This window comes from Canis aureus, chromosome 27, assembly GCF_053574225.1.
Source record: "Canis aureus isolate CA01 chromosome 27, VMU_Caureus_v.1.0, whole genome shotgun sequence".
Lineage (NCBI taxonomy): Eukaryota > Metazoa > Chordata > Mammalia > Carnivora > Canidae > Canis > Canis aureus.
Window position 1 is genome coordinate 21,921,378 of NC_135637.1, and position 287,708 is coordinate 22,209,085.

Sequence of the window (287,708 nt, forward strand, 5' to 3'; positions counted from 1 at the left end):
GGTGAAAACCCTGCCTTCCTTATCTTTGTTTGCACATCTGCTTTTGGCACTAGCCTCTACTGTCTTGAAGTTTGATTTCTCCCTACTTCATCCAGAGAAGATGGGGGATTGGCTCTCCCTTCTAGAACTCAGGGAGGGGTTTTGCACTTGGGGCTTAGAATGTTCTCTTTTAGGTTTTGGAAGGAATTAAGATTTGAGGGCAGCTGGGAAGAGACCAGTGTTCCAGCCCCCAGCTTTGTGGCTTTTTTTGCTGGTTCACCTTGGGCAAGTCACTTCCCTCTCTGGGCCTCAGTTTTCCCATCTGTCAAATGAGGTACCAGAGAAACATTCACCTCTGGGGATGCTTTTGACATTTTGGAGTGGGACGATTTTTCACTATGTGGGACTGGGCAAGCCATGGTACATTTGTTTTTAGCATCGCTGGTCCTTTGGCATCAGATGCCAATCACTGCTCACTAACAAATACCTCCACACACTTCCTAACACCTCTGTAGCGAACACAATCAGTGTCCTGCCCATATGCCCGGCCCCCTTTACTGTGTTCACACGCACGGTCTCCCCTACAACCAGCACCTGCGTCTCTGTGTTGGAGTTTCGCCCTCAGATTGCCCGAATCATTTTGCTGGGAATGTATGTTCCCTACCCCGCGGGCAGCTCTTCCCCGATGACTGAGGGGTGAGGACAGGCTCAACTCTAAGTCAGCACCTGCGCACGCGGAAACGGAATAGATCCAAAAACCATTATGCGGATTAAACCAAACACATCTGCAGGCTGGATCTTGCCAGAAGCTGCTGGTTTACGACCTCCAATTATAATGGTACTGATGGTGAGGATAGCAACTGTTAGCACAGGACTTTGTGTGTGAGGGACTGTTCTAAGTGCTTTATGTGTATCAACTCATTGAATCCTCAAGACCACCCTCCAAGGCTAACATTAGCCTCCTTACTTTGCTGATGGGGGCACTGAGGCACAGGGAGGTGAATTACTTGCCTCAAGTCTCGAAGCTAGTGAGTGTGGAGTCAAAATCCACATCCTGGTAGTCTGGCTCCAGAGCCTACACTCTGACGCCTCTCCTACACTGTACTTATTCTATATATGGGATGGCCCTATTTTTGTTTAAACACATGCACACATTCTGGCTGGAGATACCCCAATATGTTGACTGCTTATTTTATCTTTGGGTGATCTTTAAAAAAAAAATCTGCCTTGAAACTTTTTTTTTTTTTTTTTGTACACTGAATATATATGTATGTATAAATTGTGTAACAATAAAATAGGAATGATCAAAGAAAGCCACTGTATCAGGACCCGGGACAGAAAACCAGCCTTGTTGTAGGGCAGGCATCTTCAAGGGAACCTGGTCTTGGGTTGGGTTTCTGGGAAGACGACCTTCTGAGAGAAGGGCTTCTATGTCCCAGGGGAGACGAATAAGGGGACAGGAGAGGCAGGACAGGGAAAGGGAGGGAGCCAAACAGGTATGATTTTGGCAAAGTCCTGTGGTGGGTGTCCTCAGCTTGATCCCATGGGAGTGCCCTGGGGGTACCCTGGGGAGTGAGTGACACCCCAGAATTAGCCCATGCCTGGGGAGGGAGTGGGGATTTTTGGCCCCAGGCACCTGATGGTCCTCGGGTAAGGGCTGCCTGGGAGAAAAGCTCAGGTGCTTCTGACCTTCTGCAAGTGTCAGCAGAGAGCCCCCAGCAGCCAGTGGCCGTGCTCCAAGAAGGGTCTCAGGGACTGGCTGGTGGAGGTGAGTGCACCCAGAGGGTGGGCCAGATGGTGGCACACACAGGAAAGGAGCAGAAGGGATCTGAGTGGATTTGGGCTGAGCACCAATATTGTCCAGGGCAGACGAGATGCTGGGCTGTATCGGAAAGAGTGATTGACTTGGTGTTCTTCTCTCACTGTTGACACTGGGCAAGTCCTTCAGCTTCTCTGACTACCAGTCTTCTCATCTGAAAAATGGAGGCAATCATTTGCTCCCTCCACGCCCCCCCAACTGCCCTAGGGCTTTGTAAATAGAATACCGCACCTTTGGAGATTTATTTATGTTGTATTTTTGTTCTGTGTTTTAAATGGGATGGGATTGTGTATTGTATTAGCTGGGCTGCCATAACAAAGTACCAGAGACTGACTGGCTTAAACCACAGAAATGTATTTGTCACTGTTCCAGAGTCTGGAAGTCCAAGATCAAGGGGTCAACAGGGTTGGTTTCTGGTGAGGCCTCTCTCCTTGGTTTGCAGATAGCTCTTTCCTCTCTTTGCTTGTGTGTATGTTGAGGGTGGGGTGGAGAGGGAGAGAAAGAGGGAAGGAGAGAGAGAGGAGGAAATGAAGAGGGGGGAGGTATATGGAGGGGGAAGGGGAGGAATATCAAGAGATCTCTTCCTCTTAGAAGGACACCAGCCCTATAGGATCAGGGCCCCCACCTTATAACCTAATTTAACCTTAATTACTTCCTTAAAAGCCTCATTTCCCAATGCAGTCATTTTGGGGGCTAAGGCTTCAATATAGGAGTTTACTGGGCAGCAGTGGGTGGGTCCTTCAGTCCATAGAGTGTGTAGAATGCTTGCATGGTGTGTGTAAATGTTCATTTCTTTCCCCTTCCTTCCCCCTTCTCCCCGTCCTTCCTTCTAACCAGTGCTGCATTCCAGGTAGTGTTCTGGGCTGGGGAACAGAGTGGTAAACAAGACACAGTTCTGCCTTCATTCCTCTAAAATCATCTGACCTCTCACCAATGTGAAGCAAAATCAATAAGCTCAAGTTTGAACCCAAGATCCTTAGAACACAGAGTTTGAAATGAGAGCCGGCACGCCCAGGCCTAACAATCGGGTGTGCTTCGCGGCTATTTGGGGGGAGGGGGGGTGTCCCAGAATATATTTATAATTTTAAAAAATAGTAGTTAAATTTGAAAATATGATTTTGCTTACAAATGCCTATTTCCAGCTTCTCTTGAAATAATTAGATAAGCTGGCAGCCCTCGGTTGGCATTCTTATGAGGCTTTTATTGGCTTCAGCCACATACTTGCCACCCTTGGGGAAGCAGGTGGGGTGGTTTCCAGTCACTCTGGTCCCTGCCTGGTCTGGCTCAGTAATTATCCTGCCTGTCCCTGTAGTTATTAACATTTTCAACAGCTGGTTTAAATAAATATGACTAATTGAAGAGCCTGGCTTTGGGGCCTTATATTTCCCATATGGAGAATGGGGACAGTAGAAGCTCGTCTTCTATTCTCTCTTCCATGGGCTCAAGATCACAGAATGTGGGGTGTGGTTTGGGGCGAGCATTGCTAGGAATTGGGTATCATTATTGTGGTGGGCTGGTGGCTCTGATTGTCCCAGTTAGCGTCCTCCCTGTATCCAGGCCATGTGTCTAACTCCTAGTTTCCTCCTGTTCTGCCTCTGGGCTTGACCATGTGACTTTGTTTGGCCAGGGAGATACTAACAACAGAACATAAGCAGAGGCGGAGAAAAGTGCTTGCATATCTCCACTGGCTCTCCTGGACTCCTGCAAGCACCTAGAGAATGGGCCTGAGCTGGCCAGAAAACACGTCCAGCCCAGAGCATGAAACATGAAAGATACACACACGTGAGGCACGCGTGGGAGAGAACCCACTTGTCCCAACTGAGGCCATCAGCCAACGCCTGCCAACCGCCAGACAAGTGGGTGAGCTTGGCCGAGGCTGGAAGAACGGCCACCCAATCTGCACACTCACTAGCAGTCATAAAACTAGTAGTTGTTTTAAGCCATCGAGTTTTAAGGTAGTTTGTTACGTGGCATTATTGTCACAGTAAATAACTGATACCTTTATGTTTCATATAGACTCTGGTCCTCCTTCCCTCCTAAACCCCCTCCCTCCTTTTAAAATTTGAATTTATTGAGCATTTGCTCTGTGCCAGGGTATACTGGTGACCAAAGCTAGATATGTTCTTGTCCTTGGGATGTTTATAATCCAGCTCCTATTTCTGTCACCTGCCTTGCAAGGCTGAACCTCAATACGGAGGTGACTTATTTCATGGTTAGGGCAGCACATGCCCCTCTAGGCTGATCTGGGATGGGTTTCTTCCCCACCCAACACTTTGGTACGACTTCTATCGTTCCCATTTTAATTGTTCTCTTGGTCACTGCAAAGATCAGCTCTTTCCAGTCATGGAGATCCTTTCAACATGATGTGTACAGCTGGGAGGTTCTTAAATAATTTATATAAAGAGCGAGCAAATCCTTGTATGTTTTTATAAGGTAGGGAGAGTTTTATGTTCTGTAAAGTTTGATGTATTGTGATAAATTATGCTCTGGTCTGAAGTCTATGCAGAAAAGCACGGCATTTCTCTGAGTTCTGGGAAATATACTGTAAATAAAGTTGTGGTTTATTTCTTGGCTGGGCATTTTCTCTAATAATGTAAAGAGATGTCAACACCCATTTCTTAAGGGCAAAATATGAGATTCTCTCTTCTCACTACAGAGAAAGAGTGACTAGAGTTTGCTGTGTTCTTTAGACTCTTAAAGGAAGGAGGACTTGATCTAGAGCATGTGTCCTGCTCCGATCGCCGTCCTCATGCTCCCAGCTGGTCTGTGTCAGTTCCGGCAAATTAGGGAAGTCAGCACCATCTGACCTTGGGCTCTACCTGCTTCTTCCCCTCGGGTGTCATTCCCAAAGATGTGTCTGCTCTGCCTCCAGATCTTCCTGTGAAAATGGAAGTGGAAGGCCGGTCATTGTCCTGTTCCTAACCTCAGTTTTCCTCATCTAGTAGGATTATCAGTAGTAACCCACTGATAATCCACAACCTCCCTAGCTGTATCACTCCAGCAATCAGCCTAGTGGAATTCCTTCCCCGGATAAATGCATCCTGGAGACAGAAGACAAGGAGGGAATGGATCCCTAATGGATGGCAATGTGACAGGGAGTAGGAAGTCATTTTGATCTGGTGATATGATTGATTTGGTCATTTGTGTTTGGGAGATGTTGTGTTGTGCTCCTCAAGGGATGTTACGTGGCTGGACGCCTTTGTTGCCTACTTGTAAAGGGAGAAACTCTGAACCGGATGTGAGTCCTGCTTGGATCCCTGAATTGTGTGGCTTTGGGAAAGTCAAGTCCGCTCTCTTGGCCTCCGTTTCTTCCTCTGTACAGTGAAGTGACTCTAACAGCTCTGACATTCTGAAATTTATTGATGCCAATAACACCCTTGCCAACATGCCTGAGTGTGAGAGGGAGTTTTCTTCCAATTCCCTGCTTTCATCTTGGGGATAGAATCCAGAGTGTCTGAATCAGTATTCTTTTGATTGAATGCCTTAGAAACACAGTTTACATTGGCTGAAGCAAGGTAATAGGCTGACTCAACAGACTGAAAAATCCAGAACTCTGGCTTCAGGCTTGACTGGATCCAGGTGTCCTTCAGAAGGCCTTTGCAGATAGTTATGTGCTGTAGGATGCTGTTGGTCAGGAAGGTCTTCCTCAAACCCAACCTCCCTCCTTCCTGCTGCTATGTGCATGCCATCCTTCCCACCATCACCACTGGTGGTGTGTGAGGGGGCCAGGGGTCCTGACTCGAATTCAGTTCCTGGGGCTATTATGACCTGCGTGACCCAAAAAATTTCCTTTCTGGGCTTTTTCTCTTCCATTAAACAGAGATAGCAATTCTTGCTTTGCTCTTCTCATAGACCCAATGTGAGGATCAAGTTAGATCAAGGACATACATGGCTGTGTGATGAAAAGCCAAAGCCTTCTATAAATCCATGGCCATGTTCCTTTACCCGGTAATGTGTGTGAAGTCGCCTCTGAGAGTTTTCTTTCTCTTTTCTTCTCTGCACTGGACTCATCAGCAAACTGACTGGGTGACTGTCATTGTTATTGATATGGCCTAAAAGAGCACAGGCCATTAAGAAGAGCTTTGCCGAACATTAATTACAATGCCCACATCACATCTAGTGCCGGCTGAATGTGGCTTCTTCCTGGGTCCAGGGACCATTTCTGGGAAGCAGAAGCCACATGGTGTTTTATCAAACATTTATGGCTTTTGGTTTAGGGGGGGTGAGTTTACAAGGCTGAGCAGTGGGAAATTAAATTTCTTGCATTTTGACTCAGTCCCTAATCATGCCACCAGCCAGGGGATTTATGAGGCTGTAAAGGCTTAAGTACATTGTAGCCTGGAGCCCTTGCTTATGGCTTCTGGCCTATGTCCTTGACAAGAAGCATCCTCCAGGAACTTGGGGCTCAACAGTCTGTTTGTTCAACACACACACACACACACACACACACACACACACACACACACACACCAGGCACCCACTGTCCGTCAGGTGCTGGGATCTGCCTTCCTGTTGCCTGCAGCTTCCTAAAACTATAGGCATTGCTAAATGATTGAACAATTACAGAATTTCCAACTATGGTTAGGTGCGTGAGAGGAGGTTTAAGAAGATGTGAGGAGGGATCCCTGGGTGGCGCAACGGTTTAGCGCCTGCCTTTGGCCCAGGGCGCGATCCTGGAGACCCGGGATCGAATCCCATGTCGGGCTCCCTGCATGGAGCCTGCTTCTCCCTCTGCCTATGTCTCTGCCTCTCTCTCTCTCTGTGTGACTATCATAAATAAATAAAAATAAAAATAAAAAAAGAAGATGTGAGGAGGTCAAGTGGGTTGAATGGTAGTCTCCAAAAAGATATGTCTGTGTCCTAACCTCTGGAACCTGGGAACATGACCTTATTTGGAAATAAAGGGTCTTTGCAGATGTAATTAAATGATGGATCTCGAGATAAGATTATCCTGGATTATCCAGCTGAGCCCCAAATCAATGACAAGTGTCCTTATAAGAGAGAAGAGGAGAAGGCCATGTGAGACAGTTGGAGTCACCAGCAGCTGGAAGACTCAAGGAAGGGTTCTTTCTTAGAACATCCAGAGGGATCAGGTTTCTACTGACACCTTAATTTGAGACTTCTGACTTTTAGAACTGTGAGAAAGTGAATTTATGTTATTTGAAGCAGCCAAATTTGTGGAAGTTTGATACAGCAGCCCCAGGAAATGAGTACAGGTGTAATAACAAATTTTGACCTCATCTGGGAACTCACAAGGATCTGTGAGGAAGTGACATTTGAGCTGGCAAATGTAGTAGGATAAGTAGCAGTTAACGCTGGCCAAAGGGGCTGGGCTGGAGGTGAGGGTGGGGACAGGGAGGAGAGGAGTGTTTCATGAAGAAACAGTATTTGCAGAGGCCCTGAGGTGGGAGGAACTGACCTTGCTCCATCCACAGCCGCTTTCAATGTTTTGGGAGCATCAAGCTCTATCCTACCTCAGGACCTTTGTTTCCTTAGTCTGAGATGACCCTTCCTCCAGCTATTCCACATGCCTGGCTCCTTCTCATCTTCCAAGTCTCAGCTAAAATGAGAGTTTTGGCACAGCTTTTTATTACCACCCTAACTAAATATATTCCCTCTCTCATTATCCCTTCACCCATTTGTTCTCTTCATAACATTGAAAATGACAGTAGCCAAGACTGAGCCCTCAGTATTATCCTAGGTACTGGGCCAACTGCTTTACATATCTTATTTAATCCTCACAACAATCCCACAGAATGTATGCTATATTCTTGTTGTTTTTAAATCCCATCTTACAGATGGGAAAACTGAGGCATAGAGAGGTTAGGTCACATGGTAGCAAGGGATGGAGCTGGGATTTAAACCCAAGCAGTTTGGCACATGTTCAGCAAATACTTGGTGGCTGTCTCCTGCCTTCTAGACCTTGCTAGAGCTTTGAGCCCTCCCAGGAGCACTATATCCCAACAGCCCACAGTGCTGGGTCCTGGGCCCCTAGGAGGAAAACATTAGTCCTTGATTCTAATTCTTGCCTGACCCAGAGTCTTCAAGGGAAGGGTACCTGAGAGCCCCTCTCAGCCTCTGTCCACTCCTTCCCTGCAGGTGGAGGGAAGGGGACCCCAATGCAATGTTGCTGAGATGCACAGGGGTCACTGCTACCTGAGAAACCTCCTCCTACCACACTAGGTGGGCCTAGGTTCTGAGGGGCTGCAGGATTGGATCCTAGAGCCAATGCCTACTGCTCCATTTCCTGGGAGCTGAGGCCAGTTTGAACAGTCAGACCAAAGGCCCCTGTCCTCCAGGAATCCAAGGTGTGCCTCCACAGGTGTCTAGAAGCACTAGTTAGCAATACCCACAACAGTGCATGAGCAATCGCCCTGAAGCACAGTGGTTTACCACGTTACAGCTCATCTGTGTTCAGTTGGAGCTGGGCTTGGCTGGGCTGGGCTCCAGGCTGCAGAGTAGGCTTAGGACTCCTCCATGCCTTTGCCTTCGGCCTCTTGGGACTGGGGGGCTATCCAGGGCATTATCTTCTGGGGCCACTGTCTGGAACACAAGATGCCAGCCGACTGCAGAAGGATATTTAGGACTTTGCACTTGCTATGTCCAATAGCACACTATTGGTGCAAGTCCACATCACATGACCGATCTCAGTGGAGCAGACACACTGCCTCCAGTGGGAGACACGTGGCAGAGGGTGTGGATGCAGGAGCAGGTGGAGGGTGGGCGCCCATCTGCAATCCCCCTCTGGTGCTCTCTGTTGACAGTTGGGGGCTCTTAGACTGGGACTTTCTCAGCCAATCCTGCTTCTGGATGGGGGCTTGGAGGAGGCTGGGAGAGTATTTAGGGGAAAGGTGCCAGAGCTTCATTCTGTCCCTTGCTTGTAGCTCTGTAGTCATGACTGGCTGCTCTGTGAGTGATAATATCCAGCGTTAAAGCAGAGGATGGTGTAGTTCACAAGGGGGTGAAATTGTTAGTAGTATGGAACTGATGGAGAGGCAGGAAAAGGAGATCACCTTAACCATTCTGGTCCTTTCCTTTTTATTATTATTTTTTTATTTAAAGGAGTATGCTTTGGATTTATTTATAAAGAAAATCCTCTGATATTATTGCAGGGGAAGGAACATGTTCACCAGAGCATATAGATCTCAACATACTAATCACCATCAACTGCAGTCAAAGAGCTGGTGTGACTTAAAAAATATCTATCTATCATCTTTTTTACTGAGCTATAATCCACCTCATAAAATTCACCCTTTTTAAGGTATAAAATTCAGTGGATTTAGTATACTGACTAGGTTGTACAACCATAGCCACTATTTAATTCCAGAACGTGTCAACCAGCCCAAACAGAAGCCCACTTCCCATTAGTGACACCACCCCACTCGCACACCGGGCCATTCCCCCAGCCCCTGGAAACCACTAATCTGTTTTTTTTTGTTTTTTTTTTTTGTCTTACAGACTTGCCTGTTCTTGGCAGCTCGTATGTAAGATATTGTACACTATGTGGCCTTTCGTATCTGGCTTTTTTCAGTCAGCAGTGTTTCTGAGGTCCAGTCACCTTGTAACATGGGCAGTGCCTGATTTCCTCTCCATTGTCTCCATTTCTGGGGTGATTGTCTGCAAGGCTGTCTCCTGGTCTGCGACATCTCTTCCTGCCAGCCACGCTTGGTTTGTAATTCCCATTCCCTAGATACGGGGGAGGTAGGAGAAGCCCACTTATTCACTCACGCATTGACTTGCTGGTAATTGCGTCCCTATTGTTGTGCCAGGCGGCTGTCCTAGGTCCCTGAGGCATGGCAAGGAACAAGGCAGGCAAAGCCCCTGCCCTTAAGGAGGTGAGGACCAAGTGGAGGAGAAGAGGGCAGCAGTGCGCAAAGTGATGGAGAGGAGGATGGATGTTTTGAAAGCAGAGCAGCTTATGGGATGGAGTCTGGAAAATTCACAAGGGCAGAGAGCTCAGCCTGGCTGGAGTGGGGTGGCAAAGGTATGGGGGGGTGAGCATCAGTGCTAATGACTTATTCATTATCTCTTGGGGTCCCTTGAAAAGTTTTTACCTGGGCAGGGGCAGGGCCTAATTTGCACTTAAAAGTTCCTTCAAAGGGTGCTCTGAGGACTGAACCAGTGGGAGAGGGAGCGCAGGGAATGGTACTGAACTATGCGTCCTACCCCTGCTGGATTCAGCAAAACATATGAAGAAATCAGGGCAGTTTCCAGCTTATGGTCTAGGTGGGGAGATGAGAGTTACCCAGAGTTTACAGTTGAGGCCTAAACAGCATGCAGATTCTGAGGGTGCCAAGATCGTCATCGGCCAAGGAAGCCCAATCAAGGAGGGCTTCCCAGCAGAGGCCCTGAACGAAGGCCCGTGGTCAGCTTGTAGAGACATGGGGAAGAGGCACATCAGGAGCCAAAGCAACCCCAAAATGTCAAAACTCTCATAATGTCGAGCACCTGCTATATGCAAGGGATTTTGCTTTCTGCCCTGCAATCCTCAAGCCGCCTTATTAGTATCCCCATTTTATAGAGAGGGAGACTGAGGCTCACCACACACAGATGTAAATTGGCAGAACTAGGATTACTGCCCACACGAGTCACCCTCGCCCCCTGGCTTCCCCCCCCCGCCCTCCTCTTCCCTCACCAGAGAGGATCTCAGGAGTTCCAGGCTCCAGCTTTGGCTCAGGGTGCTTTAAAAAAAAAAAAAAATAGAGCCCTCTCTTTAATCTGTTTCTTCCTGGTCAGGAAAATTGCCCAAGATGGGGTTAAAGAGGCCCTGGCCAGGCCAGGAAGATTCCTCCTCCCTGTTTATCAGATGATTCTGCTACCGGTGTGAAATCTTCATGTCAACAATAACAAAGATCAGGGTGGCCTATCCATAAACACCGCCTTTCCATAATCCTAACAACTCTAAAGTATCAATCAGGGCTTGGGACTCCCTGTTTTGCCATTCTTGGCGTGCATGCCCCAGGGAAGAAGGAGTAGACCGTGTGCTAAATCCGGGAGGGAATGTCCCTGTGTATGTTTCTTCCTGACATAAAACTGTTTAAATGCAATTGACGGAAGTGGTGATTTGTCCCCTTAGAGATCTTGCAGCCTCCTGACTTCTGGCACAGCCTGGCCTAAGAGCAGATGAGGCCAAAGGGGAGGACATGACAGCAGGTGGCCGTGTGTAGGGAGCCTGGGGAGCAAGAGGTGGCTGTTGCACTGCCAGGAGCAACCATCGGTGTTTGTCGTGGGGGTGGCATCCTGCAGGTGGGGACTTGGAGCCGATGTCCTAGCCGAACGCAATGTGAGCAACAAGGGAACTCTGATTGTTCCAAGTAACTAACTTTCAGGGATTGATTGTCACTGCCTCATGACTGGGCCTGTCCTGGCCACCAGTAGGTACTCTGTCTGGGTGCGGTGAGAGAGGGAGTTGTCGGGGGCAGAAGGTGATTTCAGTCCTCCAGGTGAGAGGGGCTGCTGCTGGCTGGGCTGGAGTTCTGCTGCGCACATGGGGAGAAAGGGAGGGAAACCCTGACATGCAGGGTGCCAGAGACCAGGGCTAGAGAATGAAGGGAGGAGAGAAAGCATCACTTCTGCTGCACTTGTTGGAAGAGCTTTCAGACCACCAGCGTTCCTCCCACCATCTCCTATTAGAGAATAACTGCTCTGGAGAAATGGGTCTCTGTTTCCACTCCTCCTAAAGGCAACAGAAAGTTCACTCCAGAGAAGTGAGGGCCCCAGGCCTGCCTGTCCCACGGCAGAGGTGAATCTGTCCCGTGGTGGAGATGAGGTCTGTCCCACGGCAGAGGCAAGGTCTGTCCCACAGTGGAGGTGAGGTCTGTCCCACGGTGGAGGCAAGGTCTGTCCCATGGTGGAGGTGAGTCTGTCCCACGGTGGAGGTGAGGTCTGTCCCACGGTGGAGGTGAGGTCTGTCCCACGGTGGAGGTGAGGTCTGTCTGTGGTGGAGATGAGTCTGTCCCATGGTGGAGATGAGGTCTGTCCCACAGCGGAGGCGAGGTCTGTCCCACGGGGGAGGTGAGTCTGTCCCACGGCGGAGGTGAGGTCTGTCCCACGGTGGAGGTGAGGTCTGTCTGTGATGGAGATGAGTCTGTCCCATGGTGAGATGAGGTCTGTCCCACGGCGGAGGCAAGGTCTGTACCATGGCGGAGGTGAGTCTGTCCCACGGCAGAGGTGAGGTCTTTTGGCAACATTGTCAGCAAGCGGCTGTGGCAGGTGCTGGTCCTCTGACCTCCTGGCGGGTGGTAGAGGAATTGTCTTTGGCTTGATTATATCACCTGGCTGCCCCCAAAGAGGTGAGAAAATAGACCTAAATCCCTCTGGCTTTCTGCCTCACGCTCCCCTGTCCCTTGCCTAAGTCACAGCTCAATCAGAAGATGGCTTTTTAGCACAGCTGCTGCGAAAATGGGCTAGCAGGGGAAAATCTTATTAGAAGGGGAATTGTGTCAGGAGGCAAGAGAGCGAGAGATGCAATTTAGCACGATTTGGTCTCATGAAAATTCGTGTGCATCTCTGTAAAGGAACAGCACTGTTTAGACAGGACAAAGGAGAGAGAAACCCCGCAGGTGATCCTGGGGACCCAAGGAGAGGCGTCACGTAGCTTTGGATGTGTGGTTTGCTGCTCCCACTGCTGCCTTTCTCCGGGGAGCTTGGAAGCTGGGTGCTGGTGCCCATTCCAGCGGGATGTGCCCTAGCGTTTGTCCCAGCATGTAGAGCTGCTCCATCCAGTATGGAAGCTACTAGCCATGTGTGGCTGTTTGCATTCATATTAATTAAAATGAAGTAAAATGAAAACTTGAGTCCCTCAGTTGCATTCATCAGGTTTTAAGTACTCAGTAGCCACATGCAACTAGTGGCTACCAGATTGGACAGTACAGATAAAGAACACTCCTCATATGGGGGAAAATTCTGTTGGCCATTACTGGTGCCCCCTGCCAGGAAGACCTAAAACAGAAGATGTTCAAAGAACAAAAAGGCGGGGGACCTTCACTAGCTCTAACTTAAGGAGCCTGTACACCTCTCAGTTCCGTCTCCCACTGAGTCGTAGAACTGGGGTTAGAACCCAGCTCTCATTTAATTTCAGAGCAAGCGCCCCCGTCTTTAACCTCTATATAGCACAGACTGCCCCAGGTTGCTATGAAGTGGCTCATTTTGCTAAATTCTCCCCAAGCTAGGGAGCTGTAGTATTTATTCACTAACTCTGACAACTCATCAACTGAGGGATGCTCTCCCCAGGGGCGTAGGTGGCATTGATTCCAGACACTGCTGACCTGCCCTGGGCAGCCAGAGAAAGCCCAAGGCAAGGAGCTGGACCTGGCACGGCAGTTGGAAGTTGGGTTAGGGTGCCAGACGCGGTAAGCGTGCAAGAATATGGGAGGGCACCCAGAGCGCTAGAGAATGAGGTCAGACATATCTTGGTGGGGGGCCAGGGAACATGGGCTCTGACACTTCCTAGCTCTCTGGCCCCTACATTTTCTCTTTTTGCCCCATCTAATCTCTCTCCACAATCAGGGAGTTCCTTTAAGATATGAATCAGATCCTGTCACTCCCCTGCATAAATCATGTCCATGATTTCCCATTGATTTAGAATCTGATCCAAATTCTGTAAGGGCGCTCATGATCTGGCTCATCATCTTTTGCTCCCCAATGTTATCTTTCTTCACACCTCTTCTCGGTACTTTCACGGCCCTTGTCACCCCCTGGAACTGTTTCCTTGTTTCCTTTCCCAGTTATTGCCAACAGCCCTCCTAGACTGGAGGCTTCACAAAGGTAGGGCAGGCTTATTTGATTCCTCACTATATGTACCAGTGCCTGGCACACCCAGAGACTCCATGAATACTTGTAGAATGAAAGAAGTAAGAGTCTTGTGCTTGATGCTTAGCCTCTGTGACCTTCCGTTTCTTCACCTGTAAAATGGGAAGGAACCCAGAAATAACTTGTAAGATTATTTGTAAGGTAGAAACAGAGAGATGAAAAGTGCACAGCAATGCTAGGCACTCCAATTGGGAGTTATGATTATTACAGAAAAGCTGTAAGTTCAATACAAGTAACTTTTTCCCCCAGAGCCATTTGAAAGAAAGCTGCCAACCTGATAACCCATCACCCCTGAATATAGTAGAATTTATTTCCCTAATACAAGAAGCTTCCCAGATAATCACAATAAAACTATTAGGATCAGGATGTTAACCCTGATACCTTACTAACCTCTAATCCTCAGACCATGTTTCAGTTTTGCTGTTTGTCTCGATAATGTCTTTTGTTGTAGAAGGGTCCAGTTTGGGATTGTCCATTGCCTGTAGGTGTCCCATCTCTTGAGTCTCCTTCAGTCTGGAGCATTCTTCATTCTTAAATCTTTTGAAGGGCACAGGTCCATTATTTAGTAGACTGTCCCTCAGTTTGGCTTTGTCTGATATTCCTTAAGATTAGCTTCAGGTCATGGGGCACCTGGCTGGCTTGGTCCATTAAGCATCCATCCGGCTCTTGGTTTCTGCTCAGATCATGATCTCATGGGTCATGAGTTTGAGCTTTGCCTTGGGGTCCAGGCTCAGCAGGGAGTTGGCTTAAGATCCTTTCCTTTTGGGCCCCCTCACCCCTGCCCCTCCCCCTCTGCCCCGTGACCTCTCTCTCAAATAAATAAATGAATCTTAAAAAAAAATAGGTTATCTTCGGGTTGTGCATCTTTGGCAGGAACAGCGCAGGAGCGATGCTGTGTCCTCATTGAATCCTGCCAGGTGGCATGTAAGTTCTATTTTTTCTGTTACTGATGTGTTGCTCACTTTGGTCATGTGACCAAGGTGGTTTCTGCCGAGGTTCTTTGCTGTGAAGTTACTCTTTTCCTCTATCTTAGAATTTTTGTGGGGAAGTTTTTTGAAACTGTGTACATACTGTCACCAAATACTTCATGCATTCATTCATTCATTCATTTATATCAGTAAGAACTCATTCTTTGCTATTTTACTTAGTGGATTTAATACATTACTATCATCATTTGTTTTAGAGCTTCAACTGCCTCATTTTTGGCCAGTGAGAATCTGTTCAAGCTGCCTTCTGTGTCACTTGGTATGGCCTCCATTTTACTCTGGGTTCTGCTTTGCTTTTTGGCACCGCAAGGTGTTCTAGGCTCACCCTGTATTTTCTCTGAGCCAGCCCTGGAATCAACAATTTCTCAGGGGGGCCCTGGTTCAATTTAGTGGAGAATATTTAGAAGTAAAGATTTTGGTGTTGGTGTGTGTATTGCTGTTGGGGCATCACAGTTCCAAGGGCCTCTCCATGGACAAAGCTAGGGGATGTTTATGTGTGTACACATACATGTTTACATCTATATTTGTTTCTAGATTTTTTTCTATATATTGAAAACCATCAAGTCACATTGATCCTTCTTATTCTAATCTGTCACCTTAGAGTTCATTCTGATTTTTTTCTCCCTTCTATAACTCTCTTCTGATGTAATTCTGGTGATTAGAAACTGGCTGCCATTATCCTCAATATATTTAATTGTCTGACCGATGAAACAGTTGTCCTGTTAAGGTTGCCACCTCTGCCTTTCGTAGACTTCCTTTCACCCTGCCTGTTCTCACCCCACAGGCAGATGCTCTCTTCATCCCACTTGGGCTTTGATGATGATCATTACTGTTACTGTTGTAATTGTTGCTGTTGTTACTAACCATGGCAGGTTAGTGGGACTGAGGAATAGATAGGATTCTCATTTAGATAGTCTGCTTTCATTTAGCCAAAGAAGCCACTTCTGGAGGCTTGTGGATATGTGTATTTTTTATATTCATAAGATGCTTCTTCCTAGCCCCCTCAAAGAGGTCAAAGCAATTAAAAATCCTTAATAATTACCCAACATTCAGAAATTGATGGCTGATTTCAAGTGCCGTGCCTTTTATTCTTTCACCTCCCCCACAGAAATCTAAGGGAAGAAAAGTAAGTAGCAGCTGAAATGATCCCCCACTCACTTTTCTATAAAGAGGAAAATTAGCTGCTCTAATAATCATGAATATTAATGTATAGCCAATTGCACTCAATTAAAATGATGATCTATAATTTTGCCTCAGAGCTTTATGGAGGCCATTTCAATGACTACTGAGTGGAATTGGGTGCTTTTCAGAGTTTGTGGGTTTGGCTTAACTCTCTCATCCCCATCACTGACTTCCATGTGGGATGGACCCCAGGTTCTTCCCTGGTCGTATTGCTCAGTCCTTGGAGTGCACATTGTCTCTGTTTTTAGGGTCCAGGATGTGTCATTGTCATGGCAAGTTTATGAGATTCTGCACAGCTCACACTGATTCCCTTATTCCTGAAAATGATTCCTCCATTGCTCCTCTGATACTTGAGTTTCTCATAATTGGTCAGTGGAGTTCCCCTCTCAGGTGCCTTGGTGGCTCAGTTGGGTAATCATCTGCCTTCTGCTCAGGTCATGATCCCAGGGTCCTGTGATCGAGCCCCACATGGGGCTCCCTGCTCAGCCAGGAGTCTACTTCTCCCTCTCCCTCTCCCTCTGCCCTTCCCCCTACTCATGCTTTCTCTTTGTCTCTCTCTCAAATAAATAAAATAAACCTTTAAAAAGAATAGAATTCCATGCTCCCTGTCCAGAGCTGACTGGCCAAAAGTAGAAAACCCTAGCCCCAAATAGGCCAAGTGGAACCTCTTCCCTGGGAACTTGAGATTTGGACTAAGAAGATTTAGTGTCAAAAGGATGCTTTTGAGCTAAAGTATAAAACTTGGGAGCTGTAGGCAGCTACCTTATCTCTTGTCACCTAAATTGGACAACCCATGTTTGGGGAGAGACACAGGCTGAAGGGCAGAGGTAGAGAGGAGACGGGCATCCTGAGTGCCTTCTCCTGCTCATTCAGGTCTCTCCTGAGCCCTGACAGGTCTCCACCCTGGGTTCTTTGTAATACTCCATACCTTTACATGTCCCCTTTTATTACTAATGTTAGATTTAGAAAGCTTCTGATACCTGTCTCCAGAGAGTCCCAGCTGACAGTTGTCCATGGACAGGCCTCTGTTCTTTCTGAGCCCTGAGCGGGCATTCCTGCCAGTCCTCACTGTTCACAGCAGTGCTGTCTTAAACAGAAGAAAGGCCCAGGCTAACCCAGGGAATGGAGCATTGGTCATAGCTTCCAGCTCTCAGGTTCTATTTCTATCTATGCATCAACAATTCTGTTAAAAGAGAGAAAAATAAGACAACATAAGATCGGTTCAGTGGAAAAAAAATCCCTGAGAAGGTTTGGTGGTTCTGATCTAAACAGTGGGTTGCCTAACATGTTATTTTTTAGCTAATTGTTTGGGGTTCTTGCAGACTCAGCTGCCGTGTGCCAGTGGCTCTCTTATGCTGTTTCCCTACATGCCCTGGCACTCTCCATCCCCTTTGCCCTGCTGTATTTCTTCTTAGCACTCATCATTGCCTGATATCACAGTGCCTATGCTAGCTTTTTGTGTGTCGTCTCTCTCAACTAAACAGAGACCTTGTCTGTATTGTTCACTACTGTGCACCAGTACCTAGAACAGGGCCTGGCATGTATTAGGTGGCCAATGAACATTTGCAGAATGAAGAAATGAATGGGTGGATGCATGGATAAATTTAACCTCTCTTTAGTAGGCCCCAATCAGAGGCTCTAGCTAATGACCAAACACATCACAGGGGCTTGGATGGCCTTTTGCTTAACCTTCTTCCCAGTATGCAGAGGCTATTCATAAGGACAAGTGGCTTTTCCTGGTGTGTCCAGAAAATGTGGCTCAGCCTTTGGACTCAGTATACCTGGGTTTGAATCCCAGCTCTGCCACACCTGTGTGTCCCTTGGGTAAATTACTAAACTTCTCCAAGCTGTATTTCTTCATCTTTGGATTGAGGATGGTAATAGTTCCTATCTCATCGAGTTGTTGTGCAAACTCAATGGGCCTTTGAATGTTGATTTCTTAGCCTTGTAGCTAGCCATATAATGCTTGCTCAATAAGTGTGCATTTTTATTATAGCTGCACTAAAGAGACATCCCACCCCATTGTTGAGCAGTTCATTCATCCGTTAGTACACAAATCGATTAGTTAGCTCAGCCAATATGTACTGAGCATCTGTGTGTGCATTAGGTTCCAGGTATATGAATATGGTGGTAAGACAATTCACATTTCCCAGGGAGAATTTGTATCATAGAAGAGAACTGTCAGAGAGATTACCTAAGGCATTATTATCTCATGTGCTTGCTGGAGCCATCAGCATAGGTACTTAGGGTAGGGTTTTGAGATAGGACCCAGGATGGTTTAGAGAAATATTGGTAATTACGACACATGGATTCTGGTTTCAACTTGCTCTTTGAACTGGGGAAATGTACTTCACTTTGACTATACCATTTTCCCACCTGAAATAAATGAGTGTGGCACCAGATCACTTAGCCTCAAGCCTTGATGTACATCAGAGTTATTTGAGGCAATGTGTTAAAATGCACAATCCAGGGCTCTACCCTGCAGAGAATGATTCAGATGTCAGAAGGAGCAGTGTTCTAGGCTATTCTGGTGCCTGGGCCCTCGGAACACACTTTGAGGAACTGTGAACTGAATGATACTTCACACTTCCCCTCTGTGGTTCTGGCACTCTTAAACACAGCACAGTCTCCAGCTTTAATACTCAGCCTTCTGTAGAAGTCAGAATATGGTGTAGCCTCCTCATTCAACCTTTAGGTCTTAGGGAGCTTTCCATGGTTCTGAAGTCAGTTCCTGGGCTCTGTGGGTGAGCAGCTCTGGGTGGCACCTTCTGGGTGGCTGTTCCTTCACAAAGGGAGATCAAATCAACTGTAAGGTCTCTGCCTCCTGTGCTGAAGTTGTCTCAGCCTTCCCTCTGCTTGGTGAAAGAAGAAAGCTGCGTTCTTGTTTCCGTGCCAAGTTGCCAGTGCCCTGGTTTCCATGACAGCAGAGAGGAATGGAAGCCAGGCTCTCACCTCAAAGGAATTAAAGCCCACCCTCTTGGAGAACAAACAATGATTCCAAGAGAGTTCTGGAAATTGGAGAGTATTTGTTTTGATTCATCCAGCTGCACAGTATGGGGCTCTAGGAAGGAGAAGGTATGAGGAGCACTGAAGGGAGGGGTGGTTTTATAAGAGCATTTGTGGGTAGGGTAATCATAATGGTTATGGCAATAGCAGTGAAAACAAGTCCACCACACTTTAAAATTTGTGGCAGCCACTTTAGGCTCTCAAAGCATCCTATGGCTTTTACGCAGGAAGAAATGGAGACCTCAAGTGGAGATGTGATTCATACACTACTTTCATGCTGTCTCTTTAGTGCTTGGGGCTTCTTATCACTTGACCAGGACTTCCCCAGCAATGCCCAAGCATGGGCTCTCCTCATCATCAAAATCCACTAGTCCCTTGTCTCATTGTCTCTCATTTGCAGTAGCAATGACACACCTGAGAAGCCAGTCTTAGCTAGAGAGCAATAATGAGTCAAAGGGCTATCTTCTCAGGTCAAGTTTATTTCTAGAGGCAATATCTTAATTCCAATTTATGACTCTAATGGCAAAAGTACTGACACTTTGCCAGAGTAGGGAGGAAAAGGATTTTTGAATACAATGTATTTCCCTATTCTGCTTATGTGAAGGGCTATTCTGATTCACTTAAGCTTAGAGAACTAGTTTCGTGTTCATGTTTCCTCAGGACAACCCTATGGTAGGTACTGTTATGGTCCACATTTGACAGATGAGGAACATGAGGCCTGGAGATGCTAAGTAACTTGTCAAAGTTCAACACTGCTAGGACATTACCAGATTAGAGATTGAACCTAGGTCACTGGTACTTCAGTTAGATATGAGTGACCAATTCACCTAGATAAAGAGCCAGGATAAACCCTTAAGGCACCCAGCTTGCTTGAAGCCAAAGAGCACTTCACAGGAGTCTTCTGTGGTTAATTTCAAAGTGATTTCCTTAATTGGGAAGGTCTTGATCACAGAAAGGCATCTGGAGAGAAGGGGTTTGGATTGGGTTGGGAACAGCTGCCCCTCACAGGGTGACAATGCAGTTGGCTGAATTCTGAGGTGGGTAGTAAATACAAAAGGCTTGTGGTCATAGCAACAAAACAAAACAAAGCAAAACAAACCCCTGAGTTTCATGCTTTACCATTCTGGGACAGCCTGACAGTATCTTTAGACTTATCCCCTAACACTCTTGAGGGTTGGGTGGCAATATCAGGAGAAGATTTCATCTATGTAGAAATTCCAGTGGTATGACTGGGGAAAGAATTAGGGCCATGCAATCATAAGAATTTAGGATCTTCATGTCTTGAAGGTGAATAGGACTTTGGAAATAGCCAGGTCCAGTACATCAAAACGTATTTTTTTATTTCTTACCAGTTCTATATAAGATGACTTATGTGTTGTATTAGTCAGGATAGGCCCACTAATGCTGCAGTAACAAGCAAACCCAGAAATCTCTGTGGCTTCACACAACAAAGCTTTATTTCTCCTGTGTGAATTCTGGTGACGGTCAGTCGACTCTCTAGGTGGTGGTCCTTCATGCAATGACTTAAGGACTCAGGCTGCTTTGATATTTTCTGATGCTACCATCTCGTTATGTAGCATCCAGGTCATGAGGCAGAGGAGGAGAGAATTGAAGGGCTGCACATGTTGAAAGAAAAAGAAAAAACTACAGACCCACGATTTTACAATCTTTGTCCTAAATCAGAACTGACTCACAGGAGGGAACGAAGAGGGTATTCACCAACTAGGGGCTTGAGACCAGCCATCTCATTTTCTTGACATATCACAATCACAGATTTCCATTTTTCCCTGAATATAATCCAAGACCACCTCCAAGGTGTGCTCTGTGGTCAGCATGGGAGAAGGTGCCTCAACATTCAGGAAGGGAAGCTGAGGCTTCATGATTTGCAGTAGAGGAGGGGAACATAGACCTTGTAGCAAATCCCCAAAAGGGCATTTGAAAGGGATACTGATAGCATGTATTCGAAAGGTGTAGCCAAAGAGAAACACAAATGCATACGTGCACACAATACACAAATGCACCGAGGCTATTACAAAAAGACACACAATTCACACACATATCTGAGCAAACACTGGCACACTCACAGCCACAGCGATACACTGACACTCGCCTCTTCTCTGTGATTAATCTCCCCAAGGCTAGGAGGAGAGGCCAAGAGGTCCCTGAGGTCCCGTGGGGACAGTGAACTAGGCCTGGAGTGTATAAATCTGGAGTTGGCAGAAGAATGGACTCAACCACCCACATTTCTCTCCTGCTGGTGCCCCATAAATCTCTCCTGGCCCCTAACTACTCCCCCCTGCAGCAATCCTGGCTGCCACCTCTCCCCGGTTTACTAGATTTAGGTGCTGGAGTGGTTTGTTTTCTCCCCACTCTGGCAGAGCTTGCCTGACAGGGGCAAATTTACCATCCCCAGAGCCTACAGAATCAATATTGCTTTCTTCTTGCCGGAGAGAGAAATTGGGACTTGGGGGGAATCATCCATGGTTGGTTTGACATGGGCTTCTGGTCCTTGCAGAGCAAAGGGAAGGGATTTCCAAGACAGGGAGGGATGGATCCTCTCCCCAGCTCAGTGTGGACCCCTTCTCCCCTGTACCAAGCTTGTGATATGGGCACGGGTGTACCCCAGGACCTCAGGTCAGGGCTGGATGCTGGAAGGTGGAACTCTACAGGTGTTGGCTATTTTTCACAGACCTATTAGAGCATCCTATAATGTTAATAATAAAGACAAGAGCCATAAACCTGACTCAGAGAGAAGCGTTCTCAGTGATGTTGCAAGCTTTGGCTGCTGAGTCTCTGCTCACTTCATTAGTAGAGGTCCCAGCTTTTCTGAACAGCCGTGACTGGACTCATGGGGGCTCATGCCAAGTGACAAACAATCCTGGATGTGGTGGTGTTGATGGAGGGTAGGGATGGCTCTGGGCCTGCTGCCCTGCTTAGCTGACTCTTACTTGAGTGTTTGGAGCTGCAGCATGCATGTGGGCGTGGGGAGCCCAGACAGGTCTCCCGTTCTCTCTGTCCCTCCCTCCTGCCCTCCCCCACCCTCCCTTTCTTCTCAGGTATTTACTGAGCACCTATTGTGTATTGGATGCTTGAGCAAAATAGGCCTGGGCCCTGCCCTGGTAGCATTTGTGTGGTGGTCTGGGAAGACAGACAATCAACAAATAGACAGGTGAACAAGGTGGTTGCAGATGGTGAGAAATTCTTTGAAGGCATGACGCAGCTGATGAGATGGGAATGACTCCAGGGGGGTCGGGGATTTTACAGGGACTCAGGGAGGGCCTCTAGGAGGAGGTGACATCTGAGTTGCCACCTGAAGGGGGAGAAAGAACTAGCTGTGCAGACACCTAGCAGCTGAGAGTTCCAGAGATAGGGACCAGCAAGGGCAAAGGCCAGGGGATGGGGTGGAGGGAGAGCTGGGGGGCTTTCCAGGAACAGAGAGGACAGGGTCCGTGGGGACAATGCTGTAGCAGACGAGGTCACAGGAGCAGACAGACCGTGCTCTGCCTCCTAGACCAGGGTGAGAAATGGATGTTTTATTTTTTTATTTTTATTTTTTTTTATTGGTGTTCAATTTACTAACATACAGAATAATACCCAGTGCCCGTCACCCATTCACTCCCACCCCCCGCCCTCCTCCCCTTCTACCACCCCTAGTTCGTTTCCCAGAGTTAGCAGTCTTTACGTTCTGTCTCCCTTTCTGATATTTCCCACACATTTCTTCTCCCTTCCCTTATTTTCCCTTTCACTATTATTTATATTCCCCAAATGAATGAGAACATATAATGTTTGTCCTTCTCCGACTGACTTACTTCACTCAGCATAATACCCTCCAGTTCCATCCACGTTGAAGCAAATGGTGGGTATTTGTCATTTCTAATAGCTGAGTAATATTCCATTGTATACATAAACCACATCTTCTTTATCCATTCATCTGCACCCCGATGTTTCTAGCAGCAATGGCCACTATAGCCAAACTGTGGAAGGAGCCTCGGTGTCCAACGAAAGATGAATGGATAAAGAAGATGTGGTTTATGGATGTTTTATTTTAAGTGCCACCAGAGACACATGATCCAATCGGTATTTTCAAGAGAGGACTCTGGCTGCTACGTGTGTGACCAGCCTGCGGGGGAGCAAGTGTGCAAGCGGGGAGCTCGCCGAGGCTGAGGCAGCAGAAATCCTGGTGCCTTGGCCTCACGTGGCCTCAGTTAAAAGGAGGAACTGGATCCCCACTATATTTTGAAGGAAGAGCCAACAAAACTTGCTGACAGGTTGATAGGACTGGGGGTAAAGGTGAAAGATTTGAACTTGTCTGTCTTAATTTGGGTGCGATGCTATTGTAATATTAACCTTCCCTTGATGATTATGGTTCCTGCACCTCAGATTTCCGGGAGGGCAGGAGGGATGGGCTGTAGTGGAGGCTGAGTGAAGTGATGTCAGAGATCACAGAGATGGACTCATTCGGGGATGTTGGCTAAATCACGCCCCCACGCCCCATCCTCCGCCTCAGGTGTGGGTGATCACAGTGTCTTAGCAGAAGGAGGCTTTGAGGGTCACTTGGATGCAGGCACCGGGAACATGCAGAGTGCAGGAAGCACAGAGCAGAGGTGTGCCTGGTAGGATTACATCAGGAAGGATCCACCTCTTTGCTGGCGGGCCCTTCCTCCCCTCTGCTCTCCTGCTGGGGTGCTGAGGACCCCCTTCTCTGTCAGATGGTACCAAACAGGACAATGGATGAAAACATACAGTGAGAGAGAGAGAGAGAGAGAGAGATGGGTGAGTGAGTCGTTTGGGTGCTGTGGTGACATTCAGCTCTGGCAGCTGTGACAGAGGACAGTGATGTCACTCCAGACGTTGCTTCTGAAAACTGGGGCCCAGCCATTCACGACTGAGAAAACCTCCCACAAATAGGTGTCCTTTTCCTCGGAGCAAACAGGTTGTTCATTAGTCTGCTAATTAGCACTGACCTCGCTTCCAGAATAACCCTCAGGACAGGAGTCCTCCCTCCTCCCCCCAGCCTCCCAGCAAGGCTAGCCACGTCATTCCCACTCGGCCACGCTGGTGTCCACTCCTCCGGCCGTTCCCTCTCTGTCCTTGGCTTGCTGAGCCAGGGAGGACCTCTCTGCTCTCCAGAGCAACAGTTTGTTTCTCGATCCCCTCGTTCACATTCCCACCTCACCGCGTGAACCCTCACAGAGGCCAGTGTGCTATTCCTCTTCCGTATTTTAACAGGAGCCTCCATGAACACAGTGTTTAATCATATGAGTGACTCTAATGGAGAACATTCTGGCAATCTGATAGACTGATGGATAGAATACCTTAGGGCTAGGCAGCCATTCCGGGTGTTCGATAACATTTCCCCTGTATTCATAAAAGCTGTGTGTGCTCAGTGTGTGACTCTTGGAAAACACAGAAGGGCACAAAGAAAATGAAATAACAGAATCCTTTATAATTCCTCCAGTCACAAATTACCACCAGCAACACACACACACACACACACACACACAATATATATATAACCAAAAATAGCACATTGCATATCCTTCTGTAGTCAGTGGTTTTCACGTGGCACTATATTGTGAGCACACACTCACAATGATACTCTTCTAAACCATGATTTTTTTTTTCCCCACACAGGAAAGTTTCAAATAATGCAAAACATAAAAGGAAAACAAAAAGGTCTGCTGTCTTCACAAACCTCAGAATAACCATTATTACTTAAAAATATTTTGTAGGCTCCAACCCCCCACCATGTGTATGTCCCCTGGAATGTAATCCCTGCAAAGTCTTGGCTTGTTTTTCCCACTTCTGTGTCCTCAGCACCCAGACTGATGTTTGACATGTAGAAGTGCTCAGTAGATATGGTTGAAGGAATGAAAAATATAAATGTATATTTAATAGGATTCTTGGAGTAGAATCAACTTGCACATTTTGGGGAAATGCTTGGGAAAACCCTAATTTATTTATTTTTTAAAAAAGATTTTATTTATTTGAGAGAGAGAATGAGAAAAGAGCATGAGATGGGTGAAGGACAGAGGAAGAAGCAGACTTCCCTCTAAGCAGGGAGCCCGACGCAGGGCTCAATCTTGGGACTGCAGGATCATGACCTGAGCCGAAGGCAGATGCTTAACCAGCTGAGCCACCCGGGCACCCCAGAAAACTCATATTTAAAACATTACATGCATTTCCTACTTTCTGGGAGGGAGACTGGAATTTCTGTTTGAGAAGGAATATCCCTTGATTCTGTGTGTGAGCACTCAGTGAGCAGAAAAGAAAAATATCTATCTACAGTTCTTGAGGGAGACCCTGAAAACCCAAATGCTGAAACCAGAGACAGGGCTGTTAAGTGTTCTCAGAAGAATGTAATGCAAACCGTGTGTGTGCGTGTGTGTGCACGTGTGTGTGCTAGCAGATGTGCCCCTGCAGTGTTGGAGAAAAATCTGTTTCTGAACTTGGAAGTGGGCTGCTTCAGGCCTGAATGTGCCTGTTTGCTTGTGGGAAATGGGGTGTATATTCTCCCCTAAGCATTTGCTCACTGATGGTGGGGATGAGAGCCAGATGGTGGCAGGAGGGATGTGCACATTTGATCTGGCGAGGAGGACTCAGGCCTCCAGCATTGGTCTCCTTTCCGGTGGTGATGTATAAGACCCAACAGACAGACTTGGAACTATCCTACAGGCAATGTGGTTGTCTTCTTTGGGCCACGAGATTCACTGCATGTGACACTAGGACTTCTCCATGGGGGAGCAGTTCCCCTGGTTCATGAGGAGGTATTGTTGGTCTATTGGCAAGAAGTCTTCTTCCTCATTTTTCTTGGCCCAGAAGGAGCTGGGTGGGAACTTGGAGGAGTGGATACCACCCCCCACTCCCCCCAAAAAAACATCATAAGTGCTAAGTGAGCAAGCTCCTTGCCATGGAGCTTGGATGTGGTGTCCGCTCTTCAGGATTGAAAGAGAGGAAACTTTCTTAACAATGGTTCAAAAGTAATCTTCATGTTACTATGTCTCTTCTCTTATCTTGCCAACTGTAGTAATTTCAAAGTCTGAGGACCTGTCAATATTTGGAATGCAAATATCCTTTGGTCCACAAATGCCACCTCTAGGAATCTCATCTAAATACTAGTGTGATGGACATGTATTGGCATTCTTTGCAGCATCAAACCAAAAGGGTTGTTTGCAATAGCATAAAACAGAATAAACTAGGTGTCCATCTCATGGGGATTATTAGACAAACCATGGTGTGTCCCCACTAAAGTGAGGCAGATCCATACTTGTGGATGTGGATGTTTCTCTGATACACAATGCTAAGGAGCAATTCATAGAGAGTGATCCCATTCATTCAAAAAGCAAAAAGCCAGTGCAGAACTATGTTTCTCTGTGTATGTAAGTGCATACAGAGAGAACACTCTGCAAAGGTGCCTGCTTACACAATAAGGGGGGGGGGTGACTTCTAAGGAGGGCAGTGGGATTCTGTGTAGGGTCTATATAGACACTAATGATGGCAATTAAAATATCAGGCAACATGGCTGAGTGCTTGTTCTGGGCCACACATTGTTGAGGGGCTTTATTTGAATGAGTTAACCTGTCCAATCCTAATAATGACCCTATGGATTAAGATTAGGATCCTTATTATGATGCAGAAACAAAGGCACACCTCCAGGGGGCGCTATATACATAGAAAACAATAGGAACTGTGGCCTTGAATTTGTGATGGGCAGGGGCACATCAAGAAAGGAGTCAACAGTGCCCACTTAAGAGGTGGAGTCAGGATTTGAACCACTATGCGCTGCTGCCTCTACTACCTACCCCATCCCCCACTTAAAACTAATTTTTAGAATGGGATTTTCGTGTATTATACATGTGTAAAAACAAGCCAACCCTACAGCCTGGTTTCACTTGGATATTTTCGAGGTCTGTGTGGGGAATTTGGATGGCGGAACAGCATCTTGCCTCCTGGGCCAGAGGTGGGAGTCATACCTGCAGAACACAGAGATGGGGTGGCAGGAGGCCAAAGTCAAAAGGACATGTGGACTCATTCCTGAACTCAGTAGGTTCTTGAGGAACCCTTAGAAAAAGAAAGGACTGGGCAGCCCGGGTGGCTCAGTGGTTTAATGTCTCCTTCGGCCCAGGGCGTGATCCTGGAGACCCGGGATCGAGTGCCATGTTGGGCTCCCTGCATGGAGCCTGTTTCTCCCTCTGCCTGTGTCTCTGCCTCTCTCTCTCTCTCTTTCTCTCTCTCTCTCTCTCTCGTATCTCATGAATAAATAAATAAAATCTTAAAAAAAAAAGGAAAAAGAAAGGACTAATTCTAAGCAATTAGGCTGCTGTGGGCTTGTGCCTTGATAATTTAGGAGTAAAGGGAACTCTCTTTAAGGAATAGAAGACTTTATTTTATATTTACAGGTTGGTGACTCCTGGGGCATGAGGGATTACATAATAATACCACCTATAAAACAAAAATGGGATGGCATAGTACATGCTAACTGCTTTTTCATTCAATGTGTCATGAAATGATACTGGGCCTCCTTTGAAAAAAGATAAGGTAGCTGTGTACTCTGTATTACTGTCTATAATTTGGGGGTGGACTATAATTTGCTTCCTAATTCCCTGGAGAGTACTGATGTCACTGTCTATACAGTGCTGCAGGAACATCCTGGGGCTGCAGTGACTTTGACAAATGTATATCTAACTTACTCAGGAAGCTTATAAAAAATGCAGATTTCTGGGCTCACTCTGTAGAATAACTATCTACTGCTATGTAACAAATTACCATGAAACATAACAGCTTAAAACAACAGTGAATTTGTGCCTCACATAGCTTTTGAGGGTCAGGAATCAGATAGCATCTTAGCTGGTTGGTTTTGGCAGGTGGTCTCATGAGGTTGCCGTCAGATTGTGAACTGGAGCTGGGCTGCGGCTGGGGCTCTCTCACATGGCTGTCAGCAGAACTCAGGTCCTCAGCGTATGGAAGCCTCCGTAAGGCTGATTGAGCATCTTCATGACATGGCGGCTGACTTCCCCAGAACAAGTGATTCAAGAGAGAACAAGGTAGACAATGTGATGTTGTTTATGACCTGGCTGCAGAAGTCAGCTCCCACAATATCCTACTGGTTACTGAGTGTTTGTCCATGTGTTAAAAACCTAATCCCCAATGGGATGGTTTAAGAAGTGGGGCCTTTGGGAGGTAATTAGGTCATGAAGGTCTTCATGAATGGGATATTTATAAAAGGGACCACAGAGATTTCCCTTGCCCCTTTCTCCCAGGTGAGGACATAGCAAAAAGATGGTGATCTTTGAACCAGGAAGTGAGCTCTGGCACTTTGATCTTTAACTTTACAAGTCTAGAACTTGTAAAATAGTTTATTGTTTACATCAACCCCATCATTTGGCATTTTTGTTATAGCAGCTGGAGCTAAGACAATAGGGCAGGCCTAGTCAAGGATGAGGGACTGGACACAAGATGCAAATACTAGAGATTCACTGGGAGGCAGGAATCACTGGGGACCATCCTGGAAGCTGGATGCCACTGTCTGAGAGAGTCTGATTTCACAGGTGTGTGGGGTAGAGCTTAGGAAGTAACTGTTTTAAACAAGCACCCAGGTGACTGCTGCATTAACCCAACAAAGAATTACTGGCTCAGTGATCAGTTCCCCTTCCAGGTGGCTGCAAAATAGGCACCTGAAATTTGATTTTCCTGGGTTGTGAGCAAGGGATGAGGAATGCTATTTGGTTGCTTTGATTGATACATATAGTAGAAGAATTTGGATATTCCTGAAAATGACCCCTGGGCCTGTAAATGGACCTCGGTAGAAAAGACAGTGCGTAGATGTGCTGAGTGATGTAAGGGTCCCCACTCTGGAGACAGAGTGACTGAGAATTTGGGTTTTTCTTGACCCTTTCTTCATCTATAAAATAAAAGTAATTATTACAGTGAGTGTGTTTCACTTTGAGATTTAAAAAAGAGTAAAAGACCCACATGATCATTTTGGGGGTCGTAGGGCCCCGTGAGAATTACATGATAGCTGTGGATCCTGCAGGGACACCAGTTATGCATTCCTGCCTGGCGCACCTTTCTCCCCTCCTGGTAACATCACTCTGATTTATAGTGAGGAGCCATCTCTTCTTTGATTAGTCCCATTCTAGGCTACCTGCATAGGCAAGGTGAGGCCTGACCAATCAGAGCACCTACCCATCCCCCAGCACAGTGACTGGCTCACGTAAGGCACATGACTGCAGAGCTGGTCCAATGCTTTCCAGGACTAAGGCAAGAGATACTAGGAGCCCGATCTTCTTTTTCTGCTGGAATGTCTCTCTGGCTGGTGGCATGTAAGCAAGGACCTGTGTCAGTCATTGTTATGCTGGAGGACACACCAACCTGAGAATGAAGCCAACACACAGATACAAAATAGAAAAGAACCAAGTATTGATGCTGTCTTGTGAGTGCCTGGATTAAGCCACACTTAAACTTCCAGGTTACACCAGGCAGTAAATTCTCCCTTTAGGCTTAATAACTTTGAGTTGAGTTTCTGACACTTGTGAAGTCTTGCATAATACAGCAACTGAAGTGAGACCATTTTGAAATGCTAAAAGCCCCAAATAGATGCAAATTATCTGTATTAAATTTTCATGCATTTGCTACCTTTGATGGTGAGGAGGCAAGGTGATATTTTCCTGGATCACTCTCCCATCCCTTTGGGAAAAGTAATTGTTTTGTTTTGAGAAGCAGACATTTGGCCACTACCAGAGAAATAACACAATTCTGTTTCTCAGAGTGTGAACATGTCTCCAGAATGGCATATTTGCTGTGCTAGACTGAACACGTATTGAGCACTTGCTGAAGACTAGGCATTCTCCTTTACCAAAATTAACTTGTTTCAGATTCACAGAAAAAAAACCTCAACCAAACTATGAATAAATAGAATTTACAGTTTTGACGTTTTCTTTCCCCACTAGATGATTGGCTCTTGCTACTGGCTTATATTAGAATTTGGTATGAGATGGTAGTTGACTTAGCACAAAGTTTTATAAGGCAGGATAATTCATTGAGATATTAATTTGTGTTTTGTTTTTCTACAGGAAAAGAATCAGAATGCAGGGGAGTTGTTTGTCAATTCTCCTCTGTACTAGATACTGCTAGTAAAGGGGAAAAGCGGATGGACACGAGGTAGACAGGATGTGCCATGTCTGCTACTATGGTACTCAATAAATGTTTGTTTCCTTCTCTCTTTCCTTTTCCATCTTGTTACACATTGTGACAAACTGGACAAGTAGTCATCTGCAGGCACAAATGTCCCAGGGGGAGTTGAAAGCTACTCTATAGCCAATGACCTACTTACAAAGCCCGTGAATTCACATCAGGCAGAGGACTGGGTTAATGAGAGCTTTCAGGGATGCTGTAGGAGAGTGAAGGGCTCTGATTCCACTGCCTGTCACAGAACATCTCCATTCATAGCTCGATGATGATGTGCAGCCTAGATGATGCTGGTCTTAGGTCTCAAAGGGAGAGACAGGGAGACAAGTACCTTTGAGGAATAGGGGAATATCAGATACAGTGGGAGTGGAGGGAAGGAGACTCCTCAACACCAGAAGGGGATTGGTTGGCTCTCTACAGATGCTGTGATGCTCTGTAGGGTCCTGAGGGGATGGCTGGAACCCCACTGGTGGTTGGGATGGGGTGGTGTGGAAGGACTGGGATACTCCAAAGGAAGATGGGCCCTGATTACTGGGGCTTTCAGTCTGCACAAAGATTTCTGTGGCCAAATTTACACAATTCTGTAGAGCTGGATGATAGCCCATCAGCCACACATAGGGAACTGAAGACCAGAAGCCTAGCCTTTGTTTCCTGAGCCCCACATTAAGCCTCTCAGATTCCAGTGCCACCTTAGAAAGGTGGGAGAACCACCTCCAAAATATGGAGATTGAATTTCTCACTAACGCCATAGGTAGGAGAGGGGAGGTTTGTCAGGGTTGATTTTTAAAAAAAATGAGCATGGCATTCATTGTGTATTTGATTGTGCAACCTGGGTCTTATAGACAGAGCTGCCATTGAATGTGTACTTACGCCAGGCACTGTGCTGACTCTTATTATTATAACTTATGGTATTGCCTTTACTCTTCAAAGCAAGCCCATGATAGTAGGTATTATTACATTTTATAGATAAGGAAACAGGGAGTTTAGATTGCTTGTTGTAGTGTATGCTATTGGTGCCCCTCTGCACTTACTCTGTTAGGTCTTACCATTTCATGGTTCTAATTGCCAGCATGTGCAGCTTTTTTCCCCCCAAGGGATCTCATTGACCACCAGAGTCCCCATGCATAGCAGGCCAGAAGTGGCAGGGATTTAATGCCCCCAGGGGCAGCCCTTGAATAATGACTTATAGGAGGAGTTGGTGTATAAATACCCCAGCTCCCTTGTTCCTTGGATGAGTTACCACTGAGGCAGTGTTCAGCACTGGCTCCCAGGGGTCTCCAGAAGAATTCAATTCCAGTTGCACATCTTGGTAGCTACCTTAATATACACCCTGCATGACCCCTGTCCCCTGCTGGTACTTCAAGAGGTCACCTTCTAAATAAACTACTTGTACTCCAATTCTTGTCCCAGAGGAAATTTCTGAGTGATCCCAAATGGAGACATTTGCCCATGAGAGTGAGTTGAGGAGCTGAGATTTGAACCCTATTCTGAATCTCTCTGATGCCTGTGCACTTAGGCACTGCTCTAGAGCACTCTTTTAAGCTCAATATACCAGCATTTCAAATATCTGCAAGGACATCATTATGTATAAGTTCTCTGCCACTCAACAAACATGCAAACAGTGATCTCACTGGATGTATGTATATAGGATGAGCATATTTTTCACAGATGCCCAGTCTTTTTTCACAAGTGGAATGGCAGGAGGGTGGATTCCAGAGGCCAGTTGCAGAGTGGAGTTCTGTGCTTTGTTGGGAAGGAGGAAGGAGGGGTCTGGTACTCAAGAAAGAGCCCATGTGCTAATGCTGGCTCTAGTTAGCATGCTGCCTGAGTACCTCTTCTCCAAGCTGGCCATCTCTCAGCTGGGCGATAAAGTAATTTAACTAGGGCTGTCTTTCAGGCTAGAGTTTCTGGAGATTGCTCCTCATTTATCACAGAGGAAAAATTGGGATCTGCAGCCCGTGGGCTGCCAGCATCATCTAGGCTGCGTCATTGATCTTTGAGTGGTGAAGTTCTGCAATGGGTAATGGAGTCAGAGCCTATATGCTCCAGCAGCCATGAAAGCTCGTCTCGACCCAGTCCTCTGCCTTATGTGAATTCTGTGGCTTCATGTTTAGTCATTGCCAATGGGGTGGAAGTTGATGGACCCTAGAAAGATCCTCTGCCTACACATGCCTGCTCTGCTGGTTTGTCATGATGTCTCTCAAAAGAGAAGGGAGAGGGAAGTGAAGGAAATTTTTTTTGAGTACTATTGCAATAGAAATTCTATTATTTGCCTATCTGCAGGGGTCTGCAAACTTTTTCTGAAAAGGGCCTGAGAGTAAATATTTTAGACTTTTTGAGCTGCATGGTCTCTGTGGCAATTGCTCAACCTGCTGTTCTAATACAAAAGCAGCCAAAGACAATGAAGAACAATGCATGTGGCTGTGTTCCAATAAAACTGTATTAAAGATAAAAACAGGCTGTGGGCTTGATTTGGCCAGCAAGTCAACACTGGCATACAGCACCCATTCTCTCTTACCCTCTTTTCAAATAGTATCTGGTTTTTTATTCCACCTCTCTCCACCTGTCCTATGTGCTCCTGGAAGACTGACTCTACCCCAGCCATCAGGGTAGATTTTGATTGGCTTAAGGCAATCAGTACAATCCATTTCCCTGGACATTGATTGATTCAGAGTTGGCCATGTGGCCTAAGTCAGTCCAATCAGGGTTAATGGCAGGACTCTTGCTTGTGATGTTCAGAGGAAGACATTCTGTGTGTGTGTGTGTGTGTGTGTGTGTGTGTGTGTTGTGTGGGTTTCAAACATGAGACATGGAGCTGCTGCAGCTATTTTCCTTTTATGAGGAAATCCTGCTTATGGAGGAAGTCAACCACAGTGAAGAAGTAACAACCAAGAGAATTAGAAATGAAGAGTGGGCCCTGAGACTTTCCAATTATATATTACTTTTTAAAAATGCCAGTTTGAGATAAGTTTTATAGACTTGTAGCAGTATGGATCTTAATAGACCTTCATGTGGCTGAATGTTGTGCTTTACAGATATCACCTACTTTATTTATTTATTCATTTTAATTAATTAAAAATATTTTTGTATTATTTTTTTATTGGAGTTTGATTTGCCAACATATAATGTAACACCCAATGCTCATCCCATCCAGTGCCCCCTCAGCGCCTGTCAATCAGTCACCCTATCCCCCCGCTCACCTCCCCTTCTACTACCCCTTGTTTGTTTCCCAGAGTTAGGAGTCTCTCATGATATCACCCAATTTAATAGTTGTAGCAACTCTATACAGAAGGCCTTCTCATTCCTATTTAAGAGATGTTGAAACTAAGACATAAAATGACTAAGCGGCTCCCCTAAAGTCACACAACATAGGCATGATCATGTATGACCATGTGGACCCCTCCTCCATTTTCTTATTGTGGCACCAGATTCTGCCCCTGACCACTGCGATGTATGACTCTTGAGAGGGACATGTGATGTAAGCTAAGCCAATTAGAACACTTCTCTGGGATTTTTCTCTCTGGAGCTGGAGGAGAAGAATTCTTTCTTTTCTGATTGTGCAGCTTCTTTTTCTAGAAATTTCTTTTCTATCCATATCCACACGATTGTAGATGGAATAGCCATGTTACAACATGATCCTGCCTCTGGACACAGTTGATTGGTTCAAGGGTGAAAACTTGACCCAAGAAAGACTAATAAACTCTGTAATGGTTTCAATATATATATATCCACAAGTTCTCTGATACTCTTTCTTTCAAACAGTGAAGCCTAATTTCCTTTTCCTTGAATATGGGCTGGATGCCTTCATCTTAATGAATAGAATGATGATACGTGATTTACAAGGCTGTTCATAAAAAGGATCTGTCCTGGATCACTCATGGGCATTCTAAAGAGAGGCCCACATGGTGCAGAGCTGTAACAACCAGAACTAACTTCCCAGCCAGGTGCACGAGCTATTTTGGAAATGGATTCTATCACCCTGGTCTAGCCTCCAGATGATTTCTGGCATATGAGAGACCCTGAGTCATGACCCATGGAAACTATGTGAGATAATAAATGTGGTTGCTCTTTTAAGCTGCTTAGCTTTGGGATAATTTGTTATGCAGCAGCAGATAACTGATACAAGACCTTCACTGAAATTTTTTGGGCTTGGGATTGAGAGTCAGGCTAGGTGGATTTAGGATCTGTTGGCAGCCATATCTCCTACCATAGAGATCAGTGTCAGGAAAAAGCCAGTTTTCAGAGACACACACACACACACACACACACACACACACAGAGAGAGAGAGAGAGAGAGAGAGAGAGAGAAATGTGGAAGGAGATGACCTATAGTGGATGTGTGTTGTTTCTCCCTATCTAGCATCTCTTCTATCTTTTTTGGTGGCAATACACTGATTTGCCATGGCATGAACCACCTTTTCCTCATTGAAAGTTCATGTGAGTTGAGTAGGACTGATTCTACACTCTCTTCCAAAATGAGCATGTAATTGACACAGTTTTAGCACCTAAATGAAGGAGTTCCTGAAGCCACAGTTATATAAGCCAATAAGTGGCTTCCCCCCAAACTTTTTTGCTAAAGCTGGTTTGACATGGATTTCAAATATGAGTCAGAGGCCAGCCTGAAACGGGACCAGAGATGAGCAATGGAGGGAGATGAAATTTCTAATGGCACACCAGTTCCTGTTTCCAGCTGTTCCTGAAACCCAGCCAAGTCCTGTCTTTAATAATAGCAGAGGCAACAGCAACAACAAACATTTACTCAAGGCTTATAATAAATTCCACCTTTTGCTAATTTAGTTTCTCTTACTTGCAACCCCAAAAGTCTTAAAAAACACAATATCCATTGCAAAAATATCTGGAAGGGGAGAGAATGTGCTAAGGGAATGTGCTAAGGGAATGAAATTTAAATCAAGGTTTACAAAAAGACACAAGTGGGAAATCATGCAAGACTGTAATTGCGTCATGCGTAAATTTTGCCTAGACCTTCTCTGTGCTTAGGGCCCCTTGTGTGGGAGCATAGTCCCACAGGGAGACCTTCATGGATTGGATGCCAAGCAGATTCAGGCAAGGGGAGCGGGCAGAGAATTCAAAGCAAGGCATATGTCTGAAAGCCTTCTGAATATTTAAAAGTAGGACCTAAATCTATCTTCTCATAAAGAATGGCAGGGATGGGAAATGGTATGGGAAGGTGAGGTTTTTCTACTGATCACCCATCACCTCCCTTATTTCTGTATTTTTTTTCTTAGATCTTTTTTTCTTTTTTGTATAGGATGGAAAGCACAAGTCCTCTCCCTCCTCTCTCCAGAAGTATCCACTTTTTGAAAATGTTTTCATATTTATTTTATTTTTGAAATAAACTTTATTTTTAAGAGCAATTTTAGGTTCATGTTAAAACCGAGAAGAAGGTACAGAGATTTCTCATGTATGCCATGCCCCTACACATGCACAGGCTCCCCCACTACCAACATCCTGTACCAGAGTGGAACATTTGTTACAATTGATGAGCTTACACTTAACACGTCATTATCACCCTGAGTCCATAGCTTCATATTCAGGCTTGCTCTTGGTAGTGTATGTTCTATGGGTTTGGACAAATTTATAATGACACGTATCCAGCATTACAATATCATACAGAGTAGTTTCCCACCCTAAAAATTCTCTGAGCTCTACTCATCCCTCAGTATCTACTTTTTAACCATGTGGATTTTAACCTTGCAGGATTTTTCCTATGCATTTGCACACCTTGTTACCCAGAACTGGGTTCCCTTTTTGGTGATTGTCAAGCCAAAGGACACAACCTAGCCAAAGAATAGAAGCAGCCACTCTGGAAAACTGTGTGGATGTTCCTCAAAGAGTTAAAAATAGACCTGCCCTACGACCCAGCAATTGCACTGTTGGGGATTTACCCCAAAGATACAGATGCAATGAAACACCGGGACACATGCACCCCGATGTTTATAGCAGCAATGTCCACAATAGCCAAACTGTGGAAAGAGCCTCGTGTCCATCGAAAGATGAATGGATAAAGAAGATGTGGTTTATGTATACAATGGAATATTACTCAGCCATTAGAAATGACAAATACCCACCATTTGCTTCAACATGGATGGAACTGGAGGGTATTATGCTGAGTGAAATGAGTCAATCTGAGAAGGACAAACATTATATGTTCTCATTCATTTGGGGAATATAAATAATAGTGAAAGGGAATAGAAGGGAAGGGAGAAGAAATGGGTAGGAAATAGCAGAAAGGGAGACAGAACATAAAGACTCCTAACTCTAGGAAACGAACTAGGGGTGGTGGAAGGGAGGGGGGCGGGGGGTAGGGGTGAATGGGTGACGGGCACTGAGGGGGGCACTTGATGGGATGAGCACTGGGTGTTATTCTGTATGTTGGCAAATTGAACAGCAATAAAAAATAAATTTATTATAAAAAAAACAGAATAGGAGGAAAAGAAAGGGTTTTACTTGGAAGGAGAAAGGAGAACACCTGGGATATTACCCAAAGCAAGGTCCCCTCAATCAACAAAACTGGGGAAGTTTCAAGCTAAGAGCGCATACATATTTATGAAGGGGCCTCAGCATGGAATGGGGGCAAAAGTCATCTTAAGGTGACAGAGTCCAGGTAGAAGTCAACATTACCAATTCTCTGTCTTTAGTTGGTCTGGCATCTGAGTGCTCAGAGGTTTAGATCCTGCAGAGATAACTCAAGAATGTACCTCAGGTCAATCTTTACTTTTGAACCAGCACTGGTAGGGACAAACAGGGCTAGGCAGGACTAGGTAGGGGGCCATGGAAGCAGGCTAACAAAAATTCCAAAAATGCTGAGGTGTAAGGAAACTAGAGATAAAGGAACAAGCCAGACCACCCTGCCCTAAGGTGTGGGCGAGGAGGGTGTCTTGTTATAATAGCTACTTGTGACCAGCAAAGAATAACCTACCAGACCCCAAAGAAGAAGTAAACCATTAAAGATGTTATCAATGTTGATGTCAATAGATAATGTTAAAAGGATTTAGGTTCCCTGATTAGGCTTCCAATAAAAGACCAACCCTACAAGTCCTCAGTGGCAACCCTGTCGGGTCCCCTCTCACTTCTGAGGACTTTCTCTGTATCTTAATAAACTTTCGTCACTTTCCTCACTCTCCTGTGTCTGCAAGATCCATTCTTCAACTCCATGAGACAAGAACCAAGCTCTCCTGCATCATTTTGATGCCGAAACCTGGGATCAGTCCCAGCAAAGGGTGAGTAAATGGGGACTCTCATTTCTTTCCTGGGAGACTTCTTTCCCTTGGATAGCCTCTTCTCGTAACAAACATCAAAACCGGGTACCTGTCAGCCACTTAAAGGCAAATAACAGCCAGAGTGATCATTGTCCCATTCCCTAACAGCAGCTTGGGTTACTATTCCAGGGGGAGGAAGGAGTTAGGGACAAACAGGGGTAGGCAGGGCTAGGAAGGGGGCCATGGAAGCAGGCTAACAAAAATCCCCAAAATGCTGAGGTGTAAGGAAACCAGAGATAAAAGAACAAGCCAGACCACCCTGCCTAGGTGTGGGCAGGGAGGGCAGCTTTTTATGACAGTCATCTGCGACCAACAAAGAATAACCAGACCCCAAAGAAGTAAGCCATTAAATATGTCATCAATAGTCCTTACTCAATGGTGGTATCAATAGATAATGTTAAGAGGATTTAGGTTCCCTGATTAGGCTTCTGATTAAAGATCAACCCTACAAGCCTTCAGTGGCAACCGTGTCGAGACCTCTCACTCCTGAGAGCTTTCTCTGTATCTTTACTTAATAAATTTCTGTCCCTTTCCTCACTCTCCTGTGTCCACGAGATCCATTCTTCGACTCCGTGAGACCAAGAACCACGCTCTCCCGTATCAGTTTCACCTCTGATTTATTGTCTTGATGTTAGGCTATCTCCTGGCTTGACAGTGTCTGCTTGTTCTTACATTTTTATGTAAGAACTCTTACCCACCCATTTCCCTATCTCCCTACGCCCCCCTTAAAAGCATTATCTGTGGGGTCTATTCTGCAATTTCAACATACCCCAGGAAATTCTGCAAGAAATGCTCTTTGGGCAAGTAGATCACAAGATGGCAGGGACCTAAAATGGCTTTTCTTATGTCACAAAGCTATCCCTCATCTTTCTTTCTCCTAAGACCCCTAACTTGTTCTGCTTATAACCTGTGTATATGCCTAAATGTAGTTTTGCGTTTCTCTTCTAATGATACTTTTCATATAATACTTACAGGTCTGGGACTTGCTTTTTGTCACTTAGAAATAAGTCTTGTGAGTACAAGATCTTTTTTTTTTTGAGAGAGAGTCGCACATGCATATCCGTGTGAGTGGGGGAGGGGCAGATAGAGAGGGAGAGACGGAATCCCAAGTAGTCTCTGCACCAAGCACAGAGCCCAACATAGGACTCCATCCCACAACCCCAAGATCATGACCTGAGCTGTAACCAAGAGTCAGCCACTCAAACCAATTGAGCCATCCACATGCCCCAAGAACAACTTCATTTTTAAAAGATACTTAACTCTCCAATGAAATATTCCGATGGAATATGTATGCTTCATGTTCCTGTTGATAGTCATTTAATTATTTCCAGCTTTTTCTGTGTTTCATGCACAATCTTGTCCATAATATTTGTGCATGTGTTTTTGTAGAAAACATGCATCTGATAGCTGGGAGGGTAAAGGTTGTGCAAGTTTGGAACTCTGATGGGAGTGGGCTGTTGCTATGGGATATGTTGTGCTAGTTTACATGTTCATCACAGTGGCTTCCAACTCTACTCCATCAATGGCACTGGAAGGCAATTTCTAGCACTTTGTTTTTGCTGATCTGATTAGCAAAAAGGATATCCTTTTGCTGTTTTAATTTGAATTTCCTTTATTTTTTCAACTCGCAAACAACTTCCTTTTTCTGGAGTCTACTCACCATCCCACTCCCTCCCACTGTCCCATACCACCATTCCTTTTTCTGGAAGAACCTGGTTGACTGTAATTCCTTTCCTGCTCCAAGTCCTCAGGCCAGGGTTGTTAGCATAACCTAAACTGTGGCTTTGAGCTACTCACTGGATTCCTTTTAGAGCTGTACTCATGGTGAGGAGGAAGATGGCTTTCTGGAGGGCGAGTGGTGTTCTTTGGCCTTTCACCTTCAAGATTTCCCCCGGGGACTTGGCTGCCCATGGGTTTGTTTTTTGTTGTTGTTGTTTTTAAGATTTTATTTATTTATTCATGAGAGAGAGGGCAGAGACACAGGCAAAGGGAGAAGCAGGCTCCATGCCGGGAGCCTGATGCGGGACTCGATCCTGGGACTCCAGGATCACACCCTGGACCAAAGGCAGGCACTAAACCGCTGAGCCACCCAGGGATCCCCCTGCCTGTGGGTTTGATAGAGCAAATGGATAAGAGCTTTGAGAGCCCAGAGACATTCTGAATTGATGGTGGTTTTGCAATCAGAAGCAGAGGAAAAGTGTGTGGGTCAGGATTATGGGTGTGGGTACCACTGCCTTGGAATGAGTGGGAGAGAAATGGGGATGAAAACATGGTGGAATAAATAAAAAATAATCATTTTATATTATGAAACGCACATGTGTCAGGCACAACACTAAGGACCTGAGATGCGTCACCTCCCTTAATCCCCACTATAACCCTATGAACTTGGTACTAGTGTCACTCCACTTATAAATGTGAAAACCAAGGCTTAAGGGATGAACTGCTTTGATGAAGACTACGTAGCTGGCAGGTGGCTGGGCTAAGACTCCACCTGCTGTCATCTCGTTCCTTCCTAACCATTACAAACTGCCCGCTCTTAAGGTTAACCTTTGACTAGCCCTATGTATCCTAATGATGAACTTGGATCTGTATTACTTCATTTCACACAGACCTTGTCCTCATCTTACACCAGAGGAAACTGAGACTCAGAAAGCTAAATATAGGAATTGGGACTTGAACCCAGACTTTTAATTCTCAGCTCAGTTATTTTGACCTCACATCTGAATAAACCAAAGTCCCTAAGGTCAATATTTTTGTTGCTGAATATTTGGCCTAGCCTTTTGGATAACCACCTACTGCTTACCAGCCAGTGCTGTCACACATTGGTAGATAAATTAAGGGAAAAAAGGAAAAAATTCCTTAAAAAAAGATTTTACTTATTTATTTGAAAGAGAGAGAAGAAAGAAACAGCATGAACTGGAGGGGCAGAGGGTGAGGGAAAGAGACTCTTAAGCAGACTCTACACTGAGTGTGGAGCCCGATGTGGGGCTCCATCCTATAACCCTGAGATCATGACCTGAGCTGAAACCAAGAGTCATCTGCTTAACCGACTGTGCCACCCATGTGTTCCCAGGAAAAAAGATTTTTAAAGAAATAAAATAGCTAGTTTTTTTATTATTAAAGAAATAATACATGTCCATCGCTGGAAAGTCATAAAATAGGAAGAACCAAAAAATACACTAAAATGATCCATGATCCTACTATCCAGAGTGAAGATAATTTTTTTTTGGCTTTTTGATATATATTATTCTAGTCTTTTTCTATATGTATACCCCACCACTACTTTTTAATAGCACATAATGAGTACACACACACATATATATTTAAGATTTTACTTATTCATGAGAGACACACAGAGGGAGAGAGGCAGAGACATAGGCAGAGGGAGAAGTAGGCTCCCCAAAGGTGTGGGACTTGATCCCAGAACCCCGGGATCACAACCTGAGCCAAAGGCAGATGCTCAATCACTGAACCACGCAGGTGCCTCTATATTTTTTAATCTTAAGTGGGCTCCATGTCCAGTGTGGGGTTTGAACTCACGACTCTGAGATTAAGAGTCTAATGTTCTAGAATTGAGCTAGCCAGGTGCCCTGGCAAACATATGATTATATTTTGATAACTAGCATTCTTTTCAATTTGTCAGGAACAAATTAATTTACATGTTGAAGCCTGTGTATTGTTGAGTCCTAAAAACTTCAGGTGCTGAACACAAGAGGGACCTGCCCCATGGTGCTTATAGTCTAGCTAGACAAAAACTATTTAAACAAGCAATTACACAAAAATCACTTATAGTAGTTTCCTGTTAACCATGGGGGATACATTCTAAGACACCCTGCCCCTTGTGCCTGAAGCCACAGATAAGCCTGAACCCTATATATACTATGTTTGTTCATATATATTGTAAAAACCAAAATTCAACTGAGTAACTTTGAAGATCTCATTGCTTTTATTAAGTGATTCATGAATCAGGCAGCAACCTGTCTAGCAAGTAGAGGAGAGCTCCTAGGAGTTGTACAAACTGGAAGACCTTTAGAGAGAGGAGGGTGGGTAAGGATATTATTAGCAAAAGAAAAGAAAGGTTTGGTCCAGGCAAGGTCACCTTACCTTAGGGAGAAGGGCAGTGAGTCTTATCAGGTGGATCATCTCTTCCTTTAAGGAATGGAGAGGGCCCATGTGACAGATGATCTCTTTAGTGTGGATCAGAAAATTCCTGACTGACCAGGACTGAATTTAGACCTGATGACTAAATTTCTAGGGGAGATTGGAGTGCAGTTAAGTTAGATATTAAGTCCTGATTTGGTCACTTGGCCTAAGTAGTTTTCTTTTTAATAACATACACACCTATGACAAAGTTTAATTTATAAATTAGGCACAGAAATAGATTAACAACGACTAATACAAAAATAGAACAATTATAACAATATACTTTAATAAAAGTTCCATGAATGTCATCTCTCTCAAAATATCTTATTGTACTGAACTCACCCTTTTTGTGATGACGTGAGATGATAACATGCCTCTGTGATGGGATGAAGTGAGGTGAGTGACATAGGCATTGTGACTTAGTGTTAGGCTACTATGAGCCTTCTGACCATGTATCAGAAGGAGGATCGTCTACTTCTGGGTTGCATTGCACCGTGGGTAGCTGAAACAGAATAAGGGTGGGGGGGACTACTGTATTTACACTTGTGATAAGTGTTATAAAAGCAAGAAAAGGGGGGAGTCTTCAACAATATATAATAGAGTCAAACCTAGCTTTGTGGGGTGAGGGGAGGGGTTGTCTGAGGAGGAGACAATGAAACAGCCTCAAGGGATGAATAAGTAGAAGTGTGGGAGGAAGGGGCTGTCCAAGAAATAGAAAGGTAGCCAGTGTAGCTACAGTGCAGGGAGCAAGGTTAGGGGTGGGAGTAGGGATGGAACAACATGAGGCAGGAAAGATGGGCAGGGACCAGATCTTTCTTTATAAAGTATCAAGAATTTGTCCTTAATCCAAAATCAATGGGAAATGATCAAAGGGTTTTAATACACAGGCATGTGACATAATCAGACATGAGTTTTAGGAAGATCCTTTGGGCAGGGATGGGGATGGGGGATTTAGCAGGGGGCAGTTGTAGTGACATATGAAAGATCTGTCTGGCATGGCACAGAGTGGTGGTAATGGAGATGGGGAGAGATGGATGGAACCCAGAAATATTTAGGAAGGAGAGTAGACATGGGGACTGGGCTGTGGAGTGGATGTAGTGGGGTGGGGGTGGGGTGGCAGGCAGAACTGTTCAACCCCATGGATAAGTGGAGTTTCCATTTTGTGAGTGAAGTGTAGGGGGAGACTCAAAGTGGGGATGCAGATGGTCGGTGCAGGTTTGTGCAGGTTGTGTTCTAAGCATCTCTGAAACATCCAAACATCTAGTTGTCACCATCAACTGACAGATTATTTCTCTCCCTGCAGGGTGGGTAATTTACATTAACTGATTTTGATTTTCTTACCACAATCAGGAAGCAAATGGTAGGGAGAAAACAACCCTAGCTGCATTGTGGGCACTCAACATAAATTTCATTCAACTCTTATAGCCATGGTAGAGAATTATTAGGCAAGAGGAGTGTGCATGGGAACAGAGAGAAGGGGGTTCTCTTTTATTCTGTTTTTTTTTCTTTCTTCTTTTTTTTTTTTTTAAGATCTTATTTATTTGACAGAAAGAGACAGGAGACAGAGAGCACGCAAGCAGGGGAGCAGCAGGCAGAGGGAGAAGTAGACTCCCCACTGAGCAGGGAGCCTGATGCAGGGCTCACTCCTATGATCCTGGAATCATGACCTGACTGAGCCACCCAGGTGCCCCTATTCCAGTTCTTTAAAGACTGTAGGGTAATGGTCACTAGTTCAGTGCAATTCAACTGAAATCCCCAATACTTTTTTTTTTAAGATTTTATTATTTATTCATGGAGACAGAGAGAGCGAGAGAGAGAGAGAGCATGGCAGAGACACACAGGCAGAGGGAGAAGCAGGCTCCATGCAGGGAGCCCAACATGGGACTCGATCCCGGGTCTCCAGGATCATGCCCTGGGCTGAAGGTGGTGCTAAACCACTAAGCCTCCAGGACTGCCCCCCAACACTTTTTTTTTAAAGATCTTATTTATTTATTTATTTGAGAGAAAGAGCATGAGCAGAGGGGAGGGGAGGGGCAGAGGGAGAAGGAGAAGCAGATTCCCCACTGAGCATGGAGCCCAATGTGGCACTCAATCCCAGTATCCTGGGATCATGACTTGAGCTGAAGGCAGACGCTCAACTGACTGAGCCATCCAGGCGCCCCTGCAACACTTACTGAGTACCTATTATCTTGCATACTTATGGTGAACCGGCTCTCAGTGCCTCCCTGGAGAAGACTCAGAAACCATCCCTACATGGTCTGGAGTGGAGAGACCTTATGTTTGCATAGAGTAAAAGACAAAAAGCCCCACCAAACCTAATCAGGACAAGTAATCAAAACTAAATTAAATCCACCTGCTAAGGAGGAGCTCCACTGGCTCCGCCAAGTGATTAGGATTGAATAGAAATATCTGTTTTCTTTTGCCCCCTCTTCAACCTTTCACCAGTGTTGTTTTTTTCCCCTCTGAAAGTAAAGAGAAGTCTTAACAAGCGCCTCGGTGAATGATGTGGAGTTCTCTTAGAGTTTTCAATTTGGCTGTATTGATTTATAAGGTCTTTTCAATTACTGAATTCTTCTTGCTGGCAGTCATAGGGCCCAGTACGTGAGAATCATGCTCTATTGATCCCAGGTACTTAGAAAGAGGGCATGTATGTGTCCGCTTTAGATTGATGAAGTTGCAAATAATGAAGCTTCCCACACAACATTTATTAAATGAAAATCTAGAATTCATTAACACAAGAACTTGTCTTGTATTAGAAAGGAAGTGGGGGGGGTGTTGAGAAAAAATAGGGACTAGAGTAGTTACCATGAACATAATATATGAAGCAATTTGAATTCAAGGGAAGGCAATTTGGAATCTTATTAAATTTTCTTCTCTCCTTTTATTGTGCAAGCATGGTTGGGTGGCTTCTGGGGAGTCATCGATCAAAACACAGGTACATGGGGAGGTGGTGACTAGAAAGAGACCGGTTACCAAATCCTTGCCTTAGTTAAAATGGGGTTGCTATTCAGTGCCTAGTACCTGGGCCAAATCAAGAGCTCAATAAATACAAATGGTAAACAATGAACGAATGAATAGATCAGTATTGGGAGAGACTGTTGAACATTAACTGTGGTTGCCAGAGAGCCTGGCATAGTTGTTTAGCTATAATCCCTGTCAGACTCTGTTTCCAATTCATTTCACTCATTCTCTCACACTCATTCGACAAACATTTATCGAGAATTGACCATGGGCAAGGTACTATGTTAGCACTGTATTAGTTTCCTAGGGCTGTCCTAACAAATTACTCCAAACTAGGTGGTTTGAAACTATAGAAATTTATTTTCTTACAGTTCTGGAGGCCAGAAATCTAAAACTGAGGTTGATAGGCCCACAGTCCCCTCTGAAGGCTCTGAGGGGAGGGTCCTTCCTTGCCTCTTCCAGCTTCTGGTGGCACTGGTGCTCCTTGGTTTGATGACCGCATCCCTTCAGTCTCAACCTCTGTCTTCCCACAGCTGTCTCTCCTGTCCATTTGTGTCCCTACATCTCCCTTTCCTTATAAAGATATCAATTGTTGGATTTGGAGTCCACTGTAACCTAGTGTGACCTCATCTTAACTCGGCCACATCTGCAAAGACCCCATGTCCAAATAAGGTCACACATTCACAGGTGCTGGGTGAGCACAAAATTTGGGGGGACATTATTCAACCCAATACAAGCACTGTGAGGAAACCACTCTGAGGATTGGTGCCTCGCCTCCCACTTTACAGCATATCTGGCTGGTGAGCTGATGTATCCCCTTGGATCCTCCCTCCAAATTGCTGAAATAGGGAGTATGGTGCTCATCTCTAGAGACAAGAAAGCGGAGGGTCAGAAAGCTGAAGTTGCGCGGCTGGTAAATGGTGCAATCAGGTTTGGTTGGTTCCTTTTACACGCTTACTGTGGAGATGTAAGAATTTGCAGTGTAAAGAAGAAAAATTTAGAATCCAACAACACATAGGCAAACATTGTTAAGTTTTGGTGAATAATAAGCCTTCTGGAATTTTCAGGTTTTTTGTTTGTTTGTTTGTTTTGTCTGCCACATGATACCATTCCTATCTTCCCATCCATGTTGCTCCATGGCAAGTTTCTAAAGCTCTGGCTGGGCAGCATGACCCCAATCCTGGCTGTGATTGATTAAGTTAGGCATGGGCACCTGATGCACACGAGTTGACTAAGAACTTGGAATGGAGGCCAAGCAGTTGTAGCCTCAAACTTGCCAATCCCTAAAGTGGATTGGGTGAGTATCTGGGATGGGCAAAACTGCAGTGTCATGTAGGCTTGGAAGCTGAGGAGAGTGGTCTGCAGTGAGAGAGAAGAGGAGATAACTCCCATAATCCAGCCATATTGTGACTTTGAGTTCTCTAACTGTCCTGATGACAAACCTCCCTTTTTCAGAGTTTGAAAGGGTTTCTGTTACTTGCAGCCAAGAATCCTGCAGCAAGAGGCAGAAAAGAAAAACATCCCAAACATCTAACAGTAGCTTAAAACATAAAGACCTTTATTTACCAAGAGGGCTGAGGGAATGTAATTTTGGGGTGGTTCAATGTCATGAAAGGCATGAAAGATGCAGGTGTTTACCATATTTTTTTCCTGCCTTCCCTGGAGTATGAGCAGTAACTCCCCTCATGGTTACAAAATGGCTGCTGCAGCTACAAGAATCACATCTTCAGAGGATTGTGTCCTAAACCAGGACAAGAATACAACTTGAGCAGGAAAGGAATTTTCTCTGCATGTACCTCTCTTACTGAGAGGCAGAGGGAGGGTTACTTCCTGAAAGCCTCTCAGTAGATTTCCCTTATGTCTACTTGGTCAGATCTGGGCTACCTGCCCACTTCCAGGCCAATCACTGGAAGAGGGGGAATGGGTATGCTGTGATTGGTTTAAACAAATCTTATTCTCGGGGCTGAACATATCTGTTTAATAGTGCAAAATCAGAGTAAGGAAGGAGGGGATGGATGGAGTGGTACCAGGAAGGTCACCGATAAACTACTCCATGAGTCCTAGCTAATAAACTATCCACAATGTTTCTTCAACATATGATATTCCCTTAAAATATTGCAACCATCTTTCTCTTTTAATAAGTATACAAAGTGCATGATTTCCCCCATTACACTATAGAACAGTGATTCTCAACATAGGTGGTACAGCCAGGGATTTCTGTGATACCCTACTTCTCGGGTGTTGCCCTGGCAACAGCCCATCCTCCAAGCTAGATGTCAAGGACAATTGTGCCTCTGTCTTCCTTTTCCCACTTCTTTGTTAGAGACAATTTTGCTTGCTCAAATAAGACTCAAGTTTCCAGAGAGAATCATTTGCTTCCTCCCTCCTCATAACACCCCTCCTACTCATCTCTGAGGCCCCGGAGGAGGGAAGTCAACACCAACATCTTGGCCAGAGGAATCAGGGACCATGGAGAGGGAGGATGCACAGGGCTTTAGGGTGGAAACCTAAACCCAGTGACACTGATCAGGGAATCCTTAGCCTTAAAGGGACTTAGTTAAGTGCCTAGCACAAGCTGACCAAGGCATGATGCCTGTGAATTTCGTGTTCCTTCTGGCCTTGGAGAGGGAAGGCAGAGGAAGGATGACATCATGGTTGAGCACAGACTGGACTTGGGATGACCTGGGTTTGAATCCTTTCCTGCATGTAGAAGCAGGTTGCTTAAACTCAGTTTCCTCACTTGTAGAATGGATGTGATAATGTCTATATAAAGGGTGTAGTGGAGATTGGAGATAACCTGTGTAAAGTGATTGGTAGAGAGGCTGGCACATGGAAGGTGCCCAAGAAATGCTGCTGCTACTGTTGTAAGTGTTAAAACATAAAGACATTTCCACCGACTGGTTCCTCTCCTCACCCCCAATTCTCTGTGTGGGAGAAGGATGATATACAACTGCCCCTTAATTTCCTTGTCTGTAAAGAGGAAAAATAAATGCACAGGATAGCATATGTGAAACATCCTGCACGTTGTAAGTACTTGATAAATATGAGCAATTATAATTAGTATTACCACTACCTATACTAGTCTGATGTTTTTCTTTTCTTTTAAGATTTTATTTATTTAAAGAGTGCACATATGGGAGTCAGAGGAGGAGTACACAGAAGGTGAGAGAGACTCTCAAGCTGACTCTGTGCTGAGAGCAGAGACAGATGCCAGGCTCAATCTCATGACCTGAGCCAGAGTTAAGAGTTGGATGTTTAACTGACTAAACCACCCAGGCATCCCCTAGTCTGATGTTTCTTTATGCAATTATTTGTTTAATGCCTCCTGGGAGCCTCACCCCATGCTTAGTTCTGAGGGTTTAGCAGTAACCCCAACAGGCCACAGGGATGTGCTACCCCAGCTAGGGGCTGAGACATTCACTTTTGACTAGGGTATAGACATCTGTGTGTCAGGCCTTTAAAATGGAGTTCTTCCTTCAGCACCTCCTGGAATTGTGGAGATGGGAAGGGAGCAAGAATTGAGATTTTTTTTTAGTTAATTTTTTTTATTGGAGTTCAATTTGCCAACATATAGCATAACACCCAGTGCTCATCCTATCAAGTGCCCCCCTCAGTGCCCATCACCCAATCACCCCCATCCTCTGCCCACCTCCCTTTCCACCACCCCTGCTCGTTTCCCAGAGTTAGGAGTCTCTCATGTTCTGTCTCCCTTTTTGATATTTCCCACTCATTTTCTCTCCTTCCCCCTTTATTCTCTTTCACTATTTTTTATATTCCCCAAATTAATGAGATCATATAATGCTTGTCCTTCTCCGATTGACTTATTTCACTCAACATAATACCCTCTGGTCCATCCACGTCGAAGCAAATGGTGGGTCTTTGTCGTTTCTCATGGCTGAGTAATATTCCATTGTATACATAGACCACATCTTCTTTATCCATTCATGTTTCAGTGGACACCGAGGCTCCTTCCACAGTTTGGCTATTGTGGACATTACTGCTATAAACATTGGGGTGCAGGTGTCCTGGCATTTCACTGCATCTGTATCTTTGGGGTAAATCCCTAGCAGTGCAATTGCTGGGTCCTAGGGCAGGTCTATTTTTAACTCTTTGAGGAACCTCCACAGTTTTCCAGAGTGGCTGCACCAGTTCACATTCCCACCTACAGTGCAAGAGGGTCCCCTTTCTCCACATCCTCTCCAACATTTGTTGTTTCCTGTATTGTTAATTTTCCCCATTCTCAGTGGTGTGAGGTGGTATCTCATTGTGGTTTGGATTTGTATTTCCCTGATGGCAAGTGATGCGGAGCATGTTCTCATGTGCTTGTTGGCCACGTCTGTGTCTTCCTCTGTGAGATTTCTGTTTGTGTCTTTTGCCCATTTCATGATTGGATTGTTTGTTTCTTTGCTGTTGAGTTTAAGAAGTTCTTTACAGATCTTGGATACTAGTCCTTTATCTGATACGTCATTTGCAAATATCTTCTCCCATTCTATAGGTTGTCTTTTAGTTTTGTTGACTGTTTGTTGTGCAAAAGCTTCTTATTTTGATGATGTCCCAATAGTTCATTTTTGCTTTTGTTTCTCTTGCCTTCATGGATGTATCTTGCAAGAAGTTACTGTGACTAAGTTGAAAAAGGGTGTTGCCTGTGTTCTCTAGGATTTGGATGGATTGTTGTCTCACATTTAGATCTTTCATCCCTTTTGAGTTTATCTTTGTGTGTGGTGTAAGAGAATGGTCCAGTTTCATTCAGCAAGGATTGAGATTGAGGAATAATGATTCCTACTCAGGAAGGAAGAAGTGAGAACCACCAAATGCAAAGGGACGTTGGAATGTTGAGTTCCCACTGTTTCAGTGGTGGCTAGGGGCAGAAGCTCTTTCAGGCAAGACTTACATAGCCCCAAGTGATGGCTAAATGCATCCAGTTCAGTAGGCAAAATCAGCCCCGGCCTGTACTTCTGAGAAGGTGGCTCTTTGGGCCAGGATTCATGAGTGGTATTCAGAGATCTCTGGGAGCCAGGACCCACTGGAGTCTCCCTGGCTGCTGCACTTGACCAAAATAGGCAGGCTTGGCTGGAAGGATGCTGGGGAAATTATTAAGCCTTCCATAGTGGTGTTATTACATAGTCTATTCTTCATTCAATAAACACTGAAAGATCTTGACTCCAAACCTCATACTCCATTGTTTGCATTCATTCAATAAACACTGAAAGATCTTGACTCCAAACCTCATACTCCATGTGAATGAATCAGTAGAAATGGGGACTATCGGGAATTAGAAGTATGCTTGTCCATCAAGTGGTGAAGATGCAGGTAAGAATCCCTGCTATTGATTGAGCCCTGCTTATGTGCTAGACAATGCACCAAATGTTACATGCATTCCCATGAGATGCTCAAAGTCACCCTATGAATGAATGTGATTATTTACTACTGTTTCATAGATGGATAAACTGAGCCTAGTAAAGGTTAAAGAACTTGCCCAAGTTCATCCATCTGGTGGTACACAGAGCTAGAATTCCCACTGGCCTCGTTTGACACCAAAGTCTGAGCACCTGGCTACCCCACATTGACAAGAGAAGGTGAATGCCTCATCCAAGGTCACATAGCAAGCAGTGGTGCACTAAAGGCAGGACTAGGACTCAGGCTGCCTTCCCTTAGTCCTGCCTTCTCTGCCGCTCAGCCCTCCCTTGTGCAGACTGAAGGCCATCTCACTGTGCCTGGAATCCCTTCAAAGCCCCAGGGAAGGACAAAAGGAGGAGTCGGGGTGGGGGTTTCAGCTGTTCCCTTCAGACCCCCGCTGTGGTCGAGTAATTTTCCAGATTGGATCCAATTTCCAGTCAGAGCTGAAATGTGTCAGGCATTCAGCAGCAACAAGCCAAGCCTGACTGCGTGTGGCGGGAATGGAGGGGGCTAATGATTTGCCAGTGGCGTCCGATTACCAGCAAATTGTCAGAACATGCCAGCTTTGCAAGATGGTGTCAGTGATGGCCCCATGTCCAGGCCAGATATCTGGAATGGAATGGGGGAGGCATTTCTCTGAAGCCCCTTCGATTGTCCCAAGAAGAGACTGGCATGCTTTTCCATCTCAGACACAGAAGGCAGCAAGAGAAATGGGAAAAAAGGTGCATTTGGTGTCTCTGTGGGCTTGTGGCCCATGGGATCCTGGAATAGAATGATCATATGTATATAGGAGGCAGGGACAAGGTCATGGTTAGGAGCAGGGCTCTGGAGGCGGAGCTGGGTTGACATAGCTGGGTGACTTGAGATTATTTATAAAATAAGAATTTGTTTTTTTTATGTATAGAATAATAACAATAATGCTCACCTTTCTTGTAGACTTGTCAGGTAATCCTAATGAGTGAGTGCTGATGACAGCCTTAGAAATGTGCCCAGCACTTCGTAAATGCTTAAAACACAGCAGCCATGGGAACCTGCTTCTGCCCTCTGCCTCATTCCCCTCTTGCTCATCACTGACCCATTCCCCCTCTGCCTCCCACCAGTCCTGGCCACTCAACAGATACTTAACTGAACAATTTCAACAAGATGGCTATTTAGTTCAGACTCCCAACAGAAGCTCTTTGAATTGCTGAATTGTAACAGAGCTTTGTTGCTTGGCTAACTGAGTCCTTATGCTCTTCCCATGTTTTTAAGAGCAGTGTAGGGTGGTGAATTCATCTTCCACCACTTATAAGCTGCATGTGATCTTGGGCAGGTGACTATACCACACTTGCCTCAGTTTACTCAAAGGTGACTATAATGCCTCTCTCTAAGGGCTGCCGCAAAGTTTATTTATTTTGAAAGATTTACCCATTTATTTGAGAGAGAGAGAGAGAGAGCGCGCATGTGTGCATGCTGGGGGAGGGGTAGAGGGAAAAGAAAAGAGAATCTCAAGTAGACTCTCCACTGAGAGTGGAGCCTGACTCAGGGCTTGATCTCATGACCCTGGGATCATGACCTGAGCTGAAATCAAGAGTCAGGCACTTAACTGAGCCACCCAGGGACCCCTGCTGTGAAGTTTAAATGAAGTTTAAGCTGATTTAACTGTGCGTGTGTGTACATGTATATGTGCACATACATATATATTCATGGGTACATACATGTGTCCATGTTTATGTGCATGGTATATAAGCACATGCAAAAACAGTGCATGGCAAATAGTTCCAACCTAGTGTGGGCTGCCATTATTACACCAGGCCAAAATCTGCTTCCCTGATTTTCTCATCCATTGGGCTGCCCTTGGAGCCTGGATAGAATGAGCATTCATTTATTCTACAGTCGACATCTAACAATAGTCACTGAGTAGCTATTGTGTGCTAGACATCGTGCAGGCTTTCTGTGGTGGCTACAGAGGCTCCCCGCTCAGACCTCCCCCTGAGGGAGCTTCGTTGACCAACAGCTTTCCACTGCTGCATCTGTGGGTTCACCATGATGTTCATGCCAGGCTGTGCTTCTCCCAAATGCTCCCAGCCAAAGACTGAGCATATGGGGCAATAGAGCCCAGCCAGTTCTGCTCAACACAGAATGCTCTGCATTCATTTCCTGAAGCTTCCATAACAAATTGCCACAAACTTGTGGCTTAAAACAACTGAAATGTATTGCCTCACAATTCTGGAGGTCAGAAGTCCAAAGTTGAGGTTTTGGCTATACATCCTAAGGAGGTTCTAGGGAGAAGACTTTCTTATCTCTCTGCCTTCTGATGGCTGTCAGCATTCCTTGCTGACATGACTCCATGCTCTGCCCACGTGTACACATCACCATCTCTTCTTTCAGTTTTTACTCCTGTCTGCCTCAAACCTCCGTCTCCGTCTATCTTTCTTTTATAAGGACACTTGTCATTGGATTTAGGGCCTACCTAGAAATCCAGGATAAGAACCCTGTCTCAATATCCTTAATCACATTTCCAAAGACCCCTTTTCCAAGTAAGATAATGTTCACAGATTCCAGGGATTCGATGTGGACATTTTCACGGGGCTGTTTTTCAGTTTCCTACACCCACAACAGGCAACTTTTGCTCAAGGACTCTCCATTTTTTCTGGCTGAGAATGTTTCAGCACAAGCATCTACTGATGAGTCCTGCCTCCTCTGACAGGCATCAGACGTGGAGTTTGGCCAGAAGTCTCTCCTATCTGCCTTGCTTTCCCTTCCCTCAGCCTTGACAGGCACAACCTTCAATAATTGCTCATCAAACCCTTTCTTGGCATCTGCTTCTTGGAAGACCCAAAGCTGAGTGCTTTCTCTTCCATCTCTCAGGGGTCCTGGGACCTCCTGCCTAGAGAGAGCATGATCACTAGGATGGCAGCCTATCTTGTTGGCTCATTGATTTGGTGACCAGGTAGGATATAGTCAAGATCAGAGGTTTGAAACCCAACTGGGTATGTTAACTTTGGTTCTTTGGCCATGGTGTCTGCACCCACTTGTAGTGGACATTTATTCTTTTGTCTGACTAGTATTCTTTTTCCCCAGACAGAGCTTTCTGGGGAGTTCTTTTCTTCTTCTTTCTCCCTGACTCCATCCACTGACATGGAGTTAACAAGGGGGAGGTCATGTTCTTCCATCCTCAGCTGACGATTGGCCTGGGAGTGGGCACATGACCCAAGCCAGTGAATCAGAGCTCTTCCCTTGGAACTGGTGTAGGAGCAGGAAATATGAGAAGAAAGTCTTCCATGGTTCATAGCGACAGGGGCTGTGCACCCAGATGGCCTGCTGTGAACGTGATGGAGACAACTAGCCTGAGAGAATTCAGCCATCAGTGCAGAAGCAATCAGCTATGAAAGGTGGAGGAAGAGAGTAATAGAGACTGGAGCACTGAGCCCCTTATGTTGCTTTTCAGTCAGCATCATGAAGCCTTACCCCTGCCCTTCTTCCACATATGGGTCAATTAATTCTCTTTTAGCTTACACTGGTTTTGTTACTTGCTACCGGAGGAGACCCTGACCAGTATAATTTCCTTAGGAATTCCTGTCTTTAACTCCTCAACGCAGGGGGTGAGAGTGTGGGTATTTCAAGATATATTGAGGTATAATCGATATACAATTAATTGCTCACATTTAAGGTGTACGATTTCATGAATTTGGACACATTTACACCCATGAATCCATCATTATAACCAAGATAGTGAGCATGTATCCATCATCCCCTAAAAGTGTCTTTGTGTCTCCTTTGTCCTCTCTTTTTGCCCTCCCCAAGAAAGGTTCCCCACTTCCTCCCAAGGAACCACTGGATTGCTTTTTACCACTATTGACTGATTTGCATTTTCTAGAATGCTATGTAAATAGAATGATATAGTATGTGCCTCTTTTGTTTGCCTTCTTTCACCCCACAGAATTATTTGATATTCATCCATGCTGGTGTGTGTAATAATGCCAACACTCTTTCATAGAGTTTATATTTGTGAGGCTCAAATGAAGTAATAGGCATAAGAATATTTTTTAAGTAAGAAAGAAACATAGTTGCTATACAGGATAATTCTTGAGCTACGTTCTGCCTAAAATATCTATTCCCTTTCCCACTTCCTTGCCTGGTGAACCCCTTTCATCACCTCCTGCAGTATGCTCATCCCCAATTGCTGTGAGTGTTAGCAGTTGATGCTTCACAGCTGCCCCATACTCCACTGAATTGCCTATGTGGACAAGGACTGCCTCCCCTGGGAGGTTAGCCTCTCCCACAGAGGCAGCTGACAGGCAATGACTAACTGATCAACGTGGGACAAAGGCTGTGGTTCAACTGATGCTCTCAGGCTTCCCATGGGATTAGTGTGAAGCTAGACCCCAGCTAAGACCACACCTTTGCTTAACTTCCCCTCACCCTGCCCTATTCTGCCTCCTTCACTCCCTTTACCTCCTTAACAAATAAATCCCTTGCACAAATGCCTGGCTCAGGCTCTGCTTCTAAAGAATACACCCTGGGACAATTAGGACTAGAAGTAGCCCTAGGAAACCAATTCTAAGCATGGGATTCTGGACTTGGAGCACTTGCTGCCTTAAGGGAAAAGAAGAGCCCATGACTGGGGGTAAGTGGAGTATTGATGGTTTCTGGTTGGTGTGTAGCAGGATAGTTGCTAAGACACACTGTGGTGACCTGGGACACATTAAGGCAGGAGGAGATGCAGTAACTTGTGAAGTATCTCTGGCATTTGAAAGACATAGGAGAGGGGTGCCCAGCTGGCTCAGTTGGTAGAACATGTGACTCTTGATCTCAGGATTGTGGTTTCGAGCCCTATGTTGGGTGTAGGGATTACTCAAAAATAAAGTCTTAAAGACATGGGGAAAATAATAACTGTGAGGAATTATAAAGGTGAGTATCTGTTAATTAGTTCTCTTGAATCATTAGATTCATGAAACAGAGAAAAAAACAGGCTCCGATCTATTCATTGTAATTTAAAGCCCAGTGTAGAGTCAGAGAAGCTCCTTGGGAACATTGAAACGGACCTAGTTGAAGACCAGGCAAAAGACTCACTTGTGAAAGTTACTGACCTCAGAGAAAGATGACCTCTCAGCATTGACAGAACTGCTATGTCAAAGTCAGTGCCTGATAGGGAGGGTGGAAGACCCTGGGATCTGGAGAAGATGCACTGGAGAGCCTCAAATCCCCTGATTTTCCTGAGCCCTCTGAGCCTCCAGAAGCAGCACCTCCCTTTGTTAGAAGACATCAGCTTCCCTTTGCTTGAAAATTATGTAGAGCTCAAACAAGACAGCTAATTATAGGTTAATGCTTTCCCTTCCCAGCATATACCTCTCCTCCCCATTTGGAAATCAGAGCTGTAAGAAGGGTAAAGTACCAGCATAGCTTCATCCACAAAAGTGCTGGATCTGCTAAAGGTAGGAGAGATAATAAACTCCAAAGGAATTGCAGAACCTGGAATTGGGAGAGTATGGGTTGGAGTGGCTTCTGAGGATGCTAGATCAAGGGAGCAAGATAGAAAGAGAGTTTGTTTAGTATGGGGCATTCTCCCCAGCTTGTTAAATAAAATCTCACTTCCTATTAAGTGCCTCAGGTGCCAGTCCTGATTCACTGCTGGGAGGCTTAGAAAACTGGCTTATGTTGAATGAAGTAGAGATAGCAGACTAGAGGAAGGGATCAAGAAACTTAGAAAAGTGGAAATGCTAGAGAGGATCTATTAAGACCAGAAAATCATCAGCTAACTAGATTCCTTAGAAAGGTCTGGTGGACGCTCCTTTTATCAAGGCCATAAGGAATATGCTGATGAGAGAGCACTAGTGTCATTGGGAAGCTCTGCGGTGGTGGTGTCCTCTGAGAATGGGCTGGCAGAGATGCTGCCTCAGAACTGGTATCTGAAAGCAATGGGAATGATGGGATTTGGTGTGACGAGGCCACATGGCAGCACTTAATCATCGAAGCAAGGAGGGCACAACGACTGTCATGAGTAGCAAGTCAGAATGGCAGCTGAGGTGGCTTGACCTATTGGAATCTATGGAGATGGCTGATAGAGCATGGTGTTCCTGGTCAGGACAGATAGGTAGCCAACAAGTGTGTTGCTATGTATTTATGATCAAAGAAGATCAAGAATAGATGAGCAGAAGACTTAAGTCAGTTATCCCAAAGGAAAAACATGTTTGTCATTTCCATGCTTGAAACTGGTTCCCAAACTAATTCCCACAGACTGAGACAGAAGACAGAGTCTCTATGAGAAAGGACATTGCAGCATCATGGCAGTTTGTACAGTAGTGATTAATCTAGTTCTTCCCCAGAAGAATGACCTGTGGCCATTTACTCAGATATCTGTATACTGGGATGGTAAGCAGAATAATGGTCTCCCCCTGCTCCAAGATGTCCATGCCATAATCCTTGGATCCTAGGAATACATTACATTACATTACATTAAAAAAGAGACTTTGAAGATGTATTTAAGATTCCAGATTTTAAGATAGGGAGATTATCCTGGATTATCCAAGTGGGTCAAAACTAATCACATAAACCCTTGAAAGGTGAGGGTTTCTCTAGCTGGAGGCAGGAAAGAAGGAAGAAGGAAATGTCAGAGAGATTCAAAGCATGTGGCCCCCTTGTGCCATTCCAAGAAAGGGGCCACATGAAAGCATGAGAAAAAAATGTAGGTGGCCTCAGGGGTGATGACCGACATCCAGCAAGTAAATAGGACATCAATCGTACAACCATAAGGAACAGAATTTGGTCAAAAACTTGAATCAGCTTGGAAGCAGATTCATTCCCAGAGCCACCAGAAAGAAATCCAGCCTAGCCAACACCTTGATTTCACACTTACGAGACTCTAAGCAGAGGATATGTTGAGTCATACCATACCCAGACTTCTGACCCACACAACTGTGAGAAATAAGTAGATGTCATTCCAAGCCATCAAGTTTGTAGTAATTTGTTATGGCAGTGTTTAATACATAACATTAATACAGGGCCATTGAGGGTTGTTGGATATTGGATATGAATTGATGCTGATATGCAAAGACCCCAAACACTGCTGTGCCTCCCATGTTAAAGTAGTGGCATATGAAGGCCAGGTAATACATGGAGTCCTCTACCCGGGTCATCTCCTAGAGTTTACATGGACCAATGTGATGTCTTACAGACCATTGTTGGTCATTCCTATTTCCAAAATACCATTGGAAATGAATGTACTTAATTTTTGGCATGACTCTGACATTCATGTTGGTTTTTTGACTATTGAAATAAGAGGTATCATGGTAGAAAAGACCAGGTGGAAGCGCCTGAATCTGCTCTCTCTCAGCCAAAGGAGTAAATAAAAAATATTCCATCCTACGGGGGAGGTAAAGATAAATACTTACCCCACACAATTACAGAAGGCACAAGTGTTAGTCTCATCAATTCTTTTCTAATTAATTAGCCTGGCCTGGCTGGCCCCTTCAAAGACCAGGCAGTCATGGCAGATAACAGTGGATAATCTCAAATGCAATCAAGTAGTAGCCCTGATCTAACTGCTGTGCTAGTTGTAGGATCTTTGCTGGAGGACAGTAGCCCAGCCTCTGCTGTGGAGATGTGCAGCTAATGATCTGGTGAATGCCTTCTTTTCAATACACCTCAGGAATGAGGATTAAAGCAGTCTCCACTGATGTGGGACAGATAGCAGATGAATTCCTTTCCCTGGGGCTACATGAAGTCTCCAATTCTCTGCTACGATATAGTCCAAAGGGACTTGGGACCCCTAGAAATTCTGCAGAACATCACATTGGTCTACTACATTGATGACTTTGTGTTAGTTTATCTGATCTGATGAACAGAAAGTGGTAAAAAGATGCCTTGGAAAGACAAATTTGCTTCAGAAAGTGGGAAAGAAAAGCCTATTAAAATTCAGGAGTTTGCCATACCAGTGAAGCTTTCAGGGGTCCAGTGATCCAAGACAGGTCAATACATTCCCTCATAAGTTGAGGACAAGCTATTTCACTTTGTACCTTCTACCACTGAAAAAGGAGCACAATGCTTGGTGGGCCCCTTTGGGTATTTGAAGACAGGATATTTTGCAGTTGAGAATAATTCTCCAGCACATTTATTGCATGACATAAAAGGCTGCTAGTTTTTTAGTAGAGCCCAGGGCAAGAAAGGGCTCTGAAGTTGGTCCAAGCTGCTGTTTGAGCCATATGATATGGAGTTGGGCCTTGGCATAGGTAGTGGGTTGAATTGGACCACTGCAAAAGGAATGCTGCAGTCCTAACCCCTGGTACCTGTGAATGTGACCTTATTTGAAAATATGAACTTCTCCTATGTAATCAGGTTAAAATGAGGTTGTATAAGACTAGGGGACACCTTAAATCTAATGACTTGTGTCTATAAGGAGAGGCATATTTGGAGGCACATTTACAAACTCACAGGGAGAGAATACCAAGTGAGGACAGAGGCAGAGATTGGAGGGATGCATCTATAAGCCCAGGAATACCAAGGACTGATAGCAAACACCAGAAACTAGGAGACACACAGGGATGGTTTTTCCCTCAGAGCTCCCAGAAAGAACCAACTGTACTGACACCTTGATTTTGCATTCCTAGCTTCCAGAATAGTGAGAGAATAAATTTCTGCTGTCTTAAGCATCCAGTTTGTGGTACTTTGTTATGGAAGCCCTTGGAAACAAATACACCATCTAAAATATAAAATTGTATTGTATCTAAAAATTTATTGTATCTAAAATTGTATCTAAAACATGGAAATGTACACCATTTGCAACACAGTACATAGCTTGCTGCTGGGCTCTGGTGACAACTGAGTGTCTGGCCATGTGATATCAAATAGCCATGCAGTCAGAAGCTGCTAGTCTCATCGTGAACTGGGTACTGTCAGACCCACAAGTGAAGGTCGTACATACTGGATTGGGCTCACACAGGTCCGGGGAACATAAGTTGCATGGGCTTGGGGCCAGGACTCCCATTAATCCACTACTGTTGTACCAGCATCTGTCCCTCAGCTCTCATCTGTGACCACATGAAGAGCTCCAACTGATGGAAGATGAATAGGCTTAGTTCACAAATCAGTTTACCTAGTCTCTGTGTGCCAACCAAAAATGGACAATTGGCAGCATTATAGCCATTTTCAGGGTTGGTTCTAAAAGACTGGTGAGAGGAAATCCTCCCAGTGGATATAGTCTTCAGGTATGCACCACGGCATTGACTCTGTGTGGAGACAGAAATGGCCAAGCAGAGAATATACACAGGACCATAGAAAATGATGAATAATTTGGTTGATTGGTCAAGGACTCAGGAGGAGAAATTTTGGAAAATGGAGTAAAGAGTGTTATGAATAGTGTAGATAGAGGTGTGAGAGTGGGCACAAGGCATGTGAGTTCTTATAATGTATGCTAATGTCAACTGTTGCAAAAGAGACACTAAAAAACCATATGGACAGGACTCAGTCAGTACATATCAGCCCCTCTTGTTAAAATTTCCTCCAAATTGTGACCAACCAGAGTTCTGTAGAGGCTATGCCTACGTGGAGTGAGCTTAATGTGTAAAGCAATGAATCAGAGCAGTTTAAAGGGGTGGACTGTTACAGGCAGAGCTGCTGTCCATCTCAGATCCTTTTAATGGGTGTGCTGGCAGTGGCCCCATCTGCCTCCTTAAAGAGCTCATAGTCTGAGACAGGCTCGAGAATGGACTTTGGGTCAGGGCCTGGAGGAAGAAGGCAAAGGGCAAGGGAACCTGGTCAAACATCATGGCAGCCCTTGGAGCTATGTGGGGAGCAGAGTTCACCTCTGGCATCATCCTCATCCATACCCAGCATGCTGGTGGACCCATCTTCCAGATGCCGTGAGTGCTGGCTGTGTGGCTCATGGCCACCTCATTCTCTGGTCAGTTGACTCCAGCCAATAGGAATCCCTTTGTCATCTGGGAACAGCTGACATCTTATGATAGACTGACATAGGGGAATAAAATCCAGGATGCTTGCCTGGATGGAGGCAACCAGAAATGGTGGGACCATTTCTATGACATAATTCATGTTCAGAGCACCCTGTGCAATCAGACCATTAGATGATGGCTAGCCTTATAGCTGAGACCACATCCTTGTTTAGTTTTTATCCCTGCCCTGCCTCCCTCACCCCCTTCTCCTAAGAGTACCCACTCAAAAAGCCACTTGTATGAGAATAGCACCAAGAAGCAAACAAGGGGCACCTGGGTGGCTCAGTTGGTTAAGCAACTGACTCTTGATTTCAGTTCAGGTTGTTATCTCAGGGTCATGGGATTGAGCCCTATGTCAGGCTCCAAGCTGAGTGTGGATCCTGCTTGGGATTCTCTCTTTCCTTTTCCCTCTGCCCCTCTCTGCTTATTTTCTTTCTCTCCCCCCGCCCCCCCCCCACTCCTTCTCAAAACAAAAAAAGGCAAAAGAAATCTAGGAATTAATCTAACCAGAGACATGAAATATCATGATCACATCAGGTAATTTTTTAGTATTAAAGAATTCCTTATCTCCTATAACTTCTTCAAATCATCAAATAGCCAATCCATGTGAAAAATTTCCCAAGAATTATAATTTTAATATATAGTTTATTTGTTTGGGTCTGTATTAGTTTTTGTATTGATGTTATAACAAATCACCATAAAGTTGGTGGTTTAATAGTATAAATTAATTATCTCAAGGTTCCAGAAGTCAGAAATCAGACATGGATTTCACAAGGCTAAAATCAAGACTGTACTCCTTTCTAGAGGCTCTAGGGGTGAATCTGTTTCCTTGCCTATTTCTATGACCTTTTTCCTGTTGTCACATCTCATTCTGACTATAGCCCCGAAAAACTCCACTTTCAAAGGTTCATGATTAGATTGGACCTACCTGGATAATCCAGAATACTGTCTCCCTCTCAAAGGCTTTAGCCTTAATCCCATCTGCAAAGTCTTTTTTTTTTAAAGATTTTATTTATTTATTCATGAGAGACACACAGAGAGAGAGAGAGAGAGAGGCAGAGACACAGGCAGAGGGGGAGAAGCAGGCTCCACGCAGGGAGCCCGACATGGGACTTGATCCTGGGGCTCCAGGATCAGGCCCTGGGCTGAAGGCGGCGCTAAACCGCTGAGCCACCTGGGCTGCCCTGCAAAGTCTTTATTTGCTGTATAAGGTAACATATTCACAGGTCATAGGGATCAGGAAATGGACATCTTTGGAGGCCATTATTTTGCCATGGCAGAGTCCGAGTAAAATCCATATATTGTGTTTGGATGATATATCTCTTAAGTCATTTTAAATCCATGGATCCCTCTGCTTTAACTTTTTTTTTTTTTTTGGCCTTGCAGTTTATTATTAAAGAAACTCAGTTCCTTTTCCTATGGGGTTCTCCCAGTCTTGATTTTGCTGTACTCTTATGGTTTCTTTAAAGTATCCTTCTGCTCTCTGTTTTCTCTGTGCATTGGTGGTTGGATCTAGAGGCTTTATCAGATTTATGTTCATTGCTTTTTGTAAGACTACTTCATGGCAGTTTGTGTGTGTGTGTGTGTGTGTGTGTGGAAAAAGAAAGAAAGAGAGAGAGTAGTAGTTACTGGTGCTTAATACCTAAATACATTAATTCCATATGAGTTGCAAAAGGGTGAAATTCTAATTCTATGTTGATTTATTATCTGGAATATATCTACAGAATATCATTTGCTATTTGGCTAGCTTGAGGTGCTATTTATTTATTTATTTATTTAGGAGAGGCAGGATAGATGGTTACTTCTTTCTCTTTATTGTCTGTTTCCACAACGGATAGTTCATCAGTATTTTCCATCCATGACCACTGAGTTTCCTTTTGAATATCATTATGAAGTCAAGAATTTAGGTATATTCAATTTCAAAGCTAGATCTACATTCTGGTTTTAGAACAGTATTACCCAAGTTTCCTGTCAGTAAGAATCTTGCTACTTCATCCTCAAATATTTTGCTCACTAAATCCACTGCACACAATAAGAGCTAATTAGTTGCCCAAATTTTAACAAATTAAGGCCATAAGCAAGAGTCAAATAAGGTTATGATCAGACAGTGAGTGCCAATGTAAGTCTTTTCGGATTGCCAGCATTCCAGCCCAAACGAGATTCATTTGTCAACCTCTTTTTATCCCATACTGTTAGCTTCTCTATATTGAGAATAGCTTGGATACTCTTGCTCTCACTGTTTGCCACAAGAATTCCTTGTTTAAAACCATCCACTTCATCTTAGCAGCCAGCAGTATTGAGTTCTTACTATGGGATAGATAGTGTGCTAAGTACTCTGATGTATTGACTCTTTAATTTTTAAAATCACCTGAAGAAGTAGACATTATTCCAATCATCTCCATTTTGTGGATGAGAAAATTGAGTCACAGAAAAGTTAGGTGACTAAACTGAGGTTACACAGCCAAGAGAGGATGAAGCGGAGACTGACAGCCCCAGGCCCAGACCCCTCAGGGGCAATTATTGGCCAAGTAGTAGTTGCCTCCTCCAGAGGAAGCGTGGACCCTTTGGTTCACCACAGTACCGCTTGGCAGTCCTCATCCAGTGCTATTACTTGCCTGGCCTCTGCTGGCATTTGAGTCTGAGATCTCTGACATGCCTCAGCGCCCCTACACAAATCTTGTGATGCTAATTGAGTGGCTAATAAGAATGGATGCCTCATCTGAACCTGTCCAGGGAATAGAGTTTTATTTGTCCTGGATCCCATGCTGGGGTGGATTTATAAACGCAGAATCCCAATGCCAAATTTAACAGAGTGAATTATTTTGTTTCCCAAATGTAGGCCACAGCATCTAATTTAAGCTGTAGCTTAGTAACTTGTGTGTACAATTACCCAGTAAGGTGATGGGTGATGGACACATTCAAGATGGGATCTGGAAGCATTGGACCAAGTAATTTCTTCTTTTCTTTCTCCTGCCACAAGAAACAATTTTCTGTTTGTTGACTATTGACTGTCTTGGTGTTTTCAGTACTTTCTTCAGTCCCTAGAGATAACATTGGAGGTGTGGCTCAAAGACCAGCCAGCTGGCAAGAGACCATGAAATGCAAGCCCTGCACCACGGCCCTTTGCTGTGTGAGGTGGGGTTATTTCTTGAGGTTCTCTGGGCCTGTTTTCTTAGTAACATACAGAACCAGAGGTGTTTCCCTTGTCAAAGACCTTTGGTTCTATGAAATAAGTGGTGGCTCTGGGGCTAGGTAGACTTCATTTCCATACACGTTATGGTGACTGCCTTTAATCGTGACTCACTGTGCAAAGCATCGTCCGTATATTATCTCATTTAGAACATACCACGATATAACACACACACTGAGGCTCAGAGGAGTTAAGTGGTTTGTCTGAAATCACACAGCCGCTAAGCAGCAGAGCTGGTCAAAACCCATGAAAGCAGACTCATCAGGAGGCAGGGGACTTCCCAGTAGAAAGCTGGACAATGACTTGGCAGAGACTACAGGATTAATCTAGCCAGGAGGGAGCTGGTCGGTAAAATCTCCTTTCCTCATGTGCTATGAGTTCAAAGTCCTGGGACAACGGAAGGAAAGCCTTGTTGGCTACTCTGTTGCTTTGTTAGTGGATTCTGGCTTATGAAATACTAGACACGGTATCATTGAGCTCCTGGCCAGCTTGGGCAAAAACTGATGGATAGGAAGAACTCATAGAACTAAGCAATAGGTGAGCAACAGTTTCCAGGAATGCAAAGAGCTTTGATGGGGCACCTGGGTGGCTCAGTCGGTTCAGTGTCTGACTTGGTTTAGGCTCAGATCATGATCTCAGGCTCATGAGATGGAACCCCACATTGGGGTCTGCACTCAGTGGGCAGTCTGCTCCTCTCCCTCTCCCTATGCTCCTCTCCCCACTCGAGCGCACACACACTCATATACATATATGTATATATTTATATCTAAATATACATATATTTAGAGAAAGAGAATGTGAGAGAAAGAGTGCGCTTTGGCTTTCAGGGGATCCAAGCAGCATTAGAAACCAATCCAGGGCTTGGTGGTGATGATCTATCAGCTCCACTTTCTTCCCATGTGCCTTCACTTTGCTTAAGATTCAGATCTCTAGGAGAGAGCTGACTGGTCCAGACTTGGGTCACATGCCTGACCCTCAAGCAAAAGAAGATAGAGCACTTTGATGTACAGCTCCCAAAGGACTATGGATGGGGGCAGGGGCAGGAAGAGATCCCTGCATCAAAATGAAGATGGAGGGGTGCCTGGGTGGCTCAGTTGGTTAAGTGTCTGGCTTTTAATTTCAGTTCAGGTCATGATCCCAGGGTGATGAGATTAAGGCCCTAGTTGGGTTCCATGCTACCTGTGGAGTCTGCTTGAGATTCTTTCTCTTCCTCTGCCTCTCCCCTCCACCCACTCTCTCTCTCTCTCTCTCAAAATAAATAAATAAAACCTTAAAAAGTAAATGAAGATGCTGTAGCAGATGAAGAAGAAAGGTGCTAGCTGGGCAAAATGCAGCAGAGGTCCACCATAGAGGCCTTCCTGGGGATGGGCAGGATGCCCTGGGGGTCTAGGGCAGCTATTTTAGGAGCTTGGATAGTGATTGCTGGTTCTCCCCATCTGCAGAATGATCACATTATAATACACAGACTCTAAGGGTCTCTGTCCCATCTCCCACTCCTGCAACTAAGGCCCTTTGAATCCTTCCCTGAATGCTCAGCACCCCACCTAGGAGTGCTGGTTTCCTAGACTTCTGCCCAGGTACAGTCGTGGGAAACATGACTGCAGCTGTCACCTAGGACTTCCCCTCTCCTTTTGTTTCTTAAACATCTTGATGAGATGCAGGAAGAGGATTTTTAACATTAGACATTTAGTGACAATAATTATGCACCCATAGCAAGCCTCTTCCCACCTTCCCTCCATTATCCCCATCCCCATCTTTATCCTCGTCAGGCTCCATTATGCACGGATAATAAAGAGATGTTGGGATTTTACAATGATGATGTTGATGAACCCGGGAGAGTGGCTTCTGGAATCAAGCTGGGTTGGCAACTGCTTTTTTGGCCTCATCATACCTCTCTCATGTTGGCTTCTTCTCTGCTGGGTCCTTTGGCCCTTTGTACCTTCCCCCTTAGCAGTTAGAGCTCAGGCTATAAGCCAATGATGATCTTCCTTGGCTGCGAATTGGAAATGCTTTGGGGTGCTTTAAAATACTGAGATCTGGGGTCCCTCCCTGAGAGATTCCAATTTAATTGGTCTGTGGTGGACTTGGGGCATTGATATGTTTAAAAGTCTCTTCAAGTAATTCTAGTGTGCAGCCAGGAATGAAACCCCTGACAGGTTATGGGTTAGCACTTTAGGCTACTGGGTAGCCTGCACATAGTAATATGAAGATTCTAGGGGAAAAGCCTTGTCATGGTCCTTTGGAAGTCCTTCACAGTGGTGTTTGCATATAGAGCTCTGAGACAGCCTAGGGTTCAAATCCCGGATCTTCCTTTCACTAGCTGTGTGCTTTTGGGCAAATGTCTTAAACTCCCCAAGGTATAGCTTCTTTGTCTATAAAGTCAGGTTAATAATAGAACATCCTTTATAAGGATGCCATTAGGATTAAAGCGGCCAGGGACTATAAAGCACTTGGCGTGATGCCCGGTACAGAATAAGCCCTCAATAAATGTTAGTTGTGGCCGATGTTATTATTAATATTATTCAGCATTTCCAATTTTTTATCTGAATATTTAGATCTTTGGTGCATCACTATGAACAAGATAACCTCATGGGGGAAACGGGATTTATGATACACAGCAAAATCTCTCAGTCCTCTCTCCCTGAAGGATGGTCTGTGCAACAGCAGCATCTGAAATTGTCAGAAATTCAGAATCTCCGGCCCCCCCTCAGGCCTGTAAACCCAAATCTGCATTTTAACACGATCCCCAGGTAACCTGCGCATGCTTTAAAGTTTGAGAAGCCTTAGACTAGGCAATTCTGTGGCTAGGGCCCTCGGTGAGGGTGATTGTCCTCTGTAGCCTTAAACCAGGGCATTTAGTGGTAACATTTTAGGTACTGAGACAGGGAGATATTTCTGATCAAAGGAGCTTTAAAAATCATTCTGTAGGATGGCGGGGATGCTCATGTTGACTTTTCTCTTTGGGACTACACCCATTGCCATATTTAAAGCCTCAAAACATCTCTGTGTGATAGGTATTGTTATTACCTTCACTGACCATGAAAGAAATTGAGACTCATAGAAGTGAAGGAACTTGCCTGAGGTCCCACAGATTTTACAGGGCAGTCTTATGAAGCCTGGTCCAGGGCTCCGGCAGGCTCTTCTCTGCTTTCAGCTTACTTAGAACCAGAAAGTAGCCTCCCATTCTCATTCTAGGGGAAGGGTAATATGGCTACTCTGCATTCCCTCCTTCCTTCTACACTCTTTCCAGCTGGAGTGGGAACATGCCAATTAGAGGCACTCCCAGCAGTTGTCGCTCCAATGTTGTACAGAAATGGCTTGATTATGATGATATTCTCTCCTCCCACAAAGCTAATAGACATTCACATCCATTCACGCTTGATCCTCATGAGCATGCAGGCTGAGTGGGTGTGAGACCTGACAAGAGCACGGCAGAGATGGAACTGGAGTGCTCCCCAAAGCCTGAGCGTGGTCATGTTTCACAAATCTTTGAGCAAAGAATAAAAACCTCAGGCCATTTCAGCAGCAGGGCTAAAGAGTCATTTAAAGTACAAGGAGTATATATAGTGGGTGGTCCCAGCTCCTTCCAAGGAGGCTAACATTGTAAGCAGAACACATACCAGATGAAAATGGTAGAAGAGACTGAAAAAAAACTATGCCAGGTGGTAGAAGGACTTGTGGGCCATGAGAAGCAGTGCCCCGGCCCCTGCTGTTAGGGGAAAAGCAGGCATGATCCCGAGCCACAGGTGGCTTTTAAATTTAGGATTATATTAACTAAAATTAAAATTAAGTTGTGCAATTACACTAGTCACATTTCAAGTTTTCAATAGCCACATGTGGCTAGTGGCTACCACATTGGACAGTGAAGAAGTAGAATATTCTCATCATCGTAGAACATTCTATTAGATAGTGCAGCTTTAGACCCTGTCCACTCAAAGGGAAGACCATCAGTATCAACTAGGAGAAATTTTCTGTTAGAAAGAGGGAATCTCAGCTCTTTCTATAGCTCTACTGAATCATCTATTTGGGAAGATTTGGGACATTATTTTGTCAAATTATATATATTTTTTCTGCCTTAATCTCTCTTTTCCTTCTGAGATTCCAGTTCCTCTTATTTTAGATCTTTTCATATTGTTCCACAGGCCTCTGAAGCTCTATTCATTTTCTTTGTATCTTACCCCCCTTTTTAAGAATGGATAATTTTAGGGTACTTGGGCGGCTTAGTTGGTTAAGTGTCTGCCTTAGGCTCAGGTCATGATCCAGGGTCCTGGAATTGAGCCCCATGGCAGGCTCCCTGCTCAGCTGGGAGTTTGCTTCTCCCTCCCCCTGCTCATGTGTGCGCTCTCTCTCCCTCTCAAATAAATAAATAAAATATTTTTTAAAAAAGAAAAAAATGGATAATTTCCATTTATCGATCTTCAAATTCACTGACTCTTTTTCATGTATTCCAGTTTTTAAATTTCCTTTTGGTTCTTTCTCATATTTTCTACATTTCTACTCAGATTCCCCCATCCTTCATCTCTTCATTCATTATGAGCAGATTTTTCTTTATACAAGAGTATATATTTATAATAATTGCTTCAAGTTCTTGTCATGTAGTTTCAACATGTGGGTCATCTCAGAGCTGCTTTTTATTGACTGTCTCTTTCATTGAAAATGGGTCACATCTTCCTGATTCTCTGTATGTCGAATCATTTTGGATTTTATCCTGCATATTGTGAATGTTTTGTCATAGAGTTTATGACTTCTATTACTGCTTCAAAGAGTGTTGCTGTTTTTGTTTTAGCAGATAATTAAACATGTTACACTACAAACTGTCTTACCTGTGTGGGCAGCAGTTAAAAATCTCAGTTGAGGTCTTTAATATTTAGCTATAGGCTGCTTTAAGTTTCTCTTGTACATGCATGGTCTAGGGGTCAGCTAGAGATTTGGACTGAGCCTATGCTCAGAACTTGGAGTCCCCCTTCTCTGATTTCTCCATTCTAGGATTATCCTTCCTTATGACTATGGTTGCTTTGTGCTGTATCTGCTGGTTCCTCAGGTTGGAAAGTTGTCAAGATTTCTATGAGTGTTTTAGCTGCCCTGCACTGGACCACAGCTCTGACCTGCCCTTGTAGCAAAGATGAGAAACTCCTCCAAGGCTATCACCCTTTTCCCAAGATTTGACTTCCCTCTGAAATCTACCTGCTTTCCCACCCCCCCCCCCCCACTCTCTAGAGACCTAAGGTAATTGCTCTTTGTATTTTTCTCAGAGTTTATAGTTGTTATTTGTGGCATGGTTAGTCTCTTACGATATAACTCTTACATATCAGAAGTTACAACTCTTATATATCTGGCCTTATTGAACCAGAATCTTCATGTTTAGCAAGATCCCCAAATGATTCAGGTGCAGTTGAGAAACACCATTCTACACCCTAGGGGGAGAAGGACTTCTCTTATTTTCATTTTACAGATGAGAAAACTGAGGCTTTAGAAAGTTTCTTAAAATGGCTAAGGCCACAGAGTGGATGAGGAGAGATGGGACTCAAACCCATCAGGAGTCTGACTCCAGAGCTTGCCCACATGTCGTAGACCTTCTCCTCCTCTAGATATAGGTGGGCTTCATACTACTTTGAAGTGTGATGGGAATTGAGAGATCAAAGAGGCAAAAACAAGGAGGTTATACGTTACTGGGAAACAGAGGACTCATCACAAAATTGGAATGAGACCTATCTCATTCACTCATCAATCTTTGCTTGGTCCTGGATTATTGGGATTTGGTATTTTTGAGTCACAAAATCTGGCAGAAGGTGATATCAATCCTGGGATCTTGAAAACTTCAAGTTGGAGATCTATGTCATTTATTAGTTGATACAAGTGATTTGCTCACAAAATAAAACATTAAGCATTAATTGAACTGAATTAGCCTGCATTCTCTTCATTTCAAGGAGCTCTAAACTGATCCATGCCTTCCAAGCTAAGAGGACTTTTGTATTCTAGATGATTCCCCTCTTCTTTTGCATTCCACATCCTAACTAGCAGACTTAAAGAGGGCTTGTTGTTTGCAGTTTTCTGTGTAGTGGGCCAATCCATCAGCCAAAGAAATGTTTTGAAGGCATGAAATATGTCAGCAGTCATGTTATCATCTCTTTTTTTCCAGCCCTACTCAAAGTTTCTGTCCTCGACAGAAGGGCAATATTTACAGTCCATCTGCAACAGTATTTAAGTAACATCTATGATCTATGGAAAAAGACAAGTTATAGAACTGGACTGGCAATGACTTTATAAAGTATCTGCTCTAGTGCCATCTCAATTTGTAGATGAGGAATGGAGGCCAAGAGAAGGTAAATGTCTTCATTCAGATCACACAGCTATTAATGGGTGGAGCCAGATGTTTAATCCCAGTCCTGATCCAACCAACAAAAATTGGATGAACTAGAGCTTAGAAGAAGATGTGGTGTTTTGGGTGTGGGTCAGAAATAATTCTTGATGTTGGCAGGAAGACTCCATTGCTAGGGGTTTTAGAGCAGATGACATAGCAGGCGGGTAGGAAATGGGCATCTGTGTGGTATTACAGCAGCAGAGGAAAAAGTTGGGAGCATCTGGAGAAAATTGGAAATGATCTTCCCCCTAGAGAGCTCCACGACACAAACCTGGCAGTATGGATAATGCTAGGGATCATTGGGACCATAAAGAACAGATGGACATTTGGTTTGGAGGCTGCTCTTAAAACAGATCAAGACCCCTAATGTCAGTGGCTCCTTGTATTTATGTTTGTGGCAAATGTATCCTCTGGGTGGAGCTTTCTTTAGGGGCTCAGATATCCCAGGGACTCAAGGGGCTTCAGCTCTTCTTAGTCTCCTCTTTGATGGTGCTGATCTATAGCCTGGGGCTTCCTCTTCACATTTCCCTTGGTGTCTTATAAAGCACTAAACTGTGTGCAAATTTCTCAATCTCTTCTGGAAGGTCAGAATTGTGCATTCCAAGTTTTCTCAAACATATGTTCTCATGTACTTCGCAGTAGTTATGTTCTGTAAGTCATTATGAACACTCAGACACTGAACCATTGCTCCTGGGGGAAATACAGGATTAGGTTCCTGCAAGCCCCTGGTCACAACATTTTCATCAATCAATTAGGACCTAATCTTTTATGTGTGTTTCTGTTTAATGATACCTTATTTAATGTATGCTGGTGATTTCATTCACATTGGACTCATGGCCAACAACACTATAAGTCACACCTGAATGATGCTTGTCCAACACATGTGTTTTCTTCCTGCGGTACATCCCAGCCTTCTTGCACTGAGTCACCCGGCACAGCACTTCAACACTACACTTTTTGCCATTTAGAACAGCAAAAACACCAACAAAAAGCACAATGCAAAAACGTCACAGTAAACAGACTGTGTAAAGGATACTTGTTTATGGCATGAGAACTGAAACAAGAAGGCGGACTGTCACCTTGTTCAACTCAACTGGGAACATGCATGTTGGGTGACTTAAATTTTTTGCTACTCCATGCATGCCCACAGAAGCACTGCAAATATTGATTTTGGGGTTACAAATACATTTTTTTTTACAAATACATTTTAACAAGTAGGCAAATTCTCAAATACAGAATCTATGAATAATGAGGATCAACTATGATAGTGCTTGGCATAATTAAGTAATCATAAAGGTTTTCAAAAATTATTAACAGCTGGAAAATAGATGGCTCATGGGGCTCATGAACAAGTGTTGCTATGGGAAAAGAAAAGGCAAAGTGGAGAAAACTTCACCCTGGACTTCCCAACACCCTGAGGGAGGGGTTCCTCCATGGCTTTTACTGGAGTTACCCTATATATTTAACCTCCAGAAATTCAACTCTTTGTGTGGGAAAGCTATGCATCTTGATTGCAAGACAGAAGTTGACTTTTGTTACCTTAAACAAGAAAAAAAAATTTATTGGAAGGACATTGGGTTGCTCCCTGAATTGGTGGAAAGGTTGCAGGTCCAGACAAGGAGACAAAGCAGCCAAAGATCAGCCATGGAGATGATGTGTTTGGGGGGGGGGGCACACATGGGACAAATACCGTGGATACACAATGCAACCAATGGGCTCTTGACCCAACTGCCGCTTGGGACAGTTGTGCCTCTCTCCCAAGATTCAAAACCAGGCAAGGCCGAATGATCAGCCAAGCTAAGTGCCTCAGTCCTGATGTAGGTATGTGCCAGTTGGAGAGGAACTATCCTCCATCTTTAAGTTTTTGTAGTGGGAGGTGTGGCTCAGCCACCATATCTTGGTGTTTCTTCAAAGGAGTAGTACCTAGATGCTGCTGCTCCCCCCTGCTCTCTCTCCTTCTTCTTTTTCTCCTTTTGATGGCAAGTGTTCATTAGGTGTTGATTGGAGTGAGGCGGGAGAGAGAAAGGGAGGGAGGGAGAGAGGCACAGACAGAAAGAGAGAGAGAAAGAGATTGAAATCCACTCATAGCAAGTGCTTCATGGCAAGGAAGGAATGGAGATAGGGCATGGCTACTCCTTCAGGCTCTGTGATACTCTCAGAGTAACATCTCACCTTGTGAGCAGATAATTAAATTCACACTCCAACCAGTTGCCTTATTGGACTTCATGCCCTGGGGTCACCATGCACCTGCACCAATCATGCCAGAACCAGGTACCAGACAACTAGCGACAGACTCTATGCCCCAGAGCCCACAAAATTATTTATATCAGACAACCCATAGGGAGTCTGGAAACTAACTACCTTCAACCCTCCTTGCTACATGTAAGCTCCTATAGCTCCAGCTTGTTGTTACCCTGCCTCTGGGTTGCAATTTCCCACATGGCCCTGTATAATGGCCTCTCCCTGTTTGGTGATGTAATAACATACACTTCTGCCTTTCATCTATCCGACTGTCAATGTGTTATGTCTCTTCCTCCACACACCCAATCAAAAGGACCTTTAAATCTTAGAAAACAGTGACATACTCCACCCTCCAATTCTCTGGTTACTGGAGTGACCACAGTCTAAACAGAGTGATCAGAGATAGGTTATCAATTGAAGAATGTCCCCTCTAGCCCATGGGTGGCACACAGGGGTGCAGTGTCTGTCCTCAGCACCATTGTTCACCTAGCACCCAGGGGAGCACCTGCTCTATAAATACCAGTTTAATTGAATTGCCTTCAGTGAGTATTTGCTGTCTACCTGGGGCTGTGTTAGATGCATAGATGCTGTCGCTGATATGGCTGAGCTGACAATACCATGAGACAATAGCCCATGTATAAGAACCATAAAGACATGAGGGGTGCCTGGGTGGGTTGGTCAGTTAAGCCTCTAGCTCTTGATTTCAGCTTAGGTCATGATCTCAAGGTTGTGAGATCGAGCCCCACGTTGGGCTCTGTGCTCAGCAGGGAGGGAGTCTGCGTAAATTGTCTCTCTCCTCTCCCTCTGCTGCTCCCTCCCTGCTCTCTCTCCTTCTAAAATAAATAAATAGATCTTAAAAAAAAAGAACCATAAAGACATGAGAGCAGCACTCAGCATTACCCATGCATTCCCATGCATCTGGCTTTTCTTGACCTCGGGATTCACTCTATAGTAACTTCAGGTCCATGGCAACTTGTCATCACTATGTTTTGTGACAAATTCCACATGCTCTTCTATCCAAAATCCCCAAAGGTTAATATTTTCCCATATAGGCTTTCTCTCTCAGGTTATACGTGTATAAGTAAATATACACATATGTACAGTATTACTTTCCTTTTTTTTTTTTTTTTGAGTAGGCTCTACACCCAGCACAGAGCCCAACATGAGGCTTGAACTCACAACCCTGAGATCAAAACCTGAGCTGAGATCAAGAGTTGGGTGCTTCACTAAGAAAGCCACCCAGGCATCCCTATGTATAGTATTACTTTCCTGATGCTTCTTTGGGCTCTTTCAGCCTGGTACAGTTTCTCAGTTTTTTCCTTGTCTTTCATGACCTTGATATTTTGGAAGACTTCAGGCCAGTTGCTTTACAAAATGTCTCTCTGTGTAGATTTGTCTGTTGTTTTCTTGTGATTAGATTCAAATTGTTGTACGTTTGGGGGAAATATCATGGAATGACATTATATCCTTCTCAGCACATCTTATGAAGATGTGCATGATGCTGACCTGTCCTTGAATTAGTTTTGAGCACTTGGTGTCTGCCAAGTACACAGGAACTGTAGGTGCTGTTTTTGCAACTGTTTTGTATGTCTAAAATTATTTTCTCAAAAAACTTAAAACAGTAATATAATAATCAAAATACTGAGTCATGGCCAGACATTTCCTTTGTAAAAGCTGTCCTTTTTTTTTTTTTTTTTAATTCTTATTACCTTCTAGGCCCTGGGCCAGCCAGCACTTTCTGTACCTCTTCTTCATTTCTCACAGAAGCTCCTTGAGGTGAGTACTGTTGTCCCATTTTACAGACAAAGAGACTAAGGACCAAAGACTTAAAGAACTTGCCTGGAGTCATTCAGCTAGTGGGTAGCAGATCTAGGATTCCACTTGGCATCTCGGGGTTGAGAGGTGGAGGCCAGTCTCTTCCAGATGCAGAGGGAAGGTGGGGTCAGCGGCAGCAAGTTAGAATAGTGATTCCCAAAATGTGGTTCCTGGACCAGCAGCAGCACCAGCACCACCTGGAAACTGGTTTGAAAGGTGACTTTTTGAGTGTTACCCTAAGTTGTCTGAATAGACACTCTGAAGGTGTCATTGTAATAAGCTCTATGGGCGATTCCCACACTCAAATTTGAGATCCCCTGCTCAGAAGGGCCAGGACTTGCTGTCCCGTGGCAAACATCAACTCTGCTTGTCATATTCTGCATTATTTATGAGGTTTTATTAATATGCAAATGTCTGCCAGTTGATTGGCTTGCCTGGTACACTTCGTGCATCTCATAAATCAGAGGCTGCTGTGCTTTCTTGTTTAGTAGCTGCAATAAGATCTCTGTAGCCGCAATAAGATCAATAAACCCTCCACTCAGAGGGAAATGAGCCAAGCTGGCTCACATATGCCCAGAATTCCTGCTGCCTTGAAGCTCCTCTGGGGCCCATGGAATTGCAAAGGGGCCCTGTAAAGTTGGGCTCTGGAGTCAGTGGATTGAGGTTTGCATTTCAGCTTTGCCAATTCCTGGTTGAATGAAGAGAACAAGTCATGTGACCTCCAGCCCAGTTCTTCATTTGTGAGATGGAGGTGGTATCGTCTTAAGAATTAATAGGATAAACGTGTTTGGTTCTTGCTTTCTCCCAATCTTGGCCTCCGAGAGGTTTGGTGACATGACCAAGGTCACACAAGTCTTTGTGTTGGATCAGGCTAGAAGCCAGGTGTCCCGGATTCTTATCCAGCTTTCATTCTCCCATACAAGGGCTTCTGGCCCTTCATTAATCCATCAGTGGCTGGTGCTGTGTGGTGTGTGGAACAATTCAATTTGTTTTGCCAATTCATTTGTTTTGGCATTGCTGCTGCCTGTTGGGGGAGAGGGGTCAGTTTTACAATTTTGGACACATGGCCACTAGTGTGGCCCTCTTTGGAGACTGAAGGACGGGGCAGGCAGGAGACAAAGCTAGTTGATGAAGGTAGCTACTGCCCCCACCTTGAAATACAAGCCCTGGTCATCTGCCTTGTTCTCAGCTTGTCTACAAATCACCTACTTGGAGGGGGCAGTCAAAACCCCTCTTTTTTCCTCCCTGTTTTGTCTAGGGAGATGTTTCTGAGCTGGTGAATTGGCGGTTAAAGAGCACACACGTTGAAGTCAGGCAGAGGAGAGTCATAGGTGTCTTTGTGTGTGCTTGGGGAAATTGCTTAATGTCTCTGAGACTCAGCTTCCTCCTCTGGAAAGTGGGACTGATGATAGTACCCACCTCACACACAGGGTGGTAGTGAGAACAGACAAAGGCAGGATATACCCACTGGTGGGAGGAGTGGAGTTACGCAAGAAAATATTCGGTTACACAGAGTATCTGTCAGGGTTCATCCAGAGAAACAGCCAGTGGGAGATCTACAAAGAAGAGCTTTATTGCAAGGAACTGGTCATATGATTGTGGGGACTGGCTAGGTGAGTCTGAACTCCTTAGAGTGGGCCATTGGAAAGAGTAGGCTGGAACTCTCCAGAAGGAGCTGAAACTGCGGTCCATGGGTAGAATTTCTTCTTCTGGGAAACCTCAGTTCTCTTCTGGAAGCCTTTCTGTTAATTGAGTCAGGACTATGTAGGATAATCCCTTTTACTTAAAATCAACTGATTATCACATAATCACATATGACACATCAGTGACATCTACAAAATACCTTCATAGAAACAGGCTGAGCTCGGGACACCTGCCAGCCTGGCACTAGGGAGGGAGAGGGTCTCTTGATTGATAGGCTCCCCAAAGGACGTGAAATGGGGAGAGCCATCTTGAAAAACAAAGGCCAACACAGGAATCCCACATTAGATTAAATTTGGAGCAACAAACAAACAAAAAAGAGTTCTACTACTAAAAGACAAAAGAAATTATTCTCAGAGCCCTTATTTTATTATGGATACATAGACAAAAGAGAAAATGAAACAAGCAAATGCCTTCACAATAGCACCTAGATTGCTGCCAGATTTGGTTTTGAATAACGAGGTAGTGTAGCCTGGCCAAACTGACACATAAAACTGCTCTCGAACGTCATATATTGTATATGTATAGATTATGTGCACACACATACGTGATGGATTTACACTATTGTCAGACAACTTGCCTTTTTTTTTTTTCTTAAATCAACTGTGCAGTTTGGCGGTATCTCCTTATTCTTTGCCAGCACCACCTTATTCTTTCTACATCAGGGTCATCTTCCATGAGAAAGTGACCTGTCCTCACTGAGCCTCGGTATTCTAATCCGCAAAATGACGGGTAATGACGGGTCCTGTCTAAAAGTTTTGCTGTGATCTTGCTATTGTTACTGCTATTCCAGTGTGGGGATGCATACCAACGTGGTTATAAGTCCCCCGTGAGCAGATTTCTAGGTTATCTCTACTCTTGGCCAGTGCAGGTCTACATCCGTTATCCAAACTGCCTGGGGCTAGCCGTCTTTTGGGCCTCAGGAGTTTTGGATTTGAGATAGGTTATAGGGTACATATAGCACACACCACATGATACCCCTAGGGGGGGCTCAGGTGGCACCTTATAATCAAACCTACTAAGAAATTCTTCAGTGAAACCCATAAACATTCCCACTAAGGGGGATAAAATGAGCACCATAAATAACCTCCTGTGAGGTGAGGATGGGGTTTTGCTGTCAAGCGAGTGTTGGCTCCAGACTTAGGAAACATGTTCGGTTTCCAAAGCCTCTTGGATTTTTGAGTTACAGATAAACACCTGATGACACAAGGGCAAATATTTTTGTAAGAGACATTTCTAGAAAAGGTGCTACTGGGATGAGGAGCTTGTACATTTCTAAACTTTTTATAATTATTTATCAATTCCTGTCCCCAAATGTCCTCTGAGCACCATCAGTTCTGAACTGGGTCTACATATAAAGTGGAGGCCATGGCTCCTAGATCCCTGCGTGGATGGAGGTCTGCTGGTGGGGGTGGGGGTGGGGGACAGGGGTAGCAGTGGGGCCTTGTCCACCTCTTGAAGTCCTTGGAGAAAGAGCTGAGTGGAGTCCTCTCCAGGGAGAGGTGCTGCCAGAGAGATGGTGCTGTGCCAGCAGAAGGAGGAGCTGGGCTTGGAGCAACCAGAGCTCAAGGAAATGAAATCTGAGCTCCCATGGCCTGCAGAGAGGCAGGAAAAGTCTCCGGGGAGCTGGCCTTGGAACCTGGAGCCCAAGTGAGGCAGCTGGTGTCGAAATTAGCTCTGGCGCTCCTCCCATCCCAGAGCCATGAGCCCTGGGGTAGGGGCTGGGCTGTGTTTCCTTCCAAGTCTCTCCATCTGTTTTCATCAGAGGGAAAAATGATCCTGAGTGGAGACGGAAGGCCTGCTGTGGCCACAGCTGTTGGAGCGGGTGGCACGGGGCTGGTGTTAGGTGGGAGTCCTGGGTGAGTTTGGCAGGTACAGGGTACCCCCTGAATTTGGGGCATAATGCAGGGATGTGAAAGCAGCAGGTGATGCTCAGTAATCTTCCTCCAGTGTTGGGACTGGAACCAGTATAGCGCCTAGTGCTTAGTGGGGATTTTATATGGCATTAGATTGGAGGAAGAACACACAAAAAAGAAACAGCCAAGTGATATTAGCAGGTCAGAGCTAAAATGGTCTTTGATGATCACCCTATGTCCCCATTTTACAGATGGGGAAGTAGAGGCCCAGAGGGGTCAAGGAGCTTGCCCAAGGTTACCCAGTCGATGTGCCCTTCTAGATCCTCCCATCTTATTCTGTTGAGGCACCCTATCTCTCTGACCTCAGATTCCTCATCTGTCAAATGTGTGTTCTGCTTCTGACCTCCTGTTGCTGCTGGGTGGGTAAGAATCAAAGTTGGTTACATCCCTCCCTTGCTGAAAACCCTTCTGTGGCTCCCTACTGCCCTTAAAATAAAGACATATGTCCCTGCCTGACACGACTCACACATCCATTGGGGTCTGGCCCTAACTTCCACCTGCCCTCCTCCAGGCATCAGCTTGTATCCTCCTCCTCCCCCCGTCTCTGCCATCCAGTTCCCTTGCCTCTTGGCAGTTCCTCTAATACTTACCCTCCTTCCCACCACAGGACCTTTGTACAACCCTCTGCCTGGTGGCAGTGAGGCATCTGGATGCTAGAGCCGGAGCACCTGATTCAAATCCCAGCTCTGCTACTTCCCTTCCAGGTCACCTTGAGAAAGTCACTTCCTCTCTCTGGGCCTCAATTTCCTCATCTGCAAAATAGAACTGCCAAGAATAAAACCTTCCACGTGGGGGTTGTTGTAATGATTAAATGAGTTAAAATGTGTGCCTAATAGTCACTCGGTCAGTGTTGGTTCTTACTTACCACACTCCTCACAGCCCTGGGAATCTCCCTTGCTGCTTGGCCATGATTATTTCATCTCATGTGCGATCATTTGGCTGTGACATGTTAATCTGCTAGAATGTAATCTCTAGGAGGGCAGGGACAAGTCCATCTTATTCATAGCCGTGTCCCCCGTGCTGGGCAGTGTCTGGCCTGTAGTGGGAGCTCTGGAGAGACTCAGTAGATCTTAGTGAATTATGGCATGACTTTGTAATTGTGTCCATGGAAATCTGATTTCTCCAGGTTGCATATGTCCAACAAGCCCCAGCCACACTACCCCTGGCCCCATCTCTTTCAAGAAAGACCATTATCTTGGCAGAGATTGCTTTGACTCCTGCCTGGGTCCCTAGGCATCCAGCCGTGGCCTTGGTCTGCTGGGCCAGTCCATTTAGCACAATTGCTGCTTGTCTAATTAGATCCATTGAGATGAAAACAGAGCAGCAGCTCATCCCGTGTGCTCTCAATTAACTCAGGAGTACCCCCAGCGCTGCGGCTGCCCTGCCTCCGTGTCTTCCTCATCTGGGTCGGCTACCTTGGGGAGCAGGCAAATGCAATTATTTCCTGGCCGTGTGGCTTGAGGGAGTTGGGTGACCCAGGCCAACCTGTCCCCAGGGCTCTCTAGGCATAGGGAGGAGAGGGAACACAAGAAAACGGACATAAGGCAAAGTCCTCAATTCCAACCTTCCTATTGCTTATGCTTTCGTTTATAAAAACAATTATGACCAGGAATTTGATTGATTCTCCCTCTATGGCTGTTGAAGTTGGGATCCTCTGTCCACCTTGCTATATCCCTCAAGCCATTCACCATTCCAAGCTAACCACCTTTACCTGCTCATGCTCTCTGTACTGTTGCTCCCTTGCAACCATGTTCCATGCTGTCACCAGAGTGAACTTCCTAAGATGCACATTTATCTCTCCTCCGTTTATTCTCTTCCATGGCTCCCCACTGCCCTGGATAAAGCCCAGACTTCTGCTAAAGCTCTATGAGGCCCTTTAGGATCTGGCCCCTCCTCTCTACCTCTGTGCAGCCCCTTATGCGGGCATACAGAGCGTCTTCAGTTTGACTAACATTTGCTCACTGTCACCTCGAGATTTTTGCACATGCTATTCCCTCTGCCAGGAATAGTGTTAATGATTTGATGAGTGAGTGCAAGCATGAATAAATGATAAATCAGGCGGAAGGGGGTGACTGTTACATAGCAGTAGATAGCTTAGTAACACTTTCTCCTAGGGTAACACAGAAATTAGATAATGTATGTAGTCAACTGGGTAAGGATAAGGAGCTTTTCAGATAGAATGTTGCAGATGAAACCTGTTTCTTCTTGATGTGTATAGCAATATGCAAGAGGAGGATGATAAGTTGTATTATTCAAGGGCAAATCCCCTTTCTATTACCTTTCTATTAATAATAACATTGGGCATTTGGTTTATTAAGCCTTAGTTTGTTCTAAGGAATGGGTTACATGCTTTGGGAAATTTGTATTAGTTCTCTACTGCCGCTCAATAAATCATCCCAAAACTTAGCCTTAAAATGACAATGGATGTTTATTCTCTCACAGCTTCCATAGGTTGGAAATTTAGGAGTTTAGCTGAGTGGTTCCTGGATTGGTGTCTCTCATGAGGTTGCAGTCATGATGTCAGCTGAGGTTGGTAGTCCTCTAAAGGCTTGACCAGCGTGGGAGGATTTAGTTTCAAAATGGGTCATTTGTGTCACTGGCACATTGGTTATGGGTATTGGCAGAAGACTTCAGTTCCTTGCCATCAGTACTTTTCCACAGGATTGCTTCAGGACCCTCACCACAGAGTAGCTTGCCTTCCAAGAGTGGACGAGAAGAGAGCAAGATGGAAACTGCAATTTTTTAAATGACATAACCTTAGAACTCACACAATGTCATTTTTGTAATATCCTAGTGGTTACACAGGTCAGCATAGAAGAGGACTACACAGGACCCATCTTGGAGAGTGGCTAGCACAGTTTGCCCTCTGGTCCCAGTGGCTCATATTCCTCCAATGTATAAAATACATTCCTTACCCCCCTCACTTGCCCCTGCCTCCCCACCAACAGCCCCTAAGAGTTACATCCCATTATAGCATCAGCTCAAAGTCAGAATCTCATCATCAACTCAAGTGTAGGTCTGGATGAAGATCCTCAGATGTGGTGTCTTTGGTAGAGCTCCTTAATTATTGCTCCTCTCTCTCTGAGACCTGTGAACAAAGTTATCTGGATTCCTATATACACATGCATAGAGGAAAGCAGGGGACAAAAGCTATAGACACTCCTGTTTAAAAGTAAGGACGAGGCAGATAAAAGAGGCACACAGGTTACTGGTCCATTACAATTCTTAAATACAGCAGGCACAAGTTGGCAGTTTTTAAAATTGGAACTCAAAGTCTGGGAATAAATCTCTATGGCTCCTGGTTTCACCCTCTGATTCATCTTTCCGCATGAAACACAGGAAGTCTGTGTTTGCAGATGAGCTATTTTCTCATCCTACTTTCCCTCTGTAGAGGTGTGAGAGTCCAAAAGGCCCCTTTTTAATCCCTGTAATTCTTGTCTCTTTCAATCTAAGCTGGCCGTGTTGTTGCCAATACATTTCTATTAAAATTTTTGTGATCTTATTACAGGTTCATTCCATTAAAAAAAAAAAAAAAGGCCTCCACACCTGTGAATGTCATTGAGATAAATTCTTGTCTTCCTTGAGCATCTGCTGAAAAATCCCAAGGCAGCTGAGGCACAGTACTCTTAAATTTACTAAATCTGTGTGGTTCGACTGATTGGTTATTTGCAGCACTAGCTTAGGTCTTTTGGGGGCATTAATAAGGGATTTTACAGTCATACCCCAACTTCATCTTTATCCCCTACTTCCTGACAGTGCCCTGGATTTGATCTCTGTCTGGAAACATGTAGTTTTAACATTTACCATCTGGAGATATGGGCAACTTCCAAAACTATCAAGGTCTGTCTCCTTTTTGTTTGATGGTCATTTCTTTAATTTATCTCTCTCCTCTTGCATATTACTATAAGCATCTAGAAGAAACGGGCAGAAAGAAAAGAAAAATAAAAGAAAGAAAAGAAAAGAGAAGAAAAGAAAAGAAAAGAAAAGAAAAGAAAAGAAAAGAAAAGAAAAGAAAAGAAAAGAAAAGAAGAACAGGTGTCATCCACAACATTCTTCCTGGAGATCTTTTTATCTAGATCACCCACTAGATTATATACATTATCCAATTTCCATATCACTCCAGGGAGAAGTGTTATTAAACTCTCTGCTATTATGTAACAAGCATCCCTTCTCTCTGGTTTATTATTTTTTGACCCAGGCACTCACCCATCATCAAATCATTAACTTAACTAATATGTATATATAAAAGATATGTGGGTATAATACCAACACAATTTCAGGACCCTACCATGTTTGCATTCTTGTGACGCTTACATTTTATTTGAATCTTATTTTGTTCCTTGCCCTTCTGGAACCCTACGAAATAGGTATTATTATTAATTCCATTTTGCCTATGAGGAAACTGAAGTTCAGAAGGGTAAAGTCAATTGCCTCGGGTCTCACAGCTAATAAGTGGGGGAGGTGGGTTTTAAACCCACCTCTGTTTGATTCCAGAGCTCCAGTGCATGGATGTTGCCATTATAATTCCCTTTCCTGAGATTTAATTTTGTCTCTTCCCCCATGTGTCCTTCAAAAGTCAATGATTTCAGCACTTTAAGAACAACCTCCTCCTACCCTCCCAAGGGGACACTCAGGACATCTCCAACTTTCCTGTTTATGGAGCACTGGGGGATAGTGAGGTCTTCTGAGGAGTTCCCAAAGCCCACATATGAAAAAGAAATCCTAGCCATCTGCCCTCTCCTAAATGCACATCTGTGTTCACCACTGCCTAGAAAAAAAATATGTATGGAAAAGTCAATGCTTGATTCCCAGTGAATCTCAAGGAAGAAATGGACGTAGCCTCAGACTTTGACAAAGGCAATGAAAATTAATGGACACTGATGGACACTTAGGTTGTTTCCACGTCTTGGCTCTTGTAAATAAAGCTGCAATGAACATGGGGGTGTATATGTCTTTTCAAGTTAATGTTTTCACTTTCTTTGGATAAATACCCAGAAGTGGAATTTCTGGGTCATATGGTAGCTCTTTTTAATTTTGAGGACCCTCCATACTGTTTTCCACAGTGGCTGTACTAGTTTGCATTCCACCAACAGCATACCAGGATTCCCTTGTCTAGCGCACATGTTCTCGCATTATCTTCTGATCACATCCCTCTGTTTTTTTCATGGCACTTATTACAGTCTTTATTTTATTTACTTATTTTACTTGTTTGCCTGTTTTTTAACCCACTTAGTCCTTCCTACCAGAATAAAGAAGAGGGCTCCTTAAGTCCTATTTGAAGCAGTTTGAAGGTTGGGCTGTGAGAGTAATCTCATAGATGTATATAGACGTACACTCTACAACTCCAGAAAGTGCTATTCACTTAGGTCTGTAGTTCTCAAGTAGGAATGAGTTTGTCCCCTTGAGGACATTGGGCAATGGCTATTTTTTTTATCGGGGGTGGAGTGAGTAGAGTCCAAGGATGTTTCTAAACACCCTATAATGCATAGGAGAGCCCTCCACAATTATCTGGCCCAAAATGTCAATAGCGCCAGGGTTGGGAAACCCTGATTTAGACCACAATGTGAATGTTACTATCATATGTACCTTTGTCTTCACACAGATTCAAGCAATTTCCCCCCAGAGAAGCGCTGCTGCGTGGTGCTGTCTGTGGTGCTGAAGTGGACCTGTCCTCCTAGCTCGGCCCTTATAGCCTGTCCAAATCTCAGCCTCTCTCGATCCCACTTTGATCCCTGTTCCTGATTTCACCTCAGACTATTGTACTTAGCATTATGCAACATCAGAGTGGGAATATCAAACCGAGGCCTCAAGAGCTCAGGTTTAGCATTGCAATAAAAGAATACCTTGCAATAGAACATCATTACTTGCAGCTTATGAAGTGCAGGTATCATTTACCTTGGGCCCTCCCTGCCCAGGACAACATGGCCAATGACATTTTGCCATCTGAGGATTGTTAATGGAGTTGCCCCCTGATTGAGAAGCTCCGTGACGCATCTTGTCCTTAATCATGTGGACACTAGAAAGAAAAGGACTTAGAAGATTTGCTTCTGTGTCGCTCAGGGCAGCTGGGGTGAGCAAGCCCTCACTGGGTGCCCTGGGGTTAGATGGCCTGTCTGCCAAGAAGTTAATTGATTCTTTAGGTTAATACTATTTTGTGTGCACAGACAAATCTGGGCATCCATTCTGCTTAATGTGATGCTGAGAGTTTCCTGTGAGTTCTACAGATCCTGGCTCTAACTTATGACTTCATGGAACTCTGCTCTGTGAAGCCACTGATTTCTTTGTGAAACCATTGATTTAAAAAAAATGAATTCAAGGAGGCTGTTTTGCTGCAGTGGTCTACATTGAAAGCAAAAATAATAGATTATTTTTAATCTATTGTGGGGGGTGCAGGCATGTGGGTGGCTCAGTCCAGTTGAATGTCCAACTCTTGATTTTGTTGCAGATCATGATCTCAGAGTTGTGAGATCAAGCCCCTCATTGGGCTCTACACTCAGCATGGAGCCTACTTAGGATTCTCTCTCTCTCTTTTCCTTTGCACTTCCCCTCCCCACTTACTCTCTCTCTCTCTCTCTCGATATATATATATATATATATATCTTGAAGGAATTGTCACCTGGGGGTGTTATATTGAGGGCCTATGAAGTGTCAGTGTTTATTGTCTCTGATCTTAACCCTGTCAAGATGAAGAAACTGAGTCTCAGAGAGGCCAAGTAGATTGTGTAAGGTCACACTGCCAGGATATGGCAAGGCTACAATTTTAACTCCATTTTCCCCATCTTTCATCCAGACTTGTTCTCAAAGTGTGGTCACCAGGGCAACCGCAGCAGTATTTGTAGGAAATTGTTGGAAATGCACATTTCCAGGTGCTTCCCCACACTTACTGAATGAGAAACTTTGAGGTGTACCTGGCAATCTGTGTTTTAAAAAGCCCTCCCTGTTGATTCTGATGTTAATTCAAGTTTGAGAACCACTGATGCAGAGATTCTTTCCTTTTACTCCTCATCAGAACTTTCTGCTAGGGAAGTAAGGAGCTGGTAATGAGGAATTATCTGGTATTTCCTGAGGCAGGAGGGTTTGATCATTCTGGACCCTTTCTTCCCAGAAGATTATTGGGAATCAGCCTTCTCCACCTTGCCCTGAGAGAGAAGCCTTAGAGCTACTGAGCTGCCTTGGTTTCCCCAAAGTGATTAACTTCTTTTTTTAAAAAAAGATTTACTTACTTATTTTATTTTAGAGAAAGAAAGCACAAATAGGGGGAGGAGTAGAGGGAGAGGGACAAGCAGAGTCCTCGCTAAGTGCAGAGATAGACGCAGGGCTCAGTCTCAGGACCCTGAGATCATGACCTGAGCTGAAATCAAGAGTCAGATGCTTAACTGACTGAGCCACCCAGGTGTCCCAAAGTGATTAGCTTCTGAAGAAAAGGAGCCCATGCCTGAGCTCCCTGGTGCCTGGGAACTTCCTGGTCTGACTTGTCCACTACTGGATGTTGCTCACCCTCAAAGTTCAATAAGTAGCTAACAGATACAGGGAACCCCTGGGGACTCAAGGGGCTGCAACCACAAGAATATTTGTTCCCTATAAAAATGGTTTCTGACTCAGAAATCCTGAAAGTGCCACCCATGTGACACATTGCCAGGACTGGGTAAGCATTTCTCAGGCCCTTGAAATGTTGCATAAATCAAGGAGTTGCCCACTGTTTTCCTTCTCCAAAGAGCCCAGAGGGTTTGTGGTGGCAGCTCATCCCTTCCTGGAGGTCACAAATCTTTCCTAGATTGGGGATAAGGGAGCTGGGCAGACCTTCCTATTTTTCAGTCCAGCCCCTAATCTTCTAAGATCCTTTGCAAAAATGATGGTGGCAGACATGAACTTCTAGGACCAATGTTAATGGCACCCTTTATTCAGGTGCCTGGCCCCGGGCCAGGGGCACAAAGTAAGCACCATGTAAGTGATTTGCTTAAGACCACACAGCTGAGAAGTGGCTCACCCAGATCTAAAATCTTGAGACTCCAGTATCTGCTCTTTCTGTCCACTGTTTAGACGCCCTCATTTGACAGTGCCCCTGCTTTGGGTCCATTGTCCTGCCCCAGACATCAGGGTGGAATACCCCAGGTCTATGGCTTTGGCTCATCCTCTCTAGATCCATGGAAGTCCCATGCCCACTCTCTGAGCCTCCAGGGGCATGCTCCAGGGGCATGAAAATAAACTGCAGAGCCTGAGAAATAAATAAAAAATTAGCTTCATGCTCCTAGTGTCCAGAGGCTGTGGCGGGTGTTGAATTATTCAGGCTGTTTGGGTGTGAGCTGTTAGTTTTCTGCTGCTCTTGCCTTGACGGCCGCCGTGACAGATTGATGGATGAGCCAGTAAAACACTCAGAGGCCAGGAGGAAAATTCTTAATCATAAGTCAGTGACGGGAGCGAGTGTGTTTTCTGCACTGGCAGCTCCAAAGCCTCAGCCTGTCCTGAGCCCTCCCTTACCTTTCCCTAATGAGGCTGGAGACCCCAACTGCAGTCATCCTCAGTAACCAGCTAAGGGTTTGGAGCAGAACTTTTAAGAATGGAACTCCTCATTTATTATATTTTGTACTTTTAAAAATAAAGGTGTATGCTTTACATAAAAGACACAAAATCAAAAGTGTATGAATTTTTACATTTGAGAGCATGGTATGACCAATCACTAAGATCAAGATATGAAGCAGTCTTATTCTGGAAGTTTCCCTCATCTCCCTTTCCAGCCAGTACCATCTCTGCTCCCAGACAATGCCCATTCTGACCACCAGCATCATAGATTGGTTGTATCTTCCCTAGTGGGAAGATTCCACATAATTCCTTATGTGAATTATGTTCCCATTCACATAAATGGAATCATATAGCTGGTACCTGGCTTCTTCCATGAACATTTTAAATTTTGAGATTCATCCCTGTTATTGCATACATTAAAAATTTGTTCATTTTTATGGTTGAGTAATGTTCCATTGAATATGAATATGTCACCATTTCTTTATCCATTCATCTGCTGATAGATATCTGGAATGTCTCCAGTCTTTGTTTAGTATAAACAGAGCACTAAAAACATTTGCATACCAGTCTTTGTGTGGACATATGCTTTTATGTTTCTTGAGTATGTACCTAGGAGAGTGATGGTTGCACCTTCGAGGAAGTGCTTGTTTAGTTTGATAAGAAACAGATATTTACACAAAGTGGTTGTATCATTTTTATAATTGCCACTGGGAGTGGATAAGAGTTCCGGTTGTCCTACATCTTCACTCATACTTGTTATTATCAGCCTGTTCAGCTTTAGCCATTCTGGTGGGTGGGTGGTGTTATCTCATTGTGGTTTTATTGTGTGGCTAATGCTGTTGAGCATCTTTCATGTGCTCGTTGGTCACTTGTCCATCTTCTTTCATGCAGTGTCTTTTCCATTCCACTTCCAGCACATTTAACTCTACTTCTCTGAATGAGGTCTTTCTTCTGGACTTGGGAGCTTGCAGGTATAGTCTGGAGGTATGAGACAGTTAACACCCCAGAGCCAGCCCTCAGACAAGGGAGATAGAATTAAGTAAATGACATAGCTTCTCATTCCTCCAGTGGGTTGACTCTGAGGTATGTTTCCCAAGGAAACATCCCTTTTTAGAAGGACTTCACTTTGGGAGAGAGTCCAAGACGGCAGAGGAGTAGGAGACCTTAGTTTTATCTGGTCCCAGGAATTCAGCTTGATAGCTATCAAATCATTCTGAACACCTGTGAACTCAACCAGAGATCTAAGAAAAGACTAGCTGCAACTCTATAAATAGAAAAGTGACCACTTTCTGAAATAATGACAAGATGGAAAAACTCACCTTAAAAAAAGAGAACAGGAGGCAGTACTGACTGCCAGGGACCTAATCAGTATGGACATATGTAAGATGTTGGAACTAGAGTTCAGAATGATTATAAAGATACTAGCTGGGCTTGAAAGAAAGCATAGAAGACATTAGAGAATCCTTTTTGGAGATATAGAAGAACAAAAATCTAATCAAGTTGAAATTAAAAAGGCTATTAATGAGATGCAATAAAAAGTGGAGGCTCTAACTGCTAGGATAAATGAGGCAGAAGAGAGAATTAGTGATATAAAAGACAAAATGATGGAGAATAAAGAAGCTGAGAAAGAGAAATAAATAACTACTGGATTAGGAGGGGAGAATTTGAGAGATAAGTGATACAATAAAGCAAAAAAAATATTAGAATAATTGGGATCCCAGAAGAAGAGGAAAAGGGGGGAGGGCAGAAGATATATTGGGGCAAATTTTAGCAGGGAACTTCCCTAATCTGGGGAAGGAAACAGGCATCAAGTCCAGGAGGCAGAGAGAACCCTCCTCAAAATCAATAAAATAGGTCAACACCCCAACATATAAAAGTGAAACTGGCAAATCTCAGAGACAGAGAAAATTCTGAAAGCAGCTTGAGACAAGAGGTCCATAACCTACAAGGGTAGAAACATTAGCCTGGTAGTGGGCCTACCCACAGAGACCTGGCAGGCCAGAAAAGATGGCATGATATATTCAGGATGCTAAATGAAAAAGCAAGGAATACTTTATCCAGAAGGGATGTCTTTCAAAATAGAAAGAAAGATAAAAAGCTTCCAAGACAAACAAACTACAAGAATAAGTGATCAAACCAGCCCTTTAAGAAATATTAAAAGGGATCCTTTAAGCTAAGAGAGAACCCAAAAATAACATAGACCAGAAAGGAACAGGGACAATATACAGAAACAGTGACTTTACAGGTAATACAACGGCACCAAATTAAGATCTTTCAATAGTTACTCTGAATGTAAATGGACTAAATGCCCCAATCAAAAGACACAGAGTATCAGATTGGATAAAAAAGCAAGATCCATCAATATGCAGTCCGCAAGAGACTTGTTTTAGACCCAAAGACATATCCATATTGAAAATGAGGGGGGTGGAAAACCATTTATCATACTAATGGACATCAAAAGAAAGTGGAGGTGGAAATTCTTGTATTAGACAAATTAGATTTTAAATCAAAGACTGTAATAAGACATGAGAAGGACATTATATCATAATTAAAGGGTCTATCCAGCAAGATCTAACAATTGTAAAAGTTTATGCCCCTAACATGGGAGCAACCAATTATATAAGCCAATTAATAACAAAATTAAAGAAACACATCCATAATAATACAATAATAGTAGGGGACTTTAATTACCCCACTCACTGCAATGGACAGATCACTCAAGCAGAAGATCAACAAGGAAACAAAGGCTTTAAGTGACACACTGGACCAAATGGACTTCACAGATATATTCAGAACATTCCATTCTAAAGCAACAAAATACACATTCTTTTCAAGTGCACATGGAACATTCTCCAGAATAGATCACATACTGGGCCACAAATCAAGTCTTAACTGGTACCAAAAGACTGGGATCATTCCCTGCACATTTTTGGACCACAATGTTTTGAAATTGGAACTCAATCACAGGAGGATTTTGGAAAGAACTAAAATACACGGAGGCTAAAGAGCATCCTACTAAAGGAAGAATGAGTCAACCAGAAAAAGAAGAATTTAAAAAATTTATGGAAACAAATGAAAATGAAAATGAAAACACAACTGTTCAAAACCTTTGGGTTCCAGCTAAGGCAGCCCTAAGAGGGAAGTACATAGCAATACAAGCCTTTCTTAAGAAACAAGAAAGGTCTCAAATATATAACCTTACCTCACACCTAAAGGAGCTGGAGAAAGAAGAGCAAATAAAGCCTAAACCCAGCAGGAGGAGAGAAATAATAAAGATTAGAGCAGAAATCAATGAACTAGAAACCAAAAGAATAGTATAACAGATCAACAAAATTAAGAGCTGGTTCTTTGAAAGAATTAATAAGATTGATAAACCCCTGGCTAGACTTATCAAAAAGAAAAGAGAAAGGACCCAAATAAATCAAATTATGAATGAAAGAGGAGAGACCACAACGAACACCAAAGAAATGCAAACTATTTTAAGAATGTATTATGAGCCAACAAACTAAACAATCTGGAAGAAATGGTTGCATTCCTAGAGATGTATAATCTACCAAAACTGAAACAGGAAGAAAAAGAAAACCTGAACAGACCCATAACCAGCAGGGAAATTGAAGCAGTAATAAAAAAAATCTCCCAAAAACAAGAATCCAGGGCCAGATGGCATCCTAGGGGAATTCCACCAAACATTTAAAGAAGAATTAATACCTATTCTTCTGAAGCTGTTTCAAAGAATAGGAATGGAAGGAAAACTTCCAAACTCATTCTATGAGGTCAGGATTACCTTGATCCCCAAAGCAAAGACCCCACAGAAAAGGAGAATTACAGACCAATATCCCTGATGAACATAGATGCAAAATTTTTCACCAAAATACTAGCCAATAGGATCCAAAAGTACATTAAAGAGATTATTCAACATCACCAAGTGGGATTTATTACTGGGCTGCAAGGATGGTTTCCACATCCACAAATCAATCAATGTGATACACCACATTAATTAATAAAAGGACAAGAACCGTATGATCCTCTCAGTAGATGCAGAAAAAGCATTTGACAAAGTATAGCATCCTTCCTTGATTAAAACTCTCCACGGTGTAGGGATAGAGGGAACATACTTCAATATCATAAAAGCCATCTACAAAAAGTCCACAATGAATATCATTCTTAACAGGGAAAAACTAAGAGCTTTTCCCCTAAGGTCAGGAATACAGCAGGGATATCTACTCTCATACTGCCGTTCAACATAGTAGAAGTCCTAGACTCTGCAATCAGACAACAAAAAGAAATAAGAGGCATCCTAATTGGCAAAAAAGAAGTCAAACTCTCACTCTGCAGATTACATTATACTTTATGTGGAAAACCCAAAAGACTCCACCTCAAAATTGCTAGAGGTCATACAGCAATTCAGCAAAGTGGCAGGATATAAAACAATACACAGAAATCAGTTGCATTTCTATACACAAATAATGAGGCAGAAGAAAGAAATTAAGTAGTCAATCCCATTTATAATTGCACTCAAAACCATAAGATATCTAGGAATAAACCTAAGCAAAGAGGTAAGGATCTGTATTCAGAAAACAATAGAACACTCATGAAAGAAATTGAGGAAGACACAAAGAAATGGAAAAATGTTCCATGCTTTTGGATTGGGAAGAACAAATATTGTTAAAATGTCTATGCTACCTGGAGCAATCTATACATTCAATGTAATCGCTATCAAAATATCATCAACTTATTTCACAGAGTTGGAACAAATAATCCTAAAATTTGCATAGAACCAGAGAAGACCTCCATAGCCAAAGCAATGTTGGAAAAGAAAGCCAAAACTGATGGTATCACAATTCTGCACTTCAAGCTCTATTACAAAGCTGTAATAATCAAGACAGTATTGTAATGGCACAAAAATAGACATTTAGATCAATGGAACAGAATAGAGAACCCGGAAATGGACCCTCAACTCTACAGTCAACTAATCTTCAAAGCAGAAAAGAATATTCAATAGAAAAAACACACTCACTTCAACAAATGGTTTTGGGAAAATTGGACAGCCACATGCAGAATGAGATTGGACCACTTCCTCACACCATACACAAAAATAGACTCAAAATGGATGAAAGACTTAAATGTGAGACAGGAATCCATCAAAATCCTAGAGGAGAACACAAGCAGCATCCTCTGACCTTGGCTGCAGCAACTTCTTACTAGACACATCTCCAAAGACAAGGCAAACAAAGGCAAAAAATGAACTATTGGGACTTCATCAAGATAAAAAGCTTCTGCACAGCAAAGGAAATAGTTGACAAAACCAAAAGACAACTGACAGAATGGGAGAAGGTATTTGCAAATGCCTTATCAGATTAAGGACTAGTACCCAAAATCTATAAAGAACTTATCAAACTGAACAGCAAAGACAAATAATCCAATCATGAAATGGGCAGAAGAGGGTGAATGGGTGACGGGCACTGAGGGGGGCACTTAATGGGATAAGCACTGGGTGTTATTCTGTATGTTGGTAAATTGAACACCAATAAAAAATAAATTTATTTAAAAAAAAAGAAATGGGTAGAAGACATGAACAGACATTTCTCCAGAGAAGACATACACATGGCCAACAGACACATGAAAAAATGCTTAATATCACTTGGCATCAGGGAAACACAAATCAAAAGCACAATGAGATACAACCTCACACCAGTCAGAATGGCTAAAATTAACAAGTCAGGAAATGACAGATGTTGGTGAGAATGTGCAGAAAGGGGAACCCTCATACACTGTTCGTGGGAATGCAGCCACTCTGGAAAACAGTGTGGAGGTTTCTTAAAAAGTTGAAAATAGAGCTACCCTATGACCTAGCAATTGCACTACTGGGGATTTACCCCAAAGACACAAATATAATGATCTGAAGGAGCACCTGCACCCCAATGTTTATAGCAGCAATGCCCACAATAGCCAAACTATGGAAAGAGCCCAGGTGTTCATTGACAGATGAATGGATAAAGAAGATGTGATAAGTAGATATATATGCACAATGGAATACTACTCAGCCATCAAAAATGAAATCTTGCCATTTGCAACAACATGGATGGAACTAGAAGATAATACGCTAAGTGAAATAAGTCAGAGAAAGATAATTATATGATCTCACTGATATGTGGAATTTAAGAAATGAAACAGGATCATAGGGGAAGGGAGGGAAATATAAAACAAGATGAAATCAGAGAGAGAGACAAACCATAAGAGACTCTTAATCATAGGAAACAATCTGAGGGCGACTGGGGGTGGGGGATGGAGAAACTGGGTGATGGGCATTAGGAAGGCACATCATGTAATTAGCATTGGGTGTTATATAAAACTGATGAGTCATTGACCTCTATCTCTGAAAACAATAATACATTATATGTTAATTAATTGAATTTAAATTAAAACATTAAAAAAACCCAACAAGCTCTCCAGTGGGACTGAGCCCATTTGCCCATGGAAGTGGCCAGCTCATTCACACACCCTTCCTTAGCTTATATCCCTTCCCCATCTCACTTCCCCACTCCCTCCCTGACTTGTTTTCCGGCACCACTTCCCAAATAAACTGCATGCACCCCAGTCTTTGTTTCAGGATCCGCTTTGAGGGTACTGCAAACTAAGACAAGAGGCATGTCAGAGATTAGCAAGAGTGGGAAGCTGCTACCTCCCCCAGGGCTGGAGAAACATAGGGAGGGGGTGGTGCCATTGGCACCCAGGGCCTGGGGCCACCTGGTATAAGTTGGAATTACAGGGGAAACTGATGCCACCAACGAGTCCAGCACTGTCAGACTCACACCCATATCAGAGAAGGATGGGGGAGAAATGTCCTGGGTCCTCCCTTTCCCATGTCCTCAAATCTGCCCAAGCTCTCACTGGTGGAATCTAGACAGAATCCAGTGGACCCAGGAGCCTGGGAAACAGCCCCTGAGACACAGAGAGCTGAGCCAGGGAAGGAAGAGGCACTGTTAGGAGGGAAGACAGGTCCAGGGGAAGCAAGACAGCAGGTGGTTCTTCCTGGACACCAAGGGATGACCCACTCTCCTTCCCCATTGGGCAAACAGATTGATCTAGGAGCTGCCCTCTCTGCTTCTGCTCCCCCCACCCCAGAGGCTCTGTGTAGGATGCTCTGTCTCTCAGTCACTGGATCCTGAGCATGACAGCTGCCCCTTTGTGCCTAGGCACAGAGCACAGCCCTCAGCCCCTTCTTCCTGGGCCACTTTGAGGTTTTGCTTTCCCCCAGGGTGGTGGGATGCTTAGATATCTGTTGTCTGTGAGATTAAAACCCACCCAGGTGGAAAATGGCAGGTGGAATGCCAAGCAAAAGGATTTCTTCCCACTGCAGCGGGAAGGCAGCCCTTTGAGTTGGTGCCAGGGATGCCAGATGCCTCTTGCTGGCAAGCCCCCTCTTGGCAGATGGAATTTACAGACCTCCGTGCCCTGCAAGGGAACAGTTAGACACAGGATGAAGACACCCAGACTGGGGCCTGCATGCTCATTCCAGCCCATCCACTAACAGGTCAAGTGACCCCGGACAAATTGTCTCCAACTTCCCCAGCCTCTGCTTTACCATCTGTAAAATGGGATAATGGTTCTGTTTTTACTTTTTTTTTTTTATTGGCGTATTGAGTAGATTCATATACAAAGAAAGAACATGTTAGCAGGACAAAGGTAGAGAACTTAAAGATTTGCCCCTTAAATGTTCCCCTACTTGGAAAAGGTGACACTGAGGAGGTATACCAGAAAGTCCAGTTTGTCTTCAGGACAGTCCCATGGGGGGCAAACTCTAAGGTGGCCTCCAATGATTATTGACTAATTAAGTAGGTGCTTAATAAATGTTAAATGCATGATTACAGCAATACCACCTCCTTACCACTTATTAAATCATTTATAAATTAATATTTGGTAATTGAAACTCTTATGTCCTCTCCCAGCCATGCTTACCTAACCACATTTCCCACTGCTCCCCAAGATGCAACTCACTGTCTACAGATGATATCTGTCTTCTCATTGTCCTGCTGGGGGTGGCTTGGACTGTTTCACAGTCTGCTCTGAGTTCTGCCACCCGTTCCCCCACGCCCCCACTTCTTCAGGTCTTGCCCAGGCCAACTCACGCCTCTGATCCACTTTATCCCATCCTTGGTGCCTGATCATTGGGTGGGATTTGGTGAAGTGGAAGGATTGAAGGAAGTGGTATTCTGAAAAGGAGGCATAAGCATGAGCAAGGGCCCAGAGGTGGGAAATTTAGGGTAGGCTGAGGTATGTTCCTGAGCACCTGTTCAATGCCAGACAACATGCCAAGCTCATTGCCCATGCTCCATTTAAGCTGCTCATGTGATTATGATGGCTCTCAAGCTATAGCGGCTAAGATCCCAGGCTCTGGAGTCAAACAGCCTGGGCTCAGATCACAGCTCCTTTGCATCCTGGGAGAGTGACCTCTTGAGAATTTAATCTCGTTGTGCCTCAGTATCTCGAGAGGGAAAAAAGGTGATATAGTACCCACTCGTGGGGTTCCTACTCAAACTAGGAATTTACATGGGATGTGCTTAGGATATTGCCTGCCACATAGTCATTGCTCCATGGATGTTAGTCATCAGAGTCTCTAGACTTGTGCTCTCAAATATGGCAGCTAGCTCTCCACGTGTAGCTACTTAAATGAGCTAACATCCAGTAGTACCCAGAATTTAGTACCTCATCCCATTAACCACATTTCAAGTGCTCGGTAGCCAGGGTTTTAGAGAGCACAGGTGTGGAAAGTCTCCATCATTGGACTTTCTGTTTGGCCTGCTGGAGAAGGATGTGTAAGAAACTGGTAATAGCGATTATGTCTGGGGAGGAGAACGTGGAAGATGGCCAGGACAGGGCTTTGAGAAAGACTTTCCTCTCCTGTATGTTTGGAACTTTTTTTTTTTTCATGAACATCTATGACTTAGCAGAACATGCAAACAAGCACACCTCACTTGACATTTTTTTTTTTCACTTGACATTTTTATACAGGAGAAACTGAGGCTCAGAGAAGATCCAAGGCCACAGGGCTGGAAAGTGGGGGCCTGAGGCTGGGACCTCCTGCTTGACCTGGAGCTTGAGGTCTCCACCACTGGGCAGCTGAGACAGGACTCGAACAGGAATGGGGGGCCCTAAAAGCAGGGGATGTTTCAAAGGGTTCAGGCCCTGGAGACTCCCAAGACCTATTTCCCTCATTTAGTCCCGACTAGGGACTACCTTGTACCCTAGGGAAGGGTCAGTCAGGTTCATGGAGCCTATTATGTGGATTCTGGTGAAGAGTTCAGGCTCTGGTGTCAGACAGTGCTGGCCCAAGTCTGGGCTCCTCCACTAAATTGCTATGTGATCTTGTGCCTCAGGCTTTCTCGTCTGCAAAATGGGAATAATAACCATTCCATGCTCACGGCGCTGATGCCAAGACGAAGTGAGATGATATGAAGGGCTTGGCTCAAAGGGAGCCATAACCCAATATGGGAGCTCATAACCCAATATGAGCAAGTTAATGTATTATTATTATTATTATTATTATTATTATTATTATTATTAAATCTTGAAAGCTGGTCACTGAAGAAATTGACCTGTGGCCCCACCTGAAGCATCTTCTCTTCCCACATCCCTGGGAAGGACAAATGGAGAGGAAAGGAGGGAGGAGGCCTAAAATTCCTCTCACCTATGCATTCGTGGCCTGTCCCCCTTGGCCTTGCAAAGCATGGGCAAGAAAACACTGCATTCTGATAACAAAAAGCGTAGCAAAAGGCAGGATTGACATCGAGGAATATGTATAGGGCTGTCACACAGGTGTCTCCAGATTTCCCTGACTGTCCCAAGGTGAAGAAGCAATTTTGTTTCTGCCATTAATCTAGCAAATAAATGCACAAAATGGCCACAGCTAGGAGATCTTATTGTGGCCTCAGAAGTGAGTTCAGAGCTCATTTGGCAGGGTTGGGAACACGGACCCACTGTGCTCATTTTGTGGTGGTGGCGATCAGGTGGTGCATGCAGTCCCGGATTGTTGGGTGATGCTTGGGGCTCCCCACTGGCACCTGGATTTGCATCCAGAACCCCAAGGGGAGCAAGAAGGAGTTTTAGGGTTGGAGAAGGGCAGGCTGTGGAGGACCCATTATGGCTCCAACACCTGAATGATCTTGGGGCCATACTTGTACTTGGGGGACAGGGTTCAAGTCTGGACCCCTCACCCTCCACCTGTTGAAACTTGGGTCACTGCCCCTCCCTGAGTCTCAGGTTCCTCATCTTTGAAATGGAGATTATAGTGATGCTTAGTACTGTAGTTTACTGTGAAGGTTACATGATCTATGCCATTATCTTTATATCAAAGCTGCTCATGGAATGTAACCACCAGGTCCTAGAAGAATCTTTCCTTCCAACCCCAATGCCATCTGCTGTAGGATGGCTGAAATACTCCCATGAATGAGCCTTCTCTCTCAAAAAAAAAAAAAAAAAAAGACACTGAGCTGTTTTCCATCATCAACACCCCAGGGTAGTAAAGGACCAAAGAGCAGGTTTGCTTGGCGGAAAGGGTGGAAGGAAGCAGGGGGCACTGGGAACCCTGGGAGGCACAAGCGGGCTCAGCTACTCGCCTCCCAGGTCAAGAAGTGGACAAACCCGCCCTGGCAACAGCAACTTTGCTACTTTTACTGAGGTCTGTGAGTGGATCTCACTCTTCCCTCTTCAGGCCATCTGCTTCGTGCCCCTTCCAACAGATGTGCACCTCACATCTCAGAGCCTTTACCAAAGCACTACTGTATGCAACTACTCACTCATTTGTTCAACCAGACAATTAAGAAACAATGAACCATGTAATCGACTAGGTAGCCATTGAGTGAACCCACCATCCAACTAGTCAACTAACTACTCTATCAAGTAACTGAACACCAACTAGCCATGAACCAACAGACTAACCAACTAATCGTCCAAATAGCCAGCTAATCTACTACCCAATCAGCCAACTAACTATTCAACCATTCAGTGAGCAACTAATAAATCACCCAACCAAAACACAGACCAACTAACCAATCAAATAACCACTAATCAACAAAGCAGCTGAAATATGTATGAGTTTGGGGCAAATCCACAAAGCAGATTTTGACTTAGCTAAGGGAAAGGGTTTGTCTGCTTCCTATTTGGGCTTTCAGCAGCCCTCCTGGAAGGGCCTCACCCTTGCACTATGTCCCTATATAACCCTGGCCACGCATTTTCCCTTCTGGGCCCATTTCCCCATTAGATTAAGCCCTGGTTTTCAAACTGGGTTCCTTAGGACCCAGGGTTCTGGGGAAGGGCCTCGGGGCTGGCTTGGAAGGCAGGAGGCAGAAGGGTGGGTGGGGACTGAGAGAGCCATCAATGGTGTTCTCCTTTTACCTGTTCTGCATAATTGGGATTTTGAGTAATACTTTGTTTGAAGAAAGGCTCTGATGTCTCAAAACCCATTTTTGAATATTGAAAACCCATTGCACTGGGTCATCTTTTTAGCTCTAAGGACCAATGATTTTGCCTTTGTGGGGAGACATGAAGGAAACCCTGGGCTCTGGGCAGAGTGTTGTGAAAAGTCCTGAGATGGCCATCTGTGTATCCTAGGACATGGGACCCCTGAGTTCTGAGGCAGAGCAGTTGGGAGCCTAATATGCTTAGAAGCTGTCAGAGACCCCATGTGAGTGAGAGGTCCAATATAAGTAGCCCCTAACTGCAATTCGTCACCTATTTCCAAGCAGAGCCTGCTTCCCATGACCCAGGGTCAGCTAGAATTTCCAAACAGTTCCTGGCAGGGCATGGGATGTCCTTGGACACGTACCCACTAGAAACTGATTTCAACTGCACCTGGGGTTGCCCATCTGCCTGTTTATTGGAGTCTCCAAAGGGGATGGAATGCAAAGCCTGGGGGTATGTAGGAAGACACTGTCCCACTGCCCCTGGTCCTCAGAGGGGCAGCTGGGCTCTCCTTGTGGGTTTCAGCTCCCCTGAATGGAAAGGCAGCCAGATAGGACCCAGAGTTCCCACTGCAGGAAAGAAGGCACAGTGTTGGGGGGTAAGGCCTTGGGTTGAACCACTATTCTCTACAAGACCTTGGGCAAGTCACTTCACCATTCTGAGCCTGTTTCCTTTTCTGTGTAAGAAAAGGCCAGTCCATGATTACCACCAAAAAGTGCAAGGTCAAGAGTAGGACATGTTGGGATGCCTGGTTGGCTCAGTCGGATAAGTATCTGACTCTTGACCTCAGCTCTGGTCTTGATCTCAGGGTCATGAGTTCAAGCCCTGCACTGGGAAAAAAAAAAAAAAACAAAATTGAGTAGGAAATGTCTCCATTTACTGGGATCCCCATTTTATACATTGGAAAACTGGCCAAGCAGGGGATTTTCAAATGAGCAGGGATTCTAATTGAGGTTTCTGAGGTGACATCTCTTTCTTTCACTCTGGGACATCTTTTCTTCCCTCTCTCTGGGGGATGTTCTCCTTTCATGCAAAATAGAGCCAGCCCCGACTGGGAAGGCTAAGGTCTGGTTCTGCCCAAACACCCAGGAGTTACTCCAGTGGCTTCTTGACCTCCCCACACTCCCTGTCTCCCCACCTGAGCAGGATGCGGGTTTAAATCTCTCCCGAGACACCGTAAACATCCCCAGCCCACCTTCCTACCTATTTAAGGGACTACCATTTATTCAGAAGTATCACTGAGAGCTTCTGATTTATTGGTGATGGGTCAGCTATGTTCTCTAGGTAGCTTATGGTCATGCCACTAAATTTACAGAGATTAGAGCAAGATGGGGAAGGTGAATGGAGTGACCCTGGGGATCCTGGGAGAGCAGCTCCTGGGAAGTGCCCCCTATCCTTCCATGCTCACCTGACAAGAAGCAAGTTTCTTTCTGCTGCATGATGGAAAGCATCCCAGAAAGGAGATTTGCACCCAGAATGGGAGGATGTCCGTTCCTGGAGTCACAGGCTATCCTTATGCTGGAATCATAGAATATGTCACACAGAGTTAGACGGGTTTTTGAAATCCTGCCGAGCAGTCATCTCAATCTCCCAACCAAGAAATCAGTCCCAGAGAAATGACCAATTCAGGGGCACTCAGCCAGAAGGGTGCATCCTGACTCTATCCAGTGTTCCTTTTGTGGCACCAGCATTTTTTTCAGCTAGAGGTGGGGATTAGGACTTTGCAGGGGATCTTGCATCTTCATAAGCACCCCCACTTTACAGAAAAAGAGGCTGAGATTCAGAGAGGACACCTGACCTCCTGATGATCTCACAGGGACCACCTCAGTTTTGTGCTGCTTCTCTGGCATCTGTGTCAGTGTTTAGAATATAACAGGGGCAAAAAAAAAAAAAAAAAAATATATATATATATATATATATATATATATATATATATATAACAGGGGCAATACATACAATACATATTTGTCGAATGAATGAATGGACAAATGAATGATTGTTTATCAGCAGATCTGGAACGAGAACCATGTGATTTAAAGCCTGCTTTTGGGCTCAGCCACCAGTTTCTGCTGTTACCAAAACTGGCCACAGAGTCTGTCCCATTTCATGTACTTCCCCCACAGTAACAAGCTGCAGGTGGGAACTGGAATTCCCACAGGTGAAAGCTCTGTCTCCCAGACAGTGGGAAATTTCTTCTAGGGGCTTTAAAAGTCCCAAGGCAGGGAAGGGTTAAACAGCCCCCTGCAGTGCTTAGCTTTGGGGAGCTAACCCTGCCCTCCCCTTTCAGGAAGGCATGAAGATGTTCCCCTGAGGGTTGCAATACTAAGACAGGCAGATTCTGGGGAGACATCGGAAATAGGTCCCAGGAGGGAGGCATGAGCCCGAGAGCTGGAAAAGGACAGAAGGCAACCAGACAGACAGAAGCCGGAGGTTGCAGAGTCCTGGAAGGAAAGGCCCAGGGGCTGGGGGCTCCTTGTCTTTGCCGACAGTATCTGGGTGATTTAGTGCTGAACATGATGATGAGGACATTACCTGGGTGAGGACCCAGCCCCAGCAGAAACCATGAGCCAGTTCTTGACATAGCACACAAAATTGGTTGAAACAATAGTGTCAAATTCTAGTGGATCTAATTTATGTAGACATTCTTTCAACAGAGCAGATATTTCCTGAGCACCTACCCTGTGCTGAGCTCCGTGAAAGGCATTGTGGGAGTTAAGAGGGATAGGGCTGCATGCCATTAGGAGAATGCATTCTGGAGCCAGACTGCCCAGGTCGGTTTCCTCATCTGTAAAGTGGGGTAATAGGGTTGTTGCGAGGATTAAGTGAGTTAATACACATAAAGCACTTAGCACGGTACTGGCATATAGTATGTGCTCAATAAGTATTGTTGCTATTACCATGTAACTGGAGTGAATGTCTCTGGCATTATACACACGGGGCTGCAGGGACACTCTTGCCCTAGTTACAATGGAGCAAGAGTTACAGTGTCCCTACTTGCAGGCCCTACTTCCCCTTAAATATCTCCCCCTGGGATTTCTGGAGGTCTTCGGGACACCTCCCTTGTGTTCAGAAGGTTGTCTACCCACATTTTCCTCCTCTGAGCTCCCCGAGGAAGTTGCTGCCCACAGGCCATCTAATTTTCCAGATAATTCCTACAGACCAGTCTCTACTCCAGACCTCACATATGGGCAGCCTGCACTGCGTATGTGGTTCTCAGACATATTTTGATGGACAGCATGGTGTTTCAAAACAATTTCAGCTGACTTCTATAAGCCAGGAGATTTCATATTTAAAGAAATATTTTCAAGATTTATGTATTTATTTTGAGAAAGAGAGCACACAAACAGGGGGTGGGGGCAGAGGGCGAGGGAGAGAGAATCTCAAGCAGACTCCCTGCTGTGCACAGAGCCCAACAAGGGGCTCAATCTCAAAACTCTGAGATCACGACCTGAGCCAAAACCAAGAGTCAGATGCCCAATGAGCTGTGCCACTCAGGTGCCCCATTTCCTGGCATTTTCAAAAACAAAAAGGAAGATCTGGCCAATCTTCCAGAAATGCAGAAATAGGCCTGCATCTCTGCCGGACAGTAAGGGACGAGGACTGAGAGCGTGCCAGTGGGTCAGGGCACATGGTCTCCACTTGGCCCCAGTCCCCAGGGCTTCCTCTACTAACCCCCAGCCCATGCATCAGTTCCTGTGACTGGCCTGGCCTCTGCAAGCATTCATGCCTCCTCATCTGTTCATTCCTGGCCCTGCTGAATGGGTCAGGGCTAACCTCAGTGTCCCCTCCCCAAGAACTCACTGCCCTGAGTATCAGTTCCAAAGACTTCCTTGCTTCCAACTTCCATCCTATCCCTTACCCTTGGAGCACAGATTTTAAAACAGGCACAATTGATTTGCCAAGGACGAGTGATTAATTAGAAGCGAAGACTCACTGCAAGAAAAGCCTCAGAGGCCGTTTTGATCTCCGATGCCTCTTGAATTTTGCTGTCTTTGTTCTGGCCCCAGATGGGGGACTCCTTAGGCAGCGGGGGCGTGCAGATGGTTTGCTATTTATGACAACCACCTACCCAGCACCCCGTCTTCCATCCCAGCCCCTGCTCTTTCTTCCTGTGATCTGCTCCATGCTCTACGGGTGTGTGTAGGGTAGGAATGGGGTGCTGTCCTGGGGCTATGGAGCCCGGAGGAGACGCAGGTGCACACCTGGCTGGCTGCCAGTGTGCATTTTGTTCTTTCCTTACACTTTGTTATCACCTCCAGGCGATGCTCAGGACTGTCAGAGGGGTGGAGAAATGGTGAGAAGCAGCAGCCCTAGTCTGAAAGATTTCCTGGAGAACCTTGCCATCCACATGCAATTCTTGGCTGCTCATTGACACTTGGGGAACTCGTTAGACATGCAGGCTCTTTGCACAGCAACCCAGACCTGCTGAGATTTCCCCAGGCGATTTGTGGGACCAAGACACTTTTCATCTTTACCTGGGCTCCGGTACATTTATTGGTAGTGAGTGCAGCCTTCTGTAAATGACCATGGGATCTTATGTTCACCACCCCTGCCCCCAGCCTGCTGCCTGGTGCAGAGCAGGTGCTCAGTGTTTTGTTTTTTTTTTTTTTAAGATTTTATTTATTTATTCATGAAAGACACAGAGAAATAGAGAGGCAGAGACACAGACAAAGGGAGAAGCAGGCTCCCCACAGGGAGCTCAATGTGGGACTCGATCCCAGGACTCCGGGATCACGCCCTGAGCCAGATGCTCAACCGCTGAGCCACCCAGGCGTCCCTCAGTAAGTTTTTGTAGACTTGAATCTTCCACCAGGGTTAGAGACCCTGTGTAGTTGTCAGCCCCGGCCATACACTGCACTCCTCTGGGGAGCTTTAGACATTCCTAGTGACCGGCCCCACCTCCAGAGAGCCTAACTCAGTGGTTGGTTGTGGTCTTGGTGAAGCCTGGACATTGAGGCTTGGAAGCTCCCCAGAGTCCTAAGCGTGGTCCCTGGCTGAGGATCTCTGTGTTGGTGCCTACGACAGAAGCTCATGGTCAAAATCAGTCTTTGAAATCCCAGGGGAGGCCGATGTTGGAGACTTACCCACCATCTCCATCTTCCCTCAGTGTTGGGATCAGATAACTGAAGAACTGACACCGGTGCTGGCTTGCATCGAGGGACCAAGACATATGAATGAGTGCAGTTTTGAATGCAAAGGTCACACTCAGGTGATGGCACAAGGGTGAGACGCTCCTTTAGGAGAGGCGCACAGGACAGGAGAGCCCATCCACTTAGGCGGATGCACCTGCCTTTCTACCTCCTTCTCCTGTCTCACGTCCTCTGGTTATTACCATCACTTCTTTAGCTCTCAAACATAATGGCCACTTCCTCCAGGAAGCCTTCTCTGACCACCCCCAGGGTAGGCAGGTTGCTTTGTTAGGAGTTTGCAAAGAATGGGGCTCTTTTCAGAGCCTTGTGGTGAGGTTGGGCATGATGTCTGGCGCCCCTTTCTGGACCAGAGGCTCGATGGAGTTCATTGTATTTCCAGTGCACATGATAAAATAAAAATCATGGTCAATGACTGAATGGGTGAAAGATGAATGTATGCAATCCTGCATTCACACGTGGTCGGAGGTGCGACAGTTGGGGAAAGGTTCTTCCTTTCCACACATCTTCTGTGTAGACGTGGTTTATCCAATTATTGCGAGGTGTTCTTTCAACCCTGTAGTGTGCAGTGAGGCATAGCTCTATTTCTTAGGTCTATAATTTTCCAATAATTAGACCTTCAGGCACGTATGTCTTGCAGTGCAAATATGATTCAGTTATATCTCTGTTGCTAAAGTAACCACATACGTAAACCCTCAAAAATGTGCTTTAACAGTGATGGGCTACTGTGAATGTGCGCTATTTAGGTAACTTGCAATATACTTCCAGGACAATATAATTACATGGCTGGGTTATTTTTAATTTCATCGGGCAGCATTTCTCAAGGCTGGGTCATTCCAGCGCCACTTTTTTTTTTTTTTTTAATCTGTGCCCTGCTTCTCTGCCACCTCTATGTTGTTATGAATTTAATATTTTTTCTTTAAAATTTACTCATTAAAAATTCCAGTGAATGTATTCCTTAAATATCAGTAAATATAGCTCAAAAGGGAAATTCACATGACCACCGTAAATGGAAAATCAGTTTTCACTTTCTTCAAATAGAATATACCCACTAAACATCATGCCCAATAAACAATGAAAATAAATGTTATTAAATATTAGCCAGATACTGTTAGCTAGATACCAAGGCTCTGAGCCTGATGCTTGCTCTTTCTTTGTTATAAAGGAAGATCTGCAAGTATTGGAGAAGGTGGTAAAGATTTGTCAGCACCAAATCAAGACCTTTTTCTGTGTGTAATCAGAAGGATGGGGGGGGGGATTAAAAGAGAATGATTTTCTCACATTGTGACTTCTACCTATTTAGTGTATTGTCCATATTAAAGGGATATGTTTTATCATATACATTCGTTTGTATGAGCTCATAGTTTGCTCTTAAAAAGTCAACGCAAGTTTGATGTCTCAGTATCAAGTTTACAACAACTAATAATGTTTTTCTCTAGTTCTTTCCTACAGCCAAATCAAAAAGGGTAGAAATTGGGTGGGTCTTGAGGTCTTTTGTTCCGCCTCGACTAGAAAGTTAAGAACCACAGACAAATCATAGGTGACTTGGAGGAGTCACTGATGAGGGGTTGGAATCCTGATTTTACCACTTGTTTGCTCTGTGACCTTGGGCACTTCTCTTAGTCTACAATTTCTTGGCTGTAAAACGTGAATAGTGCCATTAGCCTCAAAGTACTCATGTGTGGCTTATAAACAAGTAGTGTAGGTGTGCCTGGGTGGCTCAGTCAATTGAGCTGTCTGCCTTTAGCTTGGGTCGTGATCCCGGGGTCCTGGGATCAAGCCCTGCATTGGGGTACTTGCTAAATGGGAAGTCTGCTCCCCCTGCTTATATTCTCTCACTCACTCTCTCAAATAAATAAAATCTTAAAATTAAAAACTAATATATGTGAATTCCACTGTCAAACTAAGTTTCAAAAAAGCAGGACAGTGGCTTACTTGTGCCACAGCATGAGTGGTTGGTCCCTGGTCAATGTTTAGTAAATATCCTCACGCTTGACCAGGTTCAGGGGTGCAGAGGGTGGGGAATGCTGTTTGCTCACTCTGCCTTCTTCAGAAAGTCTCCGATTAGGTGGGTTGAAAAGTGTCACATGTCAATTTAGAGATTACTTTTGGGGGCAGATTGGCTCTTGAGATTCCTGGGGTCAGGGCTGTGCTGGGCAGTCACTATGATGAGCTACAAACTGTTACGGGGATGGTGGAAACAAAGGCAGTAGATGTGAGATCACAGAATCATAAACCATCAGAAGTAGAAGAACTGAGTGCCCCCATTTCAGAGGGGAATCTAAGGCCTGAGAAAGGAGGTGGTTTGACTAAGGTCATCCTGCTGGCTGGAAGCAAAGCCCAGGCTTGAGCGCATGTCTCCTGATGCTCACCCAGTCCAGAGCCCTATCCCCCACATCATATCCAGTCCTTATTCGCTGTTGTCATATAGTGATGATCTGCTTGTCTTCCTGGAACTTTGCAAAACCTCTGGCCTCATCTCCCCTCTGGGAATAAATCTACATTCCCCGCCCGCACCCGCAGAAAGCAGGGGATGCTGGGAGCCTCCATGTGTGCACATGTCATTCCTTGTAGGGCCCAGCTGTGATCCCAAGGGCATGAGCACACTCACACCACAGGCAGGGCCATGCTAAATCATCTCCAGAAAAACATCGCCTGATGTCTTCCCTCCTGGGTCTTCTCTGTTGGACTAAAAAATGTTTATTCCTTAATATTATGCAACATTCTTTGAAAATATGGAAAAGGAAAAAAAGTATCAAGAAGTTAAAAAAAAATCACAATCCCACAACCTAAAGATAACTCCTGATAGTCTCTTGACATATAAACTTTTAGTCTTTTTGCTCTGCGTACATATGTAATTTCTTCCTTTCCTCCACCCCATGGTAGACTCATCCTACAAACAGCTTATGCCTGCTTCTCATTATGTTATGTCCACTTACTATCATGTTATGGCCATTTCCCCAAGTTGGTAAATATTTTTCTTTTCTCCTAGAGCATCAATTTAATTCCTGGATTTGGAGAAAACTAATTTTTTATATTATAATTAACATGATCATACTTTGAAACGGAAGGCAAAATGTGCCTGAATTTTGTAACTGACACGTGAAGATTCAAAGAAAAATGTCGCTCATGGCTTAGGCTCTACCCCAGACCCTTGGAGTTACGCATTCATTCAGTCTTTGCCATTTGGTGGGTAACTATGAGAAGTATTAGTCTATTCTGAGGGATTTTTAAAATATAATACTCATTGAGCATCATTTACTATATATATGACATATATGACAATGTATATACACAATATATATAACATGTTACACACATATATACTTAATATATACACATATAATGTATTTACATATATCTTAATATATAACATTTATTTTATAATAATATATATAAGATAGCTTTATTGACATATACTTTACACTATACAATTTACCCATTTCAAGTGTACATTTCCCTGGCTCCTATTTTATTTATTTATTTGTTTGTTTGTTTGTTCTAAAAGAGTTTATTTATTTGTTTGTTTGAGAGAGAGAGAGAGAGCACAAGCAGGGGGAGGGGCAGAGGGAGATGTTCACAAAAGTGTGCAACTATTACCACAACCAATTGTACAGCATCTTCATTGCCACAAAAATAAAATCTTGGGCAGCCCGCATGGCTCAGCAGTTTAGCACCGCCTTTAGCCCAGGGCCTGACCCTGGAGACCTGGGATAGAGTCCCACTTCGGGCTCCCTGCATGGAGCCTGCTTCTCCCTCTGTCTGTCTCTCTCATTCTCTCTCTGTCATGAATAAGTGAATAAAATAAAATTAAAAAAAAGAAAAGAAATAAAAAATAAATCCTTTATGCATTAGCAGCCATTCTTCATTTCCCTCCAACCCCGGACAACCACTAATCTAGTTTCTGTCTCTGTAGATTTGCTGCTTCTTGATATTTCATATAAGTGGAAGTATGCTATATGGTCTTTCGTGTCTGGCTTCTTCCACATAGCATCATATTTTCAAGGTTCATCCTTGTCGTAGTATGTGACGGTACGTCTTTTCTGTTCTATAGCCGAATAATTTGTTACACGACTACCAAGTTTCGTTTATTCTACTTCTTGGCCATTATGAGTAACAGTGCTATGAACATTTGTGTATACATTTTTGCGTGGATGTATATTTTCATTTCTCTTGGGTGTGTTCTGAGAGTGGAATGCTGGGTCATATGGTAACTCTGTTTTCTTCTTTTGAGGAACTGCCAGACTGGCTTTCCAGAGTGGCTGCGTCATTTTGCATTCCCACCGGCAGCCTAAGAAGGCTCCCATTGCTCCACATCCTCTCTAGCACTTGTTATTACAGCCATCCTAGTGGGTGTGAAGTGGTATTTCACTGTGGTTTTGATTTGCATTTCCCTAATGACTAATGATGTTAAGCATCTTTCCATGTGCTTATTGGCCATTTGTATATCTTTTTTGGAGAGATGTCTGCTTAGATCAGTTGCCTGCTTTTTAAAATTTTTTTAAAAAATATCTATTTATCTGAGAGAGAGAGAGCACAAGCTAAGGGAGGGGCAGAAGGAGAGGGAGAGAATCCTCAAGCTCCATTCAGCACAGAGCTCAACATGGGGCTTGATCCCAGGACCCTAAGATCATGACGTAAGCTGAAATCAAGAGTCAGATGCAACTGAGCCACCCAGGCACCCTTCATTTGCCCACTTTTAAATGAGTTATTGAATTGTTTTTTTTATATTGAGTTACCAAATTCTTTTATATTCTAGATACAAGCCCCTTATCAGACATACAACTTGCAAATCTTTTCTCCCATTCTGTGGATGGTCTTTTCACTTTCTTGATGATACCCTTTGAAGCACAGAATTTTTATTTTTTTTATTTTTATTTTATTTTATTTTTTTGAAGCACAGAATTTTTAAATGTTTATGAAGTTTCAAGAAGATTTTCAAGAAATGGTTTTATGATACAATTTAAGTTTCATACAAGTGTGCCATGATTTCCTTACCAGGTTCAACCTGTCATTGAACCCTCAAATTGTTTTCAGCTTCTTTGCTATTATCCATCATGTTAAGTTATATATCTGTAGGAATAAATCTTTGTGCACAATTCTTACGGTCTCCTTAGGACAGACTTTTAGAAGTGTAACTACCCTGCACAAGGGTGTGAATTCTTTTACGACTCTTGGCCAGTTGCCTTTCCAAAAAGCTCCTGTCCCCATGTGCCCTCCTCTGCCCACCACCCTCCCCTACCATGCATTTAAGTGCCTGTTCATTGTGTCCTCTGGTCCTATTATTTATGAAGGAGACCCCTTTACTGCATTCACTGAATTTCACTGAATTATAAGATGTATGTGTTTTCTAGCCGGTCTGGGCTCAGCTGCGCTTGTTTGGGGGGAGAATTTTAAGGTCCACAAGAGGTAAGTAAGTCCAGGGAGAAGGGATGGCTAATTCAATCTCAGAATATCTTCAGGAGAAGCAGTTTCAGTATTTGTGTGCAGACAACAGCTGTCTGGGAGAAGAAAACATCTATCTCCTTTGTGCAGTTCCTCAGGGAAGCTGCTTCAGTGCATACGGTGGGAAAGGCAATTCTGAGAACACGGCTGGCTAGCGGTGGACACCCTTGAGTGTCAGTGGCCACTCTTTCTGTCCTATACCATTCATTTACTTCTCCCTTCCTGGTAATAAAAAAAGAAACTGTTCAAGTTATCCGCAAATTCCAGCTTAGTGGGGGTCTGACCATCCAGGAAATCTGATCATCAGGCAGTCTGGCAGTCTGTAGCTTCAAAGAGTTATTCGGTGATCGATTAATCCAGAAACCTCGAGAACCTATCATGCCCCCGCCATTGTACTAGGCATTAGGGACATAGATATGGATCAGATTTGCGGTCTCATGTTTATAACCATTTGAGGTTCTGGAGGTCTTTGGAAAATGAAAATGTCGGATGCCCTCCTAAGAACACCTTGTACGCTCACACATATAATCTTGTGTGTATAGCCCACCTCACAGATCATCCGTGGATTCCTTGGTGTGGGTGTGGGTGCTCAGAACCATTATTATCTTCTAATAAATGAAGGAAAGATGCCATTCTCATGTTTGTGTCATTACAATTATGTAATACCTTGAAGCTCGCCTCCCAAGAGGATTTCCTTCCTCTTGCTACAGGATTGATTTGTAGACTTTGACGTTGGTTTCTATGTGTGGGCTATTTGAAGATTTGCAGTTTCAGCAGAAAGTCCCACAGGCCTGGTCCCAGTCCTCACGGAACTTGCAATCCAAGGAGGAACTCCTGTCCTTACTTGATCTGGCCTACCATGGGGACATTTGCCCAATCTCAGCACGGCATTCGTCCTCTGGCTCTCCCTGACAGCGTGTCGGGAAGAAATAAGAGTGGACAAGCTGAAGAGACAGGCAGGTGGCGGTGGCATCAGGGTGCCTGGATGTCGCCAGTCTTGGTGACCCCCAGTCAAGATAGGGACTGTGGGGGGCTGAGTCCAGCCCATTCATTAGATGACGTCAAGGCCCAATTAGGGTTTTGGGAACAAGTACTCCTGGTATAGTGGAAGCCAGGGCAGACATCTGTGGGCATGGAATGAAGAAACCAAGGGGTGTGGCCACCAAGATCCTCAGGATTTGGGAGGTCCGTAAATCCCTTTTTATGCTGTTTTCCATACCACCCAACCAAAACCCCACCAGGCCAAGGAGGAAGGAGGGAGAGGACCAGACCATAAGACATCTTTCTTTCTGGGGTGAATAATTCACAGGTGTCCTTTGCTGAATTCCAGATGCTAAAGCAGCACAGAGAGAAATCTCATCAAGGAACCCCCAATGTCTCAGTGCCCTGGAGTGGGACTGTCCAAGAACAGGCAAGCCTGGGAAAACAGAGGAGGGCTTTGATTTGGATGCAGGCCAACTCCTGCAATGTTTCTGCTCCTATGACTGTGGACGTCTCATGAGTCCTCGGTACCTCTGAGAAGCCAAGGGAAGCTATGGACCCTCTCTCTGTACACTATTGCAAATCACTTGAAGAAGCTTTGGAACCATTAGAGTTCAAATGTGGGTTGCAAGGGGTTCCTGGAAAGCGCATCTTAACTTGGGTGGTCCACCGAGAGAGATGAAAAGTCTCTGTACTGCAATCATTGCCTTTAAGGTCATAATGATAAAAATCAGGCAAATTGTTTCTTAAAGGGCCAGATAGTCAATATTTTAGGCTTCACGAGCCTTACAGTGACTCATCATCATCAAAACTACTCAGCTCTGCCAATTGTCGCAAGATGTAAATGAATTGGCGTGGCTGTGTTCCAATAAGACTTTATTTACAAAAACAAGCAGTGGGCCAAATTTGTCTCATGGGCTATAGTTTTCTGAGCCCTGATAGTAATAATAATAGCCAGTGCTTAGGAATACTTAACCACGAGCCAGGAGCTGAGCTATGTGTTTGTATTATTACCCCCATTTTACAGATGAGAAATCAATGTTAGGGACATTTTATAACTTGCTCAAGGTCACTCAGCTGGTAACTGATGGAGCCTGGATTCCGATTTCATTGCTTTGATTGTGTAAGACGGTCACAAAAGTGTTACGAAGGATTGGGGACAGGAGATGATGATAGACCTTTATTGAGATTCTGCTTTATGCCAGGTGCTATGCTAAGTGCCTCATATGGGTTAACACCAGTTACGCCCACCACAACTCACTGTGACTAATATTAGCTATGAGAGGGAACTGAGGCACAGAGAGGTTGAGCCGCTTGCCTTAGGTCACACAGCTGGTAATTGGCGGCAGGGGGATGGGGTGGGGCAGGATTCAAACCCATGCTGTGCTCTCAAAACCACCCTCACCACAGTCACCTCTGGTTGCTATGTTGAAGCTCTCAGGCTGCAATAATATTCCCTCCAGCATCTGGTAGGACATCCCCAATGAGAAAACAGTCCTGGGTCAGATTTCTGGGCCCCCTACTTGTCAGTTGTTACCTCATTAGCCCCAGTTGATGGTGGCAGCATTGTCTTAGGAGACTCTTGTTTAGCTAGGATTTACCAGCTGCTCAGATATTTGCAGAGCTGTTACCGTCAAGGCCCAATTAGGGTTGTGGGTCCCCAGCTGTGGCCCTACAAGGTGGGGCTGCTCTGAAGAGGCACGTTGGGTGGGAGTAGGTGGATGAGCACAGACTGGGTAGCCTGTAGGGGAAACGCCAGGGGCCCCAGGGTGCCTGGAAGACCTGTCAGTTGAGGGGGATCTGAAGCCTGGGACTGCTGGGCATCACCCACCCATGCCTGGGGCCACAGCCCCCACGCCTCCTGTCTCTCCTCAGAGGCGGCTGGCTGAGTTCTGGGCTTGCCTCTGAGTCAGAGGCCCAGGCAGGAAAATAAACTTTCTGTACTAAGGAGAGGAGGGAGCAGCTCACTTTTCAAAAATAGGAGAGGCAGCTCTGTTGCTATGACGAATTTCTTGTGTTGCTCCATGTTTTTGAAATTTTTACATTTTTTTTTATGACCCACATAAAAAGGTACATACAGCCTCCTTATAAAAATACATGGGAAAATCTCCATCTTATGCCTGATCTGAGCGAGATTCAAGGAGCTTTGGGGCCAGGAGACCTTGTTGTAAAGGCTTTGAAGGCTTCTGGATCTCTGACATTTGGGGGAACCCCACCCCACATCATGGCAAACCTCAAAATGTCCCTACGGATCCCATTACACATATGCATTTCTTATAAAAAATACTTGAAAAGGCTTTAAAAGAATTCATACAATAGGATTTTCCTCTTTTTTTAAAGAATAAATTATTCAGTGTGTTCTTGTGATTTGGGCTTTTCTATTTCTAAAGACACAGGCGCTGTGGACTAGCAGCACTCACTAGCGTATGGTAGATACTTCAGCAGACATCTATTTGGAATTTTCAGCTGCCTTTCAGGACTCTGGAATCAGTGCGTTTGCAGTTTCAGGTTCCAAATATCTCCGGAGGCCCTCGACAAGCTCATGGACTTCTACTTCTAGGCCTTATACGAAATGGGAGCAGTTCAGGAGGAGACGTGCAGAAAGGGGTCGGGGAGGGAGAGGATGATAGAGCAAATGGGACAAAACAGCAGTAATCAGTGACTTTGGGTGATGGTATAAGGGAGTTCCTTGTACTACTTACTGTTGCTTCCTTTCTGTGATTTTAAAATGATATAAAAATTAAAAATGAAAACGTCTGGGGGCACCTGGGTGGCTCAGATGGTCAAGTGTCTGCCTTCAGCTCAGGTCATCATCCTGGGGTCCTGGGATTGAGCCCTGAGTCAGGCTTCCTGCTCAATGGAGAGCCTGCTTCTCCCTCTGCCTCTACCCCTCCCCCTGCTTGTGCTCTCTCTGTCTCTCTCTCTCAAATAAATAAATAAATAAATAAATAAATACATAAATCTTAAAAAAAAGGAAAAGTGTGCCCCCCACCCCCACCCAGCCCTGCTTAGGTGGTGGCAGTGGGTGAGGGATCAACAGATTAAGGCAAAGCTTTCCAACTGGCTCAGATAGAGTCCAGGAGGGGCAGCAGGGGCTTGAGGAGTGTGGCTCCATGTTCCCCATCCCCTCCAGCTGAGCAGGTGCTTTTTTATGTCTTTATATTTTAGGGGATCCCTATCAAGCCTTCTGGAAAAAAGGGGTCTTCTGTAAAGGAAGCTGAGGGATGCCTGGGTGGCTCAGTGGTTGAGCGTCTGTCTTTGCCTAGGGTCATGATCCGGGGGTCAGGTCATGATCCTGGGGTCCTGGGATCAAGTCCCGCATTGGGCTCCCTGCAGGGAGCCTGCTTCTCCCTCTACCTACGTCTCTGCCTCTCTCTGTGTCTCTCATGAATAAATAAATAAATCTTTAAAAATAAAAAATAAAAAGGAAGCTGAAGACCTGTGGCCGTGGAAGTACTGGAGGACAAAGGCAGGTCTAAGGACCTAAAGAATCTGAGTCCATTGATGCTGGAGGCCTTGGGTTTTTCTCTTTTTGGGTTTTTCCTTCCTTCTTTTCTTTCTTTCTTTCTTTCTTTCTTTCTTTCTTTCTTTCTTTCTTCTTTCTTTCTTCCTTCCTTCCTTTCTTTTTCTTTCTTTCTTTCTTTCTTTCTTTCTTTCTTTCTTTCTTTCTTTCTTTCTTTCTTTCTTTCTTTCTTTCTTTCTTTCGATTTCATTCATTGATTTGAGAGAGAAAGAAAAAACATGCGTAGAGTAAGGGGCAGAGAGAGAAGGAGAAACAGACTCCTTAATGAGCCAGGAGCATGATGACAATGACTCTGACTCGGGGCTCCATATCCGGACCCCAGAATCATGACCCAAACTGAAGGCAGACACTTAACCCACTGAGCCATCCTCTGCCTTGGGCTTTTCTAACAGTGAAGGCAAAAGAGGCCAGGTCTCTGGTTGTAAATTGGTGGGTGAGGAGGAAGGGGGAGGTGGGCAGTGGGAGGGAAATGGGGGGCGAGGGAGAAGAAGTGGCCCAGATGGCAAATTAAACTCTTACTACTGCTACCTCACAAGCCAGCACTCAGCACTTGCCAGCTGTTGCTCTAGGAGCTTTACAAGCACTAACGCTAATCTTACAATACCCTGCCAGGCAGGTACTGTTACTGTCTGCATGTTACAGAGAAAGAAACCGAGACTCAGAGAGGTGAAGTCACTCTCTCAAGGTCACGCAGCCAGGGAGTGGCAGAGCTAGGATGCACACCTGGACACCTGGTTAGTGTGGCTTTACTTCCTCCGTGTTAACAACACAGCTGGAACAGGGACTTTGGTGAATGATGCAGGGCCAGAGTCAGGAGCGAGGGCGGAAGGAGATGGGCTTTTAGAAATGACCCACGGAGTTATGGCAACACCATATAATAAGCACTTACTCTGAGCCTTCTCCCATACACACTACATGCATCATCTCAGAGGATCCTCCAATGCAGCTCTGCAAGGGTGGAATTACCATTTTCCATTTTGAAGAAAGAGTAAGTGAAGCCCAGAGAGGGCCAGTATCTTACTCAAGTTCACATAGCAAGTGGCAGAGCTGGGATTCAAATCCATTGTTTTCTGACCTGAAAAGTCAGTATTCTCTCTCTTTTTCTCTCTCTCTCTCTAAAGATTTTATTTATTTGTTAGAGAGAGAGAGAGTATGAGCTGGGGAAAATGGGCAAAGGGAGAGCAGGGAGCCTGATGCAGGGCTTGATCCCAGGACGCTAGGATCATGACCTGAGCCAAAGGTAGACACAGTCTCATTGTGAGTGTATAGAAATGCCACTGATTTCTGGGCATTGATTTTGTATCCTGCCACATTGATGATTGCTGTAGGAGTTCTAGCAACCTTGGGGTGGAGTCTTTTGGGTCTTCTTTTTAAATTTTATTTATTTATTCATAGAGACACAGAGAGAGTGAGGCAGAGACACAGGCAGAAGGAGAAGCAGGCTCCATGCAGGAAACCCGACACGGGACTCGATCCCGGGTCCCCAGGACCACACCCCGGGCTGCAGGCGGCACTAAACCGCTGCGCCACCGGGGCTGCCCTCTTTTGGGTTTTCTATGTACAGTATCATGTCATCTGCGAAGAGGGAGAGTTTGACTTCTTTTTTGCCAATTTGAATGCCTTTTATTTATTTATTTTTTGCCTGATTGCTGAGGCTAGGACTTCTAGTACTATGTTGAATAGCAGTGGTGAGAGTGGACATCTCTGTCATGTCCCTAATCTTAGGCAATTCCATTTACAATTGCACCCAAAAGCATAAGGTACCTAGGAATAAACCGAACCAAAGAGGTGAAGGATCTATACCCTAAAAACTACAGAACACTTCAAACTAATTTGAAACACTTCAAACTACAGAACACTTCAAAGAAATTGAGGAAGACACAAAGAGATGGAAAGATATTCCATGCTCATGGATTGGAAGAATTAATATTATGAAAATGTTTATGCTACCCAGGGCAATTTACACATTTCATGCAATCCCTATCAAAATACCATGGACTTTCTTCAGAAAGTTGGAACAAATAATCTTAAGATTTGTGTGGAATCAGAAAAGACCCTGAATAGCCAGGGAATATTGAAAAAGAAAACCAGAGCTGGGGGCATCACAATGCCAGATTTCAAGTTGTACTACAAAGCTGTGGCCATCAAGACAGTGTGGTAGTGGCACAAAGACAGACACCTAGATCAATGGAACAGAATAGAGAACCCAGAAATGGGCCCTCAACTCTATGGTCAACTAATATTTGACAAAGCAGGAAAGACTATCCACTGGAAAAAGGACAGTCTCTTCAATAAATGGTGCTGGGAAAATTGGACATCCACATGCAGAAGAAGGAAACGAGACCATTCTCTGACACCACACACAACGATAAACTCAAAATGGATGAAAGATCTAAATGTGAGACAAGATTCCATCAGAATCCTAGAGGCGAACACAGGCAACACCCTTTTTCAACTTGGCCACAGCAACTTCGTGCAAGATACATCTATGAAGGCAAGGGAAACAAAAGCAAAAATGAACTATTAGGACTTCATCAAGATCAAAGCTTCTGCACAGCAAAAGAAACAGTCAACAAAACTAAAAGACAACCTACAGAATGGGAGAAGATACTTGCAAATGACATATCAGTAGTATCACGGTCTATAAATAACTTATTCAACTCAACAGCAAAGAAACAATCAATCCAATCATGAAATGGGCAAAAGATATGAACAAATCTCACAGAGGAAGACACAGACATGGCCAACAAGCACATGAGAACATGCCCCGCATCACTGGCCATCAGGGAACTACAGATCCAAACCACCATGAGATACCACCTCACACCAGTGAGAATGGGGAAAATTAACAAAACAGGAAACCACAAATGTTGGAGAGGATGTGGACAAACGGGATCCCTCTTGCACTGTAAGTGGGAATGTGAACTGGTGCAGCCACTCTGGAAAACTGTGTGGAGGTTCCTCAAAGAGTTAAAAATAGAGCTACCCTATGACCCAGCAATTGCACTGCTGGGAATTTACCCCAAAGATAGAGATGTAGTGAAAAGCTGAGATACCTGCACCCCAATGTTTATAGCAGCAATGTCCACAATAGCCAAACTGTGGAAGGAGCCTTGGGGTCCATCGAAAGATGACTGGATAAAGAAGATGTGGTCTATGTATACAATGGAATACTTCTCAGCCATTAGACACGACAAATACCCACCATTTGCTTCGACGTGGATAGAACTGGAGGGAATTATGTTGAGTGAAGTAAGTCAATTGGAGAAGGACAAACATATGGTTTCACTCATATGGGGAATATAAAAAATAGTGAAAGGGATCATAGGGGAAAGGAGAGAAAATGAGTGGGGAAAATCAGAGAGAGTGACAAAACATGAGAGACTCCTAACTCTGGGAAATGAACAAGGGGTAGTGGAAGGGGAAGTGGGCGGGGGGACAAGGTGACTGGGTGATGGGGACTGAGGGGGGCACTTGATGGGATGAGCACTGGGTGTTATACTATATGTTGGCAAATTGAACTCCAATAAAAAATATGCATATTAAAAAAATATGCATATTAAAAAAATAAAAAGAAAACAACAATAAAAACCAAAACAAACAAACAAAAAAACAAAGGCAGATGCAAAAGTCTGTGCTCCTGACCACCAGGCTGAACCACGAAAATGCAATGGCTTTGGTGCTTCTGATCTGTTTCCAGTAGTTCATGGAAAGCTGGCCCTGGGGAGGGAGATGCAGGCATGGAGGCTGGCTTAGTTCATCAAACATTTCCAGTGCTGGGTCAGGTCCAGTGCCGGTAATTGGGACGACCAGCAGTCCAGGGGTGGAGACAGATGTGTACATGACAAAATGAAAAGGCAGTGTGATTTGAGAAAGGATGAATGTTAGCCAAGTACAGACTCCCCTGGCAGAAGGGGTGATCAATCTTCTCATGTAGGTGGGAAGGGGAGAGGCAACCCTGGAAGGCTGGGGAGAGGACATCAGCAGTTGGCTTTGAAAGATGACCAGGTTACTGGGCAGCCGGATACAGGATGGTGGGATAGGGTGTTTCTGGCAGAAGGGGCAGCTTGAGCACAGGTGTAGAGATTTGGAGCTGCATGGTGGGGTCAGAGTAGAAGGAGGGGAAGGGGTGGCCATGAAGCTGGAGAGATGGGCAGGGCAAGGCTACAGAATACGTGTGTGTATGTGTGTGTGTGTGTGTAGCAGAAGTGGAGAAGTTCTCTGGGAACTGGGAGGATTGGTTGCTCGGGACTTGCTGTGTAGCTTCGAGCAGCTGCTAACCCTCTCTGGGCCTCTGTTCTACCCCCTGGAAAATGGAAGCTTTCCCAGACCTGGGGAACTGGCCAGCTTGGGTTTGAGAAGGGGTCTCAAGCCAGCTCTAAGCTCCTCCCATCCCCATCCTGGAGCAACCTATTGGTGCCCCCACTCCTCCCAGGCATCCAGGGTGGTCTCCCCCAACTCCTGCAAATCTCTGTTCCAGTAGGACGACCTGGGCTGGGTGGGCAGGGTCCTGCATACAGGGGAGTAATGGGCCTTATCCACTTCCCCCCCCACCCCCAGCTAGGGCATCCTTCCCCCTGGTCTCACACCCGCCCCCCAACTCCCTCTCAATGATGTTAACCCTTCCCAGCCTGGACAGAAGCCCAGGGGCCTGGATTCTTGCCAAGCAGGCAAAATCAACTGGGCTGCCAGCATCCTCCTACCCCTTCCTCCTTCTCAGTTCCTAAAAGTCAACTTCCTACTTCTGTGCTCCTTCCCTCCACCTCAGACAACCTCCAGGCTGTGGGAGGAACCCTCCTTCCCCTTCCCTCCCTGAGCCTGGTATGCAGGACAGGAGCGTTAAGTCTCATCATTACCTGAACACATACTGCACAGACACACATCCTGTTTCCAATAACATTTTTGGCTGAGGGCTTTACAAATGTCTGATGGCACTTGGCACAGTGTTCAATTCTCCCATCTTGGTAACCCTGCAGGCCTCTCAGTGGTACGGAGCCAGAACTTGGCCGTCAAGAGGAAGTCTTTGGGAACATGGCCCAGATGGTCCAAGGAGGTTGGTCATCCATCTGTTCATTCATTTAACAAATGTTTATTGACTGGGTACTAGGTGCCTAACACCAGTCCTGGCCCCCGTGGAGCTTTATGTGTGGATACGGAGACGGATGGTATATTCACAATATGAATGATTGTTGCATCACAATTGAGGTTGCTGCTATAGTGCAGGAAAGGTGCTACAGGGATGAATGACAGGGGCACTGACCTATCTTGGAAGTCCAGAGAAAGTGACATTTCAATCAACATTTGAAGGTTTGGGCCTTCAAGCCATCTTTCAGCTTTGCCATCCCTTTAATTTTCTCCTTCCTGGGAGATGAGGTTATGTACTGGGGAGCCATGGAATGTTACTGAGCAGGGGTGTGATCTTGAACAAAATGGAACGGCAGGAAAGTGGTTCTGGTAGTGCCTCAGGGATGATTAGAGGGCCTGCATTTGGGAATGTCAGTCTTTCTTAGGACAGGAAAATGCTCCAACATTCACTGAGCGCTGCGTGCCAGACTCTGTTCTGAACATGCGTGTATCAGCTCTTTTCATCTTTCCAGCAATGGTCTGAGATAGGTCTTTTATTACTCCCATGTGCAGATGTGAAAGAAAGTCTTCCTCTCTGATGCAGAGAGGATAGGAGATTGTGCAAGGTCACACAGCTAGCAGGTGGAGTAGGGGCTCAAACCTTCATCTGTCTGCCACCAAGGTCAGTGCTCTGAGTCTCTTGCAATCATTTCCTTTACTGCTGCTCCACAAATTACCACAAATCTTGTGGTTTAAAACAATATATATTTATACTCCTACAGTTCTGGAGGTTAGAATTTCAGAATGAGTCTGAAGGGGCTACAATCAAGATGTGATGTCGGCAAGGCTGATTCCTGCTGGAGGCTGCAGGGAGAATCCACTCCTTGCACCTTCCAGGGTGGAGGCTGCTTGTATTCCTTGGCTTGTGGCCACATCACTGAGACAACTGCTTCCTGCCTCATCCTACTGCCTTCTCCCTCCTCTGACTACCTGCCTTCCCCCCTTGATTACCCTGGGCTCACCTGGACAACCGAGGATAATCTCCCCATCTCAAAGGGCACAATTTCCTCACATCCACGACTTAATCACATGAGCATCGAATGAACCAGAGATGATAAATGACTTGCCCAAGGCCACAGAGCCAGTCATCGGTTGAAATGGAGCTCATTCCAGTGTGGTCTGTCCACAATTTAAGTAAAGTCCAAAGTAGGCACACTTTGGGTTTACAGGGAATCTTTCATGTCACAGAAAGTATCCTCCCAGGCTTTCTGTGGTTTGAGAGCCTCTCTGGTGAACCTCGTTTCACAACTGATAATAAAGGAGAACGAGGAAACTGTTTGCTTTAAACTAGAGTGTTGGGAATCTGTGAACACTAAAAACCAGAGATACCAAGGGGTGTGGGAGCTAAGACAAGTTTATCTACACTAGGGTTGGCCAATACATGGGACAGGATGAAGCAGAGCTGACATGCTGACATGGGCCCCCTAGTCTCCTAGGCCAATGGGATGGGCTTTTATTGGAGGACAGAGTGGGATGAAACAGGCAAAGCCCCTCCTTTGGGTACAAGGCAGGCCTTGCTAATGGGTCACTGTGCTCTTTCCAGCCAGATCTGGATGTGGTCTCACATTCCCTTTAGCACAGAGCTCCAGGATTCTAGAACCAACCAACTAGATTTGAGTATAAGCTAAAGCTTGATCTGCCATCTTGGAGCTACACGGAGTTTCCAAGGAAATAAACACAGGCTTCTTGGCCACCACCTCCCTCAGAGGTCCCAGTGTCCCAGTGCTAGGCCTCAGATTTCAGAATCCTATTTGAAAAAAATAACAACTCCCCCCACCCCACCTGCAACCCTTTCTATACCAAGGAAGAAAAAGCCAAACTTCTCAGCTATGTTCAGAACAGTGGCCAAAGAAAGACCTGTCACCGACTTCTGACTGGCCGGGGCAGCTGGTCTCTTCTGTTCCTTACCGGGGACCGGGTAGGGCTGGGTGCTCTGCCCTCTACCTTGGGCACCCAGGGGCCCCTCCGCTGCCCTGGAGCCCCGAGGCCTCACACTGTCAGATCTATGTCAGAGGATAAAACCCAAACCTCATTACAGCCTTGGGTGGGCTTTGGAGGCTGCGCAGGGGAGGGGGCGGGCTGTGGGAGACCTACCCCAAGAGGGAGGAAGGGGAGATTCCCAGAAATCCATCTAGACCTGGGTTCACCCCGCTAGGCTCCCCTGCCAGGATATCCTGAGTGTGTGAGATCTTCCTCAGATGTTACCTCCCTGTCTCCTCTGCCTCCTCCTCCCCTCATTTTTCTCTCCTCCCCCCCCACTCCTCCTCTCCCCTCTTCCTTTTTCTTTTTCCTCCTCCTCCATCCCTTCCTCCTCTTTCCATCTCTTCTCCCTCCTCCCCTTTTCCCCCCTCCTCCCCTCCTCGTCCCTTTCCTCCATCTTCCTCCTTTTTCTCTTCCCCCTCCTCCATCCCTTCCTCCTCCCCTTGTCCTCTTCCCATCTCTTCTCCCTCCTCATTTTCCCCCCCTCCTCCCCTCCTCCATCTCCTCCTCTCCTCCTCCTCTTTCTCATCCCCTCCCCCTTCATTCCCTCCTCCTCCCCTCCTCTCCTCCCTCCTACACTTCCTCCTCCCCTCCCCCTCCTCCCTCACTCCTCCCCCCTTCTCTTCCCCCTCCCCACTCAATCCTCCTCAATCTCCAGCAGATAAGGAAACTGGCTCAGAGAGGCCAGAGGACTTGCCCCGGCCACCCAGCTCACAGTAGTGGAAACAGGCATTGGGTCCACTCTGCTCTGGTTTCCGAGCCCCTGCCCCTGATGGCTACTCCATGGACTGACAGGGTTACATGTTCTGGATTCAGGATTTACTCCTAATGGATATGTCTGTATCAGTGGTTTCTAAACTTGAGCAAGCATCAGAATCCCCTGGCAACTTTTGAACACACAGCTCACTGGGCCTGCCTGCAGAGGTCTGGTTCCCAAGGTCTGTGGACAGACCTGGCTTGAGAGCTTGAATTTGTAACCCCCTCCCCAGCAAGGGGCAGCAGCGGGCCCAGAACCCATGCTTTGAGAGCCACCTGGCCCTATTAATGACACACCTTTAGATGGTGGTGTACACGGTGCACAGGGCCTCTATCGCATTGTGGAAATATCCTCATCTTTGGACCAGGACACTCTGGGGCTGCTGCCCTGCTGCTAACTGCTGCGTGACCTGGGATGTGTCCCTTGCCTTCTCTGGGTCCAGTGTTCCCATCTGTACAGGAAGGGTGGGATGAGATGCTCTTGGTCCCCTGGGCAAGTCTGGCAGAGCAGGGATGGGAGGGGTCTAGAGTCAGGCTGGGTCTGACTTCGGTCTCTAGGGAGCTGTGTGACCTTGGACAGTGACTTAACCTCTCTGTGCTTCCACTTAGTATCCAGAAAATGAAAGAGATGATAGTTTCTGAGTGTCAATGTCACTGAACTAACAGCTGAGGATGGTGGGGAGAGGAAGGAGAGGTTCTAAGACTGGTCAGGGTGGTGAAGGACATATTCCCACACCTGCCCAAGCCTAGAGGTCTAAAGAGCAATCCCCCCATCCTGTCTCCATCTTCCCTTCTCCCTTCCTTCCCCCCTCTCTTTCTCTTTCCTAGTCCTTCTCTCCCTCTCCCTCCCTCTCCTCTCTCTCTCTCTCACCTTCTCCCCTCCCTTCCCTCCTCCCCTTCTTCTTTTCCATCCTACACAAGTTATTTTTGGCAGCCTTAGCTTTTGAATGAGACAGACCTGGGTTCAGCCAGGCTCTGTCTCTGTAGCCCCATCTGGGTGCCCTTGGCAAAACAGCTTCTCCCCCACGGCTCCAGCATTCTCATCAGTAAAACAGGTGAACCACATCTCCTTAGTGTCGTTGGGGGCTCACGTGACTTATTCCGTGGAAAGCCCCTGGCACAGGGCCATGCACACAGTGGGTACTTGCTGTTACTTCTTTCGTCTGGAGGCCGAGGGCTGGGCCCTGGAGCAAGACAGTCTGGGTGGAATCACAGCTCTCCCACCTAATGGCTGTGTGGCTTAGGGCAACTGACTTAACCTTTCTGTGTCCCAACTTCGTCATTGGTAAAATGAGGGCAGAAATGGTACCAACTTCTCAGGGTCACCCTGAGAATTAAGGAGCAAGGAGCCAGCACACTGTCTGGGTGTCAGCTCTTGTGTTTATTCTGCTGCTGATGCAATCATGCGGACAGCGAGCCAGGCACCAGGCTTCGTGCTGGGGCCAGAGCGGGGGGACAGTTCCCTTCCCAACAGAGTTTCCAGTGCAAGGGAGAGAGATGCTCTAACAGGAGGGGACACTCCTGTGGCTGTGATAGAGCCCCAGGGGCCGAGAGCAGAACCCCCAGCGGTGGGGAAGGCTTCTGGGGAGGTGGTCCCCAAACTGAGATTTGAAAAGGTAGCAGGAGACCCTCTGAATAATAAATATATATTCATAGGAATTTTGCATAAGAAAATAATTGGACAAGTGTGCTATGGGGTGTATCTTATAGTTAAAAAGATGAAGTGAAACTAACCAATCACCAGGAAAGTGCGGATTCAATAATCCAGAGCTTGCTGCCTATGTAAGTGATAAATTGTCTGTATCCATTTGGGAAACAAAAATTAAATAAACAAACAAACCAGTGCATCGATTCATTGAAATCATGAGCAGCTGTTAAAACAGGGTAAGGCGTGTCCGCGTGCGCGCGCACACACACACACACACACACACACACACACCTATCACTGAATGAAAAAGCAGGTTACACTATGGTACACGAAGTATGACTGTGCTATTTTCCATTTATATATAGAATGTGTGTGTGTGTTCATACCAAAGTGTTAATGATATTTCCCTCCGGGGAGCAGAGTTTGGGAAGAAAGCAGGATTTATATTTAAACAACACAGGGTCTGAATGTAGTTAAAGGTTTTGATGTATGTTGTCAGACAGCTCTCCAGAAACGGTCTATCAATGTATATTCCAATTATGCATAAGATTTTTGCTTCCCGGTGACATTTACTAAAACCAAACGTTATGAGACGTTTTAATCTTTGTTCATTTGATACTTCAAGAAAAATAAATCTCATTGCTGTTTTAATTTGCAAAGAAAGGAAGAAGGGAGCAGGAGGTCACGGAGCCGCACCTAGGCGGCCAGGAAGGGCATCCCAGCGGGCGGCGGAGAGAGAGGTGGTGGCCCAGGGTGCTGGGACATCCGGCTGCTCCGGAGGCCCTGGCAGGGAGCGGCCACTTCCCACAGCTGCCTGGGGCTCGCATGTGCTCCTGGTTTGCGCCCGGATGGTGGGCAAGGCTCCCAGCTGGGCTCTGCCGCCAGAGGGGCGGGTCGTCCTCAGCAGGCCCTGCCACCAGGCACCAGCCACCAGCCACCAGCCACCACCCACACGCCCGGCCCGGCTGGCAGGCAGGGGCAGCCTCCCCCGCGGCCCCCACTCCACGCAGCTGGCCGCCCCCAGCCTCGGCCAACCCAGTTTCCTGCCCCGCCCTCCCTCTCTCTCCTCCCTCCAGCTGTTTCTCTGGCAGAGTCCTGTCCCATTCAGGACAGCGGCTGCGCTCGCTGGAGGAGCTCAGGACAGCACGAGGTCTCCCGCAGAGCCCCCGCTGAGTGAGGGTTGAGGGGGTTCTAGGGGAGGCTGCAACTTGGTGGGGAGAGGGGGGTTCCAGGGCATCTTGAATGAATGGACACATTGCCTTCTGGACAGACAGCCGCAGCCAAAGAACGGTGTGACCGTGACCTCGAGAAAGAAGTCGGGCAACGGGGGGCCCCCTGCACAGCCTCCAGTGGCCTGAAGTCCAGGGGAACCCCTGGGAAGACCTAGGCGGAGACCAGCCACAAGGTATCACGCTCGGCTTTGACATCGCCCGGAGGGGCCAGGAACGGGGGATACCAGTAGGGAGAGGAGGCCCGGAGTTCTGCTTCACAGTTAATGTTTGTCAAGATGAAAACATCATTTGCAGGTTTCCGAAGTCGTGCATGCTAATTGTAAGAAACAGCAGGGCCGCCCTACTGTTAAAAGCTCGGTGTTTTCCTTCTCCGAGGCAGGTGCTTCCATCTTACAGGTGTCCTCATTTTACAGGTGAGCGAAGCGGGCTCAGAGAGGGGGAGGCACTGGCCCAGAGCTGCAGAGACCACAAACTGGGTCGGCGGGGGAGGTGGCAAGACTGGCATGAAGCCAGCGGCAGCGCAGCCCGCCGCCCTTGCCCCTGGGCTGCAGCTCAGTACAGAGAGGTCCCCTCCCCGAGGTGGCCTTTCGGGCGGCCCTCTCCAGCGCTCACACGCTCGCTCGCTCACTGATTTTCTCTGATGTTTGTTGAGTGCCTACTAGATGTGGCAGGCGTGTAGAAGTATGTAGGTGTGGACTCACGCACAGGTTGCTAACGTCTTGTTGGCACCCCCACCTCGTCCTTCCCCGCAGACTGGGAACTTCCATCTATATTCCTCCAGGACACATTTTAACGGCTGCACAGAAAGGCTCTCCTGGGGTTTATTTAACCCTTCCTCACTGTGGTGGTTTCCTTCTTACTTTTTTCCTTTTTTCCCCATGACTACAAACAGTGCTATGATGACCGCTCTTGTACCTCATCTTTGCACGTCTGGCCTATGGATACCTTACCAAAGGCTAAATCACTGAGTCGGAACACTGAGTGCTGTTCTTAAGGTTTGTGAGGCTTCTGGCTGTTTCTCTCGACATTTCTTTATTACTGCTGATTATCCCTTGTAATCTTACTGTTCATTTTGCTTTTATGATTATGCCGGTCAAGTCGGCTCCCACTTTTTTCTGTCAGCATGTTTATCTTTTGTTGATTTTTAAGAGTTCTTTGTATATGAAGGATTTGGCAGTGCTGGCTGCCAAATCATCATAATCATAACTGCTGCTCCATATAAGTCTGATCACTCCGACCATCTTGTGGTTCAGATAGGCCAGTGAGGAAGTGGCCAGGTTTGGGGGTCTGTCTTATTTTTTTCCATTAAGAGGCCTGATCCCCAGCTTCCCTTTTGGCAGCCCTTACTTCCTTTTGAAGACTGATCATACCTGCGGTTCTTGCTATCTTTTCTCCTTCCTCCGAACTCGCTCAGAGGAGAGACACTTTCATATGCCTGGGTGGCCGAGATGAATGTGATTGGCCTCCGGTGGTGGGAGGAGGGCAGCTTGGCATTTCCTCAAGAAAGAAGGCTTAACTTAAACCAGGGATGCTCAGGTGGTGGGGTGTCAGGCCCTGAGAAGCCCAAGGAGGAGTTCTCTCTGGTATCCAGGGACCTTCTCTGGACTCTACCAAAACTTCAGGGAATAGGTAAACCTTATCTTGGGTGAGGCACTCCCTTCTCTGGTTTGAGCCCTTTGGAGAGGTCTTTCTCTGGGTACCCAGTCTTGACTGTCTCTTCTGCTAGGCTGGGGGCTCCTTGAGGCCAGATTTGGGGGATTTACTATTCTCTCTGTATCCTCAGTAGGTAGGTGCTTGGTAAATATTTAATGAATAAATAAACGAACCAGGCCTTGGTTCTACTATCTGTAAGATGGGATGGGAGAGTCGAACAAAATCTCACCCCTTAGGTGTTTCTTTAATTAACTCCTCTCAGTTTGCAGACCACTTTACTGCCATGATTTTCTTGAATCTTCGCTATGGTTGTGTGATAAAGGTATTCTTAATATGCCCATTTTACAGATTTGGAAACTGAGCCCCAGGGAGGGGTTCCAACATTAGACCTCCACAAGAGGCACTGGTACATCATGGCCAGAGTTAGTTTGTTTGGGTAGATTTGAACCCAGTCTCCTCCCTGCCACCGAATGACATAAAATAAGTTATCTGTATGTTCCAATATCCTCATCTGTAAAATGGGAATGTCATAAAGATTAAATGAGATCACACACGTGGAGCACTTAGCAGAGGGCTTGTCGCGTCATAAGGAGCTCTATAAACACGAGCTGTGATTCTATTATCATTTCTATACCACCTGCTGTCTGTACCTTCGACATCCATCTGAGCCAAATAGAGAGTATTATTAGTTTCTTTAACAGTGTGTTATTAGTGCTCGGGTTCCCATCAGAGTCCAGAAAAACCTAAAAGCCTATTTCACTTGCTTTGAGCTACACTGCACGAATGTGGTTATTACTGCCAGTAATTACTGCCAGCTTCAAGGCTACAAGGTAGACCTGGGGCTTCTCAAAGTGCAGTCATGGGATTGCTGACATCAGAATAAGCATGAATAATATTATTCATGCCGAATAATCATGAGTATTTCCTAAAGCTTCAGTTTTTTGAATCAGAATCTCCGAGATGAGGTGTGGGAGTCTGCATGTTGCACCAGCTCCCCAGTTGATTCTGATGTGCCCCAAAACTTGAGGGCCATGCAGCTAGCTCATATGAACATCTTTTCTTTTTGCCTTTTGTCCAGGTTTCTGGGTTGTTTATTGCACACTGAGGTTTATTTTTTTTTCCTTTCTAAGCAAGTATCTATGTACTTCTGTGAGTCTACATGTCCTGTGTCAGCAGTTGAGGCCAGGAGGCATGGTGCAGAAGTGAAACTTTATCTTGAAAGTCAGAGTGTGGTAGCCATTACCCAGTGTGTGGGCTTTGGAATTATTTTAAGAAACAGAGCTCTTTCCTCCAATGAAAATATATGGAGGGCTGCAATTGGAAAACAGATAAAAGTTATGTTATTCTAATGGAAATGGAAGTAGAGGACCCTGGGCCACAGTTCACAGAACCTCGCTCTTACAGCTCAGTGGGGCAGGTTGAAAATGACGAATATACTCCAGATTGGTAAGAGACCAAAATTCTTGAGCTTTGTGGAATTTGCTATGGGAGCTTAGGCAGGGTGTTCTCACTCTCTCTCTCTCTCATAATCATCACCTTTGTGGACAAAGAGGTCAGATGTTATATTACTCAGGGTAGTAGATGCAGTAACAAATATACCCAAACATGTACAACGGCTCAAACCAAACAGATGTTTACTATAAGGCAGATATTTCTGCATGGGGGAGGTCCTCTTCCATGCCTGTCCCTACTGTCCTCTTGGACATCACCACTGATGAAAGACAGCATGGGGGTGGCACATCTGCTTCTTCACTGCCTTCTGCCACAGGGGAGAGCTAGTCATGTGGCCAGTCTAGTCCCAAAGGAGACTGGGAAATGGAGTTCTGGGCAGGGTGGCTCTTTCTCAGTTGTATGCTGTAGAAGGGAAGAATGGATTTTTGTGGACAGCTAGTTGTCTCTGCCACAGATATGGTATCCTCTTGGGTCTCTCCCATTCTCTTGATTTTAAGTCTAAACTTTCATTAACATAGAGTTAACAAGGTGATGTTGAATCCACAAATACTTTCCTATCCTCAAGAAAATCCCCATCAGATATACTGAGTAAATGCCCATGTTCCAGACCTGTCAACATGGGTTTCCCTGGAACTTAGGAAACTGCTATTCTCTTTCCCTCCTGGAGAAAGGAAACAAGCATAACAATTTTATTGAGCACAGCAAACTTCCTGGGCCCAAGGCTTTCCTAGCCAGTATCTCCCTATATACCTGGAAAGACTTCGTGATTATCATCCCCGTTTTATAGGTGAAGAGAATGAGGATCAGAGAGGTAAAGGGACTTGCCCAAGGTCACATACCTTATAGACAAAAGAGCTGGGATTTGAACTCAGAAAGTCCTTGTCCTGTCCTAGGGTGGCATCGCACATTGGATGTGTGTGTTCAAGCATATATGTGTGCATGTGCGTGCGTGCATGTGCATGTTTGTGCTTAGGGTAGGGATTTTCCTTAGGCTGTGTTCCTCCAAGGCTGGGCTTGAGGAAGTGGAAGTGCAGGAATCATTGTCCATATCCCTAGAATGGGCCACACTTGCCGGTCATAAGGCAGCTGGGTGGTTGTCCTGGCCTGGAGGTGCTCAGTGTGTCTAAGTATTACAGCCACTCATCAGACAAAAGGGAAGGGGACGGTGTGTGAGGACACAGACCCAGGGTGTCTGGATGACACTGATGCTAGGCTGCGTCAGGCACATCATGGGTGGTTGGGAACATTTTCCTGCATGAATAAGCCGATGGAGAAATGGAAGTTGCACCAATGTGAGGACTTAAAATGAATTGGACATAATCTCTGTTCTCAAGGCCCTCGGGGAGGGGAGGCAAATTAGTAGCATGTACTTTCATTTATTCACCCAACAAATATTAACTAGCAGCTGCTATGTGTCTGACACTCCGTGAGGCAGAATGATGAAAAAAACAGGACTCTTCCTGCCCTCATGGAACTTTGGAGGGGCCTATGGGGTTCCTTGCTTTTGCCCCCATTGTAGACAGGGGGAAGGTGAGGCCCCGATTGGTTCAAGGTCACTTGATGGGAGTAGGACCTGGGCTCCTAGTTCTCAGTCCAGATCATCCTTGTTTCCCTGGCTGAGGGAGAGGGAAGCAGGGAAGGTGCCTTCTGGTTGGCAGTCACTTTTTGCTGCCTGTGGGCATCAGGACATGCTGGTTCCAGGCAAAATTAGGAAACCGGTTAATTTACTTCTCTTTTGGAACTTCTATAGTTTTGCAGTGATGGATGCAACAGGATAGAGAAAGTAGAATTTCCTTCCCCTGCTTGGTGGAATGAAGAGGTAGTAATTCTACATAGAAAGAAAAAAAGAATACATGATTGGCATCAGTTGATGGTGTAATATAGTCACAACTCTACAGCCACTTGCTGTAGAGTTTAGAGCCCATCTCTGCCCCCTAATCTCCTGTCACCTCAGTGTCCTCCTTTGCAAGGTGGGTGTACTTTTAATGCCTCCTTCACAGCATCCTTGCAGGGTAACACGAGTTAGTATACATAAAGCACAACACAGCACATTGTCAGCTCAACGAAGACATTTCTATTTTTATTCTTAAGAAAGCAGGCATTGAAATTTGCCTTCGCACGTCTGGGTTGATGTGGAAGTCTGGCACCTTGTGATCTTGGATCCCCAGGCTGGAAAAGGTCATTTTGCCACATCTCCTGGCTTTATGCTTCACCCCGTGGAGAAGTTCTGGGCTGGGGTGGTGGGGTGGCTCAGGCCTTGTTCCACCCCGGCTGCTCTGCAAGCTTGGAAGTGCCAGCAGCTGACTCAGCAGGGGGTCAGCTGCTACGCAGACAGCGTGTCAGAATCGGTTCTGCTTTCTTGAGGTTCATGACTCGGGTCCTCTAATCCCAGCCCTGAGGACAACTCTTATGCAAGGAGATGGTTGGGTAAAGCAATTGGTGTAAGAGACAATGGCTAGTTTGTTCAGGTTTTCCTTCTGGGACTCAGGGACTGGAAGACAAGAGAATTGGGTTTGGCGCCAGCCACCTGGGTGAGCTCAGGTAAACCCATACCTCTTGAGCCTCAGTTTCTTCATGTCTCAGAGTCGTGGAAAGCACATCTGCACTCAAGAAATGGTCAGGGGTGGCAATTAAGGGTAGGGGGACATTCGAAATACACCCATCCCTTGTTATCTGCATTTGTTTGAACAGTTGTCAGAATCTATGAATTCTTGAGGATGAGAGGAAGAGCTCAGACAGCCAGTGTAGGAGTTTCCCGTTGCTGCTGTAACAATCGCCGCATGCTTAGTGGCTTAAAACCACACACATGTCTTATCTTACAGTTCTGGTGGTCAGAAGTCCCAAAACAGGTTGCACTGGGCTCGACACAAGGTGTTGGCAGGACTGTGCTCCTTTCAGAGGCTTCAGGGGAGACTCTACCCCCTTGCCTTTTCCAGCTTTGAGAGGTTGTTCACATTCCTGGGTCCGTGGTCCCTTTCTCCATCTCCAAAGCCAGCAGCAGTGGTTGAGTCCTTCTCACATGGGATTGCTCTGACTTTCCTGGCTCCCTTTTTCATTTACAAAGACCTGGGTGATGCCACTGGGCCCACCTGGATAATCTAGGATAATCTCTCCCATCTCAAGACCCTTGACTCAATCCCATCTGCAAAGTCCTTTTTGTCAGGTAACTCATTCTCAGGTTCTGGGGGTTAGGACATGGGCATCTTTGGAGGGAGGAGGCATTATTCTGCTCACCACAGTGAGGGACATCTTGAACACTGATCCGTATCTCTTTGTTTCCTGAATTTGGAAATTGAGAGTTCAGATGGCCACTGTCTTAGTTACAGCTGGCTCAGCAGGGCACTGACCAGTCAGAACAGATGTGGGTGTGAGCAGCCCATGGGGCTGTACCAAGGTGTATGGGTGATCATCAAGCCTGCCTGAGGCCCCAGGCTTTGTCATCATTCATGCTGGATTCAAATTTCTACAAACCCTGTGGCTGTGAGCAAATGAGTCTTCTCATTTGTAAAATGGGATGGCTATGTGCCCTTGATAAGGGTGATGGTTTGGAAGAAATGAAGGTGCCCATGTGTGGAGCATAGTGTCTAGAACCTGGTAAAGGATTCAACATGAACTTCAAGGTGGCTGGGCTTCTATGTCAGGCACTGGTGATTTCTAGAAAGGAGAACCCTTCTGTTTCTGCCCCATGCTGGGGAAAAGTGCTAGCCTGGGTCATGGGCTGTGTGTATCTTGAGGAAAGGGGGTTCATTGTTGGGAATGTGCATGCCAACGCGGGGGCAGTACCAGGTACCCAGCCAGGCTTGTGTTCAACTAGAAGGTTCTCAGGTTCTGAAGTGGCTCAAGGGAGGGGCTATCTCGTCCCTCCAGCTCCCTGTTCTGCTCTTCTACCCATATGGCTCAGTTTCCGCCAATTCTGTCTCTGAGTTTCTCTTTCTGTTCCTAGTTCTGCTACTGATTGCTCCACCCTCTCTGAGTTGTCTGTTTAAACATCCCAAGAGGGACCACCGGATTCATTTAATCCTAGTGGGGTTCAGGTTTCTCTCTGATGGGTTAATCCCCTCTCGGTTTGGAACCTTCATATCCAGTAGGCCCAAGAAATTTCTTGAACTGACGTTGAATTGAATTGACATTGTCTAGTCCAGGGATGGAGTTCCATAATCCTCACTTACAAGCCATGGCAGACATGAAATCCAGTCATGCCTCTCCCTCTATTTGAACCCAAAGGTTTCAGTTATTTATCTCTGTGGTTCAAACCACTCTAAAATATGGTGGCTTTAAAGGACTTATTTGTTCACAGTTTTGTAGCTGGGCAGAGTTCTGCAGGGATGGCCCATGTTTGTCCTATGTGGTATCAGTTGGGTCACTCATGAGCTGCATTCAACTGGGAGCTTGACTGCGGCAGGGCCACTTAAGATGGCCTCACATCCTGCTGGGACTTGGGCTGCCTCTTCCCACATGGCAGCACTGCCTGGACTTCTCTATATGGAGCCTCAGGGCTCTGGAAGTGTGAAAGGCAAAGCTGCCAGGCCTCTTGAGATCTAGGCCGAGGGTTGGCACAGCATCACCTCTGCCACTTTCCATTGGTCACAGCATGTCACCAACCCAGCCCAGACTCTAAGGGAAACAGAACAGAGTCCGCCTCTTGATGGGGGGGAGTGACATGCATGTATGGGGAGGGGAGGGTGGTGATGTTAGGGCTCATCTGTGATGACAACCTATCAACCAAATTTGACCTTAAAATTCAATGGATGACAGTGGTCATCTGAGATAACCATGTGTCATTTCTGGGTGTCTTAGTCTCACAAAATGCCAAAGACTGACTCTAAGCAGCAGAAACTCATGGTTTATAGTTCTGAAGGCTAGAAGTTCAGGATCAGGGTGCCAGCATGGTCAGGTTCTAGTGAGGGACCTCTTCTGGGCTGCAAATGGCCGACTTCACGCTGTGTTTCCACATAGTAGAGGGAGGCGTAGAGGGAGGCAGGGCAGCTCCCTAGAGTTTCTTATAAGAGCAGTAATCCCACTCAGGAGGGCTCTACCCTCATGACCTCCTCACCTCTTCAAGACCCCACATCTCAATGCTATCCCATTGGGTGTTAGCACATCAACATATGAATTGGGTTGATGGGGGTGGTGGTGGTCCAAACATTCAGACCACAGCCTGGAGTGAGTTAATCTACCCTTTCACTTCTCAGATGGAGGAACAAGCTTGAGAAAGGGAGAGGGACATGTCTAAAGGAGCCCATGAAGGTAGCGAGAGAGCCAGGATAGAGCCTCCATGCATCCCACCAGTATTGACTGAGCACCTACTGTGTGCCAGGAGCATGGGATCCAGGACGAGACAAAACAGGGCTTGGGGGAGGGGGCTCCCAGTCAAGGGGGAAGACAGGTATGTAAACAGAGTGGAGTCCTTCTAGCCAGAAGGTTGGCTTTAATGGGAAGGTGCAAGGGGCCAACTGCTCCTGGGTCACAATCACCGGTTACATTTCCACCCACCATCAGTAGGTGAACCCTGGCCATTTGACTAAAAGCATATTGTTGAGCTTTCTTTCCTTTCTTTCTTTCTTCTTCTTCTTTTTTTAAACAGATTTTATTTGTTTGTTTGTTTGTTTGTTTGTTTGTTTGTTTGTGAGAGAGAGCTAGTGGGGGGGCAGAGGGAAAGGGACAAGCAGACCTAGCCTAGCCTGACTTGGGGGTCTATCCCACAACCCTGAGATCATGACCTGAGCCAATACCAAGGCTCAGGTCATGCTCTTATAAGAAACTCTAGGGAGCTCCCCTGCCTCCCTCTACTGTGTGGAGACACAGTGTGAAGTCAGCCATTTGCAGCCCAGAAGAGGTCCCTCACTAGAACCTGACCAAGAGTCAGGTGCCCTGAGGAAGCAGATCACATTAAATACACTCACATTAGTGCCTGCCTGCTGCACTCAGTGTGCAAAGTGCTGCAAGGACAGGGAGCTTTGCTGGAGTTTCTTTGCCGGGCAATATCTGGAAATAGCGCCTCGAGAAGGAGGTGTGGATTTGAGCTGGCTCCAAGGATGAGCTGGCTTTGGATGAGGAGGCCTCGAGTTGGCTGGAGCAGAAGTTGGCCAGAAATAAAAGATACTTACGGTAGAGAGGACAGCATGAACAGAGATTTGGAGGCTTGATGAGCCAGGGGTATCTGGTGTGGTGGGTGGAAGCAGGGAGTGGCTGGAGGGAGTCTGGATGCCCTGCAGGGTCTTGGAAGATCACACCCAATTTTCTGGGTGGTCCATGCTGCCCCACTTCACCAAAGCAGCATCCTGTTGTCCTCGAGGCATACTCTCTCCAAACTCCATGCTCAAGCTTGAACGCTTGAACAATTGAAGATTCCAGACAACCCCAAGCTAATTGAGTTTGAAATTCCAACTTGGCAGAGGGCATGTGGGTTTGTGGCTCTATGTCCCAGGTCGTCTGGTCCAGAAACCAGCTTGGAGGAGAGAATATTTCTTTGCTTTGGTGGCTTTCGTGACTGAATGATGGGTCCCCTCTCCTCCTGTACCCAGGACTTGCTGACAGATGTAGACCTGGAGCTTAGGGAAGATGAGGTGTTTCCTCCAGGGCTAAAGGAAGTTGTCTTAGGCTGGCCCCCGTGGTCGGCCTGTGACTCATTTACTGCGGGGACACTTTGCCACTGTCCTGTTGGAGCCAGACTGAGCCAGGCTGGGCGCTGGAGGGTCCACTGGCCTCCCAGCGGCAGGGAGGTCAAGCCGACTGGCGTCAAAAGAGAGTCTTTGGGGACTGTGGGCAATTTGCTGTCTCTTTTATGGCAGACTTGACGCACAGGGGGCCTCTGCAGCTGTCAGGGATTTGGCTCATGTAGAAAAAGGTTATCCCTGGAGTAAGAATGGGATGGCCACCTGGTGGGTAGAACAGGAGTTTTGCCAGCATCCAGACCTGTTTTGAAACCCTTTTCTGCCTGGCTGTGAAACCCAGGGAAGATCACTTAATTGCTCTGTGCCTCAGTTTCCTCCATTGTAAATTGGGGGCCGCTGGGGGTTTATGCAGCTTCCATGAGATCATGTATGGCTCGGGGGAGGGGGTGTGTGTGTGCTGAAAATGGCTGTGGCCTCTGGTGAGGGCGCCTGGCTCCAAGACTACAGAAAGGGGGCGGGCCCGGAAGTCCTGAGCCAGGAGAGGCCGAGAAATGCCAAGTGTGGACCGTGCCAAGGTCATGTTTCGCCGCATGCCCACCCTCCATTTCCTCCCTTGGCCCGAAAAGACAGGACTGGGTGGGGACCTTGAATCGCCAGCCTCTCCTCTCCTGGGGAGCGCAGGGCCTGTCTGGCCTCAATGGGCCTTTCTGGCCTCAATGGGCCTTTCTGTGTCTGGTTTTTCCCTCCCCTCCTGTGAAAACCCTCAGCCATGAAGGAAATCCAAAACAGGGCTTGGGGAAGGGCAGGGCGGCTTCCCGGAGCCTAGCTGGGCGATGCTCTCACCTTGTGCTCACCCATTCCTGGCAGGTCTGGTGGTGGGGCCCTCGGCCGGCTGGGGCCTGGGCCTCCCCCCTGTCCAGCCCAGCTGGCCCCGGCCCCCCCTTTTCTGTTAGTTCCACATTCTCGGCCCTCTCCCAGCTCTGGCATCTCGAGTTTCCCGGGATGCCAACATCACCCAAAGTTCCCCCTTCTTTTTTTTTTTTTTTTTTAATTTATTTTTTATTGGTGTTCAATTTACTAACATACAGAATAACACCCAGTGCCCGTCACCCATTCACTCCCACCCCCCGCCCTCCTCCCCTTCTACCACCCCTAGTTCGTTTCCCAGAGTTAGCAGTCTTTACGTTCTGTCTCCCTTTCTGATATTTCCCACACATTTCTTCTCCCTTCCCTTATATTCCCTTTCACTATTATTTATATTCCCCAAATGTTGGTGGGAATGTGAACTGGTGCAGCCACTCTGGAAAACTGTGTGGAGGTTCCTCAAACAGTTAAAAATAGACCTGCCCTACGACCCAGCAATTGCACTGTTGGGGATTTACCCCAAAGATACAAATGCAATGAAACGCCGGGACACCTGCACCCCGATGTTTATAGCAGCAATGGCCACGATAGCCAAACTGTGGAAGGAGCCTCGGTGTCCAACGAAAGATGAATGGATAAAGAAGATGTGGTTTATGTATACAATGGAATATTACTCAGCTATTAGAAAAGTTCCCCCTTCTAAGAGCTTTCTGTGTCCCCGGGGGACAGGTAGCTTCCACTGGCTGAGTCCCTGCTACGCTTCTGGCCTGTCCCACTTCCCATCCTGCAGATTGTCTTCTGGGGCCGGTAATCACAGACTCCTCGGAAATATGGAGGTGGGGCACGGGGGTCCCATTTTACAGCCATGGAAACTGAGGCCCAGAGAGAGGAGGTGTGCCCAGCGGCCCCTTCCACCTCTACTTCACCCGATATTTGTTGCCAGCTTCCCTGCCTGCCTTTGAAATGTGCATGGGGACGATTCAAAGAGATGATCCACGTAAAGGGCTTGGCACTGGGCCCTGCACTTAGTAGGTCCCTGTAAAGGGAGTTAAAACCAAATGAGTGCCTGGAGGTCCTCAGTAAATACTTTCTGAAATGAGACTGAATTTTTAAGTGCCTCGTTTCGCTCGAGCCCCTCACCTGTTTGCAGCCATACGTTCCTGTCCAGGGCGAGGCTTAGAGAGGTTGGTCGGCTGCCTCAGGACACACAGCAGCTGACCAAGGGGGACTGGCTGCTGACACCTCCTCCTCCACCTGCCTGTACACTTGACTGTACACCCCAAGGGCTCTTCCTGTTTTCCTGGCCCCTTTGTCCAGAATCTTCATAGCCCCCTCCTTTGTGATTTCTAGGCCTTTCTGTCTTACCTGTCTCAGACTCTCCCTATTCCAAATTAGGGCTATGTCATATCTCTTCTTTCATTTTCTTTTTAAATCAAATGCCCCATTCCTTCAGAAGTCTGTTCTCATCCAGATGTCTAGTTGAAAACCAAAGCAGTCAACTCCTTCCCACTGAGGTATTTGCAGCGGATGACAGCTTGCGGGAGTGGGGGTTTGTGAGCACGACGGCTATGTCAGCGGAGAATGTCTGGGCTGGTGGGCATTCAGGTGCTGTGGTCTCAGGGTGAGGGGAGCTTTTAGGCCAGGGATTTTCTCCAGAGGCAAGCAAGCAGCAGCCCCGCCCTGCTACAGAGACCTGAGGCCAGGCAGTTACAGAGTCAAGTCCACAGAAGTGCGTATTTCCAACTTCCTCACACCTCCAGGGAGGACGTGTCCTGTAGGCAGAGTGACCAGAATTGGGCTGACTTTCTTTTTTTTTTTTCTTTTTTAAACGTCACAAAACTGCACTTTAGCAGAGCTCAGAGAAACAGAGCCAGCGTGGGAGGCCATGGGGACAAGTGTTGCAATCTTGGCACACCCCCATGTCTATACTGCCTGCCCGCCTGCCAACTTTCTTTCTCACAGAGCCTGCGGCCAGAGGTGGTTGCCACGGCCGTGTCCTGGGTCCTGGATGAGGAGCCTGGTGTCCTTGTCACCCTCACTGAACTGGTAAAACTGTCTTCCCCTGTACGGGCACTGGGCGGGGTGGGGGCAGGGCAGGGGGGCAGCAGGGAGAGGCCGGGTGGCGTTGGCTGGGCTGATGTAGGGAGAAGCCCATCTGGTTCAGATGTGTCTGGAGGGTCAGGGTGGTGTGGCTGGGGGCACTTCTGGAATCCCACTGCGTGCTTTCACATTCCTTGTTTTCCTAGCTATGAGGCCTTGGTTTCCTTATCTGTAAAATGGGGGCAAGGATGACACTGCCTCATAGGGTTTTTGGGGTGGAGGGAGAGGATTGTAGGGGAGGACATGTTTTATTCTTTCTTTCTTTTTTTTTTTTAAGATTTTATTTATTTATTCATGAGAGACCCAGAGAGAGAGGCCAAGACACAGGCAGAGGGAGAAGCAGGCTCCTGGAGGGAGCCCGATGCAGGACTTGATCCTGGGATCCCAGGATCACTACCTGAGTCAAAGGCAGATGCTCAACACTGAGCCACCCAGGTGGCCCTTATTCATTCTTTCTCTCTCTCTCTTCCTTCCTTCCTTCCTTCCTTCCTTCCTTTGCTGCAATCAGCTATTTAAAGACAAGAATCTGGAATCAGGCATCCACACAATGGGTGTGCACAAGCTCAGGGGCCCGTGCTCAATAAGTGTGCAGTGTTTGCAATTTTGCCACCAAGGGTCCAGTCCAGTCTGTGTCCCTCACGATGGTGCGGACTTGGTAGAAAGCTCTGCCCCTTTTTGCTTTCTTAGGGGTGGGGTTTTGAGCAAGTTGCTTCATCTCGCTGAGATCCATGTTCTCAAAAACTCAGGGTGCCCTGCGAGGGTGGTTGAGAAGGTGCAGGGGTGAAGTCAGAAGAGCTCCAGGGCTTCTGGAACCATATGAAAGGCTTCTCTGGGCATCATCTGGCTCCTTCAGGGGTGATGGGGGCTGGCTGGTTTCTCCTCTTGATGTCCTATGGAAATGCTGCAGGGGTCTCGGGACACTCAAATTCCTGAGGGGCTCTAGAACTCATGGGGTTCTGGGCTCTGTCCCCAGACGTGGGGTGTAGAGCAAGACCACTGTGAGGAGCCGGGTTAAAGGCGGGCTGGCCCCTGTCTTCTCAGTGTACATTGCTGCTCTGTGACTGCTTCACCCTTTTCCTCCTCCTCCTCTTCCTCCTCTTCCTCCTCTTCCCATCTCTCCTCCCTCTTCTCTTCTTTCTTCTGTAGCCAGTGCTCTAAGTCTTCCAGAGGTTGAGTGGAACATCTCTGGGCAAAAGCCAGCACTTAGCTCAAGGTAAGGGAGGATCCTCGAGGCTCCAGGTACTGGCTGGGTTCTCAGTGGCTGCTTTTCTCTTGGAGAGGGCTGAGTTAAGATGCCGTGAAAAGAAGCAGGCCTCAGTTGTCCAGGAAACATGCCCTGGGCACCCAGCACCCCTGTACCCCATGCATCGTGGGCACTCAACAGGAGTTAGGGGATGAACAAATGAGCCCCCACAGCAGAGGGGCACACTCGCACACACCCTGGGGACCAGGATTGGGAGCATTGCCTGAAGACCCCTTCTTCCCTTAGGGAAAACCAAACCCTCACTAAAGTTATTTTGGGGTTGTGTGCTTATTTTTAAAACATAAAAGTATTTTGAGTGCATACGCTTTGTTTAAAAAAAAAAAGAAGCATGGGAATTTTGCATTCAGTGCCATAATATTCCCCTGCGTTCAAAGACAAAAACTGTGGTCCCCAGAAATCTTTGGGCCAGCTCCATAGAGGGGACCTTCATCTGTGTTCTGGTTTCCTGTCTTTGTGGCTCATTTAGAGACATCTTGGGTAGAAAATGCATAGATTGTCAGGTTTGAGGGGAATGCTGAGAGACAATTGAGTCTTCTTCCCCACCCCCACCTGTGTATTGAGGAAATAGGCACAGAGAGGTTAAGTGACTTACTCCAAGTCGCATCCACAGCTTTAACCACACTTGCAAAGATGCCACTTTGTTGAGCCCCATTTCCCTTGACCCTGCTGTATCTGTGGCTGGGCAGCTGGGGCAATTTCCTAGACACCTGAAACCGACTTCCTTCCATGGCATCACCCCTAATCACAGTCAGCAACCAGAGAGAAGAATCACCAAGAACCCAGCTGGCTCCCGGGGCCACAAGGGCCCTCCCACCGGACAGGGAAGGTTTGGCACAAGGATGCAAGTGTTAGGATTCCCCAGTTGGAGTTCTGCACCTCTGGCCTGGGCGGGGTCCCTCTGGAGGAAATAGCCTGTGTGCCTTTCGTTTGAGGCACTAGGCCAGCCTCTTTCTCCAGGTGGTTTGGCTTTTGCCAAGTGTCCAGCCCTTGGCTCCTATGCTGCTGTGAGCCAACTGTCAGTTGGTGAGGATCTGAGAACTCGTTTCCAGAAGAGGAAACTGAGGCTGCCCAAACATGATGTCAGAGAAAGAAGCTTGATGTCCAGTCCCGTTTCTCCAGCCAAGCTGGCTCATTTGCTCAGGCAGGGCCTGTGCCCCGAACCTGCCCTGCTGGACCAGAGAGTGCCTTCCAGCTGAGGGTCATCTGGAAAAATCCACATGCTCATGGCTCAGAGAGGGAAAGAAATTTGTGTAGGTTCTTGGAAAATTAGGAGCAAAGCGGGACTGGAAGCTGTGTCTCTTGCATCCTCCAGCACCTCGTTTATTCCTGTTTCCCCCAGGGGAAAGTCCAATGCCCAGGGTCTGGATGGGAAAGACAGAGCCACTCTTTGGGCCTCAGTTTCCCCTGATGTCAAACAGAGAGACTGACAACCCCAGCCCACCAGAACCTGTATATGGTCAAGTTTTTACCAGTCTGCAGAGAAACAGAGAGAGAGAGAAAGAGGATATAGACAATAGAATGAGTTTTTTCATAAAGTAAGATGTTTTCAGCTGAGAAAGATGTCTTGGTCTACCAATTTTTGGTGATATTAATACCCTGTTTCTTTTCTGAAATGGTGGGAGTGGTAAAGGACAATTTTATTTTTGCAACACCCTTACTTGGCAAACATAGAAAGGTGGAAGCTCTAGGACAGTCTCAAGACTGGGAAGTGTAACTGGTTCATGAAACACCAAAGTTTGGTGTTCATGGAGCTAACACAGTCTCTCGGGCTCCTTTGAGCTTAGGGATACCCAGGTAGGCAAAGTTATGGCTGAGGTCATGTGATTGGAAAGTACTGAGAGACCAGGCCCTGGGCATGGAGGGGAAGGTTTCAGCAGCTAGAACTAGGGCCAGACTGCAGGGCAGAGAATGTACCTGGCACATATGTACCTGGCACATAATAGTTGCCCAACTCAGGCAGCAGGATGAAATGGTTACCATGTGAGTGCTCAGCATATAACTCAGAGCCAGGGCAGTGGGTGGGGAGAGAAAGGACTGGGTTCTGAGTTGGATGTCTGTCTTAGGCAGGGTTTCCCCAAAGCAGAGCCTGAGGCAAGGATTTGGGTATATATGAGGTATTGAGGAAGTGCTTACAGGTAGGGTTGGGATTAGGGGGAGGCAAGTGAGACAGGGTTATGCAAGTTTAGAGTTGGATTCCATCATTATTTAAAATTTTGATCTTTCACTCATGCATTTTATGCATTAGTTTTGATTTTATTTTTTAATATGGAAGTAGGCGTGCCTGGGTGGCTCTGTCTGTTAAGCATCTGACCTTTGGTTTTGCCTCAGGTCATGATCTTGAGGTGGCAAGTTGGACCCCTGTGTTGGGCTCCTAGCTGAGCTGGGCATGGAGCCTGCTTAGGATTTTCTCTCTCCTCTCCCTTTGCCCATTGCCCTCCGCTCTCAGGCACTCTGTCTCTATCCCTCTTAAATAAATAAATAAGTAAATAAATGAATAAATAAATTTTTACAAATATGGAGCTAAAATATTATTTATTTTTGTTAGTGAATTTTGGGGCACAATCTTAAATTTGCATTCAAAGAAGAACTCAGCAAGGATGTGGTCTCAGGTAGAGACTAGCCTCAGCCTGGTCCCATGCGGAGCTCTGGAGGCTGAACTGTACTCCATGTTAGTTGGGGAGAGGCAGCCCCTGCTTAGCTCAGGGCAATTGGCAGGAGAAGGGGGCAGCTATGAGCTGTGAGTGTCTAGTATTCTCTGCTGGTGTGGGCTGGGTGCCTTCAGCCAGGAAAGGGGATCTGAGCTGGGCACCAACATCCACCACAATACCTGTTTTTCTTTGAGAGATGGCAGGAAAAAAAAATCATTTATAAGTGCTTTTGGCTGTTGAACTGTGTTTCTTTGGCTATGACTGTGCTAAAGCTTCCAGGCCCCAGCTTCTGTTGCTATTAAAGGATGGGTGAATATGTGAATGCTTTGGAGCAGGGAAGGTGTCCTGGGTTGGGGAAAGGAAGGTGGATGGCGCTGGCATGGGTATGGGCATGGCCTCAGTGTTGAGCTCATTTCAGCTGCTGGTTCCTTTCCTGGGAGGGTGGGATCAGGGGAGAGGATAGCCCACGTGCATTAGGTGTGATTCTGGCCAAGGAAGGAAAAGCAGAAGGAGGAGGAAGGAAGGAGAGGGCTTTGTCCCTGGGAAAGCAGGCATGCAGTGAGGGTCCCAGGAGGTGGCCTGGCTCTTCCTAAGCTCGGAAGCTGAAGGAGTGGTATGAGGCCTGGGATATTTCGTGCTGAGTCTCAGATTCCTGGAGACAACTGGGCTTCTTCGTGGAACTCAGGAGAAAGCACCAAAAACTAGGTGTGACATGTGTCCGTCCCAGGGCTTAGGGAGAGAGGCACAGGTTTGCTCCCTAACCAAACCTTCCCTTTGGGATTCTAGGGGGACACCAGGGTCCATATGTTCTTGCTAAAATTCTTCCTCTGCCGCATACAGTGCCTACATTTACACCATCAAAACTTTAAACCTGAACTCACCCCATAACCTCCTACTCCCGCCATGTTACTTTGATGTGCAAAGTTCTTGTCTCTCTGAGCCTTGGCATGTGCTGTGCCTTGGCCAGCTCTCACTTGTCCTTCCAGACTCACTTCTCCTAGGCAGCCTTCCCCAACTTAGTAGCTGGAGTTGGTACCACGGCCGAATGTGCTCCCAGCAGACAGGGCCTGCTGCATTGTGCTTCACTCACTATATGCCTCCCTCACTGGGCTTGGGGTTCCTAGGAGTGAGAACTGTGTTTGTATTCCCAGCACTTTGCCTGGTACCTGGAAGATCATGGGTGCTCAGTAAGACATTGAATGTATGAACGAGAAATGTGTATTGCGCCATTAGATATTCATACATTAGTGTGAAAGAAGCTCTGAGAAGAGTTGTGGGGTTTTTTTTTGGTATGTTTGTTTGTTTTATAATCATACTCCCTTATGACTGTACTATATATCTGGGGCAATATAATCATATGTCATGGAATCATAAGATCATAATCCTATTCAATAACCTACTCCTTCTCTTATTTAATCCTAATGCCAACTCTCTGAGGTATGTACTATTCCTGCTCCATTTTGCAGATAGGGAAAGTGAGGCACAGAGCATTTAAGCTCAGCAGCTGAAGGAGCAATATGAGGCCTGGGATATCTAGTCCTGAGTCTCAGATTCCTGGAGACAGTTGGGCTTCTTGGTGGAACTCAGGAGAAAGCACCACAAACTAAGTAGTGAGTGGCAGAGCTGGAATTTGAATACAGATGTTCTGGCTCCAGAGCCTGCCTTCTTCACTGTGACATGTTGAACATGGGTTTGGGTTCAAGTCCTAGTTCCTCCATCTTGTAGCTGTGTGACCTCGGGCAAGTTGCTTGGCCCCTCTGAGTTTCTGTTCCCTCAACTGGGAGATGGGGGTGGTAATCAGGGCCATTGGAAGGCTGGAGCAAAGTAAAGGATGGGAAGGATCCTGAGGGCTGACAGTGATGGTTCCCACGGCTTGCTCGTGGCTACACACTGCGGGGGCCCTTGGAAACCTGCACTGGTGGAGACATTGCCAGGGTTCTTGGCAGAAGAGTGAGGAAGCACAGAGGAGGGAGACAAAGGCCCTTCTGTCAGCCACTTGGGGCCCTCCCTCTGGGAGGTGAGTTGGGAAGAAGTGAGAGCTCCATAGAGGGAGAGGAGGACTCCTGCCTGGAAGTGGGACAGGCATCATCTTGCCTGCCAGGATTTGTTCTTCATGAGCAATGGGTGGAAAATAACCTTGGATTCTTTCCTGAGGGGACAGGAAGGCTAGGGCCAGTCCATGGAGGGGGGAGAGGTTTCTCTACACCCCAGGAATGTGATCACTGATTTATTTTAAAACGGAATAAAAGCAGAAAACAACTTTCAGTTGATCGTGGTTTGTGGCTGCTAACAGCTGCCCAGCCAGGTTCAGAACACTCCTCAGGAGCTCAGGCTCCAGCCTCTGAGATGGGGACAGCACTGGAAAAAGGCCAACTGGCCTGTCGCTCCCCTGTTCTCTGTGGAGCCTGCCTCCTCCAGACTGACTGACTTTTTTTCTGGGAACCCACAGGACCTAGATATACCCTTTGGAGTTAGCAAGGGGGCCCTTTGGAGTTAGCAAGGGAGCAAATCTGTCTCACTCATACTGCAGATAGCTTCATGCGTCTGCAGAAGCCATTCCCGATCCCTGATCTCCACTTCTGGCCCTGTGAATGACTGCTCTCTCCCTCTGATAAATCTGGAAACTGAGGACCAGAAGTTGGAACAGCTGGGACAGTTGGGATAAAAACCAAGATTTCCTTACTTCCTGTGACACCTCATACCACAGACATGGCTTGGGCTGACAGTCCATGTGGCTCTGAAGCATTTTCTTGCCAGATTAAAATACAGCATAGCCAGTGCAAAGTGAGGACTGAAGACTTACTAGCTCATCATAAAAGACCAGGGTTTGGGGCAGCCCGAGTGGCTCAGTGGTTTAGTGCCGCCTTAGGCCCAGGGCGTGATCCTGGAGACCTGGGATGGAGTCCCATGTCGGGCTCCCTGCATGGAGCCTGCTTCTCCCTCTGCCTGTGTCTCTGCCTCTCTCTCTGTGTGTCTCTCATGAATAAATAAATAAAATCTTAAAAAAAAAAGGCCAGGGTTTGAGATCCCCAGACAGTATTAAGAATAAGTAGGAAATGATATATACACAACATGATTGATTATGATATTGTAACACATATACAGTAATGAATTGTAGTAGTAAGAGACTGGAAACAAGTCAAGTACTCAACCCCAGGAGGCTGGCTCAGTAAGTGATGGTAAATCCCCAAACAGAATACCATGCGATCATCAAAAAGGATAGGTTTTGTTGTTTTTTGTTTTTTTTTGTTTTTCTGTTTGTTTGTTTTTTTTTACACATACTGATGTGAAATGATCTCCAAGGTGTATTGTTAGGTAAGAAAGGCAAAGTAGAGTATGTAGTATACTGTCTTTCATGTAAAACAAGAGAGAAAATGGAATATATCTTTGTATTTGCATAAAGAAACCCTGAAAGGGGACATGAGAAACAAAAGCTGATAGGTACAGGGGGGAGTGGGTGGGAACAAGGATTTGTATTCTAACTTTTTAATAATTTTAGATGGTTTTGAACATTACGAATTAGGTTGTTATTGTGTTGCCTAATCAAAAATTTAAGTTTCTCACAAAAGCCAAGTGAGAATCTTAAACTAATAATAAGAGTTATTATGAAGTGTTATTTAAACTGCCATGACTGTGACTTTTACCACCGTTATCCTCTTGACCATCATATGAACATTTGGGGGGTTTCAAGGCTAGCTTTGCCTGATTCCAGCTTCCTCAATGTCACAAGGAGAGGGTTCCTTCTGGCTCACTTTGAACCTAGCCTGGATGGGTCCTATTTGGGTTTTATGCAGGGCTCACTCTTCCCTCTAACACCCACGTCACCTGGTGGCCCCCTGAGGCCATGGGTGGTCGAGTCATTAGACTTGCTTGTCTCATTCCATGGGAGCCTTTGAACTCTTAAACCCTTGGTGAAATGCTTGTAAGAAAAAAAAAAAACATGTCCTGTAGACTCTCCCCGATGCTGATAACCAATGGACAGAGAGACTCTCTAGAAAAGATAATGACTAGAAACCCATATACTCAGTTGAGAAAACATGATAGGACTTTTAGCTGGTCTTTTCTCTGCCAGGACCTCCGCAAACACTGCATCCACCCCACCATCAATCAGCTGGCATGTTAAATGATACTTGCCATTTCCTATTAAAATTAGCCAAAGACACTGACAAACTCCCATTGCACATTCTGATCAGCATGTGGTACCTGGTTGCCTTGTGGCTCCAGCTTTCCACCCCAAAGCAGAGGCCCCTCACATTTCTACAGGGCTCATGCCTTGCTCCTCCTAGCTCTCAGGTCTTGGGGAATTTTGGGAAGAGCCCAAGGCTGCCCTTATTATGCTCTTAAGCATGTGCCTAAGTACACCAGAAAACACCTGCGTGCTCTCTACTCTCCAAGCTGCTTTGGACCACCCCCTGGAAGGATGGCCACTCATGGGGCCCCTTCTCGGCCCACTCTGAGGTGGGTACAAAAGGCTTTCCTGGATCTTCTCAGGATTCAGGCAGAAAGGTTGCTTTCAGCCTTTTGCCCTTCTGTCTTGACTCTGAATGTCTGTATTTGGTCTGCCTTGGTCTTTTTTCCCTGTTTTCACCTTTTAGCTGCTTCTGTTCCCTCTCCATCAATTCTCTGTCTCCCCACTCCTGCCTCTCCCTGTCAGACACTTCCTCCCCTCCTCCCTGCTTCTCTGTGTCTTGTTCCCTCTGGATCTACTCCGCTGCCCTACCTCCTCCCATCTCCTTCAGTGTCCAAGGCAGTGTCATCCCCTGCTCCTCCCCACCCCCCATTGACATCGTCTACCCCACAAACTGCTGCCCTGCTAGATCTGTGGTGGGGAGAACTCTGCTCACCAAATCCCCCCCAGGGCGGAAGGTCAGAGCCAGCTTCATGGGTGTGCCACCATGGTGGCCACAGGGGCTCATAAGAGCCTGAGCCTGGTTTAACACCCCAAAGTAGCTGTCTTGAAAACCTGAGTACTCTCTGCATAAGGGGCCTGTGTAGTCCCTTTGCACAGGACTCCCCAAGGTATGCAGCCTGTTCTGTTGAGGGCTGTGGACTTCCTGGGAGGGTCCAGTTTCTGGTCATGCTGCTGCTCCTTACCTGCTCCCCAGTAACTACATGTGGACGGGCGTCCAGCCTCCAAGGCACTCCCACCATGCAGTTGTCCTGCAACAACAGGAGGTACTTGCTGGATTCACTCCCATTTTACAGATGAGACAAGCCAGGGCTCAGAGAGGCCAGATCACTTGCCCCAGGGCCCACAGCTTGAGAGCCCGGATTGGGGAGACCTGCCTCTCACATTCAGACATCCGTCTGAGCCTGCAAGACCCCTTCAGAAGACCCCCTTCTGTCTATGAGCAGAGCCTCAGTCATTCCATCTGTGAAATGGAACTGATGACAGTAGCTGTCCCTGTGCAGAGCCAACGGGTACCTAAATCTCAGAATATTCTGCATACAGGTGCCTGGCATGTATCTTTTTCCATGGTAGCCCCAGCCTCTCAAAACCCCTGTTTTCCCCCTGCCAAATGGGGATCACAGGAAGGTTAATGACGCAGCACAGGGCCCAGCTGAGGTGGGCAGACAAGGTCAGCACTCAGAAACTTCTGGCCCCCCTGCCCTCTGAGGCAGAGGAGGGGCTGATTTTTCAATAGGAAAACCAGATTGTCCAAACTGGGGCACTTTGAGAGCAAAAGAAGCACTCTTAGTAAGTATACTGAGATAAGAGGCACAAGCTGGGATGTGGGGCCATTACACAGGCGTTGTGAGTGTCTTGGTCAGCATCCCGAGCATAATCACACCCCAGGCCTGCCCCTAGCTGGTAGAGAGCACGGCTGGGTTCTAGCATTTGCCACAGAGAACAGTGTCCCGGCTTTGGGAGTGTTGGCTCTAGCCAACAATATCAAGACATCAGTTCAGGGAGAAGCAGAGTCAGGGAGAAGGCCATGAAAGCCACACAGTTCAGACACTCTCCCAAATATTCTAGAAATGTCTTCAGATTAAGCCAGCGATGTGTAAACCTGGATGTCTAGACACTCCTTCCCAGCCAGGCTGAGAAACGGGGCTCTTCCCAAACTGTACTTTGGAGCAGGGCCACCAGCTTAGAGGAAGGGCACTGTCTCCAGGCCACAAGCATTTGGATGTCGGTCCTAAAAGGTGCAGAGCCTTGAGGCTGTGCCCACAGTCAGGGCGCCGGTGAGGACAGTGATCACCACATCACACCTTGCCCTCTCTGCAGGGACCTCTGCACAAAGCCCTTCTGCTCCCTGGCCCCAGGAAGGCCTGCCGTTCCCCAGAGTGGGTTTGTTTTTAGCCAGGGGCACGTGACAGCTGGGACCGGGTTTTCCTGTCCTAACTAAGAGTCTAGGAGTCCGCTGTGTGGCCCACCCAAGCTAAGCATGTAGGACATTACTTATCGTCTGCATTTTTTCCCCTCAGCCCTGGCTCTGTTCTCTGTCTCCACCCACGGTCCCTTCCTCCTTACACTCTCACTTTTAATTTATGTTCCTCTGTATACGTGAGTCTCTTTTGAGATTTTTTTTCCCCCTCCCTTCTGGACCAAGCCAAAATCTAAGCAAACAAACAGACAAACCTGCAAGCAAAAACATCCTGTAGCATTCCTCCTTCTGCCTGGGAGAGAGAGAACGGTCCCAGCTGGTGGGGGCCAGAAGGCAAGGGGTTAAGAATGATGCAGAGGAAGTGCGGGCCCACATTAAAAGCAAGGAAGTGGCCCTTGTCAGGGGGGAAGGAGGTGGGCCAGCTTATCCTGTGTGACTCTGGACACGGGGGGCTGCTGAACCAGGCTTGAGGTGAATACGGCAGATTGCTCCGACTTCAGCTTAGTCCAAAAAAGGAAGCGCTTTCTAATGACTTGATGGGTTTGTCTAGAAGTCCTGCCAGTGGAGGTGGGGAGGGGAAAGAAGAATGACACGAGTCCTCGCGCTCTTTGCTCTCTGCGGCATCTCCACACCTAGCCCTGTGCCCGGCACACCGCAGACATTTGTCACATTAATCGAATGAGGAAAACAGCTTCTGGTGGCAGAGCTGGAATTCCAGCTTGGTATCGGCTGCCTCCCGAAATCTCTGTCTGTAAACATAACAGCCAAGGGGCACGTGTGTTGGAGTCAAGGATCTTTACCTACGTAGGCTGACCGACCCGTCCTGATTTGTCGGGAACGTTCTGGAAGTCCTGCCTCATAGAGCATCCCCCCAAACTGGAAGACTGGTCTCCTGTATGCCCTGCATTTGGGACCCCACATAGCTGTTACTTTGACCCACCTTGCAGACGAGGAGATGGCTCCGTGGCCCAAGGCTGTGCGGCAGGTACGGGGCCAGGCTCGTGCGGGCACCTGGCCTTGCTGCTGCCTGGTGAGGCTTAAGCTCTAACCTGAGGGTGACAGACCCCTCCATCCTAAAGGCTCTCCTGCAATAGCTTTGGAGATTCTGGAATTTCCTCTGGGCTTCAACCAGCTGTTTTTTCCGTTGAGGGTGGAGGGGCAGCTTTCCCAGCAAGACCCTTCCTTAGGGCAAGGCCTGAGCTTTGCCTTGGGAAAGGTGACGGCACAGTGACGGGGTCAAGGGGGAGGGCAGCCTGGCCCTCCGCCCCCCCACGCCTGGGAACAGGGTGGGATCTCATACTCCACCGTCCTGATTGCTGGCAGCAGCGCCAGGCCCTTTTGTCAGCCGCCTGGGCTGGAGCCAGAGAATTTCAAGGGGCCAGAACCTGCCTAGATGCCCCAGGGCCCCTGTGCCCAGGGCTGACAGCCCGGGGCAGGGTGCAGCTGGACAGCCCAAGGCTCCAGGATCTCTCAGGGCTCCCCCAGGCTGGACGGGCCTCTACAGCGCCTGCCGGGCCAGGGGCAACTGTGCTGTCTGGAGGTGGGTGAGTCCGGTCATCGGGGGCTCTTGGAGGTAGGGTTGTGGACGTGTGAGACGCTGTGACCCTGCCAGGCCTGGGCATGGGTGGGGTTGGCAGGCATAAGCCAAGGCTCTGTGCCCAGAGGGGTCTCCAGCAGGCAGGTCATGGACCATCAGGGACAGTCACAGGGACTGAAGACAAGGCAGCCCAATTCAAATCCTATCTCTGCCCCTTCCTCGCTGTGGGATCTTGGGCAGGTAGGTGGTCTTGCTTCTTTTTGCCTTAGTTTCCACATCTGCAAGATGGGAACAAAAAAGCCCACCTTGAGGGGTTGTTCTGAGTCCAGGTACTGGGCACACAGTTGGCACCTGAGAAGTAGGAGTTAATATCATCATGGCAGCCTCTCGGATTCTGTTACTCTCGGCCCAGGGCTGCGCCCCGAGACCCCGTGACAGGAGAGGGCCTCCGGTCCCCAGGGGGAGGCTGATGGACAGGAAAGGCTTGTCACAGCCCTGCCGTGGAAGGGCTGTCTACCCCTGGGGATGCTTGGATGTGCTGTGACTGGACAGAGGGACATGTTAACCAGCCACATGGATGCCACTGGGGTCCACTAGCACAGACCAGAGTTCCAGGCATGGCTGGTGATCGTGATCCGGTTCCTTTCAGAGTCCTAGTTTCAACACCTGCTAAGGGAGGATAGTAATCCCCCTCCTCTGGGGGCCTTGTCTGGAGACTGGGAGATAAGGAAACCCGAGCCCAGCCAGACACCCGGCTGTCCCAGCAAAAGTATTCTCTTTCTTCTCCTTATCATTGCCCGGTGCTCTGCCTGGATTCCTCCAGAATGCCCAGCGGGGCTGGGAGGAGCAGAGGGAAAGAGACAGGGGCACCCCAGGCAGAAGGAGCCTCCTGGGGAAGGGCCCAGAGGTCGGGAACACCATGCTAGGGGGCACTGGGCTCCTGGTGCACAAGGGAGCAGGCAGGTTTGGAAGGACTTGGGCTCTGAGCTCCCCCTGACCCCCGACCCTGCAGTAGCCCCCTCTGACCCTTGGCCCTGCAGCCCTGTCCTGAGTCAGTGACCCTCGGGTGCTGATATTATGCAGGCTGGTCAAGGTGAGCAGGTACTGGTGCTCACAGTCAAGGGCCTTCCTCTCTTTGTGGCTTGTCTCCACTCGGCCCCCTGTTCTGTGCTGCCTCCCCCAACGTCCCCAGCATCCCCCCCCCACCCCGGAACCTCATGAACACATAGCACTCCCTGCAGACGGACCTGCTGGCTCTCACTGTGTCCTCCCTCCCTGCCTTACCTCCAGGATGTTCCCCTGGGCTGCAACTGCTCCCTTCCACTTCCCTGCTCCTGCCACATCCCATACAGATACTGGCCACAGCCCCCGTATAGTCCAAACAGCCCCATTCAAATCGCACTTCTGCAGCTTGCTTCCAGGCTGGGCAGCCTCTGGGAGGTACCTCACTGAGCTTCTCCTGCTTCATCTGTAAATGGGGCTAATAGTAGTTCTAACCTCCCAAGACTGACTGTGGTGTCTGAGCTAGTGACATGTAAATGCCACACACATCTGAAGCTCTCAAATTTATTTAGTGAATCCTTTGGAGCACCCACCATGGGTCACACAATTTAAGGGGTTGCGGATGCATCAGTGACCAAAACAGACCACAGCCTCTGCCCTCAGTAAATGTCAGCTCTGATCGATGCATCTATTTGCACGACTGCTCCGCCTGCCTCCCCGCAAGGGTGGGGATGGTGTCTAGTTCATGTGCACATCAGACACCCAGCTCAGGGCCTGGTCTTGCTTGCCAAGTGAAGAAGCGGTCTCTGATGTGGGGGTTCCCTGGGCATTCCTGACTTCCCTGGAGAGTTTGTTGCACCTAAGGATGCCCCCTTCCTGCAGCAGTGGACACTGTAGGGTCAGGCAGGCGAGTCTGTGAGGCCCTCGGTCTCGCTCTCAAGCTGCTGCCTGCCATTTTGAAGGGCCAGGGCACTGTTGCAGGTGAGGTCCCCCCTCAACTTTGGGATATCAGAGCTGGGATAGCTGCATGTGAGGCAGGGTTCGCTTGGTTGCCAGGGACAGAATCCCAACTCAGACTGGCTAAAGCAGTAAAGGAAATTCATTGGTTGGGGGAACTCCTCTGTCCAGCAAGGGTTTCAGGCATGCTGGGTCTCTCGATTTTTGAGGCCTGTTTTCTTTTGTGTTGGTGTCCTTCCCTGTCAGAATCTGCTCGTATGGTGGCAAGAGTCCCAGGGAAAGCTCTCATTGGCCCACATTAGGCCCTGTGCCCAATTCCTGAAGCAATCATTGGTGGCTAGGGGAATGGAGTGTTCTCATTGGCCAGGCTTAGAGCAGGGGGCGGGGTCATCTCCTTCCCAGCTCCGCAGCCTGATGAGGGGCAGGGAGGAGTGGCTTTCCACAAAGAAGAGATGTTCAGGCCACTCCCAGAGGAACACATGAATGGGCCCTGCCTGGAAGCAAGTGGAACTCCAGAAAGTGTCCGATTCCAGAGGCTGCTCATCAAAAGCTTGGGGTTTGCCGAAGGCTACCAGGAAGAGCACTTCTGGAGAGAAGGCCAACATTTCTGCTGTTAGGGGAGTGAGTGCACAATTTTGATTTATATTTGGATTCCTTTCTGGGATCATACACCAGGAAGGAGGAAGGGAACAGACACTGCCGGTCCCCTACTCTGGGCCATGCACTGGGCTAAGCTCTGCATGCTTCACAAGCAAGCATGGGTTTTGGAAGGAGGAATAGACTGGATGCCCACATCCCAAATCCTCATTCTGCCCCTTCCTAACTCTGTGGCCTCAGGCAGGTTGTTTGACCTCTCTGTGCCTCAGCTTCTTCATCTTAAAATGAGAGCAGTAATACCCTGCTGTTACTGTCTAGATTACATGAGCTAGTGAGTTGAAGTATTAGAACAATGTCTGGTGCATTGTAAACTTCCGGTGAATGTTAGTCATTGCTGTAGCCTATCTTGGTGGCCATAACAAAAATATAAACTGGGTGGCTTATAAACAACAGAAATTGATTTCTCACAGTTCTGGAGGCTGGGAAGTCCAAGATCAGTGTGCTGGCAGATGTGGTGGCTGGTGAGGGCCTGCCACCTGGTTCATAGATGCTGTCTTCTTACCAGGTCTTCAGACATTGGAGCTGGGGATCTCTCTGTGGGATTTCTTATGAAAGCACTCATCCCATTCATGGGGCTCTACCCTCAAGACCTAATCACTTCCCCGAAGCCCCACTTTCTCATGACCTCACATTAGGGATGAGGCTCCAATATATGAAATGGAGGAGAGGGGGTACATTCTGTTCATGCCACTCATTATCATCATTACTACTTTTACCACAATTAATTGGCGGAAGGGGATAGAAGGTAGAACACTTATGATAGAATTCAAGGCATCACAGCAGGGTTTACCAGACTTTTGGGAGTTGGAAGATGCCTTTCTGGAATCCAAAAACAGACCCTGAGACAGCTCCTTCCTCTGCATCTGTGCTCATCTCCTGGGGGGTCTTCAGATCCACCTGGCTCACACCTGTCCTAAGATGTGCATATTTCATAAGTTGCTGGTTCTGGCTGCCCCTTGGCATTTCCTCTCTCTCTCTCTCCCCCAACTCTCATGTTAAAAGGCCCCAGGTCAATGAGATCCAGGGATGAGGAATCAGCATTGTCATGGTGACCAGATTTTGTCTATGTCTTCGGGGACCCTGGGACTGGCCAGTGTGGGCCTTCTCTGTGACCTGGCATCTCTCATGAAGCCTCAGCTGGGTATCTCTGGTCCCCCCATGTCTGCTTATCTAAGACCTTTCTTAGAGCATTGGCAGTTGCCATGGAAACAGCTTTTGAGGCAAAATTGTCCATGTGGGCTGAGGACAATATCCTCGAGAAAATGGAGAGATTGCCAGATTCCCCAGCTCTCTAAGGGGCCCCAATTCCTAGAGCCTCCAAAGACTGCTACTTCTCAGTGGACCTGGAACCAGCAGGAGGATCCTCACCCAGTTTCCAGGGCCCCTTGCTGGTTTCCTGTCTCCAGTCTCCCCTCCTCCAGCACAGCCCCCGTATCAGCCATATGAGTTTGAACTGGGGTTATTTCAGAAAGATGGACACACCTCTGCTCTGAAACCATCCTTAGCTCCCTATTGCCCCCAGGGTAAAGTTGGCACCCTGCAGGGGTCTTCTTCTTATGGCCTTGTTTCTTGCCATCCCACTCCACACACTCTCACCACACTTGATCAAGCCTCTGTGCCTTTGCACACAGTTCTCTTTGCAGGGATGCCTCCTCCCTCCACAACTCCACTTAGTATAGGCTCTGTACTTTTGAAGGCTCAGCCCAAATGTCACCTCCACCAAGAAGCTTCCCCTGATTTCCCTGACCAACTTCCCTTTGTTATGTACGGAGTCAGGGTCACAAATTTGGCCACCAACAGGGCCAGGAAGGGGACATGATGAGTAACAATGGGACCATGTTGTCACTTCTGCAAAGGGATCGGCACTCTCCCACTATAGCTGAAAGTGAGAATGACTTGGCCCATCTTTCACACCAGATCGCTCTTATTTCTACACCAGCAGGACCCAGGGCAAGCTCTGTGGTGAACTGCAGCTGACTCATTGCCGCAAAGTCAAGGGCATAATAGGGAGGGGTGGAGACTGTAGAGAACCCTATCCTGTCCATAATGCAAGCCAATATGGCCAATTCACTGGAAGTCTGGACTTTAGGTGCTCTGAGGAACATCAACCATGCCCCTGTGCCCACCTTCCCTACATGATGGCGGAGACTGGGCCATCTCATACCCAGAGTTTCTAGCAGGGAGTATGGCACTTAGAAAGTATTCACTGGCAGCCTTTTGAATAGATGTTTGAATGCGCAGGTCTGTGCTGTTTCCTGAACCTGTGGAATGTGCTCTTGCCACAGGGCCTTTGCATTTGCTGTTTGTACTGCCTTCACGACTGAAGTCACATGTCTCCCTCTTCCTATACTCAGGTTTCTTTTCAAAGGTCCCCTTCTCAGAGAGACCTTCTCTGAGCATGCAACCTAAAATAATACCTTTTCTCCCATCTCTATGCCTGTTCCTCTTTCTCTTTTATCTGTAGCCCATATCACCACCCGCTATTGTGATCACTTTTTCCCCTGGCATTTACATAATGCTTCCAATGAACCAAGCCTGCTTCTAAAACATTACCAGTGTAAACCTATTTGATCCTTAGAACAACCCTGTGAGGGAGGAGCTACTATCACTGCTATTTTTCAGATGGGGAAGCTGAAGCACAGAGAGGTGTGGTGACTTGCCCGAGGCCACATAGCTGGTGAGTGGCAGAGCAGGGACCCAAACCCAGGCGGTCTGGCTCCAGGGGTGTTTGCCTACTTCATCACCATTTATTTATGTTTCCATTACCCACCCCTCCTCGAGAATGCCAGCATCTCGAGGGAAGTGCTATCTCCCCAGTACCCAGATCCAGGCCTGGAGCCTAATAGATGTTTAATAAATATTTCTTGGAAGGATAGAGCAAGGGAGACAGGAGGATCAGAGAACTGGAGGGAAGAATCCTTGGCCTTCAGAGCTTTCCATTAGCCCAATGTCAAGGCCATCTTGCCGGAAGCTTCTCAGCCTCCCGGAGGGTTTGAGTCAGCCTGTCTGGGAGAGGCCCCAGCCCCCCTCCCTCACCCTCCAACAAGGCCTCTGTTTTCTGACCTCTCCCAGGCAAAGGTGCCAAACCGCACTCCTGGAACTCCAGGCTCACGCTGAGCACACTTCCTCCTGTGACAAGGCCACGGAGGAGAAGGTTCCAGGCCGGAGGCAGAGGAAGTCTCGGAAACAAGGTGGCCTGGAGTGAGCGGGGCTGTTGGGCGGCCAGGGAGAGGCCAGGGCAGGGCTGTCCTTGGCCAGATGTGCCGGGAGCCTCAGTGCTGCTCAGGAGACAAGCACACAGGACAAGAGAAGGCTGGAATGGGGCTCGGGGTTCCAACACTGCAGCCAACACTCCCTGACGTCGGACCCTGTTCTGAGACGGCCCATGCCCTGCCAACTTCTCCCTGGACCCTCAAACAGCAGCTCTGTGAGGGGGCAGTGAGAATTAATTTCCCAGCCATACCATGTCTATAAATTTCCTAAGTCCTTGTGATTGTGACGGGCACTCTGCCCAGGGCTTGGCCAGCCTTATTTCATTGAAGGCTCACAGCTCCTGGGGCCAGATGCTAGGGATGAGGAGCCTGAGGCTTGGAGGGGTGAAGTAGCCTACGCCAGGGCACGCGGCCTGCAAGGGCCAGGGCTGGGATTCAGTCCTAGCTCTAAGTGCTGCGGAACCAGGCTCCAGGAGGAAACCAGGAGAGAAGCCAGGTTCTACCCATTGCTCACTTGTGGGGATAGACTGGGGGGGAAAGATCACAAAACTTGTTTGAATTTCGGTTTTCCCATCTGTCAAGTGGGAATTCGGGGGAATCGGCATCGTGTGAGACCCTGCGAGGGGCTGGCCGTTGTGCGAGGTGCATCCCATCGGTTGTTCTCCTACATCTTCTCAGCCCGTTGGACAACCTCCATGTCCTAGAAACAGAAGCGGAAGGTCAGAGCCGTGGAGAATGGGGCTGAGCTCTCCCAGCCGGGGCCGTCTCCTGGTTATGCCGTGCGGCTCTGTGTAGACGGAGCAGAACAACATTTGGGTTCAGCTGAGGGATTTCTCCAAGTGGAGGAATGCGTTGCCGAAGCTGTTGCAGAGGATGTGGGCATGCGGGAAGGGAGATGGGGCCGAGCCCCGGGCAGGCACGGCAGTGGCCACACGTCGTCGTCCGGCCAGGGCAGTGTCTGGTCTGGGAGGAGGAGGCTCGGAGGAACCGCTGGCTGCGGCCTGGCTCCCATCCTTCCTCTGCCTCCAGACACATTCCAGGCTCGTCTTTGAGTTCCGTTGGTTTCTGGAAGCGCAGCTCTTTGCTTTGGTTCAGAATCTGCTAGCTGGATTCAGCCCAGCTTTCTCCTCACCGGGAGTGGAGGTGTGGTGGGGGGGCAGGGATGCTGCTGGTTCTCCCAGAGAAGTCACCATCTGACTTTTCTCTACAAATGTTTGCTGAGTACCTGCTGTTGCAGGGGCCACTGTGTCCACCCACATCATTGCTTCATGACATGCTCATGAGAACTCTAGGAGGTGAGGTCATATCACCCCCATTTTATAAACAGGAACACTGAGCCTTGGAAAGGAGAATCTGTTCCTGGTTGCTTGACTAGGAAGGGCCTTTGAAGCTGGTGGCCTAGCCGATGGGTAGCCTGGAGTGGGGAAATAAGCCGAGACAACCTTGTCACAGTCGACAAGGACCCCAGACTTGCTCAAGGGGTGAAGAAGCGGAGGTTTCTAAATCAAACTTTAACCCCTGATCCAGAAATCTTAGAACTGTAAGGGGTCCCAAGAGATCACTTTATCCAGACTCCCTGATTTTCTGAAAGGAAGGCATTATTATTTTTTTAAAGGTTTATTTATGTATTTATTTCGGCGGTGGGGGGAGGGGAGAGAAGTGGGGAGGGACAGAGAGGGAGAGAGAGAGTCTTGAGCAGTCTCCGTGCTGAGCACAGAGCTCAACCATGGCTCCTCAGAGACGCAAAGTAATTTGCTCAGGGTCTCACAGCATGGAGCTGAGCCATACTTCTTTTTTATTGGCACGAGGCTGGCAATAGACAGACACATGACTCATTCAACTATGGCATTTTTTTAAAGCTGGAAGGGAGCCTTTGATACCGTCAACTCCAACCTCCTTCTTCTACAGATGGGGAAGCTAAGGGCCCCAAAGGGTCAGGGATTTATCTAAGGACATCTGCCACATAGAGCCTGTGAAAGTGTGAAGACCTCTGCCTCCCAGTAGCCCCGTGACCTTGAGTAAGATGCACTCTTGCTGGGCCTCTGCTTCTTCAACTCTAAGATGGCCATAATAGTGACCACCATCCCATGGGATGTACATAAAGTGCTTCTTGGCATCCTGGCATGCATAGTAGGACTCAGTAAGACATAGTTATTAAGATGATTATTATTAACCCTATTTAATCCTGACCTCCTGGGCTCCAGAGCTCCTTTCCAGGATGGTCCATTGGGTCTCAGATACCCACCCTGGGGCTCTGCTCTGAGTTTCTAGGGTCTGGTAAGGTTTGGTTCTCATTCATCAGTGCAGCAGCAGAGGAAAGAAGGAGGGAGCAGAGCCAAGGGGCTGGAAACAATGGCTCCAGAAACAGGAGCCTGGTGCTTGGCTTGCTTGCTTTTCTCTCCCACAGCAGGAGGGGGGTCCTGCTGACGGAGAAAGTTCCTTTGGCTGCCAGCGCCCAAGTGTCTGCAGGTGGCAGGGGTGAAGCCATGCTTGGGGGCAGTATCAGGTGCAGCCTGGTCCTCGGGGCTGACAGTGGGCTGTGCTGGCCTGGACTTGGGGCAGGGCTGGGGGGCTGGGACGATGACTTCCTGGGGAGCACCCAGCAGCCCCTCGGGGTCTAGGCTCCAAGCCCACGCTGTGAGCAGGACCCCAAGCACATGTCACGGGCTGGTGCCTGGCCTGTGAAGAGGGCGACCACCATTGACAGACCTCTCAGACCACGTCCTGAGCAGCTCATGTCAACACCCCAGTGCCTGCTGCCTTCCAGATGAGCTGTGTACACAGCTCAGGGATTGCTTACGTGAGTGGACTCAAGGCAGACTTCAGGGGATTAGGCGGGTCGGGTGTTGGGCCCCGGAGTCTAGGGGGATATAAGCAGGGCGGGACTTTGTTTACAGGCACCCTCCAGGGTCTGGGGCAGTGTTTATGGAAAGAGGCACAGGCTATCTGCCGGTGGCTTTGGACACAAGCTGAATAATTGGAGGACTCACACTATTTGTACATTGGACCCACCAATGGGGCCAGAGTGGCTTCTCAGCAGGGAAGGAGAGACGTCCACCCAAACCCTTTTGCTGGGGGCATGACCGCTGGGTCTGCAAGAAAATAGTGGGGCTGGGTTTGCAAGGAAGTGTCTGTGCTCTCACTAGGTCCCAGAACCTGATGCCAAGTCAGGTTCTCATCTGGGGTGGGGGGCCAGCCGAGGCTCAGTCCCCAGGGAGGCAGGGGCCTTAGGGACTGCTTTTAAGGAGAGCTCTTAAGCAGAGACTGTTGCCCTGTGGTTTGAGTTTTGAAGAGATCTCTCTGGCTACCAAGTGGAACATGAAATCACAATGGAAACAAGAGGCTGGTTAGGCAGTGGCCACACTTCACGGTCCGGTGAGGACAGCATCTGGTGGGCAGAAGTCATGGGCAGATTTAGGAGCTGTCTAGGGGCAAAATGGGTAGGATCTGACAGATGTGGGGTGGCAGAGAGCCTGGTTAGGGTCATAGCAGGAAACAGATAGCTCCCAGCTCAAACAGGAGACATGACAGCCTAGGCACGGAGGGCTCAGGATGGGGGGACATGGGTGCAGTCTAAGGGACGTGCAGAGGCCAAGGTCCAGCCCTGCAAGGGGACCTTGCTGCCCCAGGCTGGGGGCCAGAGGAGAGATCTGTACTTCCATCCAGGTCGTATAGCTGCAGCTGACCCAGGAGACCCTGCAGGGGCGGGGGGGTTGGGTAGCCTGACCTCCGTCTCTTCCTGCCCTCTTCTCCCAGCTGGACTCTCCTTGATCAAGCCCAACTAGAAGTCAGAGGGCAAAGAGCTTTGTGATGTCAGGGGGGATCTGTAGGACACAGAGCACCGGGGGATGGACCTGGACAACAGACAGAGCATGCTGGGGAGGAAGGAGCTGTGATGTAATCGGGGGGGGGGGGGGCAGATACCAGGCAGGAGAAGGGATACTCTTGGGGGTCCCCTGCTTCTGTGCCTCCGCTGTTGGAGGTTTCTGGTCTCTGAGCAAAGGGAGTTGTCCAGGTCCAGGGCTGGACGCTCCTTGCTTTGGCCTGCTCCTACAGAATCCTAAGCTCAACCAGGGCCCCATCCAAAACCAAAAGAAAATGGGACAGGCTGTTAGGCAGCCAAGCACTTTCCAGCTTCACTGCAGTGACTCAGCGTGAGCTTCTTCGTGTGGGCGTGGGACCAGGGAGGAAACTCTCTCCCGACACGGAGCTAATTCTGTCCCAGGGCTGGCGGCCAGCCTGCGGCTAGAAGATCTGCGGTGCAGTGTGGTTTTGAGGTTCCTGAGTCCCTCAGAGCTGGGGATCCAGGGATTGTAACCCCTAAGGTGTCTCTTGGAGCGATCTGTGGGGGGAGAAATCTGTTGGGGCCCAGAGGCCCTGCTCTCTGCCCTGAAGGGCAGGGAATGGTAGGTGAGAGCAGGCAGGGAATTCTGTAGCAGACAGACGCCAGACCCTCCAGAGGCTGGCTGTGGGGGGAGGCGGGGATGCTGCTGAGGAGGGCCATTTGGGAAGGAAGAAAGGTATCCAGAAGGTTTGCATTACATTTCAGCTGCGGGTCGAGGCTGTGATCCTGGGCAAGTAGAAATAGCCAAGATTTGGGGGTCAGAGAGTCCTTGGTTCACACCCTAGGCTAAGGCTTAAAGGCCGTGTGAGCCTGGCTTGGCCACTTCATCCCTCTGAGTGAGCCTCCATTTGCAGATCTCCACAGTGAGGCCACAGAGGGGTGAGGCATGAGGCACGTGACGGCCAGGCAGGGTTCTAGGCTCTGGGGACCCACTACCTGCAGGAGAGCCCCCTCTCCTCTGTGGTGGAGGCAGGGTCACTGCCTTGGTCTGGACCTCAGTCTGTGCAGCCATGCACCGGGCTGCCCTCTGGGGGAGAGGCAGCCTCTTTCCGAGGTTGGAGGGGGTGGGAGGAGAGGCCTCCCACCTGGGCTGCCCATCTGGACTGTCAGGGTGGGCCGTGGGGGAGGCCGCTGCGGCCAAACACCAAGGGAAGCGCTTCCAGTTTCTCTGATGGGCTCCCACACCCACGGGCCCTGATAAGGCCCCTGCGCTGGGCCTGTGGCCAGAGGGCGAGTGGCAGGCCTGCCGAGACCCGAGAGGCGCCGGGCTGGGAGGGGAAGGGGCTGCTGGCGGCCGTGGGCAGGTGGGCACAGAGGTGAGTGAGGGCAGATGAGGGGCCGCTGAGCCTCTCCGAGGGGAGGAAGAGACAGGAATGGGGTGGGGGGGCGGGCAGGGAGACAGAAGACTAGGAGGGCTGGAGAGTGAGACACAGAAACACAGGCACAGACAAGGATGAAGAGATGAAAAGACAAGGAGCAGAGAGAGACCTCGACAGAGAAAGGGAGCTGAGACCTTCACAGACTTAGGGCGCCAAGGGGAGGCAGGGGGCACACAGCTGCGGCCCAGATGCCTCTCAGCCCTGCTGTCCCCGGAGCCCGTGGGTCTGCAGGCCAGTGGGCAGCAGCTGGAGAAGGTGGGGCTTGGACTCGGATGCCCAGATTCAAATCTCTGCCCTGCCACTAACCAGATGTGTGACCTCCGGCAAGTGACCCCGCCCGCACCCCCTCTGGCCTCAGCCGTCCCCTTGAGAAAGCAGGGTTGGTGACAGCCACCCTTGTGGTGGTCAGGGCAGGCCCAGGTGGGCACAGGGCGATGTGGTGCCTCCAAGCCAGGGCCCAGGAGCAGCAGGTTCCGCACAGGCTTGCGGGCTGGATGTGTGAATGAGTCTCCATCTCCAAAAGGTGTTTCCCTGCAGCGCCTGGGATCAGGATACATTCCCTTTTGGGCCATTACCTAGAGGCGGGGCTGGGGGTGGGCATGGGGAGGGGGGCTGGCAAAGAAATCACTGGGGACCTGGAACCTCATCTTGCCCCGTCTGTAAAATCCACACCATGAACCCTGCCAGACTGATCTCATGGGGGTTTTGGGAGGTTCCACTGGAGCAAAGACCAGAGAATTCCAGAATATTCTGGGGAGGCGAGGTGGTAAACAAGGAGAGAGTGGGTTTGGCAGTGTGGCAGGCTGAGTTTGAAGCCCAACATGACAGCTACCTGCCTCCATGACACCTACAATGACTCATTTGACCTTCCTTGCTTACCTGAGCTAGCTATGTGACCTTGGGCACATTACTTACCCTCTCTGGGCCTCGGCTTCCTCTTCGTGCCAGTGCCTAGAACAGTGCCTAGAATGTAATGAGGGCCAGATACATGTTTGTCTAATAAAAACGAAGCCAATGACATCTGCCTGAGGTTTTTGTGCTTTGCCGCAGGAGGAACCAGATATGAACTGGAGCCCCCATCTGTCCTGAGCAGGGGCTGGGCTGGGCTCACTAAGGAGGTACGAGGCCTTGGGTGCCACAGAGCCAGCTTCAGCTGGGCCAGGGCTTCCACTGGCTCATCCAAGTCCATTCCCAGTCTGAGGAGGCTGCCGGGCGGAGCACTGAAGGGCCCGGGGCAGGGCCCAGGCTGCCTGCTTGGCCCTCGGCCGGCCGAGCGTGGCTCCATCGGGGATTCAGGGACATAGGCGTGGGCTGGGCACTGCCCAAGCATGAACCCCAGCCAGGGATCTGGGGTGTCTGTTTTCTCTGGGTTTTTCCAGACCTCAGGAGACGAAAGAGAGCTGACACAATGGTATCCCTGCATCCATCCTCATTCGCATCCCCAGCCTCCTCCGGAAGCCCCCACACTTGACCTCTCTTTCTTCTTGGTGCTCGTTTCCTCTTAGCCTCGTTTTCTATCCTTCTCCCTCCCACCATTGCTCCCATGGGGCCATGATAATCCATTCAGTGTGTATCTTGTTATTTGGTGGTGTTCTTGCAAAATGTTTGTTACTGCTTTGTGTGCATTGCTGCTTTTTTGCGTGCGTGTTTTCAGTGCACTTAAGTGCTATTATGGTTAGGTGGTTTTAAGATGCTCTGGATGCTGCTGCTGTGTGTACACTGGATGATCTGTTGCTCCTACCGGCTGTATAGCATTCACTGGTCCCCTCTCCTGCAGTGGACGTTCAGGGGTCCCCAGCTTTCTGCCATCAGTAGACACATCTGTGTGCCGTCCCCCACCCCCCGATCCTCTGGAACCTTGACTGTTTGAGTACACACAATCTCCCAGGGGTCTCTTGCCCCTGACAGCCAGCACCTTCAGCTCTTTGTTGGAGGACCAACCTCAGGGGCTGGGAGTGCCTGGGAATTCATGGGCAGGGCAAAGGAATACAAATACTCAGCCTCCTGGACCGTGACCTCCATTGTTCACTGAGCACAAGCAAGGCCAAGGGCGCCTTCTTCACCCTTGCCCGGCCTCCTCCCTTCCCGATCCCATTTCTCCACTCCCTTACCGATTTTTCCTGGAACATTTCCTCGATAAATCACTTCTGTAGGGATCCTCATTTGAGGTTTGCTTCTGGAGAGCCAAAGCTAAGACATGCCCCTGCAAACACTGCACATGAGCGTTCTGGTGCTCGGTGCCTTCCAGGGTTGGAAGGTACACAGGGGTTCACGGCTACCCGCGGTGTGGCATGAGAGCTTGTGTCCCCACCCTGCCAGCCCGAGGGGCAGCCACACCAGCTTTGTATTCTTACCACAGTCTAGTAGGCGCCAAGCGTTATCTGGCTGTGGTTCTCCTCTGCATGTCTTTGAGCATAAATCTGTCATATGCCAATGACGTTTGGAGGTTTCCCTCTTATAAATTACCTGCTCGTATCATTTCCCCATGTTCTGTTGGGATTGCTCTCTTTTCGGCTTTGAAGGAAGGAGTTTCTTGTACGTTGTAGATGGCAATCCCTTGATGGGTTTGGAGATTATTAGTATGTTGGAGGCAGGCAGCCCTGGAGGCAGGGCTTCTGTGCATGTGTGTGTCTATGTCTGCATTTGTGTGTATAACCCATTGTAACGAGGGGGCTTGGGCCCCAGCATGGGTGAGGCCATGGGGCAGAGAGCTGGGGATAAGACCTCCCAAGCTCAGAGTAAGCCATCTGAGGGAACCACAAATAGCAATGCTAGGTTTCTAACAATAATGACAACACATAGGTGTTATAGATTGAATTATATCGCCCCCCTCCCACCAATTCATATGTTCACTGTAAACTCCAGTACCTTATAATGTGACTGTATTTGGAGACAGGGTCTCTAAAGAGGTGGTTAGGGTAAAATGAGGGTGGGCCCTAATCCCTCATGACTGTGCTCCTTATAAGAAGAGATCAGGGCGCAGATACACACAGAGCGAAGACTACGTAGGACGCAGGGAGGAGGTGGCTGTGTATGAGCCAGGGAGGGGGACCCTCCAAGAAGCCAGTCCTGCCAACACCTTGATCCTGGACTTAGAGCCCCCAGAACTGTAAGGAAATCAACATCTTTTGTGTGAACTGTCCAGCCCGTGGTCCTTCAGCACAGCAGCCCAAGCTGACCACTACAGTAGGCATGCCGCTCCCTGTTTCCAAAGCTCTGGGAGAGAAGGACACCCCTACCCCTGCAGGACTCTTCCTATGACATTTCTTTTTTCCTTCTTTTTTGTAAAGATTTCATTCATTTATTCATGAGAGACACACAGAGAGAGGCAGAGACACAGGCAGAGGGGGAGCCTGTTGCAGGACTCAATCCCAGGACCCTGGGATCACGACCTGAGTTGAAGGCAGACAGACTCTCAACCGCTGAGCCGTCCAGGCATCCCACCTGTGACATTTCTAATGGCTTGGCACCTGCCACACAGAAGTGTCTAGTAAATTACGATGCCAGCAATTAATGCCACATATGCTTTCTAAGTGCTCGCTGTGTGCCAGGCACTGAGCTAGGAGCTGGTGAAGAATGAGCGCCTGTTGTCCTGTGGACCTTTTGGGGGTATTGGGTGGCATCGGGTAGGACATGGTCAGCATCACAGGGAGATGCCTGGTTGCTGGCCAGAGTGGAGATGAAGGGAGCAGTGGTGTCAGAAGCAGGTATGGACAGAAAACTCTAGTGGATGCTGATTCTGGCTGCCCCCACCCCAGCCCACACACAACAGCATCAGTGACAAAGACAACAGTGGCTTTAGGCCCTACAGAGGTGTACAGTGCTTCACAGACTTTATTTTGCCTCCCTGTGCCTCAGTGTCCCCATCTGTAAGTGGGTATAATCATGTCTCAGCCCCCGCAGGGCTGTTGTAGGGGGTAGGTGAGGTGTGCGTGAAGTGTGCAGCCCACTGTCCAACACATGGGAGGTGCTCTGTTAGTTACTAGTGGGGAGCTTCTGCGCCCCAGGCAGTGCCCAAGCACCGGAACATACTCCACCTACTCAAGCCTCGCAGCAGCCCCAGCATTGGTCCTCAGGCCCGCCCCACTACACTGGGATCACTGTGGAGCCCTAGAGAGGGCTCAGGCCTGGTCCAGGCTGCTACTGTAGCAGAATGCCAGAGGCTACCAGGCTGAACAACAGTCATTCTCACCGGTCTGGAGGCCGGAAGGTCCAAGATAAGATCACACCTGAACAAGTTGTTTCTCCTCTCTGGGCCTCTGTTTCATAACCTGCAAAATGGGGATGATAACACTTGCCCTGCCTGCTTCTCAGGGCTGCTGGGGGGAGGTGAGCTAAGGCAAAAAAAAAAATAAATAAAAAAAATAAAAATAAAAATAAAAAGCCATCCTTTCCTTCGTACATGTCCCATACATGTCTCGGGACAGTGGCCTTGAGAGTGTCCCAGGGGCCTCAGAGCAGCCCAGTTCAAGGTCCAGTTCCAAATGCATGTACGTTCAGGCTCACAGGCTGAATGTGGGAGCGATCCAGAGCAGCTCATTTGCTCCCTGGGCTCTCTGGGGAGCTGAGGGTGGAAAGGGGGAGCTGGCCACAGGCTCACCTGCCTGCCTAGGCTATGATGAACGATGTGCCCTGGACCTCCACCAGATGTCCTGAGACTGAGGAATGTGGATTCCTTGGGGGGCTAGGGAAAGGGGAGCAATGAGGAGGTGCCCCAGAAGATGGAGCTGGATGCCCTAAGGCACCAGGAGGGGTGGGAACAGATGTGGAAAGAAGTGCTCCCTCTTCTGGAAAGCAAAGTGGTTAGGGGCAGGGCTCAAAGTCTGATCATCCTGGTGTGAATTGGCCACTTTCCAACTGGGTGACAATAGCCTCACTTCCTCGCCTTTACGTTGGGAGTGACAGCAGAACGACTCCCGGGGCTTCCTGGGGATGTATGAGCTAATGCAATGAAAGCATTTATACAGTGTTCAGGCTATTGTGTGCACCCAATCAATGATTATTTATCACCAGGATCTAAAAGCAATAGAAAGAATAGCTGGATATAGACATAAGAAGAAACCAAAACCAATTCAGAAGGTTGAGGACCAGCAGGGTTAATGTGGCTGCTGCTTTTGACCTGCAAATATGATTCTGAGCTTCCCTGTGGCCACATCGAAAAGGGAAATGTGATCAGTTGTAGAATATGGATTATTAGGAATGAGGAAACAGCCCAGTTCCTCAGGGGAAGCAATGTTCTTTACCCTAAATTCTCCTGGGCATTTCTCACTGAGCAGGGGGCTTCAGAAAGGGCACCCAAGAGAGGCGGTGGGCAGTGGGTGGGTAGTGGGTCACAGACCAAGATACACATGGCATCGCAAGTGTGATTCTCAAGTGGAGTCCCTTCCAGACATCTTGAAGGAAAAGTGAAGGGAAACCTGGCAAGGTAGCTCCGGGGAAGGCAGCTCCAGAGGAGAATAAAAAATGTGATGGGGATCTGAGCCCTCTGGATTCAAAGCTAAGGCTTAGAGAGCTCCGAAGAGTGAGTGGCAGGACTGGGGACTGCTAATCCCTCAGGGAAGCAGGGGGAGCCCCAGACACTGCTCACTGGGGGTCCCTGGAGATCTGACTTCCCAGCTGTGTGGCCTTGGGCGGGTTGCTCACCTCTCTGAACCTCCATTTTTGCACCTGCAAGTTAGAGTCACCCCCTCAGGGCTGCTGGGAGCATCACACGGAGCCTGGCAGAGCAGCGTTTGGCATGTACTGAGGGCTCAAGTGATGCTGGCATGTTGGTATACGCCTACGATGGATCAGGAGCTATGGTTGCATGCACTGTCTTCAGATGCCTCCTGAGTATTTGTTTAAGAAATGCAAATAACTAGAATTTTATAGCTCTTTATAGTTTACAATTGGCCAAGGGTTCACGGTCGCCTCACCTGACCCAACAACATGAGGGAGGCTTTCTTACTTTTATTTGAGAGACCAAGGGATTGGAGCTTAGAGAAGCAAAATCCTGGCCTGTGTTGCCCTTGATCTGCCCTTGAGCCCAGAAATGGGGAGACAGGTAGGCAGGACCACAGTGGTCCTGCAGCCTTCCCGGCCCCTCCTACCGTCCCAGGTAAAGGCCGTTTTAGGAGACACTTAAGGGTGGAATCCTGGGACACAGCAGCAACTGTCACAGCATAGTGCCTTCCCTGTTCTAAGAACTTTACATGGGATATTCAAGCCTCACAGCCATTCCATGAATTAGAAACTGTGACCATCACACCCATTTTAGAGATTGGACAACTGAGGTGCAGTGAAGCTAACGGACTTGCACGAGGTCACCGGAGGTTCATGCAGACCCAGGCTTTGGGAGCTGGCAGCCTGGCAGGGCTCCTGAGTCTATGTCCTTGACCCCTCCCCTGTAGTGCCCAGGCTGCGCAGAAACGGGCTCAGGGCAGGGGGATGCGTGTTGGGACAGGTGGAGGGCAGGCCTGTGTTGAAACACTCTCCTGGGAGGGCCGAGGGGTTCAGGGCGAGGGCACACACCAACTGGGGACACTGACTCACCCAATTCCTAGCAGGCTGAGGGGGTGGATGGATGGACATGCCCAGAGGATGTCAGCACCACCCTGTACCGCCTCAGCCTGCCAAGCCCCATCCCTGCTCCAAGACGAGGAGACATGGCCTGTGACCCTGAGCTGCTCCCAGCCCCGCCGGAGAGCCAGACATGACGCTATCTGTGTCCAGGGCATCTCTGTAGACGCTGTGCAAAGCGCTGGATCCCCACTCCTCTTCACCCTCCTCTTGGGGCTCCCCCGCCCCCCACTGCCAACGAGGGAGGCATGCTCGGGGCGGGGAGCCGCCTGGCATGTCCCCTCAGCCTCTGTGCTCAGGGCTGTCCTTTAAAACTCAGCTCAGACTCCGCTTGAGACTCCCCCAAGCAGCATAGGACCAATGCCCAGGCTGGGGAACGCCCCCTCCAGGGGTCTTCGGGCTTCCTGGCCTAGCACCAGCCCCAGAGCGCCTCTGTCTTGTGCCTTGTGACTGGCTGTGAGCCCCTGTGGGATGGGACCCCAGGGAAGCCATTTTCTCGTCCCTGGGGCCTGCACAGCCCGGCACAGGGAGTGTGGACACAGTCATTTCATCCTCAAGGACACACTTGGTGGCAGTCATCAGACCGTGATTTGGGGGGCAGCATAAGGCGATGGTGAGAACCCTGGTTCTGCAGACCTGGTTCACATTCTGACTGCCTTCCCCCTGCCCAGAGTCTTCATCACCTTCAGCCTCATTGGCCCCCCTCAGGGCAAGGCTGGCTATGGTAAACGCTGGGCACAGTCCCTGGCAGGCGTTGTCACGAACACCAGTCACATTGCCCCCAGTCACGGGCAAGGGCGGGAGACACACACGGTTCCCACCTTCCCTCTGCATTCCAGGACCACAGGAATCCCTGGAGGATCCCTCACTGGGCACCTCTAGAATATCCCCCCAACCTGCAGAGGAGGAGGACACCCAAGTGGGGTGATACTTGAATTCTGAGTCTCTTGAACCCACGATTCTCAAAGGGATTGTCCAAGTGGCTTTTATTTAATAAAAGCGAAAGATGACTTCTCTGAAATAAAATACAACCTTGAACCCATTAAAGGACCAACAATCCATGCACACGGTGGAAGGTTGGAGTTATCTATAATGAAGCATCGATTGGCAGTCTGGCCAGTTTGGAGCCCATGTGTCAGGATGGGAAGAACTTGGCTGGTGGAAGGTGCATGGGCTGGAACCCAGAGCCCTGGGTTCAAATCCCGGCTTGGAATTCAGTGGTTTACCCCCGGAGCCCTAATGGAATCATTAATATTCTTTGAGGGTTTACTGTGTGCCAGCACTGAACTGATTTCCCAGTGCTTGGGTTTGAACCGTGCCTATGAGCCCGCCTCCAAGACGTCCCAAGCTTGATGACTCCCCTGAATCTCAGCTTGTTCTTCCTTAGATTGGGAAAATCCCCAACAGAGTTGTTATGGGAATTGGCCAAAGTGCCACTTAAGTTGTCTGGCACATGGTAGGTGGTTAGCGAATGTGTTCATGTCTGTCTCCTCCCCAGACTGTTGTGACAGCGGGTCTGTGTGTGATCCAGGGGGCTCAGGGAACACCCAGTGAGAAGGATGCTTCTCTCTCTCTGGGTCTCCGTTCCCCAGATCCGAAGCAAGAGGCACCACACCTGCCTCAAAGAGACCTGGGAAGACAAAATGAAGGAATTATATAGTTCTTGGCACATAGTGGGTATTCAGGGCTGTTCCTCTTCTGTCTTCCAGGCAACTGGAATGGTGTTTTCTGGGTCTGCCCTGGCAGCAGACTTGCATCGAGCCATCTGCACACTCTGCCCTGTGCCTTCCCTGCACCCGCCCGTGACTCACGCCCCCATCTGTGGGTGTGCTGGGGTGGGGCTGGGGACGAAGGCCCTGGCAGTTCATCTGGGTTCGAGGGGCTCCACCACTTCCCAGCCTCCACCCTTGGGCATCACTTAGCCTTTCTGAACCTCTGCTTCCTCAACTCTGTAAATCGGGGGTGACGACCACAGATCTTCTCTTTCGCTCTGAGTCCCCCCGCCCGCTGACTCAGACCTGGATCCAACCGCTGCCTCTTCATCCTTTCCTGCAGGTGTTTCTAGCTGTGCCCAGGCACTGACTGGCCAAGGACCCCCATCGGAGAGCCTCGGACACCCTAACAGTGAATGGTGAGGGGCCTTTGCAGGCTGAACAATTGCCTCCAAAGGGCACCAATGTGGGACCCATGATGAGGTGGGGGCAGAGAATGCCAGCATGGCCATTTCCTGGGTTTGGGAAACATGCCCAGAACCAAGTTCCCAGCACTATGCACCCCTCTTTCATGACACCGAGCATCATTGTGATGTTACTATGATTTGAGGAATCTGACAAATGCTTGTCTCCCTCGCTAGAGTGGGGGGGGGGGTTAGCAGACAGGGGGGTGGTTAGTGGGGGGGGGGGCCCAGACAGGCAGCAAACAGCGTTGTCAGGAAGAGAGACTCTGAAGCAGGGGTGTGGCTCCTGGCTCCACCTCTTGCCCACTGTATAACCTTGGGCAAGTAACTGGCTCTCCAGACCTCAGCTTCCCCATCTGTAAAATGGGGTTTGTAGTTAAGTAAGTAGTTAAGCTGTCAGGATACCGAACCTGCCTTGCTCAGAGTCAGGCAGAGCAGATGTCAACCCGGCTGGTGTTGGCCAAGCTCTTGGAGCCAGTTCCAGTCACGGTCCCCCTACTGACCCCTGTCTCCCCTCGCAGAGAATGGGGGACGAGGATTACAACACCTCCCTCACCTACGACGATGAGTACTCGGATGATTTTGACCCCATCATGGTTTTGGATGAGTCTTCTCCCCTGGAAGGCAAGGTGGCCAGGATCTTCCTGGTGGTGGTCTACAGCATCGTCTGCTTCCTCGGGATCCTGGGCAACGGGCTGGTGATCGTCATCGCTACCTTCAAGATGAAGAAGACGGTGAACGCCGTCTGGTTCCTCAACCTGGCCGTGGCGGACTTCCTGTTCAACATCTTCCTCCCAATCCACATCGCCTACGCCGCCATGGACTACCACTGGGTTTTTGGGACGGCCATGTGCAAGATCAGCAACTTCCTGCTCATCCACAACATGTACACCAGCGTCTTCCTGCTGACCGCCATCAGCTTCGACCGCTGCATCTCCGTGCTCCTCCCCGTCTGGTCTCAGAACCACCGCAGCGTGCGGCTGGCCTCCGTGGCCTGCGCGCTGATCTGGGTCCTGGCTTTCTTCCTGAGCTCCCCGTCCCTCATCTTCCGGGACACAGCCCTCGTGCACGAGAAAATATCCTGCTTTAACAACTTCAGCCTGTCTGCGTCCGGCTCCGCGCCGTGGCCTGCCCACTCCCGCCTGGACCCCGTGGGCTTCAGCCGGCACATGGTGGTGACCGTCACCCGCTTCCTCTGTGGCTTCCTGGTCCCCGTGCTCATCATCACAGCCTGCTACTTCACCATCGTCTGCAAGCTGCGGCGCAACCGCCTGGCCAAGACCAGGAAGCCCTTCAAGGTCATCGTGACCATCATCACCACCTTCTTCCTCTGCTGGTGCCCCTACCACATGCTCTACCTGTTGGAGCTACACCACGCCGCCATGCCCGGCTCTGTCTTCAGCCTGGGCTTGCCCCTGGCCACGGCCATTGCCATTGCCAACAGCTGCATGAACCCCATTCTGTATGTCTTCATGGGCCAGGACTTCAAGAAGTTCAAGGTGGCCCTCTTCTCCCGCTTGGTCAATGCTCTGAGCGAGGACACGGTCCACTCCTCCTACCCCAGCCACAGGAGCTTTACCAAGATGTCATCGATGAATGACAGGGAGACCAGCATGCTTTGAAGCTCTGCGGGGAACCCCCAATGGACAGACATTCCAGCCTTGAAGGCCCAAAGCTCTGGCTTCTCAAGACCAGGGCAGAAACATCTTCAATATCCACCCATGCCCACTGTAGTCTGCAGGGGGCTGACCAGTGTTTTGAGCTGGGAGTCCAGGGCTTCAAACTCCTTTCTTCAAGAGGCAAGGTGGACAGAGCATTGCCATGACGCTCTCCAACTTACACCAGAATCCCATACTTCTCGGGAGACCAGCCTTGGCCAACACAAAGCAAAAACAGGAGAATTCTCAAAGTCACTGCCATGAACTGGGATGAGAATAAGACAGAGGGATAAAGCTACCTACTGTGTGCTCCCCTGGAATGTCAAACACTCTGCAGGGTGTCTTCTCCTGGTAGGAGCAAGGGGAGGTTGGAGCAGACTCTGTGTGATGCCAATCACACCTCAGCCCATTTGCCTCTATCACCAACCAGCCAGAAATCCCACCACCCACACCATTGCTCTGGGTTGGGAAAGTGAAGATGCACAGGTTACCAGGGAGGGAGGGGAAAGGGACATACGAGCTCGTGCATGGCCAGAACCATGGATTTGGCTTTCAGATCAGCTGGGAACACAGAGAACAGGTCCTGAGAGGCCATGTGGGCTCTCCATGAAGGCAAGACACGTGGGGCCACCATAAGGACTTGGGGCCTGGGGAAGCGGAGGAGGGAGAGGGCTAAGGCCCTCAAAGGAGGCAGCCTGCAGGTCCTCACCTTAGAACTTCCCAGGGTCATGGTGCTTTGGGACACAGCTATTTCGGGGATCGGGGTGGTGCCAGCCCCTCCCCGCCAGCCCTGCTCTCACCTGGCATTTGTCGCCTCAGGCAGGGCTGGGTCACAGCGGTCAGCAACACCTGTAGCTTCCACCCCATCATGGGGACTGTCCCTTCCCTGGTCCACTGACTCTGGCTACAAGTGCTCAGAATAAAACTCTCCAGGGCGGAGGCCCAGAGAAGGAGGGCCTCTCTTGCTCCTCAGCTTCCTCAAAGCCTTGCTCAAACCAGCTTCGGGAATCAACCTGGGAGTGCCACGCAAGTTGAAGAGCATGTCCCAGTGCTCAGTCTCTGAACTCAGCAGGGCCTGGAAACTGACGCCTTGTGCTGTGCTCCCGAGATGCAGGCCGTGGGGTGCTGCAGGCGTGGAGCCTCTCCTGGTGCAGCCTTGTTGCCTTTTCTCAACTAGGACCAATACCCTCCTATGCCAGGGTGTCACTGTCCCATATACAAATGACAAAGCTGAGGCTCAGTTCGGGGGTGGGGGGCGGGGAGGATGGGAAGTAAGTAACTCACCCAGAGACTCGCAGTAGAAGCAGAGTTAACATGTGAACCCAGCTCTGTCTGGCTCCAGAACCTTTTTTGTTGTTGTTGGATTTTTTTTTAATGGCAAATGTATCTATTGAGAATATTCTAGAATGTCATGATAGCTTACATTTATTTAGCACCCCCTATGCTAAACACTTTGATGCGTTATCTCATTTATTCCTCCCGGCAGCCCTGAGTTAGGTACAGTTATTACTTCCCTTTTACATATGAGGTATAGCTGAAGCTCAGAGAGGTTGAGTTACTTCCCTGAGGGCGTCCAGCTGATCTCTGCCAGAACCTGGATTTGAAACGAGGTCTGTCTGGATCGAATAAGGCTACAGAATCAGGGTCTGAAGAGTAGCTTGGGGGTTTGACCATAAATATTGATTCCTCAGCAGATTCTTGTAAATACCTTCATGACTTATAAGCCAGCTTTGCAAATGGTTTTCCAAAATGACCCAACATGGCAAAGAAAGCACACTTGGCCTCTAGTTCCCCGACATCCCTCCACACGTGCCCACCAGGGTTTCCATCTCCTGAACCCCCTGAGAGCTCCAGGGAGGGCAGTGAGGGCAAAGCAGCCAGGCCGGAGGCAGTCACTGGTGGGCCCGAGGCCATGTAGCCTCCGAGTGTCCACATCCTCTTCCCTTCCAAGTGCTGCTGTTGTGAAGCTGATTCCCTGACAAGATGCAATGAACAGATGTAATGTCTACACAGCTCTGGACAACTTCCCAAGGCCATGAGCTGTTTGGTAATCACACCTCATTAAGAGACAGACTGTTCCTTCCCTCCTTGGGTCATTGTGCTTATGATGAGGCAGCTCTGAATTAACCCCAAGAAGGGGGACCAATGGCTTTAAGAAATCTGAGCTTGGACCATCTGAGAGCAAAAAGGGAGCTTGAAATATTGCCCAGTGCCCCTTGTCACCCCCTCCCCAACTTCACAGGTAAAGCAAGTAAGGCATAAGACAGTGTAGGACAGGTTCCAGGCCCCAGAGACGGTCATCAGCCACTCAGGCTCTGATCCCCCGGGTGCTACTTGCTCTGGCTGGGTCCCCCACTCTTCCTGGGCTGCGTGCAGGCCAGGCCAGGTCCCGGAGCCAGGAAATCATTTTGTCATTGGAGAAGTTGATGAACAGGAGTGAAATCCAAACCAGCTGTTTCCTCCTTGGGGTCAGGCCTCTTTCTGGCTGCCCCACCAGGAGTTTCCCATTAAATACTTAAATGCAACCATGATATCCTCCTGAATCTTTTCCCTGCAGCTTCTTCCAAGGATCTCACAGGTCATTCATACAAAAGTCCTGTGGTTCGCTCCACAGGCAGCCAACGTGCTTTGTGCCTGAGAGGCCCCCTTTGGGGCCAGGACCAGGCCAATGGGGTGTCAGTGCTGCTTCCTGGGTCGGGGGAGGCACTGAGGGCTCACGGGGAAGCAGGCATAAAGACAAGAAGTGAAGGTGGTGTTTAGGAGGCCGGAGAGCGGGAAGCACAGAGGAAATGCAGAATAGAGAGAAAGCAAGAGTCTGGCATTTATTAAGCATCTACTGTGTGTCAGGTGATCACAATCTCATCAGACCCCAAAATGAGAAGAGGACCAGCAGAGCCACATGGGTGATGCAGAAAGGGAGGCTGGGATTGCAGACCCCACCTGTTCAGGGTCACACAGCTAGTAAACGGCAGAGCCAGGCTTTGAACCCGTGCTGCTGCCTGAGCTCCCTGCTTCTTCAGTCTGTGGGAGGAAGGAGAGAGAGAGGGACGGGATGGGGGGAGAGGGAGCAAAAGGATGGAGGAGGGGCTCAGGAGGGGACAGTGACCTGGATGTGGTGTTGGCTGAAGTCAGAGGAAAGAGTCTGGCTTAAGCCTGCCCCTGAAGTCAGCTCTGGAGGGCTCAGGGGCCAGGCTGGGTGGAGAGGAGGGAATCCAACAGTGAGAGCCATGAGGGCCTTTCCCTTTCACAGATGAGGGAACTGAGAGCTTCCCTTTGCTGCAAACAGAGTTGGTATTTGCTTGGATGGAGGTGGCCCCTGATACCCCAGCCCTTCCCTCTCCTGTTCCTCCCTGGCATGCTGTGCTCTGGCTGGAGCCAGAGTGCCCCCTGGTCCTGTGGCTGCCAAACCCTGGATTTGGAAAATTGCTGCTGCGGGTGATACCCAGGACCAGGGGGAACCACGAAACCACTTATCCAACCATGAAATAACTCAGGAAGGGGCTTGCTTGCTTTCTCCCTTTGAGGACAAAATTGCTTTTGAATAAAGAGACTGAGGCAAGAGTGGGGCTCTGTGCCAGACATTCCTGCCCTCCAAAACACTCTTGCCTTCCTCATTCACCTCACAGAGCAGCAGGTGAGGCTCAGAGACGTGTAGTGCGCTATCCAAAGTCACACAGCAGTGTTGTGAGGCAGCAGGAGGAAGCCCAAAATTCCCTACCATTCCCCAAATTTAGGACATCAAAGAATCTGCATTTTAAAAAGCATTCCCTTCACTTATTTCAATTTCTTAGCAACCGAAGGCAGTAGATTGTTAGTAACTGGCTCAAGATAGCATCCACCCATTCACACCAACATGCATCCACTCACCCACCCACCCACCCAACAACCATCCACCCACCCAACCGATTTACATAATGATTCTATATCCACCCATTCACCTATTCCATAAAAATCTATTTAATACCTTCTGTTTGCCAGGCCCTGTGGTGGGCACTGGGAATGCAAGGATGATCAGGGCATGCACAGTCTCTGTCCTTAAGAGGTCATTCATAGCTTAGTGGCAGAGACAGCCAATAATTTTTTTAAAACCGCACCCTTGGTGGGAAACCACCACACTAAGCAGCACATATTATAGAGAGATCTGACCCTGCCCAAAGACCAGGGAAACCTCCTTGGGCAAGCAACGTTTGAGTTGAGATGTGTAGGACAGGTAGGTGCTGATTCAATGGTGGGCAGTGGGGAGGGGTGCCGGAGAGGGTGTTCCAGGGGGTGGGAACAGCATGGAAGGGGACAGTGATGGCGAGGGACTGAAGGGGGTTGGGGCCACAGCAGAGGGTGTAGGCAGAGCACAGAGCAGACAGGATGGAGAGGAGGGCAGCAGAGGCCACGTGCAGGGCAGCGACCTGCTCAGATCCGCATGTTGCAATGATGCCCAATGCGGGTGGGTGGGTGGGGGGTGCTGCTCTGGGCAGGACAGGCTGGGGCAGGGGAGAAGGGGAAGCCAGGAGACTGGGGCAGCTCCAGGTGAGTGCAGTGGGAGCAGAGGTAGAGCTCAAGAGAAGTGGACTATCCTAGAGATGCTTACAAGCTACCCAAGCTTTCTCAGGGGAGTGGTTAGCGGGAAGCCAACCCAGGGCCGTTTCAGCTGCACAAAGGCCTCGGTGCATTGCTTTATTGATGGAAATTAATTGTAAATATTATTCAAATTTACCTCCCAATGCACAATTACATTTCTCAGGGGAGTCCTCTGAGCACATAATAAAGCCCTATAAATAATACATATATTAACCTAAGAAGATCGGAGGCACATTAATGCTGCACTTTGCGGGTGGTGGCTGTGGGGAATTTATGCAGACAAGACTCTGAGTGCTTGGACTAGGGTTTGACTTTGGAGGTCACCCGAGCTCTGTCCTGGGGCTCTTCCAGAAGTCTCTTCCCACCCCACCCGCCCCCGCCACTGCCCCCTGGAAGGCTGCCAGCTATTGCTCTAGAGTCCTGGTGAACCGGCAGGAGGAGGCAAAGAGAAAAGGTGGTAAAGGATGGAAGAAGCACAGGTGTATAGGATGCTTACTTTGTGCCCAAAGCTTCAAGAAAGCAATACTCACAATAATAATAGGTCATATTAATGGAGCATGCCCAGGGGTTGGGTATCTTCCAAGTGTTTTGGTTGTGTTAACTTGATGAATCCTTACGACCACCTTTGTGGTAGGAGCCATTCCTCTCCCCACTTCCAAATGAGGAAATGAAGGTTCAGAGAGGTGTGACGTCTTGCCTGGCATCACACAGGTCACACAGCTAGTAAGTGACAGAGCTAGGATTCAAACCCAAGTGTGTTTGACTCGAAAGCAACTTGCAAACACAAACTATCCTCTAACGAGATCCCTCCCTGGAGAGAGGAAGGCAAGCATATGCTCCTGATCCAGTGTTAGATCTTAAGGAGGTGGGAGTGGGGGGGATTTGACTGATTGCTTTTTCCTCTCGGAGGAAGGAAATGCTGTCTGGATGGGCTTGTCATTTCCTCACAGCCCCGGGAATCTTAAAAACCACATACCTTCTCAACCCCCCCGCCCCGCCCCTGCCCGCCATTTACAGATGGTGAAACTGAGGCTCTTTGCAGTTGGAAGCAGGACCTCCCAGCTCACTCACTGCTGGGATGTGAGATCCCATACCACCCACTATTCTAGAGACCTGGGCATTCACTGAGCTACTCTTTTCATAGTCTGGTGCTAATCTACCCTGAAACCACCCCTGCCCAGGATCTGAGGGGCACTGGGGGCATTTCCAGCAGGATCCTGTAAAGGGAAGGCAGGAGGCCTTGGAAAACCCTGGTACAAGGCAGAGACATGCCATATTTGGGGCATGAATGTTATCCCTCACAGTCATCCTACAGATGGGTGATGATGCTATCTGGATCTAGGTGGTAGTGGTTGTGATGTGGCTATCTTTATACATCAAACCTCATTTGTCTATACATATATGATTACTGCACTTTACTGTAGTAAGTTATGCCTTAATAAAAGTATTTTGAAAAGTAAATTCTTAAATAAAATTTAAAATTCATGAATTAGCTCACAGTGTCTGCAGGAGTGGCTCCCCACCTCCTTTGGTGCTCTGGACAGAATCAAGTCTGGGGGCTTCAATCTGATTCAAGAGAACAACTCAGAGGGAAGTAGAAAAGCAGCATCTCAGGAAGGACTCCCAGGGGTCATCCCAGCCCTGTCGCCTGACTCAAGGGGATTTTGATGGCTATGACACATGGGTCACATGGGCTCAGGCGTCAGAATGCTCAGGCTTAGATCCCAGCTCCACCACTTACATCAGCGGGTTAATGCCTTATGACTTGGACAAGAAACTCAACATCTCCAAAGCTTCCATTTTCTCATCTGTAAGATGGGTATAAGAAGAATCTGGAGCTCACAAGGCTGTCGTGAGGATTCAGTGAGATGTTGCACATAAGCACTTAGCAAGTGTAGGGCTCGCATACATCACCCACTTTCATATGGAAGTACATCAGCTTCCCCACTGGTCTCCACGCTTCTAGCCTCACTCCCCATGACCCACGCTCCATGAAGCAGCCAGAGTGAGCTTCCATCACAGAGCACAGCAAGACAAACCCCTTAACAGGGGCTTACAAAGCCCTAGAGGCTCGGCACTGCCTCCTCCATCCTCAGCATCTACTGCTCCCGACCCAGGCATCCCGCCCTGCCTTTGCGTTGGCTGTTCCCAGATTGCTGAAGGCATGGCCGGATCCCTCTCCTCCTTCAGGTCCCAGCCTCTCCTGAGTGAGCCCTTTCCCGAGCCCTCCCTGCAGGTAAAGCAGCCCCATCCCTATTCACTACCAGACCCCCTTTTCCATCCATTACACTACTTCCTGCCATCTGGACGTTTATGTATTTGTTTTAGCTGCCTTAAGTCTGTCCCTCTATGGGGCCGGGAGCTCCATCAGGGTGGAGGAGCCCTTGTCTGTCTGGTGCCCTTCTGTATCCTCGGCACCCAGAGCGGTGCTCAGCCCAGGAACCGTGCTCATGATCCTTTGTTGGGCACATGGAGAAATTACCATAAGCTAACATTGGTTTTCTCAAATCATCATCATCATCATCGAGTTTAAAGACGATCACTATTTGCAGCACACAATTTCCAAAGTGTTCTCACACTTTTTTTCCTATCTTGATGAAATGTGTGGGAGAAGACAATCCCCCATTTAACAGATGTGGATACTGAGGCCCCCAGCTCACTTGGTTCAGACGTGGAAAAGCCACTATGGAGCTCTTGCCCTGATACCATCAGAAGCACTCCCAAACCAAGGAGGTTTCCATTCAGTGCTTTTATCTCCCCTGGCCTTTTCCCCCTTTCCTCTTTGTCTGATTAATTGCAGCCTGAAAATAAAGGAACCAGATGCCTCCCCTCCCACCCACCACACGCCCCTGCATTGTTTTGTAGTTCTTTTCCGGACCAGAACTCTGTTAAGGATTTGGCTGGTAGGACCGTGACCACAAACTTCCTGTGTTTATCCTTCCACTTAGAAATCCTGGAGGGAGCAAGGAACTGGGCGCCAGGTCTGTGGTGGGCACTGGGTGATGCTAAGGGCGGAAAGTCCAGTGACACCTGATGCCCGAATACCCCCACAACCCAGATGCCTAATTCTGGGAGAGGTGGACCCCAGGATTATCTTTTCCATGGTTCCCACTGTGCAGATGTTTGGCGCCCATACAGCAAATATCTGGATAACTGAATGGGTTTCTGGTTGGCTCCCAGATGTTGGAGCTGTGGCCCAAGGTCACATACACATGGGGAGCTGGGAAAGGGTGGAGTTTCAGCCATGGCTGGTGGGTGGTAACAGCTGGCGAGTTTCTAGTCAATGGCAAGCAGTTTGTTATGCACCGGTGATGGCCCAGACCCCGGTGCTTGATTGGAAAGGAATGATGTGTGATGGCCTTTCAGGCACAGTGACAAGCAGCCAGAAGCGATGTCACATCCATCATCTTGTTTCATCCTCCATAAAAACCTGCTGGGTAAAACCATCTTCACTTTAGAGACGAAGACGCTGAAGTTCAGAGGGGTTGAAGACATTTCCCAAAACCACACTGATAGCCTCACATTGATTTTTATTGAGCATCTGCTATGTGCCAGGGACTGTGCTGGGTTCTGGGGATACATCAGTAGCCACTGCCCTAATGTTCACAAATCTTATGACATATTAGTACGTATAAGAGCTAGGATTGGAACCCACATCTGGGTTGCCTTGTGGCTTCTTATGCTCCTCCACTAGGTATGCTGCTTTTTGAGTTACAGAACCTAGGTGCAGAGCAATCAGTACAGAATGGAGAGAAGGGCTTTCTGTTGTAACGCCTCAAACCTCTCGGGAGTTAGGGAGAGAAAACTCACATCTTGGCTGGGAATTGAGATCGATTCTGGGAACCAGGATGCAGCTGTCAGCAACTGCTCTCCCCTCCCTGACTCCTCAAAATAGGACAGTGATTGATCCTCACGGCTCTTTGCCTCCTTTGAAAGACCAGCAGGGAGACAGCAATGCTTAACCCAAGACAATGGCATGCTCAAGGTGGAATTGCAGGAACCGGGCAGATTGGCAGAACAAGAAATTTGGAATGGAAGGGGTTCCATGGTCACCTTCCAGACTCACTATAGGATCAATAGGTTTTTCATCTGAAATGTCACCTTTTCTAGATCCTGGATTGTAACTGTCGTCTTGATCCCCTGGCCACGGCATCTTTAAGGATGCAGATAGATCGATGGAAATGGCTTATTTAATCTTAATATGGCAGATGATCATGCCCTTGCAGTCAGTTGAGCCAAACCCCTGCCCAGGGGAGGGAAGTTAGTCCCACATCCATTGGAGGTGAGCCAGGGCAAGAACCCAGTAGTCCCCATGCCCAGTGATTTTGTTCCTTGCTCTCACACGTGACCATATGCGCCCTTTAACAGCTTGGTCTTTTGTCACATTTTGGTTCAGACACATCAATCCCTGTAAACTTGAGAAGGAGAGAAACAAAATCAGTGTATCTGGTTTTCTGTATATAGAAATAACACAAATAAAAGTCCTAATAATCCATGCTGGTTGGCATTCATTTTCAGACTCCCTGTGTGAAATAAACCAAGTGAAGGTTGAAAGAAATAAGATTATATCAGTCAGGTTGCATTTGGCTGCAAGTAACAGAAACCTCAACTCAAAACGTCTGGCGTGTTCTTCATGCGATGAGAACATGTGTAGGTGGGAATTCAGCAGCTAAGTGATAACATCAAGGGCGCAATGTGTTTCCTACTCTCTGCTCTGCTATCTTCAGAGGTTAGGGTTTGTCCCCAGGATGGCATCTCTCTTGGTCATAAGATAGTTTCCATGCACATGACATCACCCAGAAGGGAGAGAAGGTTTCAGAATGTTCCAAGAGCCGCCAGCAAGCTCCCTTCACATCTCTTTGGCCAGAATTGGTTCACACGCTGCTGCTGGACCAATCAGTGGCAGGCAAAGGAGATGGCTCAGACCAATCAGGATCCACCCAGGAACCACATGGGAGAGAAGAGGACATTCAAACGCAATCATGTTCTACCCCCAAGAAGGGGAAGGGATTAGGGGCAGGCATCCAGTGGCGTCTCCCACAGAGAAGACAGGAGATGTAAATTGATCAGCCTGCAGATTTGCCTTCCTGTCTTGAGGAACCAGAAATTTTCAGATCTGAGTGTTTAAAAACTACAGAGGGGGTTGGGGAGGGAGGGCAGCTCTTAGAAATTAAATATTTTCTCAGAAAATCAGAATGCTTTATTCCTTGCGAGTAACAAGCTCCTCCTGTTCTTTATATTAAGTAATGCATGATCTTTGGCAAAAAGTATTAAAATATATGAATGAGCAAAAGGAAAAGAAAAATGAAAGGAAAATCACTTATGATCCCCAAGATCACCCACGTATAATCACTACTAGCCTTTCAGTTGATGGTCTACTGTCTAGTCTATTTTTATCCGACAATATCAATCTAGCAAAAATATTTGTGTGTATATATTCTGTTCTATAACATTTTTTTTTAAATTAGGTCATCCAATGTTTCCCTACATAATATTGATTGATTGCCAGGCCGACCCAGCCAAAGTGTCACAGTTAATTTAGTCAATCTCCTATCGATGGAAATGTAGGTTACTTCCTTTTCAGAAATATTTTTGTTGTTTTTATGATCCCCTGATGGCTTCTCCCAGGAGAAGCTTCTCTAGAGCTCAAGCCCTGGGTGGCCCACACATCTAACCTGAGCTCGCTGCCCACTATCTCAGCCTCTGGGTCCCTCCCTGTACGCCCTTCTCCCCTCAAAGCAAAGGGAGGTGTTCTTGAGGCTTTAAGAAGACATCACCCAGCTCAGGAAAGAGCGGCTGGTGGAGTGGGCAGTGATCACACATGCTGGCTCTGGAATCGGGCCAGTTGGATCAGGCAAAAATAACTGTTGTTCTCTGAACCCCAGTTTACCCATTTGAAAGATCGGGAGTCTAATAGAAGAAGCCTTGTCGGGTTGCAGGAGGATTCAGTAAAATAATCCATGCAAAGAGCTTACCACGGCACTCAGAAAATATTATGTGCTTAAAAAGTTGTTAGAACTCGCTGTTGCAATGTTCGATTCCAGTTTTCCCCCTTACTGGGACTACAAGACAGCATTTGCTTTGTTATCTCTGGGGGCCATGCTTAATCCAGGCCAGTGATTCAGTAGGCTGCACAAATCTGCCTAAATTATATATTGGGGTTGCACACTGAATGCTTGCTACAGTCTGGCTATGTGGCTATGTGAAGAAAATGTAATTTCTTTGTAGCCCACATAGTCTGACTTGCAAGGTCTCTCCCAACCCCTCCCACTCCTCACCCCACATTGGCAGAAAACAAAACAAAACAAAAAAATTAAGCTTCACCTATGTTATGGGTTGCATTGCCCCCCTCATTCATGTGTTGACATCCTAACCCCCAGCACCTCAGAATGTGACCTGCTTTGGAGACAGACCCTTTATAAATGTAGATGTAAATCTACATTTATAGATGTAATTGAGTTAAAATCAGGTCATTAGGGTGGGCCCTAACCCAGTATGACTGATGTCCTTAGAGAAAGGGGATATTTGAGTGCAGACATGTACAAGAGGCACCGACAGAGGAAAGCCATGGACAAGCCAAAGAGAGGGGCCTCAGAAAGGGGCCAACCTTTCTGCCAGCGCAGGACCTTGGACTCCCAGCCTCTAGAACTGTGAGATGGGACATTCCTGTTGCTTAAGCCCACCCTCCACCCCACCCATCTGTGATGCTTTGTTACAGCAGCCCCTGCAAACTAATATAACCAGTTTTAACATTTTAGTTCAAATGTCGGTTTTACAGGTTCCTAAGCTAAGACAGTCTTAGATAAACATACTCATTCTCTCCCAGGTGCTGCCCTCCCCTGCTTTTCTCCTGGGGTAGCTGGGACACATGGGCAGGGCTTGGTATGATCTCTCTGGAGCCTGGCATAGAATTCACTGGGGCCCTCTGCCTCCTAGTGCAGAGAGATATTCTGCATAGGCAAGTGGAAACCCATGGAACGAGTATCTGGCTCTGAGCATGGCTGACTAGTTTCCCCTTGGGTGCCCCTCTCATGCAAACTCCACCACCCCCTCCCCCCAACCCATGCCCCGGCTCTGCCTTCCTCCCGGCTGGGATGAGGATGAGGCATCCTCCATGTACCAGGAGAACAGCTGCTAGAGGGAACGCCAAGCAAAGGCCTCTCTCCAGAATCCTTCTCCCCTTTCTACAAATCCTGGTTCTGGAGAAGCAGCAGCTTTTCTTCTCCTCTGTCTGCACTGTGCTTTCCCATTGTCCGGTGGTAAGCCTCAGAGTTGTACTGGGAAGGGAGTCTGCTGCTCACCCAGCCAGGATCCAGGAGCTGGCCTTCCAGGCACTGCTCTTGTGTGTTAAAGGAGAATAAAAGGAATTGGAAAAATCTGCCTTCGAGACAGTGGTCTGACTTGAGTACCCTGCCCGCCCCCCCATCCTTGTAGTTCCTCTTCGCAGCAGAGCCTGCCCTCCTCCCCAGCTCTCGGGGCTAGCCGGCCAGATCAGAACACTAACAAGAACAGCTTCCTCATAATATCCAGAAAAGCCACCCATTACCATTCTTTCTCTACTCTTGTGCTGCTCCCAACAGGCTTTGGGGCTTAAACATTGGAATGAAAAAGTCAGAATTACTATTAAGATGATTATTAACCATCCTTTAATGATTACTGATGAGGATTCCACACTTTCCAGATGGGGACGTGGAGGCTCAAAGAGGTGAGTCACCTGCCCAAGGTATGCCAGCTGGGAGCTGGGTGGCCATGGGCATGGGAGCCACTTTTGTCTTGACGTCAAACTGCTTATCTTCTCACCTCAAGGCTGCATCATGGTATCCCGGTGGGGTGTTGGCACGGCTGTGAGTAGCTCCTGTGCACAGTTGCACATCATGTTTCTACTCACTTGTATCAAATTGCTTAGACTTCTAAGAAGCTGGGGATGGGCCAGCAACAGGATTGGAAAAGCTCCATGGGGAGGGTGGTGCTTCGTTGGATCCCCTAAGGTTCATAATGCATCTGTAATAGGATTAGCATTGCCTGGAATCCTGGGCATCTGCCCTCCCTTCCTGAGCAGTCTGTGTCTCCTGGGTCTGAGGGTTGCCAGGAATGAGGAACCCACGCTGGCCCTTTGCAGGCTACGGGAAAGGGAACAGATGCTCCAGCCATTCCTCAAACGTGCTGTGCTGTCTCCAGGTAGTTGTTCTGGCTTACATGGGGCTCTCACATCACCTGCTGACCTCACACCACCCCCAGATGTCCATTGGGATGGCGTAATGAGGCCCACTTTTAAAGAGGAGGAGCCAGGTGCTCAAAGAGCTCAAGGTATGTGCCCAAGCAGTGCTACAGAATGGTGGTGCCAAGACCCGAGTCCAGGACATGGTGGTTGTGGAGCTCCTGTGCTCAGCCCCCAACTGGGTGACTTTGGCCACTGCGTGGCCGCTACTCTATGTGCCTCAGTTTTTTCATCTGCAAAATGGAGAGGCAGCTCAGGTTCTGAAATGAGAAGCCAACAGGGGGCAGGAGACTTGTGTTTGAGTTCCAGCTCTGTTACAGGGTCTCTGGTGTAACCTTGAGGTCCTGTTCCCTTTCTGGGTCTCAGCCTTCCCTTCTGAAAAGCAGGAGATGGCTTTGACAAGAGTTCAGAGATCAGAAGTTAGCATATACCAAGTACCTACTATGTGCCAGGCACTTAAGACACACAACATTTCACAGACCCCTCTCCAAGCCCTGGTTGGTGGGCCAGCATGGTTATACACATTTTCTGGGTGCGGAGACTCAGGTCTGTGGGTTTGCAAAGACTTGCTCTTGGCAGGACTGCCTCTAAGGACCCTATAAACTCTGGTTTTCCAAGATTTCAGGCAGAGGGTTTAGACCGATCAGGGTTTCAATCCTACCTCTGCCACTTCCCAGCTGTGTGACGTTCTGGACAACGCCTCCCTAAACCTCAGTTCCTTCATCTGCAAAATGGGTTCATCGGGGCCACTCGGCAGAGTTACTGGGATAATTCAATAATCCGCTACAAGTCCACACTCAGGCTCAGAGTAAGTGGTGGCACCTTCTGCCCTTGTCCTGCCCGCATTCAGGGGATGCTTGAGAGGAGCCACACTAAAGCCAGGAAGCCAGAAGAGTCCTTCTCTCCCAGTGAAATCCCGCCCTCCCCTCCCTCATTTCTGTTCTGCTCTGCCACACTCAAGTTCCAGCAGTTGCGTTTAATTGGATTTAACTTAATAGTTTTATTGATGCCTTTTGGTTCAGGGGACAAAGAGGCTTCTGGGTAATTTGCACGTTTCTAACAAACCAAATAAAGAGCCGATAAGCATAAACAAGTCCGTTTTAATTGGATTAAGGGAAGCTTTGGCTTGGGGACTGCAAACCATGGAGGAACTGGAGAAAAAGGGTCACAGATTTCAGATTTTCTGCTTCCTTGGACCCCTAGAGCACTCTGAGCAAGGCTGATTTCCTTCCCCGGAACTGTGTGCCGGTGTGTTTGTGTCCCTGCCTTGTCCCACACATTGTACAGGAGCCTCTCTCTCCTCCACCTCCTTCCTCACCTGCTGTGCTGTGTGACAGGTGGTGCAAACCTCTGGCTTGGTCTCAGACCCACTGAAGCTCAAGTCCTGCCCTGCCTGTTTCCATGCTCATCCTGAGCAATTAATTTAATCTGGTGAGGCCGATTTCCTCAGCTTTATATGAAAGGGGATCATAGTGGTTTCTATCCTGTAGGGTTAGTGCGAGAATTACGTGCTGGTTAATTACCTGCTACATAAAAGGTTCACCAAAATGGCAGCCGCTGATAACCAGAGTCAGGATGAGGGAGGGATCACAGTCCAAGGAAAGGAGCAGCTGCCAGCGGGTATGACACTTGCTAAGTAGCGGCTTAGGAGGACAGCTTTGTCGATGGAGAAAAGAGGCAGAGCTGAAACAAAAAGGGTTTTATTTGGGGTCTCAGAATTGCAATTTGGGGAGCACAGATTTAGGCAGCTTCCCAAATAGTGTTTCTTCCCACCCACCTCCAGAACAAAAATCAAGGCTTTTTAAAGATAAAAGGGAATGCTAGTTTTGGGGTATGTTGTTTATAAGGAATTCTGATTGGTGTTGGTGGCAGAAAGCTAATCTTGGCTGACTATAATCAGTTTCAAAGCCAAGTCTCTTATGGTAGCAAGTTGCAGGTATCATGGTTTGACCTGGTTCAAAAAGTTCATGGCACCACTGGGGGAGGACATGCCATAAGGCCCACATCCTTATGGCTTCCCTGGCTCTGTTTTAAAGCCCTTTGACATAAGTGACCCTGCTTTATTTCGCTTTTCACAGCTTCCAGGTGGGTCTTGAGGAATGAATAGGAGCTGCCTGCAACCATGCTTCCCAGACTTGATGGCAGGTGCAAATCCCCGGGGTCTTCTTGTTAGACTGTAGATTCTGATTCCATGGGTTGGAGGTATAGAACCTGAAATTGATTTCACATTTCTGATTGGCTCCCAGGTGATGCTTTGAGGCTATTCTGAGGACCACATATTGAATAGCCAGAGGGCAGAGGGTTGATGGGGGCCAGCTTTGGGGTCAGTCTGACCTCAAAACCTGCCTTTTCTTGAGCCCAGCAGGAGGACGGAGAACAGGTATGTGGGGGCATCTGGCAGGGGAGGTGGGCCAGGAATGCTTGTAGTCTAGGAGCCTTCACTGGCATTTCTTTATTTTCTCTTTATTTTCTTTATTTTATCTTCTATGGCTCTTTTACATTTGACTCTGTGCTGCGATCGAGCCTCTTCTGGTATAAAAAGAACCATGCCCGATGTTTTTGCTGCAAGCATTTTTTTTTCCATATAACTAATTGGCCATAGCACAATTTTGCCGTAAAAGATAAAATCACGAGAAATAAAAGAGGGCATTCATTAAAAAAGACATCATGAAACATAAAAAATGAATAACAAAATTAAAACTGCTCTATTGCGGAATAACAAAATATGTGAGTGCATTTCAAGTGTGTGTAGATTCGTGGCAATGCTATGGAAACGATGAATTTTATTTAAAGGGCTGTACCTAAGCACTTGACTTCAAAGTCTTTCATTAATAGTATTATACTTTTTTCCCCTGGGTTTGTCATGTTCCACATCATGCTTTTTCTTTTCTCACTAAAATTTCTTCCTTTGTTAAGAGAGGTATCACCTTCCATATATCAGGATTTGTATTTGTAACTGAGCTTTGTTTGCGTTGTGAAAGCCATCTACACCATTGTTTCTTGGCACATTGTCACATGTTCCTTGATAGATCTTTTAAAGTTCTGTGGGAAATGTGGGTTCCAAACTCAGTGCCAGTGTGTAGACCATTAGGAGAGCTGAGATTTACAGACTATACAAATGGGAGCACTGTGTCGGTGGAGAAACCAAGAAACTGTCCACCAACTATTTTTTTTAATCTTTTACAGCAAAATTGCCTTACAGCTAATGAATTATGCAGCGAGAACATTTGTGGCAAAGATGCTGTTGGCAAAAGTACCTAGAACCAAAAATCACAGTCCCCTCCATGAAGATTCTTATATTTTAGTAAAATCGATGCTCCAGGAAGCAGCGACTCCACCATACAGTTCCTCCAATGAGTGATGGTCATGTGTGATTGCTGGGTAGGCACTCCTTTACTGGCTCTTCCTGGGCCTGTATGGTCTTCCCTGGGCCTCATCTCAGCCTGACTATATTAACTCCTAGAGGCATGTATCCTGAGACACGTGGTAGGCTTTGTTAATTCAGGAATGTAGCATTGGGAGGATGTTCTATAGGAAAATCCCAGCACCATGCCTCTGATCGAAAATTTGTGTGTTTGTTTTTTTAGAGAGGGGAGGAGAGAGTGATGAGACATGGAAGGTGGGGAGAGAGGGAGGGAGAGAGAGAGAGAGACACTTAAGCAGACTCCTCTCTGGGAGAGGAGGTTGTGGGAGGAGTCTCACAACCCTGAGATCATGACCTGAGCCAAAATCAAGAGTAGGACATTTAACTCACTGAGCCACCCAGGCGCCCCACTGTGCCTTTGACCTTGTCAGTCAATTGGAGCTCTGTTATGAGGCCTAAGTGAAAAAGGGGGATGCAAGAATGAACATACACCTGCTCATTTTAAGTGTTCATTGAACATATTATCACAATTTGAACATAACTTCATCAAAAGCCTCAGTGATAATATAAATAGTGATTCACACATTTGTATGTTATACGTATGATACTCTGTATCCTCACAATAAAGTAAGCTAGAGAAAAGAAAATGTTGTTAGGGAAATCACAAGAGAAACTACATTTACTGTACTGTGCTATAAAAAAAATCTACGCATAAGTGGACCCTTATAGTTCAAATCCGTATTGTTCAAGCAACAACTGTACAGTTTTATTGGCTGACAACCATACCCATTCCTTTATGTGCTGTCTGGCTGCTTCCATGCTACAAAGACTGAGGTGAGCAGTCTCAACAGAAACCTTATGGCCATAAGGCCTCATATATTTGCTATCTGACCCTTCACATAAAATGTTTACTGATCTACTCCAGTGTAGTGCAAACTCTAATTAGCTGATATAGGGACATGTTCTGTTACACGTTGGGTTTTCAGAAAAGCAGGCTCTGAGATGGAGCTGAATGTGCAGGACATTCTTTAAAGCATGCTTTTGGATCACCACTTGGGGAAGGTGGGGAAGGAAACAGAAAGAGGTCAATCTGCATGCCAGGTTCAGTGACAGCCAGCTGACCCCATAGAAAGATCAGATAGCCTTTGGGGGTTGTCCCAAGTTGGGCTAAGGTGTTCAAACCTTTAAACCCAACATTAGTCAGTTTTGTTGGATGTGGGCTACCCCAGGAAGGGGATGTGTGGCCTTAGGCAAGGTGGCTCTCTGCAGCTGAATCAGTCCTTAAAGGGGCTAATAGCTGAGGTCATGGCCTTTATTGAAAGAGTATATTGAAGGGAGGCAGCAGACTCCAGAGTCCTCCCTACCCCACAGCTATTCTTGACCTCTTCCTTGTCTACAGACTCTTGATTTTGTTTGGGGCAGCAACACATCCAGCCCCTGGGATGCTTCTTGACCCTATTAAGCCTCTCATCCCTCTCCCTTTTTCCTGTACCATATATTTACTCTTTTCAGCCTCCTTTACAGCCAGCAGTGGTTTACCTGAGTCTAGATCTGGCCAATAGAGGATAAGAGGAAGCCTGCAAGGACAGAGCAATGTGATCCTGGGAAAGATAGTTTGTTTTCTGATTAAAAGGAACAGATGTGAGAGAAAGAAGAGTTGGTTGGCAGCCCCTTTCCACCTTCTTCCTACCCTAAATGCAGGCATTGATGCTTTGGGCTGTGGCAGCCATCTTGAGACCATGAGGCAACATACATGAGTTCATTAAAAGATGAACACACTACGAATGGCAGAAGGAAGAAAGGAAAGAAAGAAAACAAAGAAATTCGAATCCTTGGTCTCATTGAAACATTGAATTGGACCTGAAACTCTCTACCTCTGGCCCTCTTGTTAAATGGGTTAATAGTTATTGTATAAAGTATTGCAAGCCTAGGCTTTGGAGTCAGAGCAAGGTTGAATTCCATGTACCTCCAAGCTGTGTGACTTTGGGCAAGTCACCCTCCTCCACCTGGGTATTAGGTTTTCGTTCCCAGTCTGTAAAATGGGATAAGAATAAAACTTCCCTTGTAGAGCTGCTGTGAATCATCAAATATCTTGGCATATTTGAAGTGAACTATATGGGAAATAGTAAAGCTCAGAAGGATTCTATGGTAACTGAGCTAAAGAGAGAAATGAAAAATATAATAAAAGCCATCATTACCAATGAGAATCACCAAATTCCTAGAAATAAGTTAGTTGGCACCTCAAGGCAGTTAGCTCTATGAGAATTTTTTTTGCCTTTTAAATATATAATATATAATACAGATATGCATATAAAGATATGTGTTACTATATATGTATACACACACACATATGCTATGAGTTAGATATTCTAGTACTTACTGTCCAAAGCATTCCAAACGGATAGGGCAGGTAATTGTTTTGTCATATGAAACCCTGCACAAAACTTCAACACGTAAAAAGAAAACTAGCCCTATTCTAGTTAAATCCTCCTGATTTTAAGCACATGACCTTGAAATCTCCATTAAACCCTACCTTAAAAAGATGGCTTTTTCTATTTCACTGGCTGGGCCACATGGTTTTGGGGGTTATTTCTTAGGGCTTGTGCTGCAAAAATTATGAGCTCTCAGATGCTCAGGCCAGCTAGTTGTTGATCAGTTCCGCTATTTGTATGACTATAAATATGACCTATCCACCATCTGTATCTCTAAGCAGAAGACTAGAAGCATTGCTCTAGGGGGATCAAAGAGCTTGTGATCTCTGTTCAAATTACCTCGAGTGGAGGGAGGCGACTTGTAGTTCAGACACATGGAAGGACTATCGAACATTCATGAAACCAGCCATATAAAATAGTGAAACTTAAGGCGCAGTTCGACTTGTTCTGTGATGCATAATTTCATCAAGATGAAAAGGAAAACCCCAAGCATGCTTGTATAACTAACAGAGGCTGGCACAGCAATTATGCGCTCTTGGTGTGGGGCTTGGTTTACTTTCCTGCCCTCAGGGACTTCTTTGTGTGGCACCCACACAGCTTTGTGCCCCTGGGTGCATGTGTTCTTACTCTGCTTCATATACTTGATTTTCTAGTCCTGCTCACATGTGGTTTCTTTCCTGGGAGCTGCTGCCACTTGAAAGATTTGTCCAAACAAAAATCTATCTTCACTTCATTGGTCTTTTAAGGGAACTGTCTGCCTCTGTGCATTTATGGATCTTATTTTTATTCATGTCTCTCATTCTCTCTTTTACCTGGATTAAAATTCCCAGGAGGGTTGGCTTGAAGTATGGGAGTCTTGAGAGGAACAGTTGTTCCTTAGGCATAAATGATGTTTCAGAACCATGGACAGAGCACCTCCCACTCTAGATCTGGTATGCCTACAATGCAGCCCGTAGAGAGCAAACCTATTGTTTAATTTTCCTCTGTGTAGGGTACCATCTCATCCAAAGATTGTTCGGTGGTTAACAGCTTGAATCTGGGGTTAGAATATCTGAGTGTAATTCTGTCAGCATTCCCCTCTCTTCCTGTGTGACTCGGCAGTGGTTTCTCATCTGTAAAATAGAAATCATTAATGGTGTCAACTCCTCGAGTTGTCAGGATTAAATGGCATGGTACATTGAATTATTGGCCCCAATCCTTCATCCCTACTGGGTTGCAGGCTATGTAACTTGGCAGCTAATTCTGCAAGAGTCAAGAGTCAAAGCCTGCCACTTGACCTTGGCCATATGGCTTGCTCAGCCTGTAGGATGTTTGCAGATGTGTTGTAAACAGTGACCACAAATATGCTTGGAAATACTCTCTTGTGCTTCTGTCATTACCATGGGCAAAGCTTCCCCCAGGGAGTTGCTGCCTCCTCAGCTTAGGCCCTGGAATACACATATGGGAACACATTTGAACTCAACCCTCAGTCTGGTGGATAGAGCCTGGAGTCCAGTCTATCCCTACCAAATTTCAGCCCACACCCAAACTCAATGAGAATACATGATTGATAGACTGAATCACTGAGTTTTAGGGGTATCTTCTATGTGGTATTATTGAGGCAGTAGCTGACCAATAGAAGTAGAACAAATCGTGTAAGACATTTAAAACTGCCTGTGTGAAGTATGGGCACCGTTCCTTTTGGATCTCGAGGTCGTCATTGTCAGGAGGAGATGTGAAGATCAGTGGTATATTACTTAGATCTGGCTGGCTGAGCCTGGGCAGGTCATTTAACCACACTGGTCCTCACTCTGCTCATGTACAAAGTAAAGCTAGGAATCCCCCTTCTGAGTATGTCTGAAATCATCAAAAGAGGCACGAACCTAAAACAGTATTGGAAACTCTCCATTGGTCAACAATGAAGGCAATGTGATCAGGTGCTTCTAACACATCCTGTGTGTTAGAAACAACCCTCAGTTTGTGATATCCAGTCTGAAGACACAGTAAACAATGGGAGCAACAGCCATGAAATCAAGAAGCTACTAGCTTTAAATTGTCAACACTACACTTTCTACTGATCTGACACTAATTCCCAAGTACAGTGTCAGGCCTCATCAGAAGCCTCACCCACATTATGTAACTTAGCATCAGGAGATGATCCAAGTAGCTCCCACCAGTGTCTTGTGATGGCTGGGCAAAAATGCTTCCATGAGCACCATTCTCTTGGAGTAAGGCACTTGCTTTGGCAGATCCCCTTGAAAAAGTGTTTAAGTTACTAGGAACAAAGACACAATGAGAGTTACACGTCCAGCAACAGATTAGCAAACTGTCTGCCAACTGGGAGAGGGAATGAGATGAGTGTAGATGTCTTTTGATGGTGGGCTGGAGGGACAAAACACAAAGCATGAAGTCAGGTCAAGGAGGAGGAACTGGAGGGAGAACGATGGAAGAAACAGTGGTGTTCGTGGAAGGTGGTAGGAATCAGGCCTCAATATGCCTGAGTTTGTATGTGAAATTTACACAAAGATTTCTTCAATAGGATACAAGAAGTACAAACTGAAACAGAAGAACTGATAAGTTGGGCTTTGTTAAAATGAACAATTCTTCCTCTTCAAAGATAATGTTGGGAAAATGAAAAGGAAAGTCGCAGACTTGCAGTAAAACCCTTATTCCTAGAATATATAAAGAATGCTCTAATTCATAAGAAGATAACACAATTTTTTTAAGGGGTAGAATATTTTTATTTTAAATTCTAGTATAACACATAGTGTTACATTAGTTACAGGTGTACAATATAGTGATTCAACAAGTTCATACAGTACTCAATGCTCGTCATGATAAATCTCATAATCCACTTTGTTTGTATCAACCATCTCCCCTCCGCCCCCCTGACAAACACCAGTTTATTCTCTATAGTTAAGGGTCTGCTTTTTAGGTTTTGTATCTTAAATTCCACATGAGTGATATCATATGGTATTTGTATTTCTCTGACTTATTTCACTTAGCATTATATCCTCTAGATCCATTCATGTTGGTGCAAATGACAAGATTTTCTTTTTTATGGGTAATCGTGTGTGTGTGTGTGTGTGTGTGTGCGTGTGTGTACGTACCATAACTTCTTTATCCATTGATCTATGAATGGCCATTTGAGTTGCTTTCATACCTTGGCTGTTGTAAATAATGCTGCAATAAGCACAGGGGTGTATATATCTTTTTGAATTAGTATTTTCACTCTATTTGCTTAAATACCCAGTAGTGGAATTACTAGATCATACAGTGATACTTTTTTTTTTTTTTGAGGAGCCCCCATACTGTTTTCCTCAGTGGCTGCACCAGTTTGCATTCCCACCAACAGTTAACAAGGATTCCTTTTTCTTCACATCCCCATCAAAACTTGTTATTTCTTATGTTTTATATTTTAGCCATTCTGACACATGTGAGAATGTTTCATTGGGGTTTTGATTTGCATTTCTCTGATGATTAGTGATGTTGAACATCTTTTCATGTGTCTGTTGGCCATCTGTAGGTCTTCTTTGGAGAAGTATATGTTCATGTCCTCTGTCCATTTTTAATGATTTTTGGTACTGAGTTGTATAAGTTCTTTATATATTTTGCATAATAACCCCTTCTCAGATACATCACTTGCAAATATCTTCTTCTATTCAGTAGGTTGTCATTTTATTTTGTTGATAGGTTTCCCTTGCTATGCAGAAGCTTTTTATTTTGATGTAGTCCCAATAGTTTATCTTTTGTTTCTCTTGCCTTAGGAGACCTATCTAGAAAAAAGTTTCTATGGCCAATTTCAGAGAAATTATTGCCTGTGCTCTCTTTTAGGATTTTTATGGTTTCAGGTTACACATTTAGGTCTTTAATCTGTTTTGATTTTATTTTTGTGTATGGTATAAGAAAATGGTCCAGTTTTATTCTTTTGCATGTAGCTGACCAGTTTTCCCAATGCCATTTGTTGAAGAGACTTTAACCATTGCATATTCTTGCTACTTCTGTCGAAGATTAATTGACCATGTAATTGTGGGTTTATTTCTGGACTCACTATTCTGTTCCATTGATCTATGTGTCTATTTTTGTGCCAGTGCCATACTGTTTTGATTACTACAGCTTTGAAGTATATCTTGAAATCCGGGGTTATGATGCCTCCAGTTTTTGTTCTTTTTCAAGACTGCTTTGACTATTGGACATCTTTATAGTTCCATACAAATTTTAGGACTATTCTAATTCTGTGAAAAATGTTGTTAGAATTTTGATAGGGATTACATTAAATCTGTAGATTGCTTTGGGTAGTATAGACATTTTAACAATATTTGTTCTCCCAATCCACGAGCATGAGATATCTTTCCATTTGTTTGTGTGATCTTCATTTAAAAAAAAAGATTTTATTTATTTATTCCTAAGAGACACACACACACACAGAGAGGCAGAGATGCAGGCAGAGGGAGAAGCAGGATTACTGCAGGGAGCCCAATGTGGAACTTGATCCCGGAATCATGACCCGAGCCAACGGCAGATGCTCAACCACTGACCCACCCAGGTGTCCCATGTTTGTGTCATCTTCAATTTCTTTTTTTTTTTTTAATTTTTATTTATTTATGATAGTCACAGAGAGAGAGAGAGAGAGAGGCAGAGACACAGGCAGAGGGAGAAGCAGGCTCCATGCACCGGGAGCCTGATGTGGGATTTGATCCCGGGTCTCCAGGATCGCGCCCTGGGCCAAAGGCAGGCGCCAAACCGCTGCGCCACCCAGGGATCCCCATCTTCAATTTCTTTTATCAGTGTTTTATAGTTTTCAGAGTATAGGTCTTTCACCTTGGTTGAAAGACCTTGGTTAAGTTCATTCCATGGTATCTTATTTTTGGTGCCATTGTAGATGGGACTGTTAATTTCTTTTTCTGCTACTTCGTTATTAGCATATAGAAATACAACAGAAAAAAAAAAAGAAATACAACAGATTTCTGTGTATTCACTTTGTATCCTGCAACTTTACTGAATTCAGTTCTAGTACTTTTTTGGTGAAGTCTTGTATATATAGTATCATGTCCTCTGAAAATGGAGTTTTACTTCTTCCTTGACAATTTGGATGCCTTTTATTTCTTGTCTGATTGCTGTGGCTAAAAGCTCCAGTACCATGTTAAAGAAAAGTGGTAAGAGTGGACATCCTTGTCTTGTTCCTCATCTTAGGGAAAAGCTCTGTTTTTCACCATTGAATATCTGGATTTTTCATATATGACCTTTATTATGTTGAGATAGGTTTTCTCTAAACCTGTTTTGTTGAAGGTTTTTATCATGAATGTATATTATACTTCATCAAATTCTTTCTCTGCATCTATTAAAATAATCCTATGATTTTTATCCTTGATGTGATGTATCATGTTGATTGATTTGTGGATATTGAGCCACACTTGCAGCCCAAGAATAAATCCCACTTGATTGTGATGAATGATTTTTTTTAATGTATTGTTGGATTTGGTTTGGTAATATTGTCTGAGGATTTTTGTACCTATGTTCATCAGAGATATTGGCCTGTAGAGTGTGTGTGTGTGTGTGTGTGTGTGTGTGTGTGTGTGTTGTGTGTGCGTGTAGTGTAGTGTATCTGATTTTTGGTATCAGGGTAATGCTGGCTTTATTAGAATGAATTTGGAAGCTTTCATTCCTCTTCTATTTTTGGGACTAGTTTGAGAAGAATAGGTATAAAGTCTTTAAATGTTTGGTGGAATTCACCTTGAAGTCGTCTGATCCTGCACTTTTGTTTGTTGGGAGTTTTTTTTATTATTATTACCCATTCAATATCATTGCTGGTAATCATCTGTTTAAATGGTCTGTTAATGATTCAGTTTGGGGACATATGTTTCTAGGAGTTTATTTCTTCTATTTTGCCCAATTTGTTGGTATATAATTTTTCATATTCTCTTATAACCCTTTATATTTCTTTGGTGTTGGTTGTTATTTCTCTGCTTTAATTTCTGATTTTGAGTTTTTTCTTTTGACTCTGGCTAGAGGTTTATTAATTTTGTTTTCAAAGAATCAGCTCCTGGTTTCATTGTTCTATTATTCTTTTAGTTTCTATTTCATTTGTTTCTGCTCAAATCTTTATTATTTTCTCCCTTCTACTGGCTTTGGGTTTTGTTCTTCTTTTCCTACCTCCTTTAGGTATAAGGTTAGGTTTACTTGAGCTGTTTCTTTTTCTTTTTTTTTTTTTTTTGAGCTGTTTCTTCTTAAAGTAGGCCTGTATTACTCTCATCTTCCATCTTAGAACAACTTTTTCTGCATCCCAAATATTTTAGACTATTGTGTTTTCATTTTCTTTTGTCTCCATGTATTTTTTATTTTCTCCTTGATTTCTTTCCTCCTCCTTTATTTTGTCCTTGATTTCTTAATCCATTAATTGTTTAATAGCATGTTATTTAGCCTCCATGTATTTGTGTTTTTTCCGGATTTTTTTCTTGTGGTTGATTTCTAGTTTCATAGAAAGTAGTTTCTAGTTTCATAGTGTTGTGGTCAGAAGAGATACATGATATAATTTTAACCTTTTTTGAATTTGTTGAAATTTGTGGCCTAATGTGATGTTTTCTGGAGAATGTTCCATGTGTACTTGAAAAGAATGTATATTCCACTGTTTGGGGATGGAATGTTCTGAATATATCTGTTAGATCCATCTGGTCCAATTTGTCATTAAAAGCCACTGTTTGTTGATTTTTCTGTTTGGATTATCTATCTATTGGTGTAAGTGGGATGTCAAAGTCCCCTACTATTATAATATCCCTATGAGTTTCTTCCTTTATGTTTGTTAATAGCTGAGTTACGTTTTGGGTGCTCCCATGTCGAGTGCATAAATATTTACAATTGTTATATCTTTTCATTGGATTTTTCCCTTTATGAGTATGTAATGTCCTTCTTTGCTACAGTCTTTGTTTTAAAGTCTGTTTTGTCTGGGGCCCCTGGGTGGTGCAGTCAGTTGAGCATCCACTCTTGGTTTCGGCTCATGTTGTGATCTAAGGGTGGTGAGATCAAGCCCTGCATTGGGTTTCCTGCTTAGTCTGGATTCTGCTTTGGGCTCTCTCTCCCTCACCCTCTGCCTCTACCCCCCAAAATAAACAAATAAATCTTTAAAAAACAATAAAGTCCATTTTGTCTGATAAAAGTGTTGCTACCTCAGCTTTCTTTTCACTTCCATTTGCATGATCAATGTTTTCCATTCTCTCACTTTCAATCTGCATGTATCTTTAGTCTGATATGAGTCTTTTGTAGGTAGCGTAGAGATTGGGCTTCTTTTTTTATCCATTCCACCACCCTACCTCTTTTGATTGGAGTGTTTAGTCCATTAACATTCAAAGTAATTATTGATGGGTATGTACTTGTTACCATCTTGTTATTTGTTTTATGGTTGTTTTTATAGTTCTTCTGTTTCCTCTCTTGCTCTTTTGTGCTTTGATGGTTTTCTTTAGTAATATGCTTAGATTCTTTTTATTTTTTTATATCTATTACAGGTTTTTAATTTGGTTACCATTAGGTTTATATATAATATCCTATGTATATAGGAATCTACATTAAATTGATGGTCACTTAGGTTTTAACCCATTCTCAAATCACTAAGTTTTAACTTCTCTCCCTCCTGTCCTCACAGCACACGTTTTATGTATATGGTACCATATTTTACATCCTTTTTTTGGTGAATATCTTGACAGATTTTTATAGCTATATTTAATTTTCCTGATTTTGTGCTTCCTACTTCTCTTATTCCTGCTTTTGGTCTTCCCACTCAGAGAGTTCCCCTTAACATTTATTGTAAGGCTGATTTAGTGGTGATGAATTCCTTTCATTTTTGTTTGGGTAAACTCTTTCTCCTATTCTGTATGATAGTGTAGCTAGATAGAGTATTCTTGGTTGTGGGGTTGTTTTTCCTCTTAGCACTTTTAATATATCATGCCAGGCCCTTCTGGCCTGCAAAGTTTCTGCTGAGAAAGTGGCTGATAGCCTTATGGGGTCTCTCTTTATATGTAACTATTTACTTTTCTCTGGCTGTCTTTAAAATTCTCCATCACCGAGAAGGACAAACATTATATGGTCTCATTCATTTGGGGAATATAAAAAATAGTGGAAGGGAATAAAGGGGAAAGGAGAAAAAAAATGAGTGGGAAATATCAGAAAGGGAGACAGAATATGAGTGACTCCTAACTCTGGGAAACAAACAAGGAGTGGTGGAAGGGAGATGGGCAGGGGGTGGGGGTGACTGGGTGACGGGCACTGAGGGGAGCACTTGACGGGATGAGCACTGAGTGTTATGCTATATGTTGGCAAATTGAACTCCAATTAAAAAAAAGGAAAAAAAATTCTCCATCACTACTTTTTTTTTTGCTATTTTAATTATGTCTTGGAGTGGACTTCCTTGGATTGATTTTTGTTGGGAGTTCTTTGTGCCTCCTTGATCTGGATGTCTGCTTCCTGCCCCAGATTTGGGAATTTTTCAGTCACTTTTTATTTGAATAAATTTTCTGCCCCCTTTTCTCTCTCTTCTCCCTCTGGGATATAATACGAATGATAATTGCACTTAATGGTGTCACTGAATTCTCGTAACTATTTTTTATTTTTTACCCCCCCCCTTTTTCCCTTTTCAGCTTGGTTGCTTTCCATTACTGTCTTGCGGCTCACTGCTCTGTTCTTCTGCTTTCTCTTCTCTACTCTTTAGTCCCTCTAGTGTATTTTTAATTTCAGTTACTGTTTTAATCTCTGATTCTTTGTTATATATCTTATCTTTTTGTTGAGGGTTGCCCTAGGATCCTCCACTCTCAAGTCCAGTGGGTATCTTTAGGATCATTACTTTATATTCTCTATCAGGCATATTGCTTATCTCTGTTTGATGTAGCTCTACTGCTGTGACTTTTGTCCCATTCTTTCATTTGGGACTTATACCTGTCTCTTCATTTTGTCCAACTGTCTGTGTCTGTTTTTATGTGTTAGGAAAGTCAGCTATGTGTCCTTCTCTTGAAAGTAGTAGTTTTATGAGAAAGATGTCCTGAAGAAAAAAGAGCAGAGTATTTAATAGACCCTTCAAAGAAACTATAGAACTAATAAGTACATGAAAAGATGTGCAACACCATTCACCATTAGAGAGATGCAAATTCAAACCACAGTGAGATACCACTCACAGGTACTAGAATATCTAAAAGCAAAAAGGCAATACCAAGAGTTGGTGAGGATGTGAGCAATTGAACTCTCATACACTGCTAGTGGAAATACAAAATGAGGCAGTCCTTTTGGAAAATGGTTTGGCAGGTTTGTTTATTTTTTTAAAATAATGTTAAACATCCATTTGTGATCCAACAGCAATTCCACTCTTAGGTATTTATTCAAGAAAATGAAAACTTATGTCTGTACAAAAACTCATATGCCGTTTATACCAACTTTTCTGATAATAACTCCATAGTGAAAAGAAGCCAAATTGCTCTCAGTTGGTGAATGGGTTAAAAAAATGATGTAGTATGTCCATAAATGGCATACTACTTAGCAATGAAAAATAATGAACTACTGATACAGATCATGCGACATTTTGGATAAATCACAAAAGCATTAGTTAGGTGAAAGAAGAGAGACTTGTATGATTCCATTTATATGAAATTCTGGAAAATTATCATGATAGAAAGTAAACCAGTGGTTTCCAGGGGGCCAAGGGGAGAGAATGCCGTGGAAGGAGGAAATTAACTGCAAATGGCTTGAAAGAACTTTTTTGGGGAAATGGTTATGTTCTATAGCATCATATTGATGGTAGTCATATTATTATATCACGAGTATTAAAATTCATCAACTCATTATACCTGAAATTGGCAACTTTTGTCATATGTAAAATATATTTCAATAAAGCCGACCAAAAAGCAAAAGAAAACACTGAGCTAATGGTAAAAGAAATATTAATATTGATAATCAAATCCCTTTAGCGGATCAAATGATCTGCATACATTTGTCTCCTTTTCTAGACTAGGAAGCAGATGCTCAAAGACATGGAGCAACATTCCTAATGACACACATCAGGGAAGTAAATGTCAAGGCTGAGACTTTAACCTGCAAGGATAAAGGCAGAGCCTATACGCTTTCCACAGGAGCCCTCATTAGAGCTTTCAGACAAACCAGCTTGCCGTCCTGTGGCTTGGAAAGTGGGTGAATTTCTGGGGAAAGAAGCAACCCTAACACTTGAGGGGCTCCTGGTTTCTTCTTGGGAATTAGCTAACAATTACCAAATCCATGCATTTAATGAGGTGGAAAGTGGCCTATGATAACAATAATTAGCACTTAAACATTGCTGTTTAACATTAGCTTGCTTTAAAGGTGTGTTTATTAATTAAACACTTTACACAGCCCTAGGAGGCAAGAGAAGGATGGTATGGCTGGCTGTCCAGGAGAGCCAACTGAGGCAAGGAAGTGGGTATGGTATCTTCCAGATCATCTTTCCATCAGGAAATAGTGGCGTTAGTTCATTCAGACCATCAATGTGCAGAGAAGGGGCATATGGTGGGTGATAGCTCTCTGATTCATAGCTTTGACATCAGGGAAAGTAGGTATGAAATATGGTGTACCCTTGGGAAAGGCCCTTTCTTTCTCTGGGCCTTGTTCCCCCAGGGGGTCAGTGTGTGTGATGCCAAGTCCTGCATATGCCCCTACTCTTCTCACTACCAGGATGACTAAATCCTTAGGGAATTGCCCACTTCAGCACACTGGTTTTGCAGAGCGGGAGACTGAGACCTGGAGAAGGGAGAGCCTTCTTTAAGTGGTCTTTCTGAAATAAACTTTAGTTCCATGATGAGGGAGAGTGGAATGAATTGATTTAGAATGAAGGAGGAGTCACTGAAAAAGCCACTCTGTGGTTCAGTCCTTGTGGGATAGCCTGGATCTGAGGGAGGGTTGAACTTGTTTGTGGAGTATGTTGGATAAATAGAATTCACTGGTGAGTGAGGATGTGGTGATGAGTAGTTTGTAAGCCAATGAATTTCCAAGGAGTGAGTGAACAAGCAAATAAAGGAATGGATGGGTGATGGGCCATACTTTCCTGTTTCTTTACATGCCTTGTAATTCTTTACAGGCAGCATTTTGAGTATTATAATGTAGTAACTCTGGAAATCAGATTCTTCCCTCTCCCCCTAAAGTTTAAACTTATTGATGGTTGGGGGCTGCAACTGTCTGTTTAGTGATTTTTTTCATACCACCCCGCTTTGCCCCACCCTGTAAAGATGGTATTCCTTGTCATGTGTGGTCACTGAAGTGTCTCCTTTGTTATTCCCATAGGCAGAAACCCTAGTCCTGTCATTTCCTTAAAATGCAGAAATTCAGTCCTTAAATTATTTTCTTCATTAAGCATTGCCCTGGTTGCCAGAAGTCTTGGATTAGGTTTCAAAGCTTTGATTTTGTCCAGAGTTTATTTTCTCAGTCTTTGCAAGTTAATGGTGGTTTCAGTGAAGGTTGATTCTTTGAGTGGCTTTCTCCATGATTTTCTGTGACACCAGTGGGATATAGAATTCCCATCCTCTCCCTATTGCTTCCCCAACACCAATGCCGAGTTGGCTGCTATGTAATAATGCACTGGTATATTTTTCTTATAGTAGAGAATACTTTCTCTGGACATGTCTCTAGTAAAAGTGTGAAAATTAAAGAAGGGATATGAGAGCCCTATGTTTCAAGAAAGTAAAAGGAGAATATAATTCTTTATGGAAAAAGAATATTCTTTTGTATTCAGTATGTGTACTTACTGCACACTTAACTCATTTATGGCATTCAGCTGGCTCCCCTAGGCATCTGAATTTGAGACCTTCTACTGAAGCCAGTCTCATGGTTTTTCTATTTGGAAGAGTGGAAAAAGGAAGATTTTCATCCATTATAGCTGAACCAACATCAGCTGGAACCTGTTCCAGAAGTGAGCCACAGAAAAGGATTGGGGATGTGTCAAATGAGCTCCTCAGTGAAGACCATTATGGTGGCATTAATCCCCAAAGAGCCTCCTTGTGACTCACTCCCAACCCCTCCCTGCCAACGTGTCCTCCATTTCACACTTTGTCTCAGAGTCCCTCAGAATCTCCCAATTTTGCTTCCTAGGAATTCATTCTGTGGCATAAATCATGTCAGACAGGTTCACAAAAGTGAGGCAGATTGCACAGCCAAGAAAAACTGCTTTCAGGTTGGGGCTGCTGCACAGGCAGAAAGGTGACTGTTCCTGTTTCCTGAGCACCTACTGTATGCTTTAAAAAAACATAAGCTCAGGGGCACCTGGGTGGCTCAGTAGGTTAAGCATCTGCCTTTGGCTCAGGTCATGATTCTGGGGTCCTGGGATCGAGTCCTATGTCAGGCTCCCTCTGCCCGCCCCCACCCCCTTGCTCATGCTCTCTCCCTCTCTCCCTCTCTCTCTCTCTCTCTCTCTCAAGTAAATGGATAAAATCTTAAAAAAACAAAACGAAAACAAAAACATAAGCTCTGCCCACTCCCCCAGCAGCTCTATGAGATAGGTACTATTATTCGTACCTTACAGAAGAGAACCCCGACACTCAAGAGTTTCATCATTGGCAGAGGTGAGACTTGAGCCCAGAAAGGGGATCTTATGTCCATGGTGCCATACCCTTGTTAGCTCACTTCAGATTTCAGTTGTGGCTGGTGTGGACAGTTCTGTGTAGGGGACCCCCATTCACATCCTCTTCCTACCTTGCCTCAAGTGTGCACCACACACCTTACTTGTGGTCCTGGGCCTCTCCAGTGCCATGAACTCCTGCTGCATTTCATGTGGGCCCATACAAGAGAGTTTAAAGCCCCACTGACAACCCCTGACCAGAGAAGGTGGAGAGCAGATGGGCAGATGCTCCTCTCAGTGCATGGTCTGGGAGGCATTCTGTATACTCTTCAGGAGTGGTGGAGTCGCCCCTTTCCTTCCCCACCGTGGCTTACCGCTGAGACCTTCATAAGAGAACTAACATTGGCCTTTTCTTATCTCCTTTTTCCTGCTCCCATGTGTTCCCTCTTGATTAAATGGTCTGCACACAAATCCTTGTCCCAGGCTCTGCTTTTAGGAGACTCCCAAGCAAAGGCAAGCAATACAGATTTCTTAAATTAAAATCATCCCAAAGTTGGATGTTGGGATTCTAATTGGTGAATGTAGGAAGTAGAGGTAGGCAATTATAAGGTGGAGCTTTCTATAAACTGCCAGACCAGACATGCCCACAAGGGGATGTGTGTCTTAAGGCAGTCCTTGTGACAAGTGTCACATTTGACATTGATGAGAGACGTTCGTATATTTCGGGGCTAGTTTATAAACTACACAGGGGAATACAGTTCCATGGTCACACTGTTGTGCTAGGTTTTCAGTTCAACAAGACCCCTCTTGGCTTAAACATGTCTGTGGATGCTGCTATAACAGTACATCACAGGGGCTTAAAGAAGACATTTATTTCTCATGGTTCTGGAGGCTGGGAAGGATCCTCTTCCTGCCTTCTTGCTGGGCCCTCACACATAGTAGAGGGAGGGAGAGTAGTGGAGTGATCTTGATCTTGTGTCTTTTCCTCTTTTTATAAGGGCATTAATACCATCGTGACTTAATCTAATCCTGATTACCTCCAAAGGCCCCACACCCTGATACCATCACACTGGGGATTACAATGATACACTGTGGGAGGACACATTGAGTCCCTAGCAGTCCCTGGTCCCTCACATTAGCCAGGGAGAGATGCTTCTCTGAGTTATTACAGATTGGATCCCTCACTTGTGAAATCTTCCACACCACCATTAATAATATGACAATAAAGAGTACAACACCCTTGTTCTTTGCTTCCCGGGTGCATATGGTCCCGTGCTCAGTATAGCAAGCCTCATTGTTATATTTCATGATAACCTTCATTTTAGAGATGAAGAAACTAAAGCTCAGAGATGTTTAACAGTTGGCCCCAGGTCACAGCTGAGTCCAAATGGGAGTCAGGTTTGTCTGATGCAAGAGGAGCTCCATACCCCCACTCCTCATCCACTTCACTGAATGAGTGAATGAATGAATGAATGAATAGCTCCCCTTTTTCGATATTATACCAAGGTTTATCAACCTTGGCACTACTAACCTTTTTGGTCAAATCCTTTCGTATCATGGTGGGAGCTGTTCTGTGCTGTGTAGGATATTGAGCAGCATCCCCTGTCTCTACCCAGTAGGTGCCAGTAGAACCTCTCCCTCCCCCCAGTTGTGACAACCAAAAATATCTCCAGACATTGCTAAATGCCCCCTGGGGTGCAAGATTGCCCCTGATGGGAACCCACTATTAGAGGCATCACATTTGGCCTTGATTAAAGATAGGATTCCATTGTCCTAATTTGGAAGCCACTAGATTAGATGATTTTTTTAATTTTCTACTTTAGGTCCCAAGGGATTTACACACTCCCTGAAACTACACAAAACTCTGTATGTGTGAGTATATGTGCATGGTCACATTTTTCGAGGGAGGTAATTCATGGTTTTCGTGAGATTTTTATGGTGGTCTGAAAACCCCCTTCTGCAATCCTTTTCCAATCTGATGATTGGACCTTTGGGGTCTTAAGCCCCTCTTTCTCTTTTCTTATGCCTCCCCCACCGCTCCACTCCAATGTCCCTTCTCCTGGGCCCATCCTTTCTTCTCCAGCACAGTTTCTCCTGGGGAAGAAGCTGTCACCTTGCCTCCGTGGGCTAGGGGGAGTGGCAGTGAAGGGAGGAGGAAAGAATTTCTAGAGAAGCACTGAGCTGTGGAGTAAGAGATTATTGCTTAGCAGTTGCCATGGGGATCTATAAATCAGCCTCGCTGCTTAGAACCCAGAGACGCCTGGCACACCACCTCCCTGCTTGCTTTCTGAGGGGGCAGCCTCACTTCCCTGCCCTACCCCGCAGGTCCTCGGCCCCAGAAAGGCCACCCCTTCACATAGTTTATTTCCCTCCACCGTCTCCTGTGCTACAGTCTGTCTTCTCCCTGACACCTTGCCAGACCTGTCCCTTCCTTCTTGGCTTGGGGCTCATCTGTCCTCCTAGGATGCAGTGTAGCTGCTAAATATAAGGACTCTGAAGTTAGACTGCCTGAGTTCAAAGTCCAGTTCCATCGTTTCCTAGCTGTGGGACCTTGGGCAAATTACTGACTTTCCCTGAGCCTCTATTACCTGATTGTAAAATGGGAAGACTGAGTCCTCTGCCTGCCAGGGTCCTGGTGATTCAGGCTCCTGGCTCCATATAATTTTATATATAATAAAAGCATCCCAGCATATAATTTCTCCTCAGTAAATATTAGCTACTCTCATCTCATGAGTAGTTTCCTATTTCCCTTATTGGCCATTGTTTGGGCAGGTGGATCCTGCTATTCATTCACTGCAAAGTTTGTAGCCCTAAGGTTGGTGGATGGTGTTAAATGTGATTAATTCTTTCATTGGCTGAGTATTTGCTTATTACCTAGTCTGTGCTGGGGGCCATGGAAATACAGAGGTGAAGATATGGTTCCTACCCTAATAGAGCTCATGTCCTGGTGAGAGAGAGATTCCAAATTACTCAAGTGATAGCAAAAAAAAAAAAAAAAAAAAAAAAAGCCACATCCAAAGCTATGATCAAGGTCAGAAGAGTTACTGAATGTGGTCTTCATAATCCAGGGAGGCTGCCTGGAAGAGGAAGAGCCTGAGCCAAGTCCTAGGGAGGGGAAGACATTAACCAGATAAAGCCTTTCCAGGAGGAGGGGGTGGTATGAATACAAGACAAGCACTAGCACAGCCTGTGCCTGTGTGCTTTGGGCAGCAGCGTGCTGGTAAATGCTTGACTGGCTATCCCCCATCCCCCATGAAAGACAAATCTGCCTGATTTGCCAATTTCCATGGTGTAAATATTCTCACCACAGCCTATCAGGCTATCGGCACAGCATCACTGAATGTGAATTTGAGAAGAGATGCACATGACTGGTTCTCAAGAGCCAGTATGAGTGGGCTGTGCTACATTATTGGCTTTGAGGATGCAAGAAAAGGGAGGGGGGCAGTCAGTAATTAATTCAGTATTACTGCAGATAAAATTCAGGGCAAGAAGGGGAATAGTAACTTGGGTCTGTGTTGGCTGATGACTTGTGGCTTTTCTAAATATCCTTTAATATTCCTGAATCCACATATTCAGAAAAATCCACATACATTTGCTTAGCACCTGCTATGTGCCAGGTCCTGAGCCAGTTCTAGGGGTCACCGAGATCATAATGCGCGAAATGCTGGGATGTGTGGATGATACCAACAATCTTTTGCACGCTTCTGCTGTAGCGATGCCCAGACCTGGGCCAGTGGTCATCAGTAAGACAACCATAAACACACCTTTGCCTCCCGGCAAGCACAGAGGATCCCAGTTTGGTCCCCATTGAAATGGACCCTCTCACTTGTGGTTGACTGTTCCCTGTAATTGTTTGGCAAATGACTCCAGAAGACACAAAAATCATCCCATTCCGTGAGGACTGTTCATTTCAATTAGCCGGCAGAGGCCCAGAGCAGAGATGTGCAGGCCCGTTCCAATCAGTCCCCACCTTTGTTTGAAATTGGATTTAAGGTGCCAGGGTGTGGAGGTGGAGTCGGGGGATAAATAGTTTATCATTTCTTCCTCCTCAATGTTCTGCTAGTTCTCATTTCCATGTTTCTCCTCCTGCACGCCGGCAGATTGCAGACTGTAAATTTGAGGGGAAATAGTAAACGTGCAAACATGATAAATAAACATGTTGCTTTTGCGAGGACGGATATTATCATCCAGATTTATAGCTCTCCTCGCCTGCACGTTTTATTGCATTTGGGGAAAAGCTGAGCGAGGTTTCCGTGTTACATTGATCAACTTTCTGCCCTTTGCCCCTGTCACTCCCCTCCTCCCCCTCCCCCCCAGTCACTGAAATATCAACCTGGACCAGGAACACAATTTCTCTCCCAGGAAGGGAATGCATCTTGACAGGTGTTTTCTTTGGGGACAGTTATTTATAGCTACAACCACGATCCTTCTGCTGGGCACTGTTGTCTACTCCCTCCCCGTCCTCAATTCTCAAAAATGGAACATATTTTTGTTTTCCTGGTAGGGGAAAAAGTGGCAAATCAGTGATTTAAATCTCTCTCTGTTCTTCTGTTGCTGTCTCTCTGTCTCTTTCTCTGCCTTTCTTTCCATATTCTAGCCTCTCCGTCTTCCACTTTCTGGACAGGCTCTGGATCGTACCCAGGTTCAAATCTACGTGTTGCCACCCAATTTTTGTGTCACCTGAGCAGTTTACTGACCTTCTCTGTTCCTTGTTGCCAATGTACAGGGACAATTGCATGAGATATTTCTGTGTCTGTCTTCACCTTCCCTCCCCCAGTCTCACCCCAACTAGACGGGGAAGGCTTGGGGACAGGGAGCTGTGTCAGCTTGCCATCTTCTCTCCCGCCCTCACCTGCTCCTCAGCTCCAGTTCTCCATCTGTCACCCTCCCCTCCCTCCCCCCCGCCCAGCTACCCAGGCAGAGCCTTGGTGGCCCCCCTGCTGCCTTTGGCACTGCCTCCCTCCCCCCCACATCCAGTCCGTCACCCAGTCCTGCGGATTCCTCTACATGCTTCTCTCTGTCCCCACCCCTCCTATTTTTGAGTGTCCCCAAAGTGGCAGGCACTGAGCCAGTCTCTGGCCACAGTCCCCTCTCAGGGTCACTACAGCAGTGTCTTTACAGACTCCTGTCTCCAGGCTCGGCGCCCCCTTCCCCCTCTGAGGACTTACTGGAACAGCTAAGGGACAGGGCAGTGGAGCACGTGCCTGCAGTTCGGTTGCTAAGGAAACCACTTCCTTGGTTACCGGCCTGGGTAGCATTTGTCTCCCTGAGTCTGCATCCCGCAGAGTCGCCCCCACTCTCCAGGAAGAGGAGGAGGAGGCAAGAGAGGACAAACAGGGGTGGGGAGGGAGGCGGTAGGGAGCGAGCAAGAGACAGGCAGAGAGACAGAGATGAAGAGATGGAGAGATGCTGGCACAGACAGAAATCAAGAGAGAAAGATGAATAGGGGGGATGAGGGGGTGAGGACAAGAGAGAAGAGGTTTAATGAGCAGCTGGAGGAAATAAAACCAGAAAGAGGGAGATGCAACCTGGGAGGCATATGAAGAAAAATGGGGAAGAACCAACGCAAGAGAAAAGGGGTCTTGGCTTCTAGGAGATGGGTCCCCTTGGGACGTGCCCCCTGGCAACCCCTCTGCCTCCCCATCCTTCTCCCCCTCCCAGACTGCCCACCAGGGACATGTCTGTGGCAGCGTCCCCCGATTACCAGAACAATCCCAGCCTTCAGCAGATGCCCAGCATGGCCTGTTCCCCTCTAGGAACAACAGCAGGATAAGCCAGGTGTCCCAGCTGCCCCCAGGTACCATACCCTGCACCGGGCGACCACTGTTCCCCAGCTTTCCCTCCTCTGCAGATGCATGCAGAGGTGCTGTCCCTCTGCCAGAGAGACTTTCTGGAGAAGTCCCTGACTGGCCCGGTTCTGCCGTGACCTTGGTGGGGCTCAGGCCAGTTCCGGCTAATCTCGGGCATCGGTGGGCCACGCTCCTGTCTGTTGGGGTTGCTGACAACCTCCCGGGGTCGGCCAGGACCCACCGTGGGCCCCTGCCCTCTTTGCCCTCAGAAGCTTTCTGACCACTTACGGGTATGTACTCAGCACTTGGTGAAGTATCAGCTGTGCAGAAACAGGGATTTTTGTCTGTTGTGTTCCTCTTTAAGTCTCTAGAAGCTAAAATAGTGCCAAGTACATAGTAGATGCCCAGTAAGTATTTGCTGAAGGAATGAGGGGATGCTACCTTGGTTCCTTCTGGGCCTGCAACACAGGTGTGACTTGAGACGGTTGAAGTGCAGTAAAGATGGACAGAGAAGAGGTTGCTAAACTGTCCATCTTACCACCCCCCACCCCTACCCTCAGCCTAAAGGGCTGGAAAAAAATCTCTTCCTTCCTCCCCACCATCATCTGTGATGGGGAGAAGGACGCGGCACAGGATCCGTGAGATCTGAGCAGCAGTGTCTAGGGAGTGTGGGGCTGGATGCGCCCTGGCTTCCTTCGCTTCTGGTCAGGGAGGAAGAGATCATGGAAAAGGTAAAAGAAATTGGCATAGGGCTTTAGGGCTCAACTTGAGACCAGAGACAAGGCTCAATCTAAGGTCAGATGAGGGCCCAGAGGCCAAGGAAAAGACTCCTCCAGGGCCAGGACTGGGGCTCAGTTTCCAACCAGAATCAGAGCTGTGGCAGATTCAGGCACAGTCCACACACAGGATCAGCATTTGTTTGGGGGCAGGTCTGAGTTTAGCCTACGACCCAGGCTGGAGTGCCATCAGTGACTTGGGTCAAGACTTGGTACGGGTGGGGCCGAGGCTCGATGTGGGAATCTGTAGGAGATCAGGATCATGGATCAGCAGGTGTTTAGAATTAGGGCTCCACTGTCACCCAGGATCAAGACTCCAGGATTGAGGCTCCATCTGTGACCAGGTCAGACTTGGCTTGAGACTTTGGCCGGGGACTGGTGAGACCTCCTAGATTTCTGAAGCCAACACAAAATCCCAGAAGAGAAAGACCCTGCCCTTGGTCCTGGAGCAGCCTCCTGCTCTTCCCGCTTTCTGAGCTCTTCTTTCGCCCTCCCTACTTCAGAGAACCCAGGACTGGGGTGCGGGGGGTGGGGAGGTGTCCTCACCCACCCATCCTGAGCAATCCCTCATGATGGGGAGAAGTCTCTCCCTCCCCTTCCTCTGCCTGTCTGCACTTGGCTTATCCCCTTCCTCCCCCTTTCTGCCCACAAGGCAGTATGGAAACGCTGGTCCCTCCCGGGAGACAAAGAAGCCTTCTCTTCTGCTCTTACTGGCTTCCCTTCTGCACATACAAATTCACAGCACCCCACACCCAGGGATGTCCCTTGCACATTCACACAGAAGGGAACCCCCTCCATACATGCACACACCCATACAGGGGCGTTTACACCACACCCCCGCACAGACGCACACTTGCCAAGGACAAGGCATAGGCAGGAGACACAACTTGAGACCAGAGACAATCTGGCAATCTGACAATCTCCACAACAGGCGCCTTCCCTGGCACGGGGTTCACACTCGAGCCCTTTCCTCCTCTACAAGTGCACAATTCCACACACAGGAGCCCACACAACCCCTTAGAAATGGGGCAGTCATCACATCCACACGGGGGACGCCGTCTCGAGACATACAAGGGTAGGTGAGCAGTTTCACACACACAGGCACGTTGTACTTCCCAGACACAAACACAACTACCTCCCCCCAGAGCAATTCTCTTACACTCACACAACGCTCTACCATGTGCTAGAATAAACAAAGTCTCTTTTTAATGATGGTGTTGACCTGAGGAATCTTCAGACAGAGGCCTGTGGCCTGAGGTGACCACCAACAGAACTGGCCCAGGTGGTGGACCTGGAGTCTCCGGGGGACGGACCTCGAAGCGGGAGGGGAGGCCACGCCCTGTACTGCTTCTCAAAAGACTAGAAATTAGCCTGGGGGGAAAGAAACAAGGTACAAAATACATTCAGCAGCCCCTGGCTGGGCCCTGGGGGTGGCCTAAATCCCACAGCTGAGGGGATCAGGGAAGAGAGCCACAGGCCCAGGCCCTAAGCCCTTCCCTCTGCGTGGCCAGGCGCCAAAGGGCAGAATGTACTAGTTATATTCCTCTTAAAAAAATATATCTCTTTACACTCGCCTTCTCCGTAGTCTCTTGGGTATTTGGAAACGAGCATTTACTTGCACCCCAAGCCTACTGGGGGGCTGCTCCAGACAGAATAGCAAAGATCTGTGACCTATGGCTTTTGCATCTACATGGTGGCAAAGGTGCAGGTGTGGGCCGGATGCGAAGCCACTGGTATCCAAGGTGGGGGGTGGGGTGGGCAAAGATGTGATCCCCAATCAGTGCTTTCTAAGACAGGATTAGCGACCAAAGTCCTTGAGAATCCTTTGGTTTGAGATCTTACCACCAAGGGAGCAGGGTTTGTGTGGAAATGGAAGAACCATTCTCTTAAAGAACCATCCCAAGGGAAGCTGGCCCCACTGGACTATGACCAAGGGAATGGTCCGGGAAGGTAGTGGGGGTCTCTTTTGGTCCTGGTCCAACCTGATGTGGAGCACCCCTTCTCTCTCACCCGGATAGCAAAGGACCCATTGGTAGGGGTCAGAGGGCAGTGTAAGATCAATGCATCGGGCCCCACCATGGAGAGAGGTCACTGGGGCTGTCAATCTTAGGATTTGGCATGTGGCTGGCCATCCTGGAGCTAACCGTTGGCGCCTGAGGAACCCCTGGAAGTGGGATCAAAGATGCCAAGGTCCCCTCCTGGCTGAAGCGGGGGAAGAAGAGCACAGAATTCTGGCCCTCGAGGTGGTCAGGCAACCAGATGGTTTCTCAGGAGCAGTGTGACCCACGGTGGTGCCAGTTAGCACACTGGGAGCACCAGTGCCTCCACACCCCACTGAGAATGTCAGAAGCCTTTCTTCAGACAGAAGTGTCCTGAGTCCACATTGGTGCCAGTGCCTCCCCGGGGCGGAGGAGAAAAGGGCAGGCTGTGGACGCTCGGCCCAGGAGGGGACACAGTCGGGGTCCATTTCCTTCTGCAACAGTCCCCCTAGCTCTCAAATCAAGATCCTCGACCTCAGCAGTGGGGCTGCCGGGTCTTGGGGATGCCATGAGCCCTCCCTCCCACAGGGCAGCAGGGGGTAGGGACACGGGAGACAGAGAAGGGTCCATGTGGTTGCAACACCCCAAAGCAGCGGCCCCCTCTATCTCCAAGGGGGGCTGTGAGTGGGGTGGGGAGGGCCCAGGCAGGCAGTCTCTTCCCTGGAGCTTCCTCTGTCATGCAGGAAACTCACTGAAGGCCCACAGCAGCTGGGGGACTGTCCTCAAAGTGGAGAGGACAGAGGGGCGGGGGTCCCCGGCCCCTCCCCACTTCTCCCCCCCCCCCCAACGCATCATCTGGGGTAGTAGTCATCAGGGACGCCGGTCAGGTTCCTCCCCTTGAGGGCCGCGTCCACCACCTTGATGTAGGCAGAGATGACCTTCTGCATGTCGGCCGTGTAGGGGTCGTACTCGAGCTTGCGGAGGCCCGAGCGCTTGAAGTTGCCGTCCTTCTGGCTCTCCACACACAGCAGCCGGTCCTCCCTGACGGCCACGCCCAGCAGGCTGACCATGCGGCCCAGCTGCACGAACAGGTCCTGCTTCAGGTCCTCAAAGTGAACCACCAGCACCTTCTTACCGAACCTGAGCCAGTCCAGCGTGTGCGTGGCCCACCACGGGGCGTAGTTCCTCACAAACTCAGGCCACTCTGCAGAGAAGAGGCAGGGCCCAGTCAGAGAGGGGAGGCACTCAAGGGACCAGGGTCAGATGGTGGTGGGCACACAGGAAGTCAGTGACTGGCAACAGCCTTCACTCCTTCGAGGCCCTGGCCTGGCCCGACTCCTCCCCACCTCCTGGCTGCTGCTTCTATCTGGAACATTCTGAGCCTTTCCTTCTCTTCAGGGAGAACAGTTAACACTTGTCGGGTGCTTACTGCATGCATGGCCCAGACTCCTCCAACAATGCATATTACTGTATTTTTATATACATTTATATTAACCAAGTAATAGTGGTTATTATATTAACCAAGTAATAGTGGTATCATCATTTTCTTCACTTAACAGAAAAAGTGAGGCGCAGAGAGGTCAAGTAATTTGCTCCAGGTCACACAGCTACTCAGGGGCAGAGCCAGGATTAGAAACTGAGCAGTCTGGCTTCAGACTATCAAGCTACTCTGTGCAGTAATAGTTATCCTGCTTGGTAATGGGATCTATGCACAGGATGGTAATAGGACATTTGTATAGAGAAGTGGATAAATGCACAGGAGGTTTGGGTGGGGGGACGGGGTAACTGAGCGATGGGCATTAAATGCACGTACCCGATGTAAGTCATATGCAACTGATGACTTTAAATTCTACCCTGAAACGAATAATCTACTGTGCTAACTTGAATTTAAATTTAAAAAATAGTGACTTGCCGAGGAACAAACAAAATCCTCTAAGGGTTTTAGCATGGCACCCCGTACCCAGTAGGGGCTCAGCAAACGTTGCCAATTGTTATTCCTGCCATTACTCTGTTCTGAGACAGGACAATCGTTTTCCCAGACTCAGGCAGGAGGCCAATCTTTGGGCTTCAGCGTTCCCCCTCTAAGCCCCCTCATGTCTGTTGAAGGTCTCTCCAGTAGACTGGGCTGGGGGTACAGTTTAAGTCGGATTATCTAGATTGTCATCTTTGCCTTACTGTTCTACTTTTTATCATGTGTATTTATATTTTTGGAGTTTATTACCTTACCATGGTAAACTGGCAGGGGAATCATCACCAACATTGAGAAGGTGTGTTGGGATGCTCTGACTTGAAAGGCAGGCTACAAAAGAATGTGGGTGATTCCTTAGGGAGCCCCGGAGAGAACCTCAAAGAGACACCAGCCAGCTCTGGAGCTGCTGAAATGGACAAAATGGGGAGCTGGGGAGCTGCAGGGGATGGGGAGGTGGGGTGATCACTGATGACGACGGGAAGGGAGAAAGGGATTCTGAGCCCCCGCTGGACAGTCACAAGGCAGGTGTTCTGAAATCCTGAAGCCAGACCCACTGCTTCTCACAGAAGCAACCCCACCCTGCACCGTCCAGAGGGATGTGCTTATTGAAGGAGGGTCTGTGAGTCTCCCAAGCCGGGTTAGGGGGTCCCAGCTGGTTAATAACCAAATCCTCCTCCTTTGCTGGGTCATGGGTACCCAAGATCTCTAATTCTAAAGACTACCCTGAAAGGAAAGGGCTGCTGTTGACCCTATATCACCAGTGAGGAAATGGGAGCTCAGAGAGGTAAGGTGACTGGCCCAAGGTCACACAGCCAGGCAGCAGCATCCAGATCAGACCTGATTCCAGGTCCTGATCTTTTCCGGTAGCAGTAGCCTCACCCCCCTACATCCCACTGTTTTACCCCCAGCAGGGGCTCAATAAATGGTGGTTGAACTAAATTGGAATTCCCCACCGCCAAAGTGTGACATGATAAAGGGCTCCTCTTTCTTTGCAGAACACATTAGACCCTATGGTGAGGCTCCTGCTTCCCTGTGCACCCCCAGAACACCACTGCTCCTTGCAAAACATTGATGTGGGTGACAAGGAGATCTTTCGTGCTTACGGTAGATGATTTACAATGGTATCTGGCTAATTGGGCCCATACTGTTGTAATGGGTTAAGACCAGATGTATCTGAGTGATTAGAAGAACATATAGCATGTATATGTTCTGTTGTAATTTTTTTTTTCAGAATCTGTGTCACCTCACCGCATTCCTGATGGCTCAGGACACCTGTTGCCTTTCTAGCAGAAGCCCAGGCGGATGAAGGTGGTACTGAGTCGCCTGGTAGCACACGGATTGGATTTTTAAGCTTGGCCATTTCTGACTAACCTTAGGTATTTGCTGGAGGGGTGAGGGTTGCAGCTTGGAGGTCATAAGGGAAGAGGAAGGACCCGTCTGCATGGCAGTCAGGGTCCTACAGAGGGTAGACCTAGCCTTGGGTGCAGATGGGCTGCAGAGGGCACAGCCCCCTTGCTGACTGCACAGCGCCCTGGGATGGGAGTGTACGGTGCCTGAGTCACTTCACATTTTCTGCTCCCAAGCAGGAACTGTGCTCCCAAGAAGCTTGGAGAGTGGGGATTACCAGCAGTTTTACACACGGGGTGGTGGTTGGGGGGGTGGGGTATGGATAAAGGAGGCTGGGAGACCTGAAGCCAGTTGTTCCAGGCCACACTGTGCTTGCCCAAGACAGGATTCCAACCCAGTCTATCCAGACTGAGCCTGGCTCCTGCCTCCTGGCAAGCCCTTCCAGAGCTCCTGTTCTGATCAGCTCCAGCTCCTAGTCGAGCACTGCTCGCTTTGGGTGTTAGTCTACGACTCAGGATCTGTTCATGGCTGACTTTGGGTCCTACAGAGGGTAGGTACAGACTAGCCGCATTCACAACCCCCTTCCTGTCTCCATTAGCTGTGGCAGCTTGGGAACTCCAGTCCGTCTCGAGACTCAGTTTATCCATTGGCAAAATGTGCTAAGACCTGCATCCTGGCCATGCAGATAGAACGGAAGCAGAGGGGCAAGGACTGCGGCAGGGGACCCCTGGGACCCAGGTGGTGCTCACTAAATGCCAGCTGCTGTCACGAGGATTCCTGATGGTGGCACCCTGGTGTCACAAAGATGCCCATCCCCACCAAACCCAGCCCTACCCCATTATCACTGGGATCAGAGCTCCCCAGGCTGCTTTGGCAGCAGCTGTTCACCTACCCCACCGATCCCTCCCTGGAAGCTCCTGAACTTCGTGGAAAAGAAGGAAAAAAAAAAAAAGAAACCCTCAGAAGTCCTGATTAGCACAGGATTGCTGGTCATTGATCGCTGCCTTCAAACTGGGTCATAAAGAAGCCAAGCCACAGACCACAGAGCATGAGCACTGGTTCCACCGGAAGGGTCACACAGGTGCGCCCAGCAGGGCACCCCCCCAGTCTTCATGCTCCCTCTTCTTGTCCAGAGGAACCAGGGCCTGATTAATAGCTTAACTGCGCTTAATTCCCCACGGAATCATTAAACGCCGTCTGTTTCATTAAACAGATCCAGGACAATTCACCTTGTGTAATCAGATCACATAAAACTTTGCTTTGGCCCCACTCCAGGGAGATTGTAAAATTAACGTTATAGAACCAAAAATGGGGGGGGGGAGGGTTACAAGAGCCGTGCCCCAGCTCTAAATGGAAAGAGGGCACAGGTGGGGGTGGGGGGTGGAGGCACTCAACTGCTAGGGAACTCTGCTTTTTAGGGGTTGACCTTCACACACTAAGGCAAAGCACACAAGAGGCTTCGCTTCTCTGGGAATCTTGTTCAAATGCAGATTCCTGTTCAGAGAGCCCGAGGGCAGAGATGTGCTTTTCTAAAAAATCTTCCAGCTGATGTGGAAGCCACTGCTACACAGGCCCCGCTCTGTGAGCGGTACAAACAGCAGGGGTTGAAAGCAGTGGTTCTTAAACTGGAGCATGCATCAGAAACATCTGGAGGGATTGGTAAAACGCAGATGGCCCAGCCGCCCTCCCAGAGTTTCTACAGGGTCTGGGGTATGGCCAGAGGATTTGCATTTCTAACCAGTTTCCAAGTGATACTGCTGTGGCCGTGGCTGGTGCGGGCAATCTAAAGGAAGGGGCTCAAACTCCAGTGTCTACAGGGCAAACAGAGAAATGGATTTTTTGGGGAAGGCTCCCAGGGCCCTTCAGACCTGGGTCAGGCCTGGGAGGGGATGCAGGGAGAAGGCTCCCCATCCCAGACTACTGTGGGGCCCCCGGGGCCCCTGCTAGGAGATGCGGGTGCTGGAACCTCCTCTCTCCCATCCCCTGCAGCCTCATGGTACAGCCTGTCCCAACACCTTCCTGATCTTTGATTTTAAAGCTCCCAGCTGCCTTGAGTAAGGAAAAAGAGGCAAGGTGACTCCTGGGAATTAGAACTACCTGAACCTGAGACCAGATGCTAAGCCAGGAGAGAAGCTGTGAATTCATCACAAAGTCAGGGACATCCCCAAGCTAAGAGACAGCCTGGTAGCTAATGCCTGGGTTCAATCCCAGTTGGGTGAAGCCTGGCCGAGGGTGGGGGCAGGGGGGCAGCTTAGCCACATAATTGCTCCCTTCCTGGGATGGTTTTCTCACCTGTGCAATGGAATGCCACCAGGACTGGCACCCTTTCTCACCTCTCCAGGGACTTAGAAGGTTTAAATGTCCTCATGAATGCACAGTGCTAGGAGCTTCCCAAGTGATTTCCCTTCCCTTTTCTCTGGGGGCAGCAGGAGGCCTGGGAGGCAGAGAGCCAGATTCTACTCCTGCCACCATGTGCCCAAATGACCTGGGAAGGTTCCCTGCCTCTCTCTGGGCCTGAGTTTCCCCATTAATCCATAGAGGATTAATCAGTGGTTCTTGGTCCTACCTGTACCCTAGAAGCAGTGGGGAGCTTTAGAAAAATACCGATGCCCAGGTTCCACTGCACCAATGGTCCTGGTCCGGTGGGATTTCCCCACACCCCTCTGGGGATGCTGATACGTAGTTGGGACTGAGGACCACTGGGGTTGGTCACCCCCAGGTCCTTTCCAACTGGGCCAGAGAAGTCTCTGCTCTAGGCAGGCCTCTGCCACATGCACCTGTAGACTTCTCAGCCTGGCCCTGAGCAGTGGTCATTTTCAACTACAAATCTTCTGGGAATAAATGTCACCACCTAAGCTTCCACCCTCTGAGAGGGGGAGTAAAGCAAGGGGAGGAACAGGGGACCCCCTTGACTGAACTAGGAGCCCAGGGCACAGCTGGCCAAAGAGGCCCAAGGGTTGTGATGAATGAGGTCATTAAGTACTGGACTGCTGCATTAACACCATGCTGCCAAGCTCCAGACTTCTCTGGGGTGGGGCCGGGGCTTCAAAGCAGCTTTAGAAGGGGTAAAGTGGAAAGCACCCCTCAAGGCTGAGCCTGGAGCAGCCTGGCTCCCAGAGGCTAAGGTGAAGAGAGCTCACACGTACAGAGCACTTACGGGACTGGGTGATCTTACTGATCCATCAACATTTTGTCCGATCCGTTATCATAGGGCTGTGGTTAAGGGCAGGAGCAAGACTGTCTGGGGACAAACCCCAGGTCCACCACCTCCTTTTGGAAAAGCCTCTTCACCTCCCTGAATCTAGCTTGTCCCATCTATAAAACAAGGTTCATTTTGGGGTTTAAAGACTCTCATTACAGTGGTGGAGATGTGGATGATAATAGATATGGGGTTCTGAGAGCCAGAGGGGTCAAAGATACTCCAGCTGATAGAAGTTGGGTCTGACTCCAGAGCTCTCACCATTATCATGGGCCACCGCTCTGGAGTGAGACATTCATCCCCAAGGCTGTCATCTACTAAGTGCTGGAAATGAGTCTCAAACCCCAATCGTATAAGATTCGCTGCTTAAAAAAAAAAAATGCAGCTTGTTAGCCAACACTGTCACTTCCCAGGTGTGGAACCTAGCACAAGTCACTGAACCTTACATCCCAGAGTTGTTAGGGATGGGTTCATGGAAATGATGCTCTGCGAGTTCTTAGGAGCTCCTGAGTGACCTGGCCATCAGCCCCTGACTGTAGGCTGGATTCAGGTCTCCTGATTCTCAGGAGAGGGCTCTAGAAACTGTTTCTATTCATCCCATATCAATTATGTGAGAGTCTCCATCTCCATAAGGAGTCACATTTACTGGATTTGTTTGTAAAGGGTTAAAAATTCTCACAATTATTGCTCCCGTTTTATAGATGGGACAAGCCTAAGTTCAGGAAGGTAGTGGTGGAGCTGGGGTTTGAACCCAGGGAGTCTTGCCCTTGAGCCCATGCCCTGGATGGCTGCACTATGGCATCACCCAGGCTCCCAGCAGGTGCAGCTCGTGGGGTGGCGCACCACGGCGGGGGGGCCCTTCTGGATCCCTGGCAGCAGACAGCACTGGCTGCTCCCCCACCTCCCCCACACCCGGGCCTGCCCCTCCCCCTACCTTTGCCCTTCCAGTGGGCATGCGCCGCAAAGCCCACGTGGCCGCCGTACTTGCGGTTGAACTCTGCCATGAGTGCCTTGTAGGGGTTACGGATGAGCAGGATGGCTGCATCGAAGGCCTCAATCTCCTTCTGGCCGCTCTCATGCGTCTTGATGCAGATGGTCCTGCCGCTGCGCCAGTGGTCCCGCTCGCCTTTGAAGCCTTCCCAAGGTGGGGGGGGGGGGGTTGGGGTATGTGACCGTCAGTGCAAGGAGTCCGGAGTCCCGGGCACTCCCAGGGGCCACCCAGGGATCCTCCCACGTTCATGCATTTCCCCCCAGATGTGCGGAGCACCTACTGTGTGCCAGGCACTGTGCTGAGAGGTGGGGATAAAAATCTGCAAGAATATCCACGGCTCTTGCTGTCTTTGGGAGCCAGATTATGCAGATCATGACATAAATGAACATAACAAACCCCTAGTGCTGCAGAAGAGACATAGATTTCTTGCTCAGGTGCCCCAAGAGGCACCTGACAGTGATGCACTGGAGGAGTCCTCTTTGCATGGAGTCTACACCTCTGGGCATGGCTGCATGACTCACTTTGGCCAGTGGAATGAGGACAGAAGCAGGCCTCTATTAAAGACCCAAGGTGCATCATGTTTGTTCTTGTGTGCGCCTGCCATCACTGTGAGAAGGACATGCGCTAGAAGGCTGTTGGTCCCAGATGGTGACTCGTGGGAACAGACATGGGTGCCACAGGCAGGTGCTGAGCAGCCCAGCCAGCCTAGCCAAGATCACTGATCTGCTCAGCGTCATCCAGAAAGGTTTCCTGGAGGAAGAGGTGCTTAAGCTAACTTGTGAAGGATGAGGAATTTGCTAGCCCCAGAGAGGAAGGAAAGGGTGCTGGGAACAATAGATGCAAAGGTCCTGGGGTGGGTCAGAAGAAATATGTCATGTGTGTGACTGCTGAGAGCAGAAAGAAGGGAGTGTAAAGCTGGATCAGATTTTAGCAGTTGTGATGGAGTGTTCAGTACTAAGACCACAAAGATTAGGCAGCCCTGAAAAGGATTTAAGCAAAAGAAAGCGGGACATGATCGGATTTTCATTTCAACAGCTGAGGAACTGAGAGAAATTGTGGGTGGCCGCAGAATGTTTCTCTGGTGCCAGTTGTGTGCTGGACACTGGCCTGAGCCTTTTATGTAATTAGGCAACTCCACGCTTTCAGTGATCCTCAGAGATTTTATGGATAAGGAAACTGAGGCACAGATCAAAGATTTTGCCCAAGTTACAGAGTGAGTGAGAGGCAGAGCCAAGATTCAAACCAAGCTACCCAGGCTCCTGAGACTGAGTTCTTGAGCTTCTCGCTCTCACAGGAGCTAAGGCACTTGGATGGCATCTTGAAAGCCAAGTAGAAATGTTCTGGGACTGGGCCTTCAAGATACTGGCTGTGTTTCAACTCACTGTTATTTCTTTGGGCCTCAGTTTCCTCCTCTATAAAATGGGACCATGCTGCTTTTACTTCACAGGGCTGTTTGAAAAGTCAGTGAGGCACCTAGGAGGACTTAGATCAATGGCTGCTCAACCAGAACAAGTCTTGGGGTGACACTGTGGGCCAAGAAGCCACCGTGCTCACTTTTTCTCGCCTTACCCCTGCACAAAGGCTTTTAAGGTGGATTAAAATGAGGCCAATATGGTACCTACTCCTGTCCCTGGAGATCAGGTTTCAGACAGGTATAGCACCCCCCATACCCACCCCACCAGGGTCACAAGGTAGAAGAGTCAGGAATGGACTGTCATTTCCAGAGCCAGATTCCATCCTGGCACTTGCCAAGTGAAGCTGCAGGAACCAGTCTAGCCCCGGCCCATGCCCACAAGGAAATATTAACCCACTGCCTTTGAGGCCCATGGACCATGCAGTGTCATGCGACAATGAGGGATGGGGTCTGGAAGCTTGAGAACAAGTCTGGGACACAGATGTTTACCCACAAGGTGGCACCGGATACGATTTCAGGCATGCAATCAGGCATTCCATCGGCAAAGCTCCTCATGACACAGACAAGGAACTTCCCATCTAGGATTGTGTTTTATCTTTGTCAAAATGCATTTCGCCATGAGCACAGCAACAGAAAAACACATGCGGGGGTTACAAAGAATTCATACAGGTTCTCAGAGAAGAAAAATAAACAGAAACCTGGCAGAGTGGTCAAACTAGTCTAAGTCAGCTCTCAGATCACATTTCTCTCTGTTACGTGATGGAGTCAGCCTAGCACGGTGTTTATCAAGATACAAAAACAATGCACGTAAGAAAAGACCTGCTCTAGATTCCAGATTTGGGTCACCTAAGAAGTTTGTAGGGTCTGCTGGAGAAGTAGGGAGGTGGAGAAGATTTAGAACAATGCCTCCCAGAGAGAGGAGTTCTATGTCTAGGAAGAAGCCTTTAAGCCACATGGGATCCACCTGCCTGTGGAACTGGGGATGGTGGCTGGAGGATCCTCCAGGGAGGGCCATCTAGGTGATTACACAGCCATCAGGGATGCAAGCACAGGGCCAGAGCGGAATTGCTGGCCTCCACTGCCAGGGGCCCCCCCTCCCCTCCTCCTGAAACAGGACCCAGCTCCTCCATTGCATCAAGGGGGAGAATTTAAATCCCATTACTTTGAGGGATCAATCACACTAGCAGTTTATCTGGGGCACCCACGTGAGCCTCAGAAACTCTCAGGAGCTGGACAACAGTCCCAGGCTTTGGAGAAACGAACTTGTGGATTCAGGGCCAGAATAAGATATACATTCTCCTTCCCCCTCATCCTCCATATGACAGTTGTCAGTGCACTTTGCAGCTAAGGAAGCCAGCATGGAAAAGGGCAGGGGCAAAAACCCCACATTTCTGCATGCCCTGGTGTCTACTGGGCAGGAACGGCCTGCTCCTGTTTCTGCACATGGACACTCTGCAGGCTGGTGGTCCTCCAGGGGTAATGGGGTTGATTTGGGGGCCGTCCTCAGAAATCCTTTCCTGTATCAGCGGGGCCGAGAGGCTGCCTCATCAATGTCCTGGGGCATCCAGGGCCCCCAGGAGCCTAGCAGGGCCTTGGTCAACTCCGGGCAGTCAACCCAGCCCCTCTTGCCACAGAGCTGGAGCCTACACTCGGGGCAGCGGGGTCCCTGAGATGGGGAGGGGGACAGGGAGGGAGAAGAAGGGGATCCCAAGAGAAGTAGACACAGAAACAAAATAAGGAGAAAAAGATCAGAGGCACAAGGAAGGAAAAAGCAGGAGACAGAGCCAGCAAGACCAAGAAAGAGACAGACAGACAGATAGATGGACAAAGACCCAAGTCACGTTTTACAAAGGGCCATCGTCTCTGGGTAAGCGGCAGGCAGAGCTCAAGTGGTACAGACGCTTGGCCTCCGGGAAGGGAGAAGCCACCCATCCAGACATGCCCTCTCCTTCCCCCCTCCCTCCCTCCCTTAGCAGTCCCTTGGAGGGGCAGCCTGCTCAGGTGCGAGGAGAGAAGGTTGCAGAGGAAGTGCCAGGCAGTCCATCAGACCTAGGAGGGCCCTGGGGGTCACCCACCCAACACCAGCTTGTTACAGAGGAGGAAATCGTTTCAAGCTGGGTGTGGGGTGGGGGAGGATGCACCCCCACTTATCCAGCTAGTTAGTGGCAGGGATGAGGGAAGAAACCCTAAAATACTCCAAGCAGCAGGAGTCCCTGGAGCATGGGCTCATCCTACAGAAACCACCCTCTCTGGGCCATCATTGAGGCCCCTCACCTCCAGTCAGTGGGCTCTTGATGTCGTTGTCCCCCCACCCCCGTCCCCTACTTCCCACCCCTGTCCCTGCAGCTGAACATCCATCTGAAGCTCTGCGGCCAGAGGGGTATTTCCCTGCCTGGCCCATGGCCCCAGGATAATGGGGTTCAGGGCCTTTGCCTACCCAGCTCAGGCTGCTCCTTCCTGCATCACTGCCACAGCCCTCACCCCTCCCACGGTCCAACACGCTGCCACCAAACCCTGTTGTTGACCAACTGCTCTGTTTCCTCCTCCTGCTGCTTGTCACATCTCCGCCTCTGCCTGGGGCTCCCTCCACGCCCTTCGGGTGAGTCCTGTCCACTTCTGCACAACCCTGCCCCGGACCAAATCACAGAATATATAAAGCACCCACCCTGTTGCGTCCCTGGACTCATGATCCCATTGCAGACATTCAATAAAACACCCACAATGCTTAGCATTGCTAACCGTGACATGATAGATTTATAACAAGGGCCATGACGCAGGGATGCCCTGGGTACAAGGAAGACAAAGCAGGAGGACACGCGAGTCTGCCAGCAATGCAGTGGAGGGGGTGTGGCCCGTGGCCTGGGGAGCAGGTTTCCAGGCAGATGGGATGGGATAGGGGAGGATCCTGACCTCCCAGGTAGATGAAACCCATGGGCACAGGGCTAGCGTGTTCTCAAACCCAGGACCCAGCAGGGTTCGGGGACTTCCTGAAGTGTCTCTCGGCTGCAGAGGTGATGTTGGGAGCGATTCGAGGTTAGCAGAGCTGACTAATGCTATGGCAGGGGGCTCACCCACGTGTCTGCACCCCACTGCCAGGCCCTAACTCCCAGGGCCAACCCACCATTGCTCCACTGGGGCTCAGCACACAGGAAGCAGGTTTTTAAGCCCTTCACGAAGGGGGAGCTGCTCCAAAGGCTTCCACTGCCTGTGACAGGCCACAATCTGCTCTTTCTCAGATGCACTGAAGGAAACCTTTCTACAGTGTGAGCCAGAGGAACAGCCACGGACAGTTGATATTCTCTCTCTCTTTTCTTTTTTAAAATTCTAGTATACGCCTCACCCCATTAATGATCAACTCTTGATATCCACCCCCACAAGACTCGAGTCAAAATACATCTAGCAGGGACACCTGGGTGGCTCAGGGGTTAACTGTCTGCCTTTGGCTCAGGTCATGATCCTGGAGTCACCGGATCGAGTCCCACATCAGGCTCCCTGCATGGAGCCTGCTTCTCCCTCTGCCTGTGTCTCTGCCTCTGTGTGTGTCTCTCATGAATAAATAAAATCTTTTATAAAAATACATCTCAAAAAAAAATACATCTCATATTCTCTGAATGTGGTGGGGCTGGAGGTGAGAATACAGACTTCCTAGTCAAGGGAACCCAGCAGTCTCTGGAATACTGGGAATCTGCCCTGGAATCACCTGGGGAGGTTTTAAAAAAAACATGGATGTCACAGCCCCCACCCCACCCCCCAGGATCCTGATGGAAATGGTTGCGGGTGCAACCTGGGCATCAAGAGTTTAAAAGTTCCCCAGGTAGAATGTCTGGGTGGCTCAGTGGTTGAGCGTCTGCCTTCAGCTCAGGGCGTGATCCTGGGGTACTGGGATCAAGTCCTGCATCGGGCTCCCCAGAGGGAGTGGGCTTCTCCCTCTACCTATGTCTCTGCCTCTCTCTATGGGTCTTTCATGATCAAACAAAATCTTAAAAAAGAAGAAAAAAAGCTCCCCAGGTAATTCTACTATGTAGTCAAAGACCAACCTCCCGCCTTTGACTTTGCCTAATAGCTGATTGTCCCCCCTTTCAGGTCATTAAAAAATAATGTGTATTTTAACACTATAGCCTCATACACATGGTCTTATTATATATTTTCAAAGCTGCCATTGAGTTCAGTATTGACATATCTGTACTATAAATGAGGAAACTGAAACTCAGAGGAATAAATCTTGCCCAAGGTCCCATACCTGATAAGCAAACAGGTCAGTCTAAAGATTCAACCTCCTGACTTCACCTTTTGTTTTTTCTTTTTAAAGATTTTATTTATTTATTCATGAGAGACACACGGAGACAGGCAGGGACACAGGCAGAGGGAGAAACAGGTTCCCTGCAGGGAACCTGATGTGGGACTGGATCCCCTGACCCCAGGGATCATGCCCTGAGCCAAAGGCAGACAGACACTCAACCGCTGAGCCGCCCAGGTGTCCTCCCAACTCCATCTTAAGATTCAGTTTCCCTCTGTTTGAAGTTAGGAGGCTGAGTTAGAGCAGAGGTGGTAAATATCTGGCACAGAGCTCACCATTCCCCCTTTATACCCTCAACCAGGCATCACTACTAGATTAAGGCATTTTGTTTCTGAAAGACAAGAGAACCTCAGAATCCTCCTTAAGACCTCATCCTAGAACAGGGATTCACTGGAACAGACACATGAGATGAAAACACTTTGCATCCCTGGACTAACAATCCTGAGGATCCCTGTATTTGTAAATTCTAGAATTCCCTAAATAGGGTTGCTGCCCCAGCCCCAGAAAGGTTAGATGTGGGCCAGCCATGGAATGCTTCCTGAGTCTCCTTTTCCCTGCCACTCTCCAGGACAAGCCAGAGAGATTCCAGACCGTGCCTGGGCTTCTCCAGGAACTCCCATAAAGGCTGCACAACACAGTGGTTAAGCGTGCAGATACCATTGACAGCCAGGCCTGGGTTCAAATCCTGGTAGAAAAGCATGCAAAACCCCCAGCTGGGAGCCTTGTGCATATTTTGCGCTTGATAAATGATCGCTTAAACCAAAACTAAAAATTAAACAATATATAGAAGTTGGGATTCTTGCTAACTCCGTCCTCCAACCTGTCCCTCTTCATCCTTTTTAACCTTCCTCCCCTCCCACTTCTTACCCTCAGATTGACACCCCCTGGCTCTCCCTGAGCTGGCATTCAGGGATGGCTCTCTGTCAACACCACGTTGTGCCTGGCCAGTGCCTGGCCCTCGGATCATAGTATTCACAGCCTACATTTATTGCACACTTATTCTATGCTAAGCGTATTACACGTCGCAACTCGTTAACTTTCACAATGACCCCACAAAGTACATACTGTGATCTTTGATTTGTGCATGATGACACAGGATCAGAGAGCAGCAGACACTTGTTCAATGTCACACAGTCAGGAAGGGGTCTTCATCTGGTTGGCAGACACGAAGACCCACAGCCACGGGCTGCCCCACATATGGACAAAACCTCTCCCAAACAGACCTGCTTCCCTTATAACCCCCACCATGCCTGGGAGGGGGCTTCACACCCAATGGGGATTTCACCCATGATTTTCAGCTCCCCAGTAAGAGCCCCCTGGACTTTCTTGCCTGGGTGATGAAGTCAGAACGCAGGCTTTGAAACTGGAACACACTAGGGTGTAAACCCTCAACAGCCCTTTGAAAACAATCTGTGTGACCTGGAGTAAGTTACTTCTCTCCAAGCCTCAGTGTTTGCATCTGGGAAATGGTACCACATCCTATGTCCCAGGTCTATTGTGCAGGGCTAAATAAAAATGTAGCACCTAGCAGGCGGCCAAGAAAGTTTGTCCGTGGCCATCTGAACCTACATGAAGTGCCTGGCACAGTCAGCACTGCATAAATGCCTGCTGGGAAACCAAGCTTGGAAGTACATCCAGAGCATAGCAGTGCTCAGTAAACATCTATGAATAAGATGAAAATAAAGTACCCACACAACAGATATCATCGTCTTCAGGGCAGCTAAGATACCTGATGCATAGAAGGTGCTCAATAAATGTCCCCCAAATGAACCTAGTTTTGTCCCTCTGTATATGGCATAGAGTTGCTGGAGAGGGCCTTGCACATAGTAGGTATGCAAAGGTTTATGGCACCCTAATCAGAGACGCACATAGTAGGCGCTAGATAAGTGTCCATTACTGAACAGATGCCGCTCAGGCAAGGTTTGTGGGGTATAAGCGAAGGCAGGGTATCAAGCACACAGTAGGTCTTCACAAACATGCCCTGGTGAGCTGAGAGGCACATACTAGGTACTCGGGAAGGGTATTCCCATGCCCTCCCCCAGGGGGTCCTCTCCACTCCCCTCCGCCTCCTCACCTTTGTTGTAGAGAGAACCGTCAAAGTAGTAGCTGCCAGTATAGAAGCCCGTGGCCAGCTCGATGAGATGGCGAGCCCACGTGTTGCCTGCGCCTGGGAAGCTGGCCAGCGCGATGAGCTGCTTGGACTTGGCTGGGAGGAACCGTCTGTCCATGCAGCGGTTGTCTGCAAAAGGCAGGACTCAGTCAGGGGCGGGGGTGGACGGAGACCCACCCCCACCACTTCCCAACCATGTGGCCCAGGGCCTGTGATGGAACTCCTTCTGGGCCCACATCCCCGTCACAGGGTTGACATGAAGGTTATATGAGATCACAGATGAGAAGGGATGGTCACACAGTAGGGATTCTGTGAACGTCAGCTAGGAGGAAGAGTCTTCTCTCCTGCCTCAGTTTCTGCCTGGCATGGAGAATCACTCTCTCATCTTACCACCCCACACCCACCTTCCTTGCCTCTATCCATTTTCCTATCTTTACTCCTTTAACTCCTTAAATTTCAACACTCTAACACAACAGATCTGGCAACGTACTTATCAATTACATCTTTTGAATGTGAACTTCTCATGGCAGGGCTTTTTCTCTTTTGTGCACTCATCATCGATGTGCATTTCCCATCATGAAGAGTACCTGGACGTGGGAGACTAGATGAAATCCCTCAAATGGCATCTACCTGCACGGCATCTAGTCCAGGGTTCTGACTCTGGTTCTGACCCCATGTGTGGCCTGGCTCTTGCCATCTCCCAGGCCCATCCCTCCCACGCACCTGCCAGCCTCTGGGGTCCCTCCATTTCCTATCCATGCTCTGCTCCTTCCTGACCCAGCAGCACCTTGGGTAGCAGGAGCCTTCACCGCCTCCCGCATGCCTTTGCCAGGCAGAAGGCTTCTCTCCGTGCACTCTGCTGAATCAGCACTGCTCACCTTCCCTACTCGCTGGGCTATGGTTCGAGAACATGCTCCATCCCCTCCTAGTCGCTCAACTCAGTGGGTACTTAAAGGATTATTTGCTTATAATGTTCTTTTGCAGATTCCCCTGCACTTTCCATATCATCTGGCACATAGTAGGGATAATCCAAACATCCTGAATGGATGACTGGACAGATTATGTGGATGGCTGGGTGGGTGGAAGGATGGATACAGTGGTGGGTAGACGGGACGGATGAGGAACAATGGTATTACGTGGCAGGGATCTCATAAGGATTGGCATTATACACGTAATATGTTAATATGCTTCAGTGCTCAAAGGGAAGATTTTTTTTTAGCCTTTGACTTTCTCATGTGTAAATGGGTGGGGACAGGTGGGTACCATTCTGATTCTCTAGATTCTCTGGCTTTACAGAGTCCTCAGGATGCCACTGTTGTCAGAGCCCCAACACCTCCCAACTGCAGCCCCCCCAGAGCTAAGAAGGCACCTCCCTGATTTCTTTTGATCCCTAGAGATGCAAGAGAAGCTGAGAGAAGGCCTGGCATGGGGGCCTCTGCAGTGGAAGAGAAAGAGGGGAGGCTCCTAGGTTGGGGGGGGGGTTCTAGCCTTACTTCCTCACTCTGGGCCAATGACCTCCATCCTTAGTTACAACAAAGGGACAGCAGACAACCCTGTCTTCACCTGGCCACGGTTCCCCTGCCCCTGAGCTCACCAGACTGCTCTGTATCCCATGTTCCCCGTCCCTCCTTCTCCTGGGGTGGAGAGGGGCTGCCCGTGCTCCCGTGCCTTGGTCTCATCTCCTCCCTCCTCCCCCATCCTCCCCCCCTCCACTCACCCAGCTGGCTCCATCACATCAGCATTCACACAAAAACAAATCACTCCATCATTACAAAAATCTTTTTCGAGGAACCATGCTCTGTCCTCACCGCATTCCAATCCCACTTCTCGCAGAGCTTGGCCACACTCCCCATCCCACCTTCTCCTCCTGCTTGCTCCCAGCCAGGCCCCTCTGGGCTCCACCCGGCTCCTGCATAAAACCAGTCCCCCGCTGGAGGCACAGGTGGCCACCCAGCACTCCACGCAGTGTCTGGCACCACCCACCATCCCACCCCCCCTGCACAGAATTCCTTTCAGGGTTTCACGTGGTCTTTCCTATCCTGCAGGACCAATCAGTACCAAGATCTTACTATGAGCCACAGTGAGGTCTCCTAACAGCCCATCAAGGGAAAGCTCTGAAGTCCTCAACTGAGATTCCAATCTGCCACCTATTTGCTGGGTGCCCTGGGAAAAATGATGGATCTGAGCCTCAGTTTCCTCACCTATAAAATGGGACTACTAACAACATGGTGCTCTCATGAGGGTGACATGGGGGAGCGTGTGTTAACAAAGGGCTCACGCACTAGGAGTACCAAGCAAATGCCCCTCAACGTGTTGGGGCTTCCGGCCAGGGAGCCAGCTCTCTTCTCCCACCCTGCCAGGTTCAATCTGTTCAGAACAGACTTTAGAAAAAATAAATCTGGTCTTTCTCTTTGCTGAAGCCAAGTAGGTGTTTAGGAACGGTTTTCCTGGAAATACACCGCAAAAAAAAAAAAAAAAAAAAAAAAAAAGCTTAGGTGTGTACCTTTCTTGTTCAGGTCTCCTATTTTGATAGGAGTATGGATTATCCAGTTATCTTTGAATAGCACCCTTAAAATCTGTGCATTTCACAATATGTAAAAGGTCACTTAAAAAATCATTAGTAAATACTGAATTAAAAATCATTCAGTAAATACTGAATTATAATTAATGAATGTAACAATGTTTGCAACTTACAGTTGACCCTCAAACAACATGGATTTGAACTGTGCAGTTCTACTCCATGCAGGTTTTTTTTATAAATACAGTACACTACCTTAATAAATGGTTTTCCTTAAAGTTTTCTTAATAGTATTTTCTTTTCCTTAGCTTATTGTGATACAGTGTATTATATATGTAACATACAAAGTATAGGTTAACTGTTGATGTTACCTGCATGGTTTCCAATCAACAGCAGCCTGTTAGGAGTTAACTTTGAACTCCACAGAAACTTAAATGTAGGGGCACCCAGCTGGCTCAGTCAGAAGAGCATGCAACTCAGTCTCCAGCTTGTGAGTTCAAGCCTCATGCTGGGCATAGAGATTACTTAAAAATAAACTTGTAAAAAAAGTTAAGTATGGGGTGGCTTGGTGGTTGAGCTTCACACATGCTTCACACGTATTCTCCATTTAATCCTGTAAGATTATTAGCCCCATGTTATGGGAGGAAACAGGCTGGGAGGGGGGAGAGTGGTGGGCAAGAATCTTGCTCACACAGCTAGGCCATGACAGCCCTGGCATTAAGACCCAGCTCTGTCTGGTTCTAAAGCTCTGCACGCAGTATTGCCTCCAGCACCTGATTTGATTTACAGAGCTTAGACACCAAATAAACTTTCTTTTTAGGGCTGAGAACAACAGCCTTTACCTCGGGAGTGGGTCTTGGCCTCTCAGGCAGCATTTGAATGGAGAATGTGGTTTTTTGGAGAAATTGAAGGGCCAGGTTCCCCCCCCGCCCAAATATTTCATGATGGGGGGGGGAACAATGTCAGGCCTCCAGAAAAAAATGGAATCACACCGTGAACATTCATAATTCATGGAAGATTTTACATTTGTCAACATTGTTACATTGACTTGATCCTCTTATACCTCTTCATTTTACCCCCCTCGATCCTATTTTTTTCATGCATTTCAAAGTACAGTTGACCCTTGAATAGCACAGGGTTTAGGGGTTGTGATGATCCCCTGGCACAGTTGAAAATCCACACTTTTTTTTTTTTTAAAGATTTTATTTGTTCATGGGAGACACAAAGAGAGGCAGAGACATAGGCAGAGGGAGAAACAGGCTTCCTGTGGGGAGGCTGATGCGGGACTTGATCCCAGTACCCTGGGATCATGACCTGAGCTAAAGGCAGATGCTCAACCAATGAGCCACCCAGGTGCCGCGTGAAGCATTTTCAACGTATCCTGAGAATGCTGCGGCTCAGAGTGCAGCCCAGGATCCAGACCGCCTGGATCTGAACCCCAGATCCGCCCTGTCCTAGCTGTGTGACTCTGGCCAAGCTACCCAACCTCCCTGTGCCAAGCTGCCTTGTTTGTACAGTAGTAGTAATAGCAGCCTTGTCATTGTGAGGATTGAAGGAGTTAATTCGGCCTAAAGGGCTTACGCGGTACCTGGCACACAGTAGGTGTTAAATAGTTTTGTTCAAGGTAGGAATGTTAGGGTTTAGCACACGGCAAATGCTCAATAAATGGGAGCCATGATGCACCAGGCTCTCGGCCACCTAATAAGTCACAGGCCTCTCAAACCTCACCAGTGTGAGGGACTGGAAGCCTGATGTGGAAAAAACTGAAGAACAATAATGGCCTGGGGACGCAGCCCAGGGAATGAGCAAAGTCATCAATTAGGGGCTCTTTATCTGCTATTGAAAAGGCTCCAATGTGTTCTGTCCACATCAAAGCCAGTCACGGTCATGGAATCTGTGCATGACTCTCCCTTAGGCTAGGACAACATGGTTCTGCACACACTAACCACCACTTCCTAAAAGCTAACAAATGTTCGTCCCTCCTCACTGGACTGTAAACAAAGCCAACAGCCACAATTACTAGATTCCCACTCACCAGGCTCTTAGCAGGATTTCAGAGCCATGGAAGGAGCCACAGGTGGCTACCATCAGTACCTTCATCAGGCCAAAGAGGGGACAAGCTCTTCATGGGGCTGCCACTAGCTCTTTCAGCACCTTGGTGCCCATCAGAAAAAGGCACCCTCTCCTCCCTCTGGGCAGAGGCACTGCTATCCAGAGTGCAGAGCAAGGGCTGGCTTTTAGGCACCACTTTTCCTACAGGTCATGCTGTACAGTGCCCAACCTGCCCAACCATACATGGATGCCTGGTTCCTGGGAGATGAAGAGGAGGTCTAGCCCAATAGTGTTGTATAGGGTCTCCAGGCTTCAGAGGGTATGGAGAATGTTCTCTGCCCTGTGAACAGTTTTCTAGCAAGGGCTTTGGAGTCTGAGACCTGAAAACAAGTCACTCTCATAGACGTGCAACTGTGGCCAGTTCCCAACCCCAGAGTCTGCTTCTCCCACCTGGAAAACAGGGATGATGTTGCCTGATCAGAGGCTGTGGGTTTTACATCATTCAATGAGCTGAGGCTTGGCATGTGACCAATGCATAGTAGGTGGTCAGTATATTCTGAAATTGGGGTAATCGTTAAAGGGTTTCCTTCGGACTGAGCACGGCACCCTTGTAAGCACCACCCACCCTTCATGATGCCTGGGTCAGGGGAAATGGCTCTCAGCTAGAAATTTTACAAGTGGTGTGACCTCAGGCAAGGCCCTGAACCATTCGGAGCATCAGTTTCCCTCTCTGTAAAGCAGGCATAACTATTCCCACCTCCTGGGAGAGCAGAGGGGATTCAGTGAGAAAGTTTAAGGAAGAACTCCACACGGACTCTGGCACCAAGACCGTCCTCGAGAGACCCTCAGCACTGCCACCACCACAGACTGGTGGCCCCAAGAACGGAACAGGAGCCAAGCAGAAAGCACTGGGAGGGGAACAGAAGTGAAAAGTGTGAGATGGAGAAAAAGAAGGTTTTTATAAATAAATGGACAGAACTCTAGAATTGAAAGGGCTCTTGGAGGGACGCCTAAGTGGCTCAGTGGCTAAGCATCTGCCTTGGGCTGAGGGCGTGATCACGGGGACCTGGGATCGAGTCCCACATCGGGCTCCCTGCATGGAGCCTGCTTCTCCCTGTCTAGGTCTCTGTCTCTCATAAATAAAATCTTAAAAAAAGGGAGGGGGCTCTTGGAGGTCAGCACTCTACAGCTTCATATTGCAGATGGAGAAACCGAGGCCCAGAAGAGGAAGGGGCTTGCCCAGGATCCTGCTGCAGCTCTGTGCTGGTTCCCTCAGTGTCCCCCACTCCCAGCCCAGGTGACTTCATACTCAATCTCACTGCCTCCATTACAGGAGAACCACCACCAAGGTGGGGCCCCCTAGGAGGAACAGAGAGGAGGGTCTCCAGAGCCCCACACCCCTTGCCTGGTGGCCCTGGCTCTGTGGCCCCTTGGGATCGCCGAGCCTGGCCAAGTTCCCCAGCCCTGCCCTTGTGTCCCGTGTGCAGTATGGAAGCAGCTGGCCAGGGGCACCTCTGGGAGGGAAGCCTCCGGGAGTCTGCTGGGGGAGCCCCGGCCTACCTTGGACCTGGGTCTGGTACACGATGAAGTAATGGGGAGTCCCGCAGCTCTCAAACTCCTCTGCGCTGCACTTCTGGGCACAGAGCTGCTCATCCTCCCGCTCGTGGAGGGGGAATCGAGTGGTGGGGAAGCCGCAGTGGCAGGCGGTGCCCGCCAGGGCCGCCAGCGGGTACTCCTGGAGGGGGGCAGAGAGAAACAGCCGCTGACACCCCCCCCCCCCCCCCCCCCCCCGCCCCGGGGCTGCCCAGACTCCCCGGGGAGAGCAGGGCTGGGCTTCCAAACGTCCTGCTCCACCACCCTCCCCGACCTGACACTCCTCAAACTTCACTTTTCCGAGTTTGGCCCCACTTGCGGACCTCGGACCTCGGACCCTCTCATTTCTTTCCAGCTTAATTAAGGTGTAGTTGACAAATAAAACTGGCCCTTCTTACATTTCGGCGCTGCAGAGGCAAGTAGCACAGAAAGAAAACAATGTAATTACTTTCTAAGGAGGCGCTGCGCCTGCCAAGACTCAGAGCCCCAGTGGGCTCTAGCTTTTCCTGCAGAGGGGAGATTAGTGGAGGGTTGAGAGGTGTCACAGACACCTGAGCACGGAGAAGTGGAGAAGGAGCTTTCCCCCGGAGGACTGGAAAGAAAACGGAGAAGAAAATGCTTTTCTCACTGTCCCGCGCCCTGGCACTGGAAACCCCCAGGCCTCAGAGCGACACGAAGCCCGTACTTTGGGAAAAGCTATCTGAGCCGGTTCCTTTAAGCCAAGGAGGCTGCGGGTCCCCAGGTGTAGCTACGATCTTTGATCTTCGTGGGGACAGCTGCCCCCGTTACGTTAACTGTTCTGTGGAGCAGCTAAGCCGGAGCTAGGGGGGACTTGGGTTCAGGGGTGCAGGGGGCTGTCCTTTGCCCCATTCGCCTCTGCTCCGGAATCCTCCCTGAGAGGAATACTCTAGTAATAAAGCAAAATCACGCGTCTGTGGCCAATCCAGAGAACTTTCCACAATAGGTTTGGTTTCTTCCTAACATGTATTAAATAGGAACTTCACCTCTTAGCCGAAGAGCAGAGACAGAAAGGGAGGGAGGGAGGAGAGATGCTGGTACGCAGGTGGGTCTGCGTGGGCCCTGACTGATGGCATTTCTAACAGGTGATACATATCGAGCCTCCGCTGAGCTCCTGAGTCTCTTACACCCTCCACCCCGTGGCACAGGCAGCGCTACACCCCGCCCACATATTCCCTTCAATTTTTCTCCTGTGACCCCCTAAGGAGAGGAGAAAAAACTAGAAGGAGGCTCGCAGAGGGGCCTTCCTGTCCACCCACACATCCTTGCTTCTCTCCGGTCCTGCATACAGTCTGCCCCTTTGTTACGCTGCTTTGCCCGTGACCTGATCATCTCACATGTTTGTGTGCCACGTGCAGCTGATCTGCAGCCTCCGGCACCCTCAGGGACTGAGGAGTGTCCACCTGGAGGAGACACCATTGGGGAGGGGCACTCCTGCCCAAGAGAGAAAGCTGGTCAAACCTCCTCATCTTACAAATGTCACCCTTGACCTTCCAGGATGCCCCTTCATAGCAGAGCAAGCACTCAGGAGATGCTCGGTGACTTGAGGTTGCCTGGCTGCCCTTGAATGGCTCTGGAATCTTCTCTGGGGTGGCTCAGAAATTCAGAGCACAGATGTGGAGTCAGGCCCAGGTGTCAGCCCTGTTCTCTTGTGCCGTGAGCTTGGGCAAATGACTTCACCTGTCTGAGTCTTGGTTTGTCATCTGGGAGATGAGCGTGAAAATCCTCAACCCCAAGCCTCCATGTGAGAGGTTAAACTGAGGCCCGTGGTGCAGAGGGCTGCATGGAGGACCTGCGAGGTGCTCTATAGATCAGAAGGCTCGCTGAGGGTTGAGTCAAGCAGGACAACTCAGAGTGGGTGGGGCTTCGGGAGTTGGGGTGCAGGCTTGAGCACCCAGCAGGAGCCACAAGCAGGCCCCCAGCAAATGCCAGCATCTTTGAGGAGAGACACCACTTCTGTGGATTCTGCATTCCCAGCACTGAGCACAGAGGCCTGGCACAAAGAAGCTTCTCGGCAGCTATCAGCCAAGCAAATGAATAAAATGGGCAACCACCTTTGTGTGGTGGGGAAGCGGTGGTTCTTTGGCCCCTCATGTAAAGAGTTCATCTTAAAAGAAGGATGGAGGGGTGCCTGGGTGGCTCAGTGGTGAGTGTCTGCCTTCGGCTCAGGGTGTGATCCTGGGGTCCTGGGATCGAGTCCCACATCAGGTTGCCTGCAGGGAGCCTGCTTCTCCCTCTGCCTATGTCTGTGCCTCTCTCGGTGTATCTCTCATGAATAAACAAATACAGTCTTAAAAAAAAAAAGGATGGAGCTCCTCTGACATCACTGAGTGCCAATGATACACCTAGTCCTGCTCCGGGTATTGAGAAGGCACCAATGTTCAAGGCACAGCCCCTATTATTGTGGTGTTCACTGCCTGGTTAGGGAGGAAGGATCTCAGGATCTCAGGCTGAGAAAGAACCCACGGGTCATCTAGTCCAACTTCAATCCAACACCCAAAGTTCTGGATGCCATGCCTACCCTGACTCTACTTGCATGTCTCCAGTGATGGGGAGCTCACTCTGTCACAAAGTGGGGCTGCCCTTGCCTTTCCCTGACAATCTGCAACTCAGGCTTGTGGGCCCATTTAAGAACATCACTCTCATTCCTGAGCATTCCTGATGATTAGAACAAACCCACTTCCTCAAGAAATCGACCCCATGTCACTTCTACCCCTTAGATGCACATGAAACCATCATGTCCCTCTCCCGTGTCACAGATCACAAAACTGACCCCCTCCTTATCCAGGCTGGGCCGCTGCCTCTCCAGCCAAGACCCCTTCCTGCAAGCTGCTCCATGCTGCCCCTCCTCAGAGTCCTGTGAACAGGACCCTGCGCTCACCTTCTCGGTGCAGAGGTCCACACACTTGTCCACGGACATGTTCGGCATGGCAGCTGTCACGGGCAGGGCCAAGGAGAGGTTGTCGGGCCTGCGGAAGCAGCCTCGGAACACCGCACTTCCATCTGCAGGGACAGAGGGAAAAGCAGTGGTCAGATCTCGGCCGGAGAGCCACCTTCTGGAGAAAGCACTTTCAAATTAAAGCCCAGAGAAGGCAAGAGTCTTGCCCAAGGTCACAGAGTGAACCAAAGTGGAGACTAATCAGCTAAATAATTCAGAGTGTCCTCCTGAACCCTGGGATCACTGTCAACAGCCCAGGTCACAGAGATGTTCTTTTGGGGCCACATCATTCCCCATTCTTTGTCAGGAGGCTGCTCCTCTCAGGCCAGGGGGCATTTTCACAAAAGGGGACAGGTGAGAACCGTGGCTGCCAACGTCACAGCAGGTAAAGGGGGTTGGGGTGGGAGCCTGTGACACCCACCATGGGTGTACACAAAGATTTAGGAATAAGGATGTTCGCCGTAGCGTTTATTTAAAGTAACACATGAAAGGCTGGGAACAGCCTAGGAGTCCAACGATAAAGCACTAGACAAAGTACACAACGACAAGACAACGAGCTTCTGTGCCCCCGTCAATCGTAAGTGGTATTCAGGGTTACTTTAGACAGATGAACATGTATTCAAGAGATTAAATATAAACTGAGACGACGAAACTCCACATATGATAAAATAGCAGTTTTATATAAAAATTCTCTCTCAGTATTAATCTCTAGAAGGACCTGTACTAACACATCGATACCCACCGTCATCTCTGAAGAGCAAGCATAATGGCCATCATACGTCAACGTGCCTAGGCTACGGCGCCCCGCTGTTTGGTCAAACATATGTCTAGGTGTGGCTGTGAAGGTATTTTGTAGATGTGACTACGATTTATTAAGTAGTGGACTTTAGGGAGACTTACGGGAGATGACCCTCGAGGACGTGGGTGGGCCTGATCCAATCAGTTGAAGGCCTCCAGAGCAACACGTGAGGTTTCCCAGAGAAGGCGGCATTCTGCCTCAAGGCTGCAGCATTAACTGCTATCTGAGTTCCCAGCCTGCTGGTCTGCCCTACAAATTTCAGGCCTGCCAGCTTCCACAACTCCATGAGCCAATTCCTTAAATAAATCCCCTAACATACATATATATATATATCCTACAAATTCTGTTTCTCTGGAGAACGCTGACTAATGGAGCAGCATTATAGGCAATTTTTCTTTCCATCTTTTTAAAACCTTTCCTAGCTTTTTCTACAGTGAATATATATTTTTAATACAGTTAAGACAAATGTAAAAAAATTTTAGGGGCACCTGGGTGGCTCAGTCAGTTGAGTGTTGGACTCTTGATTTCCACGCAGGTCGTGATCTCAGGGTCATGAGAGCAAACCTAGCACGGGGCTCCGCACGCAGCACGGAGTCTGCTTGGGCTTCTCTCTGTCCCTCCCCCTCTAATCCTCCCCCTCCGCACACATGCTTGCTCTCTCTTGCTCTCTCTCTCTAAAATAAATAAATCTTTAAAAAAATTTTTTTAAATGCCCCTGTCAAACTTATCAAAAGGCTCATGATGCCCATTTAAAATTGAGGTCAGCTGTTCTCAAATTTGAGTTGCATGAACCTTTCCAGAACACAGCTGTCACGGAAAACCAAGGACACCGTTCATATGGTGCAGATCAAAACCCGGAGCACAGAAATAGGTGTCATTTACTGAGTGCCCACCACGTGTGATCTACTCTGCTGGGAACTTTACTAACATCATCTCATTGCACCTTCTGGAAAGCTCTCCAAGGTCTGGAGTAAACTCTCGCTCTGCAGCTGAGAGTAGCGGGACTTAGGTTAAGTGCCCATCACTGGCAAAATGTTACTGTGGATCATCTCTGAAACAGAATGTCAGCCCTTGGCCAAAAGGGAAGCAAGTTGCAAAAACCATATACCTCCATCTAGGTCTGTCTCCATGTCTGTCTGGAGTGTCAAACCACCCTGGTGGCATAGCCACATATGTTGATGCTTATGTGCAGGGGAGAAGACACAGAACTGCTCCCCGAGTGGGAGGGTGATGGAGGAGGGGGAGGGAGGGAGGGAGGGAGTTGGGGAGCGATCGCTCTAATGTCAGCTGTCACCCTAGTGATTATTTCTACCACCTGGCACCCAGTAGCCCAGAGTCGTTCCTGGCGGAGGCAATCCAGCAAACTGAGAAGACATCTGGAATCTGGGTAAACAGCTCATTTCCAGAGCACGCCGCAGGCTTGCACCATCCCATCCTGTCTTCCCTGCTTTCCTCGGCCACTGCTCCAGGCTGGTGAGGGAGGTGGCGGTGGCTGTGGTAGCTGGGGGTGCTCAGGGTGCTGCAGACCCACTCTGTGGTCCTCCAGGCCACAGACCACACCAATTCTCTCCCGTAAAGGATGGCACTCCACCCCCCAAGTGAGGAACTGTCACACCCCAAATGCCACTCGAGTCCCAACCCGTGACCCAGAATGCTCAGAGGGAAGCCCCACGAACTGATCAGTCACCCCGAGGAAGATGCGATGATGCTCAGAGGATGTGCCATCCACAGTGAGGCCAGGGAGGGGAGTCAGGCATTTGAGCTAAAGACTCTCAGCAATGAGGTGGGAGGCCCAAAGCAGGTGTGCAGACCCTCACTTAACCAGAAAACCATTAGCTGGCAGCCCGCTCAGGTCTGCCTTGCTTCCAGAAAGAAGGGAGCTTGCCTTCCCTCTTCAACTCTTGCTACCACTGATTGAGCCCCTGCCAATGCCGGGCTCCATGCTGGGTGCCTGGCATCCCCTTCCTCTTCACAACAGCCACCAGCCATCACAGTAGATGGCTCCTCCCATTCTACAGACAGAGAGTCAAAGACTTAAGGGGTCTCTCTGCCTTCCAGTGCCACGAAGCAGTCCAATGACAGTGAAATGACGTCACGTTGCTCTGTCTCCCAAGTCCATGCTTTTTCCAGGTCCATTAGAATGATGCTGTTATGAATTAGGTGCTTAGAAGGGTATCGGGGTATGGCTGGTATCACTGTGGCTCCCGCGTCCTGGTCATGTGCTATCTGCCAGGAACGAGGCTGAGCCACTCCCACACGTGGCCTTGTGGAACAGGCACATCACCTTGGTGGTAGGAGCAGCCGCGTTTTTACGGATACAGACACAAGGCTCAGAGGGCTGAAACCACCTGACCCAGTCAGCCAGCGTAGAGACGCAGAGCTGAGTCTGCAATCTAAGTGAGACACCTCCTCCCCTCTGGATGGTATGATCGGCTGCTCTCTGGATGCCGGCCACTGCGTAAACACCGGACATACCTTACCCCCTGTTCCCTACCAGGAAGGCCTCACTCTTCCCATTATATAGATGGGGACACTGAGGCTCAGAGGGGGAGTGTGACTTGCCCAAGGCCACCCAGCTGACAAGTAGCAGCTTCTGGATTCAGATCCAGGAATGTCTGAGCTCAGAGGTCTCACGCTTTCTGGGCCGTGCCTCTTTAAGAAGCCACCGTGGGGCCTCATATTAACATTTTCAAAAAACACTGTGACACTCATTTTGCCTCTCCCGCCCTTCGCACTCACTCTACTTTGACCTCTCGTCATTCACAAAGTCAAGGCTGTCGCTCTAGGATATCTCGACGCTAGAATCAGATTTTCTTTAAGTACCAAAAAACGCCCAGATCTTGACCCTGAGTTTCCAAAACCATATTCAAATTGTTAACCTTCCTCTTTCCAAGCAGGATCCTAGTCAAAAGATCATCCTATAATACCCCTGGGTCATGGCTGAGGCTGGGAGGGCTGCTATGGGAAATGATCTGGGGGTTGACGTCCCTTTGGGACTGGGGCAGGCCTGGGGATACTGGAGAGATCTGAAGCCCACCACCTCTTCCCCTCCAGGTGCTTCCTTCCTGAATGCCTCTACCCCTCCCTTGAGACCATGAACAGGAAGACAGAGTTGTTAGATGGGGTCAAGGGTGTCAGGGCACCTGTCGGGTGAGTGGCACCTGTCTGAACATCAGTGGGGCAAGAGGTCAGAAGGTTAGCCATGGGCTTAGTTGCAGTGAAGGTGTGTCTGAGAGGTGGGACAGGTGTGCATAATGCGTGTGACAAGGAGGCAGTGTGTGTGTATGTGTGACTGTGGCAATGTGAGTGCAGATCTTCCTGTTTGGGCATTTGGATGCTCAGTGCCGAGGCTGCGAACATGGGCACCACAGGCACGTGGGTCTGTGTTTGTGGGAATGTAGGGCCCTGTGTGTGCAGGCTGTCTCTTGACAGTAGGCACCTGTATGTGGCCATGTGGCTGTGCGTGGGACCTCTACCATGGGGCGGAGAAATAACCCTATGTGATCTCTCTGGGTTGCCTGGCAACCACATAGCTGAGAGGAAGGCTCCCTCTCTCCTAGCAGAGCCTCAGCCAACCTCCCACCAGACAGGCTCAGTGCCACCAGGGGTTGGGCATTTCTCAAAAATCCCCAGAACAGTCAGCACCTAGGTTCCAGCAGAGATGTTTGTGCCCCCAGTGGAAGGCCACTGCTTGCACCATGCAAGAGAGAGGAATAGGAGGGGGCCAGTCCCTCTACTGGAGCCAAGCCCAGACTAACTCTCTCTCTAGGATGCTGAGAGCAGAGGGACCCGCAAGCCTGGAGCTCACAGAGAGGGGCACTGCTGGTTATCTGTCTGGGGTCCTGTGTATCACTGGACCTGACATTCCAGTCTCTGGACAGCAGTGTGTGTTTGCCCGTGGACATGTGAGAGCTGGAGTCCACCCAAGGTGGTCTTTGGGGTCACCACTGCTAGGGGCTCACCCCTGCATCCTCTTGCAAACATGACCTTGAGTAACTGAGGTTGCCAGGGCATCACTCAGAGTCCTTGAGCCTGCACATGCATCTGGACCTAGCTGGCCGAATGCCCTGCCCTCCACCACCCCCGGCCTGGTGCCTGTGTCTGGGGCTCCAACTGCTAATGAGTCCACATCATCAGCATGCATCTACAGGTGGCCTTGAGGGGCTTGGCCCTGACCCAAGGGCTCCAGAATAGGTTGTCCAGGCTAGCACCACAGTCGAAAGCCACAGTACTTCCCTGGGAGTGAAAGGTTCAGGATGATCTGCCTGGCCAAGGAGCGGAAACCTAGCAGTCAGCTCGGTGCCCAGACATGAGCTCTCGTGCCCATTTTGCTTCTCTTTCCTTGACCTTAGAGTCTTCACCTATCATACAGGCAGCTCTGTATGGTGCATAATGGCCCCTTCCTTGATGTTTGCCCTTGTGCAAGTTTCCCCTCCTTCTGGAGCCTCAATGTTTTCATCTCTAAAGTGGAGGCGCGGATACAGGGTGGATTTTGCATAGAGACAGAGATGCAGGAGTCTGGGGAGCTGGAAATAGGGCAGGAGGGGCAGCAAAACTCTGTGGACCTGTCTCTTTGTCGTCTGCCCTTAGACTTAAATGGAAAGGCAGGGGGAGTAGTTGAATCTCTTCCCTGCCACCTCTCCGTGTGACTTCCTCCCACTGGCCTGGATGCTGAGATGCCAGGTCATCTTTAAGCAGCCAGACTCTGAGGGTGGGAAGGGTAAGGAAGACTGTCAGCCTAGCTCCACTGAGGTTGTCTCCTTTGACATTTAAGCATCTGCTAATGAGTCCCTGACCCCTCCCAGCTTAGAGAGGAGGGCTGAGCTGAATGCCCTGAATAGCAAATAAGGTAAGGTTTTCAGAGGAGGTATGGAGCCAGCATGAGATCAGGAGGCACTGCTGTGAGTCTCTCTTTGGGCAAAGTGTGTGCTAGGGGTGGGGTGAGGAGGGGACTACGGGTTGGAAGGTGCTTCCAGGAGCAGCTGATCTGTTGGATGAGGGGTCTTCCAACAGTCCTGCCCATTCTGCTTTCTGGGAAAACCACATGGTCACTGAGGGCTTCGTGATGTCCGGCAGAAAGGTGGGGCTCCCAGGGATCTGGGAAATGCTTTGGAGGCCACTTCTCTCTGCAGGTTGCTCTCCATTGTGGCTTAGTGATCAGAACATGGAGAATATGCATGGTGGCCAAGACATTTAACTCTCCTGCTACTCTCATTTCCTCCATCTATAAAATGGGCCACCTGGTTCTCCCCATCAGTGGTGAGAGGCCCTCCCACTACTTATATGTCTGCAAATGAAGGAGAAGCTGCCAGCCTGGGTCCCTTGACCTTCTTTTTTTTTTTTTTTTTTTTTCCTTTGACCTTTTAACACTCTGCTGTGATGGAAAGAATTTTTCACTTCCACAGCAGTGGGTAGACGTCTTCCTGTTTGCAAAAAGCTCTGGTGCAGGGCGCCTGGGTGGCTCAGTCAGTTAAGTGTCTGTCTTCAGCTCAGGTCATGATCCCGGTCCTGGGATGGAGCCTGCATTAGGCTCCCTGCTCAGCACAGAGTCTGCTTCTTTGCCTGCCTCTGTACCCTCCGCCTGCTCATGCTGTCTCACTCGGTTGCATTTAAATAAATAATCTTAAAACAAAAAAGCTCTGGTCTCCAGCAGAAAGGGAACCAGTTTTAAGTTCAGATAGACCTGGGTTACATACTGACTAAGCTGTGTGTCTTTGGGCAGGGGTCTTCACCTCCTGAGCCTCAGTTTTTCCCTATCTGTAAGCAGGGATCGTATCTGCACTGCACCATGAGAGTGGAAGTCCATGCAATGGTATTTACAGTGCCTGAGATCCAACCAGGACTCAGCGTCCTTCCCTGCTCCTTTCTCCTTCACCTAACCATGATATGTGAAGGGTGGCTAGACCCCATGTAGTAGACACTGTCAGTGCCCCATTAACGAGCCTTTGGTACTCCCCATCCCGGTACAGACAGATGACGACTTACAATACACACTCAGGATTCTGTCTTAGGGCCTAGAAGGAACGGGCTGGACCTGCCATCTCCCCATGGAGCCACCCTCAACCTGTGGGGAAGCGTGGGGGGGTCAATACGGCGGCTTCCTGCTCCTCTGCTGGGATACCTCTGAAACACATTTACCACCATCTCCCAGAGCTCTCCCTGGGATTAAGCTTTAGCTGTCCTCAGTGGTGTCTTGCTTTGTAAAGGACTTTGTAAGGGCTTCCTCCGTCTCTCATCTCACTTCTTCATTCCTCTCCCGGCACATCCTGGGCTGGCTTCCCAAACAAACCAAGGTTCACATCCTTGCCTCTCGGGAAACCCAACTTAAAATATCTTTGGATCTTGGAGCGTTTTTAATCCACAAGGGAAATCCCATATGGAGTTGAGGGCTGTTGCTCTTCCCAGCTTACAGTCTGTGAGAATGGGGCTCTAAGTGTTGTGAATATCCAGCCCCTTGACAATGGCAGTGACCCCAGGTAGGGTCTTCCTCATGACCAACATGATGATGGTAAGGACATCAGCTGTTTGCTCTACGTCACTAGTGTTATGTGTTACACGTTGCCTCCCAATTAATCCTCACAGCCACCTGTGAGGTGGACCATACTCTTACCCTGTTTTGTAGATGGGGACCCTGAGATCCAGTTGCTTTTCCAGGGCACACAGCTAGTGAGGAGCAGAGCTGGGATGTGACCCCAATCCTGCTTGACCTCTCATCTTGGTTTCCCACCCCTCTGCCATTCTGCAGGAGGCCTGCCCAATTCTCACATGGCTAGGGGCTCCAGGGATCCCACGCCAGCCCCCTGAATTTCCCAGAAACCCTCTCATGCCCCATAGTAGGGGTCCAGGCATCACAAAAGCCCATGCCCCACATTCTGATAATGTCAGCTCTTCATTGCCAGGCCAGCTGGGATGGTGCATGACCTTGGCAGCTTGAAGCTTTTACTAGCAAGAGGTGAGCAGAGCAACTGTTCAGCAACTCTCTTTGCTGGGGGCAGATGAAGAACAGCCCGGAACCGCTGCAAGTATCTCTGAAGTCCTATCATCTCTTTGTTCTGGGGCTTCACAAAAACGAGGTAAATGTCACCAGGCGTCAGCTTAAAGGCAGGCGTGGAAGAGTTCCCCTTGGTTTGAAAGAGGCCACCACCCCCTGGGTAATTAGGCCAGGCTCTACTGCATTAAAGATGCCAGCAAGGAGGAAAGGCAGTGAGCTGGGAGCTGTTAACGGCTACCTATAATCAGAGAGAGATTGAATTACACAAAGAGCCTAACTGTCCGAGAATTCAAACCAGCTATTTTTAGGCATCACCAAAGGCTCCTGCGGGCTGTTGCAAATTCAGATAGGATGAATTGGGTGCTGCTTGGAGTGCATTGAGGAGTTTTCATTTCAGGAAGAAAAGGGCATCACAACTGCTCAACAACACTGTGCTAGGTGCTTTCTCTATTTTCTCTCACTTGGTGGTCACAGCCATCTTTAAAGGTTGGAATTGTCCCCATTTTACTGATGGGGCACTTGAGGCTCAGAGAGCCAGCAGCCTGGCCAACGTCAACACGGCAAGTAAGTGACAAAGCTGGGATAGAAACAGTGTCTGCCTGATTTCAAAACCCACATTGTGGGCAGCCCCGGTGGTGCAGTGGTTTAGCGCCGCCTGCAGCCCAGGGCGTGATCCTGGAGACCCTGGATCGAGTCCCATGTCAGGCTCTCTGCTTCTCCCTCTGCCTGTGTCTCTGCCTCTCTCTCTCTCTGCATCTCTATGAATAAATAAATAAAATCTTTAAAAAAAAACCCACATTGTCCCCATGGCCTCTGTGGACTTTGCTGAGAGCAAACCAATTCTCCTCCATCATGATGCGAAAGAAAATTTTTCTAGCTATCATCTCCTTGACTCTACACAGCAGAACTATGAAGACCAATATAAATTATAAAAATCAGGAGTCCAAGACACATAACAAGGGGGAAGGAGAGACCTCTAGAACTGGCAAAGGAGGAGCGAGTGATGTTCTGCCCATCCAGTGTGACTTTCCACTATCATCTGTGGCTGCCCTTGAGAGAAGTGGCTGGAATGGAGTGATCAAAGAGCATGACATGAGCCCTACACAAAACTCCCCTTCTAACTTTCAAAGGCAGCAAATTGTCAAAATTCACAGTAGACAAAATATGCCATGTGAATTGTGAACTGTAAGTCAAGGATCTATTTTTTCCATGATCACACAACACACCCACCATAATAATACTTTGTAATACTTCATAATACTTCTACCAAGATAGAAAACAAAACACAGGAGGAAAAGCTGCTCTGTCTGCAGTCCTGGAGGTTTTAGGAAGCAATAAAGGATGGTCAGCACCACGGACAGCCACCCAACAGGGGTTCAATGTAGTTCTAAGAAAACCTTTAACACAAAATCTTGCAAGAATCTTCAAGGCAAATGAAATCTCCTGCAACATCCTACAAAGCCTTAATATCCTCAAATCACTGGCAGGTCTCTGCCCCTGGGAGGAGAGCTACACTTGCTGACAGATTTAGCAAACTTCTGTGAAAAATGTAATCCAACCAAGAAGGAAGTCCATTTCTCGGTTCTTTTGTAATAAGAGCAAAGAGTCCATGTGCCTGAGAGTCTGTGTCAAGGAAGAATAGCAGGGTGCCTGCAGACATTTGCTCTGCCAACCTTTTAATGCTCTCACTACTGTAGGAGCATACCATCACCGCGGGAACACGTGGGCTGCCTCCCTACGCAAGGCATACGCCCAACCAGAGTGGTGCTTGGAGATAATAAGCCTCCTTTAGATCTTTCCAATTGTTAAGAATTCTGTGCCACTGCTCAGGGAAACACAATTAGGACACAGTGTTAATACCAACTAATAACTCTACAAATTAAGTCTGGTTTCCACCATACCTGTTTCCTGGTGTGTTTGCCCATTTCCCTGCCTAGTGTTGTGTGCCAGTGACTTGGAAGGCCTCCCTTTCTGATTTATTTGTGTATAAATCAGATCCAGAAATGGGAAGCCAAAGGTGCCACAGGGTCAGAGCAAAGATGCTGGCGATTCTGTTTTGCTTGGATTCAGCATACAGAGCAGGAGGAGAGATCAGAGGTCAGGGAAAGGAGGAGGTAAGCTAGATACAAAGAGTTCTCCCAAAAGAGAGGATATGAGGTCCAGAATCCAATATGAGAGGTCAAGGTGTCCACGGCACCCAAACTAGGAGTCAGGGGCTGGGTTCCAGCCCATGCCCAGTCCCTAAGAAGCATTGTGGCCTCGGAAAAATCATGCTTGCTGAGCATTTCCCAAACTCACATTTAGGCTTTGGCATACTCATTCCCTCTGCCTAGATTTCTCTCCCACCCCTTGGCAACTTGAGTCTGGATATCCTCTCCTACTCCAGGCAAAATCCTATGCATCTTTCAAGGCCCTAATCAAACAGCTCTCATCTGTGAAGCCTCCCCCACAGCTGTTCAACTCAGGCCTTTGTGTTCTCTGGGCTTCAGTCTCTAAAGCTGTAAGATGGGACATCAGGAAGGAAGGTGCTTCCAACAGGGTACTCAACATATGATCTTTGCTGACCCTGTACTTTTTGTTCATAGGGCTCTCTCCCTTTCACCCGGAAATCTCCTTAGAATGAGATTCAGCTCAAATGGTGCTCCACTGGTTCCTGCTGACAGAGTCCCTGCAACCCCCCAACACATACCCCCAGGCTAGAACAGATCCCACTGGTGTTGGATCTGTTTCTCTACTGGATGGTGACATCCAGAGGACAGGGACTGTGTTTCATTCTCCACTCAGCCTCGCCATGCCTAATTCATATGGGTGCTCGTCAAGTTTCTAGTTCAACAATGGTCCCCATGCTCTCTCCAGATACCATGTTGCCAAATGGGAGCTCACTGGGAGTGTCAATCTGACACATCATCAACCATCCATCTCCTTATCCAAGCCACTTCCATTCTTGACTCAGTCTTGAGATTAATAAGGCTTCAATTTTCTTCTGGAGGCTCCAGCTGACGGTGCCCAAGCTTCAAACCTGGTAGAAGAGCAACGTGTGGCCTTAGAGAATCCGCGACTCCACCTTCAGTAGACAGGACTATGTTCCCCTCCTGGACAGCAATACAAAAGACTCCTTTCTCACGTGGAACAAAACACCATCCAGGTAATTTTGCTATTGCAGAAGTGGGTAAGCTAAGGGGTGCAGCAGCATCTGTGCTAGCCTCAGGGGCTGTCTCTCACAATCCACCCAACCCTACTATGGCTACAGGGGCAAGACACATCCTATTTTACAGAATCTAAGGTCTTTGTGTGCTGAGGCTTGTATATTTCAGCTGATTGAAAAATCTTGGGGATCCCTGGGTGGCTCAGAGGTTTGGTGCCTGCCTTTGGCCCTGGGCGTGATCCTGGAGTCCCGGGATCTAGTTCCGCGTCGGGCTCCCAGTATGGAGCCTGCTTCTCCCTTTGCCTGTGTCTCTGCCTCTCTCTCTCTCTCTCTCTGTCTGTCTCTTTCTCTCTCGATGTCTATCATGAATAAATAAATAAATTGTTTAAAAAAGAAAAATCTTTGATGGCCTGTGACAGTGTCATTCATAACAGGTGAGCACAATAGTGTGTGTGTATGTGAGAGAGGGAGAGAGACCATAAGCGCCAGTGTTGGGTGGGGGGAGGAATATGTCCAGATTATCCAGCCAATCTGAACATTAACCAAAAGGAGGTCTGGCTAATATCTGGCTAATGACCTACATGGCCTAATTCTTGTTATCCAGCTCATCCTCATCCATGAGGATGTTGTAGTGGCAACAGCTTTCTCACTAAATACCCATGACTCTAAGGCCATCTCTTCAGATAGTCAAAGTCACCATCAAATAACATAAATATTGGCATAAAGGGATCTGTGTGAGCATGGTAAATCTGCCATCAAATTAAAACCTCATTACGCTAACGGCTAAACCAGAGACTCACTGTGTGGACATTCTCCAACCTGGATTTCATACACCGCCTGTGCCTGCTGCCAGCCAGGACTTTGGCCCCGGGTGAACTGAGATGACTCTGGGGCAGTAGACGGTGCAGCCACTTGCAGCAAATCAGCACTTTTGCAAATTGGCAGCACGCTCAACCCCACTGCAGAGCAAATCTTGAACGGGGCTTCTGAAGCACAGGATTTGGAAACCAGAACACATTACGAAGCAAACCAATAATGAATTTTTATAAACAATGGCACTCCCATGGCAGACAGGCAAACCCCGCCTGTGTGGGTGGGTGAACATTCTGGGCAGGCCGTGTCAGCTCCACTGAGGTCTGAGGCCTTATTATTCAAAGCGTGGTCCCTGGCCCCAACTACCTAGCATCACCTGGGAGCTCCTCAGAAATACAAAATCTCACCCTGACCCCCGGAAACAGAATCTGCATAGTAACAACATCTCCACTGGGTTCACGGGCACATTCAAATTTAGGAAGCACTAGCCCAAGGGTCAGAGATGTGGTTATGGGTTCCTGTCCCTGCCCTGGTGCTGCATGAGAAGGGTAACTGGGAGAAACCCTGCTCTCCATCTTTTGTCAAGGCCATTAGCAATTTTCATAGGTTTGTGGTCACCTTTCAATAGACTAGGTGACCTTGGGCAGGTTTACTTAAACTCAGTAAGCCTCAGTTTCCCCACTGCAAAATTAACACTGATAACCGCCTGAAGAGGCTGTAGAGAAGGGATATGGAATCGGGCCCTAGCAGGCTTGGCACAGTGCCTGGCACATGGCAGATTCTTGCTCAACAGACATTAACTGTTACTAAGCACCCGGAGGGGGGACAGTGTGACAATGTCTGCAGAAGATGGGCCAGCGCTCATGCTCTCCTGCTCATCTCCCTCCCTCCATGTGAAAACTGGAGAGTTTTTGCAACAAAACCAAAGCATTGACAAGCAAGAAAGAAATTCCATCCCTGGAAGCATTAAAGACGTAGGCTCAGGAGTTGGTTTAAATCCTCTGTGGCTAATGTGACACAGACCTTCAGTTTCTCAGTCTATAAAATGGGAGCAAGAGAATAACTGCCTACTTCTAGGGTCACTGTGAGGACGCACTACTCCGCATAAGGCACTTAGAAAAAGGACCAAGTGGGGATGTCTAGGTGGCTCAGTGGTCGAGTGTCTACCTTTGGCTCAGGTCCTGATCCCATGGTCCTGGAATGGAGTCCCACATGGCCTCCCACGGGGAGCCTACTTCTTCCTCTGCTTTTGTCTCTGCCTCTCTCTCTGTCTCTCATGAATAAATAAATAAAATCTTAAAAAAAAAAAAGGCCAAGTGCCTGCTCTAGCCATCAGTATGGTCATCATCCTTGTCTGCATCACTGTTACAGCAATATGCTTTCAGAACATCACGAAGGCCCTCGGGCTCAGGCTCTAGCTCACTGTGTCAGGGAGGAAGACGGGAGGAGGAGGACGTAGCTGGCACAGGAGGCAGCTCGGAGTGGGAGGGAGAGGACACGGGTGGGGGTGGGGGGAAACACTCAAAGTGGCTGGAGCAGAGGACTCTGCAAGGGCTGTGGTGGAAGTTGGGGTGGGGCTGGGCTGCGGGGGTGCTGGGGAGCCACAGAAGGTGCAGGGCAGGGAGCAGCACACCACGGAGAGGGCGCAGAATGGGCGTGGCGGGGCGTGGGGGGGGCGGGGGCAGACTCACGTACACCTGCGCGCAGACTCCTGGGCCAGTTGCAGCCGGTAGACGGAGAGGCGGTTGGCGCCACCGCACACGCTGCCGCGCTCGCCTTTGCACCCCATGTCACACTCGGCCTCGCTCACATTTGTTGCCTGGATCTTGTGGCCGCAGTAGCACTCGGCACCGAACTCCAGCCCGGCGTACAGGTAACCCCTGGGGAAGGCTGTGGTCAGGCGGGGGCAGCTGCCACCATGCAGACCCCAGGACTGGGAGATTCAAAGGAGGTGGGAGGACTCTGGGGTTCAGGACCCCCCAGGGACCACCCCCGGCCTTCCTCCCCGTACACCTATCCACGTGGCCACACCGTGTCCTACGGACACCCACCTTATACACTTCAACACATGGCATACTTGACAACACACACACCTCAGAGCCTGGGGTCCCTCTGTTCTAACCCATTCTCTTGCTCCATCAGTGTAGAGCTGCACTAACTCTATCTGTAGAGTCCAGCCCCTTTATTCCAGGAAACATCCCCTAGGGATGATGCCTCCATGCCCCTTGAGAAGAGCTGGAACAAAGGGAGGAGGCAGGAACTCTCAGATCCCCTTGGAAGATGGCTAAACCAAGGTCACATATCCAGCTCAGGAAAAAATTCCTTCCCCTAAAACAAAACAAACAAACAAACAAAAATCCAGGCACTGCAAGGTTTTCAACTTTTTTTTTTCCCATAGCCATGGGACTGTTTCCTAAAGAGGATTCTCAGTGGACACCTATTCTATAAACAAATGAGACATCGCCTGCTCGGCTACAGGGGCTGGGGACAGAGGACAAGAGGGGGTTAGGACAAGCCTGGTTCAGCCCTCTTGCCTCTGAGGCATTCTTCAGAACCAGGAAGGCTTGTGGGACAGCAGCCTGCAGAACCCTGGCCATGCAGGGCAGGCCCAAGGGGGAGCAGTCAGCTCAAGTCTTCACTCCGGACACCCAAGGGACACGGGAGAGATGGACCGACGGACCGGGGCAGACTCATGCCTCCACACACTTCCGCAGCCCAGGTGCCACCTGCCATCCTCTGCTCAAGCTCACCCAGGCAGATGCAGCACGACCAGCTTAAACCAAATGGGCATCTTGGGTGGCTGAACCCCACTGAAATCCTGGAGCTGGGCCAGCCTGTCCTCCACCTGTCTTGTCTCAGTTTTCCTGTCTCTCTGAATTCTGGGTTCTGGGGTCCCCTGGGCCCCTCTCATGATACAAGGAACATTTCCCAAGGAGAAAAGAAAAAAAAAAACCCTTCCAGTAGGTGTTCTGGTTCCAGAGCAAGTGGTAGCCTCCTCTTTGCTCCCTCCCTTGGATGGTGCACAGCGGGGAGGGCAGAGAACAGCTGCCATGGGAGGACACACAAGCAGGCCTTGTGGACACATCCATGCAGTGAGGACACGTCCATGCAGTGAGGACACATCCGTGGGGTAAGGACTCGTCCATTCAGTGAGGACCCACGGGTGCCAGCTGGGAGTGCTTGTCTCAGAAGGGGATCCACCAGACATGTCCATACCCTCAGATGGCTACAGTCCCTGCCATATTTTGGCCACGAGCTCTTGGGGACACTGAGGCAGAATCACCTGGCTAATCTTACTTCCAGATCACAGTTTCTGGCACTCAAACACTCTGTGAGATGATAAATGTCTGCTGGTGTAAGACGCTATATTTGGGGATAATTTATTGCCCAGCGATGGATGACTAACAGAATAGGAAATGGAGTCAGCCTTGCTGTCGTTAGGGTCTCCAGTGGTCTCTGGGAGGGCTTCAGGCTGTTAATCCTGATGTCCCTGCTGTGGCCTTTGCCAGAAGAATCTTTCCAGAATTAAAACAGATCACACCTCTCCACTCTCTAAACCACCCCTGCCCCCAGGGGCTTCCACTGCACACAGAGAAGCTTCCAGATGGCTTGGTTCAACCTACAAACCCTCCTATCAGTGGTTCTTGAACATGGACAGCTATGAGGATCACCTGGGGAACATTTTTTAAATGCCACACCTGGTTCCCACTTCCAGAGAGTCTAATTTAATCGGCCCTGTGATTCTAATGTGTAGCTGCATGTGAAAATCAGAGCAGCAGTGCTCCAACCATGCACCCAGAACCCACAGAGTCCGTATGGTCTCTGTTTCGGAACTCACGAAAAATGCAAATTCTCGTGGCCCCAACCTGCTCAATCAGAAAGTGGGAATGGGAAAAAAAAAGTGGGAATGGAATCCAGCAATCTATAGGATTCCAGGTAATGCAGATATTCACCCTAGGCTGAAGACCTCTGTCCTAGATTATCTGGTCCCCCCAACCTACCTCATCCTTTCAAAACCTGGCAAAAAGTGTTTAATGAATATTTGTTGAATGAATGTCCACCAATCCCCTGATTAACGCCCTCCAGCAGTTCCCCCTTGTCCGTGGCCAGTCCAGATGCTTTAGATGGCATTCAAGACTCTGTGTCCGCGGGCATGAGCCAGCCCCGCAGCTTCCCCTCCCTCCCGACAACTCCCATTGGACTTTCTGTGCATCCCTCCCCCTGCCCACCTGAGATGCTGGGCATTGAGGGATGTTTCAGGAGTTCTGGTCTTCATACACGCTGTTCTTTCTGTCCTTTGACTACCCAGAAAACTCCTATTCACCCTTCAAAACTCAACTCAAGATCTCACCTTTGTAACTCTTCTGGAGCCCTCCATTCCATCAACCTTCACAAGCCCCCTGTACTCTAGACAGCACACTCTGCCCAGCACCCATCATCCTTGAGGTCTCTACACTCTGGTTTCCTCATCTGTGGAATGTGGATCATAACGTTTCTGCCCCTTGGGGGTCTTGGGGGTCTTGAACTCTTGCTAAGAGTTCATATTTGCAAAGTGCTGAGAACAGTGCCTGGCAGGGAGCAAACGGCCACCATGTGTAAGCTCCTGCTCTTCTACTGCTCAAGCCTGTTGCTGCCTCAGTCTTCCCAGCTGGCGGGGGAGCCCCCGGAAGGCAGGGCTGCGGGTGACTCATCTCTGCATCGCCAGCACCCAGACACCCTGCGGGCAGCAATAAATATTTGCTGAAGTGGATTACGTGAGTCCGTCTGACTCATCCTCTGAAGCTCACCTTGGCTATCCCCTCTTCTGAGTCTTTCCTGACATCCCAGGCAGGTCGGGGCCCCTTCTGCATTTCCACAGTCTGCGATTCATTACGTCTGGACTCTCATCCCACTACAAGGCCCTCTTCTGCTTACAGGTCTGTCTCCTCGTCAACGCTGTGACTCCACGGGGCCATGAACTCTGTGGACCTCACCTACGTCTCTCCACAGTTTGGTACATTAATGAATCGATATCATCAAGGACTCAGAGTCTTTCCCAAGTTGGAGAGGGCCCTGGGCTCGGGGAAAGAATTATAAAGAGGACGGTGTTTCTCCTAATTAAGGACAGAGGGAGGAGTCCCTCGGGCACACACGTGGTCATTTCCATTACAGCCATGTAGCTGAGATCTTTGGAGTTTGTGACCTCGGAGCCAGGCAGCTAGAGTCCGGAAGGTGGGCATGTTGGCAGGCCACCTTCACAAGCCACCCTGGGTCAAGGCGGCAATGCTGGGGCCCAAGCCTGAACTGAGGGTCCCGTCCCCATGTGCCAGTCCTCTGGGGCCTCGCCCACCCTTGGAGAGTCAGCTCCCTCCCCCAGTGTGTGTTCTAATCAAGAACATCACTGTCTCCTTCAACTGGAAAACACTGTAGATTGAGGTGATAGTTTCTCCCTGGGAGACGTCCCATGGATGTCATACAAGCCTCCCTCACACAGAGTCACACCTAAAGGCCTTTCCCACACATGAGCCCAAGTATGGACCCTTGCACACAGATTCAGAGTCTCCTGTACACACAACCACTATTACTTAAAGATTACGATGTATGAACATTAAGCTCACAGACGTGACCTGCCGATGCTGCACATGGTACAAACAAACTCACACCTAGGCCCAGGGGTCACATGAGGACACGATCACAAACTCCAGCTGGCCAACTCGAGAACCATCCTGCACTCGCATGTGCACACGCACACACAGCTACCTCACCCTCTCCTTGTGGCCACGTGCTCATTCTCCACTACGCCCTTCCGTGGAAAAGGGAAGAACACCACAGAAGGAAGGAGGCTGAAATGAATGGAGCGTGGGACGTCAGGGCCCTACCGTTCCGCACAGTTGTCCTGGCAACGGAAGATGGTCATCTTTTTGTAGTCGAAAAAGGACACGCCTCGCAGGGCTCGGCTCTGGGTGTCATCCAGGTAGCAGCCGATGTACTTGGCTTTGGGGAGAGGAGAAAAGTCAGATCTGGCTGAGGACAAAGCAGAGAAGGGTTTGCAAACCAGTGGCAACCAGTGTCCCTCTGGCTGTGTGGCCTTCTTGACCTTTTGGTACCAGCTCCAACAGCAAAGCAGAAACGAGAGACTGAAGGTCATGTGGGCTAGCAGACCCCAGACCCGTAAGGGCAGCAGAGGCCAACAGGGGAGGAAGGGACCCTTCTGTGGCCAAGGCTAAGGCCAAGCCCCTGGGCTCTATGGGGACAATGGAGCACTCAGGAAGCACCATGCAGATGCGACCCATATGAAGATGGCTCTGAAGAGCTTACACAGCTAATAGCGTGTTATTTCTACAAGCTGCATTAAGATACTTACCTTTCCTTGGACATGTGGTCTTGGATACCTCAAAGGCTAGATTCTCTTCCTACTTTGGTTACTTCTAGGCACTGGCCTAGTGAGTTTGGGCCGGTGTTATCTCTCTAGGTTTTAGTTTCCTTCACAGTGGGCATGAAAACACTAACCCAGTGAGATCAGAATGGAATGATCGGTGTAAATGTTTCTACCATAGTGTCTTGCACATGATTGGCACAAAGGTAAAATGAGTGCAACCTGAATCCGGCCATTCACAGCACCTGCAGGTACTTTACAGTTTGCCTATATATATGGGCCAGGGTGAGTGCTTTCATCCAAAAATTTTTGAATTATTTATAAAAACCAATTGTAGGGATGCCTGGGTGGCTGAGTGGTTGAGCATCTGCCTTTGGCTCAGGGCATGATCCCAGAGTCCCAGGATCGAGTCCCACATCGGGCTTCCTGCATGGAGCTTGCTTCTCCCTCTGCCTGTGTCTCTGCCTCTCAATGTCTCTCATGAATAAATAAATAAAATCTTTAAAAAAAAAACCAATTGTAAACTATACACAAAGTTTTCTTAAAGTAGTAAACATGTTCCTGTACTTCATGGTAAATAGTACTTCTCACACGTGATGACCATGCTTTACAGTTTATGCAAGTGTTTTTCCCCCTGTATGTTCTTATAATTGGGACATGTGCTTTGCTAAGCAGTTTGCACATACTGTCTCACTGAATCTTTACAATGACCTTACAAGTACTAATATTCAGGGATCCCTGGGTGGCGCAGCGGTTTGGCGCCTGCCTTTGGCCCAGGGCGTGATCCTGGAGACCCGGGATCGAATCCCACGTCAGGCTCCCGGTGCATGGAGCCTGCTTCTCCCTCTGCCTATGTCTCTGCCTCTCTCTCTCTCTCTCTCTGTATGACTATCATAAATAAATAATAAAAAAAATAAAAAAAACAAGTACTAATATTCCCACTCTATAGAGAAGAGGAAGCTGAGGCCAGAGGCGTCAAGTCACTTGCCCAAGGAAACACAGCTGGTCCACGGGGAGCCAGGGTGGACCCCAGGTGATGTGGCTGCAGAGCCTATGTTCTGAACCACCACTTACTTCTTCTGGATTCCAGAGATCCTTGCAAGGACCAAGTGAAGCGGGGAGCATCGGCAAGTTCATGCTCTCGGATAACCAAACAGGCCTACAGAGGTCAAGTGGCTGTCCTAAAACCAGGGGCTCACTGGGGGCAGAGAAAGATTTAAACCCAGGTCTAGGGGATCCCCCAAACCAGCGCCCTTTCCATTTCTCCCCTTGGAAGTATCTGGAGGGTGTAGCCAGCCGTTGCAGAGAATAATTGAGGAAGATACTACAGGCCACTTGGTCACGTTCCCTGGTGGACCCGCCGTCTGTTTCAGCCATGGGCTTGGGCCCCCCTCACTTGCAGTGAACAGGGTCTAAAAGTGAGCGTAGGCTCCTTCCCAAGCATCGTGCCCCCCAATGCCAGCCCACTAAGTGCAGAATCTGTCAGCCCCTATCAGGAGATAGGCCTTGTCCTGATCACTCTGAGTTTCTTTTACAAGACTAAGAGCTGTCCTTTAAAAGAAAGATTGCTTCCCTGGAGCAGGCGCATCACATGGTGACCGCTCTGGAGAAGCCCACATCCTGTCACTGCTTCTTCTACAACGTGGGTCCTTCCTGTCACAGAGGGAGTCCTGGCCCCATGACCGGGGCGTCGGTGCCATTCGCACCCGAGCCGGGAGAGGCAGACCCTCTGGCAAGGGCATCACACCAACTCGGCCTCGATAGTTCCCTGAGGGACAGTGTCCTGGGATGTATTGTACGGGGAGCAGGGCAGGAGGGGAGAAAAGGGGCTTGGGAGGAGGGAGAGAGGAAGGGGGAAAAGGTTATTTTGGCAGCAGGAAGTCTTTGTTGTCAGATCAAAAGATTGCGTGGCGGGGCATGTACTGAGCACCTACCATATGCTATCTACGATGGGCCATTTCTTTAAATTTCTTAAACTTTTTAAACTTTTAAGTCCAAAGGCACCTGGGTGGCTCAGTGGCCTTCCGCTCAGGTTGTGATCCTGGAGTCCCGGGATCGAGTCCCACATCGGGCTCCCTGCAGGGAGCCTGCTTCTCCCTCTGCCTATGTCTCTGCCTCTCTGTGTGTCTCTCATGAATAAATAAACTTAATTTTTTTCCAGTATAGTTAACGTACGGTGTTATATTAGTTTCTGGTATACAATACAGTGATTCAGCAATTCTGTACATTACTCAGTGCTCATCATGAGTGTACTCTTAATCCCCATCACCAATTTCCCCCATCCACACCCCCCCATCCCCTCTGGTCACCATCAGTTTGTTCTCTATAGCTAAGGGTTGGTTTCTTGGTTTTTCTCACCTTTTTTCCTTTGTTTTGTTTCTGAAATTCTATGTAGGAGTGAAATCATATGTATAGGTCTTTCTCTGGCTAACTTTGCTTAGCATTTTTTTAATTCACACCCTCAGACGCTTCTCATTAACCCATTTTATAGGTGAGGAAACTGATCCTAATGACAATTACACCTGCCTGCCTTAGAAGGGAGTGCATTTTGGCATCTGGCATATGTTCTGACTGGTCACCACTTCTGTTTTTCATCTTTTCTAAGTAGAATTAGAAGCTTTGAAATCTGCCCAAGTTCCTATATCCTGTAAGTTTCTCTCGCAAATTTTAAACCCAGGTCTGTCCTCACTCGTTTTATTTGTGGGGAGGGACCTCTTCCTCTTGGCCCAGGATCATTAAGAGCCACATTGAGACGTGATGGGGAGAAACGCTACTGCTCCGATATGCTGGGCCTGAAGTTTCATGTGCTGTGGCTCTGGATGGTCTCACCTAAGGGTGAGGGCAGGGGCATTTGGCTGTATCTGAGATAGTGGATCGTGCTAGATGAAATTAAACAACGGTGAGAGTGTACATGTATATGTACGTACACGTGTCCTCTTTGGAGTGAAGTGATGGGCTGTCATGATACTGTTTGCACCTTCAAAGCACCACCTTTTTAAAAAATTATTATTATTAACCGACCTTACTCACCCTAACCTTGGCAGGGCCAATTACATCATCCCTCCCACCAGCCAGTGACGGCTTGACCACTCCAGGGAAGGGCACATGGCCCACTCCTACAGATCAAAGCTAGGACAAAGAAATCTATTTCCCTTAGGTGATGGCGCTGGCAGTCTCTAAACCCAGAGCCACCAAGAGCCAGGATCCCTGGCACCAGAGTCAGCTGTTTTGGGAGAATGAGGCAACCAGAGAGGGCAGTCACAAAGAAACAGAGGACACAAATCACTCCTCTGAAATGCCAGTCCCTTCCGTAGTTGGGTGACAAGACACAATGCATTTTCTCTTTGGCTTAAGCTGGCTCGAGATGGGCTTTTGTCTCCTGCCACCAGAGTAGCACTGAGTCACATGTCAGTCCTCCAGCTAAGCTGATGAATCCACCCAGCTGTGAGGGTCTAGACCAAATCCATACCCAAGCCTGTCTGTTCCCAAAGCTGTCCCTTCCTGTGTACCACAGCGAGTCTTGGCCTGGGAGGACATCTCTGTCCCTGCTAGTGAGACCACCCAGGGAAGGGCAGGGGAAAGAGGGTCCCCTAGAAGAGAGCTGGGAATTGACCTTAGGTCCATCTGCCCCAAAGCCTGGGCTTTTAAATGCTGTGCCACCTCCTCTCTGTCCCTCCCACCAGGCCAGGCATCAGGCTGCGATGTCTCCTACAGCACATGCTCAGAGGTTTGTTAGAGGAACAGAAGTTGCTCTGTTTCCTCATCAGCGGGATGGAGAGAGGATAAATGGTCCCTCATTAATGCCCTGGAGAGGGGATCCCTGGGTGGCTCAGTGGTTTAGCGCCTGCCTTTGGCCCAGGGTGCAATCCTGGAGTCCCCAGATTGAGTCCTGCATCAGGCTCCTGGCATGGAGCCTGCTTCTCCCCCCACCCTGTCTATCATGAATGAATGAATGAATGAATGAATGAATAAATAAATAAATAAATAAATAAATAAATAAATAAATAAATAAATAAATCTTTTTAAAAAAAATGCCCTGGAGAAACATGGGCGTGCTACACTGACCGGATGGACGGGCTGAGCTCTGTGGGTCAGGAAACAAACACTGAATCAGTTACCTTCCTATCCCGGGCAAGTGCTGGTGTGTACCTCCCCACTGACCCTTCCGTGCAGGCTGTAGCCAGCACGACCATGATCCCCCGCCCCACCCACCCATCCAGCACCTGCCACCTGCTGACCTTGTCAGTGTGGTTCCTGCCAACCCGCTTCAGTGTTTTCCCCAGCGCCCTGCCTTCATATCCTGCTGTGGTGGCACAATGTCTCCAAGATGAGGGGGACGTGACGTATGTGAAACGGACAAAATCACGGGCCGAGGGTACCTGGGTGGCTCAGTGGTTGAGGTCTGCCTTTGGTTCAGGGTGTGATTCCCGGGTCCTAGGATGGAGTCCCGCATGGGGCTCCCTGCTGGGAGCCTGCTTCTCCTCTCCCTCTGCCTCTGCCTCTGTGTGTCTCTCATGAATAAGTAAATAAAATCTTTAAAAAAATCATGGGCCACTTGAGGGGGGGATAAATGGCCGAGTTCACACAATCTATCACCTCATCTCGGTAGCTATCCAAATATTGCTGAAATGGCAGAGTTGTCCCAGCTGTACTATTCATCTCCAGCACAGGACCCTGTGAGGGGTAAGCCCGGGAGAGCGCAGGCATCTGGAAGAGTCCTCCTGACTGTGGTTTGGCATTTTCCCCCCCTCTTTCCTTTTTCCTTTGGCTTCAATTAATCTTCAAGAAATTTTGCTCTCTTCAATAAAGGTAATTTGTTAAAAGGATAACTAAATATGAACTGATCTGTATTCCTCTGATTTACTGTCCATGAGTCGATTCACAAACAGGAGGCCTTACGATGTGCTAGAAGAAGCCCAGGTCTGGAGTCAACCAAATCTGGGGTCTGGACCTGACCTTGCAGTAGCCTTGCAATGGGACTTAAGCTGTTGGAGGTATTGTTCTCCTGCGTGGAAATTGGGAAGGAAGAAGTGAGATGGACTGAACTGTGTCCCACCCCCAACCAAAAGAAAAGCTGAGCCCCTGAGCTCAGAACCTAAGGATGTGATCTTATTTGGAAACAGGGTCATTGTCGATGTGATTCTTGAAGGTATGAGGGCATTATCAGAGTGGGGGCAGGGCGACCAATAGGACCGGTGTCCTTATAAAAAGATGGCCATCTGAAGACAGCTACAAGGAGAAGGCATGTGAAGAGAGGCAGAGGCTGGAGTTCTGCAGACGCAAGCCAAGGAATGTTAAGGGTTGCTGGTGATGACAGAAGCTAGGAGAAAGGCAGGTTCCCCTGCTGGTGTCTTTAAGAGTGCACACCCCTGATGACATCTTGATTTTGTTCTGGCCTCCAGAACTGCAAGAGAATACATTTCTGTTGCTTTAAGCCACCCAGTTCCTGCTCCTTTGTTATAGTAGACCCAGAGCAGTAATACAACGGGTACTGTTCAAACCGATTGTCAGTAGGATTAACCTATACACTGAGCCTTGGCACAGAACAGAGACTCAAGAGTCATTTTCTCTGCCACCCTGGATTCTCCATCCTTCAAGATGACCACTCCAGCACTGTCTGGGTTTCCCAGTGCAGAGAATGAAATTTTCTGCTCACACCCAGGCTTCCATGGGGTAGAAGGGAGGCATCCTTCACTCCCGTCAAAGCCTACAAGTCCTACAGACTCAGCTCAACAATTTCTTCCTCCAAGAAGGCAGCCATGATACACCCCATGGCTGAACAGGATCCTTCCCTTAGGATGCCACATCCCCTGGCCCACCCCACTGTAACACTTTTCTAAGCAATTCTCCAGGTACTGTCCACTACTTTTTCAAATTAGAAATAATTGAGGTGCAATGTAGAAGGATTTTTAACACCAGGAAAAGGTGCTAGCACGGGGAAAAGCAAGATACAATGCTATATAAATACAACATGTGCCTGGGAAATTCGAACATGAAGGAAAGAGACGGTAGGATACAACACCAAGTGTTGGCTGTGGCTGCAGGTAGATGAAGCTCTGGGCCATTTTTATTTTCATCTCTCTGTGCATTTTGATTTTTCTACAATGACCACGTGTGATTTTGAGAGTCAGAACAAAGCTATTTTTTAAACATACAAATGTATCATTTTACTTGAGTTAGGTATGTGATAAATACGGGATGGAGGGATGGATGGGTGGAGGGGTGGATGGGGGAGGGAGGGAGGGAGGGAGATGGGAATGTATAGCTCAGCAGTTAAGAATAAGAGCTATAGACAGACTTGGATTGGGAGTCACCTCTGCCTCTTAGCAGCTGTGTGACACTGAGTAAGTCACTTAACCTTTCTGAGCTTCTGTTTTTTTTATCTGCGATGGGGCTTCAATTGCTGCCTGGTATAAAGCTGAGGGTTCTGATGCAGTTTCTGATGTAGACTAGACCCTCGACAGGCTGCAGAGATTGTATCTTCAGCTGAAGAAGACGAGGAATGGGTGCTCTGCTATTCCTCCCAGAAGTGCAGACCAATTCTCCCCATGCCCGGGCTTCAAAATCAAATTGGATTTGGCTTCTGTATGGGCTCTGCACATGGCTAGCTGTGTCACCTGAGGCAAGTCACATCTGCTTCTCTGTTTTCTTCTGCAGAATTACAGTATTGATAGTAATAACTGGCATACATTAAGTGCTTACTGAATGCCAGCCTCTGTGCTGAGCACTTCCTGTACACCGAGAAGTGAGCTGCTATGATGGTTAAGGTTCAGGTGTTAAGACTCAGACCAGCAAGGTTCAAATTGCTAGTTTACTCCCTTTTCCTACTGGACAACCTTGGGCAAATTACTCAACCTCTCTGCGCCTTAGTTTCCTCCCCCCTAAGATGAAGTTAGTAACAGTGTCCACCTCACTGGGTTGCTGTGAAGATTATGTGATGTAATAGGTACAAAGTGCTTGGAAGAGTGCCCAGCACTTAGCACACAATCAATTTATCTTTTAGAATCATCTGATAGCCGTCTACTGTTATGCACTTCTCATCCCCAAAAGAAAAACAGAGGCTCAGAGAGGTGAAGTGACCTGCCCAAAGCTGCAGTCAGCAAGCTGCAGAACTGGAAGCTGGGCCCTAATTTGGCTGCTCAGGCTCTCTCGGGGGGCGGAGGGGGGGGGCAGTTACGTAAAGGACCCGGCAAGGTGCATGGCATACTGTAGGCGCCAGCTCTACTCGCGAAGTCAGACTTCTTCTCACCCAGCCCCAGGCCAGCCAGGGAGCAGGGCCTCCCTCCCCTCCCACCCCGTGATGGGTTCTGAATCCTTTACAGCTCAAGTCCCGCATCACTGCATCAAGCAGAGCCCTTGCCAGCTTCAGAGAAAAACCAAATGTGTTCAGCGTCAGGTCAGAGAAGCGTCTTGTTTTTATTAGCGTTAATCTAATACGTTGTCTTTCCTCGCTGAACTCCGAATAAGTTAATCAAGGACAGGCCAGATTTGTGTTTTCTTAATAACGCTGCCTGATTCCAAAGGCTGCCTGCTGTGAGCTCTAGGCTCCAGGCTTCTTTCTTATTTTCTCTTCCTTCTCTCTTTACATTTTGTAAAATATATACGATTTCCAGGGGGCACAGGGGTTAGTGTGGTATAGGAAAAGGCTCGCCAGCTTTGGAATTCAATGAACCTTGTTTCAAATCTTAGTTTCTCACTTCCCCGTGTAACCTGGGTTTCTGAGTTTAAAATTTTCCCCATTTGTGAAACAGAATAACATTCTGTTAGAGACATCAGAATGTCTCTAACATTCTGAATTGCTGAAATTAAATTGGTGAAATTAAATAAGGCAATTTACAACATGGTCTAGCCCACAATGATCACTCAATAGACAGTAGCTATTATTACTACTACTGAGAGGAACAACAACTATTAAGTGACCTATTATCATGAACCAGGAGATGTGATTAGCATTTTACGTATATCATTTCACTCAAATAATATGTGAAAAACAGGGCACCTGGGTGGCTCAGTTGGTTAAGCATCTATCTTTGGCTCAGGTCATGATCTCAGGGTCCTGGGATTGAGCCCTGTGTCAGGCTCCCTGCTCCACAGAGAGTCTGCTTCTCCCTCTCTCGCTCCCCCTCCCCCTCTGCTCATGTTCTCTCTCTCAAATAATAAAAAAATTTTAAAATCTTTAATACATCAAAAACAAACAGGACAGGGGCTGGTGTGGCGCTGGTATTTAAGAAATGGTAGTAATTGCTAGTAGTGGTGGCAGTGAGAGCTCATTCTCACAACAACTGGGAGGTGTTGTGAGTGTTGTTTGAATCAACTACACCAGAAGGAATTCATATTCTATTCAGAACCTTGACAAGCACAGGTAATTAGATTCACCTAAGGACCCTGACAAGGACCAGAGAGGAAGGAGGATCATTTGATCAAGCCTGGTGGGAGATCAGGAACAATTTCCTGGAAGTGAGCAAAGATGAGAGCTGGAGAAAGAGTGGAGTTGACCTTTGGAGGCACTCCAGACTGAGGGATGCTCATTCATTCATGGGTCCATCCAATCTTCCATTCATTCAAGAAGTATGATCACCATGTCAGTGTCGAGTGCTGTCCCAGGTACTGAACAAACAGCCTGGGGTGGGGGTGGGGAATAGGGCTCTGCCCCCATGGAGGTGGTAGTGGACTAAAGTAGGGGAGGCAGACTACAAACAAGGAAGCAAACATATCAACAGGATGCTTCTGGATGGTGGTAAGTGCTGTCACAAAAATAAAACCAGGGGATATGGTTGTGACCAGATACAAAGTGGGGCCATTTTACTTAGGAAGGCCTCTATGGAAAGGCAAAGTTAGACTGGGGATCTAAAGGAAGGGAAGAAGGGCTCCATGGAAAGATACAGAGGAAGAGCATCCCACACAAAAAGAACTGGCCAAAGACCCTGCATTAGGAACAGGCTTGGTGCATTCAGCGAAGAAGAGGAAGGACAGTGGGGCAGGGTGGGGTGGTGAGGGGCAGTGGAGAGTGTTCCAAGATAAGGTTGAAGAGGTGACCACGGTAGGAGACTCTGGAATCTATCCTAAGTGGGATTACAGTGTATCCTAAGATGTGGGCTTCTAACAAACTTTGGAGCTTGCAAATTACTGAAAGGAGTTGAGAGTGGTGGGGGAAAGTCAGGTGTGTGGAGAAGGAAAGAGAAGCCACTTCATGACTTCTCCGTCAATGCAGCACCTCACACCTCATCCATGCCTACAAAGTGGGGTCCCTTCTGCAGGTAGATCCACAGGAATTTCCTGATCACCTTTAAGAACCTAGTATGTGCCAAGTGCTTTTATAACCACTGTCTCAGTGAGCTTTCAGGAAAAGCCCCAGACAGGAGGGGCCGCTGCCCCTAGTTTACAAATGACAAAACTACAGGCACCTGGGTGACTCAGTGGTTGAGCATCTACCTTCAGCTCAGGTCATGATCCTGGGGGCCCTGGGATTAAGTCCTGCATCAGGCTCTTCACAGGGAGCCTGCTTCTCCCCCTGCCTGTGTCTCTGCCCCCGCCCCCCACACAAATAAAACATAAAAAATAAAAAAAAAAAACCATGACAAAAGCATGGGAAGGTAAAGCCATTTGCCTAGCCACACAGCTGGCAGGGATGGAACTGGACTATGAATCCAAGTTCCCCAGTCTCTTCTGGCACCACCCCCACCTTCTCCTCCACCTCCCTGTGAATGCTGGGGTCTTGAAGAGGCAGATTCTAGGAAATCCCCGAGGGTGGGAAGGTGGGATCTCCTGGATGGCCTCGGAGCCAGGTATAGGGTGGGACCGAAGCAGGGGAATGTGCTCCCCTGGAGTGAGTCCCTGCCACCAATCCTGCTTCCCTCCAAGGCAAGAGAAGGGGTTTTCTAGGAGTTGAATCACCACGGAAATGTGACATGTGGCAGGGAACACAGAGGCTGGGGAGGTTTTCCTCTTGTCCTGATTCGTGGTGGATTTTCCCAAACCATCTGGCCTGGATTCCCAAAACATGCATTTGTGTTCATCTCAAGAACTGCAGGGTTGTGGGCTCCTCCCTCACATGCTGGCAGACAATGGGCAGACCTCAGCAGACTCTGGGAGACCATCAGGGGGCAAGGGTCTCCCTTCACCAAGCCTCAGTCTCCAGAGGTGTGACCTGGGCATAGGATCACACTCCTTGCTCAAGTCCATGGGGCACAGTGGAAATCAGACAAGTTACCACACTCACAAAGAGCTTTGTGACTGAAAGGGTAAGAAAATGCACGGAAATATGACCATGGCAGTGACACCCTCCAAGTGCCATCCCCTAAGCCATCCAGCAAGCCGGACCGACAGGCGGCATAGTAGAACACAAGCTCTGCCCCTTACTAGTTATGCAGCCTTGGGATCCTGGTACCTCGGTTTCCTCATCCCTAAAATGGGTACCACAGCACCTTCCACACGGAATTGTAGTAACAATTCAATGCACACAGAGTGCTTAAAAAAGTGCCTGGCACATAGTAAGTGCTCAGAAGGTGCTGCTTTCATCCTCATGTGTATTTATCTAACGAGACTAAAAAGGCTGCGAGGAAGTGTCAGGCTTTGAAATCTTGACAGAGGTAGGGTTCAAATCCATGCTTGGCTGTTTACAAGCTTCATGACCTTGGGTAAGTTACTTAATCTGAGCTTTGAATTTCTCCTCTGCAATGGGGGTGACAGTGAACCCCCTGGCATGCTGGTAGCTCTAGCTGTATGGCAGCTGGTTCCTGTTAAACACTGAGACCTGGGAGTTGTTACTGTATTTTTCTCAGCCCCCCACTCTCCTTGGCCACCGTCCCTGCCTACTACTCTTACCTCGCTCCTCCTCCTTCTCCCGGACGATCCTCCCCTTGAGGGCTCGGCTCCAGGCTCCACCGTAGTCGCCCAGCTTGGCCCTCTCACTCCCGTCCTTGCCCTTGAACCAGGGTCCGTACCTGCGGGCGATGCTTGAGGCGTCACCCGTGTCCCGGAAGCCTCTGCCCAGATGCAGGTCACCCAAGAAGGGCAGCTCGGCGCCCTCGGCCGGCACCCCCACGGCGGGGCTGGCCTGGCCCTGGGAGACGGCAGGCTGGCCCACAAAGCCCGAGTGCAGGAAGACCAGGCTCCCGGCCGTCAGGTAGAGCACCAGGAAGGTAAAGAATCGCACGGGCTTTCTGCGGAAGTACCGCTGGAATCTGAGCCAGAGCTTGGCCATAGCAGGATCATTCCGGACTGGCTCGCTGGGGCTCAGCTGGCGGGGTTGGGGTGGAGTGGGAGGGGAGTGTTCCACAAGGGGAGCGAGGGGGCTGCGTTTCCCAAGCTTCCCTTAGAGATGGAACCCCTGGGGGTCTGCAGTCTTCTTCCCTCTGTGAAGGTGACGTCCCAAAACCAGAAGAGGAGGCCAAGTCTAGCACTTGGTTGAGGCCAAGTGAATGAAGCCCTCCGGTCAAGGTGAGATTCTCTGGGCCACAAAAGGGGCCCAACGCCCAGGAGTTGGTCTTATTTTCCTACATCTTGTTCTTTGTATCAGGGAGTTCCTGAAGAATTCTGACCACAGCAATCATAGGAGAACTTGGTCGGCCACCAGGACTGCAGCTCACTTCTCGCCTTTTTTCTCAGCTCCTCGGGACCGTGAGGGCTGGATGAGTTCACCCAAAGCAGTTTTCTGGCTCCTTCTGAAGCTGGGGGCCAAGCTCAGTGTCCACCTCATGAAAACAGAAGCTGGTCACCTTCCATCAGCTCAAGCTCTAAGCCTCAAGGCTGCCACCTGCAAAACAGCACAGACACAGGCTTAAGAAGCCCCCTCACAGAGGCCAGAGCTCAAAGGGTTTCTGAACCTTCCCAAGGGGGAAGCAGAGGCCCAAGAGAAGGGAGGCAACCAATGCTGAAGCATCCAGCAATGCCAGGTCTTCCAGCATACCACCTTTTTCTTTAAACCAAACTGGGAATTTGGGGCCTTGACTCCTACTGGGCCCATGTTTGGAGACAAGCTTTATCTTGGACAAACACAAGTTCTTATGCCCCGCACTTCCTACGTATGTGTCAAATATACACTAATTCGCGAATTATTTTAAGTCCAAAAAGTACTTCCTAGAGTTGCCTGCTGGATCCTGCTGATTCTAAACCAGATCAAATTCATTTTCTCCCCCACAGCAAATACATAGCAAGTACCTACTATGTAGCAGGTGCTGTGCTAAGTTCTGGAGATAAAGCCGTGAACCAGAGACATCAAGTTCTCTCCCTGCACAGGGCTCATATTCTAAAGGGGGGAGATCAAATTTGTAGCCTCTCTCTTCTATCCAAGGAAGAAAAGGAAAAGAAATCAGGATTATTTAGCAACATGGTCATTCCCTCTGCATTTACTCAGCATCTACAGTATGTCCAGCTTTGTGCCAAGCCCTCTACATGTGTCACCCATTCATTCTTCCCAGTGTTCCCATGGGAGGTAACAATTTCCCCACTTCATAGATTAGGAAATTAAGGACACATAGCCATAGTGAGTGGTGGAGTTGGGATTTCAACCCAGGACAGTCCAAATCCAAAAACCACAGTTCTCAACCACTGCCTTTGTGACTCAGCTTTTGTCCCACATGGACTGGGTATCGCCTGGAGATTCAGAGAGAGGCCCTGAAGCAGCAGCCCATCTCCACTGTCTCCCAGTCACCCAGTGGCTCACTCTTTAACAGGGGGCCCCTCAGAGTGTGGTCCAAGGAGCATCTGATTCAAAATCACCTGAGGAAAAAAAAAAAAAAATCACCTGAGAGCCTGGTAACATATGGAGATCTGAACCTCTCAAACCAGACTTTCTGGTAGAAGGGAAAACCTACAGGTGTAACAAGGTGCCCTCAGGTAAAGGCGATGGGCTCAGAGGCCCAAGGGCACTGCTTTATGAGTAAACATTAAGGATCATTAGCCAGGATGAAAACAGAATGTAAATTAGGAAACAGAATACACCTTCAGGCCAATGTGATTTCATATTATCACCAGCAGGGGGCCTTGTGACAATCTTGGCACAGGATTACCTGGCAGGCTTTGGAGGTCCTGAATGGTAACAGCCCCTCCCAACCAGAGCAGCATGGGAGTTTTAACTGTGGTTCAAGGTAGAATTCATCAGTCCTCCATATGCCATTCTGTTCATTCCGGGACGAAGTACTAAGCTCCTACTATGCACCAGTTATTGTTCTAGGCACTTGAAACAGATCCAAAAGCCCCATATCCATGCTTTTGTGGAATCAAACCACCTGTTCATCCATCAAGCCATCTATCTATCCATCATCCTTTAATCCATCCATCAGTCCTCTTACTCATCCATCCATTAAGTCACAATATATCCATCCATCATCCTTTAATCCATCCATCAATCCACCTACTCATCTATCCATTAAGCCACAATCTATCCATCCATTGTCCATTCCTTCATCCATCCATCAGTTCTCCTACTCATCTATCCATTAAGTCACAATCTATCCATCCATCCATCGTCCATTCCTTAATCCATCTATCCATCAATCCACCTACCCATCCATCCAACCACCCACCATTCATCTGTTCATTAACCCATCCATTCACCTCTCCATCCATCTGAACTACACCCGCCCATTCATCCATACAGCTCTCCCCTCACCCATCCCTCTACCTGTTCTTCCATGCATTCAAAACTGTGTGTTGCTTGCCTACTGTGTGTGCTTGGGATGCGGGAATAAAGAATCCAAGGTCCTACTTCCAGGGAATTCAGTCTACTGAGGGAGACAGCAATTTAATCAACCACCATACTGAATCACTATACTAGATAGTGACAAATCCTGTAGTAGACACAGAGCAGCAATTAATATTAATAGCTAATGTTTCCTGAGCACTTATTATGTGCCAGACACTTCTCTGAACACGTAACGTATTCTGACTTAATCCTTAAAACAATTATATGAGGGAGATCTATAGCCACTTTACAGAAGATAGAAATGAGGCTCAGAGAGATTAGCTAATCTATCCAGGGCCACACAGCTGTGAGGAGCCTTGAACACCAAGCTCGGGAGTCTGGACTATGTTCTTACTGTATGCGTGTGGATCCACTTAAGTTTCATGGTCACACCGACACTTTAGAAAGCTCAATTTCTTATCAGCTTTGAAAACTGCTAGGCAGTGGGTGGTGACCCATCGTATTCCATGCAGATTACACACCTGCCAGATGTTTCTGCAGCTGGGCCAGGCTGAGAAAGAGCCAGCAGCCATCATGGGGATGGAGACAGGAGGACACTAGCCCTTTCAGAAGCAGACAGCCAAGAGCATGGGCTCCGGAGGTGGACAGATCTGGGTTCAGATCCTACCTCTTCCACCCACCAGGTATGTGACTGGGTCAACACCTGTTCTTGCCCACCAAAGTGCCTCGCCTGGAGAGTGGGCATAAGAATCTTGACACCTCCCAAAAGATACGACTTCTGGGAGGACTGTATTTTAAAAGGTAGGAAGGCACTGCCTGGCACACAGTAGGTGCTCCAGGAAAGCACACACCCCCCTCCCCCACCCCACTCCTCTCAAGGGCACATGTGAGCAGCCTTCAAAGGCATTTGCCTCAGCAGCACATTTGCTGCCGTGGAGACGGCAGAGATTCTGGCTGTTACGTTCCCTGTGGCTTTTTGTCTCTCTGAGGATATTTCTGGGTCTAGTCCTTTTTTGTTGTTCCCTTCTCGTTCTTTTCTATTTCAACACATCTTTTCTCTAAGTGGGTGCCAAATGGGTTTTAAGAGGATAATGAGCTCATTAGAAGCTGGCAGGGAACAGGAAGAGACGAAGGCATGGGTGATGTGGGGAGTGAAGGGGCCCCACCCGGGAAGGGGCTGCGATGAGGAGGGGCTCCTCCAGGGAACCGGGGGCAGGGCTGACTTGAGCCACGCATGGCCCCCTGCCAGGGCCGGGAGGGAGGGGCCCAGAGGGAGAGCCCCCCCGGGAACCTGGGATCCACAGAGGTGGGGGGGCCCTGTCTGTTCTCTCCTCATGTGAGCCCCAGCATCTGAAGGTCCCCAAGAGGTACCAGAAATTCTTGAAAAAGAGTCAGGGCTCTGACCTCCCCTGGGGGCTTAAACCGAAACCCTGACATCAGGACACGGGTGACAGCCTCAGAGGACAATGTTCAGGGCTCTGTGGAGATGGTGACTTCCATTTCTCAGCTCTGGGTGGTCCTGGGGTTCAGGGTTCCCCACTCAGCTGCAGCCCCACCTCCCCAAGGGAACCCTCGAAGACTACTCTGTCTCTTTCCCTCTGTCTCTCTCTCCAGACAGAAATTCTAACCTCAGAGGGAATGGGGCAACAAAACCAAGTGCCATTTGTTGAACACCTACTACATGCTGGACACTGCACTCAAAGACTTTGCGAACATTCTCACAAACCCCTCCCTCCCAGCAACCCCCGAGGCAGGTGATGGTTCTCCCCAGCCCACAGACGGCGCATCTACATCCCTGAGCTGGGGGCACATGCTGGCCTTCACCTCTCCGTCTCTGTGTGCCCATTACGTGTTGGAAACCACAATCCCGGCAACATTCTCACCTGTCACTAACTGGTGTGAGACCCCGACAGGTGCCCTCCCCTCCGTGAGTTGCAGATTTCTATGAAATGGGCCAACCAGAGAGTCTTCTTCTTGGGATCTTGGGAGGGTCGGAAGTGGCAGCCCACAGGGCTGGAGTTGGTGCTCACGATGAGCTCTCAGGCTCCATCCCTCTCCATTCTGCATAAGAATCCTCTGAGCTCAGTTTCCCCACTGAATGTGGCGGATGAACTGATCCCTAGCCTGCCTCCCTCCCAGGGCTGGCGTGAGTCTCCACAAGGGTGAGGGCTAGAGGCCCCCTTTGCAAGAATGGTAGCATTTGGTTACTTACTGCAGTTCGTGTTTCCAGCTGGAGCCTCAGAGTGTCTAAACACAGCCTATTTTTAGCACCGAATGAACCGCTGGTGCTGAGCTGCCAAGAAAATGACTGGCGGGGCAGAGCTGCCCTGCAGGCAGGGAAAATAGGAGGTACAGACTGCCCCATGGCTCTCTCCCCTGGGGGGGCCATGGAGCTGTCCTTCCAGATTGTGGGGGCAGGTAGGTCTGGCTGGAAGCCCGTGAGTCTGGGCAGGGGTGCCCCCCCCCTTTCTCTGGCCCTTAGAACTTGACTTGAGGGCACCAGCCCCAGGAATCAGCTGACCCCTCCGAGACATCCGAGCTTGGATGGGAGCCAAGAGAGAGCTCCCAATAAATCAGGTTTGTGAAGTTTTGATATCTTTGCACTCTGGGTAGGAGACACACTCGGGGCTCTCCAGAAAACCGGAAGCCCAGACCAGAGATGAAATTTTAGTACTGGCCTAATGATAAGAATATCATCAGACAGAAATCACCAGTATTTGTTGAGCATTTACTTTGTGCCAGGCACTGTGCTGAGCATCATATCCCCATTGGGCCATTTAATCCCTTTGAGAACCTTGGAGGTGATTATTAACCTCTTTGTACCTCAGTTTCTCCATCTGTAGAATGGGAGAAATCATAGTACTATTCTCACAGGATTTGTGTGAGGACCAAATGAGTTCATGTGGGCAAGTGTCACCTACCCACTACTGCTTATCAGAATAATTTGTAGGTAATGTATGTGGTTTTGCCTGCCCAGTGCCCTTTTTTTTTTCTGGTAGAAGGACCTTATTTTCCTGCAGAGAGCTTCTCTGTCAATTCTTAACATGTATGGCTGGGGTAGAATAAATTCCCCTCACCAGCTGCTGCAAACACTGGAACTTGTGGTCTCCTAATACCCGACTACAAGAATGAAGGATGTACGTATACCCAGGAGTGGAATTCCTAGAGCCTACTGTGTGAGCATCTCAAGATAACCCAAAGAAATGCTGATTGGTTTTCCAAAAGGCTATACTGACAATCCCCCCCCCCCCCCCAGTTGGTGTACGGGTCTTCCTGTTGCTCCAAACTGGCATCAACAGTTAACGTTGTCAGCCTTTTGCAGTTTTGCCAATCTCAGAGATCTTTTCTTCTTTAAGATCTTACTTATATATTCATGAGAGAGACAGACATAGGCAGACACAGGCAGAGGGAGAAGCAGGTTCCCTGTGAGGAGACTGATGCAGGACTCGATCACAGGACCGAGGTATCACGACCTGAGACGAAGGCAGACGCTCAACCACTGAGTGGGGAAGGAAAGACAGGGAGTCCCACCAATCTGAGAGATCTTTAACAGATTTCGTATGTGCCCAACCCAGAGAGTTAACTCCCAAATGCCATTTGGAAGCAATGATGGGAGCTGGGGTGTAAATGCCCCAGTTCCCTCATCCCTGTGATAGGGTAACTGTCAGGCTGAGTTAAAGAGACTCCCTCACTCTCCCTGGAGGGACTCTGCCTCAGTTTCCCTCCATGATAGCTGACTTGACAGCACACCCTGTTGGCTTCTTCCCTTCCCTGTCTTTCCTTCCCCACTCAGGGAAGGAAAAGAGTCAGGATGCTGTAGACACAGTTATGATTATACCCATTTTATAGATGGGTAAGCCAAGGCTCACAGAGATGAAGTGATTGGCCCAAGCACACAGCTTGCAAGACACGGAGCATGAATTCAAGTGCCTAACTGTCTAAACCTCCGTGTCGTGATACACGGGCACACACCAAGTAGAGCACCAGAACAATTAACTCCCCCTTACCCATTCCCTCTCAGTGGAATCTCAGCCTCATGGAAGGATCCTTTCTGAGCTTGGAGACACGGGAAACCATCCCTCAAACAATTCTCTGGCAGTCTAATCAAAGTTCTTTTGGCAAGTGTAAAAAGTAATGAAATAGCCCCAAATAGACCATTATAAATTATTTGCCAGTCTCATGATTTCCACTCATGGTCTTTAGGAATATAGAATTCTCTTAACCCAACTAACCCTGGGGAAGAACTTCACACCCCTATATGGTCCATGGACTTCCCCCCCACCCCTGGGATATATCCTTCCTTCATAGGTGTCCACAGTGTAATGATGCCACTGTGTCCACAGTGGACCTGCTGGGTTGGCTCCCCCGTTTTTGGCCACTCTGTGCAAAGGGCAATGAGTGCTTTGGTACATACAGACTTGCTTTGGGGGTCCTAGAAGTGGGATTATAGTGTCCAAGATTCTGCACATTTGTGTCTGTGGCCACGGGCAAAACCTTGCTCCAGGCTCACACAGGCACCAAGAAGAGTCTCAGAGCCCCCATACTTCCTTCCTTCCGTTCCTAGGACGAGACTCACCCACCATCACCCAGCATCCACAGCTCACCATCCGCGTCCATTATCATTCATCTTTCCCAAAACTCAGGAAAATAAATGAGAAGGCAAAGTGCCATTAGCTTAATGGCCTTTAACACCCAGCCATCTGCCATGATGTAATTAAATAAAAAAATCAAAAGGAGCATATGGTCCCCATTAAAAATAAATATTAAAATTTAGTTTCCCTGGGTAATGACTCCAGTGCCTCTTGCTCTGCGGGCAAACTTTATGGCCATCTTCACTTGTTGTGGAGAACTTGCTGGGCCACAGTGAATAGAAACGAGCAGGGGAGAACCGATTGAGAGGCAGACATTTCTGGTTTGAACCTGCTTCAGCCATACGGTGGTTGTGTGATCTTCAGCAAGCAGTCTGCCTCTTTGAGACTCAGTTTCCTCACCTACCAAAATATGGCCAATCTCCACTGCCTCACTGGAAGGGTATAAAAGTATGAGCTAATGTGTGTAAAATACATAGCACCGTATAATAGGATGTACTTACATTTACTGAGCACCTACTGTGTGTCGGGCACTTTTAACCATCCTAAAAGAAAGGTCTAATTGGTCAGCCCCATTTTACAGATGAGAAAACTGAGGTTTTAGAGAGGCTAAGGCATCTGTGTAACATTACACGGCTAGGAAGTGGTGGAGCAGAGTTCACTCTCCAGCAGCCTGGCTCCAAATCCTGCATTCCACTGAGCGTTACGTAACAATTTCTCAGTACGTCGTCATACTCTGCCCCAACTTTGGCCAACTCAACAAAGCATCTCCCCACTTCTCATGATCAACACCATTTGCCCAGACTTCACAGAAAAAAATGAAGATTCGGTGAGTTGTTTTGATCAATCTTGACCACCCAAGGTAGGTGTGGAGGGCACATTTTGGGGGGTGAGTCTGTCTAGTGAGTGATTTCCAACCCCCTGCTCATGGGGGCAGGCTCCAGCGGCCATGATTATACCATAAAACATGCCCACTGGCATTGCAGGTGACCATAAGTGGACTCAGATATAAAACTGACCCATCAATTCTTGCCCCCTCTCCCCCAGAATGTGGAGCTGGGATTTGAGACGGGAACAATCTCTGCCTGTCACTTGGACTAGAAGCTGTCATCACATGGCCAAAGAAAGAGCTAAAGTTAGTCTGCAGAGAGAAGAAGAAGAAAACAGACTGAGACAGAGGAGCCAAGAAAGCTTTGGGTCCCTGACTCACGGAGGGCTAAGTGCCAGCCTCCCAGGCCTGGAGACAGCGCCGGATGAGAAAATGTGGGTACTTTTCTTACTATGGAGCTAGGTATATAGCAGGGACTCAATAAGAGTTAGCTGGAGGTAGTGTTCAAAGGGCAGCCATACAAAACTAAACATACCTTACCATCGTAAGAAATTGTGCTCCTTTGCATCCATCCAAAGGAGTTGAACCCTGAGGTCCACACAAAAACCTACATACAGATGCTTACAGCAGCTTTGTTCATCACTGTAATAATGTGGAGTCAGCCGAGATGTCCTTCAGTGGGTGAACAGGTAAATAAGCTGCAGTCCATCTGGACAATGGAATATTACTCGGTGCTAAAAAGAAATGAGCTCTCAAGCCATTAAAAGACATGGAGGAACCTTACTTAAATGAATCTTAGTAAGTGGAAGAAGCCAACCTGAAGAGGCTACGTTCTGTATGATTCCAGCTACAGGACATTCTAGAAAAGGCAAAACCAGAGAGACAGTAAAAAGACCAGTGGTTGCCAAGGGTTGGGGGAAAGGAAGAATGGAGGGGAGCACAGAGGATTCTGAGGGCAGGGAAGTATTCTGTGTAATACTGCAATGGTGGATGCAGGTCATTATGGGTTTGTCCAAACTCATAGAAGGTACACCAACCACAATGAGCGAACCCCGATGTAAACTATGGGCTCCAAGTGACAGGGCCATGCTGGTGTAGGTCCACCAATCGTAACACATGTTCTACCCTGGGTGTGGGATGTCGATGGTGAGGGAGGCCGTGCAGATGTAGGGCAGGAGGCATCCTGTACTTTCTGCTCAATTTTGCTGTAAACCTAAAATTGCCTTACAAAGTAAAAATCTGGGGTGCCTGGGTGGCTCAGCTAGTGAAGCAAACATCTGCCTTCAGCTCAGGTCATGATCTCAGAGTCCAGGGATTGAGCCCTACATTGGGCTCCCTGCTCAGTGGAGGGTCTGTTTCTCCCCCTCCCTCTGCCTGCCACTTCCCTTGCTTGTGTGCACTCTCTCTGTCAAATAAATAAATAAAATCTCTAAAAAAGTCTATTAAAAAGAGGGAATGCAATCTTACACCTGAAAAGGTGAGACCCACTAGAGTAGCGGCAAGAAGGGATAGAGCAGGGAGGAGGGTTAAGAGGTGAAGGGACCGCTCCCCTCGTCCAATGGTTCAATGAAAGGGACCCAAAGGTGCAGCTCACTCCATCCCCTGGCCTCCCCTGTCAGACTGGCAGCTGGCAGCCCTCCTCAGAGCCCAGATCACTTTCCTCCCCAAGTGGGACTTCTAAAGAAAGGCCCTAAATTCCTATCATTAAGCCATCTGGAGTCATCCTTCTCCAGGAGCTGCTCTGTCGTGGGTCAATTAGTGTGCATTTGCATAGAGTTCCTTAATAGGTTGCTAATTGTCTGGGGGAGATAATGGATGGCTCTGGTGGTTCTGGGCAGAATGTTTACCCACAGGGGCAGACCTACAGGGGGTATCAGAGAACAGAGAGGAAGGAGAGAGGAAGGGAGGGAGGGGAGAGGATGGGAGAGGAGGGAACAGTGAGCTGTTACTGCCTCACGTGCAGCAAAGGAGATGTATTATTTTGTGAACCTTTTGCTGTGTGTGTGTGTGTGTGTGTGTGTGTGTGTGTGCATGCGTGTACATTCTGGATCCTAACCTACAGTGCTGTTCTCGCTGTACGTCCATTAAAATTATCTGAAAGCCCTAGTGATGGAGAATAGCAGGGGAGAGCCACTCCAGGTAGAGCAGTTGCAGGAGAACCCACTGAGAAGGCATTTGAGTGGAAACCCGATCAATGAGAAAGGTGAGACCCTGGGAAGATCTGGGGCGAGAATGTCACAGGCAGAGAGGACACAGTGTGGAGTGGGAAGTGGGAAAGAGCCGCAGCACATCCCAAAAGCAGGTGGGCAGGGTCAGAGTGCAGAGGACCGCTTGGGGAGAGCGTGTACCCCATTCCACCAGGTCAGAACTGCACACCTGTTTCCTACCATGTACAGTGAGGAGGTGCGGAGGAGGCCTCCAAGGAGCCCCTCCTGTCCCAGGAGACAATGGCCAGGACTCTGGCTCTCAAAGGCTGAGCTGGTGTCAAGAAATGTTGGTTGACTGGCAGGGCTGAGGGCAGGCTGAGGTCCTGGCCCTTCATTGGATCGGTGGTGGCTCTAGAATTTCTTTCTAGGTGGGGCTCAGGGGAAAACTCTGGCCAGAAGGGCAGGCTCTGGTCTTGACCTGACCATACGGGACGTCAAGCACTTAGATGAAGTGAGAACATTTGTCGCTATTAGGGGTCAGCAAACTGTGACCTCAGCCAAACTGTCTCTTGGCTTTTGTCAGCCCTAGAGCTAAGAATGGCACATAAATATATATTTTTAAAAGATTTTATTTATTTATTCATGAGAGTCAGAGAAAGAGGCAGAGACATAGGCAGAGGGAGAAGCAGGCTCCCTGCAGGGAGCCCAATGTGGGACTGGATCCCAGGACCCCAGGATCACGACCAGAGCCAAAAGCAGATGCTCAACCACTGAGCCACCCAGGCATCCCTGGCTTTTGTTTTTAAAGGGTTGCAAAGATGAGATGAGCACTGGGTGTTATACTGTATGTTGGCAAATCAAACTTAAATAAAAACAAATGAAGAAGAAGGAGGAGGAGAAGGAGAAGGAGAAGGAGAAAGAAGGGAAGGAGGAGGAGGAGGAGGATAAGCAGCAGCAGACAGCACGTGACCCCCAAAGCCTAAATTATTTCCTATCTGGCCCTTTATCAGCAATGGAGGCTGGGGGTGGAGATCACAGGGGGAAAGGCATAGATAGGGTTGTCAGTCCTCAGAGCTCAAAGACCCCCCTCTGGTCTTTAAGCAAGTTCCTTAGCACAGGTGACAAACAGCTGGAAGAAGTCTGGAGATCATTGGCCTCGGGGAAACAGTCTCCTTTTACAGAAGGGGAAACTGAAGCCCAGGGACAGTCAGATGAAATCTACCCCATCCGTGTGCAACGCCTCCCGTGGACCTGGACCCCAGTAAGGGTTCAGTAAGTTTCCGCTATTCCCATCATTATTACTATTGTTATTATGCTACCATAGAATCGTAGAAGTAAAAAGCTCCTTTGAAGCCTGTTAGAGCAAGTCTGAGGGTTGACAGATGAGGAACCTGAGGCTCAGAGAGGTTCAAGGGTTGTCCGGGGTTCCACAGCCAGGCCAGTGGGGCGCCAGTTCCCAAACCAAGCCCGCTGCCCTACAACTTTCCTCCTCCTGCTCATGCCTCTCTCCCTGCCAGCCCCCTCACCTCCGCGCCACCTCCCCCCACTCGTCCTCACCACAAGTCAATCCTACCCCTTCGACACTTGCTGGCCCCCCGCTGGCCAAGGCGGATTAAAATCTAATTTAGGACCAGTGACAGCTCCTATTAGCAGCTGGACCACAGAAGGGTTTTCACCAGCGGTTTCCCCAGCAAGAACCCTCGCTCCCACCCTCAAACCTCCAGCCCAGTCCTTCTGCCCAAGCTAGTGTGTATGTGTGTGAGAATATGTGTGTGCTTGTGTCTATGTAGGTGTGCATGTGTGTCTGTGTATGTCTTGGTGTATGTACATGTGTGTATCTATATAGATGTCTGACTGTACCTCTGTATCTATGTGTACGTGTGTATGTCTGTGTAGGTGCGTGTATGTTTGTATGTCTGTATCTGTGAGGGGACATGGGTGTGTATGTATGTAGGTGTATGCATGTTTGTATGTATGTATGTATGTGTGTGTAGGTGTGGAGGTCTAGTATGCATGTGCAAATGTATATGGAGGTGTGCGTCTGTGTCTGTTGTAGGAAAGGGTCTCTGAGCCCCCAGCCCAGCTGTGCATGCTCAAGCTCTCTCCCCTTCCAGAGCACCCCACCCACCCCAGTCTTAGAGCAGAACTAAGAAGTGGGCTCTTAGCCCAACAGAACTGGAGGGAAGACCCTTCACAATCCCCAGGCCACTTTCCCCACTTTGACCCAAAGGGGAAGGTGGAGTCAGCCGGTGACTCTTACCCAGGCCTCTTGGACCCCAGGGGAAAGCCTTGACGCCCTCCCTAGGGAAAAAGGACAATGTATAAACTGCTGACTGCACACCTACTAGGTGCTGGGGCCTTCTGCTTACACCATGTCACTGATTCTCCCCAGCGGCTCTATCGGCAGGTTGGCTTTAACCTCACTTTACAGATGAAGCACTCAAGGTTGGGGAGGCCAGTCAACTGGCCAGAAGGCAGAGCTGGTGAGTGGCAGAGCAAGACTCGACCCTGGGCCTGTCTGACTCCAGAACCTTAATCACAACGTCCCCGTGACATTGCCTCTGGCTACAGCAGTGTGCTTCAACCGCTGCAGGCGAGTGGGCTGATTCTGAAGCCCGCCAGGCCCAGAAGGCCTTTCTCCGGAGGGTCTGCTCATCGAGCTGGTGCCACCCCTGAGGCTCCTCAGCTGGGAATGAGGGCTTACAGAAGGTACGGGGGTCCTCAGACCCCTGTGGTATCTTCACCATGGCCTTTAGTGGCCCAAGGAGATCTGCTGGCACCCAACACAGAGACATCCCCTCCATGAGGGTAACCACTGCTGGAAACTGCCCAGTACCTCAGCTGCCTGGTTCGCCATCTGGACACCATCCAGAAGGTAGCGTGTGAGCATACATACCACCAGAGACGCACGCATGCATGACCTCATACATCCCCATGCCTGTCGCCTCCCCTCACAGCACATGTACATATGCACCCACCTGTTTCTCCATCCCCCGTTCAGAGCACATGGCAGGAAACCTTCATCCTGACTCACATATGACAAAGAGCAGACATCATGTAATGATTAGTCCAGACATGTTTAGGGTCACACCTAAAGCCAGAAACCAGAGCTTCTCATTTGGACCAAGCATGGCTTCTTACCTCCTGGAATTGCCAAAAGAACAGAGATATGGACCCGAAGACCACCCTTGAACCCTCTGATTCCAGATTTACAGAGTTTAGTCTCTGTTTCTAGATCTTACTTCTAGGATTTTACCCCAAAATTGTTTGTCATGAGATTTTAGTATATGTGCTGCTGAAGCGAGCACATGTCGTGAGATTGATTATATGGTTCCACGCCAGGATCCCTGACACCTAGCATTCTATATGGGGGTACTGGGGTCAGCTTCAATGTTGGCAGGTTCTCAGATTACGAAATTCTGTTCTGAGCCCCTAAGATCCCATCTCCTCCCGTGTCAAGGTTGAAATTCTCCCTGGGAGACAGCCATGCCTCACTGCCTTCCAGTGACCAGGATGAAAGATGTGCACATAAATTATATATTTCCAGGCATCTCTAAATTGCTCAGCAATTACAGAACGCCAAAGGTCAGCTGCCTGGAGCAAGACTGTCCCCTTCGGCAGAGAAAAACAGCTGGATGGAAACTCACCAATGTACATAAAGACATTACCTCTTGCAGGGTAGGTGTAGAGGTGATTTTTTTTTTTTTTTTGGTCATTTTTGCCTGTCTTTCCTTTTTTCCCTCTGACTGGCTATGGTCTAAAGAAAGAGATGGGAGGGGATGCCTGGGTGGCTCAGCAGTTGAGTGTCTGCCTTTGGCTCAGGGTGTGATCCCGGGATCTGGATCGAGTCCCTCATCGAGGCTCCTCGCAGGGAGCCTGCTTCTCCCTCTGCCTGTGTCTCTGCCCCTCTCTCTCTGTGTCTCTCATGAATAAATAAATACAAATCTTTAAAAAAAATTTTTTAAAGAAAGAGATGGAAGGGCACCTGAGTGACTCAGTGGTTAAGCGTCTGCCTTTGGTTCAGGGCATGATCCTGAGGTCCTGGGATTGAGTCCCATATCAGGTTCCCCACAGGGAGCCCACTTCTCCCTCTGTCTGTGTCTCTGCCTCTCTGTGTGTCTCTCATGAATAAATAAATAAATAAAATCTTAAAAAAAAAAAAAGGAAAGAAGAAAGAAATATGGAGAACCCATGACTTTTGGGGTTAGTGAGACTTGACCTGGGATCTTGGCTTCATCACTAGCACTGAAAAGATAAGCAAGCCTCTTATCTCCCCAAGCTGCAGGCTCCTCATCCATAAAACAGGATGAATGGTGGTCCCTGCTGCATGGGTTGTTTTAAAGATTTTTTTTTTTTGAGAGAAAGAGAAAGAGAGAGAGTGTGTGTGAGCAGGAGGGAGAGGGAGAGAGAATCTGAAGTAGACTCCATGCTAAGTGTAGAGGTGGATGTAGGACTCCATCTCACAACCCTGAGATCATGACCAGAGCTGAAACCAAGAGTCGGACACCTGACTGAACCACCCAGGCACCCTTGCATGGGTTGTTTTAAAGGTTTTGCTCAAGGGGCACCTGGGTGGCTCAATCCAAGCATCCGACTCTTGATCTCAGCTCAGGTCTTGGTCTTGGGGTTGTGAGTTCAGGCCCTCCACCCAGCATGGAGCCTACTGTATAAAGCAAATAAATAAAAGAAATACAAGGTTTGCCCAAGTAACACACATAAAATGCTTATTAGCACAGGGCTGGGCACATTGCTGGGTCTCAACACAATCAAAACTATTGCTAACTTTGTTTGAACCAACACAGGCAGCCAAAGCTTGGCTGAGGGTACTGGGGTTCTGGAATGTAAGGGACTCCCTGAAACCCTACGTCAGCTGTCAATTCGTAACTCAAGACCTATAAAATGGGCACAAACAGGCCACTTTTTCGGGTGTATGATAAGGTGATTCAACACTTGCATACATCACCAAGGGCTCACCATAACCAGTGATCTCTCCGTCACACCCCCCCCCCCATCGCCTATTATTACCCCCTGCTGCCAGGGGGCCCGGCAGGCACAGAGCTGGAGCTGGGAGGGGCGGGCCTGGGGCAGAAGTTAGAACCGGGGCGGCACCTGCTCTGTCAGCTTGTTCGTGATTCTTCTAAAGGAGAGACTCCCCAGTCTCAACATTAATAGGCTGTTGCTGTCATGATGTCTTTAAATTTAGACAAACATCCCCCACACAAACACGCATCTGCCCACACACCCCCAGGAATAAATCTGCCCCGGGAAGGAAGGAGGGAGGTCTGTCTCCTTACATCCTGAGAGGGAAAGGGAGGCAGGGGGCGGGCTGGGTGCTCAACCTGCAGCAATAGGGCCCCTGGGGGCAGGGAAGCTTCTCTCCTCCCTGCCCAGAGTCCTGGGAAGCAAGTAGGGCACTCAGATGTTCAGCCTCAGCAGGGGGTGGGGGGCAGGCTCAGGGGCAGGTTAGCACAATGAAGGACTGGACTAGATGACCACTAAGGTCCGTGGGTTCAAATCCGGACACCGGAGGACAAGTGGGGTGTCCTGGGTGAAATATGCAGCCTGTCTGAGCTGGGGTTTCCTTGCCTGCAAACCAAGTGGTTGCAGGGCGCTTTCCCTGGGTGTGTGGTCCCCTGGGACCTTGTACTTGGTTTATTGCTCTGCTGCTGCCTCTTGAAATTCTTAACAATTATCCAACAGGGAAGCATCTGCATTTTGCATGAGGCCCTGCCAATTGTGTACTGGTCCTGGGTGGCTGTGAAAATGGAAGGAGGCTCAGCACTGAAGCTCCTAGCCCAGTGCAGGCACCAGGTGAAGATTCAGATTCAAGTCTGGTCTCTCACTCCCCATCCTCCTCCTTCTCCCCAACTTTTCAAGCCCCTTCTATGCTTATGTGTTCCAGGCAAGTGGATTATCCTCTCTGGGCCTTCAATTTCTCCTTTGGAAGACACAAAAACCACCTAAAATGTCTTCTGGCTCCTACTTCCTGCCCTCCTCCCATTCAAACTACAATTCACTCATTGATTTATCCAACACTCACTGAGCCCCAGCCACCTGCCAAACCAAGGTTTGCCCCACAGGCCTGACCCAAACCAAGGGATCTATCTATGGTGAGACCTTCTCCTGCAGGAACTTCACGTGCATCATCTCTGGGGAAAGGTTCTTCTTCCTCACCTCAAAATACCTCTGCTCTGATCCACAGGAGCCCAATATTCTCCCCTAAACCTCCCTAAATTCTCCCCTAAAAATCACAACATGATTTTATTTCTTCATTCAACAAGCATTTATTACACACCTGTAACATGCCAAGTGCTATGGTGCCCTCCACCCCACAAAGAAGATGGGGCCCCTGCCAATAGGGAGAGGACAACTTGATTTTTCGGCTTTTAAAATCTTGGGGTCCAGGGTAGGGGGGAGGCGTGAAATAGGTGATGAGGATTGAAGAGTACACTTACCACCAGTAAGTGCAGAGTAATGTATAGAATTATCAAATGGCTGTATTGTACACCTGAAACTAACGCTGTATGTTAACTCTACTGGAATTAAAATTTTTAAAAATAAAATAAAATCTTGGGATCTGGGTTGGTTTCAAGCACTAACAATGACACTTTGTTAGCTTCCAGACCTTGTAATGTGTAAATTCAAATGCTCATAACTTTGTAAGGTAGGTACTATTCTCTCCATTATACAGATGAGAAACTGAGGCTCGAATAGGTCAAGGGACTTACTCAGGGTCACCCAGCTCACAAGAAGCAAAGCCAGGATTTCAGCCCAGGGCTCTGTGGCTCCCAAGGGCTTTTGATGATACTGCTGCCTCTTGGATTGAAGTTTATCTCACCAAAGGGAACATGCACTCCTCAGGGCTGGGGACTCTGACTTAGAGTCTTTTCATCTCCATGGCTAATTTGTAGTTTGAGGCATGGAATCTTCCAGCAAGTTCTGGTTGAGTGTCTGGAGCACACCACTTCTGAAGGAATCCCAAACACTAAAGCCAGCCCCATCAGCCAAAGCTTTTCTGCTACTGCTCAAACAGCACGCTGGTTCCTGAAGTTTTCCAAATCAGAGAGAGGATGACATTCAAGGCCAGAGAGCCACGGGCTGTAAGCCACCTGGGGCTGAAGCTTTAGGTTCCGTCTGGGATCTGATGTGGCCTTTTGATCTGATTCACTTAGGCAACTCAGTGATTCCAGGTGATCCTCAGGGTACAAAGCAGGGGTTCTCAAACTGGAACGAGCACAGGAATCCTCTGGAGGGCACTGGGCTCTGCTCCCAGAGTTCCTGATTCAGCAGGTCCTGGGCAGAGAGCCTGACAACATGCGTTTCCTTCCTTCCTTCTTTCTTTTTTCTTTTCTTTTTTCTTTTTTTAAAGATTTTGTTTTTATTATTCACTTATTTGAGGGAAAGGGAGAGAACAAGCAAACGGGGGGCGGGGGCGAGAGGGAGAGGGACAAGTAGACTCTGTACTGAGCAGGGGGCCCAACTTGGGGACTCGATCCTAGGACCCTGAGATCATGACTCAAGCCGAAATCAAGAGTCAGATGCTCAACAACTGGGCCACCCAGGTGCCCGACATGTGCATTCCTAACAAGCTCCCAGGGAGGCAGCGGCTGCTGCTGCTGATCCAGAGACCAGACTTTACAAACTTTCTGTCTAAGTACTTTGTAATTACAAGAGGCTGGGACAAATCAGGATTTGATCCTCTGGCAGAGAGCACAGACTCTGGGGACAAGCAGACCTGGATTCACATCGCAGCCCCCACATGGGGACCCAGGAGTCACAGGGTATATCAAGAAGCTGTTCTGAGCCTCAGTTTCTTCATGTCGGAGTGGACGTCTGTTAACAGTCCTCAGAGAGTGCTTTCTACGAACAGTGATGGGTTGAACTGCGTCCACCACCACCAGCCCTGCCCCAAATGTGGATGTTGAAGTCTTAACCCCCACACCTCAGAATGTGACCTTATCTGCAAACAGGGTCTTTATAGAGGTAAACAAGTTAAAATGAAGTCAGTAGGGTAGGCCCTAACCCAGGATGACCCGTGTTCCTAAAAGAAGACATTGCACACAGACAGGTACAGAGGGAAGCCGGTGCAAAGCCACCGGCAGAAGGAGGCTTCGCAGGAGCCAAGGAGACAGGTCTGGGACAGAACCTCCCCTCTCATGGCCCTCACAAGGAACCAACCCTTCTGACACCTTGACTGTGGATTCCCAGCCTCCAGAACTAGGAGACAATACGTTTCTGTAGTTTGAGCCACTAGAACACCTCAGACTTTTTCTTAAATGAGAATCTGCGAACAGTACAATAGAAACCACACATCTTAATTGCACAGGAATCTACAGAATCATTTGTCCACATATGTCCGCATTCACGTGACCCTACCCATATCAAGACCTAGAACATTCCCCACACTGCATAGAGGATCCTGGTGCCATCTCTCTAGCAGCAGTCACCTGCTCTGTCACTAGACATCAGTTTGGCATGCTCTTGAGCCTCATAAAAGCTGAACAATAGGGGATCCCTGGGTGGCGCAGCGGTTTAGCGCTTGCCTTTGGCCCAGGGCGCGATCCCGGAGACCCAGGATCGAATCCCACATCGGGCTCTCGGTGCACGGAGCCTGCTTCTCCCTCTGCCTATGTCTCTGCCTCTCTCTCTCTCTCTCTGTGACTATCATAAATAAATAAAAATTAAAAAAAAAAAGCTGAACAATGTTGAACGGAGGAAACCAGCCCTTCACATTTAAACCCACTTGACCCTCATACAAATCCACCACCACCACCCCCCGCCCCCCGCAAAAGGTGGTATGATGATCTCCATGGTACAGGGGAAGAATCAGAGGCCCAGAGAGGTCCTGTAACTTGCTCAAGATCACACAGCAGCAGAGCCAGGATGGGAACCCAGGTAGTCTGGCTCCACTTCCTGTAGTTACTGCTGTTATAATACACAGTGAGTGTCCAGCAAATATAACCCCAATGACTTCCATCAAGCCAGGTATGCTATATTATAGAATACACGTACATGCACACATATACACTATATAACACAGCCAGGAGTAAGTAAATATTAGCACTGTCCCCTTTTACAGAGGGAAAACAGAGACTCAGAGCAGCTGAGAACGCATGTCCAAGGTCACAGGGCTAGTCAGTGGCACAGCAAGGATGGAGTACACCTGTTTGCAAACTTTGTGCTCCTCACCATGGACTTCACCAGCTGGCAGGGGTGCAAGCTTCCCCTAAGTGGTAGCGCCAGGACTACGGCACCCAACAAACTGCACTTCCATTAAAACCGCAATGAGCTACCACAGCACATCCACTAGAAGGGCTCAGGCATGCAACCCAACAATCCAAGTGCTGGAAAGGCTACAGAGCAACCGGAAGGCTCATGCATCTGCAGGGCAATGCAAAAGGGAATGTGGACCCTCTGGCAGGCAGTCTGATGGGTTTCTTATAAAATTAAATGTCCATTTACCATACGACCCACCAATCCCACCCCTGGGTACTGACCCAAGAGAAAGGAGAACCCAGCCTCACACAGAAACCTGTATACCAGTGTCAACAGCAGCTTGTCACTGCTGAAAATAAAAACCACCCAAATATCCTCCAAGGATAAAGGGACAAACTCTGTGGCTTTTACACAAACAGGAGTACTATTTGGCCATTAAAAGGGATAAACTACTGATACACACAATGGCATTGATGAATCTCAAGGCATTATGCTGAGTGGAAGAACCCAGGCTCAAAAAGCTATATGATTCCATTTATAGGATATTCTAGAATAGGCCAAAGGCAAAGAGATTGGTGGTTGCCAGGGGCTAGGATGGGGGGCGGATGGATTGACTACAAAGGGGCACAGAGGAATTTTGAGGGTGACGAACACCTCTCTATCTTTATTCTGGAGGTGGTTACGGGGCCACTTGCATTTGTGAAAACTTGCAGAACTATAAACTACCATGGGTGGGTTTTACTGTAGGTAAATTATACTCAAAAACTGTGCTTTTTCCTGTGCTGGCTGAGCTCCGAAGGAAGGGAGGCTTCCAAGAGAATCAACACCTGCTCTCTTCCCATCCCAGACCCCTGGGATGCTCACCTGGAGGGAAGGGATGGCTCAGCAGGGGCAGGGACAGCTCCCATGAGCACCTGGCTGCCCACGTGACCCTAGTCTCATGCCTGCTCTGCTCCAAGAGCAGGAACAGGCAGGGTTATTTTTGCTCTGAGAAGTACCAGCCATAGGGTACTTTCTCCACAGGCAGCAGCCACCCCCTGCTATGTTTACATAAAAACACATTTGCCCAGGGTTTTGTTTTTACATTTGCCTTAGCGGCCTGGATTCTACGCAATGTGGGGAGGCCTGATTATCAGGCTGCAGGCAGCTGATGGGAGAGGGCACAGGCTGAAGGCAGGTGGTTCAGGCTCGAGCTTTCTGTCCCACAGCACATTGGGGCCTCTGCGCAGAGGTGACAAAGTGCTCGCCACACTCCCTCCTGCACACACCAGCATTTCTCAACCTTGGTGTTCTTACCGAGATCTGGGGCTGGATGCTTTGCTGTTGGGGGGCCGGGGGGCCGTCCCAGGCATTGCAGGATGTTTACAGCATCCTGGCTTCTGCCTACCAGTGCCCCTCTGCTAATTGTGACAATCAAAAAGGTCTCTAGATGTTGCCAAATATATCCTGGGAGGGGGAGCGGCAAAATCGCCCCCCAGTTAAGAGTCACCGTGCACACACAAAGACTCACACACAAGCTCAGTTCAGCATCCCTCTACTTTCCAAGGCCCACCTAAAGAGAGAACTGTCTCTTTCTTTTTTACGTCTGTATCCCCAACTCCTTCCACAGCGTGTGACACGTTCGTATTTTAGAGGCTTGAAGCCATCTGTGGGACGGGCTAACCATCACAGCAGGAGTGACATCCTTGGTCACTACCAGCTGTGCCTTGGTTTGGAGGACGTCATCACCCAGTGGTCAGATTCTGGCTGCCGGGTGTGGATCAGAACCATGTGCCAGGTGGTTCCCACATGACCGCACCTGGCCTCAGGACTGAGGTCCATGACTGTCCCCGTGTGACAAGTCAGGAACCCGAGGCACACAGCTAGTGGGCGACAGAGCTGGGGCTTGGGCCTAGAAACATGTGACACCAGAGCCCAATCTCTTCAGATCATCAAACTCCTTCAAGGCAACTGAAGCCTTCAATATTTAAGGGCAAGATGGGGAATAAATAGTGACTGTCTGCTTAGCGACATTCCACTCAGCCTTCCTTGAACTTGTCTTCAAGTAGGCATCTCTGCATTGTCCAATTTTAGCAAGAATCCTGTCATGTCAGCTTAGCAGAAGCCCCACCCTCCATATCTGATCACCTTCAATGCCTCCCCAGGGCTCCTTCTCTCCCGCCAGCCCTCAGGTAATGTCTGATCACCCGGCCCACGTGCAGCACAAATCCTGTTGGGTTGGTTTACCCAGAAGCCTGATGTTTCCTATCTTCCACCTGCTGACCGCCCCCCACCCTGGTTTTAGCTCTAAATTCCCATTTACCTCTGCGGGATTCAGAGTTAAGCTGGTTCTATCCATGCGTCTCTTTCTCCTTTTTTGCTACAGTCCTGAATAAAATCTGCGTTTATCCATTCAACTACTGTCCAGCTCTGGGAAGAGAATGTGGTCAAAAGGCAGAGATCCTCCCAGGATTACTGCAGTCAGGAAGTGTGGACTTTGGTGCAAGACAGACCAGCACCCAAACTCCACTCGGCCATTTACCAGCTCTATAAACTTGGGCCAGGGACCAAGCCTAGATTTTGTCATCTGTAAAATGGGGACAGTGACAATAATACAGCTCAGGATTTCTGCAATGATTAAATGAGATGATGCTACAAAGGGCTCTCCTAGGGCCCAGAAAACAGCCTGTACACAAGAATACTGGTTGGATGGATGTGCAAATAGGCGTAGGGGAGAATGGCCCTAGCTGAGGTGGAAACCAGAGGTACCAGAGGTAGAAGTGAGTGTATCACATCAATCAGCAGGGCGAGGGTGTTCAAATCCCAGAGAGTCCCCTACACACACACACACACACACACACACACACACACAGAGGGAGCCAGAAGCCAGCCACTCCTCAATGGCCTCCTGCCCATTCGATTGGACCAAATGAAGGTCCACTGTGTGTGCTGACCAAGGACAGGCTGCCAAGCTGGGTCAGAGGCCTACACCAGCCCCTCTGCATGGGCATCAGAAAGGTGATGACCCTTTGAAAATTATGGAGCCTAATTCAGCACCCTTTGACCCCTCCTAAACAGACATACCAAACATCAGAGACATGGACCTGCTCTCAGCTCTTCTGGGGAGCATGGAGAGGTGCCACGGTCCCTCCCAGGCCTGACCACAGGACAGGACAAAGGCGTACAGGGGTGGGGGCGGGTGCTCCAGGCCATCGGTCATGGAAGGTTCTGCTTCTCCTCGTTAATTCAAGAGCATCCACGGCTCCCGCTGAGCAGCTGAAGAGCTCTCTGGAACCTCTTTTCAACTGAAAACAGTAATTTGCAAGAGCTCACAATGCAAGCAACAGACGAGATGCACAGTTGAACGGTAGCCGCAGCCAGCCTTTCTCCCAGCCCGGGGTCTGTGGAGCCACTCAGAGGCTGGGCAGCTGCCCCAGGCTGGTGGGAGGGTCCTGGGACGCAGGATGAGAGCCCATATCAACGGCTCCCTAGAACAAGCTGGGGTTTTTACCGTGAGGCCCAGCAAGTCCACCTTCCCCCCAAGTATTGGTTTCCTAGAGCTGCCGTAATAAACGACCAAACTGGAGGGCTTAAGACAACAGAAATGCATCCTCTCCCAGATCTGGAGGTCAAAGTCCAAAATCAAGGTGTCGGCCAGGGCTGGTTCCTTCTGGAGGTTCTAAGGGAACATCCATTCTGTGCCTGCCTCCTAACCTCTGGGGGCTTCTGGCAATATCTGGCATTTGCTGGCTTGTAGATGCATCAATCCAACCTCTGTCTCCATCTTCATGTGTGTTCCCTCTGGGTGTCTGCCTCTGTTTCCTCTTCTTATAAGAACACCAGTCATTGGGTTGGGGCCCACTCAATTCCAATAGGGCTTCATCTTAACTCATTATACCTATTTCCACATAAGGTCCAATTCTGAGGTTCCTGATGGACATGAATTTTGGGGAGACACTGTTTAATCCAGTATATGCTGTACTGAATTCCACTTCGGCTACTTCCTGCTGTGGTGATGGTAGGCAAGTGACTCAACCTCTCTGATCCTGTTTCCTCATATTTAAATAGGAAGGATTTTAAGACTGCCATGATGATTAGGTGCCATGACACAGTACAGTAAGTGGTCACGAGCAAAGACCGTGAAGCCGGATGACGTGCCACCAACTTGCTGTGTGACCTTGGATAGGTTGCCTAACCTCTCTGGTCATCTGCCCCCCTGTCTTTAAATTGAGGAGATTAAAAGACATCATGGTCCTCCTCCCCCTCCCATAGTCTCAAATTCTTAAAGATCCCTAAAGGTAGCACAGAGGTCCATGGGGCCTGTTAGGATTTCCAAGACCCTAGAAACTATACATTAACCATCAACAATAATACAACTCTGTTTGGGAGCTGGAATTGGATTGACTTAGCACTACACTCCATCTTTTCTCAGTACAAGCAGAATTCCTCACCAAGAGTTATCAGTGTAGGGGTGCCTGGGTGGCACAGTTGGTCAAACGTCTGACTCTTGGTCTCAGCTCAGGTCGTGATCTCAGGGTTATGAGATCAAACCCCAAGACGGGCTCCACGCTCAGTTATGGAGTCTGCTTATAACTCTTTCCCCTCTCCCTCTGACCCTCCCCTGCTCTCTTTCTCTCGCTCTGTAAGATAAATAAATCTTTAAAAAAAATAGCAGTATCTCTGGTAGGTTTTAATTTACTGAAAAAAAATTCAGTAAATTAAAATCGTGCAATTTGTTTAAGAAACAAAAATATTTCTGGTCACAGAAGAGACAGATAATAAGAACATTCTTGGGGCTGGAGAGGTAGGGGCTCAACAGGATTAGCGCATATCAGCTCATAATAAATGACAACATCAGCTGCCAGTTATGGATCGCTCACTGGATGCCAGATGTTATTTTCACTACTGCCCACTTTGTCTCTCATTTACCCACAAGACAACCCTGTGAGGTAGGTATTCTTACCTTTATTTTACAGTTGAAGAAACTAAGGCTGAGAGGGGCAGTGAATCACCCAAGGTCACACAGCTGGTTAGGATAGGAGCTAGGTGGAAATCTGAATTCAGGTCTGAAACTCTCTTAAGTAAGCTGTTCAGCTATGAAACTGTTAACTGTCTCAGCTAACTGTAAGCTCTAAAGCAGAGAAACACAACGTCAGCGGTATGCATAACCTAAAATGTTCAAGCAGCCACATGAAAAAGGAAAAACAGAAGAAATTAGCTTTAATCATATACTTTAATGTAACCCCCAAATCTAGAATATTGCCGTTCCAGGATGAAATAAATTCAAATATTATTATTAACAACATATTTTACATTCTTTTCTTCACATGAAGACCTCAAAATCTGGTGTGTATTTTACACTTATGGCACACCTAGGATCAGACTGGCCCCATCTCAACTGCTCAACAGGCACGAGGGGCCACCGGCTGGTGTAGCTCAGCAGATCTGGAGATCTGTCTGCAGATTTGCAGAGCTGGGAAAATTATGTGCATCTAGACTGACTCCAAATCAAGACACATCCCTGCTGCCAGTCCATGGCCTCCTTAGGCGGGAAGCAAGGGAACTGGGAAACTATGTCTCTGGCATCCAGACTATCCAGGTACCAGGTGACTCACTCCGTGTGCCCCAGAGCTCCAGCCTCTCCTGCGTTACCCACTCTGACCCTGTGGGCAGCCCCAGGCCTCTCAGCTGAGGGCCCACGGGGTGCTGAGCCCAGTGTGCCCTGGGGCTGATCTGGGCTCACGTGCACCTAGCGTGGGCACCCCGTGGATCTGAAAGCACCCTGCAAGGACAACCGAAACTGCTTCCATAGGCCAATGGGACTGGCAGTCCATGCCTGGCTTCAGACCCCAGCTCAGCCACTCCTGCCTAGGAGAGTTGCGCCATTCTGTAAAATTGGGGTCATATGACACCTCCTCCTTCACAGGGTTGATAGGAGGGCCCAATAAAGAATTCTAAGAATTGCCTGTATCTGGGGCGCCTGAGTGGCTCAGTCGGTTAAGCATCTAGGTCTTGATTTCTGCTCAGGTCATGATCTCAGGGTCATGAGATTGAGCCCTGCATGGGGCTCCATCTTCAGCCCCTGAATCTGCTTGAGATTCTCTCTTCCTCTCTCTCTGCCCCTCCCCTTCTCCAGCTTGCTCTGTCTCAAATAGACAAACCTAAAAAAAAAAAAAAAAAAGAATCATTTTATCTCTTCCAACACTTATGTCAAATACTGAGCATGTTCCAAAGACATGCCATTTTATGGATAGGGAAACTGAGATCTGAGAGATGAAATCACTTGCCCAGCATTACACAGCTAGCAGATGATGGATTGCTCATATTGTGGCTGTGAGGGTTAAATCTATTAGTATGCTAAATGAAAGCACTTCAAAGAGAACTTGGCACCTAGTGAGCTCAATAAGGTTTTGCTCATGCCATCATCACTGTCACCATCACCACCATCATCATCATTGACAT

General features: G+C 47.9%; 2 protein-coding genes and 6 long non-coding RNA genes across 28 annotated transcripts in view; 4 read left to right on the plus strand and 4 right to left on the minus strand.

The window, feature by feature from the left end:
- Positions 1-11,364: 11,364 nt before the first annotated feature.
- LOC144300043 (uncharacterized) lies at positions 11,365-18,701 on the minus strand. 2 transcript variants are annotated; one of them, XR_013366683.1, is made up of 3 exons: positions 18,467-18,701; positions 16,758-16,960; positions 11,365-13,701 (listed from the first exon to the last, which is right to left on the minus strand). It is a non-coding gene; the product is annotated as an uncharacterized LOC144300043 (long non-coding RNA). The 2 variants fall into 2 exon arrangements; XR_013366682.1 differs by having other exon boundaries at positions 18,154-18,698.
- LOC144300044 (uncharacterized) lies at positions 18,029-83,220 on the plus strand. 3 transcript variants are annotated; one of them, XR_013366686.1, is made up of 6 exons: positions 18,029-18,852; positions 27,648-27,827; positions 29,856-37,211; positions 55,076-55,168; positions 73,189-73,248; positions 82,507-83,220. It is a non-coding gene; the product is annotated as an uncharacterized LOC144300044 (long non-coding RNA). The 3 variants fall into 3 exon arrangements; XR_013366685.1 differs by lacking the exon at positions 55,076-55,168 and adding an exon at positions 65,426-65,620; XR_013366684.1 differs by lacking the exon at positions 55,076-55,168.
- Positions 79,319-117,143, minus strand: LOC144300045 (uncharacterized). Of its 6 annotated transcripts, none has more exons than XR_013366688.1 (7): positions 116,837-117,143; positions 110,878-111,019; positions 99,563-99,669; positions 98,293-98,402; positions 93,423-93,637; positions 80,709-80,815; positions 79,319-79,636 (listed from the first exon to the last, which is right to left on the minus strand). It is a non-coding gene; the product is annotated as an uncharacterized LOC144300045 (long non-coding RNA). The 6 variants fall into 6 exon arrangements; XR_013366690.1 differs by lacking the exon at positions 79,319-79,636 and adding an exon at positions 79,855-79,992 and having other exon boundaries at positions 80,709-80,805; XR_013366687.1 differs by lacking the exon at positions 79,319-79,636 and adding an exon at positions 79,855-79,992.
- Positions 117,144-122,437: 5,294 nt separating this feature from the next.
- CMKLR1 (chemerin chemokine-like receptor 1) lies at positions 122,438-174,691 on the plus strand. Of its 7 annotated transcripts, XM_077876066.1 has the most exons (5): positions 122,438-122,638; positions 122,759-122,893; positions 135,266-135,349; positions 166,846-166,921; positions 167,488-174,691. In XM_077876066.1, exons 4-5 carry the CDS (start codon positions 166,919-166,921, stop codon positions 168,586-168,588), a joined length of 1,104 nt encoding a protein of 367 aa, XP_077732192.1. In that variant the 5' UTR covers positions 122,438-122,638; positions 122,759-122,893; positions 135,266-135,349; positions 166,846-166,918; the 3' UTR covers positions 168,589-174,691. The 7 variants fall into 7 exon arrangements, with proteins under 7 accessions (XP_077732192.1, XP_077732194.1, XP_077732191.1 ...); XM_077876068.1 differs by lacking the exon at positions 135,266-135,349 and adding an exon at positions 123,613-123,715 and having other exon boundaries at positions 122,438-122,893; XM_077876067.1 differs by lacking the exons at positions 122,438-122,638; positions 122,759-122,893 and adding an exon at positions 122,903-123,133.
- Positions 174,692-196,466: 21,775 nt separating this feature from the next.
- On the minus strand, positions 196,467-204,632 carry LOC144300048 (uncharacterized). Its single transcript, XR_013366693.1, has 2 exons — positions 204,082-204,632; positions 196,467-203,856 (listed from the first exon to the last, which is right to left on the minus strand). It is a non-coding gene; the product is annotated as an uncharacterized LOC144300048 (long non-coding RNA).
- Positions 204,633-205,025: 393 nt separating this feature from the next.
- On the plus strand, positions 205,026-212,591 carry LOC144300049 (uncharacterized). Its single transcript, XR_013366694.1, has 3 exons — positions 205,026-205,827; positions 211,493-211,637; positions 212,207-212,591. It is a non-coding gene; the product is annotated as an uncharacterized LOC144300049 (long non-coding RNA).
- WSCD2 (WSC domain containing 2) overlaps positions 207,498-287,708 on the minus strand; it is a 119,378-nt gene continuing 39,167 nt past the window's right edge. For 5 of the 7 annotated variants that reach the window (XM_077876076.1, XM_077876073.1, XM_077876077.1 and 2 more), the window contains exons 2-9: positions 261,666-262,596; positions 250,345-250,459; positions 246,182-246,366; positions 232,682-232,803; positions 229,750-229,924; positions 223,584-223,748; positions 215,742-215,942; positions 207,498-209,496 (exon numbers count right to left, since the gene is read on the minus strand). In XM_077876076.1, the coding sequence (XP_077732202.1) occupies positions 209,144-209,496; positions 215,742-215,942; positions 223,584-223,748; positions 229,750-229,924; positions 232,682-232,803; positions 246,182-246,366; positions 250,345-250,459; positions 261,666-262,044 (1,695 nt within the window). In that variant the 5' untranslated portion in view covers positions 262,045-262,596 and the 3' untranslated portion in view covers positions 207,498-209,143. Of the gene's footprint in view, positions 209,497-215,741; positions 215,943-223,583; positions 223,749-229,749; positions 229,925-232,681; positions 232,804-246,181; positions 246,367-250,344; positions 250,460-261,665; positions 262,597-263,435; positions 263,568-287,708 lie in introns of those variants that run through there. The other 2 variants (XM_077876075.1, XM_077876079.1) reach the window with 2 other exon arrangements.
- LOC144300050 (uncharacterized) lies at positions 246,204-247,470 on the plus strand. Its single transcript, XR_013366695.1, has 2 exons — positions 246,204-246,359; positions 246,885-247,470. It is a non-coding gene; the product is annotated as an uncharacterized LOC144300050 (long non-coding RNA).